Raw genomic sequence first — 277,464 nt, forward strand, 5'->3', positions numbered from 1 at the left:
AGTTTTAGGAGCCAGGGCTAGAGTTGCAGTGAGAGGATATATCATAACTCAGGGAAAGCACACACAGAAAACAGGGATAAGAACAACGCCTTGGGGGAAGAGCACCTATTATGTGCAAGGCATTGTAAGAAAAAAAAAAAAGCTTGATACACTTTATTTTATAAAATCCTTGCAACCAAGGTGAAGTGATTATCTTCATGTGAGAGATAAGGAGAAGTTCATAGTGATTATCTCATTAGACCAAGGTCACACATTTGACAGTGTTGGTTGGCTCCAGGGTTTAGAGTTAGGTCAGCCGAAATTTACTACATCACACTGCAGAGCTGTCAAGGAGGCAGGAGGAGGAAAACCAGGAGAATTAATTGTCATGAAAACAAGGGAGGAGAAGACGCCCTTAATGAACTATGGGGTGACTGTGGGAACAGAAAAGATGGAGGTGAGGAGGTGAAATATCTTCAGTGGTTCCCAGAAGTTCCAGCTTTTGTTGGGAATTTGTGCCAAGACCACATAGATGCCAATCTTAGGTACATTGAGAGAGGCTGTTTAAGGACTTTGAACTGCACCTGGCCTGGCTGGAGGTTGAGTTCCGTCTACGAATGTACATTTTAACTTGCTCAAATAAGCACTTACCCCAAAAGCACCAGCTGATCTTCCAACTTTGTTTTTAGCAGGAGAGACTACTTTTTCAATTTAGAATATAGGAAAATCCCAGATAAAATCAGAGTTATTCAAGTTGAAGGAGAGGGTGTACCCTTTTCTTCCTCCTTGCTCCCCTCTACCCTTAATCCACTTCAGAAAAGGGTTCTGAAACCTCCTTGCTGTACATAATATTATTTGAAAAAACCCTGCTTTGCATTAAATTTGGGGGGGGTGACAAAGGGAAGTGACAGGTATTGCCCTTTATTATAGATGAGAAAAGCTAGAGAACTGAAGGAAAGAGTCATTTGCTTTAGGCACAAATAATTTAGGAATCCAGCTGAGAATAGAACAGGAGTTTTCAAACTCCCCAACAGTCAGCACTCTTTCTATTATCTCACTCCTGTCCCCAGTTTTAAAACAAATAAAATTTGTTTAACAAAGAACATAGCACTTGATTTCTAAGATTCCATTCAACAGATATTTGTTAACTACATATACGTGCAAAACAGTTAAGACCCGCTTACTAAACACTGACTCATTTTTATAGACTAAAAGAAAGGGAAAATAAACTATCCCAAAGCATCAGTATTATATTACCGAATAAGGAGCTTTCTCTGTGAGACTGCAAAATTACAAGCGCCAGAAGGAGATTGTGTGGACTCCAATATTTGTTCAGACCCAATTTAAAGCTCTAGGCAGAAAAGAGGGGTTTTGTAGCACACAGTAGCTTTACAAAGCCTGCCTTATAGGCTGAGCAGGTAACTCCTGGGGAAGACCATGAGTTTGAAAATGAAAGCAGTGGCTAAGAAACTATAGTGTTTTGCAGGGTTTTTTCTACTCCATTTTGTGTTTGAAGTTAGTTTTATATTCATCTTCAGCTATTTGCTTTAAACCACTTGAAACCAAATCCAAGTTAATTGAAAGGTTATGAGGGGTCCATGAACCACCTTTGGAAGAAGCAGTTTGCAAACAAGGGTTTTGAAACTCTCTTCATTTTCCCTATCTAGAGAAAACAATTTCAAAATCCACAAAAAAAGAATTTGGTAAGTTCCCAGAAGCCGGGAATCAGACGTAGGAAGCTGAAGGAGATCTAGACATCTAAATGGCTTCATAGACTAGTAGATGTTTCAGTGTCTTCCTACCCCTCCCAGAGTTTTAAAGTTACTAAGTTTAGAAGATCTTTGTTTTCCTAGAGCGTTTTCCAGTCAGAAAGAATTTATGGTTGAAATAAGGAGGGGATAAGGCAGGAACTGTAACTGAGAAGAGAGGTGTAGTGTGGAGTACTGGCAGTTTTCAGGCTGTGCCGTTTAAAAGCATTTCAGGGTAAGGCTTGCTTTTTATTTTTTATTTATTTATTTATTTAGTATATGTGCTTCTGTTGCATTTTTTTAAAAAAAGAAAAAATTAAAAAGAAAACTTTTGTTACCTTTGCTAGATTCATGGGGTGGGGATTGGGATGGGGGAACATTGATTTCTGGAGTAACTCTGGGGATTTGTGCATTGGATATAAGAGCTAACGCAGAGAAACTTTAATGGAGTAGACTGGAAGCTTCCATGATTTTACACAACTGTTTGGGGGAAAACATAGTTCTTATTTTAGGCAGGGGATGATGGGCACATCTGCTTCTATGTGAGAGTCCTTTCCTCAGATTCCCAAAAGCATTCAAGTCAGCCAGGGGTTTGTTCCTTTGTTGGTAAAGAACTCTACTCTCTGGAAGACAGATTTGTTCATTGAAAGCCAATAATGACTTACGTGCTTGCAGTCTATGATATTCTAGTACTAAGAGTCATTGGCTATTCTTGTATCACAAATATGCCATTGCTAGACTGCATTGTGTTTTAGTTTATGTAGTTTTCAGACTGAGCTAAATATATAAAGACTTTCTTGAATACTTTGTACTTAGTAAATTTGCCAGTTTTTTGTATATAATAAGTGTGGGGAGGGTACAGGATGCTGGCAGCACAGAATCACAGCTGTGGCTTGGGGGAACTTGAGGTTGGTTTGCAATGTGATACCAATTGGAACTCTATAGGCTAAAATATCAGTAGACCAGTACTCCACCCTCAACCCCTAGTTTTAGTAAGGTCATTCTTGTTTCTATGTTATGTGACTCCGTTCAAGGTCTAGGCAGCTTGGAGATTATCAGCTCAAGGTGGGACCTCTTATTTCTACCTTTAGATTCTCATGTCTAAGTGAAAGAACTTTAGTTTCTATAACCATGTCTTATAGGGGCTGGTGTTATTTCTTGACTTATCCTTGATGACTCATTTATGACTCTAGTGTTTTTCAATCTTCTTTTTAAAATGTTATGATCCTCCCCCCAAATTTTTAGTAATCACAGAGGGAAAAATAGTAAGTTTACAGTGGAGAGTTCTGGCAGACACCATCTTACCCAAGCGTTCTAGGTTCACATCACTAGGAGTACATATGACAGCATGTATCCCCTGATAGGATGCAATGAGAAGGGCACATCACACTCAAGTTGAGGCACCTTCTACAAAACAGCTGGCCAATACCCTTCAAAACTCTCAAGATTATGAAAAACAAGGAAAGAATGAGGAACAGTCACATATTGAAGGAGATGTACAACTAAATGTAATGTGGGATCCTGGATTAGATCCTGGAACAACAACAAAAAAAAAGGACATTAGTGGAAAGAACTGGGAAAAAATAAATATTTTCTGTACTTTAGTTAATAGTATTATACCAAGGTTAATTTCTTAGTTTGTTAATTGTTTAATCGTTATGTAAGATATTAACATAAGAAGGTGGGTGGAGAGTGTATAGAAATTATACTATTTTTGCAACTCTTCTGTAAGTTTAAAATTATCTCTAAATAAAAAAAATTTTTTCGTGTAGTAACCTGAATTGGGCCAACTCTTTTAGTAAGTGTTAATTAAAAATTACTCTCTGAGGACTTCCCTGGTGGTGCAGTGGTTAAGAATTCGCCTGCCAATGCAGGGGACATGGGTTAGATCCCTGGTCCGGGAGGGTCACACATGCCACGGAGCAACTAAGCCCATGCACCACAACTACTGAAGCCCGCATGCCTAGAGCCCATGCTCTGCAACAAGAGAAGCCACCACAATGAGAAGCCTGCGCACCGCAAAGAAGAGTGGCCCCCGCTCAATGAAACTAGAGAAAGCCCGCGCACAGCAACAAAGGCCCAACGCAGCTGAAAAAACTAAAATAAAATTATTAATAAAAATAAAAATTACTCTCCAGAGTAATTATTCTTCCTCATAAGAAGAGTATTTCCTATCTGGTATGTTCACTTTAATTTTTTAGTTCTTTTGTTATTATCATATATTGAATAGATATAAAGTTTATCACAAATGTGTAAGTTGTAAAGAGTAACACCATGAGCACAAATGTAGCTTGAAACACTCCGTATGCTTTTTCCATCCCATCCCCTTCCCTCTCCCTAACCTCTATCCTGAATTTGGTATTTTTCACTCCCTTGTTTCTCTTTATAGGTTTACCTTGAAAGTATTTATCCCTGATGATATAGTTTTACATGATCTTTAACTTTACATAAGTGGAATAATATTTTATGTATTCTTTTGCAATTTTTTTCCCCTAAATATTATATTCCTGAGATTTAACAATGTTAATATGCATAACTTAGCTCACTCATTTTCACTACTCTGTAGCTTTCCATTTTATGAACATACCACAAGTTACTTCTCCATTCTATCATTAGTAGCCATTTGGTTGGTTTCCCAGTTTTGCTGTTATGAGCAGTGCTATTGCACACATCTTCGTAAGTGACATATTATGACAGTTTCCTTAGGGTATATAAATAAGATGGACTAGCTGGGTTATAGGGTAAATGCTCCATCAACTTTATTAGATAAGGCCAAATTGTTGTCCAGAGTGGTTTGTCCAATTTTTAATACCACCAACAGTATGTAAGTGTTCCAGTGGTTCCACTTTCTCTCTAACACAATATTATTAGACTTACATTTTTTTTTACTAATCTGGTGGGTGTGTATATTAAAATTTTAAAACATTGCCATTTGTTGATTGACTACTTTGTGTCAAGTACTGTGGCAGACATTTTCATACATTATTTAATTTAATTCTCTCACGGCTTTTCTTAGCTCCCTAATGGAAACTAATGTTGTACTTAGTTTGTAATACATAATTACCTCTAAACCTCTCTCTGGCAAATTTATTCCTTATCAGGTCTTTCTCCATCTTGTATCTGCTAAATTTTTTTTCTGTTTCTTAAAAAAAAAATTATTCTCACTTTAGAAGAAATTTAAGGCATGAAGTGGTTAATAACTTGCCCCAAGTCACATTGTCGTTAATTAGTAGCAAACTGAAATGAAACCCAGTTCTCTAGCTCCTAATCCTTTTTTTTTTTTTACTCCATCTCTTCCCTTTTCCCTCCCACATCGCATTTCTTCTTCCCTTCCCTACCATTCTTCTACTCCTCCTCTGAGTTTAACAGCTTAAATGTATTTTCCAGTTGGCAGCTATGTAATGTGATGTGCGTGTAGAGAGCATCACAAGATTGGGTGAGTGCCTGGTTCCAGCTAAATAGTCATTACTCAGGTCCCTGGCTGGCTGTTAAGTGTCACAACCATTTCAAATTCCAAGCTGTGCTGCTTGTGTGCATTTGGCCAGGCTACCCTCTCAAAGCTGTTGATGGCCCTGCAGGGGTTGGAGAGAATCCAGAACTTCAGGACCTCCCATCCTTGGCTCTCCTTTCTCAGCAGTAGGAACGCCAAGCCTACTGTGGGGGTCCCTGAGAATTCTCAGGCAACTGAAGGTAGGACTGGGTGCCTAGAGAGTGGTGCTATTAGAACTGCTTACGTTCGTTAGGAACACACAGATTCTGTTGACAGAAGAAACAGACCTTAGGTTGGGGTACAAAACTTGCAGCACAAGTGAATTTTTTTGGCCTACACAATATTTAATTTTACTTTTTAAAAACTTTGGATGCTTTTATAGGAAGCATGCACTCACCAATTGGTCACAATGCCCAGCACTTCATTTCTTGTTTTTTACACCTAACTGCTATTAACTCCCTGGCTCCTAAAGTTATTTGGTGCAACTCTGCCTAGATTATTGAAATATGAATTGTATCCTTAATGAGGTCACTTGGGACTCACTGAGGGCAGAACTGGAAGATGCATTCTCATTCCAAAGTGATCACAGTTGCCCAGGTAATTTTTTTTTCTGACAGCCAAACATCCCTTGGCTGTAAACACTTTTTTACTTAGACTTAACACTCCCCCTCAAATTATGGATTTTTGTCCCATCTAATCTTGTTTGGGATAATTAAGATGAAAATACATGTAATATTTTCTAGTCTTGGCTTATGCACACTTAGTGACTTAGGAGACCTGAAAGAAATTAATTAATTAAAATAAACATACTTTATTGGCCTTTTTTGAATTGGGTTAAGGATGGAGAGATAGAAGAGTTTTCTGTGTAGCATACTCATGGGGTTTGATAAAGCATAATTTTCAAAAGGTTAAAAAACATGACTCTCATGTAAATATAAAATGGACAGGTGTCACAGATTTTATTTAACTCATTAATTAATGAGGGAGCCAGTAAGATGTTAAGACCAGTTCAAATAAAAATTTAGGAGCTGTGTATATATAGGCAATTTCATTTAAAAAAAAGTTAAGATTTCTCAATTATATACAAAACTATTTAAAGTCCTAAAGTACATTAATCATAACCTTTGGAGTTATCTTTTCCACCAGAGAGAAAATATTTATATCTATATTAGATGAAAATCTACAAGTTAACTGCTGCCCTATGGGGTTATAGAATAGTCCAACAGAAAACTAATCAAAGGTGTAAGCCCAGAACTTCACTAAAAGATCACCCAGTGATTTATTTTTCCTGTTCCCAAGTTTCAGCTAATTTTTCTGACAGATTATAGTTATCAGCTTAGATTTGGTTGCCAGGAAGTGGAATCTGTTTCCCAAGTTTTAAAAATATAACTTTATGATAAGGATGTATGAAATGAATTCTAAAATTTAGCATATGTATTTTAGAGGTAGATTTATTTTGGATTTCAGAGATCAAGTTCCAAGTTTCTTAAACATTCATTTAAGTAAAATGGTATTGGCAATGAGAAATTCTCATTCTAAATTTTTTTATTTCCTTTACAGAAATCCAAGGGAATTTTAACTGGAACTACTCTGCAATGTCTATATTTGAAAAGGAAAGTGAGGACAAACAAAATGGAGGTAGGTGAACTCTAAGTCTGTATGTCATTATTGTTGCCTCTAAAAAGTGCACACATGCACGCACATGTGTGTGCACTTGCACGTATGACAGATAAATAGACTGGCCAGCCTACCAAACTACCATTTTAGCAAACTGATCAGGAAAGGAAATATACTTTGCAGAAGTAAATACTTCGTACTTACAATTACAAGCTCCCTTGTTCTGTCATTTGAGAATTCTAATTTGAGTAGTTATAATTGCTCATCTTTTGTTCTTTTATCTGTACTCTTATTTTGTACTTTTATTTGGAAGTTCATCAGGAAAGCATGTGTTCCTTTTCCTCTCCCCATCCTTCACAACCGCCTCCTGCTAAAAAAGAAGTGGTTAATGTGAAAAGCAGTTGCTGAGGCTAATTAAGTCATCTTTTGCAGACTTTTTGCAGAGCAAGTGGATCTGGCTATGGTGTTAGAGAGGATTTCTGTACCACTTCCGTGCTTTCCTGTGGTGATTCAAAGTACTAAAAGGAGCTGGGGTAATCACACCCAAGCCACCTTTAAGAATGAAGCTGCCTGACATGAAAAAGAAATCTTTTTCTAACATAAAATTTTGAGAAAGCAAGCCAGACTGTAGTTCTATATTTAGGCTTCCTTTTGAGGAATGGAGAAGGTGCAGAGAATGAAGTTAGGTCACTGATTTAAGGCCACACTATACCTTCTTTACTTTCTGTCATTATGCAGTTGTCTGATTCCTGGAAGGAGCCCATTCCAAGGGCACAGGCCCTGGTTCTAGGAAGAGGAAGTCAGGGAGCTCCCAACAGAAGGAAAAAGCAAGAAGTCCTCTCCTACTCTCAGAACTGCTGAAAGAGAGAGGGTTGAGGAAAACAGACTAACTAACCAATTTCTCCTGCATCTTCTTATGAACAGAGAATATGGAAGACAGTGTAAATCAGTGAAGTGAGAACACACCCTCACACCATACACAACAATAAACTCAAAATGGCTTAAAGACTTAAATATAAGACATGACACCATAAAATTCCTAGAAGAGAACATATGCAAAACATTTCTCTGACATAAATCGTAACAATGTTTTCTTAGGTCAGTCTCCCAAGGCAATAGAAATAAAAGCAAAAATAAACAAATGGTACCTAATCAAACTTATAAGCTTTTGCACAGCAAAGGAAACCATAAACAAAATGAAAAGATATCCTACAGACAGAGAAAATATTTGCAAACGATGTGACCAACAAGGGCTTAATTTCTAAAATATACAAACAGCTTATACAATTCAATAACAACAACAACAAAAAACCCCAAACCACCCAATCAAAAAGTGGGCAGAAGGTCTAAATAGACATTTCTCCAAAGAAGACGTGCAGATGGCCAGTAGGCATATGAAAATGATGCTCAGCATCGCTAATTATTAGAGAAATGCAAATCAAAACTACAGTGAGGTACCACCTCACACCGGTCAGAATGGCCATTATTAAAAAATATACAGATAACAAATGCTGGAGAGGGTGTGAAGAAAAGGGAACCCTCCAACACTGGTGGAAATGTAAATTGGTGCAGCCGCTGAACCAGTATGGAGGTTCCTCAAATAATTAAAAATTGAGCTACCATATGATCCAACAGTCCCACTCCTGGGCATATATCCAGACAAATCTATAATTCAAAAAGATACATGGACCCCTATGTTCATAGCAGCACTATTTACAATAGCCAAGACATGGAAGCAACCTAAACATCCATTGACAGATGAATGGATAAAGAAGATATATATATATATACACACACACACACACACACACAATGGAGTATTACTCAGCCATAAAAAAGAATGAAATAATGCCATTTGCAGTAACATGGATGGACCTAGACATTATACTAAGTAAAGTAAGTCAGACAGAAAGACAAACATCATATGATATCAATTATATGTGGAATCTAAAAAAATGATAGAAATGAACTTATTTACAAAACAGAACCAAACACAAACCTAGAAAACAAATTTATGATAACCAAAGGCAGAAGGAGGGGGAGGGATAAATTAGGAGTTTGGGATTAGTGATTAGCAGATACACACTACTATATATAAAATAGGTAAATGACAAGGTCCTACTGTATAGCACAGGGAACTATATTCAATATCTTGTAATAAACTATAGTGGAAAAGAATCCGAAAAAGAATATATATATACATATAGCTGAATCATTTTGCTATACACCAGAAACTAACACAACATTGTAAATCAACTATACTTCAACAAATAAATAAATAACTTTTTCAGAAAAGAAAATATAGAGGACAAAATACCTTAGGGAGCAGTAAGTTCAAGGTTAATGAAGAATGTGATAGTCAATAAAGACTGATTAATTTATTCAACAAATATTTATTGATCACCAAATGCCACTGTGCTACATGCTGGCAATACAATAGCGACAAAACTAGACAGAATCCCAGCCCTAATGGAGATTATGGTTTACTGAGGGACAGCCTTTAATTAAGTAATAAGACATTAAATAATAGCACAAAGAAATGTCAAATTATATCGATGGTAAGTGCTAGGAAGTCAAGGTCATATGGGAGGTACAGTGGTTAAGACCGTGGATTCTGGAGCCATACTGTCTAGGTTAGAATCCTAGCTCCACCACTTACTGTTATTTTGGGGAAAATCTCTTAATTTCTTTATGCTACAGCTTCTCATCCATAAAATGGGACTAATAATAGTGCTACCTTATAACGATGTTGTGAGGATTAAATGAGGTAATATTTGTAAAGCACTTGGGACAGTATCTGGCACATGGTAAATACTAGGTAAACGTTTATGTAAAAAGTAATTTATAAGAGCTTGGTGCTCCCATTCAGGAAGATAATTAAGAACTTGAATGTTTATAAATGTGGATCATTTCAAAAAGTCAAAATTTTTACCAATGAAAAGTAATTGGAACCAGTTTTCTTGGTCTGAATTCCTTCAGATAGGCTAAGTCTACCTACTGCAGTAGAGTTATTGCTTGTGCTGTGTGGAGCAGTGAGCAGTTAATCCTGGTCCATCCTGTTGGCCTGAGTCAACAAAACAACAGTGGCAAACCCAGTATTTGGCAGGTAACTCTGCCCTTTTCTAGGCTATCAGCCTGTTCTGGTTGGAAAACACATAGTACATAGAGTGGATGTTGACTGCTTCCAGCATTTTGCTTACCAACTCTCTCCTTTCTATTTTTCACTACTTTCTTAGTTCAAGCTCTCACTGTTTCAAGCATTGATTATTGCAGCAATCTTTTAAGTCTTTATTCTGCAATCTGTTCCTCTGTAAATAAGTCATATTAATCTTTCTGAAATTCCAGTTTTATCACATTTTTCCCTGCTCAGAATCTTTCTGGGATTCCTTGTCAGCTACTAGATAAAATTTAAGGTCATTAGCCTGCATTAAAAGCCTAACTTTATAGTCTTGTTTCCTGCCTCCTTCAGACTCCTCCTACCTACTTTACTGTCATACAACTTGTCTAGTCTCAGTGCTGAAAATTTCATTAAGTTCTTTTTTTCTGCCTAGATACGTGTTCCCTACATCTATCAATATATTGAATCTATATTCATCTTTTGGGTTTAGTGCAAGTCCTCTATGAAGCCTTCTCCAGCAACTCTAGCCACCAGTGCCCCCCATGCCCCTGGCATTATCTTTCCTTCTTGAATTCCTATAGTGCTTGATTTCTATAATTTTTTAAAAATAATAGCCTTATTAAGATATAATTCACTTGTCATAAAATTCACCATTTTAAAGCACACAACTCAGTGATTTTCAGTATATTCACAGAATTGTGAACCATGACCATAATTCAATTTTAGAAAATTTTCATCACCCCCAAAAGAAACCCCGTACCCATTAGGAATCACTCCCAATTCCCCCCACCTCCAGCCACTGGCAACCACTAATCTATTTTCTATCCGTATGGACTTGTCTATTCTACACATGATATATGCATAACATATACACATATATAGAGAATCAAGTAATATGTAGCCTTTTGTGACCGGCTTCTTTCACTTAATGTTTTCAAGGTTCATGCATATTGTAGCATATATTAGTACCTCATTCCTTTTTATGGCTGAATATCATTTCATTGTATGGGCACACCACTATTTGTTTACCTGTTCATCAGTTGATAGATATTTACATTGTTTCCACTTTTTGGCTATTATAAACAATGCTGCTATAAACATTTATGTACAAGTTTTTGTGTGGACTTCAATTCTCTTGGGTTTCTACAATTCACTGTAAATCTTATTAATATCCTGTCTTGAACTTTTCCTTTACTGTTTTGCATATATGTTGAGTTTATCTACTAAGTTATCTACCTAGCACAGTGCCTACAGAGCTCCCTCTGTCCTGGAGAGTTTACAAGCTTGTCCCATTTATTATACTTCTCCTTTCCCTCAGCTTTACCACCCATACACATATATTGATACAAATATCATCATTGTTATCATCACCACTACCACAACACGAGAGTAAAAATTATTAATAAGTATTGATAGGTAGTTAAATAATACTAGGTAGTAAATTCAAAAGGGTGAGATACACTTGTATGTATTGACATGGAAAGATCTACAATACATATTATGAAAAGAAAAAAGCAACTAGCAGAGAAATACAAATAGTAGCATCTCATTTGTTTAAAAACACATATAGGTGTTTGTGTATATGTATATGTTTGTAAGTAAATACTCTAAGGAAGGGACCCCCAAAGGATATATGCCAATCTGTTAACAGTGGTTTCCTTAGGAAAGGGAGAAGGCGTGGGAAAGGAAACTTCATATTTTTTCTCTATATATTTTTGAGTTTGGATCTTTTACAGGTAAAATATGTTTGCTTTACTTTGGTGATTTGAAAAACAATTGAAGAAAAAAGTGTAATCACAAAGGAAAAAAAACTAAGTTGGAGAAACTAGAAAGAAAGGACAGAAGAAGAAATAGTAGGAAGGAAGAGGGCATAGATATTGCAGCATGTAGGGCAGAAAATTAATCAGAGCCTTAGTAATAGAATCTTATACAACACCACATCTAAATAAACACAAAAAAATAGACATCAGTGTTGCACAACTCTGTGAACATAACAAACACCATTGAATTGTACATTTTATTTTAAATAGATGAATTGTATAGAATATACATTATATCTCAATAAAGTTATTTAAAATAAAACAGACATCTAAAATTTTTAGAGCTAGTTTCTAGAATTCTGTTTGTTTCTAGAATTCTGTTTGTTTAGAAAATTTAAAGCAATTGAATTAATTTGTAGGAACTTTTCTTGACCTCAATAAAAGTCAGGGTTGCCAGATAAAATACATGATTCCCAGTTAAATTTGAATTTTAGTAAACAATGAATAATTTTTTAGTGTAAGTATGCCCCATGTAATATTTGGGACATATTTTGTTTTTGTATTTTTATTTGCTAAATCTGGCAATGCTAAACAAAGGGAATTAAATTTTGAATCTTTTATAGTTAAATTGTTTCTTTGGCATCACCAGGGTTTGCTCTTAGATCCAGCTTTGTGTGAATGGCATTTTGTTTCTGATGGCCTTTATCATAACTTTCCCAACCTCTCATCTCCTATCCCAAGGAAGGTTTTATGATTGAGAAGCACTGAAAGTGATGTCTAGTAGTTCAGTCAAACATGACAGTTTTTACCTTTACCACATTGATGAGAAATCATTAGTTCTACATTTCAAATGAGGTCAGGATGGTAAAGCACCACTCTCAACTCCCATCTCCCAGATGATGTTTCTGTCAGCTTCTCCCTTGGAGAGGAAAGGGGAAAAAACCAAAGGTCTCCAAGAGGAGTAGGGGTAGGGGACTTTGGTTTTGAGCACGACCTGAATTGTGTCAGCCAAATCAATCTTGTATGACATCCTGTTAATAAATGAGGGTTTGCTTTTTTTTTTTTTTTTTGCTTTTTACTATCTTTCTTTTCTTTAGTGTCTTATCCTTTGAGCAATTCTAGTCTTGTTCTGCTAAACTTGGACAGAAGAATTAGTGAAGCTACAGAGGATGATCAGAGGCATGGTAACAGGAGAGCTACAGTAGTTCAAGAACTAGACTCTTCATGACAGTCAAAGTTTTAGAGAGCTTCCTCTCCAGGTTCTTTTTGACACTGCACTCTACCCACCCTCTTCAGTCATGCTGATTATCCTCCTGTTTGCTGACCTTAGAAAGATCAACAAAGAATTAGTCTTAGCTGGGGTTTCTCTTTCAGTCCAGCTGTTCTGTGATTTTTTTTTTTTTTTTTTTTTTTTTTTTTTTTTTTTTTTTTTTTGCGGTACGCGGGCCTCTCACTGCTGTGGCCTCGCCCGTTGCAGAGCACAGGCTCCGGACGTGCAGGCTCAGCGGCCATGGCTCACGGGCCCAGCCTCTCCGCGGCATGTGGGATCTTCCCGGACCGGGGCACGAACCCGTGTCCCCTGCATCGGCAGGCGGACTCTCAACAACTGTGCCACCAGGGAAGCCCTGTTCTGTGATTATATAGATACTCCCACAAGGAGGAGGAGGTGATTATTCTCCTTTGGAGGGGTTTGGACAGAAATCTGACCATGATTCAACAGAATGTGTTTCTAAGCATCTATTCACTTGTGTGCTTGTTCGTTCAACAAATATGTGTTAAATCCAGGGCCTAATGCTGAGCTAACCAGTGGGATACAGAGATTTAAAGAAAAGAAAAAAGAAAAAAAGACATGGTCTCTGTCTTTAAGGAGGTTTTTGTTTAGTGGGAGAAGATGGTATTAGAAGTATTACAAATGAGCTGAATGTAAACCATGAGACATAGCAATGGGTAGACTGAACCAGAAACATGTAATGAAATGGTGATGAGACAGCAAGTTAGTTACTGCCTCTTCCACAGGACTGCAGACCCTGGACTTTCCCATGATGACTCTCAGCTATGTCATTTAGCTAGTCTTCGTACCATTCTTTAGATAGAAATATCATCTGGTGACTGCACTCCAGATATCTTAGAGATGCAGTCTGGAGAGATGAAATATAAATGTTCTTGTGTACCCAAGACTGGAAGCCATATGGGCAGCTAAATCAACTGATAGCTATAATGTTCCCATTATGCTTTTTGACTACTAGGATAAATTGTGATCATTTGGAATCTAAGAAATTCCAGAATTCCTACTGTAAATTGATTGCAACTAATCTGACCAGAAATTCCAGAACTTGGTCAGTTATCCTTCCCCTGGCACTCTCTTCAATGGTTTTTAGAGATGGGTAAGTTTCAGTCATATGCATTAAGTGACTTGGGTGAAATCACCTAGGCCTGTTGATCTAGAATGACAGCAGGGGGTTATTGCTGAGTTTCTCTCACCAGCACCTGGGCTTAATTGATCTGGGAGTCTGGTGGTGTAAGGAGAGGGGACCTTGACTAATATACTGGTTAGAGACTTGCACTCCTAAAGGTCATCTCACTGCTCTTCTGTCTTTAGTTGGAAAATCCTATTTGTGATTGCTTTCCCACTGTGAGGAAGGAGGTATTTGCTCAGAACCTCCTAAGACTGATTGCCTCCTGACCACCTGGCTTGACTTCCTTTTTCTCCCTCCCTCCTTCTTCCTCCTGCTTCTTTTTCTTTCTGTGTGCCACTTTTCCAGTTCCCTCTTACAGAGCCCATTTTCTTTTTTAGTTTCTGTCATTTCCTTGTCTGGGTGCATCTCCAATTTTCTGTAGCTTTAACTCCTAGAACTTGAGATTGTATTACATCAAGATTACGTAAGAGCTATGTTTTTCACTCTAGCATTTGATTCAAAACTCTTAAGTACATACTTAGAGGCTTCTCCTACTTTGACACCTCTCTTCTACTAACATCCCACCAAGGGATTTTCCATCACTAGACTGTGGCTTTTGTACCCTTTCTTCTTTACTGGCTGAGTCAGCTTAGTATATCCACAGGAGACATCTGAAAGTTCAAAATCTACTTTGAGCACAGACAACTGTATCAGTGATCCTTGTGGAATCTCCTTGACATAGCATAAGATAAAGGACCAAAAAAATATCATTTAATGAGTACTTTTGATGTGTCAGGTATTATGTAGACAGTTTATGAGTACCATCTCATTTAACCCTCATATTAGCATATAAGGTAGATTTTACTCTCCCGTTTTGCACATGAGGAAACTAAAGCCCAGAAATGGAAAATGACTTGCCCTAAGTCACTTAACAGTTTAGTCACAAAGCCCAGTCTAGAACTGCTAAAATTTTCTGAGCATTTTTTGTTGTATTGGGAATTGTTCTTAAATGCTTTGCATGCCTCAATTTATTAATCCTCACAATAACTTTATGAGTAGGTATTATTATCATTCATTTTACAGATGAAGAAAATGAGTCTCAGAAAGGTTAAGTAACTTCCTCAAGGCTATATAGCTGGTGAGTGAAAGATTGAGATTTGAATCCTGGAAGTCTGACTGAATTGTCCATGTTCTTTTTTTTTTAATTGAAATATAGTTTATTTACAATATTATGTTAGTTTCAGGTGTACAGCAAAGTGATTCAGTTATATATTTTTTAAGATTATTTTTCCATTATAGGTTATTACAAGATATTGAATATGGTTCCTATGGTCTTTTTTTTTTAATATAAATTTATTTATTTATTTATTTTTGGCTGCGTTGGGCCTTCATTGCTGCCCGCAGGCTTTTTCTAGTGGCAGTGAGCGGGGACTACTCTTCGTTGTGGTGCCCAGGCTCCTCATTGTGGTGGCTTCCCTTGTTGTGGAGCACAGGCTCTAGGCGTGCAGGCTTCAGTAGTTGTGGCTCGCAGGCTCTAGAGTGCAGGCTCAGTAGTTGTGGTGCACGAGCTTAGTTGCTCTGCGGCATGTGGGATCTTCCTGGTCCAGGGCTCAAACCCATGTTCCCTGCATTGGCAGGCAGATTCTTAACCACTGCGCCACCAGGGAAGTCCCGAGTTCCTATGTTCTTAACCACTGTGGAAGCCTGCCATGTTTTTAACTCTAAGTCAACTGCACATTTTATAATACCAAGTTGCCTTGCTTCACCAAGATGTCTGACCCTTTCATTTCAGTGATTTTTACCACCCTCAGGCCAGCTCTCAGCACAGGTCCTTGTGAAACCAGGCCTTCGCTGAACGGGCTGTAGACTCAACCCTTAGTTCCCAATGAAGGATGCATTTTCCACAGTCACCAGAGGCTAGAGCTAGGTGTTTGTCCCCTTGAATTCCATAGCCATGACTACTTCAACTAGACCATCTCCTAGACTCTCCTTGTCTAAGCTAATTTTCAATATTCTGTAGTTCTAACCTCTCATCCATAATTCACATTTTGTCACTCTTGTTTCAGCCAAACAGAAATAAACTTTGAATTAACAAGTGATGGGGAAAGCACTTGGTCATCCCAGTCTTTTCTCAACAGTATTCACAAGCCCTGAGGAATCTTGAATTAATCTTTCATTATCTCATCCAAAAATTTTTTCTGCCTTTATTATCTCAAACATGACTTGCTACCTTCTTTCCTTAAGCTTGTCTTCTTTTTCTCTCGGACTTTTAGTTTCTTCTCCTAGATGGTTGTGCAAACTGAAGTTTTAACCACTTTTCTCATTGTTCCTGCTTTTCCTTTTTTTAGAGGCATCTTATGAAAACCAACTTTCTAGCCTTCAGTTGCTCTTCCCTTCCTGGTGAAAATCCTACTTTCCTTTTCTTTCATAGCAGGTCGGGGATCAAAGAGCCAGAACTAGGTGTTGGTTAATGCCATCCCCCACTTAGAAGTCTCAGTCTGTCTCCACCAACTCAGGCTCTGAACTTTGGGATCTACCTGCTTTACTTTACTCCTAAACTCAAAGAGGGAGGTATATATTTAGTTGTTTTGCAGAGCCTCAACTCCATGTATCCCTTGGGGTTGCTGGGCTTAGAGAGAATAGCCTGTTGCACCCAGATAAATTGCTGGGAAAACCTGTTAGACCTTTATTAAGTTAAAAAAAATAGTTAGTGATATCTAGGATTAAATTTAATAAGAAATGTGAAATTCAATAAGAAAATATTAGAACTTTATCAAGAGGCATAAAATAATATTTTTGAATAAATTGAGAGGCTGTGCTGGTCTGTTGGGTATGGTTGGAGGGGCAAATGGCATGAGAGAGACTGATTTTATTCACCAATGCCTGAGCAAATTGAGTATGAACACAGTAGAAGAGTAGCCTGCTCATGGATTGGAAATCTCAATGTCAGTAGAAACACCAGTACTACCCTGGTACTCTGCCCTAATCAGGCAGCCATCTGGGCCCCTGAGAAAGTCCCTGCAGAAAGAGTATAGGCCATGCAGAAGCTCTACATCCTAGACACAGCTAAATTATCTGAGCCATACATGTTCCACTGCTTTGGATAACCTAAGCTATAATGGTTAGCAGAAGCTCTTGTATCACCAGATTGTAAATAAGCCACTAACTAGTCAAAACAGAGTACAACAAAACATCCTATCAGTCCCATCTCAACTTCCCCTATCTTTATTCAGCTGATCCTAGTAATCACAAGAATGAAACAAGAAAGAAATACACTAGTCCAGGAGAACAAACTATAAGCTGCATAGCTGGGTGGTAAACTAGCCCAGGGAAGACTTATAGCCACTTGTTTATGTATTGCTAGCAAGCTGATTGTACAGACATGATCATCATGCACAAAGAAGTGGCTTCCTGGGGGCACACCAGTCTCCCTCCAGGGATGTAGTATGCTACTGGATGGGGGACTAATAGTGCAAAAAGGTCAACTCTCTCCAGATTAATCTGTGTAATTTCCAAATCTGTATACTCAAATCCTTGAGTAAAAGGAGGTAAACATCCCAGTTTCACCTTGCTACAATTTGTGCAAATCTCTGAACTTCAAGCACTGCCCATTGTTCAGACTTTGGCCCCTTATATTTTCTGTAAGAAATTTAGTCTTGTGCTGATTTCATGATGTTTAGTAATTTTTGCTGACAACCAGAGGAGGAATAAAGGAAATTACATGAAGAACTATAAAAGTCCCTGTCTTATCATTGGCTCTCTCCTCAGCTTTCAGAAGTCTACCATCTTAGCCCCCTGAGGAAAGCAGTGTGATTTTCCAGACCTGACTGTTCTTCCCATAGGAGGTAGCTCTTAGTTCTAATAACCCACTTTCACTCCATCCACAGAATTTTAGTGAATAAACTTTTATTTGTCTTCACCTCTAGTCAAAACTCTCATCTTGAGCAAACTGGACAAAGTGATTCTGAAGTTTATGTAGAAGAGAAAATAGACAAGAGTAGCCAAGAAGTCTTCTTTAAAAAAGAAGACTTGCTATCCTATATTAAAAGTTACATACTTTAAAAGATGAATGGAAGGAGGGATAAATTAGGAGTATGGGATTAACAAACAAAAACTACTATGCATAAAATAAGCAACAAGGATTTATTGTATAGTACAGGGAATTATATTAAATATCTTGTAATAGCTATAATGGAAAATAATCTGAAAAAAATATATATGTGTAACTGAATAATTTTGCTGTACACCTGAAACTAACACAATATTGTAAACCAACTGTACTTCAATTCAAAAAATATTTTTAAAGACGGATAGAACGGAACTTAATAGAAAACCCAGAATTATATTCAATATGTTAGAATTTAGTACGTTATAAAAATGACATTTAAAACCAGAGTGGGATAAAATATTTGCAAATCACATATCTGATAACTGATTTCTATTCAGAATAGATAAAGAATGCATAGCTCAGTGATTAAAAAGATAATTAACCCAGTTTAAAAATGGGCAAAGAATCTGAATAGGCATTTCTCCAAAGAAGATATATAGGACTTCCCTGGTGGCGCAGTGGTTAAGAATCCGCCTGCCAATGCAGGGGACACGGATTCGATCCCTGGTCTAGGAAGATCCCACATGCCACGGAGCAACTGAGTCTGTGTGCCACAACTACTGAGCCTGCACTCTAGAGCCTGCAAGCCACAGCTACTGAGCCCACACACCACAACTACTGAAGCCCACACACCCTAGAGCCCATGCGCCGCAACTACTGAGCCCACGTGCTGCAACTACTGAAGCCTGCGCACATAGAGGCTGTGCTCCACAACAGGAGAAGCCACCGCAGTGAGAAGCCACCGCAATGAGAAGCCCACACAACAAAGAGTAGACCCCGCTCGCTGCAACTAAAGCCCTCAGGCAGCAACAAAGACCGAACGCAGCCAAAATTAATTAATTTATTTAAAATTTTCTTTCTCATTAAAAAAACAAGCAAATCAAAAAAAGAAGGTATATAAATGTTCAATAAAACACATGAAAAGATACTCAACGTCACCATTAGTCATTATGAACATGCAAATCAAAATCACAATGAGATACCACTTCATATCCACTAAGATGGTTAAAATAAAAAACACAGTCAATAACAAGTGTTGGCAAGGATATGGAGAAATTGGAATTCTCATACATTGTCAGTGAGAATGTAAAATAGTGCAACTGCTGTGAAAACCCTTTTGGCAGTTCCTCAAAATGTTAAAACTAGAGTTACCATATGACCCAGCAATTCTACTCCTATGTTTATACCCAAGAGAAATGAAAACATGTTCACATAAAAACTCATACGTGAGTGTTCATAACACAGGGCCTGACACCTGCTAAGAACTCAGTAAATGCTTGTTGAACCAATGAAGAATTGAAGAGGCTATAGGAATGTTTTATTCAGGACAGAAAGATCTATTGATAATATACATTTTTAATACTTTTCATAACATAATAATGGGCTACTTGTAATAGTTTGTAACACCTATGTGTTTTGATGTGATGATTTTGTTATGTGTTGTTGTTATCAAGCTGACTCCACTAAATTGCAAGTCCCTTGAAGTCAGGACTCTGCCTTACTCATCTTTTTATCTCCCCACAGCATCCAGTACACTGGTTTCTGTGCAGTAGATGCTCAGTAATTATTTATTAATTCAAATTTAGTCAAGCAAGTTTAGGAAAGGCTGCCTTGGAAAGAACCTCAGATATCTTAAACTATGGATCTGTAATTAACTTATGAAGGAGGACTGCGTTTCTGTGTTTGGCAGTAATGTTGGTGCACACCAGCCTGTTATCTGTGGAAACATAATCTAGGATTACTAGAAGCATTAATGGTGGAGAACTCCTCAGAAGTTACTTGTCCTCTTGCCTCCAGAAAGCTTCAACACTTTAGGGTTTCCATTTTTATTGTATTTCTTGATTCTTTGAATAAAGAGACAAAATCCTATTTGTAGGCAGATATCCTCAGTGAAAAAGTGTGAGAAGCTAGTGAAGTCTTCATTAGCAGCCAGCATCCCAGGCTGATCTACAGAGAGGCATCCTTCTCATCATTTCTCTCTTCTTTTTCAGAACAAGAGAGGTATCTGCAAGCCAACAACAGACAATTTAACAGTCTGTTCGGATATCCGGTGAGTATCAGGTCTCTAGCTATTTCAGGAGGGGGCTGGTATTTTCCTCTAATAATCCCCGTTGTCAGTGAGGCAGGAAATTCTTTGTAGATGTAGATCCTACAGCATAGGTTCTACTTTCTTTCAAGCTCCTATACAATGAGGGCTGGTACAGTGAGGGCTCAGAAACCAAATTAATCTGGTGACCTAGACTCAGGGGAGAATGTGTCTCAAATTTTGGGTTTTATATATATCTTCTAGAAAAGAAATACTGTAGCTTGCACAAATGAAAGCATAGTTCCATAACTTTCTTTTTTCACTTAGACATCTCTCTGACAATATGTATAGACCTTCCTAATTCATTTAATAGCAGCATAGTTTTCCATTGTATTAATATACCTTAATTTATTCAACCAGTTTCTTATTGATTGTCATTTTAAATGTCTCCATTTATATGCAGGTATCCCCTCCAAAAAAATTTCTCCAGTGTTTTGCTATGATAAATGGTCCTAAGTGAACACCATTATACTACATATACTTCGGCACATTTGTGTGAATATACATTATGAGAGTTTCCTTGAAGTGAATTGGCTGGGTCAAAAGGAAAACACATTAAAATTTTTGATACAGATTGCCAGATTGCCCTCTAAAAAGATTATATCCATTTATATTTCTACCTATAGTAAAGACTGCTCACTTCTCCATATTCCTGCCAAACTTGATATTATCAATCTTTTTTATCTTTGCCAGACTCTTAGATGAAAAATGACATTTTGTTATCTATCTTTCCTTAATTTTGAGTGAGAGCAATAATCTCTTCATGTTAATTAGCCTTTTGTATTTCTTTTTATGGAAACTACTGTTAATGATCTTTGCCCATTTTCTATTGGATTCTTTTTTCACTTTTTTATTTATTTATAAATAAGTAACTCATAAAAAGATATATGTTTAAAAGTCATGCTCCAACACCCTATTCTTGCCCTCATCTCTGCTCCCTATAGAGAACCACTTTTATTAGTTTCTTGTGTATTCAGCAGTGCTTCTTTGTGCAACTAAAGCAAATACAAATATATATTCTCATTTTCCCACTTTCTTAAACTATTCTGAACCTTATCAGTATGTCCTGGAGATGTTTTCATAATTATAATTTCATGATAGCTTTTTCCTTCTTTTTTCAACTGCATAGTATTTCCTAGGCAGATTTAGCATAGTTTATGTAACCATTTCCTTTTAAATTGACATTGGATTGTTTCCAATCTTTTATAATTACAAGCAATTTTTACATATATGTTTACATATATGTTACTTTGTGCACATGTAGATATATATATAGTATATATAATATACTATATATATACTATAAGTATATAATATATATACATAGATATACATATTTGTAGTCTCTGTAGGATATTTATGATTTCTGAGTTAGAGAGGCTCTGGATAATAACAATATTCAGGATATGGCCATGGGAACAGGTTTCCCCCTCTCTACCTTCTAGAGCTACATAAGAAGCTCTATGGTGCAGTAAAACTAGGTTTTGGCATCAGACAGACCTGGGTTTGAACACAGCTCTAGTCCTTACTAACCTTGTATCCTTAGGCACATTATTTAACTTCTTTTCTTCAGTTCCCTCAGCTATAAAAAGAGCATAATAATGTTCACCATACATGGTGATTGTTAGAGTTAAATATGATTGTGGAAAAAAATGTTAGTTTTCTTTCATCAAGAAACTATTACCCCTTGACAAAAGGGTACAAGTTTCATTCATCTCTGTAACTACTGTTTCCATCACAATATTTGGCACATAAATGGCATTCAATAAACATATGCTGGATAGCTGATGAATAAATAAACAGGTTTGACTATTATGTACTTAACAACCATTTCATTTCCCTGCCTACCCATTGCTCATTTTCATCCTATTTCTCTAATTACTTCCATTCCTATTCCTTTTCCTCTTCTCAATCCCCTAACTACTGATTCTCATTATGTACTTGGCCTTCTGTTCTCTATACCCCACTTTAGCAGTCAAACAGGTACGCCTGCCCAAATAAATAAATAGCTCAAACCAAAATCTGCCACCTCTATCATGCCAAAAGAACCAAACACTGAGGAATTTCATAGTTAAGCAGATGTTCTACATTCTTGAGATATTGCTTCTGGTTTGACATTTAAGAATAGAACAAAACACTGTAGTTGCCAAGTTAGTAAAGAAGTACTGATATGTTTATCTTGAGACAGAATCGGGATAGCTTTGTCTTTGTTTTCTAAACAAATGCGACCCAAATGAATAGAAACCTGAAATACATTAACTATAAAATCAAATGGAAAATCAGTAATGAAAGCCAGCTGCTTCAGTAAGGCAAAAGATCAAAAGAACTTTGGATCCAAGTATCAGAGTCGTCTGGACTTAGACACCAAGAAATTCAGAGTATCTTATGATCAAAGAAAACTATTTCTGTGTTAGAATAACCTACTCTCAGAGCTAGAAAGGACCTTAGAGGTCATTTAGTTAGAACTCCTTTCAAGACATACCTGTGAGCTCTCCAGGATAGATCTTGTTTAACTCTTTTTCAGCCTCTACTAGTATAGCCCATAATAGAGCTGTGAACAGAGCAAACCTTGAGAAATGTATAGTGTTTGATTGATCATTAATTGGAAAATCATGGAGAAACATGAAGGAAATCCTAGGTTTAACTTGGATCTTTAAACTCCTAAGTGCTAAAATGTTTGACCAGCTTCCCTTCCCTAGGGAAATAGACCTTAGGCAAGGCTTGACTGGGTAGGCTATTTAGCCTTCCAAGGCAAGTTTTGGCCTTAGTACAGAATGATGTCGGTTCTCTGACAGAAGAGTTCAGATGTCTTCCCAAGGCAGGACCCAGCAAGAGATTCTTCACACTTGAGCAGTATCTGTATTTCAGGACTGCAGGTGGGTTTATTCTTTCATTAGGCCCCATAGATGGAGACGGTGGGGGAGAAGCCCTGTCTTTAGGGGATTATTTGGTCTCATTCTTCTGCTTTTCTTGAGCTCTTAGATTCAAACTCTCACATCTTAGGTCCAACGACTGAAGACCCCAAAGTAGAAAGTAAGTTGGTCTTGTCAACATCTTGAGATCAGGACTGAAGAGGCAGCAAGTTCCCATTTTCACTCAGCAAAATAATAGCTCAGATGTAGGCCAAAACTATTCAGACCTCTGTCAGGACAGTTAAGGGGCAAGTGAGTCTCCAATGCTGACAGCAACCAGTGTAGGAACCTTCAGTGGGCCAAGGTTGAAAGACAGTAATTTGCTTTTGGCATCTGATATCCTTCAGCATTGAAAGCAACATGTAAAGGCACAACAAAATGGGTTTGCCAGGCTAAGAAAAGCTTCATTAGAGAGCTCTGAGTGGAGCTAACACAAATGGCAAACTTGCCTGCTATTTAGGGCTGAGAAGGACCTTGGGTCATAGGGTAAGATGAAACTGAGAGATTTCTGAGTCTAAGAAAAAAAAGCATTTGGATGGCTGTACAAGTGAACTGGGGCTCAGGGGACAGCACAATCTCAACACTGGAAGTAACTGTGTGGTCTTGGGCAAATAAATTAACCTCAGTGCCTCAATTTCTGCATCCTCAAAAGTTGATAGTATATTACTCCCTTCCTATGGTTGTTGTGAGAATTAAATAAGTTGCTCCATATAAAATGCTTAGAATAGTGCTTTATACATAGTAACTATTCAATAAGTGTAAGTTTTTATTGTTGTTGATTTTATTATCATCATTATTATCAATGGCATCAATAAACAAAGAATTCTATTCAGGGCATAAATAAATCCTGCCCCTCCTAAAAATGTCCCACATTGATCAGCTCTGCCAACTTTGCATACTCTAGGCCTCAAAGAAAAGGGGGTTGGGAGAAAAACACTTCTTCCCTCCTTCCCCCACTATGTGGGGGAGCTGTGGCTTTTTCCTGTTTTATGAAGTGGTCTTGGTCCTGTTTGTTAAGACTGGGAGGTGGGGTCTTTCATTCGTCTAATTGTGCTTGTGTTCTTTTACTCACAGAACAATAGCATCAAGACCTCAAAATATAATGCCTTTAACTTCTTGCCTATGAACCTGTTTGAACAGTTCCAGAGACTTGCAAATGCATATTTCCTCTTTTTGCTTTTCCTACAGGTATTGCCTTTTAGGGCCTTTTCCACAAAGTATTTTATCAGCCTCTCTGGGGTCAGGTTATGTAATCAGTCCTTCTCCTCCTTAAACTGAGAGATGTCTTCTCTCTTTAGATAACAGGCAAATGGCTGGCTGGAGTCTCAGGCCAGTCTCCTAGAGTAGCTGTGGTCAGGATTAGCCAGGGTGAAACAAGCCTCTACAAGAGGAAGGGGACAAGGTCGCCAAGTCCTGAGTAAGGGGTGCTCCCTCATCATGGCTGCATGGCCACAGTTCAGCTTAACCATAAAAGGCCACAGACTTGACTCTTCACCCCGACCTCAGCTGCCATCCCATTCCTCCTTCTTGTCCCAGCCTCCCTGACAGAAAGTTAACACACGGGAGTGCTGAGGGAGGAGAATGGTTTAGAACACAAGCACAGGGCAAGGAAGCTGAGCAGGGTAGGCACAAGTTAGGAGAAAGAGACGGATCATCTCATTTCCCCTTGTGCTAGAGGGGTGTGGGAGGTTATGTGGTTTTCCCGTGTCCACTCTTATAGCCCTACCCCCAGCACCTTCATTATCAGAGTAGAAATGGCTCTTTGCCATCAAGACAAAGGTATTAGAGTTCAGGACAGATACATGGCAATTTACTATCTCCTCTTCTTTAATCCTTTCTTAGGAGGTGTTTCCTGATATTTGGGTGGTTGTTTGGAGGCTACAGCAATGGAAAGCAACTAGGATAGTTGAATTTATTATAAATCTAGGGAGGGGGAAATGGTGGTGGGGTGGGGATTGGGAGGGAATACACTGTCCTTTAAGTTTTTTGACCCAAGTTTCTCTCCCCGTCCCTCTTTCAGTTGATTCCCCAGATCTCCTCCTTGGCATGGTACACGACTGCGGTACCCCTGATGGTGGTGCTGTCCATAACAGCAGTGAAAGATGCCATCGATGACGTGGTGAAGTGGCTTCCTGGACCTCTAGTCTCTCACTGTACCTAGTCAGGCTGTGGGGGGCAAGAAGGACTCCCCAGGAGTACCTTTTGCTAGGAAGAAGCACTGAAAGGAAAGAGGTGTTTCCTTTCCCTATGTCCTTATCTGTCCCAGGGGAATATGAAATTCCCTTAAGCCCAAGATTGGTGAGCCATACATGGCCAGAAAGGGGTAATGCAAGGCCTTTCTCTTTCTTCCTACTGCCACCTTTTTCCAGGTTTCCTTCCATCTCCTTTTTAATAACCCACCTCTTCCTTCAGTTAGCTCTCTCTGGGTTTGCTCTCATCTTTCTTTCTCCATTCACCCTTCTCCCATTTTTATATTCCTCTTCCCTCCTCCCTCTGTCCCCCCTGCTTTCTCCTGCTCTTATCTCCCCTTTCCACATTCCTCTTCTCTTCAACTCTCCCTTATTTCCCTTGCCAACTTTCAGTTCTATCAGGTACACATAGCTAGCAACCCTCTGGTTTTAGAAAGATCATGACATTACAGAGGCTGACTCCTTTCCTGGCCTTGGAGGGAGAAACTGGCTTTCAGTGAGTGTTGCATGGCTTCCTCTTTGCTTCTTTACAGCAGGCCCAGCAAGGAAGGGTGAGGGTGAGGAACCAGCACTATGCCTACTAGTGGGATTTGGGAAGTCCATCCTGTTGACCTGCTTGAAGCTTCCCTAAGAGAGTCCTTCTGATTTTGACAGGATAGATTTTTATACCAAAGTTTGAGAGCAGGGTGTTTCTCCAGCTCTTTAACTCTGTAACTCTTTAAAACCATAATTAGCACATATAGTGGTTGAAATTTCAGTCACAACTCAGGTGTGCAAAAATATGACTTAATATTCTATAACTAAACTCAATGTAGCTCATAACCAGCACCTCACCATCTCAACCCTTTTTAATGAAAGCTGAAAAGTAAACTTGCCAATTCAGGATAACCCACCTAGTTACTTCTGGTTTAGAACTCAGTCTCTTTAGGATAAACTGACAAATTCAGGATTCTTTCTGCCCTCTTCCCAGTCCTACCCTTTTCGCAGGGAGTAATCTCAACTGGAAGGAGGGGATTTGTGTGAGTCGTAGCATCAGGACATACCCTTATTTGTCACCTTCTTATTTGGTCTTTGAATGGACCTCTATTCCTCTTTCCTCACTGCGTCCATGGTAGAAGCTTCTTATGCTGACTATGGTTGGGGGTGAGGGTAGCTGTATGCTTGTGAATACTTAACTTCCCTGCGCCTACCAAGGTATATGAGGTTCTAATCCTACCCCTCATTTTGCATTCTCTCCTCTGTGGCTTTTGACGTAAGTTGTTTGTTCTCATTACCCCAGGCTTTGGCTCTTGATATTAAAGCCAAGGTTTTGTCTCTTTCTTCTCTCTTGGTTCTTTTTCTGACCTCCATCCGCAGCTTCTCAGAGACAATCAGCTTCTTGGCCTGGTTTTTATGGTAGAAGGACGTGGGGTTGGGAGGGTGAAGGAGGTGAGTGAGGGAGAATTACAAAGAAGGGGAACTACATTGAATAATACTGCAAAATATTAACCTTCTACATGCAGTTTGCTTTATGTCTATCTCCTGAACTTTTTCTTGTGTAATTTTAGAAAAGGCACCAAAACGACAATCAAGTCAACAGTCGTTCTGTTCTGCTGCTGATGGATGGCAGGTAAGTCCTAGGGAAGCCAGTTTAGGTTGGACCAACTCTGGGAGAGGATTGGCCTTGCTAAAACTTGATGTGCTGGGTGCTTTGCAAAAGTGATTCAGGACAGTGAAAAGAGCCTCAGGTTGGACATAAGAAGAATTTGTTTCTAGATCTAGTATGCCCTAAACTTCCTATGTGACCTCAGACGTCTCTGGGCCTCATATTTCTTATCTATAAAGTGAAGATAATATTCTGTACCTTAGAGGATGCTTATGAAAATGAAAACAAATAATATATATTAAAGCAATTAATAAATTATGACATGGTATTAATATGCAAGTGGTTATTACTAGTACAGTGGTCAGCATGGAGACACCTGTCTTTAGAACATCAATCGACTCTACATGGCTTATTGACCATTCTACTGTAGCCTTTGGTTAGGACATCTTTTTGTTAGCAATCTAAAGAAAATATTGGTGTTGACTCCATTGCTGTAGTGTTTGGTCATATCTATCTAAAGTATTAGGTCAATGTTTGTATTTTTTGTGGGTTCCTGCAAAATTTGAGCAATTTACCTTTGGCAGGAATAGAGGGAGACAGGCTTGATTTCTATATAAGGCAAAATGTGAAGATTATCATAAGAGGCACAAAAAATTATCATAGGAATTAATAAAAATGAGCAATCATAGCTGGCTAAAGGAATCAAGGAAGACTTTCTGGAAGAGGTGATATTTGTGCTGGGCCTTAAGGGATGGGAAAGAATTCAACAAATAGAGATTGTATGAAAGGAAAAGTGACCAGTGTTTGCAGAATCATGATTGCAAAAAGCACAAATCTGAAAGAATTCAAGATTGAGGTCCAGTCTTTTTTCATGGTGACCTTACAGAATACCCAGGAGCTATATTTTAAAAACATATTTTTTAAATTGAAGTATAGTTGATGTTCAACATTATACAAGTTACAGGTGTACAATACAGTGATTCACAATTTTTAAAGGTTATACTCCATTTATAGTATTATAAAATATTGTCTATATTCCCCATGTTGTACAATATATCCTTATAGCTTACTTTATATGTGATAGTTTGTACCTCTTAATCCCCTACCCCTATATTGCCTCTCCCCACTGGTAACCACTAGTTTGTTCTTTATCTGTGTGTCTGTTTCTTTTTTTTTATATTCACTAGTTTGTTGTATTTTTTAGATTCCACATATAAGTGATATCATACAGTATTTGTCTTTCTCTGTCTGACTTATTTCACTTAGCATAATACCCTCCAAGTCCATCCTTGTTGCAAATGACAAAATTTAATTCTTTTTTATGGCTGAATAGTATTTCATTGTATATATACCAGCAGCTATAGTTTTAATCTTATGATTCTATTATGTGACATGCTTGGGCATCTAATTCTGTTATTTATTGTGTCTGCTGATTCTTACTCATGGTGGATTATTTCCCTAAGTGTTTTGGTCTGTTGAAGCCTCTCATAAGATACCACCAAAAAAGTCAGTTGTGATTAAAAAGAAAATTAAAAAAGAAAGGAAGGTAATAGAAATAGAAAGAAAAGGTAAAACTGAGTGTATAAGAAATTTGCAAGGCTAGGGAGTTACCAAATGAATTTAGTCAAATGAACTTCCCAAGGAGCTTGAGCACTTGGATTTTATAAGATTAGAGAAGAATTTGTCATAGAGAGGTTTTAGAGTAGGAGTTCACTAGCAGGGCCCTAGTGGTTAGACTTTGTAAGCCAGTGAATGTCTGACTGATGTAACACTTGAGGTGAGTTGTCTATATTCCAAAAAGTGGCTTTCTTTTTCTAGAGCACGAGTTTGAGCAGAGCTACTACTGAAAAAAAATTTGTTTTTCAAGTTGTGATTTCTGTCACTTTAATTTCTCAGCATTTCTGGCTACAAGCACATCTTTAGTTAAAAGCCACATTTTTTAGCTATCAAGAGGAATGAGCCACATCTTCTATAAGTGTTCTCCCAGATATATTATTAAATGAAAAATGCAAAGTACAGAAAATTATGTATCTATTATGTAATTTTTAAATGTTTATCTTGTATATGATTATATGGATTGATATTTTCTCTAAAGAAATGTAAAAAATTACTCACAGTGGCTACCTAGGGGGAAGCAAAACTAAAATCTGGAGAGAGAAGAGACTTTAGTTTTTCCTTTTACATTTTTTTTTTTTAATTTACTCTTGGCTGCATTGGGTCTTCGTTTCTGTGCACGGGCTTTCTCTAGTTGCAGCGAGCGGGGGCTACTCTTCATTGTGGTGCGTGGGCTTCTAATTGCGGTGGCTTCTCTTGTTGTGGAGCACGAGCTCTAGGCATGTGGGCTTTATTAGTTGTGGCTCACGGGCTCTAGAGCGCAGGCTCAGTAGTTGTGGCGCACGGGCTTAGTTGCTCTGCAGCATGTGGGATCTTCCCGGACCAGGGCTCGAACCTGTGTCCCCTGCATTGTTGGCAGATTCTTAACCACTGCGCCACCAGGGAAGTCCTTACATACTTCTTAATTATTTGAAATGTTTTTTTTTTTACCATATGCATATATTGCTTTTACTTAAAGAAAAATTATGTGCATGAATGTCTACATATACCTTTATAGAGTTTTAGAAAACTCTTATAGCCTTAAGTCAAGAGAAATGGGCCCCATTCTTAATTGTAGCAAGGAGTATCAGACCAAACCCAGTTTGGTCCTCCTTTGAGCCTTGAGTTCATCTCAGCTTTTTTTTTTTTCTTCTTGATTGTCAAAACAGGGCTGTGGGGAAATTCTCAGAGCAGGCATGCAGGCATTCAAGGCTCACTTTCTTGCAGGATAGTGACAGACAAATGGATGAATGTCCAAGTGGGAGATATAATAAAACTAGAAAATAATCAGGTTGTCACGGTGAGTACCTCTTTGGGCTGTGGCTTTTTCTCTTTTGGCTTGAATAGGAACCCTTTTAGCAACTTCTGTGACCACTCCTTTTGGTGACCTTCACCTTCCTCACTTTGCATCCAGAGATCAACATCTCCTGTGGTAAGAAGTTTGTTCTTGTCCATTTCTCACCACAGCTACAGGTAAAATATGACTAGTTTTTGGAGAGGGGGTGTGTGGTAGCAGTGATGGGTCCTAGGCAAAGAAAGTAAACCAAATGTCTATAATATTCTTAAGATGAACATCTGTTCCTGAGGTAATTGCTTTTGTCACACTGTAATGTTAAAAGTGTACCTTCCTGCCTTCCTTATCTTCTCTGACTTTTCTGACCACAGGCTGATATACTATTACTCTCTAGCAGTGAGCCCTACAGTCTGACATATATAGAAACAGCAGAACTGGACGGGTGAGTGTTCCCTCCTGATAGTCCATTAAGATGGCTGAGCCAGCTTAGAGTGATTTCTCACTGAGGGAGAACATGATGCAGAGAATGAAGTGCTAAAAGAGGCTAGAAATATCTAGATAAGATAGGAGGCCAGACTCTTGGGACCTCAAGTCTAAGGCTGAGCTCTTGACACCAATAATTTAGCATCCACTGGTGCAGAATCTGGGCAAATAAACTCTGTATTCTCCATCTCTAAACTGGAGACATTCTGTCTGACTATCTATATTCAGTAATGCTGAGTGGTAAGAAAGACATTAACAGAACTGTAAAATTTCAGAATATAGTTCCAAAGTTTCCAGGGCAGGGGAAATGAATATGGAGGTAATTATGTACTGATAAACCATGTTCTAGAAAGGATTTAAGGTAGAAATTCATTAACGTGCAAAAGCTAAGGTCTTCGGAGTATAGAGACCATCTTCAGAGAGCTTGTCCTGTGGAGTTTTGTGTCAATCTGCATCCTTACAGCTATTCCTCTTCATGCCCACAAACTTTCTGAAATGTGGCTTCTTTTTTACTTCTGTCTCTGTGCATTCTTGTATCAGCAAATGGTTAAGTGGGATCCCTTCATGGATCCTGTAAATATTTATGAGATGAGGAGTATGTTTACTTGGAGGTATATGCACATTCTTACCAGGACCTGCTCCTTATTCTTGAAGGGAGCAGGTACCCCCTCCAGGTTGTCTTGTGATGTTTCTTCAGCTTTTCTAGAGCATCTGACCCGCAAGATCTCATAGGTTGGTTAAAGTAGTTGATATGTGTTTCAGGGAGAGAGGGGAACAAGTGGGCTAATACTCAGCTTCCCTGTAGAACCATCCCACCTCAATACTTTTCTTGAGAGAGGATAACAGTGGGAGTGACTCTCATGGCCCAAGCTCTATTGGCAACAACTGTTTTCTAAAGTAGGAGAAATTGGACCTGTGCTGCTGTTATGTATGTGCATTCTTTACTCTAGTGAAACCAACTTGAAAGTGAAGCAAGCCATCTCAGTTACCAGTGAGATGGAAGACAACCTGAAGCTGCTGTCTGCCTTTGATGGTGAGTTAGGAAATAGGTTTGCCAACCCAAATTTTTATTAGTAGATGTCTGGTTAAAGTGTGGTACATCCATACAGTGAATTCTACATAACTTATTAAAAACGATGTGTAAGTTGATATTTATTCACATGGAAAAATATTCACAACATATTAATAAGTGAAAAAAGATTGCAATACACTATGCATAGTATATGTAACATAAACCTGTTTTTGGAAACATATGTATGTTTATGAGTACATGTATAGAAAAAAACTTGGAAGGATGTACTACAGAAGTTTAATAGTGCTTATTTCGAGGCAGTGGGTGAATTTTACTTTCTCCTTTCTCCTTTAAATGTTGTATATGTATTTACAATGGGCATATTTTACTTTACTAATCATGAAAAAGTCAAATTATTTCCATTTTGAAAAAAATACTAGGTTTGCTTTAAGTAGTTTTAAAATTTCTTCAGATTCAGCTCATTTGATCTAGAAGTACTGATGGTGATAGGTTATCATGTGGGTTGTTCTCTCTCTGGATGACCCATGTCACAGAATTACTCTTCTTTGATGCCCAGAACCCCTTGTCTGCCTGGTGAGAAATGGGCAGCGGCTGAGAAAGGATAGGCAAAAGATGTGTGTATATTTTGAAAAGGGGATGTTCTTTCCTCTTTTCTGTTAAGCCTCCTCTGTCCTGTTAGGAAAGAATTAAGATTACAGAGTCAGGACTCTTATTCCTTCTTTTTTTTTTTTTTTTTTTTTTCAGGAAAAGTGAGGTGTGAGTCTCCCAATAACAGGTTGGACAGATTCACAGGAATACTGATTTATAAAGGAAAAAATTACGTCCTGGATCATGACAGGCTGATTCTCCGAGGCTGCATCATCAGGAATACAGATTGGTGCTATGGCTTGGTAATTTTTACTGGTACGTCTTCATGGGGGCCACAGACCCCCAGCCTGCTGGATTCCATTAGTAGCCACGTTTTGGGTACTTAGTTTTCAGGATGCAGATATGGTGCTCAGATATGTAGCAGAACACTATGGCTTTGAGACAGATAGAAAGGGAGGCAGGTAGATGGATAGATGGATGGATAATTTAAGAAAAAAATGACTTTTTTTCCAAGCAATGAGCTGCCAGCGTATCAGCCCTGCCTTTGTTAGAGGAAGGCTTTGTGTTCCAAGACCACAGAGCATTCATAAGTCTTTCTAAACATATCTGGACACAAGAGAAGGTATACACGTAGAAGTACACATAGTATTAGCATATGAAAGGGGAACATGTGAAAGGGGAGAGTATACATGTGGATTGCTCCCATGAGGAAAAAATAAACACAGCGGTCATTATGTAGAATATAAAATACAATATGAAGTGTTCATGCCAGAGAAAAGGCCCATGTGGCTCATTAGCAGTGGCCCAGCTTGAGATGGCATTTAGAACCATAATCCCTTATGCTTATTGAGGGATTTTCTTGAGTTATAAGGTAGTGCTGGAAAACAGAGGACGATTCTGTGCCACCCTGTGCCCTCCGTGACAGTGGGCATTGATGACAACAACCACAGTAAGATAATAATTTCTAACTCTAGTCCCAGTGGCCATTAAAAGCTCTTTAGGGCCTCCCTGGTGGTGCAGTGGTTGAGAATCTGTCTGCCAGTGCAGGGGACATGGGTTTGAGCCCTGGTCAAGGAAGATCCCACATGCCACGGAGCAACTGGGCCTGTGTGCCACAACTACTGAGCCTGTGCTCTAGAGCCCATGAGGCACAACTACTGAGCCCGCATGACTAGAGCCCGTGCTCTGCAACAAGAGAAGCCCCTGCTCACCGCAACTAGAGAAAGCCCGTGCACAGCAATGGAGACCCAATGCAGCCAAAAATAAATAAATAAATACAATTTTAAAAAAAATGTTGGTTCCTATAGGAGCTCTTATAAAAGAAAAAAAAAGCTCTTTATTTCTACTTATTATCTGCCTTGTCATAAAGAAATGCAGAGTCTCTGTCTCTCAGCTCCAGAGAAATTCAGCTCCCAAGCTTCCACCTCAAGAGAAATCACTGCCATTGCCTTTTCCTCTCTCCATTTCTTAATTAGAAACTTTAAATAGAGCCTGGGCCAGCAATGGGTTTCCTCAAAAGAAGGTGAAGTTCTCTTTATCAGAAAATCCCTTTTCTAAGCTAAATAAACCGGATGGTGATGAGAGAGAAGCTTGTGGCTCCTATTCTGACTTATCAATGAAAAACTACTAGACTAAGGTGCAGCAAAGAGAGGGAGGTGTCAAGCATTGATGCACTTTGCAGAAGTAGTTGGGATTATCCTTAGAAACAAATTTTCCATTCTTTGAGTTATTGGCACCAAGCATGAGCCTTTCTCCGGGACTTTATCCCCTAGCATTGGAAAGAGGTTTGATTAAATGATCATAAAGGTACATTGTAACCCAATTTCAATCCTCTTGAGAATATTCAGTGATTCTAAGAGGTGATGTCTCCCTGTTTCACTTAGGACCAGACACCAAATTAATGCAGAACAGTGGAAAGTCCACTTTTAAACGGACACACATAGACCATCTCATGAATGTCCTTGTGCTCTGGGTAAGTTAAAGACTTTTTTCTGTTTCTTTACAAATAGGCATACTTCCCTTCCTTCCACAGCAGTAGGTGGTATTTTCAAGTCAGAATTTAGTTGTTTGAAAACCTCAAGCAGTTTTAGGAGCCCACATACTAATGTCTGAAGCAGAAAAGAACAGAACTCATTGACAAGGGAGTCTCAAGTTTATACCTCTGTTGTGGAGGACAGTCATAACTTGTTGAAGCTTTGATACTTTGATTAGTGGTACCAGAATAGATTATGGACCCTGCTTTAGAAATTAAGACACTTTTTTTTCATAGCCAGTTTTACTCATGACCACTTTAATAAAACCTTACTTGGACTAATAGATCACCTTACTTAAACCAATGATTTTCAAACTCTGTTTCCTTAGAGGAGTCTAAGGTCTGCTGCAGGGGGAATAGAGAAGATGAAGAGTTTTGTTCGGCCTCTTCATTCTGAAGTTCCTGCTTGAAAAAGAGCAGCTTCACATTTATCTGTTCTGTAAGCTCTCAGTTGGAAAATAAAGGATTCTGCTGCTAAGAAATGAAATTTGAAAAGCACTCAATATATATGATATAGCTTATATGTGGAGTCTTAAAAAAAGGGTACAAATGAACTTATTTACGAAACAGAGTCACAGATGTAGAAAACAAACTTAGGGTTACCGGGGGCAAGGGGAGGAGGGATAAATTAGGAGATTGGGATTGACATATACACGCTCCTATATATAAAATAGAAAACTAATAAGGACGTACTGTATAGCACAGGGAACTCTACTCAATACTCTGTAATGGCCTATATGGGAAAAGAATCTAAAGAAGAGTGGATATATGTATATGTATAACTGATTCACTTTGCTGTATCCTGAAACTAACACAGCATTGTAAATCAACTATATTCCAATAAAAAAATTTTATAAGCACTCAATAGATAATAATCAGCTTTGAGAATAGAAGTTTAAATTGAAGACTAATTAATTATTTCCATGCTATTATATATGGGTTGCCTTTTTTCTTGTTAGATATAGACAGATTAATTTCTTCACTTATACAGCTTCTCTGCATGACTGAGTGGTTCCAATGCTGCCTATACTTGATTCCATTACTTTTATATTTTATTTTTACTCTATTGCTTAGAAGATAAAAGTGCCCTTTTTCTGTACATCTCTCATTAATATCTGAATTACAAATTGTGTGTTCTGTTATTTATTATGGTAAATGTTACAGTTCTTTTTCTATATCCCTTGGATTTAATAAATGGGATTTTCAAAAATTAGGAAGATTCATTCAACAATAGCCAGGACATGGAAGCAACCTAAGTGTCCATCAACAGATGAATGGATAAAGAAGATGTGGCACATATACACAATGGAATATTTCTCAGCCATAAAAAGGAATGAAACTGAGTTGTTTGTAGTGAGGTGGATGGACCTAGAGACTGTCATACAGAGTGAAGTAAGTCAGAAAGAGAAAAACAAATACCGTATGCTAACACATATATATGGAATCTAAAAAAAAAAAAAAAAAAAAAAAAGAAAATGGTCAGAAGAACCTAGGGGCAAGACAGGAATAAAGATGCAGCAGACCTACTAGAGAATGGACTTGAGGATACGGGGAGGGGGAAGGGTAAGCTGGGACAAAGTGAGAGAGTGGCGTGGACATATATACACTACCAAACGTAAAATAGATAGCTAGTGGGAAGCAGCCGCATAGCACAGGGAGATCAACTCGGTGCTTTGTGACCACCTAGAGGGGTGGGATAGGGAAGGTGGGAGGGAGGGAGATGCAAGAGGGAAGAGATATGGGGACATATGTATATGTATAACTGATTCACTTTGTTATAAAGCAGAAACTGACACACCATTGTAAAGCAATTATACTCTAATAAAGATGTTAAAAAAAAAAAAGATTCATTCAGCTTTGAGACCAGAAACTGTACTTGACATCTCTAGAGGGATTTTAACTTTTTTGAATATTTTCACATTCACTAACTGAAGCTTCACAACACATGAACAATAAGCAAGTCAAGAAGTATTTTCCCCATTGACAAATATGCAAATTGAGACACAGTAAAGATAAATATCATAAATAGAGTCCCACAGAAAAATAATGGCAAAGACTCATCATCATCAAATCATATTTTTTATTGAAGTATAGTTGCTTTACAATGATGTGTTAATTATTGCTGTACAGCAAAGTGATTCAGTTATGCATATATATACATTCTTTTTTGGTATTCTTTTCCATTATGGTTTATCACAGGATATTGAATATAGTTCCCTGTGCTATACAGTAGGACCTTGTTGTTTATCCATTCTATATAGAAAAGCTTACATCTGCTAACCCCAACCTCCCACTCCATCCCTCCCCCTTGGCAACCACCCGTCTGTTCTCTATGTCTGTGATTCTGTTTCTGTTTCATAGATAGGTTCATTTGTGCCATATTTTAGATTCCACATATAAGTGATATCTTATGATATTCATCTTGCTCTTTGACTTACTTCACTTAGTATGATAATCTCTAGTTGCATCCATGTTGCTGCAAATGGCATTATTTCGTTCTTTTTATGGCTGAGTAGTATTCCATTGTATATATGTACCACATCTTCTTTATCCATTCATCTGTCAATGGACATTTAAGTTGTTTCCATGTCTTGGCTATTATGAATAGTGCTGCTATGAACATAGGCATGTATCTTTTTGAATTACAGTTTTGTCTGGATATATGCCCAGGAGTGCGATTGTTGGATCATATGGTAATTCTATTTTTAGCTTTCTGAGGAACTTCCATACTGTTTTCCACAGTGGCTGCACCAACTTACATTCTTACCAACAGTGAAGGAGGGTTCCCTTTCCTCCACACACTTTCCAGCATTTGTTATTTGTAGACTTTTTGATAATGGCCATTCTGACCAGTGCGAGGTGGTACCTTATTGTAGTTTTGATTTGCATTTCTCTAATAATTAGCAATGTTGAGCATCTTCTCATGTGCCTCTTGGCCATCTGTATGTCTTCTTTGGAGAAATGTCTATTTAGGTCTTCTGCCCATTTTTGGATAGGGTTGTTTGTTTTTTTGTTGTTGAGTTGTATGAGCTGTTTGTATATTTTGAAGATTAAGCCCTTGTCAGTCACATCATTTGCAAATATTTTCTCCCATTCAGTAGGTTGTCTTTTCATTTTGTTTATGGTTTCCTTTGCTGTACAAAAGCTTGTAAGTTTGATTAGGTACCATTTGTTTATTTTTGTTTTTATTTCTATTGCCTTGGGAGACTGACCTAAGAAAACATTGGTATGATTTATGTCAGAGAATGTTTTGCCTATGTTCTCTTCTAGGAGTTTTATGATGTCATGTCTTATACTTAAGTCTTTAAGCCATTTTGAGTTTATTTTTGTGTATGGTGAGATCAAGTCATATTTATTGAGAATCTAGTATGTGCCTAGTATGTGCCAGGTGTTGTGAGGATCATAAGGATTATAAGTCCTGGGTTCAGCTCTCAAGTATATACGTTCACTTTTGGGAGATGGGGCATCAATATGTGCCAGTGCTTTACATACATAATTTTATTAATAATCACATCTATCCATCTAGGCATAACTTTTCAGAGTTAATGCTCTTTCTGCTATACTTGCTATTTCCCTGGGGAGACAAAATTAAAACACATGACAAATCTGTTTAACATGGCAGATTGACCACATGTGAAGAAATTATAAATTTTTTAAAAAGATCCTAAGAGCTTCCAGAGAGAAATAAAATGTCATATACAAGAATCAAGAATCAAAATAGCATTGGCCTTCTCAACAGCAACAGCAGAAGGTAAACATCAATGCTTCAAACGTCTGCCAGAAAATTATTTGCATCCTATAATTCTAAATCCATTGAAACTATCAATAAAATGTAAGTATAAAGAAGTATCCATATGTGCAAAGACTCAAAAAAATTTACTTATCATGTATCCTCTCTTAGGAAGCTTCTAGTATATACTCAAGCAAAACAAGAGAATAAACCAAGAAAGATATGGAAGCCAGGAAACATGAGAACAGTGAAAGGAAGTCCTAGGATGGTGGCTGAATAGCAGGCCTAGAGAACACCAGAGCAGATTAAAGCAGAGGTATAGAGGGATCTGAATTGGGAGTGTCCAAACAGAATGCAGTTCTCTGCTCAAGTTCTCACAAGATGGCTGCAGCAGAGAAGCAGTGTAAATGCCCAGAGCAGCTAAACTAGCAGAGTAGCTGCTATGAATTTCTACATTTATGAGGTCATTCATGCAATCATTCCTTCAGAAAGTAGGGAATATTATCTTGGGTCCCATGTTCACTTTTGGGCACCTAGTTTAAGAAGGACGTTGAGACTTCCTATTTGAGCCTAATGAAATGACTGTTAGGAAGTACAAATAGAAAATAAATCCCCTGACAGAGTGTGAAGAACTGTCAGCAGACCCAAGATGCTGATGAGCTTTTGGAAGGCAGAAAGTAGATAGATTATACCAATAAATAAACCAGAGTAGTGAAAGCTTCCATGGAAATGCATTCCTCAAGAGTAGTTCCAAGCTAGATTCAGCAGGAATTGAGAGCAGGAGTAAGATGTGGGGGTAATAATCAGGATAATTAATTTTGAAATTGCCCATGAAACAGCATGGACAACACCTGGCCCTCTGTACCATCCTACCACCCCTATAGGCATATATACAGCAGTAACAAATGTATCTGACCTCTAGTCTCAAACAAGAGAATTGCTTTCCGAAGAAATTTAACAATCTGTCTGCAGAGGGGTAGGGCTTCTAATGTGGGTGTCATCACTTCAGAGTAAAACCCACTTTATTTTAAATTTGGGGGACTCAAGTTTGCCAGCAAGCTCCTTGTGTACTCTAGGGTAAAACGAGTGAAAGAACACATTCTGCCTACCTACACAGAACTCATGGTTCCATCTTCCCATCCAGGGGAGTGGTCTGCTCGAGAAACAAAATTAACCAAAGGAAATAAAACTAACCTATAATGATGAAACTACTCTTTTACTCCTGTTTTTAAGTGAACTGGAAGGAAACCAGGAGCACAAAAGAGGAGGATGAGGATGAACAAATAGAATAACTGACTCTGGAAAAAACAGATTATAATTCAGGGAAGAGAAAAGAAAAGAACTTTCAGAAGAATTTTACTAGTATTCTTAGAAGAAACAATTGCACAAATAAAATAAGAATAGGCTAAAATTTTTTTGGGGGGGTGCCACGCCATAGCTTGTGGGATCTTAGTTCCCCAACCAGGGATCCACTCTAGGCCCTCAGCAGTAAAAGCGCAGAGTCTTAACCACTGGACCGCCAGGGAATTCCCTAAAAAATTTTTTTAATGAAAGAATAAAAAAGGCAATCTAAGAATAACAAAAAGAATTTTGGAAAGTAAAAATTACTGAAATTAAAAAGCCAGTAGAAGGGCTGAAATAAAGAGTCAAAGAATACTACTAGACCATAAAACCAAAAGTCAAAGAGATAAATACATTTTTTTAATGGAGGACCAAACCAAGAGCCCCCACATGATCTCCCAGGAGTATCAGAAAGAGAAAATGGAGGGGGCAATATTGTCAAAGAAATAATAGAAGAATATTTCATAGAATTGAAGAAGGATATGAATTTCAGATTTAAAGCATCCATTAAACATCATGAAATTCTAGAACTCCAATGGTGTATAGAAGTCCCTTAACTTTTTCATAGGGATAAGAATAAGATACCAACAACAAATGAGAATTAGATTGGCATCAGATTTCTCACCAGCACTACTAGGCCCTAGAAACCAATAGGGTCATACCTTCAAAGTTCTTAGTGAAAATTACTTTGACCTAGAAATCTATACCCAGGCAAACTACAAATCAAGTGAGAGAGCAAACTTGTTCCTATCATGGGACCTTTACCCTTGCTGGAAATGTCTATCTAGGCCTTTGCATGGCTTGCTTCTTTTTCAGTATTCAATGTCACCTTTTCAGAGAAGCCTTCTCTGCCACCCTATCTAAAGTGGCCACCTTCATTAAGACCTTTTTTATAGTATTAACTTGTTTTATTTTCCTCACAGCATTTAGCACTAGTTAATTTGTATTTTTTCTTTTCTTAACATATCTGTTTTCCTCATATCTCCACAGGATTACAAACTCTCTGAGAGTTAAGGCATTGTCTTTTATCACCACTGTATCCCAGCCCCTAGAATTATGTTTGACACATAACAGGAGTATCATTATTATGTTGTTGAGTTATGTGTGTTGTGTTAGTGAAAAAAATGTGTTGTTATTATTATGTGTTAAGTTAGTGAAAAAAATGAATGAATACCTGAGCTACCAAATTATGAGCCTCTAAGGTAGAAATTATGTCATATTCATCTCTATATTCTTGGGAGTGCCTTGCACAAAACGGTTCTCAGGAAATATCTTTTGAATGGTTATTAAATGAAGAAATGTTCTTGAATTAGCTATGTTCTTATCAGCTCAGCAGTTTTGTTTATGTGGTATTTTTGCCAAGACATTGTCAGTGTAGTTAGATATAATGCATTGTCATTTCTCAAAGCTGAAGCAGAAATCCTTCCTGATATAAACACTTCATTTTTTCCCATTTTTGGAAATGATTCTTAGAGGAAAATCTGACAGACACAGGAAGCATGTTTAGTAAAACTCCTTCCTGATAAGCCCACAGGGGAGCTGGAGTTTGGTCCTTTCCCCCTCCCCAGATCTCCCCAGAGCTCACAAAGACAATGCTTTTGAACCCTAGTCTCTTAAGTAGGACGTATTTGTGGGGCAAAATGCTTGAAATTTGAATGATGCCAGAAATCCAGGATATACTTCTTGGGTAAGGCACAATGAAAAGCACAGAGGTGAAGGACCAAAGGACCAAGGAGTACTCTCTTTTTGCAGACTGCCTGTGACACCTGGGAGCTCCACTGTGACCAGCAATGGCCTTAGTTCTTGACAAAATTGAGTATCTCTTTCAGCCTTTACTGGAACCACTTTTTGCACACAGGTCTTCTTGGGTCTGACTGGCTCTTGTAATAAACAAGTAACATCTGGGGTTTGTAGCAAAAACCAATTTCTTGTTTCTTTCTCCCTGTAGAAAGGAAGCAAAGTGAAGCTTTAGGCTAAGTACCAATAAACTCCATCACAACATGAATGTTTCTTAAGAAAGAGAACATCTGCAAGGGTTTAGAAAGCCTCAGGATGGCAGGAAAAGCTCTAGGAATGAGGAAAGAGCAAACTGTGTCCTGCCCCTGCAGGCCTCTCTGAGGGGGCGAAGCCCTGCTCTCAGGATCTTGGTCTGATAAAGCCGACTTCCTTTCTGCTGGCTCAGTCTGAACAGAAAGGGACTTCTCTGGTGGTGCAGTGGTTAAGAATCCGCCTGCCAATGCAGGGGACACGGGCTCGAGCCCTGGTCCGGGAGAATCCCACATGCTGCGGAGCAACTAAGTCCGTGCACCACAACTACTGAAGTCTGCACACCTAGAGCCCATGCTCCACAACGAGAGAAGCCACCACAGTGAGAAGCCCACGCACCGCAACAAAGAGTAGCCCCGGCTCGCCGCAACTAGAGAAAGCCTGCAGGCAGCAACAAAGACCCAATGCAGCCAAAAATAAATAAATTAACTAAATACATAAATTTAAAAACAAAATCTGAACAGAGAGATCTGGTTCTGTAAGACTCATAGTCTAACAATGGAGGGATGGCACAGCACTGGAAATGATTGATGGGTAATTCTCAATTATCCAGGCAACAGGTATGGAGCAGAAAGGGTGTTGAAGTTCACTCAGTAATTTTCTCCCACAGCTTTAGAGGGTATGAAATTATTTATTCTAATAATTTATAATAAACAAATAGATTATCAATAAATTTATATTTATAAATAAATAATAATAGTTTATTATAATCATTTTACCTTCCCCACTTTTTCCCACTGGAGCTGATGGAGTCGGGCCTGGAGAAGTGGCAGGTAGAGGAATATGGTCTCAGATTTAATATTGGCCACATAGACTGTCCAAAAAGCCAGTAGAACTAATCACTGAAGTTTAATCTGAACCATGAGGATAAGCCATGCTTTCACATGACCCATTAAAGAGAAGTATAAGGAAGGATGAGTAAGATTAAGAAGGGTTTTATGGCCCCGAAGAAACCTTCATCACAAAGAGTGGAACTACTCAGTATGAATCTGCATTAGGCTAGGAATGAAAGCAGACTTTATTCTTTTTTATTTTGATCCTCCTGTTTTGTTCTCCTCCATCCCTTATTCAATTCTCAAATCTCAAATATTGAATGATATTAAGGATTTATTACTAACTTTTTAAGTGATAAAGGTTTTGTGATTATGTGTTTAAATAAGATCCTTTAAAGAGATATATTAGGGCTTCCCTGGTGGTGCAGTGGTTGAGAGTCTGCCTGCCGATGCAGGGGACATGGGTTCATGCCCCGGTCCGGGAAGATCCCACATGCTGCGGAGCAGCTAGGCTCGTGAGCCGTGGCTGCTGAGCCTGCGTGTCCAGAGCCTGTGCCCCGCAACAGGAGAGGCCACAACAGTGAGAGGCCCGCGTACCGCAAAAAAAAAAAAAAAAAAAAAAAGTTAAAGAGATATATTAAACTTTGCAAATAAAATTATATAATGTGAGAAATTTGCTTAAAATAAAAGGGAGGACAGGGTAAGAGGAGGTTTGGAATAAAATAAAACTGACCATGAATTGATAATTGGTGAAGCTGGGTGATGGGCACATAGGGGTTCATTATAGTATTTATATACATTAATATGTGTTTGAAATTTTTCATAATAAGGATTTTTAAATCTCATTTTCTGAGAATGGTCCCAGTTAGATCTTTTCCTCCTGCCTTCAAACTCTTGTCTCCAAAGACTTTCTATCAGTGACTCAAAGATGAGACCTAAAATTTTCTAGCAGTGGGGATGGGTTGCTTTGAGCAATTCACACCTTGTGTTAAAGGGAACAGGTTTGAAGACCCCTGAGTAGACTTAGAAGTGGTTCACAATAACATCATACATGTCTTCTCTACAGGCATGTGGGCATATGATGCTGGTGGAATGTAAAATTGTACAGCCACTTTGGAAAGTATTTGGCAGTTTTTTGGAGAGTTGGGCATTTGTCTCAAATGACAGGATTTCCTTGTTTTCATGGCTGAATAATGTTCCATTGTAGTGTGTGTGTGTGTGTGTGTGTGTGTGTGTGTGTCACATTTTCTTTATCCATTCATCTGTTGATAGACACTTAGGTTATTTCCCTGTCTTGGCTATTGTAAATAATGCTGCAGTGAACATGGGGGTGGAGATATCTCTTTAAAAGAGTCATTTAATTTCCTTTAGACATATACCCAGAAGTGGATTATATAGTAGTTCTATTTTTAATTTTCTGAGGAACCTCCATGTTGTTTTCCAATGTAGCTGTACCAATTTACATTCCCACCAAGAGTATCACATGATGATTGGTGATGTTGAGTATCTTTTCATGTACTTATCGGCCATTTGAATATCTTCCTTGGGAAAATGTCTGTTCAAGACCTTTTTCCATTTTTTAATTGAATTTTTTTGTGCTATTGAGCTATTTCCTTATATATTTTGGATATTAACTCCTTATCAGATATGTGGTTTGCAAATATCTTCTCCCATTCCACTGATTGCCTTTCTATCTTGTTGATTGTTTCTTCTGCTGTACAAAAGCTTTTTAGTTTGATGTAATCCCACTTGTTTATTTGTGCTTTTGTTGCTTGTGCTTTGGGTGTCATATCTATAAAGTCATTGCCAAGACTGCTGTCAAGGAACTTTTTCTCTCTGTTTCTATGTTTTCCTCTAGGAGTTTTATTATTTCAGGTTTTACACTTAAGTCTTTAATTCATATCAAGTTAATTTTTTTTTTTTTTTTTTGCGGTACATGGGCCTCTCACTGTTGTGGCCTCTCCCATTTTGGAGCACAGGCTCTGGACGTGCAGGCTCAGCAGCCATGGTTCACAGGCCCAGCCACTCCGCGGCATGTGGGATCTTCCCAGACTGGGGCACTAACCCGTGTCCCCTGCATCGGCAGGCGGACTCTCAACCACTGCGCCACCAGGGAAGCCCCATATCAAGTTAATTTTTGTGAGTGGTATAAGATAGGGGTCCAGTTTCATTATTTTGCATGTGAATATCAAGTTTTCCCAACACCATTTGCCTCCCTTGTCAAATATTAGTTGACCATATATGCATGGGTTTATTTCTGGGCTCACACTTCTGTTGCATTGGTCTATATGTCTGTTTTTATACCAGTACCATACTGTTTTGATTACTATAGCTTTGTAATATAGTTTGAAATCAGGAAATGAGATGCACCCACCTTGCTTCTTTCTCAAGACTGCTTTGGCTGTTTGAGGTCTTTCATGATTCCATACAAGTTTTAGGATTTTTTTTCTATTTCTATAAAAAATTCCATTGAAATCTTGATAGGGATTGCATTGACTCTATAGATAGCATGGGTAGTATAGACATTTTAACATTGCTTAACTCTTCCAATCCATGAATATAAGATATCTTTCCATTTACTTATCTTCTTCAGTTTCTTTCATTAATGTCTAAATCCCACTTGATTATGGTGTATGATCCTTTTTTTTTTTTTTTTCCTTTTTGCGGTATGCGGGCCTCTCACTGTTGTGGCCTCTCCCGTTGCGGAGCACAGGCTCCGGACGCGCAGGCCCAGCGGCCACGGCTCACGGGCCCAGCCGCTCCGCGGCATATGGGATCCTCCCAGATCAGGGCACGAACCCGTATCCCCTGCATCGGCAGGCGGACTCTCAACCACTGCGCCACCAGGGAGGCCCTGATCCTTTTAATATGCTGTTGAATTTGGTTTGCTATTGAGAAATTTTGCATTCATCAGGGGTATTGGCCTGTAGTTTTCTTTTCTCATAGTGTCCTTCTCTGGCTTTGGTGCCAGAGTAATGCTGGCTTTGTAAAATGAGTTCAGGATTATTATCCCCTCCTCCCCAAAGTTCTTTTCTAAACATAGTTCTCAAATCTGTCTTCTTTCTTTGCATCCTTTCCCCTCCATGCCCTTTTCTCTCAACCTAATGGCAAGAAAGTTGAGGTTATCTAGAACAATAATCTTGGTTCGGTAAAAAGGTGCCATCTTTAATCTGAACATTGCCTCCAGGCTGATTCATTTTATTCAGCTGAAAAGAATTATTGGGCCTTGTTTGCTTAAGATCTCAATCTTGTCTCTTTTTTCCTCTTTGGTGTCTAAAAGTAATAGGCTTTTCCAGTCCTTTGATGACCCAGATTTCACGCTATTCCTTTTCATTTCTGCTTAAAATTGGCCAGTTATTCCCCTGTTTCAACTCTTTCTTTTGTTAAAGTCAGCCAACACACACTAATATTCTAATTCTAACCATTTCCCTTAGAGCTCTAGCCTCAGTAGGCACATGGTCTGTCTTCCAGTTTTACCATATTCTTTACTGTAAAAATGATTGCCATATTGTCAGCCTTTTATATCCATTTCCTTACCACCCACCCACCCCCAGCTGCTAAGCCAATGCCACACATTTTAGACTTTTTTTTAAAGCAGAACCTCACTTCAGTAATGGAGTAATTAAGAGATTGGGTTCTGGAACTAGTTCAAGACCTGTCTATCCTAGTTAGTAGCCAAATGACTTTAGGCAAAATACTTTTCCATTCTTAATATCAAGTTTCTTGTCTGTTATTAAAAGAAGGGTATTATAAATATTAAATTAAATAATACAGGTAGAGTACTTAGCACAGTTATTGGCACTTAATTGATACTTACTATATTTTAGTTACTATTATCTCCTGTCAAAATCCCAAGGATGGGGGCTTCCCTGGTGGCACAGTGGTTGAGAGTCCGCCTGCCGATGCAGGGGACAAGGGTTCGTGCCCTGGTCCAGGAGGATCCCACATGCTGCGGAGCGGCTAGGCCCGTGAGCCATGGCCGCTGAGCCTGTGCGTCTGGAGCCTGTGCTCCGCAACAGAGAGGCCACAACAGTGAGAGGCCCGCGTACTGCAAAATAAAAAAAAAATCCCAAGGATGGCTCCTGCTGGGCTTTCTTTTCTGTCCTGTGTACTACTGCCTAGAGACTGTGAGCGTCAGGGCCCCCCTGCCCTCCAAGAAAAGAGAGAGGCTTTGTTGAGAGATAGGCTCCAAACAGTAGAACTGAAGCAGCACGTCTTGGATGAAATGTTAATTTAATTATTTTTTTGATTTCTAGATTTTTCTGTTTTTAGGCAGCATGTGTTTTGTCCTAGCAGTTGGTCATTGCATTTGGGAAAACAAGAAAGGCTACTACTTCCAGGATTTTCTGCCATGGAAAGAATATGTCTCTTCATCAGCTGTCTCTGCCGTCCTTATATTCTGGTCCTACTTCATTATTCTCAACACCGTGGTGCCTATTTCCCTCTACGTCAGGTAGGCTTCTTTGACCACTGGGGGACAAGCTGACTTCATACTTCCTACTTAATTCCCCAACTAGACTGTGAACTTTCAGAAAGCATAGATTCTGTGCTCTTTAACCCTTTACTTTGCACAGTGCCTGCTGCACAAAGCACTCTGAGACATATCTAGAGACTGCATAAATGCTTTCTATATCCAGAATACCATCCTAGATACTCTGTGGGTTATACAAAAGAAAATTATCCCAACCCTCAAATAGTTTATAATGTACATGACTAAATAAGACAAACAAACACATGAAATAATTAGAAAAAAATGCACACAAATTTGGTGATGCTAAAGCACAATCTAGGCAGCCCCTAGTTTATCAGTGAGACAGATTCCAAACATTCATTTGTATATCAGTTAATTCAGAACTCAGAATGAGTTTTCCCACAGAAACAATGTGGCAAACGGTAGATAGATGTAATTGTGACTTAAGTTCTGGTTCCTAAAAGTTGGAGAAGATGAAGGATGTTTCCTTCCCCTTTTCATGAGCACCTTGGACAAAAATTTGAAATATAGGTAAAATAAGTCTTTACTGTACTCTGATCTCCTTTTTCTATTTTCAACATTCCCTTTCACATACACACACACAAACACATTTTTTGCATCCTTCTTTTCAGGTTTCCTAAACCCTGCACTGTGGCATCCCAACCCCAAAAGCACCCAATATAACTAAATTATCTTACTAATTTAATAAATATTTATTGAACACCTACTATGTGCCAAGCACTATATTAGGTGCCAGAGAAAGAAACATGAATAATAAGACAACCCTTTCTCTAGATAAGCTTACAACATAGACATGGAAACAGATACTTAAGTAAATAATTAAGGTACAATATGAAGAATGATGTAATAGAAATGTATATGTGAATGCTATGGGAGCCTAGAAAAGGAATAGGTTGGTTCTGCCTGTAGAGGCTTAGGATTTACAGAAAAAAAGTAATAATCAAACTGATACTTGAGAAAAGAGTAGAATTTACCAAGCAGAAAATGGGAAAAGAATATTACAAGCAGAAAGACCAGTATGTACAAAGGTTTGGAGGTTTTTAAAAGCTTGATCTGGTCATAGAACAGTGAGTAGCCTAGACTAAGGTGTTGGATGGTAATTTAGGGTTAGATTCAGGAGAGCCTTGAATGCCAGGCCAAGGAGTTTGGGTTTTATCCTAAAAGCAGCAGAGATCTTTCTAAGGAAAGAAATAATATCATTAAATGTCTGGGTTTAGAGAGATTGCTATGGTGACTGGTATGGTGAAGGAAGGGAGAGGTCAAGACTCAACACATGAGGACTAATAAAGTCAGTAATGTGGGTCTGAGCACCTCTTCCCTCACCTCAAACAAAAAATCCATGTTGCTCAATGCAGTTGTCTCAGACAGGGATTACTAATGAAGCAGTCTAAACTACCACAAACTAAATATGAATGATGATAGGAAGGAAGCCACTTAAAAGTCTTCACTGTTTTAAAATGAAGATGCTTGTTAACCATAAAGAATCTATATGCATGTTATTTGGAACAGAAGTGGAATGTGACAAACACAATTGGGAAAACTCGAACAAAATGAAGAGGAGGCTATTCTAGGGAAAAGCTACCCCACAGGCAGGCTGGATCTGCCTAGAAATTTATCAGAGGGTCAGCTCCTGTAAGCTGTTTCTGAGTCTCACAGATCTTTCCCTTCTGAAACAAAGGGCTATTTCAAGTCTGAAGTTTCTCTCTCTTCCCCACCAATGAGTTTACATGACAGCAGCAATAACTCTCTGATTAAGCCTAGGCTGCGTTTTATAAATTAGCTCTTAACTCTGGCAGGCCTTGCATTATTGCAGAATTTCAAAAAGTTTGGAAGAAAGGCTGTAAAGGGAGTATGCCTCAGCAAAGTTAATCAGTATGTCTGGTAATCAAGTAAAGCCTTGAGTGATAATGGTCAAAGTCAGAATTACAATGGGTTGGCTAGTACGAAGGGTCCTTCAAGATTGTAGGTTCCCAAGGGAGATATTCTGATTTTCATTTCTACCACCAGACTGGTAGGAAGGAAACCAGGATGATGAATTTGCTTGCCCTGCTTTTGACCCAGGACCCTTCTTTTCTTGCTTTCTCCTTAGTGTTGAGATAATAAGATTGGGCAACAGTTTCTATATCAACTGGGATCGGAGGATGTTTTATGAACTAAAGAACACACCAGCACGGGCTTGTACCACCACCCTTAATGAGGAGCTCGGCCAGGTCAAATACGTGTTCTCCGACAAAACAGGGACCCTGACTCAGAACATCATGATTTTCAACAAGTGTTCTATTAATGGGAAATTCTATGGTATGTATATTTTTCTGCTTTCCCTGAGTCTTGGGGAAATATTACTTTGCAGATTGTTCTCAAGAATGATCTATCTCTAAATCTATAGGCCTCTAAATTCACATTTACTTCTTATTCTCACAACCTGCTCTGTTCACTAAGCAAAGCTCACCTAGCCCATTCAGTTCTAACCAAAAGCATTTATTTAGCACCTTTTAGATGCAATCCATTGTGTTGGATGTTGAAAATATGATGATGTATAAGAATTAATCTCCGTCCTCAAGGAATTCCCAATGTCTGGGGACTGTTAGTTACTCTCACATTAAATCAGATGGTGCAACCAGCATATTTCTGAAGCTGCTGTTCTCCTGATTCCCCCTCAGACCAATAAACACTCTAGAAAGAAGCCATCAAAGGGTATTCAGAGTTTGATGTGTCTCCCATGCCCAGTTATTCATTTATTTCCTGCCTTAGGCATAAGCTTGTTTTTGTGATAGTGTTAAGTCCTTATATGTCTGAACATTCATGCCCACTGCACTAACTAGCTAAGGAAGGCAATCACATCTAAAAAGATAGACCACATGGGGTGTTTCTCTGGGATTATGAAAAAGCTTTGAACCTAGGAAGATGTGATAGTTGCAAAACATTGTGAATGCACTAAATGCCCCTGAATTGTACACTTTTAAATGGTTACTTGTATGTTATATGAATTTCACCTCAATTAAAAAATTTTTAAGTTAAATTTTTTTTTTTTTCTTTTTTTTCTTTTTGCGGTATGTGGGCCTCTCACTGTTGTGGCCTCTCCCGTTGCGGAGCACAGGCTCCGGATGCGCAGGCCCAGCAGCCATGGCTCACGGGCCCAGCCGCTCCGCGGCATATGGGATCCTCCCAGACCGGGGCACGAACCCGTATCCCCTGCATCGGCAGGCGGACTCTCAACCACTGCGCCACCAGGGAGGCCCTAAGTTAAATTTTAAAAATAAAAAAATTAAAGTTAAAAATTTAAAGAAAGCTAGAGCACTGTAATATTTTCGAGTACCCCTGCCAAACAAGTTTTCACACGTATAAACTCTGAAAGCTTATTTTTGGATGGTTGATTTGGGTGAGAATCTTAATTTTCTTACTCATTGTATGACCTGACCATATACTGGGTAAGGGTAAGGATAAGGTTGAAAAGGGTCATGGGTGTTTCTACGCTTGGCATCAGACTGTCTTCCACCCCCATTCTGTCTATGCTGTCTACTGGCCAAGAATCCTAAACACTCCAGCACTACTTTCACATATCCTCTAGGTAACTTTTCTGATTGAAAGGCTTCCGGAGGTACGAAGTCTCTCATAAATGACTAGCCTCCAGCCTCAACTCACTCACACTTAAGGAGAAGAATTGCACCCCAAGCAGCATTATTCTTACCATTGGCTTGAGGAAAGGAGCTCATAGGGCACTGAGAGCTAGGTGGCCTGAGGGGATTCGAGGAGCTTAACTGCAAGTCTAGGATGATAGAATCAGAAGAAATAAGCCTTTAAAAATCCTCCTTTAAATTACCATATGACCCAGTAATTCCATTCCAAGGTATATACCCAAAAAAAAGAAAAGAAAAGAAAAGAGGGCCTCCCTGGTGGCGCAGTGGTTAAGAGTCCGCCTGCCGATGCAGGGGATACGGGTTCGTGCCCCGGTCTGGGAGGATCCCATATGCTGCGGAGCGGCTGGGCCCGTGAGCCATGGCCGCTGAGCCTGCGCATCCGGAGCCTGTGCTCCGCAACGGGAGAGGCCACAACAGTGAGAGGCCCACATACCGCAAAAAGAAAAAAAAAAAAAAAAAAGAAAAGAAAACAGAGATTCAAACAGATAGATGTATGCCAGTGTTCACTGCAGCATTATTCACCAGAGCCCAAAAGTAGAAACAACCCATATGTCCATCAACAGATGAATGGGTAAACTAACTGTGGTATATATCCGTGTAATGGAATACTCAGACATAAAAAATAATGAAGTTCTGACACATGCTACAACATGGGTGATTCTTGAAAACATTATGCTAAGTGAAATACACCAGACACAATAGGAAATATTGTATCATTCTACTTATATGAAATATCTAGAATAGGCAAATTCATAGAGACACAAAGCAGATTAGAGGTTACCAGGGGCTGGGAATAGGGAAGAGTAAGGAGTTTTTGTTTAGCATGCTGAAAAAGTTTAGGAAATATATAATGGTGATGATTGTACAACATTGTGAATGATATTGATGCCACTGAATTGTTCACTAAAAATGGTTAAAATGAAAAATTTTATGTTATATATATTTTACCACAATAAAAGAATGTAAACCCTTCTTTAAAACCCTTGCCAAATGTGTATTCTATTTACTTACCAACAGGTGTTGTCTATGACAAGAATGGACAGAGGGTAGAAGTCTCGGAGGTGAGTGATTACAGCGCCCTGGGAAATGCATGTGGGACCTGAGTGAGGCGGCGCCGCACAGCAGCATCTTTAACACAGATTGGGATTCCCTTAGTCCCTGAAATATTACAGCTGTTATTGGCCCCGTAATATCAGAAAGTATTATATAAATGAACTCTGTTTATTTGAGGGTATTTGGGTTTGTGTTTTAAAATGAAAATAGCTTATTATAAGAAGCTGATTATATATAAATAATATATAAATTTTTTAAAAGTAAGGAATGTCTGAAGAAACCAGCAAAGGGATGAATCCTTGAGCTCATAAAAATGATCTAGGAGAGCAAATGAATAGTAGCATGCATGCTATTTTCAGCCTCCTTTTATTCACTTGACACTATATTGTGGCCCTCCTTCCATGTCAGTATATTTAGGTCTACATCATCATTTTCAATGGCTGTCATAGCCATTGATGTATCTTAATTGATTTAGCCAATCCCCTATTTTTATTCTGTTGTCTTTTGCTATTATAAATAGCATTATGATAAGCATCCAGGTACATACATTTTTGTCTCCTCTTCTGAAAATTATTTCCTTAGAATAAAGTCCTGGAAGTAAAATTAGTTGGTCAAAGGGTGGCTAGATTTTTAATGCACTTAATAGTGCCATACTCCTCTCTGGATAGACTGCATCAATTTATAATCCCACCAAAAATATATGAGAATTACTCTTTTCCCATACTGTATCCTTGTCAGTACTAGGTATTAATATTTCAATCTTTAGAAATTTAATTGTGAAAATCATATCTCATTTAATTTACCTTTCTTTGATTACTAATCAGATTGAATCATTTTATGTGCTTATTTTCCTTCCTCTTCCCAATCACTTTATTGCCCATTTATACTTTTTTTGTGAATTGCCTGTTCATATTCTTTGTCCTTTTTTTCTTATTTCAAGGGGCTCCTTATATAGTAAAAATACCAACTTTTCCTTCGTCTGGCACATATGTTACAATTATTTTTTTCCACTTTTGTCTTTTGGCTTTTGTTTAAAGTTTTTTGTTTAGAGGTTTTTAATTTATGTAATCAATTCTATCAGTCATTTTCCTTTATAGCTTCAGGATTTATGACATACTCAATAGTCCTAACCCACACAATTGTAGGAATATTTTTCTTTTCATTCTTCCTGTCTCTGGCTGATTCAATTTTACTGTTTTTTCCAGTATTGGATCTCAACTTTGGTTTATGGGTTTGATTTTAAGCATCCCTTCATAGGGTTTTTTCTATTACATTCAGGATACTACTCACCCTATCCCTTTCCTACTAGAACCAATTCCAAACCTTTAGCCACTTGACTTACATACTAAACAGGTAACTCCAGCTCCCAACTACTGCCTCACCCTTATCCATCCAGAGAGATTGGAAATGGGAAATAAAATCAGTATTTGCCTTAAATCCTCTTCCAGGGACTCTGCTAATGACTTGGCAATATAAACAAAGTTATAGCTTCTAGGGAGTAAATTGTTACCCTGGAGTTACCTTTCTCTTCCTCCTCCTTTTGCTACTGATCGACCATAACACATTTTCCTCTGGATCCCTGGAATCTTTGTTCTCTTGTAAGCAAACACCCACAGCCTTATCTTTTCATAAAAATGCTTTCTTCTGTCTACCTTGATTGAAAGATGACTTTCCCGGAGGATATCCCTCTTCCTCCATCTCTCGTACTCCACATACCAAAAGCCCAAAGGTATTGTTCTCATTATCCTGTGCCACTTTTCTTTTTTTTTTTTTTTTTTTTTTTTTGGCTGCCTTGGGTCTTCATTGCTGCGCACGGGCTTTCTGTAGTTGCGGCAAGTGGGGGCCACTCTTTGTTGCAGTGCACGGGCTTCTCATTGCGGTAGCTTCTCTTGTTGCGGAGCACGGGTTCTAGGAGCACAGGCTTCAGTAGTTGTGGCACATGGGTTCAGTAGTTGTGGCTCATGGGCTCTAGAGAGCAGGGTCAGTAGTTGTGGTGCATAGGCTTAGTTGCTCCGTGGCATGTGGGATCTTCCCGGACCAGGGCTTGAACCCGTGTCCCCTGCATTGGCAGGCAGATTCTTAACCACTGTGCCACCAGGGAAGCCCGTCCTGTGCCACTTTTAAACTATTACTTTTTCTCCCTCATATAATCTTTCTTCCTGTGATGCTTATCACTTCTAGCTATATTCCTCTTTCTTCTTGTCGTTGACATTTACAAATCTTCTGGCTTCTCCACTTCATTCATGAGGACCTTGAAACCTTAGCTCATATTTTCCCTCTCTACCCAATCCCTGCTATCATCTTGGGTGGTATTGGCTTATTTACGGATGATCTAGCAACATAGATGCTTTCAGATGTCTAAAAGAATATATCTTTTGGGCTTCCCTGGTGGCGCAGTGGTTGAGAGTCCGCCTGCCGATGCAGGGGACACGGGTTCGTGCCCCGGTCCGGGAAGATCCCACATGCCGCAGGGTGGCTGGGCCCGTGAGCCATGGCCACTGAGCCTGCGCGTCGGGAGCCCGTGCTCTGCAACGGGAGAGGCCACAGCAGTGAGAGGCCCGCGTACCGCAAAAAAAAAAAAAAAAGAATATATCTTTCAAATGACTTTTGGGACTCAAAAAAACTATATCATCCATTTCTATGTTATCATGTCACCATCCAGAAGTGTACTACTCTGCAATTGTAAACTCCTTTGTCATGATCTCTGATCACAAACCTTATTTTTCCAGTTCTCTTGATACTTGATTCCTAGTATACCTGCTTTCTTATCAAAGGAAGATTTACAAACTCTCTGTTCTCCTTTTTCTCTATCAATCCCTTGTGACTTTACTTCCTGTCCTATCTTGCCCCCCTTCTGTACCCAAGATCATAAGCATCTTCAATACCTTACTAGTTCTCCCTTTTTTTTCCCTCTCTGATCGCCCAACAAATCTCAACCTTGAACTAACCAAGCCATCTACCATTCTCTGTTTCTAATCTCAGAGTGCCAAGCACTTTTTGGGGATCACAAGCCATTACAAATTCAGAGACTCCAAACTCTTCTGGGCTTCCAGTGCCACTTGGATAATTTTTTAATCTATTTATGATGAGCTTAATTCTTAATTTTCCATATTAGCTATTCCAAAATTCACCACTCTTGGGCCTTCTACCACATCCCACTCCCTTCTCCCCAGTGTGCAGTAGATGATATTGTTTTCTACTTTGCTGAGAAAAATCCAAACTATCAGCTAAGTACCCTTTTCTGGACAAATATCAGAACCCACCTTTACCTCATTTCCTTCAGTCTCAAAAAAAGGTATAAGTTTTTCTTTCAATACTAATCTCTTCATATATTCTGATCCCATGCCTTTCTGCTTCTTCAGGAACCTCAGTCAATCCTGTATTCTCTGTTTCTTAATATCTGAAACTTATCCCATTATATGATTCTTTCCCTTCAGCTCAAATCTATCCCTTCTTTAAAAAAAAAAAAAAAACACTTACTACATACATACAATGGAATATTATTCAGCAATAAAAAGAAATGAGCTATCAAGCCACGCACGCACATATACACAGAAAAGGGAAGAACTTTAAATGCATATTGCTAAGTGAAAGAAGCCAATATGAAAAGGCTGTGTACTGTATGATTCTAACTGTATGACATTCTGGAAAAGGTAGTGGTTGCCAGGGGTTTGGGGAGGGGTGGAGAGAAGGATGAAGCACAGGAGATTTTTAGGGCAGTGAATCTATTCTGTGTGATACTGTCATGGTGGATTCATTACATTATGCATTTGTCAAAAACCACAGAATTGTACAAAGCAGAGTGAACCCTAGTGTAAACTATGGACTTCAGTTAATAATAATGTATCAATATTGGTTCATCAATTGCAACAGCTGTACCATACTAATGTAAGGTGAAAATAGGGGGAAATGTGGAGTGGAAGGAAAAAAGGAAATATATAGGAACTCTCTATACTTTCTGCTCAATTTTTTTTTATGAACGTAAGACTGCTCTAAAAAATATAGTATTAAGTTAAAATAAAATAAATGTGTTAAAGTAACCCTTAGCCCATTAACCAGAGGTAACCACTACTAATAAATGTTTATATCTTATTTTATTCATTTTTTAAAGCAGTTAGAACTTTTCCTTCATCCTGCATTACCCTCTGACTCCATCAGTCAGTCCAAAATGTTGATTATCAACCATATGTCAGACTCTGAATCAATGTTAAAGGTTCAAGGAAAACAAAGGAAATTTGTTCCCTACCTTCAGAGTTGGCAGACTAGAGGAAAAGTGTATAAGGAAATAGACAATGACAGCAGTCTTTATAACTCCTCACCTTTCATTCATTCCTCATTCTACCCTATATAATTAGACTCTGTCCTATCATGTCCACTGAAACTAGCCATGGTCACTAATGACTACCTTGTTCTTAAGTCCTTACCCAATTTCTCTGCAGATTTTAACACTTAAAACTCCACTTTTTATTAAAGCTCTCTTGTCCCTTGGCTTCTGTTAAGTAAATCTCTTCTTGTTTTTTCTTCCTGTATGATTGTTTTTTCTCGTCTTCTTGGCCATAGGTACTGATGTTCCCCCAGAGCTCTATTATTGTACCTCTTTTCCATCTTTATAGTCTCGTGCTCTTGCTGACTTTAACTACTGCCTGCTTACTAATGACCTCCAAATCCATATATCCAAGAACCTTTTTAGCCCCCTCCCCATCCATGACCAAAGCTAAAGATATCCTATAAAAACTATCTATAGCTATGTCACAGGATCTCAAAGAGTTTCCTCAGTTGCCTCCTCTACCCTCCATTCTGAACTCGTTACTTCTCATCTGATACCCCCAGTTTCCATCCTTTTGTCTAGTACTGGGATTTGCCACTATCTTATTCAGCTGGGTGTTTAACTTTCAATTGCAGAGTAATTCATGAATACTGCCCCTCAGATCATGCTGTACTGCAGCTCCAAGCTAGCCCTGCCTCAGTCCTGTACCCAGCCAGGTCCAGTGTTCTCAAACATTACTTGTCTGGAAGGGGAGATTAGAAACTAGCTCAGATCTCTTACCTGAGCTTCAAAACTATATATGCCTGCTTTCATTATTACCTTTATGTCCTTCAGGTATCGCCAGTCTGTCAAAAATCTCTACCTGCTGGGTATCCTATCTCAGTGAATGGTCTTACCATCTATCCCAATTAGAATACATAAAATTATTCGTAACTGTTTCTCTCTTTCACTTGTCATATCCATGTCATACAATTCTATATTTTCAAATCATACCCTTAATTTAATATTTATTGTCACTACTTTATCATTTCTGTTGTGAATTACTGAATGGCTTCCTAACTCGTGTCCTTGCTTTTCGTCTTGCTACTTCCAATATATTCTCCATGCTGCTACCAGAGGACTATATGATCATATGAATTTCAGCAGAAAATTGTTATGATTCTCTATTGCATACAAGGTGGTAATGCAGGATCTGCTTCATATCTACCTCTCCAACTTCTCTCACATTACTCACCAGCTTCTAAGTTTCAAAGAATGTACCAGTACAAGAGCCCAGTTATAGAAAAGTCTCAGAGGATGCTATATAATGATTTATCTTAAATTACTAAACCCACAAATTTCCCAGAGCTCACAAGTCTGTGGTTGGCCAGGTCTAGGACTTGGCTCTGGACCTGACCATACTTCCTCACTATCATGACAAAACTCCCTCTAGATGGGTTATAGAAAAGAGCCAGTATAGCCCACTACAAACTTCCGTTTCCCCAAAATAGCACCAAGCAGCGCAATTGTGTCTGTACTTGACACATTGGGGCCCAGCCCAGGTAGCACCACAAGTACAATGAACTGGTGAAATATCCTTGAGAGTTCTGATATGAGCTGGAGAAATCTGTTCATAACACCGCACTCCAGGGTGAGCATAAGAGAGTCTTAGGACCAAATTGAGCCAGAAAAGAATGTTTACCCCAGGTGCCTACCAGCAGCCTACCTGACATGAAGAACGTTAGTCAACATCTAAAGGAGCCAAGCTCCTAGCCAGGAAAATGGTAGTGAATATTAATATTAGGTCCACAGATTGAGGCAGGGTCAATAACCTTGAGGACTAGAGGCAGGAAGGAATCAGGTATGATAAATCAGGTATGCAAAATGGTATAAAATTAAGTCTGTGAACAAGAAGTCTGTACTGAAGCTTCCTTGTTATACAGCCTTGCCTCTGTCTTGCAATATTCCTCTCTAGCCCCCTTGTGGGGTAAAATAGGAATAGTGCAACACAGTGATGTCATTGTACCTAGCTCCCTTCCCAGTTCCCAAAATCAGGCAGAGGACAGCCAGAGACAAGACTTTTTCCAGAAACCATTTACTAATAGGGAAAAGTTACTCTCTCATGTCCTCAGGTTTGATTTATCATGGATTTGGGACTTGGAAAAATAGAGCCTGAAGATGGCCACTAATCATTCAGGATAGCTGGAGTAGGAAGAGGGCAAGAAGGGTCTGCCAAGCAGTGCTAGTTTGTCTCCTGTGTGATGGATCTTCTCCAAGTGAATGGATGGACCAGGTCAGGGCTACAGAGGCTTAGAAACCAGCACAGGGTCTCTTTCACTTATCTTGCTTTTCTTTTCCCATCCTCCTAAGAGTTCTCATCACATTCCAGAAATTGCCCCCAGGTCGACCTTCTATAAAGTGTCAAGCTGCTGTTTGTTCTGGCTTATGTGTTCCAGAAAACAGAAAAGGTCGACTTCTCCTACAACAGACTGGCTGATCCTAAGTTTTCATTTTATGACAAGACTTTGGTGGAAGCAGTGAAAAGGGGAGATCGCTGGGTACACTTGTTTTTCCTATCACTCTCATTGTGTCATACCGTGATACCAGAAGAGAAAGTAGAAGGTGAGAAGGGGCTTGAGGCCTCATGGACTGAGAATATGTCATAGAGTCTAGGCTGATTGGAGGGGGGATGGTTTGATATCATTTGTAATGGCTTAATCTAAAGAACTTTCTAATAGGAAGAGTTGTCCAGCAATGGAATGGATAGTCAAGATAAGTAGTGGGCTCCTAGTCACTGAATATATTCAAGTAGAAAACAACGTCTTGGTCTTAAAGAAGATTCATTCATTGGATAGGGGTCAAACTTGGTGCTATCTAGCGAGCTTCAGATCTTGAGACTCTGTAATATTCTGTCACAGAGTTTATCTGATTTATTGCCAAGATCAACCCCACTACCTCTGATAAGATTTCCTGAAGGATGAGTTGAGTCATCCTCTTGTCGCTTCACAATTTAAAGGTATCCCCATATACCCTAATTTCTTTAGTAACCAAATATGACTATGTCATCCATGAATTTATCAAAATCTTTTTGAGAAATTACTGATTTTAAATTAAGACTTTTTTCCTTAACAAACAAGAATTTAGGCAGCCAAGTAAATCACATCCTTTAAAGTCAATGTAGTCTTAATATAATACCACCATGAGTAACACCTTATATTTGTACATCACTTTATAATTTTACAAGTTGCTTTCATTTATATTACCTTCCACAATCTTCACAACAGCCCTCTGCAGAACAAGAAAAATGATCCTAGTTTTATAGCAAAGGAAACTGAAGCTAAAAGAAATTAAGTGCTGTGCAGCAGAAACTAACACAACATTGTAAAGCAACTATACCCCAATTTTTAAAAAAAGACATTGTGACGACTAAAATCCTATAGCTAAGAAAGGTATAAATGGGATAAGAACCCAAATCTCATGTCTTCTGGCCCCATGAGCTCCCACCCTTCCACAAGCCTCTCTGGGTCTGACATTCCAACAAGTTGGTATTACTTGAAGCATATTTGGACTTGTCTGTGTTTACTGCCTTGAGTGACAAGGTAGGAAACACACAAGAAAGTAATCTTATTATCCCATAGACACATCTTATGTCTGACTTAAAATTATACTCCCCCACCTACCTTATTCACAAGTATAAGATTCTGATGATGTATAACTGTTTTTAAAAATCAAATTAACCTTCAAAAGATAAATAATCTAAAATATATCTCAGGTTATGGGGATTATTCTAAAAGAGGAGTTCCAGAAATGTCTTGAGTAATATCAGATTGAAAGATTGATTCAACAGAGTAAGTCATTTACCTTCCCAGGGTGAGAGTTTCAAAGGTGACAATACTCATTTATATATATATATATTTTTTAATTGTTTACTAAACTATCAATCTTATTACCTTATAGCAGTGTTCATCAAAGTGCGGCCAGTCTTATGCAGGAGCACTTTATGTAGGACCATATGCATGAGACTCACTCAGGAGATTTGTTAAAATTCAATTTCCTGGGCCATCCTCCCAGATTTTGTGATTCTGGATTCAGTAAGTTTGGGTAGGGCCCAGGAACCTTCATTTTTAACAATCTCCTGAGCCATCTTTACCCGCTAAATTTGGAAAGCCAACTGCCTATGTTTCGTTTGTTTGTACACATGTTCCATGTACTTCTGTAATACTAACTCAGGTCTGTGAAATGAGTTGAGAATATTGGAAAGAATGAAAAAACTGACCTGTTCTATGCAATCTGGCCTTTTAGGGCCAGGCTTGTGTGGAAATTTTGAAGAAAGATGTCCCCTCCTGGGCTCCATCTTTATGTAAGCCACTTGGAAGACAATCTCACTTCTGGGTGGACTTCATCTGCACATCTCTATGGGCTCTGGCTGCTCTCTTCTCTCCTGCCAGGTGAGCTGACTTACCAGGCTCAGTCCCCAGATGAAGGTGCCCTGGTCACTGCTGCCAGGAACTTTGGCTTTGTGTTCCGTTCCCGCACGTCTGAGACAATCACGGTAGTCGAAATGGGGGAAACCAGAATCTACCAACTACTGGCCATTTTGGACTTCAACAATGTGCGCAAGAGGATGTCTGTTATTGGTGGGTGCCCCACCTAGTCGGCTCTCTCCCCTTATTTGTCTTTCATATATATTCACACGTTGACTTTCTCCTCTATCTACACACAAATGTTTTCTCCTGCCCACATGCCATTGCACAGGCACTCTGCCTCAAATACAGATGCATAGCCATTCCCACTTTCTCTCTCATAATCCTTTATATTTTCTCATATACACATATGTGAGCTTACTGCCATGTGCTAGGGCCCTTATTTAGTGGTCCTGGGTAGTGTCTTGTCAGAACCCTCAAAGCCAAGATAAGAACAGAGAATAAACCCATAAAGCCTGAACTTGGAATAAGAAATGGGGGCAGACAATATAGAGGAAATTAATACTATCTTGCTCTCAGTTAGTTTGGGCCTCAGGCTGAAGAGGAAGAAAGTCATTTTTCTTCCTTGGTCCTTATTAGGTGTGGGCCTTGGTCTGGAACTTGGACTTGAGAACCTAAATGTGATTCTGTATCAGAGTCTTCCATAGGTGGTACTGAACCCATGGAAAAACTGGTTCCAAAAGGTCCTCTCTCATTCTCACCAGCCCTCACCACATCACTCATCCTGTGTGACTACTCATTGAGTGCTTAGCCCCCAAAGGTGTCAGAAACAAATGTCATGGGAACAGCCTCCTGCCATCTCTCAGTGGCCCAGACAAGTTCTTGTAACAATGGACCTATATGGTTACTTTGCTTAATTTGCTTATCCTTAGTGAGGACACCTGAAGATCGCATAATGTTATTCTGCAAGGGTGCAGACACGATCCTCTGTCAGCTACTTCATCCATCCTGTAGATCCCTCAGAGATGTGACCATGGAACATTTAGATGTAAGTGTTTAGGTTGCAGGGGAGGGAAGCTGTGGATGGCTCTGTGTATCTGGATGTGTGTCCATATATATGTCCCCATGTCAGTGTGTTTCAGTATGGGGTAGATTGGTGTCTGTGTCTCTTTAATTGATAGAAGACTAAAAACTACCTCATCCTGTGGGATTCTCACTGACCACATTGCCACCTTCTGTGTGAAGGAGTTGGGTGGCCCAGGATCCCAGGGGCATGATGAGGATTGTGTTGTGGGAGCACTTACCACAGTCAGAACAGTTCATTCTATGATTCCTGGCTCGGGAGGTCCTGTGGTCACATCTAGAATTTGCTTCAGAATAGGGCCTGTTGGACTTCCCTGGTGGCGCAGTGGTTGAGAATCTGCCTGCTAATGCAGGGGACACGGGTTCGAGCCCTGGTCTGGGAGGATCCCACATGCCGCGGAGCAACTGGGCCCGTGAGCCACAACTACTGAGCCTGCACGTCTGGAGGCTGTGCTCCGCAGCAAGAGAGGCCGCGATAGTGAGAGGCCCGCGCACCGCGATAAAGAGTGGCCCCAACTCGCTGCAATTAGAGAAAGCCCTCGCACAGAAACAAAGACCCAACACAGCCAAAAATAAAATAAATAAATTTATAAAATGGCTGATGTATATTTTAAATTGCTGAATATATTTATTTATTTATTTATTTATTTATTTATTGAGGTAAAATTGGTAGATGACATTATATAAGTTTCGGGGGTACACCATTATAATTTGATTTTTGTATACACTTCAAAGTGATCACCACTTTGTCTAGTTATCACCCATCACCATACAATTGACCCCCTTCACCTATTTCACCCACCCTCCCAACCCCTTTCACCTCTAGTAACCACCAATCTGTTCTCTGTATCTATGAGTTTGTGTTTTGTTTGTTCATTTGTTTGTTAGATTCCACATATAAGTGAAATCATTTGGTGTTTGGTCTTTCTTTATCTGATTTATTTCACATAGCGTAATACCCTCAAGGTCCATCCATCTAGTCACAAATGGCAAGATTTCTACTTTTTGTGGCTGTGTAGTATTCCATTCATCAGTGGACATTTAAGTTGTTTCCATATCTTGGCTGTTGTAAATAATGCTGCAGTGAACACAGGGGTGCATGTATCTTTTTGAATTAGTGATTTCATATTCTTTGGATAAATACCCAGAAGTGGAATAGCTGGATCTGGATCATACGGTGATTCTATTTTTAATTATCAAAAAGACAAATAACAAAGGTTGGAGAGGATGTGGAGAAAAGGGAACCCTCATACACTGTTGGTGGGAATATAAACTGGTACAACCACTATGGAAAACAGTATGGAGATATTTCCTTCTTAAGAAGTCTCTTGAGATCTTCTCTCAGCCTTCTTTTTTATGGCTTCACCTGCCAACAGTACAGAGGTTTAAGAGATAGCATTCTCTGTAGATACTGCCTTATATTAATTTTACCTGACAGCTAACATGAAGTACTCAGGAGTTACACAGAGAACTAAGAACAAAATATCAAGATGATAAATTCTGTTTCTCTTTGCTCTTATAATGCCAAAGTGAATTATTTTGAAGCTCACTATTAAGTTATTATGGGGACATCCCTGGCAGTCCAGTGGTTAAGATTTCACCTTCACTGCAGAGGGCACGTGTTTGATCCCTGGCCGGGGGGCTAAGGTCCCATGTGCCACGCATGGTGCAGGAGCAAAAAAAAAAAAACAATGATTATGTAGAATTGTTATTCATGTGCAATTCTCAACACACAAAATCTGCTTCTAACCCTCCTTCAGTTAAATATGAATTGTGCCCTAAACTACCCACACTCTCACCTAGCTTTCCTTATAACCAAGAGTATACTTCCGTAAGATAGTTAGCTATGCGTGGTTAGGATATATTGGTGGCCAAAGAGCAAAAGATGCTAACGCACCCAGAGAGCATTTCAGCAGTGGCCTCATTAACACTGCTGGCTATGACTAATTAACTGAGCCAACCAGCTGTAGACAAATACACAAATTTGCTATTTGAGATGCCCATTGAATACTTGATGAAGGAAGGCAGGGAGAGATGAAAATAAATAAATGTAAGCCTGTAAAAAAACAGTAACACCCTTGATTATTTGTTATAAGAATTCCTTTTTACTTTATTACTGTCTTCTTTCTCATATTATAGACATCATTGTCTTCTCTTTAGAGGGTGAATTATTATCCCAATTTTACAAGAAATAAATCTAGAAGGCATCATTCTTTATGAGGGTCACACAGCAAATTACCTGACCACAAGTGGAAGTTAGAATCTTCTGTCTCTCAGAAGTACTCTCAGCCTTTATCCCCAGCCATGCTGGCGCCATCCTTAGGACGTTTGACTAAGAAAACTCAACGGGTGCTTTCTGGTTAGGCTAGGTACTAGCCCTGTAATACTAACCAACAAACCCTATCTTGCAGGCAGATGGAGCCTGTGGGGTTAGTCTGTCATTCCTTAACTCAGCCCTAACCCAGCCCAAGTGCACACACATGTCTTCCAGGATTTTGCCAGTGACGGCCTTCGCACCCTCATGGTGGCCTACCGAGAATTGGACGATGCATTCTTCCAGGACTGGAGCAGGAAGCACAGTGAAGCCTATCTGTCTTTGGAGAATCGGGAAGATAAAATATCAAGGGTCTGTGAAGAGATCGAAAAAGACCTGATGGTTAGTGTGAGGAAGCCAGGGACAGATTGGAGGCAGGATTGGGGGCGGGGGAGCAGTCGGGAGACTGAGCAAGGGCTCTGAGAATGGCTTCCAGCAAATCATAGGTTCAGGCTCTCTCTGGATACTAGATACTGGAATCCAAGCTGATTCAGGATATCTTGGATCTTTGAAATCCATAAATAAGGAAAGAATGTACTTGTTGTAAATTTCATCTTTCTGGTAGTGTTTCTTATCCCAAAGCTGTCCACAGAAGCTAAGAAATCTGGAAGAAATCAGGGTCTGAATAATGTGCAAATTAGATGATCCAGAACTAACTGATGTAATAATCAAGACAATAATGTTCACTCATTCATTCAACATATTTATTAAGTGCCTCCTATGTGCCAGGTGCTGTTTTAAGCCCTGAGTATGTAGTAGTAGTAGGCAAAACAGACAAAAAAGTAATATATATACAGTATGTTAGGTGATGACAGTCTATGGAAGAAAATAAAGCCAGGAAGAAAGGTAGGGAGTATCAGCATATGTGTGTGTGTTGTAGAGGGTAGAGTATAATTGCTATTTTAAATAGGGTGCTTAGTCTTCACTATGAAGGAGACATCTGAGCAGAGACCTGAAGAAGGTGGCAAACCAAGCAGATCTCTGGGGAATCAGTTTTCCAGAAAGAAGGAATAGCAAGAACAAGGACCCTGAAACAGGAGCAGACCTAATTTGTTAGTAGAACAGTAAGGCAGCTCATGTGGCTGGTACAGTGTAAGTGAGGAGGAGACAATAAAAGGACATAAAACAGAAAAGCAGTAAGGGGTCTTGACAAGCCTGTATAAAGACTTATAGTGAGACATGGAAAACAGTTGAGGAGTTCAACCAGAGAAGTGATGTGATAGCTTTTAAAGTGATCAGTCTGGCTGCCATGTTGAGATTATACTGTAGGGAAGCAAATGCAGACCCAGGGAGACCAATTAGAAAGTAGTTGCTTTTCCGGTTTGCAAGGCAGAAATAGAGACACAGAGGTAGAGAACAAACGTATGGACACCAAGGCGGGGGAAGGGGGGGTGGAATGAACTGGGAGATTGGGATTGACCTATTTACACTAATATGAATAAAATCGATAACTAATGGGAATCTGCTGTATAGCACAGGGAACTCCACTTCGCTGTACAGTAGAAACTAGCACAACACTGTAAAAAAAACTATACCCCAATAAAAAAAGAAAGAAAGAAAGAAAGTAGTTGTAATAGTACAGGTGAGAAATGATAATGGCTTGGACCAAATAGAAGTAGTGGAAGTGGTGAGAAACGGTCAAATTCTGTACACTTTTAAAAGTAGCACAAACAGAATTTGCTGATGGTTTAGATTATAGAATATGATAAAAGAAGTTAAGGATGACCCCAAAATATTTGACCAGATTGATACAGGCTCTGCTATAAAGAGAGAAATTGCTGATACCAAATGGGAAAATTTAGAGATCCCAAAGGTCACAAATCTCCTTCCATAGTCAGTTCTATGGTTAGTATTTCTAGTCTGTCCTTTTAGAGGCCTAGCAGAAATCAGTCAGTAGTTTGTCCGGCTGTCAGTTCCTCAGACCCAATGCTGCCCATCCCTGTGGTCAGTTGGTACTATTAGGGTATCACTGAGAGACGGCATGGTGTTGGACCAACATACTTTCAATGGAGTGTGGGAAAGGACTTGAAAACCTTAGAGGCCCTCAGTAGGTACAAACAAATGGAGTTCACCCAAGCCCTTTTAGAGTTGAAAGAAAAACTGGAGTTGGATTTGGGGATCCATTGTCTGGGACCCACTGCTTTTGGAGACCAAAGCCAGGAAACGTGCTATGAAGCAAGGGAGAAGTGAGAGTATGTTGAGAAACAGAGGATTTAGAAGTGGCACAAAGCTTCACGTACGACTTGGGCAAGTCTTTTCCCTCTTTGGTTCCTTATATTCTATGTTTCTAAATTTGATTTCAGTGTGTGGTTGAAAAGCTGTCTGTTGAGGGGCAGAGTGTAGTGAGTTTTATACCATTGGGGTCCTCGTGCCAGGACAGAGCCAGCTTACTAAAGAGGATGCTAAGGTGCCAGTCGAGTTGGGTACCACTGAATGCAATGAGCCTCTTCCTTTGCCTCACTCACTGATATTTCTGTTCAAAGCTGTTAGGGGCCACAGCCATAGACGACAAGCTGCAGGATGGAGTACCTGAGACGATCATCACCCTGAACAAAGCCAAAATTAAAATCTGGGTTTTAACTGGAGATAAGCAAGGTAAAGGGGAGCTCCTTGCCTGACCAATCCTCTTCCCTGTCCACCTTAGCCATTTCTTGTTTTTCTTTTTCATTTCCTTTTTTTCTTAGCCATTTATTTGACAAATACCTTATAACCTAGGTCAAGTCCTTAGAGGACACCTTCACTCCCAGTCTTGCATATAATTTGCTAAGCATATATAGTACTTTATGCCAGATACTGTATTAGGCATGGAGAACACAGAGATGAATCAGTCAGACATGGCCTCTGTCATCCAGGAACTCACAAGCTAAAAACTTCTAGGGTTGTCTTTGACTATACCCTCTCTGTTGTCCCAAAGATTTACTCTCTTACCATGTTCCACTAATTCTTCTGAAAATCCTCTTAACTATGCCACCACCCTAGTTTAGCCTTTGTCCCCTGTTGGCTGTACTTCTGCAAAAACTTCTGAACTGGGCTTCCCTGGTGGTGCAGTGGTTGAGAGTCCGCCTGCCGATGCAGGGGACAAGGGTTCGTGCCCCGATCTGGGAGGATCCCACATGCCGTGGAGCGGCTGGGCCCGTGAGCCATGGCCGCTGAGCCTGCGCGTCCGGAGCCTGTGCTCCGCAACGGGAGAGACCACAGCAGTGAGAGGCCCGCGTACTGCAAAAAAAAAAAAAAAAAAAAAAAAAAAAACTTCTGAACTGATCTGTCTCTTGACCTTATTAATTTCAATATAGCCTACATACAACCATCAGTTTAACCTTCCTAAAATACTGCTTTTGTGACGTTACTCCTCTACTCAGGTACCTACAGCAACTTCACATGGTAAAGTCGGACTCCACTGTCTGGACTTCAAGACCTTGATAATTTGTTGCTACCTACACATACTTATCTCCATCGTAATGTGACCATATCTTCATTATGTCCCGAACCAATTCCTATTCTATGCCCTCTGTTTGGATTGTTTCCCCATTTGAAATTCTTTTTCCCCCTAAACAAATCTTACTCATCCTTTAAGGCCTTGCTATAAGAAACTTTCTAAGACAATTGCAATCTCTCCTCTGAATTTTGATACCACTTGTAGCCAAGGTTCAGGACTTAATTTAAAAAAATTGTTTTCCTTAGTATGACTTTATTCCAAATTCCAGATTTCTTGATGCAAAGGAAAGACTACAACCTAAACATATCTCAGTCCCCCATAAAATGTAGCATAGAAACAGGCACAGTGCTGTTCAAGGAAATATACCCAGATTGCCGGGAGAAGTGAATACAGACAGGAATTGCTTTAAGAAATAAGGGAAGGCTTTGTAGAGAAAGCTAAGCCAGAATGATCCTAGTTATTGATAAATAACTTGCAAGTCTGTACCAGGTAGACATTTTCCCCTGGATGTTTGAATATAGTCTCCACTGGCTCACGAAAAACACACTTTGACTGCATCCATGGCAAATATGGACATATGGGCTCTGCAGGCCACTGTTTAGTGCCTTTGTACCTGTACACTGTAAAGACCCTGTTCCAGCCAAAATGCGACCTGTGTTCCCCCTTGCCCTGCAGAGACTGCTGTGAACATTGCCTATGCCTGTAACATATTTGAGGATGAAATGGATGGGATGTTTATCATGGAAGGCAAGGATGATGAGACTGTTCGGCAAGAACTCAGGTACGGGGCTTCCCTGGTGGCGCAGTGGTTGGGAGTCCGCCTGCCGGTGCAGGGGACACGGGTTCGTGCCCCAGTCCGGGAAGATCCCACATGCCGCAGAGCGGCTGGGCCTGTGAGCCAGGGCCGCTGAGCCTGCGCGTTCGGAGCCTGTGCTCTGCAACGGGAGAGGCCACAGCAGTGAGAGGCCCGCGTACCGCAAAAAAAAAATAGAACTCAGGTACGATGGGAGAGCTGCCACAGCCTGTCCCTGGAACCAAGACTTCCCACCCATCACTTCACCCAGTATGGCTCCTACATTACCAGAAGGAACAGAGAAGAAATGGGGGAGGGAAAAACAAAAAAAACTAAAATATTCGAGAGAATTTTGTGAAGAAGCATTAGGGCTCAAGGAGTTGGAGTGTGGAGGTGGAGAAGTGTTGTATGTAGATGGTCTGGGACCTAAGGCAGTGGCAGGTCTCAGAAGGCAGTTGAGTATGAGGCCCTGGGAGGTGCTCTGCAGAGGCTCTCTATCCACGTTGCTCACTTTCACTTTGGGACACATTTTCCTTCCTTAGCTCTGGGGCTTCAGGTCAGACACTAACCATTACTCTTGGCTTTCAGGTCAGCAAGGGAAAAGATGAAACCTGAGTCTCTACTGGAATCAGACCCAGTAAACAGTTACCTCACCACAAATCCCCGAATGCCCTTCAAAATACCCGAGGAGATGCCCAATGGCAACTACGGCTTGATCATCAATGGCTACAGTCTGGTGGGCAACACAGACCTACAACTCTGTTCTCTTCTTCCAAGGAACTTTTTTCCTAGGTCCAACCCACTTCAGGGAAATTTCAAGATCCTTTTGCTATTCCATGAGTTACCCTATTCCCCCTTCCTTCAGGTGCCCTTGCCTGTCAGACACCTTTCCCCAGCCTTCTTTAGGCAGGAATAACAAAGAAAGAGAAGCCAAGAGCATAGTCCTTTCTTATCCAAATTCTTCACTACTGATGTGGCCCATCACATATGGGAAGGGGGGAAGTGAGCAGAACCAGGTCCTCCAAAAAATCACTTGGCCTTATAACCCAGTCCACTGATTTGACCCAGTGAGAGACCCTCACTGGTTTTCCACTGGAGGCTGGGTCAGGATGCCTAGAACTGACTGGGGGGCTTGGCTGCCCTTGGGAGTGGAGCACCTGGGGAGTGGCTCTGCCTGACAGGGGAGTATGGAGGGGAAGGAGAGGGCCCAGGAAGGTTCTGCCCCAAGAGTCTTTTGGGGCAGCCTGGAATGTGGGTGTGTCCTGGTGCTGCAGGCCCACGCTTTAGAAGGGAACCTGGAGTTGGAACTGCTGCGAACGGCGTGCATGTGCAAGGGAGTGGTCTGCTGCCGGATGACACCCCTTCAGAAGGCCCAGGTGGTAGAGCTGGTGAAGAGGTACAAGAAGGCGGTGACACTGGCCATCGGGGATGGGGCCAATGACGTCAGCATGATCAAAGGCATGTGAGGGGTCGGGGGGCTGTAGTGCCCAGCCACGGGCTTGCTCTTTCCTTCTTCCATGGGCAAAACTGATCTGGGTGGCACTGGGTTGCTGGCTCACTCTCCTGAAGATCATATGTGTTGTACATTTATAGTGTTTTGCAGCTTCATTCATGTTCCTCTACACCTCAGTTCCCACTTGTTTACACATCATTACATCAGCCCACATCCACAGTCATGCACACACATTCAGATTCATGTACGTAACACACACACTCACATACCCATGGGTCCAATAAGAGCACGTGTGCATATTCACAGAACAACAGGCTGTGCAACTACTACACCATCTTTCTGAGATGGCATCAAAGCCCACAGAAAGGACCCCTGGGCAGGAGTCGTGGTCTGTTCCTTTTTTGAAGGCTGTAGGGCTGAGCAATGTTAGACAGACTACAGGGCTGCCCAACCAGGGAATTAGCTGTGCAGCCTGATGCAGGGATCTTTTCCTCTCTGAGGCAATATTCCCAAGAGCTTGCCCTGACTCCCCTGGCTGGAGAAGAATAGCAAACTTACTGATGCTTCGGACCAACAGAAGCAAATGGCTGAAACTGGTGCTAATTTCAGCTGAATGTTGTTAGCCTCCAGCAACTTGTGGTTCTGTGAGATATGGATAACATCTAGGGGTCCTCTAGTCCAACCTCTCTCCCCATACTGGAAACACCAGCAGATATTCCAGCCTCGGCTTCAATACTAGGAAGTGTTCTTGCTCTTTTCCCCACTTTCTAGAACTTCATTGGCTTTTAGAGCCTTAAAGGTTTCAGTTATTCTGTTAAGCAATGTAATAGGTATATACCAGAAGATCAAAGAATTTGGCCTATATTACAACAGACTGATTAAAACTTTTAGAAACTTGTCTTACCTTCCATCAAGCATAATCCTTGCTTTATCCAGAAAAAGTCACCTTAAGCTTCCTGAAGAACTCATTTCTTACTAACAAAGTATGTATATCACGTATTCCTCCCAACAGTTGGATTTTAGCTCCTTAGATAAACTTAGGTAATTAAAAACTATGTTAGGTTGACATTCATCCTGCATCTTTAATTGATTTAAGTGGCTTCGAGAGAGAACAAGAAAGTTTTACCTCAGCATCTGGGCAGTAGGGAAGAGCCCAGATGGCTATAGTAGGTGCAAGACCATCAGGGACAGTTTTCTAGTACTTGCTGTATGTGGCGTTCTTGAGTGGCAGCATCCAAAACAAAGTGCAGATGAAGGAGTTGTTGTCTGACTTGTGGGGGACAGGCAATCCACTAAGGAGAAAAGACTCCATAAGTAAGTGCCACCTTGAGCTGGGCCTACCAGTGTTTTTCAAATGTAAAATAAGGGGCTTATGCAACATGATCTCAGCCTTCCTTTTACACTTCCCAGGCTGGGAGCCCAGAAGACAAGCTCTGTGGCTGAGAAGTTTCTGGGGTTTCTTTGCAGCTGCCCACATTGGAGTCGGCATCAGTGGCCAGGAGGGAACACAGGCCATGCTCAACAGCGACTACGCCTTCTCCCAGTTCCGCTATCTTCAGCGTCTACTCTTGGTCCATGGCCGCTGGTCCTACAATCGCATGTGCAAGTTTCTCAGCTACTTCTTTTACAAAAACTTTGCCTTCACTCTGGTGCACTTCTGGTATGCCTTCTACAGCGGGTTTTCTGCACAGGTAGGAGGTCAAGTGGCACTCCCCACTCTCGTCAACTGGGTCTTCTCTAATCACCCCCCACTTCAACCAGTTCAGACCCCTTTTCTCCTCTAGAGACCTGTGCCATCTATCCATTAAACTCCTCACCCATTATGATCCCATCTCCTAACCCTACACTTAACCTTAGATTTCTAAACACTAACTTTTCTGTCCTGGCTCTGACTTGGCCTTGACTCCTACCAACAGAACTCTCCCATGAGATATTTTCATCTTTTCCATGACACAGAGACCTAGAATTTCCAAACATATGTAATAGGGGTGGGGGTGAGATTCCTGGATCTGGGAGGGTTTTTAGGGTCCAGAGTAATCTTTATGGAACAGGCTAAGTCTCAAGGGGCCTTTGGGTCTTGCCAGACAGGCTGGTTCTGGCATTTACCTGTAGCCATACTTGGAAACACAGCTTCCCTTTACTTCTCCTTCCTCACCCAGACATACCACACTGCCAAACACACCCTATTTTTGCTCTAATGAATATGAAGTCTCCCCCACAGAAGGGGGGAGAGGTGACACTTGGATGTTGATGTTCTACGGGAAGTTCCTTTTCCTATGAGAAGTTTTTCAGGAGTCTCTCAAGGATTCCCAAAGAGAAACAACCTCAGGAATGGTTATCTTGGGAGATCCCTACTACCTTTGTTACCTTGGGCTCCACGGGAAACAGACCAGTCAGCAGACAATAGTAGGCTTGTCTACCCCTAGTGTCTAACAAAGCCAGTCTGGTTTGTGGGGGGTGTATGTGTATGTATGTGTTACTGCTGACCTCTTGTGGTTAGTAAAGAAAGGAGCCCTCTCTAGGCCCAGAATGAAGCACCCAGCTGGGGAAGGGTCATTGGGTCTATTCTGCTTGCCAGTGTTAGAAAATGTCCAGGGTTATAGAAACTACTGAATGCCATAAAACAGATAAAGAACCCAGAGGCTTACATGCCTGGGAGTGCAGGGGTACACCTAGCATTCCCTAGCAGCCACTCTGGGTCCTTTCTGTGTAGGGAGGAGCAGTACAGGGCATGGTGGGGTTGGTCTAAATCAGCCTTGTCAGGTTGGCCACAAACAAGTTGGATGTGGGCTTACCCCAGCCTGGGACCCAGGGACCAAACAGAGTCTGGGGTCAGCCTTCTCAGTCAGATTTCGGAAATCCAAATCCTGCTCTAGGTTAGTATGGTGATGGGTAGGTGGAGGGCAGAAGGGCTTCTCTTGGACCTGGGAGGTGGAGCTGAGACTTTGGAGAAGAGAAGAATCTAAGAAATCTCCTTGGTATTCTTCCAGACAGTTTATGATACCTGGTTTATCACTTTCTACAACCTGGTCTACACCTCCCTCCCTGTCCTGGGCTTGAGTCTGTTTGACCAGGTAAGACCAGCAGCAAGCCTCTTAGGGCTGAAGCCCCTGGGCCCTTGAAGAGTATTCCCAGGAGTGAGGAGGACAGCAGTAGCCAAGCTCTACAAAGTCAAATGTAAATGGAATAATTTATAGAGCAAGAGAGGGAGCTGATCACCTAGAGAGGTATCATTGGATAAAGTAAAGAATCCTCTGCCACAGAGAATAAACATCAGTTGTAGAAATCCAAGTTTTCCTGTGTGAATTTTATCTTTGTAGAGAGAAACACCGAAATTGTGCTGTATAGTAAATTGAGTGTGTACAAAAGTGAAAGGAAATAGAGTTATTGGTGCAGGACTAGGTAAAGCAAGGGGCTTCAAGAAAGGAGCGATCCATAGAGAGATAATGAGATAAGCCAATTCAGGGAGGCCTAGGTGGGAATCCTGAAGGCCAAACATGGGAGTATGGGTATGATACCTTGAATCATAGGGAGTCAGCCTAGGGGATACCATTTAGCCCTCTCAGAAATTCCCTGGGCATTGAGGGTCCTGGTGCCCTACCTCTCCCTCCTCTTCTACCCAATCTCCAGTCCTGGGCACAGGGAATAGAAAAGGGGCCTCCAAAGAGGAATAAGGTAGCTGAAAGAAGACATCATGGCATCATGGTTCCTGGTCTCCATCGGGGTAGGAAGGGAAATTCTCCGTGAAGTAGCTGCCAGCCTCAGAGCAACAAGAGGGGTGAATTATGTCATTCAACAGTCCTATCCAGCTTCAATGGTCTAATTCTAGGGATCCACAACCTCTCAAAACAAGCCTCCAGCTTTGTTATCCAAAGTTTTGGATTTAGCAGATGAAGATGATCCAATGTCATTCACACAGAGAATTCCCTCACCTGAATTCCCAGTAGCTATGGGAATGGGAGGAGCAACACAGAACACAGATACCTCTAAGGGACTAACTTGTCCCCATTGGCTTCCCACTTTCTTCCAACTGGCTTTTGACACAAAGGATACTCAACTAAAGGAACACTTAAAACTGGGGACTCATGTCCCAATTGCCTTCCCCATCCCAAGCTCCAGTCCTCCCTTCAGCTATTCCCAATCCTAATTGCCCCCTTTCTTAACTCCGCATCTTGCCCTTGTAGCTTTCTTCCACCACATATATCCTTGCCTGGAGAGTAGGACTTTAGGAAGGGTCTGTGGTCATGCTCTGTTCTCTGGTTCCACTTCTCAAGTAATCTATGAGAAAGCTCCTAGGCAGCCTAACAGCAGACTCAGTAAGGGGAGAAGCCTCTACTCTGTTAGAGATGGGATCTTCTATGGAGAGACCCTGAGCCTTCCTTCTTATCCTCTGGTGCTTCCAGGATGTGAATGAAACATGGAGCCTACGTTTCCCAGAGCTGTATGAGCCAGGCCAGCACAACCTCTATTTCAACAGGAAGGAATTTGTGAAGTGTTTGATGCATGGGATCTACAGTTCCTTAGTGCTGTTCTTTATCCCTATGGGGACCGTTTACAATTCAGTGCGCAGTGATGGGAAGGAAATCTCCGACTACCAGTCCTTCTCCGTGATAGTGCAGACTTCCTTGCTCTGTGTGGTCACAGTGAAGGTGTGGCCAGTGGTGGGGTAAGGGGATTGGGTGGGGAGCCTGTCTGGAAGAGAGGAAGGGAAGGAGGGAGGGAAGGTGGGAAAGGTGCATCCTCCTTTACAAAACTGGAGAAGGGAGGTGGCTGACAGTTCCCAGGTTGTAGACTAATGAACATAAGAGGGTGCTTTTCAGATTGCCCTGGAGACAACCTACTGGACAATGATAAGCCACATCTTCACCTGGGGTAGCCTGGGTTTCTACTTTTGCATCTTATTCTTCCTGTACAGTGATGGCTTGTGCCTAATGTTCCCCAACATCTTCCAGTTCCTAGGTAAGATTCTGCCCAGTCTGTGGCAAAGGGCTGGGGCTGGGGGTGGTAGTGTGAACCAAGTACATTTGTTTAATAAATGTTTACTGAGCAGCTATTACTATGTGTTAGGCTCTGTGGGTATATATATATATATATATATATATATATATATATATATATATATATATGCTTATGACATGGTCTCAGCCCTAAAAGGACTCAGAATCTAGCTAGGTGAAATATTTTACCTCATTAGAGTCTCTAAGATATTTTTAAGTTTCTTACCTAATTTGGTCTCTACAAGCATACTGTGAGATAGACAGGGCAAGGATTATTACACCATTTTAGAGACTGGAGGTTTTTAAAAAATGACTCAAATCTAGGTCTCCTGGTTCCCAGTCCAATGTCCTTTCTCCTGTGGCATACTGCCTTCTTATCTCCCACATTAATTTCCCTCTCTCATCTCCACTCTGATGAGGACAAAATACAGACACAGTAGATGTGTAGATGTAGCTGGCTCCTACCTCTTGTCAAGCCACTCATTTTTCCCTTCCAAAACCCTCTATCCCATTTTTGTGTCCAGGCCAATGCTCTAGGATTCCTATAACCTACTCCCACCTCTCCTGCCCTGCCCGGCCTTTAGAGGGAGACAAAGGCATGTGAATTCACAGTGACTTTGGCTGCACCAAGGACCTAACCTCAGTGCAATCCTTTCACATTTATATTGTTTCTCAGGAGACTAACTGTCTCCAAATCAATAACTTCTTTCTTTGGACTGAAGAGATAGACCTAAGTTCTGGCTGACAGCCCCCTTCCTCTAGGCTCTGGTTCTGCCTTTCCCTTCTGGCTCATTGTTTACAGGTGTGGCCAGGAACACTCTGAACCTGCCGCAAACGTGGCTGAGTATTGTCCTCAGCGTGGTCCTCTGTATGTTGCCTGTGATTGGGTACCAATTTCTCAAACCACTATTCTGGCCCATCAGTGTGGACAAGGTGAGTGGAACAGGGAATCTACCCAGATATAATTCATGACCCTCTTTGCCTTTGCCTCTGTGGATAAAAACCCTGTCCCCCATGCTTTGGCTTTAGATTATTGACAGAATTCATCATTGCATGAGACATCCACTGCCACACCCAATCCGGGCCAAACTGAAACATTCAAGCTCTCGACGTTCTGCCTATGCGTTCTCCCATAAACAGGGCTTTGGGGCCCTCATCACTTCCGGCAAGACAATGAGGGCCAAAATGCCCAAGAAAAACAGCTTTCCTTTTAAAAAGTAGAGGCCTTTACAGAAGCCCTAAAGGAGTCAGCCATTGCTCTTCCTCCCTTGTATTCACACAACTTAATAAGGAGAGATTAGAGTCCCTGAAACAAGCATAAAACTGTTCTTCCACTCCCACTCCAGGGGCTCAGACTCTTCATTCCCTAGAAGGCTATGCCCAGGTAAGGCAAGGAAAGGTAAAGGGCCCCCAGACATCTGTCAGAGTTACAGCATTTCAAGAAAAAGCGACGTCAGGCCTCCCTCTACCAGCCCTTCCAAGTTTTAATCCATACAAGCAAATGTGGAAATAATGGGTGAAGAGGGGGAATGTGGGGAAGGGAAAAGGAAATAGGACCTAAGAATCTTAGTTTGGGCCCTATTTCCCATACCCAGAGCAACCATAAATTTTGCCAGGGCTCCCCACAAACATGTTCACCCAGGCACCCTTCTCAGGTTTATCTGAGGGATTCAGGGCCTGGGTAGCAAAAGGAAGAGGCAGCTATGAAAAGTTGGTCATAAGAAGCTAAAGGAGAGTTTCTGGACCAAAGAAAGGATGGAGGTGGTTCCTGCCTTGATAGGACAGCTCAAGATTTTGCCACCTTCTCTCCTCTTTGACCCCTGTGACCCAAGAACTGATACCTTTTCAGGCCTCAGAACTGGGAGGGGGAGACTGCAGGGGATTTTTAAAAATCTTTTCTTGAGGGACATAAGCCATAATTGGTGAATATTTGTGTTCATTCCATAAAATTATTTTGAGAAGAAATTGTATGTACTTGGGAAATTGCTTCTAACAAGTTTATAGATAAGTAATAAATTGCTGATTTTGGAGTAGAGAGATTTGTATTGTCTGTTGGGGCCCCAGTGATAATAACTTAGGCCAAGCAATATCATTGGTCTATAGACCCCTTTTGAATGAGACCAATATTTCCCTCCCCACCACAACTACGTTTTCACTTCCATTCCAGTTTTTCCCCCTGCTGCTAAACTCTATCTTGGCCTCAGTATGACCACATCTTTTTTTTTTTTTTTTTTTTTTTTGCGGTATGCGGGCCTCTCACTGTTGTGGCCTCCCCCGTTGCGGAGCACAGGCTCCGGACGCGCAGGCTCAGCGGCCATGGCTCACGGGCCCAGCCGCTCCGCGGCATATGGGATCCTCCCAGACCGGGGCACGAACCCGTATCCCCTGCATCGGCAGGCGGACTCTCAACCACTTGCGCCACCAGGGAGGCCCTTCACATCTTTTAACCGTATAGCTCTATCCTCTTTGCACACCTTAAATATTAGTTCCCAAAGCTCAGCCCTAGGTTCTCTGCTCATTTTTCTTTGTACACTTTTCCTGAGTGACGACTTCTAATCTCATGACTTTATTTACCAATAGAAAGAAGATTCTCAACTCTCTCTCTATCCTAGATCTCTCTTCTGAGATCCAGATCCATTTATTAAACTGACTCTAAGACCCTTCACTTCGTTGAATCTCAGGAAACTCACCAACCTGTATTAAACATTTTCCCCCAAAATTTCACCCCAGGATGTCACTACCATCATCCCATTCACCCAAAGCAGAATGATGGGAATCATACAATACTCTTCCTATATAGTCTGATGTCTAATAAGTCATCAAGTAATGTAAATTCAGCATCTTCATCATGTCCTGTTTTCAGTTCCCTCCATTACTACTACCATTGTCCTCGTTTAGACTTTGATCATCTCTGACCTGGATTACTACATAGAATCTCCCCTCTCATCTTCCTGGTTTTCCCCTATCTAAAGTATCACCAGTACCATTTCCAGAGTTATCTTTCTGAACTGCAAACTTTATCATGTCAAGCCCCAGCTTAGCACCCTTTAAGAATTTTGCACGCCTTCAGGATCAAGGTAAAACTTGAACATATTATCATTAGGCCCTCTCTAGTCTTGTTTTCTTCTTCTCCCCCATCTGCATTCACTCCAGTCATGCTATTTCTGGTCTTCATGTGGTCAAGCATGCTGTTCTCATATCCTAAAATGCTTTCCCTCACCCCCTCTTCATCAAGCAAATTCCTAGTCACCCTTCAAAACTTGGAATACTTGGAACTAAGTAGAGGTGATGGTTGAACAACATTGTGAATGTACTAAGTGCCCGTGAATCGTATACTTAAAAAGGGTTATGAGAATGTTTTATGTTATGAGAATTTTACCTCAATTTTTTAAAAACTCAGATTAGGCATTGTCTCCTGCAAGAGCTCACCCTTATTCCTCAGTGTGACTTTTATATATCTGTCCTATTTATTCAATTGCTCCCCTGTGTATACCTCTGTCAGTGACACTTATCACAGGGCATTGTAATCATTGATTTACTTGTCTATTCATAACATATAATGGGCCTTTAATAAATGTCTACTGAATAAATGAACAAATAATATGAAAGAATATTTAAATCTGCTTCTTTGACTATTTTTCTTGTTTTCCTGAATAGCACTACCACCCAGTAGCTCAAACCAAAAAACTGGAAGTCTTTCTGGACAGCTCCCTTCCATTCCTCTAATCCAATCCATTCTGTTACCAAGTTCCATATACTCTGTCTTAGAAATGTCTTCAAGTCTTTCTCTTCCTATTTGTTCCCAATCCAATTGATTTCATTGTTTCTTGCCTAGATTATGCCAACATCCTCCTCTCAGGTCTCCCTGCCTTTGATTCTGCTTCTTTCCAATCCATGATCCACACCACAGAGAGTGATTTTTTGAAAAATACAAATCAGATCATGTCATTTGCCAGTTTAAAGTCCTTTAGTGAATCATCATAGCTTTCTTGCCTTGGTGCTGCCTACCTCCCCAGCTTCATCGCCACTTTCTGCTGCACATACTAAATTATTTGCAATTCCCCAAAGGTTCCATTATCTTCAGAAACCACTGTGCCTTGGCCCTTTCTGTTCTCTCCTCTTAGAATATATTCTTCCCTTTATCTAGCTTATGTGTATCTGATCTTCAGTCTCAGCGGCTTTGGTCACTTCCTCTGGGAGCCTTCACTGACACCCAATTTCCTGTCAGGTTTAGATACCTGCCAAACACTAAAACTAGTTTATGACAGTATTAGTCAAGTAAGAACCTTCTTCTCCCTCCATGCTGCTCAAACCCTGGAGAAAGAAGATTAGCAAACTGGGGCGAAATGATAGACATCTACTAAGCCCCACTGAACATGGCCACCTGCAATAGGGCCAAGCTGAGAGATGGGAAATGCTTTAATTTTTTTTTTTTTTTTTTTTTTTTTTTTCTTTTTGCGGTATGTGGGCCTCTCACTGTTGTGGCCTCTCCCGTTGCGGAGCACAGGCTCCAGACGCGCAGGCCCAGCGGCCATGGCTCACGGGCCCAGCCGCTCCGCGGCATATGGGATCCTCCCAGACCGGGACACGAACCCGTATCCCCTGCATCGGCAGGCGGACTCTTAACCACTGCGCCACCAGGGAGGCCCAACGCTTTAATTTTAAAGTATGAAGTTTAACAAATAATTTCATTAGTGCAGACATCTTAATTATTCAAGTGAAACTTAAAGTAACAAGTACTGATTGCTACCTAAAATTGACCAGAAAATTCATGAAGAGTCTCATAAGTAGGTTAAAAGGGTAGAAGACAAAATAAAATGGTTTTATAGTTAAACTGACCCCACAAATTCCATTCTTTCAAGGTTCCAATTACACACACACACACACACACACACACACACATACACACTCCCTTTCATCACATTCATCCATATACAACAAATATTTATTGAGCATCTACCATGTCTGGGCACTGTTCTAGATGCTGCCAATACAGTGAAAGACAACAAAAAAGGTTTCTGCTACCATGAAGCTTATGTTCTAGTAGAAGAGCCAATGTCAAAGTAAACAAGATCATTCAGATGATAAGTGCTATGAAGATACTGCAACAGCTGCTTTAACAGTGAGAGACTGTGAGGGGGGAGGGGTAGCTAATTTTATATTTGGTAGTCAGAAAAGGACTTTCTGAGGAAATAACATGGGACATGAGACTTAAGTGACTAGAAGGATCTAGCTTTGCAAAAATCTAATGGAAAGACATTCCAGGCAGAGAAAATAGTGTAAAGTCCTGAAGACAGGAGCAAGCTTTGTATATAAGAAACAGAAGCCTAATGTGGACAAAACATGGTGAGCAAAAGGGAGTGTGGTTAGATAGGTCTGATGAGAAGCAGTGGAGGGCTTTAAAGCCAGTTTGAAAAGATTGGTCAGGCTATTCTATGGGCAATAGGAGTGCAAAAGTGACATCAGGGAGACTAGGAGGCAGTTACAGTTGTCTAGGCATGGAATGGTGGTGGCTTAGACTAGGGTGGAAGCAGTGAAAAAATAAGTGGATGAATAGAGGATATATTTTGAGGATAAAACCAAAGGACTTTGTGGGTGGGCTACAGAAGATGCAGGTACTGGTTTATCAAATGAGCCCATTGATTTACTCAATGGTGCTAAATCCATAGATTACTGACTCTTCCCACACAGCTCCTGATGATGGGGTGGGTCTAGGTGGTCCCATATTTGTGCCAGTTGACTCCACTACTCCCAGCCACAACTGGTGAAGAGTGGATATATAATCCCAATATACCTGCTCTCTCTGGGAATTAGAATTCCAAGAAACTAAGTCAGTGCTGAGAATAGTTATTAAAAGGTCATATAGTTTCAGGAAGAGAGGCCTCTATTTTAAAGTGGCCATGACTTGCTATAAGTATGAAGATAAGTGGGCCAATGTGTCTAGTCTATAGAGAGAAGAATAAAGCAGATGTCCAAAGGGAAACAGACAAGACACTTTCATTCCAGGAGAGCACCCTGTGAGGGGTTTTCTGAAGTTGGGTTGGTAATGAGATCTTTTCACTTGAGCTAGATGGAATAGCTGCCAATAGCAAAAACAGAGAGGTGATTCCAACTTACATAGGCTTAAACTTGTTCCTCATATACAGCTTCTCAGGAACAGGGAGAGGTCACGGGACCATTTGGCTCATCCTTAACATCTTTTTCTTTAAGAAACTGTGGGGGAAATAACCATATTTACCACTGCCAGAAACAGAGAAACAAGGGAGCACTGTCCCAGCCCCAACATTTCCCTGTAATTCTAACTCCAAATCTTCTAAGATATGTGCAAAGAATTTTGGAGAAAACTCAGCGTTTGGAGGATCCTGAGAGTCATGCTAGACTATTCACTCTACTTTACCCCCAACCCCCAATGACACATTAATCATTAAGTCCTATAGATCAGGGGTCCCCAACCCCCGGCCTGCAGACCGGTACCGGTCTGCAGCCTGTTAGGAACCAGGCCACACAGCAGGAGGTGAGTGGTGGGCAAGCGAGCAAAGCTTCATCTGCCGCTCCCCATCGCTCATATTACCGCCTGAACCATCTTCACCCCCATCCGTGGAAAAACTGTCTTCCACGAAACTGGTCCCTGTTGCCAAAAAGGTTGGGGACCACTGCTATAGATTCTATACCCTTAATCTCTCTTAGATCTATCTCCTCTTATCTAACCCCTCAGCCACTGTGCTAATTCAGACCCTCCCATTTCTCAACATAATTACCACAGTCTCCTAACTGGTTTCTTTACTTTCCTCTAATTCAATATCTACACTCCAACTAGAGTGAGATTTCTAAAGTTCAAATCTGTTCAAATACTGATAATAATGCAAAATATTTTTGCCCATAACAATGCAAATAATTCCTATTCCCAATGATGCAAATTAATTTTGTCTGGTAGAGAATTTACATTTCTAAAAGTCAAATACTCATGTGAACCAGTCTTACTGTCTTACTGGTTCTCTCATTAACTAGTGAGTTTAATATACATTTATTTTATATTTGTGTAAGACTCATGATTTTACCTTTTTGAAAAATTATCCCTTAACACAAATAACAGGAAGTAACCCCCACTTGCTGAAGCCAAAAATGAGACTACATGAATGGATAGAAGAATATGTCATCAACCTAGGGCAACAATCAAGCTGGCCTCAGTAAGAAGTAGAACCAGCTGCTGGAGGCCCCAGGAAGCTGGGGAGTAGTCTCTTTGTGTCTAGACTTGACTCCTCTCTAGGCAACAGATTGATACTTCTCAGCAAACTGGTTTTCTCTGCTACTCAGGCCATTTGACAAGTAAAAGATGGTCACTTGGCACTCTCAAATTTCTATTATAAGTCTAACAATGAGTAACGGTGTAATTCTCTCTCCCCCAAATCCAAGTTTTCAGGGAAGGGATTCCAATTGGCCTAGTTTAGGCTAAGTCCCCACCCTGCACCATTTAACTGCACAAACATCAAGTTTTTCCTTGGTCTCCCTGGCTGGTCCTAGCCCTCTCCACTGTGCCCCCAGAATTGTAGTTCTAAAATTCATATTTGATTTACCATTCCTGCCTTCACATAAAGTGTCTCTCCACTGCTTACTGGATGAGTCCCAACTCCTTAATATGTCATGGAAGGCTCTTCATTATCACACCACTGACCATGTCTGCTGTGCTCTCTCCATCACGTCCCACATCTCAATCATATCAGTTGTTTTGCCCCTCTGTCCTTCTGCACATGCTGATTCCTTCACACCCTTTACCTCCCACTCATTTTTCAAAGCTCAGCTCACAATGCCTTCTGTGAAGCCTGAGGATGCATTACACAGTATGACATTTATCTGCTTCCTTGACCCAAGAAGCATGGGTCTTGGAAGAGCACAGGGTCTCAGTCTCAACTCTTTCACAGAGGATGGAACCTAGTGAGGTTCTAATAACTATTTGTTGAATGACCACCTGCCCCCACCCCTCTTTGGATAGAAGAAGAAGACAACACAATCCTCAATGTCCCACATACACCCTGCCTAGGAGCAGGAAGTGCATGAGTTCCGTTAAAGTAAAAATTATTCATGACACTTGTTAAAGATGGTAAGGCAGATTTTATTTACGGGGGCTGAGGGGGGCAGGGACCATGGAGTAGCTATAGGAACCACTGCAATGGGTGCTGCAGTGGGGGAGAGATTGAGTTCAGCTCAGACCCCAACAAAGACAAGTGGTAATTTATTAGCCAAGGAGCAGGGTAGGGGTCAGTGGGTGGAAAATTACAGTTAATCTGCTCTGGCTGCTATAATAAAACACCACAGGGACTTCACTGGTGGTCCAGTGGTTAATATTCTGTGCTCCAAATGCAGGGGTCACGGGTTCGGTCCCTGGTTGGGGACAAAGATCCTGCATGCCCCACGACGCGGCCAAACAAAACAAAACAAGCAAACAAACAAACAAACAAAACACCACTACAGACCGAGTAGCTTATAAACAAATTTCTCACAGTTCTGGAGGCTGTAAGTCTGAGATCAAGGTGCCAGCATAGTTGCTAAGTGCTCTCTTGTCACAGACTTCCTTTCCTGGAGGATTGGGCTAGGGAGTTCTTTGAGATCACTTCTATAAAACTATTAATCCTGCCCTGCAGAAAAAAAAAAAAACTATTAATCCTAATCATGTGAGCTCCTCATGACCTAATCACCTCCCGAAGGCCCCACCTACTAATCTTTGGGGGTTAGGATTTCAACATATGAATTTTGGAGGGACATGATCATAGCAATTACTAAGAAGAAACATCAGGGGTAAGGGGGATTCTTGGTAGACCAACTCAACAGAATTCTTGCTGAAGGCAGGCCAAGGTGATAAGATACCAAGGTTGGTCAGATACCAAGGGCGGAGAACTTCCAATAAACTGATTTAGTGAGATCCTTGCTCAAACTGGATTCTACAAGGACAAAGAGGAAAGCCCAAAGTCAACCTAAGTCCAGGGCAGACCCAGAAAAGCCTGACTAAATTTTTAGCCAAAGGAGACAGTCTTTGTCCGTCCTAGGTTTTACCGGGCTTTTTAACCCTGGCTACGCATGGGGTGCTTTTAAAAATATCAAGGCTGGGCACCATCCCACCCCTACTCCACCCTACCCGTGCTTCCAGTTCAACTGGTCTCGGCTGAGGTCAGGCTTTAGTTTTGTTTTTCTGTTTTTCCCAAGAGGTTCTACTGCGGTGTCAGGCAGAGAATCGCGGCATTAGGCTAAGGTGGGTGCGCAAATGTACCTGCCTTCCACAGGCCAATTAGGCTGCGGGCGAGAGTTCTCCGCATTCCAGTACACCGCAGCCCGCTTAGCCTGGCACCACCCCGAAGGGGCGGGGCATCGCCGCAGAGGGCGGGGCCACGGCTGAAGCCTCGCCGCTCGCTCCCCTCGCGGGAAAGCACTGCGCGTGACTCGCTGCGCGCATCGCAGCAGGAGCGGGGAGGTGGGCGAGCACCCGCTGGCCCACAGCGGACCGAACCACTGGCCGTCCTAAGGGGCGGCATGAAGGCAATTCAGATCGGACCATCGGCGCCACAGCTGCAGGGGTGACCGGACGTTACCAAGCTGTCTGAGGGAAGGGGGGCGCCTGCTGGTCCAGGCTGCAACACGACCCCTTCAGGGCGCGAGACTACGCCGCCGCCTACGCCGTAGGACTAAACTGAGGCGAGAAACCAGGTAGGACGTCTCTTCGGGATCGGAAGAAGTCCCGGAGACCCACTGCCCTCGCGTTCCAAATGATCCCTTAGGAGAAAAGCCCTCAGTTTGCCCACCTATCCAGCCCTTAGCGCCCCTTCCCTTCCGCCCTTCCCCCTCGTCGCCGCCACCTCACTCTCCGTTCTTCCTCGACCCTCTGGACCGACCTCGTCTTCAGTCCTGTCCTGACCCTTCAGCTCTGCCATCCACCGAACCCTCAAACACCCAGGGCCAACCATCCTTTTGGGCGTCACCCCAGATCCACCCCACTGTCTCCTCAAAGTGTTCTTTCGGAGACACCCCCTCAGCTGACTCGCGCCCAGTAGTCATCGTTGTACCCACATCTCCAGTGACGGGTCTGTGGTAGCGCGGCCGCTCAGCACCCAGCCCGGCGACTGCGGCGGGGTGCTCCGCACAACCGGGTCGTTTGCGCCCTCCGCCCCTTTGGCCCCTGCTTCCCAACTTGGTGTTTGTCTGAGCCGGGCTGGGATCGCTCTCACATCCTGTTTTACCTTGGGAAAACCTTTGGCCTGGCAGTTTGCCAGTCCCCTGATACCGCTCTTACCTGTTGCAAAGGGCACCGTGTTCCCGTTGCCCAGGGCTGGCTTGGGATTACCAGGCTGGCCCTGAGGACACCAGGAGACTGCCCTGGAGGCAAGGACCGTACATTATTAATTTGTATCTCCAGCGCCCAGCACAGTGCTTGGCACATGGTAGCACACAGTAAATATTTAATGGGTGGGTGAATGAATGAGACCAATGCAGAGGCTGTGAGGCAGAGTGCTTTAGCGGGAAAAATGTCACTAGTTACATGAAGTGGTAAAAAAGGAAGGGCATCTAGGGGATTACTTGTGGTGCTTATGTTGGGAGCATAGAACTGAACATATTCAGTCTCTCAATTCATGCATCTAATGTCATTTACATAGAAGCTTCTATTTATCAGCTGATTTCCCTTTATGTTCTGTTTACAAAAAATAAAAAAAAAGTCAGGGCCAGGGCTGCAGAAATTTTTATTGGTCAGTGTGCCTCAGAGGCTGCCCAGATAATCTTGAAAGAGCTTTACCCAGGTGACGCCCCTCCTCTTGCCCTAGCGACTAACTACTCCCTTTAGAGAAGAACTGTGGAGGCTAGCCACAGTCTTTAAACCTTACTCAGTGTAACTGGTCAGCTAGTGCTTCAGGACAGGTTGGAGGAATGACCTCAGTTATTTTACCCTTTTAGCTCCTGGGTACCTCCCCTCCCCTTTCCTCCGCTGGAGGGGTAGACATCCCAGGCTGGCCTAGTGTGAGAAATATCAAAGATTCCTAAATACTACTGAATGAAGTATGATCAGGCCATATGGGCCATTTATATCTCAGTAGACCAGAATCAGGCAGGGGTTACTGCTATGTGAACAGTGTCAGTAATAAACAAGAACACAGGCCTTTTAAAGATGGGATTCTCAAAGAACAGAAAGCCTGAAACCTGTTTTTGTTGATTACTAAGAGGATGACCTGAACAGATTCAGTTTCCTGAAGCTAAGACAGGGTTCGGCGACCTCAGTTTTGGCCCCGGTTCCGTGGGGAAGTAGATGATATTGCTGAGTGATGAAACAATGGCTGGCAAGCTGCGGGAGTTTATAAGCTAAGAAGTAGTTGCCTGACTAATAGTGGCATTATTGTCACTGGGGCTCAGTGTATTAGTAGGTAAAATAGTGACTGGAGTTTCTTAGCAGGCTCCATGGAAATTAAGCAGTGATACGGTTTAGGGGAGTGGGGAGATCCCACCACTGTCTCGTGTTCTGCTACCCATGTCCCTCCTACTGTATGGCTATAGCACACTCACCATCATTGTTTCTTTTCTGCTTTGAGCCAGGTCAAAATCTGATTTCCTCTGCTTTTTATGTTGTGTTTAAGGTTACTTTTTGTTAAATGTTTAAGGTTCCTTTTTGAGGCAAGGCCTGCCTAACTGGAAGCTGGGTATGTTCTCATCCATTTCTAGCTTTGATTTATCCTTCTTTACTTTTTCTTTCTACCATTCTCTGACTTATCTTTGTAACTTTACAAAATAAGTCTTGAATCACAGATACTGAAAGCAGGAAAGAGCTCCTGAGCTGAATTAAGCAGGGGCATGATATCTGGAGACCAGTACTTTTTTGTTGTTGTTAATCAATATGTTTTTAATGGGCTTTTCTACTTTTCCCTGTCTAGGATCCCTGTTAAGACCTCAGTAGCCCCAAAACACTCTGCATTGTTTGATTTATTTTTTCTTCACTTCCAATACTTCAGAGTGTTGCCAGATAAAATACAGGATGCCAAGTTAAATTTGAATTTCAGGTAAATAGCAGGGTGTCCTGTATTTTTATTTGCTAAATCTGGCAACCCTAGTTCATGGGAAGGCTTATGAGTTCTATTTTTCTCTCTGCAACTTTAGGACAATAACTCATCCTTTTCTTCTGTTGCTCATACACAATGACTGAGCACCCTATTAAAAGTCACTTGACTGAGATGGCTCACTGACTGCATGTTAGGGTAAAGGCAGGCTCTGTAGAGATAGTCCAATTGGTCAGTGTTGAGGTTACCCAGAAAACACCCATCAAACATTGACATATGATACTGTAATTCCTGTCAAATGAGTCTGTCTTGCAAAATGAGCATATTATTTTGAGTGGCCAGATATAAACATTGCTCTGGATTGACTTCAAGGGATGAGGGTGGGGTGTAGAGTGCATTCTAACAAAAAGTTAACAACTCACAGTAGAACCTCTCTTGTACCACGTTTACTGTTTTTTTTTTTAAGTTGTGGTAAATATATATAATATAAAATTTACCATTTTTACCATTCTTAAATATATAGTTCAGTGTCATTAAGTACATTCACATTGTTGCCCAGCCATCACCACCATCCATCTCCAGAACTTTTTCATCTTCTCAAACTGAAACTGCATAATCATTAAACAATTAACTCTTCATTTCCTCTTCCCCCAGCGCCTGGCAACCACCATTCTACTTTCTTTCTCCATGAATTTGACTACTCTAGGTACTCCATATAAGTCGAATCATACAATATTTGTCTCTTTGTGACTGGTTTATTTTCTTCATAATGTCTTCAAGGTTCATCCATGTGATAGCTTGCATCTGAATTTCCTTCCCTTTTAAGGCTGAATAAAATTCATTGTATATATATTCACATTATTTTTATCCACATTCATCGATGGACACTTGGGTTGTTTCCACCTTTTGGCTATTGTGAATAAAACTGCTATGAACATTGGTGTACAAATATGAGTCCCTGTTTTCAATTCCTTTGGATATATACCCAGAAATGGAATTGCTGAATCATATGGTAATTCTGTGTTTAATTTTTTGAGGAACTGCCATACCGTTTTCCACAGTGGCTGCACCGTTTTACATTTCCACCAACAATGTAAAGCATTCCAGTTTTTCCACAAACTTGCCAACACTTATTTTCTGTTTTGTTTTTTAAATAATAGTCATCCTAATGGGTGTGAAATGGTATCTTGTGGTTTTGATTTGCATTTCTCTAATGGCTAATGATGTTTAGTATCTTTTCATGTACTTATTGGCTATTTTTATATCTTTGGAGAAAAGTCTATTGAAATCCTTTGCCCATTTTTTAATTGGGTTATATGTCTTTCTATTGTTGAATTGTAAGAGTATTTTATATATTCAGGATAGAAGTCCCTTATCAGATATTATGATTTGAAAATATATTCTCCCATTCCATGGGTTGCCTTTTCACTCTGTTGATAGTATCGTTTGATGCACAAAAGGTTTTAAATTTTGATGAGATCCAGTTTACCTATTTTTTTCTTTTGTTGTCTGTGCTTTTGGTGTCACAGCCAAGAAATCATTGCCGAATTCAGTGTCATGAAACTTTTCCCCTGTGTTTTCTTCTAAGTTTTTTAAAATAGGTTTATCTTTTATGGTTAGGTTTTGATCCATTTTGAGTTAATTTTTGTATGATGTGTAAGATAAGGGCCCAATCTAATTCTTTTGCATGTGGATATCCAGTTTTCCTAACACCATTTGTTGAAGACTGTCCTTTCCCCTTTGAATAGTGTTGGCATTCTTGTTGAGTATCATTTGACCAGATATGCCAGGTTTATTTCTAGGCTCTCTGTTCTCTTTTTTTTTTTTTTTTTTTTTTTTTTTTTGCGGTATGCGGGCCTCTCACTGTTGTGGCCTCCCCCGTTGCGGAGCACAGGCTCCGGACGCGCAGGCTCCGGACGCGCAGGCTCAGCGGCCATGGCTCACGGGCCCAGCCGCTCCGCGGCATATGGGATCCTCCCAGACCGGGGCACGAACCCGTATCCCCTGCATCGGCAGGCGGACTCTCAACCACTTGCGCCACCAGGGAGGCCCTCTCTGTTCTCTTTTATTGGTCTGTGTGTCTGTCTTTATGCCAGTACCACACTCTTTTTTTTTTTAATTTATCTTTTATTGAAGTATAGTTGGATTACAAAGTTGTGTTAATTACTGCTGTACAGCAAAGTGACTCATTTATACATATATATACATTCTTCTTGATATTCTTTTCCATTATGGTTTATCACAAGATATTGAATATAGTTCCCTGTGCTATACAGTAGGACCTTGTTGTTTATCCATTCTGTATATACCAGTTTGTATCTGCTAATCCCAAACTCCCAGTCCATCCCTCTCCCACCCCCTCCCCCTTGGCAACCACCAGTCTATGCTCTATGACCCTGATTCTGTTTCTGTTTCATAGATAATTTCATTTGTGTCATATTTTAGATTCTACATATAAATGATACCATATGGTATTTGTCTTTCTCTTTCTGACTGACTTCATTTAGTATGATAATCTCTAGTTGCATCCATATTGCTGCAAATGGCATTATTTTGTTCCTTTTTATGGCTGAGTAGTATTCCATTGTATATATATACCACATCTTCTTTATCCATTCATCTGTTGGTGGACATTTAGGTTGTTTCCATGTCTTGGCTATTGTGAATAGTGCTGCTGTGAACATAGGGGTGCATGTATCTTTTTGAATTATAGTTTTGTCCAGACATATGCCCGGTAGTGGGATTGCTGGATCATATGGTAATTCTATTTTTAGTTTTTTGAGGAGCCTCCATACCGTTTTCCACAGTGGCTGCACCAACTTGCATTCCCATTAACAGTGTAGGAGGGTTCCCTTTTCTCCACACCCTCTCCAGCATTTGTTATTTGTAGGCTTTTTAATGATGGCCATTCTGACCAGCATGAGGCAGTACCATACTCTTTTTGATGACTGTAAGCTGTGTAGTAAGGAAGTATGAGTCCTACAATTGTGTTCTGCTTTTTCAAGATTTTTTTTAACTATTCAGGATCCTTTGCGATTTCATACAAATTTTAGGATGGATTTTTCTATTTCTGCAAAAAATATCATTAGGATTTTGAAAGGGATTTCATTAAATCTGTGGATTGCTTTGGGCAGTTGACATCCTTTTATTGTTGCGGAAAGAACTACCCTCTTAACAAATTTTTAAGTTTACAATATATTATTGACTGTAGGTGCATTGTTTTACAGCAGATCTTTAGAGCTTATTCATCTTGCTTGACTGAACTTTATACCCATGGAACAACAACTCCTCATTTCCCTCTCCCCCAGTCAACCATCATTCCACTCTTTGATTCATAAATTAAACTATTTTATATTCCTCAGACAAGTGGAATCAGGCAGTATTTGTCATTCTGTGATTAGCCTATTTCACTTAGCATAATGTCCATCTATGTTGTCGAATATTGCAGGTATTGACATCTTAACAATATTAAGTCTTACCATCCATGAACACAGGATATCTTTCCATTTATTTGTATCTTCTTTAATTTCTTCCAGTAACATTTTATAGTTTTCAGTGGTTAAGTTTATTCCCACATATTTTATTCTTTTTGATGTGTTGTAAATGGAATTATTTTCTTAATTTCCTTTTCAGATTGTTCATTATTATTGTCTAGAGACACAACTGATTTTTTATGTTTTATATGTTGACTTCATGTCCTGAAACTTTGCTGTATTCATTTATTAATTCTAACAGTTGGGGGGTGGATCTTTAGGGTTTTCTACATATAAGATCATGTCATCTGCCAACAGGAGTGCAGATGCCTTTTTATTTCTTTTTCTTGCCTAATTGCTCTGGCTAGGACTTCCAGTACTACGTTGAATAGAAGTGGCAAAAGTGAACCATATTTACTCTTAACACACAGTCTTAGGGGTTTGATGATTGGTTTGGTTTGATGATTAAGGATGTAAGTCCATAATAGATGCTGAGAACAAAACTATATTTTAGCGTAGTATATTAGTGTTAACAGTAAGTCATCAAGAAAAAGTTAAGTTATAGCCTATACACTGTGATTAAAACAAAAGTGTGTAAGTAAAAGTGTACATTTTAAAAGAGTTTTATCAAAATACCTAAAGTTTAAAAAAAATTAATTTTGGTACTTAAAGAAGAAAACTTCTGTTCTCTGGAATTCTTGGTTTAATAAGTTAGTCTTTTATCTTCTCCAGGAAATGAGACAGTGAGCTCTGAAATGTCTTCTGTGTCTTTGGCTTCTTGTGTGGTCCTGTGGTCAAGGACAACAAATTGATAACTGGGTGGAGAGGGAAAAAAAGGGCCAGCCAATTTCTGGCTAGATTTAGTTATTTTAGGATCCAAAGTTTATACTTAAGTTTATCTTAGGGTCCTAAAATCTATATTTAACTTGTTTACCTGTTTTTATAATTTTGTGCTTCCTTTCTTTTCTTGTATAATTATTTTAAGAAAGAAAATACAGCCTTATATTTAGTGTACTTAGGGAAAAATGGAAAATTATTTTTTATCCATGTTCAGGTAAAGGAAAAAAAAGGAGATCAGCATATTCCTAAAGTCAGTATAGATAGGATTCAGATGACCCCAAGGAAAAAAGCAAAAACTCAAATGGGAGAGTTGGGGACCTACTGCTGATCCCATTCATCCGAGAGTTGTTTCTCTTACAAAATGTTATTTTCTGGGCTTCCCTGGTGGTGCAGTGGTTGAGAGTCCACCTGCCGATGCAGGGGACACGGGTTCGTGCCCCAGGCCGGGAAGATCCTACATGCCGTGGAGCAGCTGGGCCCGTGAGCCATGGCCACTGAGCCTGCGCTTCCGGAGCCTGTGCTCCGCAACGGGAGAGGCCACAACAGTGAGAGGCCCGCGTACCGCAAAAAAAAAAAAAAAAAAAAATGTTATTTTCTTATTATCTGAAGGATGTTGTATTCTGTTTATTTAAAGATACAGCCAAACTTTGTTATCAGACCAACCTATTCCCTGTACATTCTAGATAGCTAGAGTTTTTCTGTAAGGCTAATCATTTCCTTTTTTTTTTTTTGATAGTATCTTTTTTTTAATTTAATTTTTTATTTTTGGGTGTGTTGGGTCTTCGTTGCTGCACACAGGCTTTCTCTAGTTGCGGTAAGCGGGGGCTGCTCTTCATTGCGGTGCACAGGCTTCTCATTGTGGTGGCTTCTCTTGTTGCGGAGCACGGGCTCTAGGCGCGCGGGCTTCAGTAGTTGCGGCTCGCGGGCTCTAGAGCTCAGGCTCAGTAGTTGTGGCGCATGGGCTTCATTGCTCTGCGGCATGTGGGATCTTCTCGGACCAAGGAATGAACCCTTGTCCCCTGCATTGGCAGGCGGATTCTCAACCACTGCGCCACCAGGGAAGTCCCTAATCATTTCCTTTTAAATATCCTCCAAATCATAGTGATTTAAAGATTTCTATCTTGCTTATATATTACTGTATAACAAATACCCCAAAGCTTAGTGGTTTAAAACAATGACTGATTATGTCTCACAGTTTTGTGAGTTGGCTAGGTGGTTTTTGCAGTTCCAAAAGATGGGTTCTGGAAATGTTTTAAATAGGAGCATTACTGGAGTGAATTGTCTCCCAAGGTGACTACTTTGAAGGACTTCTCTTACTTGGTGTTACAGAGCTATTCTACTTCTCGAAAATATTATTCTCTTTACTTTATACTTATAGCTATAGTTAACTTCTTAGATAGGGTAGTGTCTATTTCAGTTTATAGGCTGATTTATAATATGCTTTGCCTCACATCCAACACAGCAACTTGAAACATTATTAGTTTATTCATCCCTAATGATAGTGGTTGGAGAAAGGAGGCGTGGAAGCAGGACCACCTGCCCATTACGCATTTGTGAGTCCTTTTTGACAGCCAGGTTGTGGTGATAGATAGTTAACAAGGAACATTGATCTCATGGGGGGAAAAGACAGTTATGGCTTTTTACTGGATTGTGAAAATATGTAGTAGAGAATAGAAAATTTCAAAATGTTTTTTAGAGGGGAGCTCTTTTTATTTTTTGAGGGGAGCTCTTTGTTCAAGTATGTTCCACAGGAAAGTGGACACAAAAAGGTAAAAGCTGAGCTGTTTTGGTTAAAGGCAAGGGGTTCGAAGAAGTAGAGTCTAACCTTTTCATCTGTCTCTCCCTCCTTTCCTCTCCATCCCCTTCGCTTACCTTTCATTGTCAATGAGGGGGCTCCGTAAAGCACACTTTAAGCCAGTCACCAAAGATGATACATGACTACTGAATTTTCTTTTTTTTTTAAATTAATTAATATTTTTAAAATTAATTTATTTTGGCTGCGCCAGGTCTCATGTGGACTTTTAGTTGCAGCATGCAGACTTCTTAGTTGAAGTATGTGGACTTCTTAGTTGCGGCATGCGGACTTCTTAGTTGCGGCATGTGAACTCTTAGTTGTGGCATGCACCTGGGATCTAGTTCCCCGACCAGGGATCAAACGCGGACCCCCTGCATTGGGAGAGTGGAATCTTACCCCCTGGACCACCAGGGAAGCATGACTACTGAATTTTGCCTACTGAGTCATGCCTCCAAAGTGGAAAGAGGTTGAAAGAAATGGTTGGGGGCTTCCCTGGTGGTGCAGTGGTTTAGAGTCTGACTGCCGATGCAGGGGACACGGGTTCGTGCCCCGGTCTGGGAAGATCCCACATGCCGCGGAGCGGCTGGGCCCGTGAGCCATGGCCGCTGAACCTGCGCGTTCAGAGCCAGTGCTCCACAACGGGAGAGGCCACAGCAGGGAGAGGCCCGCGTACCGCAAAAAAAAAAAAAAAAAAAAGAAATGTTTGGGTTTGAGATCCCGTCATCTTCAAATGACCACCCACCAGTAACCAATCGTGGCTTGAGAGAAATATAACCAAAATATTTACTGCATACATACAGTTCCCAAATTCCTATGTGAAACCCTTAACCTTAATTTAGTGAGCTGCATGGAACCAGGAATTAATTACAGATTCCTTTTGCCCTTTAATCCTAAGCCCTGTCAACCTTTTTTAGTCCAAAGCCAAGAAAATTTTTTCTAGCCATACTTTCTAGTTCATAATAAGAAAATAAAAGGTTTGTTTTTAGAATATTATATAATAATGTGTATGCTTTAAAAAATATACATTGAACATTAGGTGGGCTGTGCACCTCTTTCCTTTTGCATACTGTTAGCCTCTTTGCTTAATTTCCTCTAGACAAGTGCTTCTTAAACCTGAGGCTGCAGAAAAATCACCTGGCTCACCCCTGAAATTCTGATTCAGTAAGTCTGGCACTGGGCCCAAGCATTTACCAGTCTAATAAATTCCCAGGAGAAGCTGACTCTACTGGTCCATAGACCACACTTTGAGTAGAACTACTCTTAGACCCAAACTATAATCTCAGCCTCTTCATCAATGTTTCTCAGATTTAATCAACATAAAGGTTTTTGTTTGGGGTTTTTTTGGGGGTTTTTTGGTTTTGTTTTTGAAAAACAAGAAAAGAAAAATAAAAAGCCCTAGTGCACAAAACCCAAGAATCAAAGGCCAAATAGTGCCACTAAGAGTGTGATTTGGAGCATATCATTTCCGCACTGGGTTTTCTTCCTTTAGAGATTAGGTTTATAAATCTATCACTCATTCAAGATTAAGAGATTGTAGAGAATAGTCCTAAGGAAATGGTATTAGCTGCTCAGATTTTAACCTAGAAAATGTTTAAACTTAACTGTCTTTTTATGGGGAAAGATGAAAAGAAGGATACTATGATGTTTTTCCTTTGAAACAAATAAATCGTGTCTGTTTTGTTTAAAGATATTTTCTGAGAAAGTGGTTTGTCTCTTTCTCTAACTATAGGTGAAATATAGTCTCACTGTTGAGAATCTAGAAAAAGACAGACAAGTATAAAATGAAGACACATCATTGAACAGTTTTTGGAAGTCAAATTTTGAATAGTTAGGTAACAAATCCATTGTTTGAATGTGCCATAATTTACTTAATCCAAATGTTAGACATTTGAAGTTTTTAAAAATAGCTTTCTCTTCTCTAAAAAATGTTCAGATTAATAACTTTATGAAAAAAAATCTCTGATAGTTTCCTTAGTATGGAATTCTAGAGGTGGAGTTAGAGGATTTGAACGTTTTTAAGACTGGAGATATATATATATATATATATATATATATATATATATATATATATATATTTTTTTTTTTTTACCCCCAACCTCAATATGAAGGTTGTACCAAAATATGCTTATATTGGCAAAGTGTGAAAACGCCTATTTTACTTTCCTTCCCTTAACTATTATTATTTTGTTTGATAATTGATAAACAAAAGAAGGCAGTCACAAAAGAACGAATACTGCATGATTCCGCTTACATGAGGAATCTAAAATAGTCAGAATCAGAGATGCAGGAAGTAGAATGGTGGTGGCCAGGAGCTGGAGGAGAGGGAAATGGGGAGATGCTGTTCAACCTGTATAAAGTTTGAATTATGCAAGATGCATAAGTTCTGGAGATCTGCTGTACATTATGCTTATAGTTAGCAATAATGCACTCTATACTTAAAAATTTGTTAAGAGAATAGATCTCATGCTATATGTTCTTACCACAATTTAAAAAAAAGATCTTAGGTTTTAGCAATCAATTCACATAAATTCTTTACATATAAGGATATTGGCATTTTGTTATATTTGTGTCAAATATTTGTCTTTTAATTTTGTTTATGACTTTTGACATCTAGAATTTTACAGTTTCTATATGGTCAAATTTTTAGTTTTCTGTTGTGACTTCGGTACACCTTCTTTCAATAAATACTCTGGGAATCTATGTCCTGAGTCTGAAGCTGTTGGGTACAGATTTCTGTGACAAACTGTCTCTCTCTTTTTTCTTCCAATTTTATTGAGATATAATTGACATATAATATTGTGTAAGTTTAAGATGTACAGTGTGTTGATTTGATACACTCATATATTGGAAAATGATTACCACAATAGGGTAGTTAAATCTCCATCGCTTTACATAATTACCATTTCTTTTTTGTGGTGAGAACATTTAAGATCTACTCTCTTAGCAACTTTCAAATATATAATACAGTATTGTTAACTATAATCACCATGCTATACATTAGATCCCTAGAATTTATTCATTTTATAATTGGAAATGTTTACCCTTTGACCAACATTTCCCCCACCCCCCAGCGCCTGGCAACCATTCTACTCTATGTTTCTATGAATTTGGTCTTTTAAGATTCTACATATAAGTTATATCATACAGTATTTGTCTTTCTCTTTCTGACTTATTTAACTTAGCGTAATGCCCTCAAGGTCCATCCATATTGTCACAATGGTAAGATTTCTTTCTTTCTCATGGCTGAATAATATAAAGAACTCTATACATATGGTTCTCTCTAATTGAAATCCTTCCCCTGACCTGCATGCATTTTCTACTCCTCCTTTAAGAATCTACTCATATGACTCCTTTCCGAAACCTTTCCTGATGACATCCTGCAAATTTGGGTATAATTTCCACTGTGCTATCATTGGCCTTGGCTGGGGCTCCATGACAGTGGTTAACGCATTATTTACATAGCTGTAAACTCTGTGAGGGCAGGAATAGTCTTTGAATCCAGGGTCTCTGAAAGATCCAGAGAGAGAGCTTGATCTCTTCCATTTTTTAAGTTCTTCATGTATTAAAAATGATTGAAATCCAAAGCAGAATTCTAATAATTTTGTTATATTTAAAATATTTACCTTAACAAATGCATTTTGTAATATGAAAATGACTGTATTTAGGACAAACCACACGATCATCTCAGTAGATGCAGAAAAAAATTTGACAAGTCCATGATAAAAACACTCAACAAACTAGAAGTAGAACTTCCTCAGCCTGGTAAAGGGCATCTATAAAAAACCCCGTAGCTAACATTATACTTAATGGTGAAAGACAACTGAAAGCTTTCCCTCTAAGATCAAGAATAAGAGAAAGCTGGTCATTCTCAACACTTCTATTCACCATTGTACTAGAAGTTCTAGCCAGAGGAAATAGACAAGAAAAAGAAATAAAAGATATTCAAGTTGAAAAGGAAGTAGAACTATTTGCAGATAACATGATCTTATATATAGAAAATGCTAAGTTAGCCACAAAATAAATATTATAACTAATCAATGAGTTGAAGATTGTAAGATGCAAGATCAATGCATATAGGGTTTCTTTTAGGGGTGATAAAATATTCTGAAATTAGACTGTGGTGATGGTTGCCCAACTCTGTGAATACACTAAAAACCACTGACTTGTACACTTTAAAAAAGTGAATTTTATAGTATGTGAATTATATGTCAAAAGAGTTGTTTTGTTTTTTTTAATGACTACATTTATAACTTCATATGTTAATAAGGATAAAAGGCTAATATGAAGCCCTTTGTGATTGTCAGTCTTGGGCCAAAGATTTTCCTGTCCTTTTTTCCCCAACTTGTGAAAGACTCTATTTTCTGCTCTATATTCCTGGCGTTACCAACCAGGGTTCTTGGCCTCCTTAATCAGTAGAAGTTGATCAGAGTCCAGACAAGAAATTCAGGCAAAGCTTTATTGGGGCCCCTGCTGCAGCAGTGGGCAGTGAGAACAAACACCAGGTTCCCTTGCTTGTTGGCTCCCCGAGGCGGGGGCAAGCTTGTTTCTTACATGGGGTGAGGGTAGGGGTGTGTCCAGAGCTCAGGCCAGAGGGGTGGCTTAGGTGTTTTGCCCACCCCTTAGGTGGTGGTGTGGGAAGGGGGCATCCGCAGGACACTGTTAGGTGTTTTGCCCACCCCTTAGGTGGTGGTGTGGGCAGGGGGCATCCGCAGGACCCCGCTTTTGCTCCCCGCCCCCTGCTTTTGCTCCAGGGTCTTCAAAAGTGGCAGTTGGGTTTTTTGGTCTCTTTGTATCTTTTGGGTCCAGAATTTACCCTAACTGCAGGCATGCAATTATTTTAAGTCCCGGACGGTTTCTTTGTATTTTGTTGCTGGAGGAGAGGTGTGTCCAGGTGCAAGCACTGCAGCGCTGCAGCAAAGGGTCCCAGGTCCCAGCCTGTCTCACTGGTGCCCAGCACAATGCCAGACAAATAGTATAAGTTCAATAAATATTTGTAGAATAAATGAATAAATTATGACAGCTGAACTGACTTTAAGCCTAGTTCAGCAAATCAGCTACATTTCTGAGGTTTTTTTCTCTATCACCAAGGATCCATGAATTTAGTGACACTCACAGAGATTATAGACTGGCCCCATGATGAGTTTGGTTTTAGCCCTGTAGAGCAACTTTTAAAGAAGACAGAATGGTCAGTTATGACTGGTAGACTAGATAAAGCTCTTTCCAAAAGAGATCTATGAACTGAGCTGAACATGAACATAAGTAAGAGTTTTTAAAATTAAGACAAATATACAAAAACAATTAAAAAATAAAACAATAACAAAATAAAAGGAATTTAATTCACCTGTAATACCATCTGCCTATCCTTTCTGTTTACATGCATATATAATTTTGCAGGAATATAACTGTTAGCATCAAAATTATTTTGTATTCTGCTTTCTTTTAATTAACCTTGTTTCATAAGCATTTATCCATGTTGCTGTTTAGGCCTTATGGTTTATGGCTTAGTGTATTCTATTCAGTTGTTGAAATATCCTCACTGGTAGTCCTTTAACCTCTTTAAAACTTCATTGATATTACAATCATTCTTTTAAAAATGTACTCACCTAGTAATGAACCTAACTCTGAATAATAAACCCTTACCTTTTCTTTGTCTGTACTTAAACAGCTAGAGAAAATTGTACAGTCCAGTAGATTTAGTATCACTTTCATCATCACCAAACTTATGCTGGCCAGCAGTCTTACTATATTTCTGTTACAAGGTTATTCCTCTACTCTTTATAACAAATACTTTATACCTTCACTACCCTCCTCAACCTCTGACCCTCCCATCTTCCTTCCATATACTCTATGATGACCTTGACTCATATACCTCAAAGAAAAAGGAAGCCATCAAACATGAACTTTCTTACTTCCTACCACCAATCTGCAAATCTGTCTATAGCCATCCTCTCTTCACTAGTTGCAATGGAGGAGTATCTCACCTCTTAACAAAAGCTAATCTCTCCCTGGTGAACTGGATTGCATACCCTCTATTGTTTAGCTGTTTTGAGATGTTTTTATACAGCAGAGAGTATTAAACCTAAATGATATACTTTGTAAACTACCCCAAACAAACCTATACTCTGAGTAAAAACACTGATTGCTATACAAATGGAACTTCAAGACAATTCCCTGATGCCACCCCACTTCCACGCACCTCTTTTGATTTGTTTGCTGATCCTAAGTTCAACCTATATAGAAATCCTTTTTTTAATTTATTTTTTTAATTTATTATTTTTGGCTCATTTTGCTGAAGCATATTCTGTAGTAGCTTTCTAAGAAAGGATACATAGTGGAACATTTTTGAAATGAATGTCTGAAAGTATATATATTTAAACTCTCACAGTTGATAATTTGGCTGTGCATGAAACCTTAGGCTAGAAATCAATTCCTCTCAGAAATCTGAAAGTACTGCTCCACTGCTTACTAATTAGATTCCATCATTGTTTAGCCGAATGCCATTCTGATTTCTGATATTTGTATGTAAACTTTTAAAATTAATTAATTAATCAATTAATTTATTTTTGGCTGTGTTGGGTCTTCGTTGCTGCACGCGGTCTTTCTCTAGTTGGCGGCAAGCGGGGGCTACTCTTCACTGCGGTGCGCGGGCTTCTCATCGCAGTGGCTTCTCTTGTTGTGGAGCACGGGCTCCAGAGCGCGCGGGCTTCAGTAGATGCGGCGCGTGGGCTCAGTAGTTGTGACTCATGGGCCCTTAGAGCACAGGCTCAGTAGTTGTGGCACACGGGCTTAGTTCCTCCGTGGCATGTGGGATCTTCACGAACCAGGGCTCGAACCCGTGTCCCGTGCATTGGCAGGCGGATTCTTAGCCACTCCGCCACCAGGGAAGCCCTATATAGAAATTCTTGAGCCACTGCTGCTTCTCAGGGATGTTGCTTCATCATTTAATTCCTCCTTTCTAAACTTTCAACATCAGTGGAGGCAAAGTAATAAAAAACTAAAAGAAAGAGGGGCTCCCCTGGTGGCTCAGTGGTTGAGAGTCCGCCTGCCAATGCAGGGGACACGGGTTCGTGCCCTGGTCCGGGAAGATCCCACATGCCACGGAGCGGCTGGGCCCATGAGCCATGGCTGAGCCTGCGCATCTGGAGCCTGTGCTCCGCAACGGGAGAGGCCACAACAGTGAGAGGCCCGCGTACCGCAAAAAAATAATAATAATAAAAACAAACAAATAAATAAATAAAGAGTACCAAGTGTATTTCCCAGACACAAGTCTCCAAATTGAAAGGGCCCACTGAGTGCCCAGCACAACAAATAAAAATAGTCTACCCCAGGGTACCTCATCATAAAAATCTAGAAAACTAGGGATATAGAGAAATTTTTAATCTGTCCTTTTTTTAAAAGTTTACATACAGGGACTTCCCAACAAGAAAGAAGAAATCATATGATCTAGAACACAGGGCAACTAACAGAAGAGAGGCAAAGGCAATTCCTAGCATCATGAGAGAGAGAAGTCCAGCATGAAGTGGTGTTGTAAGCCAGAGAGGAGAGTCAATTCAGAATGTATCAGAAAAGAAAGTTCCAGAAGGATTATGTTTCAGGGGGGAAAAAAAAGGAACTGTGTTTGACCATATGGAAAGTTAGATTTAGATTGAGAGCAATTTTTACCATTCCGCTAGAGAATTTGTGAAGATTTAGGGACAAATATATAGAAAACTAAACAAAAGAGAGTCAAGTAGTAAAATTAAATTATAAATTATACTGTAATAATAAGGGTCCACAGACTACCAAGTCATAGCAAACACTGGATATTAATTAAATCAGAAATTGTGGGGACTTCCCTGGTGATCCAGTGGTTAAGACTCTGTGTTCCCAATGCTGGGGGCCCAGGTTCGATCTCTGGTCAGGGAACTAGATCCCGCGTGCTGCAACAAAGATCAACTAAAAAAGATCCTGCATGCTGCAACTGAGACCCGGTGCAGCCAAATAAATAAACATTAAAATAAAAAAAAAAAAAAGAGAAATTGTGAGGAAGGTGGTGGATGTAGGAAGTCAAGAGAATGTTTAAAATCAAGAAATAATTAAATACACATATGATTTATAAACATGAACATAAATGCCAGATGAGACAGCTAAAAGATTTGAAAGTAGTGGTCTCTGGAGAAGGACACAAAGGTAGAAAGGGGTGGAGCTGGGAACTGCTATTTTCCATCATAAACTTTATACTACAATTTATCTTTGTAACCATGTGCATATATTAATTTGATAAAATCAATATTAATTTAAAAATCCCCTGATACCACATCACCCTCTGGGTATTGACTGTCTCACTTAACAGCCAACCTTTTTTGACCACCCAGACTGTCTGCTCAATTTTCCATTCACTTTTGCACCCTCTGCTGTCTAGCTTCATTTTGACTAACCAAGCCCCTGAAATTGTTTATGTCAAGATCACCAGTGAACTCCCGGTTGCCAAATAAAATGGACACTTTCAATGGCACTCGTTTTCTTTCAGTTTTTCTAAGACACCATCCACTTCCCTGTCTCAGACCCTTTCACGCATGTCATTTCCTCTGCCTGTAATGTTGTCCCCAACTTTTCACCTGTTTAAATTCCCTTCAACTCACCTTTCAAGGCTGAACTTAAACATCAGTTTCCCAGAGAGGCCTTCCCTGACCTCTTAATCAAGCCCTTAGTCAGTCTTAATCAGATCCTCTTAATACTCTGTACTTTATTTTCATGGCATTTATCACACTTTGTAATTATACTTTTATTTATGTGATTGTCTGCCTTCCTCCACTAGATTGTAAACTTCATGAGGGCAGGGATAGTATCTATTTTGTTTACCACTTCCTGGCTGATAGGAATCTGCCCAAAGACTGAATTAATAATCCTCGAAAGAGGTGTTGAAGGAGGGCCTAGAATTAGAGCACTGATTGTAGGAATTAGAAGAGAGGATAGACTAGAGAGGCTTTTCTACGGCAGAAGCTATGGGACTTGGATAGGGTCTCCTGGGATACATGTCTGGAAATAATTAGACCCTTTAAGGAGAATCTTGTCAGCCCATGAATTTATGTAGAGGACTCACTTTCACTGTCTTCTGCTGACAGGTGAGCAATTCAGGTAGTCATGTAACTGAATTTGCCGTATTCACAAATTCTTGATTCACAGATAATTTGCATATTTACTCTAACCTTTCTATGTATTCCCTCGGGATTTTTTGGGGGGGGTAATATATTTATTTATTTATTTTTGGCTATGTTGGGTCTTCGTTGCTGGGTGCAGGCTTTCTCTAGTTGCGGCGAGCGGGGGCTACTCCGTTGCGGTGCGTGGGCTTCTCATTGCGGTGGCTTCTCTTCTTGCAGAGCAGGGGCTCTAGGCGCGTGAGCTTCAGTAGTTGTGGCACACAGGCTCAGTAGTTGTGGCTCGTGGGCTCTAGAGCACAGGCTCAGTAGTTGTGGCGCACAGGCTTCACTGTTCCACGACATGTGGGATCTTCCCGGACCAGAGCTCGGACCTGTGTCCCCTGCATTGGCAGGTGGATTCTTAACCAGTGCGCCACCCATGAAGTCCCACCCTCAGGATGTTTTCTGGGACAGAGCCACTTTACAACTTTCAGGAGGACAAAGAACAGATCCATGAGGGTTAAAAAATTTGAGGTGGTGGGCCTGTTGAAAAGAAAAGCTCTGGGTACGACAGTGACAAGATTCCCTGGTGTGAGTTGGTAAGTTGAACAGTAGTGCAGCCTCAAAAAGGCAATAGGAGGGATTTAGGTTCAAAGAAAGAAGCGATTCCTGATTCATGTTCGTTATAGTTGCCGTTTACTGAGCCCTCGCTAAATACCAATCACTGTTCTAGATGTTTCTATATCTTTTAACTTCCACCAGCACCCTGTGAGAGGAGATATTATTATTATCCCCATTGTACAGGTGAAGAAACCCAAGCTGAGGGGAATCAAATAACTTGCCCAGTGCTACAGAATTAGTCCGTAAGAGCAGAGTTAATATACCAGCTTTTTCTTAGCTCCCTTTTTTTTTTTTTGGCCACGCCTCACAGCATGCAGGACTTTGGTTCCCCGAACAGGGATCAAACCCGCATCCCCTGCACTGGAACCTTGAAGTCTTAACCACTGGACAGTCAGGGGAGTCCCTAGCTCCCTTTGTTGGCCAGAAAGAAATAAAAGTGCGTGACCTGAAGCTGGAAAGAGCAAATCAGGGTTCAATTTCTTCATTGTAAATGGTCAATAATTTGTTAGTTGAAGTGAGCTCCTATGCCTTAAACAAAAGTGGGTGCTGTAAATAGGGACTGAACTCCTGCAGAATGAGTAGGAATAAAAATGGGGCTCAACTGAGAGCAAGTTATTGAGATTCTAGTGACTCCTTCAAGGGTCAGAGTTTTCAACCAAAACACAGGTAATTTGGGTTGTCAATTCAGTATAAATTTGTCCCTGATTTAATAAATATGCTAACTGACGTCCCTGGACGTCAGCACAATGCCGGATGTGCTGATTCAGAGATGGCTTTTTGGATTAGCTGTCTTTCCTTTGAATATAGCACATTCCAAAGCCTACTTTATAGTTTGTATGGTCATAGTTATTTAATTATTTGTTAGTCTCCCCAGGTGAACTATCAGCTCCACGAAGGCCAGCCCCAGGTCTGCTTTGTTCGCATAGTGCAGTGCCTTGCACTTCATAGGCGCTCAGTTAATGTTTATTGACTGATTCATCTAGTCCTTGGGCAAGACTGGCATCTGAGGTTCTCAGGGCCACAAACAAATTCTTCTATACATCTGCCCAAAGCAGGGAAGGAAGCCCTCCCAGAGCCTTGTTGTGCTTCTAGGTTGGGCTGTTAGATTCCCTAGGTCCTGCCTCCTTTGGGTGGGGCCCCAGAGGCTTGATGCCACTGGGGCTCTGGTTTTGGCAGTGGGGCTTGTCTTTGTTCTGAGATATTAACTGTAAATGGATCATGCTATTTCCTGTTCTCAGGAGAGCTCAGTGGGGCCACAACTGAGGGGCAGTGAGAACACAGAGTTACTGTGTACTCTGCTGGAACCTCCCCATTGCTACCCAGAGATGGCTCCAGTATAGGTTAGCCAATCAGGGAATTCCAAACCCTTTTCCTGAACTCTAAACAGCTTGAGGAATCTCTCCAGCTGGAATTGGAAAAGCTCCTAGCCAGGAGAGCCAAGTCTTATGTAACTTTACAGACTGCCCTTTTTTAGGAAAAAACAAACTGTTCCTCAGCTAGTGCTGGATTTTTTGAGACACATTCTGCATTCTTTCCTAGATGCAGCAGCCCCATTGGAAGCAGCCAACAGGCTAGAGTTGAAGACTGATGAGGTTCAGAAAGGAGAGATAACGAAAGAGGGAGAGAGGATGTCTGTCATTCTGGCTGGAGCCTGCTATTCTGGTTCTCATGCTGCAGCTCGCGCTAGCAGTAAAGGGAGTTCAGTGTTGAGGTGAAGGGAGAGGAGCTGTACCTGGGGATATTTGCCCTGCACATTCCAGAAGCCAACCACTGTACCCCCTTTATCTTCTTAGCCCCCCATACTCCAACAGGGAGGACTAGAACTAAGTGTGTGTAAATATGTCCACAGCTGTAATGAACCAAATTCCGCTCTAGAAAAAGAAATTTTCCTAATTTACTTTGGTGAAGATTCAGTTCCTCCTTAGTTCAATTCAGTGAACATTATAAGCCATGTGCCAGGCTCTAGGCTAGGTTAAATGTCTACAGAGATGAATAAGACAGTCTCTATCCTTAACGTGCAACCAAGGAGGAAAGAGAAAATGTATTTAAACAATTATAATACACTTCCTTGCTTTATAGTCCTGTGTACTTTATGTAATTCTTTTTTTTTTGGCGGTACGCGGGCCTCTCACTGTTGTGGCCTCTCCCGTTGTGGAGCACAGGCTCCGGATGCGCAGGCTCAGCAGCCATGGCTCACGGGCCCAGCCGCACCGTGGCATGTGGGATCTTCCCGGACCAGGGCATGAACCCGTGTCCCCTGCATCGGCAGGCGGACTCTCAACCACTGCGCCACCAGGGAAGCCCTATGTAATTCTTTTACTCTTAACTCTCTTATAAAGGTAACCATCAGGTTTATATCCTCGTGTGAACTTATGGGCTTGCGAATTTATGATTTTACAAAATAGCTTTCTCAATGAATTATGATTTGCCTTAGACATGCCTGTAGCTTTTGCTTCTTCCCTGAAATAAAGTATTAGGAAAACATCTAGCACAGTGGGCTATTATTATTATAAGTATTAGTCTTTATCTATAAGTCATTCATTTCCTTCTAGCCTGTGGTATGTGGTGAGGTATAACTCCAGTGATTACTGACCCTTTGCACATTGTTCTTAGGTTGCTTCTATAGTAGTTTGATCACTGTTTACAAAGCCTTTAACTATTTGTGATAGAGCCTAGATTTACAGCCTTAAGTCTTTGCTTAAAATAAGCTCACCCCTACCCTCAGGCCTTTCATCCATATTTACTATGTCCAAACTCATCTGACTGTTGATAGTTTGCTTGCTGTCCACAACCATACCACATATAGAAGTGGGTAAGATAGGGAAGAGAGAAAGACTTGAGACCTAAGTCAATTCAAGTGTGGGTTTGGAACCTGGGAGCAGGAGAAAAGGGGGGAAAAAAAAAAAGAAAGAAAGAAAAAAAAAAAGGCCGGGTAGAGGCATGGGATAGTATTATTAAGCAAAAATAGAAGGATAAAGGCTGTTTATGGCTCAGTCTGCACTCCAGAATGATAATGCAATAAGCTAAATTCCGCAGATGTTTCTGAAGCACTTTATATGAAGGGAATTAGCCAGCCTGTCAGCTCCAATACAAATAACCTCAGAATTCTTCCTTCACATTCCTCAGTGGCTTCTTAGAGGGGAGCTGCCTCTGAAATATATGCATCAGCCCTGTGGGAAGAGGAAAGAGGATCCCTAGGCAGGCTCAGCAGAGTCAGAATTTTGAGAAATATACTTTGAATAGAGAGGGCTTTAAGGTCTAGAGCAGAGGTCAGCAAATCATGGCCCATGCCAGAGTAACTTTACATGGTTTTTACATTCACACAAGCTGAGAATGGTTTTTACATTTTTAAAGAATTGTTTAAAAAAGGCAGTGTGGTGGGCTTCCCTGGTGGCGCAGTGGTTGAGAGTCCACCTGTCGATGCAGGGGACGTGGGTTCGTGCCCTGGTCCGGGAGGATCCCACATGCCGCGGAGCGGCTGGACCCTTGAGGCTGGGCCCGTGAGCCATGGTCGCTAAGCCTGCGCGTCCGGAGCCTGTGCTCTGCAACGGGAGAGGCCACAACAGTGAGAGGCCCGCGTATCGCAAAAAAAAAAAAAAAAAAAAAAAAGGCGGGGTGGGGAGGTTGGAATATGTGGCAGAACTTTATTGTCCACAAAGCCTAAGTATTTACTCTCTGGCCCTTTACAGACAGAGTTTGCTGAAAGGAGGGTTTACTGAAAGCTCACCAGAAGCTGCAGGATGTTGCAGAATCTGTTTTGAACCCTAGGGTAGGCACTTGCAGAAAAAGAGGTATCAGCATCAATGAAGAATAGATTTCTATTTCTCCTCTCCAAAAGCTCTGGAGACCTGGCAAACTAACCGATTGCCGGGCCAGAAAGAGTGAAGCCTTGTGTTGGGTTTAGAATACAGTGTTGCCTTTGTTCTAACTGAGCAGTGGAATACATCCTTTCATTAATGCTGCTTTATCAGGGCCTTAGGCTAAATCTAGTTTGAAATACTACTGTTCAGTGCTGTATCAAAGGGATACAAGTCTCCGATCAGTGTCCTGGGCCCAGGTGTAAGGGAGAATTAGGTTTGTAGATGGAGCTAGTGGGTGAGTAGAGGCATTTCTTTTTGCTTGCATTTTTCTACTTTCTCTATTACACATTAGTGGAAATTAATACCTTGTATCTAGATAAACAGATTCCTAACTGTTTCAGCCGTTCCTCAAACCAGTGGTGGGGATTATAGGCCTGAAAGAAAGGAACTGTACCTGCAAGCACAGACCAAGTTCACTTCCCAACATGGCCACCGTGACCTAGAAGAAGGAAAATACATAAGGCCAGGGCTCTCTACCTATATGCATGAATGACAGTTGTTATATTTCTAAAATACTTTATCCAAAGAGTTTATAGTATTTAAATTTTTTGCTACTTATTTTTTATTGAAGTATAGTTGATTTACAATGTTGTGTCAATTTCTGCTATATAGCAAAGTAATTCAGTTTTTTATATATATATTCAGTTCTATATATTTATGATATATTTTTAATATATTTATGATATATATTTTTTAATATTCTTTTCCATTATGGTTTATCATAGGATATTGAATATAGTTCCCTGTGCTACAAAGTAGAACCTTGTAGTTTATCCATTCCACATATAATAGCTCACATCTGCTAACCGCAACCTCCCACTCCACCCCTCCCCCAATCCTCTCCCCCTTGGCAACCACCAGTCTGTTCTCTATGTCCGTAATTCTGTTTCTGTTTCGTAGATAGGTTCATTTGTGTCATATTTTAGATTCCACATATAAGTGATATCATATGATATTTGTCTCTCTTTCTGACTTCACTTAGTATGATCATCTCTAGCTGCATTTCTGCTATTTAATATCCTAATTGTTCAAATATTTTTTCTTGCCATAACACCAGAAGGTAGATACAATTAGCCCCTTTTCCAAATGGTAAACCTAGAACTTTGAGAGGACAGGTACCCTGCCCCCAGATGACCCAGCAAGTCAGAGAAAAAGCCAAGAATGAAAGCAGTGTTCCTATCCTTGGGCATCCTGCCACTATCCTAGGCATGAGTAGCTTCCAGACGGAGCTAAGAACAAACCCTATATCTCTAGTCATCAAATCTGATTGTTTCTGAGGCTGCCGTTGTTGTTATGATGACCAGGTAGATAAGCCTTGAATGACAGAAGAAAAAGTACTGAACGAATGGTTCACCAGCCTACCTTCCTGCTCCTTGAGATGTTGATATGTTGTGTCTCTGATGATGGTTATGAGTCAGCCTTAGGCAGGAAGATGATGGAGTCACTGTTATTGTGTGCTTGGCTGCTTGGCTGCTTTCTTTGCACTTCAGCATTCCTACCTGGTATGTGGTACATTTTTGTCATTCCACAGTGGCCTGCTGTGCACATGACCTCTCAGTAGGCCAGTCCCCATCTATTTACATCAGCTTTCCAGCTGCCAGCCTCCTCGCATCCCTGTCTGCCTGATGGGACAAGATGAAATCTGTGTTAGGAACTGCCTTTCAGGGACGTGAGTCGGATATCCACGGAGTTCCAGATACTGCGGTCAAAGTGTAAGGTCCCTGGGACCCCAACCTCTAGGCCTTGGGGGAGAAAGAGGCTTTCAGGAAAGATTTTTCTGGGCACTGACTCCTCGCCAGATGAAAGCTGGTTTCTTGGTATTTCTATCCTATTGTGTCATTTCTAGGAAAGAAGCTCTGGCCAAATAAATTTTCAAGGGATTTGATATACCTGCTAAAAATTCTGTGCAAATAAAATAAGGACCAGCCTAACCATCCTTTCTTTCACATATCCTATAAAACCCTCCCAGGTGGGCTTTTTTCTTTTTCTCACAAGGTCAGCACTCACAGCACTGATCTGGGACTTGTGACTGACAAGGCTGAGCTTCTGGTTAGTTAAGTAACAGTCTTTACTTCATTTTATCCAAGTCATTTCAGTGCAACCAATGTGCGTGTGTGTGTGTGTGTATGTATGTGTGTGCCCACCCTTGTGTGTGTGTGTGTGTGTGTGTGCCCGCCCTTCCAAAACAACGTATTAGGTCTCTTGTCCAGGGCCTGCCTGACTCAGGAAAATGCCGTGAACAACAGCTCTCAATTGAGGTCCACCTGGTTTCAAAGATTTGGGACCAGACAGCTGGACATACGACAGCTCTGTTTGTTCCTTTTTCCCCTTCCCTGTCCCTGTTGATACTAAACTGTTTCAACAAGGCTTGTTTCCTCCAGAATCCAACTTAGCATCCTGGAGAAGCCTGAGGCCACTCCTGTAGCAGGAAGCTGCCCTAGATTTGGGAAGTAACCAGTAGAACTTGATACTGATGCCAGAGTGTAAAAATAAACACCTCCTACTGTGCTGTCTTAATCCACTGGCATCAGAGTTGCTATTATTAACCTATAGGCCTCACAGGCAGCTGTGATGGGCAGACAACAGCCTGGACAGACCTATCCTGCCAGCTTGGGATCAGACTGTTTCTTTCCTCCATCTACTGGAATCTGATCTGGGGCCCCTGGAGAAGCACCAGCAGTCTGGGAGCATGCCCCACAACAGGTAGTACTAGAGATGGATTAGTGTCTTTGGTTTGGGAAAGCCTTAGGCTCCTAGGGCCAGCCTGCCAGGCCAGAGTGTAATGGGCACCGGATTACTGATTCAGTCCTAGTGCAGGGGAGGGGAAAAAAGGAACATGACTCTTTCCAGTTCCTTTGGCTCTTTGGAAGAGGTTTTGCCTGCCAGTTCCCTGGACCTGGAGCCTTTAGGTTTTCTGGGAAATTGGGAAAGGAGAGAGGTAAGGACTCCATTGGTCATTGACAAAGATATAATAATAATAGTGACCATAACTGAGCACTTACCTTGTGTCAGGCACTTACGTATAATATCTTATTTCATTCTCCCTCAAGCCTTTGAGGGAAAATATCATGACAGTTTTACAAATGAGGAAGCTAAAGTTTAGTGAAGTTGAATAACTTCCCGAAGTCCACAGCTGGCAAGTAGCATGTCAGATTTGAATCCAAACCTGTCAACACCAAAATCCATACCCTGAATCATTACAGAACCTAGGGTCCTGGATATTCCAGACCCAGACAAGACTCCAGACACCTGCTTTAAAAATTTTTTGTTTAATATCAGTTTACTCTTACTTTAGTCTTATAACCAAAGGAGATACAGTATCTGGTACAAAGAAATGGTCTTTGCAGCCGACCGCTAGTGAGGCAGTCCGGGTGCTCTTACCAAGCACCGTGAGCTGGACTCAGAGACTGTCACCTAAAGTCTATTGGAACGTAAGTTACAGCCGGGAAAAGGCTGTTGACTTGACTGAGGGGTCTCTGGGACTATGACCCCTCTGCTGAGAATAGGGTCAGACTAGAACCTAGTTCCTTGGGGAGCAAGGCTTTGATGGCTTCTGGCAGTCATGCTGAGGGAGGAGTGTGCTTGAATGAAAATATTTCCTTGAAGGGCAGTTATGCATCTCTATCCTTTCTCCTACCTCCCCCACCCTGTCTCCACAACTGGCTTGTGGTAATTCAATCTAGATTCTTCTCATAGCCTATTTCACTATGCATATGTGGCCTTTTATTTACAGCCTTTGACAGTCTGATTGGATAACAGCTTACCAGCCTGCAGGACTCAGTCCACTGCCTTGGGGGAGGGGAAGCAGAAAACACTCTGGCTTTGCTTCCTAGAGCCTAGAAGCCGAAAGGAACAGCTCAAGGAAGAGCAAAGGGTTGACCACGCTGAACAATCAAGAAGCATAGGGGCCTTTTTTGTCCCCGTTAACTTGCTTTTGCAAATATACACTTGAGAGCTATCCTCCAAGTAGAGCGGCCCACGTTGGACCTTTCAACACCCACCCCTGGTACACTGTCTCTGGTCTTGGTGGTTTCCTGCTCCTTGCTGCTCACCTATACCCAGCATTAGGAGGCTTTATCTCTCTCCACTGCTGCATCCTCCATCCCCTCCATCTGAAGAAATCAGTCTGTCAAGGTAGGAACTAAATCTTTCCTAATTCCCTATAGTCCTCCTCTCTATCCCTAACCTACATCCACAAAAGAGGTAGGATTTACAGCAAATTCTCAATCTTTAGAGACTTCTAATTGTAGCAGTTAGAAGCAAGGCACTTGGAAGCATAGGGATGTGTGTGTGTGTGTATCTGTGTATTTATGTTGAAAGGGAGGAGGGTGAGAGGGAGGACATTTATTAGCACACTTCATAGGAACCTTCCCTTGGGCCCAAGGTTTTAATTTGGCTTAGTTTGTAATTAGAGCTGAAAGGGACCTTAAGAAGTCATCTGATTTAGCAGTCTGCCTCCACAAACAGGCGCTATGAGTTGAATTAAGGAGGGAATAAAATGATTGATCTAATGGAGGAAGGCATACACTTGCTGGCTGGATTGGTGGAAGAGAATATTTATCTAGGTGTAATCCCTTTTGAGCAGAAGGAGAACCTGGAACAAAGCTGAGTTTATTATTATTTTATTTTTATGGAATAAAGGAAAGTGACCCTTTACAGCTCAGTGAGGTCAGTGACTTCGAGCTTATTCTTTTCCTGGGTATAATTCCTAGTGCTGCAGTCTCCTCTCAGCTGAGCGTGAAAGGTAAAAGGCTTGGGGCTTGTTTGGGGTTCTACCCCTAGATGTTCTGTCTGTGATTTTGGTTACATTAAAGGTGCCTGCATATTTCCAGTTCATAAGGGAGGTGATAGACTTGGGGAAAAGACGATAAACCCACACCAGGTGGTCCTAGGAAAGAGCCCATTCTACTTCAGAACCAAACCTCTTCTAGAGTGTGTTTGACTTTTGGGAGTGGACTTTTAGCTGAACCTTTCTGTAACATATTTTTTTGTTTGTTTTTAATTTTTTGCTGCATTGGGTCTTCGCTTTTGTGCGCGGGCTTTCTCTAGTTGCAGCGAGAGGGGACTACTCTTCATTGCGGTGTGCGGGCTTCTCATTGCCATGACTTCTCTTGTTGCGGAGCACGGGTTCTAGGCTCACGGGCCTCAGTAGTTGTGGCACGTGGGCTCAATAGTTGTGGCTCGCGGGCTGTAGAGCACAGGCTCAGTAGTTGTGGCATGCGGGCTTAGTTGCTCCGCGGCATGTGGGATCTTCCCAGACCGGGGCTCGAACCCGTGTCCCCTGCATTGGCAGGTGGATTCTTAACCACTGTGCCACCAGGGAAGTTCCTCTGTAACATATTTGAGAAGCCAAAAGCAAAGCAAGCTCTGTGCTTTGAAAGAAGACTCTACATTAGGGAGGCCTGATAAGGAAGCAGGCTAGGCCTCTTCTAACACACTCCTAGCATGCTGGCTGGCCTCACTTGGAGTCCAAAATAACATAATACCAGTTTGGAACAGTGGCCTCCTCAGCTAGGAGCAGCTACACACAACCTGGAGGAAAGATAGATGTGCTCCTGGGCATTGGCTGCTATTCCATTTGTGAATCAGACTCCTAATGCCATAAGCCAGGTGCTCTCAGGCATCTAACAGCCTGTTTATTCTCTCCTTGCAACTCAGCCCAGACACCACAGGAATCATTATTACCACCAATTCTTAAATCTCCAAATTCTTTCAGCACCTCTCACACATTTCAGAAGTATTTTATAGGTAATTCAGAGTCTCCATCAAATCTCATGGCCTATAAAGACATAGAACCTTAGCAGGCATGAAAGGTAATTATACAAACTGATTTTTCTGAATTCACATAGAAAGTTATTTTCTGTACTCAGAAGTAAGTAAGTCTGCTGATAGTGCAGTTAATTGACATCATTTTCCAAACATACTTGATTTGAGAGCCATGAAAAAAGAAAGGTGATTTCTCTCAGTTAATAATTTGTTTCACTCCCCATTTCCCCGACCCCAACCAACCATGTTCAGTCTTGCCTTTGTCTTTCCCCAGAGGTTTTCAGAATTTCTTCCTCTGAGCCCTAGGGTCCCCTGGAAGTGCCTTTGGGGGCCCTGTAGTGGAGAGAGGGAGTTGGAGTGCATGGGGCCTTAGGCCTTCCCTGCTTCAACCAGAATAGCTTTGTTTTATGTGTTGGGGCTAAAAAGTTTGAAACCACTGCTCTAACCCTTGTCTTACATCCTAAAACATCCTTCTTGCTGCCCTAGCCCTCCCCAGAGACATGTTGGCAATGATTTTAACAAAATCATGAGCCTCTCAAGTTGAGCTTTCTTACCCCTAAACATCCAGCACAGTGCTGTATACACAGTAGAAGTGTATACCGTGAATACCTGTGGCTTGATTGCTTGTTTGATTGATTGATTGATTGACTCCTGAGATGATATTAATTAATGGCCTTGGGATGCTTCTACATCAGAGAAGAGAGTATATAGAAAATCATAGTTTATTTTTATTTGTTATGATTTGGGCACTTCTGACCTTTCCTACTACAGTCAATCATGCAGTCTGAGGTAAAAACATGGCCAAAAGGAGTTACTTAACGTAGGTTATTGCTGGTGTAGAGGATACCTGACTAGGTCAACACAAGCAAAAGTACTTCCAAAGAAGTGTGTCCTGAGGTAAAAGGTAAGCAGAGTGATTATTGGGACAGAAATATACTAAGATAACATAGCCTTATCTATTTTTCAGTATTGCTTGCTTTTGCTAAAAATTACCTGCCTGATAGTTTCCAAAACTATTCAGTGTCTTGATTATGGGAAGTACAAATCTTTTTCTTCGCTAAGCTGCCTTAAAGCACCGTCCAAGCTGTCTATCTGTAGCCTCCAGTATACATCTACATATCTTTTGAAGGGGGGGTGGGTGGCTTTATTTTGTTTTTAATCAATTTATGTTTTATAAAAGTGATATATATGTTTAGTTTTTAAAAAGCCAAATAATAGAAAAAGGACATTAGTGGGAAAACTGGCAAAATCCATATAGTCTGCAAGTTTAGGTAATAGTAATATATTCAATGATGATTTCCTTGTTTTAACAAATGCACCATGATTATGTAAGATGGTAATATTAGGGGTACTGGTTGAAGGACATACGGGAACACTCTTAACTATCTTTGCAACTTTTCTAAAAATTATTCCAAAATAAATAATTTTTAAAAATTTGTACACAATAATGAAGATCTTCACAATGAAAAAGAAAAATGCCAAGTAGTGCCAAATCTGAGATAATGACCAACAAAATCAATAATACCAGCAATAGATTATGACCCATTGAATTAAAAAAAAAAAAAGCTGAGAATATATACCAATACCAAAAAAATAAATAGGAAGGAAAAGGGAAATCTTTCTCATATTGGAATGCCAGCTAATAAATGTAGGAGGAATAATAGAGAGAAAATCATCATTTTTCAACCATCACAGTAAATAACTAATTCAGGTAAAAATCTTCAATGGATGCTGGCATTTTTAAAGAGTAATAACAATGCATTACATTTCTATAAAACATTTATAATTTATAGATCACTTTCACACACTGTTTTGAGTAGACACTGTTCAGATCCGTAGCAGGAGGTATAATATCTCCCCTTAGCCTCCACATCCTTTTTTTCGCCTAGTGATTCCCTATAGAATAGCCTGATCCAGGCCTAAGAATGCTCAGTAGCCAGTGGTTATATTCAGATATATTTTCACCACCCTGGATCTCTCTAGTAAGTCTCTTGCTAATTGCTTATCTTTGAGATTTTATCCTTTATTTAAAACATTTCACACATAGCTGATTCGTGTTCTGTGTCTGGCATTCTTAATATTTGAAATTCTTGCAGTTTAAATCTATTATTTGTTGTTTTCTGTTATTCATTCATGGTATCTTGTTTCCATGTATAGTTGTGATCTTTGATACAAACTAATTTTTGCTTACTCTTTAATTTTGAGAATGCTGTCAACTTAAGTTGGAGATATTTTCCTCCAGCAGTTGGGAGGAACCACCAACCCTGGATCACTTGAGCTTGCTTCAAGGGTCTCAGCCTACTATGGGGGTCTTGGATTTGGCTCCCTCATCTTACTAGTGGTCCAGGGCTTGTCGTTCTGACCATAATAGGAATGCTTTGGGAATTAGCCCTCAAGAAGCTGTTGTTTTACCCCTTGCTTATTCCACAGCTCATGATGTTTTTTTTCCCCCTTTTGGGGGGTGGGGCAAATAGCCTTGGAGATTTTTCCTATTTACTGTAAGCCCTGAAATTCTTTAAAAAGTATATGTTATACAGGATATAGTTTTTTGTAGTAGAAGGGACTCCCTTAATATCTTGTTCACTGTAATACAGGAAACAGAAGTCTCTCTGTACAATTTGATATCCTACTTTTTTTTATTAGCTTTTAAGCCTTTTTCTGTACCAGTAAACATTCATTATAAACGTAATTCCTATGGTTTCATTATATTCCATTGCATGGCTAGACCACCATTTAATTAGGCATTTTTCTATTCGATATTTAGAATGTTTTCAGGTTTTTGCTGTTGCAAATAATACTGCATTGAACATCATTGTGGTAATGTGAGGTAAATCGGGGGTTGAGGGTATGAAGGAAAAGCATAGCTGTTACTCTGGGGAGGGGTTGTAAACTCAAATGCTTTGTAGGATCCAGGCGAATAAAGCAAATGAGTATAGTGAAGCAATGAAGCTGACTAGTACAAAAGACCGGAGGGAATGGTGAGAACATGTCAAACTGAAGGGCACATGCCCATCTTATAAATAAGGGCAGCCACATCTCCAGCTGATTGTTACCATCTAGGAATGAGGGACTGGTATGGTCAGTTCTTCTGATTTTTCAAGCAACACAAACTGGAAATTAAAAAAAAAAATTTTTTATGGTGGCATTTTTACTGTGCAAACCACATAAAATCTGTTGACACACAAGATGTGACCATCAGGCTGTCACTTTGCAACCTTTGCTCTAGGATCATGACTGTGGGAATAAATGGTGGGGAAGTACTGATTGAGGACATGGCTGTTCAGTCATCTTTCCATTCTCAGTACAAAATAGAGAGAAATGAGGAGTTAAGGGTTTAAGATCTTGGCCTTGAAGATTTATTTACTAAGGCTCAGGTTTTTGGTTTTCATCTTCCTTCCTTCCTTCCTCGCCTCTTATCAAATACGCTATTCTCAGACTAAGCTAACCTTCAGAAAGCGGACTTGAGTCCAGCTAGCCCACTGGGCTTGCCATTCAGTAGCTTTACCAAACATTGCTGGTGACCTACTAAGTGCCAAGGCTCTGGGCTCAGAATTACTTATCAAGATATAAGACACAGTCCCACCTTCCAAAAGTCTGCTGTCATCAAGAGATAAATAACAAAATAAAATGGCCAAGACTTGGTACCAAATGAGGGGTACAGATAATTGGTATTGAAAAAGTTCAGAAGAAAAGACGTTCATGATAAAGAAAAGCTTCCAGAAATGGTAGAATTTGAGCTAGATCCTTTTTTTAAAAAAAGGCAAGGGAAATAGGGAGAGAGAGCATTCCAGATATCTTCTCAGTGGAGTGAGCCAAAACTCAAAATTCAGAATAAATTTGGCATGTGATGGAACATGGTTGGATAAGTAGGAAGGAACTTTGAATACCACATTGAGGAATTTGGGTTATCCTGTAGGCAGTTGGGAGCCACTGAAGGCTTTTTAGTAGTAAGGTGACATATTGAAGGCAGTACTTGGGGAGATTGGTCTTGTGTCAGTATATAGGGTAGCTGGGAGGAAAGAGCCAAAATGAAAGCAAGAAAGCTAGTTAGAAGACTATATAATAATTCAGAGGAGAGGTGCTGCAGGTCTGAACTAGGATGATAGGAGTAGGGATGGGAACTTGAAAGGCAATGTAACAAGTGGTTAAGAACACTGACTTTGGAATCAGACAGTTCTGTGTTTGAATCCCAGATCAGACATTACTGACTGAGTTACCTTAGGAAGGTTATTTAATAGCTCTGAGCCTCAGATTTCTCATCCATGAAATACAGATACCAATACTTAGCTTAGAGAGTGGTTATATGGATTAAATGAGATAATGTAAGTGCTTAGCATAGTAGTTGGAATGTGGTAAGAGTACAGTAAATTATTAGATCAATGCCTAAAACATTGGAAGTTAGACTCAGCATGACTTGGTGATTGTCTGAACGTGAGGAGAGAGTCCAGATGATTCTTGTATTTTCAATTTTGTGTTACTGGTAGTCCAAAGAAAGCCGATTTGAAATAGAAAAATCAATTTGGCTTTATTTTTTATTTTTTATTTTTAAGGACAGTTTCCTTAATATTTATTTGTTTGTTTGTTTATTTATTGGCTGCAATGGGTCTTAGTTGCCGCATGTGGGATCTTCCATTGCAGCGCGCGGGCTCCTCACTGCAGTGCACAGGCTTCTCTCTAGTCATGATGTGTGGGCTCTCCAGTTGTGGCACCCACGCTCCAGAGCATGTGGACTCAGTAGTTGCAGCGCGCGGGCTCAGTTGCCCTGCGGCATGTGGCATCTTAGTTCCCCGACCAGGGATCGAACTGGCATCCCCTGTATTGCAAGATGGATTCTCAACCACCGGGCCACCAGGGAAGTCCCTCAATTTGGTTTTAAACGTGTTGAACTTGAGGTAATAATAAGTAGTACCTAATACAGTATTGGAGATTTGATTCTGGAAACGCAGGAAGAATGTAAGATTTGGAAATCAACAGTATAATGGGAAGGGCTAAACACTTCTCAGGTTGAAAAAGACTTCAGGTCTGAGCCCTGATGTAAATCTACCTTTAAATATAGGTCAGGTATTGTATTAAACAACTAAGAAAGAATGATCTAAGAAGTAGAACTTAGGGTTCTACTTAGGGTTGTTGTTAAGGAAGCCAAAGGCAAAAGAGGGTTTCAGTAGGAGGGGATGGCTAAGTGCCAGGCAATTTAAATATTATGGGTTTAAAAATTAGAACTGCTTCGGACAGTTCATGTATTAATTAAAAGAAGACAGACTTCCGATGTTTAAGAAATAGTTAAGGAGAAAGTAGAATTAACATAGTTCATTGTTCTAAGAATTTTGGTATTGAAAGAAACAGAAGGAAGGGGGAATTGTCTAAGGTCCTTAGGTTGCCATGGCAGTGATACCCTCTGCTTTCTAGTACACCTGAGTTTCTGCCACCCCACACCCACCCAGTCACGGAGCCTTTAAAGACTCCTGCCTCTGTGGAGCTGAGCAACACCATTCACTGCTGCAGCTTCCTTTTTTTTTTTTTTAACAGCTTTATTGAGATATAATTGACATCTGTTTCACCATTTAAAGTATACTATTCAAAAACGAGGGGATATATGTATACGTATAGCTGATTCACTTTGCTGTACAATAGAAACTAATACAACATTGTAAAGCAACTATAATCCAATAAAAAAATTTTTTTAAGTATACTATTCAATTGTTACTAGTATATTCACAGAGTTGTGCAACCATCACCGTAATCTAATTTTAGAACATTTGCATCATCCCTAAAAGAAATCCCAAACCCAATAATAATCCCTCCCCATTTTCCCTTCCCCCAAGTCCCTGGCAGCCACTACCCTACTTTTTTTTTTTAAAGAAATTTATTTATTTATTTATTTATTTATTTATTTTGGCTCATTGGGTCTTCGTTGCTGCACATGGGCTTTCTCTAGTTGCGGCGTGCAGGGGCTGCTCTTCATTGCGTTGCATGGGCTTGTCATTGCGGTGGCTTCTCTTGTTGCGGAGCACAGGCTCTAGGCACGTGGGCTTCAGTAGTTGTGTCACATGGACTCAGTAGTTGTGGCTCGCGGGTTCTAGAGCGCAGGCTCAGCAGTTGTGGCACACGGGCTTAGTTGCTCCACAGCATGTGGGATCTTCCCGGACCAGGGTTCGAACCCATGTCCCCTGCATTGGCAGGCAGATTCTTAACCACTGCACCACCAAGGAAGTCCCACTAATCTACTTTTTGTCTCCATAGATTTGCCTAGTCTGGGCATTTCATATAAATGCAGTCAAACAATATGTGGCCTTTTGTGTTCAGCATCTTTCACTTAGCATAATGTTTTCAAGGTTCATCCATATTGTAGCATGTTTCTTTTTATTACCGAATAATATTCCGTTTTATGAATATACCACATTTTATCTATCCATTCATCTGTTAATGGATATTGAGTTATTCCCACTTTTTGGCTGTTATAAATAATGCTGCTGTGAACATTCATATGCAAGCTTTTGTGTGAAGATATGTTTTCATTTCTTTGGGGTAGATATCTAGGAGTAGAATTTCTGGGTCATATAGTAACTCTGTGTTTTACATTTTGAGGAACTACCAGACTATTTTCTAAAGTGACTGAACCATCTTACAATCCTCCCAGCAATATATGAGGGTTCTAATTTCTCCACATTGTCATCAACACTTGTTATTTTCTCCCTTTTTTATTTAGCCATTCTAGTAGGGGGTAGTATCTCATTTAAGTTTTGATTTGCACTTCCCTAATAACTAATGATGTTGAGCATCTTTTCATGTGCTTATTGACCATTTGTATGTCTCCTTTAGAGAAATATCTATTCAGATCCTTTGCCCATTTTTAAATTGGGTTATGTGTCTTTTTATTGCTGAGTTGTAGACGTCCTTTATGTATTCTGGATAGAATTCCCTTATCAGATATATGATTTGTAAATGTTTTCTCCCATTCTGTGGGTTGTCTTTTCACTATCTTGATTGTGTTCTTTAAAGCACAAAAGTTTTAAAGTTTTATGAAGTCCAACTTACCTATTTTTTAATATACATTTATTTATTTTATTATTTTATTTTAATTTTATTTTTTATTTTTGGCGGCATTGGGTCTTCATTGCTGCGTGTGGGCTTTCTCTGGTTGCGGTGAGCGGGGGCTACTCTTCGTTGCGGTGCGCAGGCTTCTCGTTGTGGTGGCTTCTCTTGCTGTGGAGCACAGGCTCTAGGTGCATAGGCTTCAGTAGTTGTGGCACGTGGGCTCAGTAGTTGTGGCTCATGGGCTCTAGAGCACAGGCTCAGTAGTTGTGGCACACGGGCTTAGTTGCTGCACGGCATGTGGGATCTTCCCGGACCAGGGATTGAACCCATGTCCCCTGCATTGGCAGGCGGATTCTTAACCACTGCGCCACCAGGGAAGCCCCAACTTACCTATTTTTTTCTTTTGTCACTTGTACTTGTGGTATCATGTCTAAGAATGCATTAACTAACTCAAGGTTATGAAGGATTATTCCTTTTTTTGCTAAGCTTTCTTTTAACAGACCTTTTCATTTTCTCATGAACAGCAGGGAGCTTCTCTGTCAGCCTTTTGAGTCAGATCTGCCCACCACTTACTTTCATTTACTCTCTCACTCTTTTTGTATTACTCTTATTCAACAAGACTTTGACTAACCACCTTCTGTAAGCCAAACACTGTGCTAGTATTATAGGAAACACAAAATAAAAATGATACTGTCTTAAGCTCTAGGTATTGGGGATACAGAGATGACTATAACTTGGACTTTGCAGTCTAGAAGAGCCATTAAGGCAGATATGCAAAAAAAGAACATAACCATGTCAAGTGACAAGTGATATACTTAATCAGAACCTCTCATGGGGCTTCCCTGGTGGCGCAGTGGTTGAGAATCTGCCTGCCAATGCAGGGGACACGGGTTCGAGCCCTGGTCTGGGAAGATCCCACATGCCGCGGAGCAACTAGGCCTGTGAGCCACAGCTACTGAGCCTGCGCGTCTGGAGCTTGTGCTCCACAAGAGAGGCTGCGATAGTGAGAGGCCCGCGCACTGCGATGAAGAGTGGCCCCCGCTCGCCGCAACTAGAGAAAGCCCTCGCACAGAAACGAAGACCCAACACAGACAAAAATAAATAAATTAATTAATTAATTAAATTTAAAAAAAACCTCTCATGAACTGATGTTAGTTTCTGATGAAGCTTCCATCAGTATACAATGAAATAAGAAAAATAATGACTGTGCTTTTTTAATGAAATGATGGTGATAGTTGATGTAGGGTGTTTTTTGTTGTTGTTGTTTAATGATCTTACTTGGCGATATAAGAAATTGGCAATCCCGTATTGATCCCCTGGCTTTTGTGGGATTTTTTTCTTGTCTGTAAAATCAACAACCTGCAGCCACAGTTCAGAAGACAGAGATCATTTCTGCCTCCAAGGTGATCAGTGAAGACTTGATGGAGGAGTTGATCTGGGCCTTGTAGGTTTTAGATAATTCCTCATAGGTTTAGCCAAGTGTAACAGGCAGGAGAATCTGAACAAAGAGTGGAAAGAGCTTATGAAACAGGTTTGAAGGACTACATGACCGGGGATGGGAAGTAAGGTTGGGTAGAGAGGGAGTAGACAGCCAAGATGGAGGACGTTGAAAGCCAAAATGAGTTTGAACTTGATTCTCTGGGTAATGGGAAACCATTAAAAGGGGCAAGAGTGACATGTTGAATAAAGATGGGGCTTCAGGAAGATGAATCTGGCAGTACTAGATAGAAGGTAAATTGCAGGTGAGAAGACTAGTTAGGAGGCAATTGTGGTTTATAATGTGATGGTTTTTATATTTTGTTTCTAGCCAGAAAAAAATTTGATCTTCTCATCAAAGCCCTATAGATCTTTGGCCATAGTTGGTGGAAAGTAGGTGATGATGTGGTCTGTGATATAGTGAAGTAAGTTAAGCACTGAAAGTATGATAGCTGCCACCATCTGTAGGCAGCTGGAAACATTTCCTAAGTAGTAGCTCTCTAGTACAATGCATGGCTTAGTCTCACAGAAATTTCAGGGACAAAGACCCTGGGCCCAGAGCTCTTACTGGAATTCTAAGCACTGGTCATGGAGATTGACTTTGCCCCAGCCTACAGCCCAGCTAGGGGAGAGGGAAGTACAGTGACACCTTTCACTGTTCTTGAGGGGATCGTTCATGGCTAGTTTTATGAACAGCTGCCTTCCTCTCTCCTTCCCTTCCTCATTGTTTCCTGCTTTGTAGGATCAAGAAGCCATGGCCCCTCAAACATTTATTTCAAGGTTGGAGATAGGTCTTTGGGTCTTCAGCAACTTCTGTTCTTCTGCAACTCAGTTCATCTTAGGATGCTGTCACTGAGCATTTGAGTCTCATAGGGAATAGAAGCAACAATAAGGGGAAAGAAACAACGTATCTTCTGGATCCTGAGTGGTAGCTGATGGTGTCCTGGCCAGTAGACCTAAGGCTTCTTTTTAGGGACCTGAAATCCAAGGGCTTGCCTGTGGAGTCCAGATGGGAGTCAGTACTGGAAGGAGCTCTATGCAGGGCTAGTGCTTGAGGGCCAAGCCCATCTTGACACCATCTCTGTGTCCAAGGATGGCAGCAGGCAGCAGTGGCATGAACTGGACAGAGACATGCTGCTACTTACTGTACAGCTGGCTCTGGCTCTGGCTTCTCCGCTGTCTACTGATTCCCACAGAGCTGGCCCAGAACCTGACGAGGGTGGAGCAGGGAAGGGGTGGAGAGCTCTGTAGGTCTTCAGACGGAGCTGAGAATTTTCTCTGGCCTGGGGAAGACCACTCCTTTTCCTTAGCCTTCCTTTCCCTAGGAAAATAGGCTTCCTGCCCCCTGGCCTGGCTAAAGGGACTCTGCCTTCCCACAGGCCCAGCTGGACCCCACTCAGTACTGACCAAAAACTGATGTAGGTGAGAGGGCGGAAGGTTCTGCTACAGCCCCACTAGCAGACCCTCTGAAGATCCAGGGGACTGAAGTAGACCCTGTGGTAGGAAGGGGGCCTGTAGCCAACTTGATCCTAAGGCTCACTACCACCCTGTACATAGAAGCCTCTATGGCCCAGTCTCTCTTTTTTTCTGAGACAGACCCAGTTTCTCTGAAGAGGCACGCCCTAGAAAGCCTATTGCCAAGTCTAGGAACTTGGTGTTACTGCTGGTGGAATGATGACTGGTCCCTACAGCCTCCCTGCAGGGCTTCAGGAACCCCCTCCCAGGCTGGCTGCTCCACCCTGAGGCTAGTCTGGAATCCTAGTGAAGGGAAAAAGCTGGAAAACAAGGAGTCATTCAGAGTGCGTGAAAAGAGGAGGGAGAGGTTTCTGGCTGAGATGTAAAAGGAGGGGCCTAAGGAAGGAAGGAAGCTCTAAGCCTCCTCCCAGACCTTTTCCCTGAGACTCCTAGGGATGAGAGAGGAGCGAGGCCCAGCCCTCTCGCTATTTTTCTTTGCCGCTTTGAGAGTTCTCATCTTCCAGCACCGACTGCCCTCTGTGGCTGACTCCTTTCTCTACCTTCCCCCTTCCCCAGGCTAAAGGGCCCACAGGGACTGGCAGGCAGGAAGGCTGAGCGGCTGTACTGTGGGCATGCCTATTCCTTTCCCTTCCCCCTTCCCTTAGCAGCAACGTCACCGCAGCACCAGAGGCAGCAGCAGCGGCAAGGATACTGGGGCTGGGATTGCGCAGCCTCCCTGCATTAGCAACGATGCCATTGTATTAGCAGAAATCAGATCTTAGGAAATCAGCCCAGTTCCCCCTGTGCGGTCCTGTGGAACAGTGCCTCAGCTCGAACTGTCAAGATAGAGCTTGGTCGGAGTGCAAAAGGAACAGAAGCCTCCAGATGCAGCTAAGGCTCCTTACAGAGGTATGGCTCAGCGGAGCTGGGGGGAGGGGCAGGGCAGAGATGCTAGAATAACTGATCAGCACATTTGGGCCCTGGTTTCGAGGGTTGGCTTTGTCTTCCCGAAAGAGGGAGAGAGAGAGAGCGCGCGAGCATGAGCGCAAACATTAGACAAGCTCATCCATGCATACATTTGGGCTGTGGTGCAGAGATGGGGAAAAACAGGCTTGGGCTAATGCTATTTTGTCAAGAAGGAGAAAATCCCCTTCTTCCTTTCTGAGCATCTCTAATGAGGCTGTTATAGTGCGGGTCAGTGTAGAGGGGGTCAGATCTAGAAACAAAGGCTTAATAGGGAGGAGATACCCCTACAGCTACTGTAAGTTTATGATGGAGACATGCAGGGATCCACACAGGAGGTACTGGGAAGCATTGATTCCACCCTTTACCTCCATGCACATATGAACGTGCACACAGACACACATACCATATCTTCTGGAGCTGTGGGAGCCAAGAGGCTACAGATAAGGATGGAATAAGAAAGAATGTTGCCCAAGAGGCTCCACATTATTGGTTGGTGGGGATAAGTAGTGCCTAGGGCACCTGACCTATTATAATTGGTCTTCTTATACAGGCTTAGATTCCTAACAGGAAGAGACCTGAGCATAAGTTGATACTCCCAAACCCACCCTCCTGCTCTCTTCCCTTCAATCCTGTCCAAGAGAGAACCCAGACAGGAAAAGGGTTATCAGTCCTACTGAGGCTCCCCATCAGACCTCAGGTCAAGGTCAGATTGCTAGAGAGTAACAGCCGAGTATCACCATCTTCCCCGTCCTCCTCAGGAGGCTAAAAAAAGAGGGAAGGGATTCTATGACTGGCAGAAAGATGCTGAAGACCAAAGACAAGGGAAACCTTTCTTCTGAAGTTTAGAACATCTTCCTGCCCAGAGTTAGCCAGTTGCTGAGCAGATAGGAAGAGTTCTTTAAATTCCCATCTCCATTGATCACCTTGGTGGAGGATTCAAAAACATATGCTAATAGGAGTCAGTAGTTCCATGTTGTGCAAAATGTGGTTGGATAATACATGGGGAAGTTGTGGGAGGTGTTAGTTCCCAGGAAGCACCTAGGAATGTGAACTACAGAGCAGGGGAAAGGGGCGTTGAGGACTGTGAATGGGGCAGGGAGATGTGAGCTGGGAACTGGGTCAGGAGGTGGGATTGAAGAGTGTTTATTAGGGCATGGGGCAGTAATATGAAAGGGACTGTGGGTTCAGAGAATAGTAAAGTGGGTAAGTATAAACTGTGTAAATGGAAACTAGTGTGTGAGCCTATCCAGGAAAGGTAGGAAGCATCTACTTTGGCAGCAGAGTAAATGTAGGGGCTTTAGGAAGAGGGTGTGGCCCTGATCTTTTCTCTGAGAGGCAGTTGTAGTGGAAAGAATTAAGAATTGGGCAGACCTGGATTTGCGTCCATCTCAGCTGTATAATTATGGGCTAACTTCTCACACTTGCTAAGCTTCAGTTTTCTCATCTGTAAAATGGGGATGATTATGTCTACTTTAAACGATTATAGTGAAATTAGAGATGATATATGTAAAACAACTTACATGTAAGTTCTCAGTAAATGATCACTAATAAGTAGTATTATTATAATAGGCCAGGAGACACCCATTTGTGATGAGGGCCAGGAAGAGGGCTCTCGTGGAGAGCTTTCCCTGATTCTAGAGATCTAGACCAGGTAACTTTATGCTGACTAAGCCCACCACTTCTTTGTCGACCTGGTAGGCAGAGCTGAGCACTTTCTTCCACTTTCTTCCTATTCTGGGTTCTCTATTCCTTCCCCATCTTCATCTCCCATGTCTCTCCATTTAATCAGGGTACAAAAAGCGTCTGGAATGAGCTCTTCCATCTCACTGTTTTCTCTTCACCTTTATTAGCGCTCATGGGCCACAATATTGAACTTGTCTTGTTATAGAACATGTCTCTCCCCGGGGGAGAAGTCTAATAGATATGCTCTCAGTAAATGTGTTCTGTGGTGTTTGAAATCAAGTCACGTGTACAGTATACTCTCATTACATTCCTAACTGATCAAGAAAAAAGGTCAAACATTAGGATTCCTGACTCTTGACTTAATTCTGTCATTTATCCATTGAGAGATCTTGGGCAAGTCATTTGTTTTTTCTAGGTGTTGATTTCCTTGGGGGTTTTGTTTGGGTTTTTTTTTGTCTCTTTGTTTGGTTTGGTTTGGTTTGGTTTGGTTTTTTTTGCGGTAAGCGGACCTCTCACTGTTGTGGCCTCTCCCGTTGCGGAGCACAGGCTCCGGACACGCAGGCTCAACGGCCATGGCTCACGGGCCCAGCCGCTCCGCGGCATGTGGGATCTTCCCGGACCGGGGCACGAACCCGTCTCCCCTGCATCGGCAGGCGGACTCTCAACCACTGCGCCACCAGGGAAGCCCTCCTTATTTTTTTAAATAAAGAAATGGCTCTGCCTATTCTGGTGCATTATTGTGAGGATCAATGAGATGACATACATAAAGAAGTGCTTTGTAAAAACTGTGAAAGTGTCAGGGCAAAAAGCATGAGTACAAAGTCTAATGAGGTGTCTGTAGAACTTTACCTTAGTTGGCTGAACTGGAGTTGTCTGTGGAGAAACTATTGGCAGATCAGGAAGGAATAAGACTTTCTCCGAGATACAAAAATATAAAATAAAATGGAATCAACCAGTGAAAGAGCTTTACGCTTAAAATAGGATTCAACACAACCTAAATATAAAAGCTAAAACTATACAGCATTTAGGGAAAAAAAGAGGAAAATTTCTTTATGACCTTGGGACAGGCAAAGCTTTCTTAGACAGCATACAGAAAGATTTAACCATAAAGAAAAAAACAGATAAATGGGACTTCATAAAATTAAAAACTTCTATTAATTAAAAAACACCATTAAGAAAACAAATTGGCAAGTCACATTTGAGAAAAGGCCACTTGAGAAAATATTCTCAAGACATACATCTGACAAAGGACTTGTATCCAGAATAAATTTTAAAACTCCTACAACTCAACAATAAAAAGACAAGTCAGTTTTTAAAATGGGTAGAACAGGAGTCGATAACTAACCTACTGTGCCTACCATGTTCCAAGCACAATGCGTGGGTTCTAGGGACACAGGGTTGACTGTATCCCTAGATACAGTCCCTACCCTGTTCCTCAAGGAACTGCACTCTAGTCTGGGGACAGATATGTAAACATAACATAATAAACCTTCAGCGCCCTCCAGCCAAAGGTTCTCCATCACCCTCCACATTCATTTGTGCTTTATCCCTGATTCAGAGAGTCAGCTTTCCAGATTCTATATGTGTTGCTCTGTTTTTCCATTTGAATGCGTATATGACCCAGTCAGTGGTTTTGTGGGTCAAAATCAGAAACTCTTATGTGCGTATTACTTGTGAATGCCTTTTGAAAATGGTGCTATAAAAGGGGGTGGAGGGGTATTCATTGAAGATCAAGTGATGGCTGTAGCCCATAGGTACTCCTAAAATTAGTTGCATGTGTACAAGAAAGTTCTTTAAGCTCCATTTAGTCCAGGCCTCAGATTGTGGCCTGGACCCTGGGGAAGCCTAGTACTGCACGTAAGCAGAAGCCCCCTTCCCTAGCCCCAAACCCACAGTATCTGTAGCACTTAAAGAAAAAAAACTGTTTAAATTATGTACATAGGGGCTTCCCTGGTGGCGCAGGGGTTAAGAATCCGCCTGCCAATGCAGGGGACACGGGTTTGAGCCCTGGTCTGGGAAGATCCCACATGCCGCGGAGCACCTAAGCCCGTGTGCTACAACTACTGAGCCTGCGCTCTAGAGCCCATGAGCCACAGCTACTGGAGCCCATGCACCTAGAGCCTGTGCTCCGCAACAAGAGAAGCCACCTCAATGAGAAGCCACACACCGCAACGAAGAGTAGCCCCTGCTCGTCGCAACTAGAGAAAGCCCGCGCACAGCAACAAAGACCCAACACAGCCATAAATAAATAAATAATAATAAAAAATATATATATATGTACATAACAGATACTTATTAGAAAGTTAGATGAAACAAAAAGAATAAAATTTAAAAATAATCGGAAATCACTCAACAGCAATAATCACTGTTAACATTTTGTTGTAAAGTCAGCCCTCCATATCTGCGGGTTGTGCATGCATAGATTCAACCAACCAAGGATTAAAAATATTCAGGAAAAAAGTTCCAGAAAGTTCCAAAAAGCTAAACTTGAATTTGCCATGCTCTGACAACTGTTTACATAGCATTTACATTGTATCAGGTATTACAAGTAATCTGAAGATGATTTAAAGTAAACGGGAGGATGTGTGTAGGTTATATGCAAATACTACAACATTTTATATAAGGGACCTGAGCACCCTTAGATTTTGGTACTGTTTATGCTTTCAAATTTTCTTCCATGTATATTGCTATGGTTTGAATGTCTGTGTGTCCCCTCCCCCCCCATTCATGTGTTGAATTCTAAGTCCCAAAAGTAATGGTAGTAAGAGGTAGGGCCTTTGGGAGGTGATTAGGTCTTGAGAGCAGAGCCCTCCTGAATGAGATTAGCACTTTTATAAAACAGAAAGATCCCTTGTCCGTTACACTATGTGAAGACACAGGTAGAAGGTGCCAACTATGAACCAGAAAGTGGGCTTTCACCGGAACTCAGCCATGCTGGAACCTTCATCCTAATCTTGGACTTCCCAGCCTCCAGAACTGTGAGAAATACATTTCTGCTGTTTATAAAGCCACCCAGTCTGAGGCATTTTGTTATAGCAGCCTGAATGGACTAAGACAGATATAGAGATATATTTATTTACAACAATGGTGTCATACTGTAAATTCTGTTTGTAATCTGCTATTTTCACTTAATAGTTTGTGAATATTTTCTCAAGTCAATAATAATCAAATTAACACAACATTGTTTTAATGATACTCTGTTCTGTACGTTTTTGGGTTTTTTTTTTTTTTTTTTTTGGCTGCATTGGGTCTTCATTGCTGCTCGTGGGCTTTCTCTAGTTGTGGTGAGCAGGGGCTACTCTTCGTTGCGGTGCGTGGGCTTCTCAGGGCTTCTCATTGCGGCGGCTTCTCTTGTTGCAGAGCACGGGCTCTAGGCGCACAGGCTTCAGTAGTTGTGGCACCCGGGCCCAGCAGTTGTGGCTCGTGGGCTTTAGAGCACAAGCTCAGTAGTTGTGGCACATGGGCTTAGTTGCTCCGCGGCATGTGGGATCTTCCCGGACCAGGACTCGAACCCGTGTCCCCTGCATTGGCAGGCGGATCCTTAACCACTGCGCCACCACGGAAGTCCCTGTTCTGTATTTTTAAAACTGATTATTGTTGGAATTTTAGTGTGTTCCCAACTTTCTGTTATCCTTGTGGCTTATATATTTGAGTTCAAAGTTTTCTTGGCAAAGGAAGAGAAGAGATGGGAAGGAGTGAAGGGGAAATTATCTCACGTACCTCATAGCAAAACTTCCTAAAATTTATCTTTTCCCTCTCTACAAAATCCCATACTTTAAGGCAGCTGTTCCTCTCTTTTCTTTTTCTCATCTTGTCTCTGCAAATACCCACTCCTCTCCACTGCTAAACACTGGTTCCCGTCCCTCTTCCCATAGACCTTAATCTTTTTTCCTACTTAAAAATTATATCTTAACAGCTTTGTTAAGGTATAATTCACATACCATAAAATCCACTCTTTTATAAAACTGAGACATAATTCACATTTTATTCACAGACTTGTGTAACCATCACCGCTGTCTGATTTCAGAACATTTTCATCACCCCCGAAAAGAACCTCCATCCCCATTAGCAGTCACTCCCCATCTTCCAGTCCCTCAGTCCCTGGCAACCACTATTCTACTTTTTGTTTCTGTGTATTTGCCTATTCTGGACATTTCATGTAAATGGAATCATATAACATCATACAAAGAAGCCTTTTATGACTGGCTTCTTTCACTTACCTTTTCGAGATTCTGTCATGCTGTATGTAGCATGTGTCAGTACTTCATTGCTTTTATCGCTAAATAATATTCCATTATGTATACCATATTATGTTTATCTGTTCATCAGTTGATGAACATTTGAATTGTTCCCACTTTTCTGGCTACTGTGAATAATGCTGCTGTGAATATTTGTATACAAGCTTTTGTGTGAACATACGTCTTCATTTCTCTTGGGTATATACCTAGGAGTAGAATTTCTAAGTCATATGGTAACTCTATGTTTAACATTTTGAGGAACTGCCAGACTGTTTTTCCAAAGTGACTGCACCATTTTACAATGGCTCCAGCACTGTTTGAGGGTTGCAGTTTCTCCACATCCTCACCAGCATTTGTTACTGCCTTTTATCTTAGTGGGAATGAAGTGGTGTCTCATCGTGGTTTTTATTTCTCTAATGACTAATGATGTTGAACATCTTTTCATGTGCTTATTAATCATTTGTATGTCTTCTTTGGAGAAATGTCTATTCAAGTTCTTTGCCCAGTTTTTAATTGGGTTATGTACTTTTTATTGTTGAGTTGTAAGAGTTCCTTATATATTCTAATCAGAAGACTCTTATCAGATACACAATTTGCAAATATTTTCTCTCATTCTGTGAGTTGTCTTTTCACTTTCTTGATGGTCTCCCTTGAGGCAGAAAGGTTTTTGATTTTTATGAAATCTATCTTATCTATTTTCTCTTATCACTTGTGTTTTTGGTATCTTATCTAAGAAAGCATCCAATCTTAATCTTAATCTAAAATAATGCATTTACTCCCATGTTTTCTTCTGTAACTCTTAGCCTTGTGGCTCAGTTTAGCCTCTCTGATTTCTGCCTTTCTGCATATCTACTCCTTACCTCAATCAACACACAAAGGCTTGGGAAGTCCAACAGAGGAGCCTTCCTCTCAGAAAGGAAAGGAGGAAGAAAGAAGGTAAATACTTGCTTTTCAATTTTAATGTAATTTAACTTAATACAAAAATATATATTTAATAGTGTCCCTTGCACATGTATTTATTAGCCATTTGAATTTTTTCTTTTGTGTGTTGCCTGTTCATGTCCTTGAGCATGTGTGACTTGCCTGGCTCTTTACTGTACTCCACATGAAGAGCTCTGATCCTGTGATCTAAATGAGTTGCACTTTAAAAAATTGGTGGTATATGGGTTCAACTAAATGATGGAGAACTTATAGGCAGTGAGGGGGTTTAGACTCATGGTAGGTAAGGAAAATGACAGGAATGATAAGGAAAAGAAGAGAAATGAATGAATTAGGAGAAATTAGGTAGGAGAAGTCTGAGCAAGTGAAGTCTTTTGGGACCTGAACTTGGTAGCACAGGAGATTAGAACTTGAGGAGGCCATTCTGCCATGGTCCAGCCAAGAGACCAGAGAAGCTTAGAATGGGCTCTGTGTAGAGAACTTGACCTTAACCTATCAGAAGTAAAACTGGGAAGAGAAGACTTTATAGGGGACCCTCATAGTTAAAGTTTTGGCTAAAACTGGGCAGAATCTGGGCACTTCAGATCTGTACCCTGAGCTAGATAAATATTAAGAATATTTTTTGCCTGGGGACTTCCCTGGTGGCGCAGTGGTTAAGAATCCGCCTGCCAATGCAGGGGACGTGGGTTCAAGCCATGGTCTGGGAAGATCCCACATGCTGCGGAGCAACTAAGCCCATGTGCCACAACTACAGACCCTGCGCTCTAGAACCTGTGAGCCACAACTACTGAGCCTGCGTGCCACAGCTACTGAAGCCTGTGCGCCTAGAGCCCGTGCTCCACAACAAGGAGAAGCCACCGCAATGAGAAGCCCGCGCACTGCAACGAAGAGTAGCCCCCGCTCGCCACAACTAGAGAAAGCTCGTGCACAGCAGTGAAGACCCAATGCAGCCAAAAATTAATTAATTAATTAATTAATTTTTAAAAAGGATATATTACGCCTCATGTTTGCCAAGCCTTATCTGATGTGCTAAAATGATACAAAAAAGATAAAAACAGACCTCTACCCACTTTGAGAAGGAAGAGGCTGGCATCAGCCATACTAGTAGTCTGATGCCTAACTCAGTCTCTATTTAAGAAGCTCCAATACAGTAGTGGAGAGAGTGAGGATCTTTAGCCCACAGCCATCAGAGAGGGACAGGTATTCTGGGGCTCAGAGGAGGAGAAAAGGTGTCCAAGATGACATAGGCATCAAATGACGTAATACATTAAAATTTATTTTTCTTGCAAAATTATAGCTTATTGCTATGCATACATGATACATTATTTGTGATTTCCCCCCTCATCTGTAAACGTGCTGTAGCTGTGTCCAAGACATCTCTGTATCTCCTCAGTGCCTAGTACCCTTTCAGGCATCTTAGACAGTTTTTTCTTAGTTATGTCATTATTCATACATTTTTTGTACTCAGGACTAGTCGTTATTTACTGCTAAGAAAGAGGAGGAGAAAATGCTGTCCCTGAGATACCCCAGACCTTCAGATGTGGCATTTTGTTGCAAGTGGATGCATGATGAACTTAAAATGAAGGGGAACTCAAGAGCTGGACCTGTGCAATGCAGAAAATGTGCCCTGACGGGCTGTATTATCCAGCTCCATCTTGACTCTGAATCTTTTTTCCTCTTGGGCTCTTCTCCATCTGAGAATGATATGGGTAAGGGCATGTCCCTGACTTCGGGAAGGTGACATTAGGTTCCCTTTCTTTCCCTCTCTCTCCAGGTACCAAGCTCTCCTGATGAAATGTGTCCTGCCCCACTGGGCTCCAGGGGCAGTGTCTGGTGCTGTTGATGCCCTTGTTCGAACTTTCCAGAATGGATAGTCCCCCAAAGCTGACTGGAGAGACCCTCATCGTCCACCACATCCCCCTGGTACACTGTCAAGTCCCAGACAGACAATGCTGCGGAGGGGCAAGTGCAGGTAGCGGGAGCACAAGACCCAATCCCTTCTGCCCACCTGAGCTGGGCATCACCCAGCCTGATCAAGACCTGGGACAAGCCGACTCCCTGCTATACAACAGTTTGCATTCTGCTCCCGGGGGATCTGCGCGATCTGCAGACAGCACCAAGAACAGGGGTCGGGATGGAAGAGGCCCCGGGGCCCCTAAACGACACAATCCCTTTTTGCTGCAAGAGGGTATTGCTGAGCCAGGACTTGGTGACCTGTATGATGACAGCATTGGTGATAGTGCCACCCAGCAGTCCTTCCACCTGCACGGGGCTGGCCAGCCCACCTTCCATCCCTCCTCTTTCCAGCTGCCACCACCTGGCCCCAGAGTGGGCAGGCCATGGGAGGCAACACGTAGTCGGGCTGGAGTGGTGGAGGGGCAGGAACAGGAGCCAGTGACCACCTTGGATGCCCAGCAGTGCAGCACTAGCCACAGCTGCCGGCCAGAGCCGGAAGCAGAGACCATGGAGCTGGATGAGTATGGGGGCCCTGGTGGGAGCGGCAGCGGGGGTGGAGCCAGTGATACCTCTGGCTTTTCCTTTGACCAGGAGTGGAAACTCAGTTCAGATGAATCCCCAAGGAATGCCAGATGCTCAGGCTTAGGACCCCAGCACTGCCGCTGCAGTAGCACATCCAGTCAGTCTGAGGCGGCTGACCAGTCCATGGGCTATGTGAGCGACTCCTCCTGCAACAGCTCAGACGGTGTGCTGGTCACCTTCAGTACCCTCTACAACAAGATGCACGGCAACTCCCACGCCAATCTCAACTCTGCCCCGCAATCTTGCAGCGACTCTTCCTTCTGCAGCCACTCAGACCCCAGCGCCTTCTACCTGGACCTGCAGCCCTCCCCAGCTGAGTCTAAGATGTCTTGTGAGTCCCACCACCCTGACAGCGGAGGGAGGGAAGGTGGCTATGGTTGTCCTCATGCCTCATCTCCTGAGCTTGATGCCAACTGCAACTCCTACCGCTCGCACTGTGAGCCCTGCCCAGCTATGGCTGACCTCACAGCCTGCTTCCAGAGCCAGGCCCGTCTTGTTGTGGCCACACAGAATTACTATAAACTTGTCACCTGTGACCTGTCCTCCCAATCATCCCCAAGCCCAGCTGGCTCTTCCATCACCAGCTGCTCAGAAGAACACACCAAGATAAGTCCTGCACCAGGCCCTGGCCCAGACCCTGGCCCTAGACAGCCCTCTGAGTATTACCTGTTCCAGAAGCCAGAAGTCCAGCCAGAGGAACAAGAAGCAGTGGGCTCCGAAGTGGAAGCACCCGCTCCCGTGGGCCCCACTGTGATCGAGGGGCAGGTGTACACTAATACTTCACCCCCCAACCTCAGCGCTGGACGTCCGCGCTCTCGAAGCTACGACCGCGGCCTAGAGCGCAGCCCTCCTATCCGCCTGGGCTCACTGGAACGCATGTTGAGTTGCCCAGTGCGCCTGAGTGAGGGCCCTGCAGCCCTGACTGGGCCTAGTTCCCCACCTCGGCGGGTCACCTCCTTTGCTGAACTCGCCAAGGGCCGGAAGAAAGCTGCAGGCTCTGGCTCCCCCCCACTGCGAGTGAGCGCTGGGGACTCCTCCCTGGAGTTCTCACCCATCCAGGAAACCCAGCAAGATAGGGTGGGCCCACTAGATGAGGGCACTCACTGTAGCCATAGCCTACCACCCATGCCCTTGGGGCCAGGCCTGGACCTACTTGGCCCAGAGCCCTGGTCCACCCAGGTCTGTCAGGGCCCCCAGTCCAATGAGATGCCACCTGCTGGCCTCAGAGCTGCTGGGCAAGGCCCCCTGGCCCAGCTGATGGATCCAGGGCCTTCTCTCCCAGGGAGCCCAGCCAGCAGCCATACCCAGAGGGATGCAAGAGCTAGAGCTGACGGTAAGGAACCTAAAGGCTGGAGAATACCAGGGTGTGTGCATAGCCTCCTCAGTAGTAGGGCCCTGCCCACCACCCCACGCATACCACTAGAGGTTCCTCAGCCTAGATCAATCATCTTTCCAGTCCAGAGCATGTCCTACGGTTGTAATAGGGGGAAGGAGGATGGAGAATAAAAAATACACCAAGGAGATAAAATTAGCACAACTTAGAGATTGATGTATCGGGAAAGGAACTACCTAAAAGATTGTGATTCTAAGCCTGGATGACTGGAAAGATGTTGATAACATAGTTAGGGAGTGCAAACACAGAAGTAGATTTACTGGAAAAGGAATAAGGCATGAGTTCCATTTTGGACATTAAGGAATTTGCAGTGTTTAAGGGAAATGTCCAACAGGCAAACCACCCTGGGTATCAGTAAGGTCATTCTTTGACCAGTGATTGTAGCCACTCTTCAAAGAACCTGAGACCTGACACTTAACCTTTAAGCCTCCCAGGCCAGCTCTTTCCCTATTTACTTTATTACACTTAACTAATTATTTTTTAAAAGCTCTGTGTTAAGTGGGTGCTGGTGATAGATGAGAGGAACAATCTCTGTCCTCAAGGAATTGCGATGAAGGGTGGAAACAGAATAGGAAACAAAATTAAAATGTAGAGATGGCAGTGTGTGGTACTAGTCTATGAGAGGGTTAGCTAAACGGACCAGAATGTCAGAGGAGTGCTAATACGGTTTACATTTAAGCACAGTCTAGAGAAATGATTAGGAATAGGCTTCGTGGAGACTCGTAAAAAGAACATTCTAGGCCCATACGGTAGTCTGTACAAAATCACAAAGGCACAGAGTATCTTGATGCTTTCCAGAAACTGCAAATAATTTAGTATAGCCATAGTGGAATGTGAATGGAACCATTAAAGGATTTTAATCAGGGAAGTGGCATTTTTTGGTTTGTAACAGCATAGTGGCATGTTTTGATTTGCATTTTAGAAAGATCTCTGATTGTTTGGGTGGAAGGTAGATTAGAAAGGATGTCTCCCTGGAGGTCAGGAGACCCCTGTGATCAGAGAGTCATTGGAATAAAAATAGTAGTTGAAGCTATGAGTGGATGAGAACATCCAGGGAGAATGTGTATAAAGGGAATGATGGACAGAGCCCTGGGGATACAGCGATTTAAGGTTGAGCAGAGCAACCCTCAAAGGCGACTGAGAAGAATTAGCCAAGAAAATAGAGGGAAAACCAGGAGAGGGTGAAGTCACAGGAGCCAAAGGAGGAGAACGTTTCAAAAAGAGTTAGGTTCAACAAATGAGTTCTGAAAAGAAATCACTAGGATTAAGGCTTAAGAATCCCAAGAGCAGCATTTGGGAGTGGCCAGGGTAGAAGCCAGATCTCAGAAGGTTTGGAAGGAAAGGGGAGATAAAGCAGGGGAAAGGTCCATAAAGGGGAATTGGCTGTCTGTAGCCTTAGGTTGATCTGTTGGCTTCTCAAAGGAAAGGGGTTAAAACATCATAAATGGTGTTATCTCTCCTGTTAGGGAGATCACAGTCTATCAGAAGACTTCACACTCCTAAACATACACAGAGGAGGTGCCCTTGGGGAAGGGATGCAGGAGGGTCTCTAGGGAAGAGGGGGGTCAGAAACAGCAGGGATTGGCCAGAGTCCTTTGGAACCACGCTCTTCTGAGATTGCAGTGTCTGGTGGGTGATATCTAGGCACAGGGGATGCTGTGGCTTGCACTCTGAGGGCAAGAGCAGCCCTGGTCAGAGATGGGAGGAGAGGCCTTAAAAGTGTTTTTGCTATCAAGAATTTTCATATTGAGATGCTGTTTTGTTCCATAAGTCTCCAGTGACTTACCACAGGGCTTTTTTCTTGATTCTGTACAACTTTTTTTTAATATCAAAAAATGATGACAAAAGAAGTGAGATCTCTTTGAGATTCTGAGCAGCAGAATCAAGATTCAAAAGGGTTTTACCAAGCCAGGAAAGAACGTTTTGTTCTTTCAGGGACCAATATGAACTTTGATAATGTAAGCTATACTTGAGTTGATTTGGGATATTTAATTGATTGCAAACTCAGAATGAGTCAGCAGTTTGGAAGGGCTTCCAAAAAGTTAAAATGGTTGGATTCACTTAGAGACTCGAGAAGGGAGGAGTTGATAGTCCCCCTCACCCTTGTGAACCACTTAGAGCCCACCTGGAAGTTCTGGACACTCCATTTTAAGAGGGAACTGAGGGGCTGAGGCTGTGTCGCCCACAGAAGAACAGACTTGGGTGAATATGGTCTCTATCTCCAATTTTCTTAAGGGCTGTCACATAGAAAATGAGAAAACTTATTCCCTGTATTCCCTGAGGGTAGAACTGATACCCACTCCCCACAGTAGACACCCCTCCCCCTTCCCTGATCTTACTCCCTGAGAACTTAGCAGGGAGGATTTTTAAAAGAGTAGGAATAGATAGTCTAATTCAGACATACTCTACATAGCATGTACATACAGTAAAGCTGGGATTGGGAGGGCCCACTCTGATAGCCAGCGTCAGCTCAGTCTTGAAATTTGGTATTTAAATAAGTGGAGAGGATGAAGACATTCCCAGTAGGAAAAGCAGTGTGCTTAAAGATGGGAATGGTTGGGGGAAGAGTGGTGTCAATGAGCATGGCAGGTGTGGACGTTTGAGGGGAGAGCAGCTGATGTGTGGCAGGTGTGGACACCTACCTGACTGAGAAGATTAGACTTTGTTCTGTGGGCAGTAGCGCCACAGGAAATAAAATACTTCCTAAAGCTGGTATATGTAAGAAGATTTGGATGCAGTGAGACTATACTGAACCGAGGATGACAGTGAGGCTTCATTCATTTAACAAATCTTTATTCAGTACCTACCATGCACCAGGGTCTGTTCTAGGCACTGGGGATACAGCAGTAAACAATTTAAAAATCCCTGCTTTTCTGGAGCCCTTATAAGGAGTAATGGACCATAAACAAATAAGATAATTTCTGATAGTGAAAAATGGCTAAAAAGGCAATAAAACGGGGTGATGAGAGCATGACTTGCTAGAGGGACTGGGGTGGTCAGAGAAGGTCTTAATGAAGTGATGCTTGAGCTGATGCCTGAATGATGAGACAATTTCAGCGAGAACAAGAGGCCCCGAGATGTTAATGAACTTGGCATGTTGAAGGACAGAAGAAAGTATTGCTGGAGCATAGTGAGCAAGGGAGAATGACAAGGGTTGTTCTCTGATCACTGACTGGGAATAGCAGGAGGGTATAGTCTGAAAATGTCCACTGAGAGTGGTTCTGAAACATCTCCCTTACAGGGTTGTGGTCACCATCCCCTTAAGACTCGCTGAAGTAAATAAATGGGGAAAGACGAGGAATAGGAAAATCCAGCATATCATTTCATGTGTAGTACAATGCGGTAAAGAGAACATTAGCCCTGAAGTCAAACTCTGACTTAGGCAGAATTCTAGCTCTGCCGCTTTCTAGTTGTGTGACCTTGGGCGAATGACTTAATCTCTAAATTTCCAATACCCAGATCTTTCAAGTACGGATACTAATTCCTTCCTCAGAACTGTGGAGCCAGGAGTGCCAATGAGCCACACCCAGGGTTTCAGGTGGTATGGATGCTTATAGCGCCACCTTGTGTTCTCTCACATGTTGACAGTGTGTGCCCTGTTTCATTAGCAGCATAGCCCATACACAAAGACTTTCCCTCTGTGCAGTGTCCTGTTGTGTGAGTGAGTCCCATGTTTTGGAGTGAGACCCATGTTTTGAGGGACATTAACTAGAAGATTGGCTGAAAGAACAGGAGAGGACCACTCCTGGGGAACACACCTCTATGTAGAGGGAGCAGATGTGGACTCTGGGGCTCCAATACCAGGATCATGAAAGAGTGGGAGTAGGGTGGATGGGGTGACAGGGGGCTAATTCTAGCTGCAAGTAAAGAAATATTTTATTGTGGTTAGATTTGCTCAAAAATGAAATGTGTCGGCTCTAGTGGAGACAGGGGATGATGGGCGAAAGCTTGAAGTAAATTAACATCTTGACCCTGAAAATATATTACTAACTCCAAGTCTTTAGGCCTTAGAAACAGAGAAAATGATATTTCTGCCATTGACAGAAATGGAAATCATCAGGAGAATGAATGAGGTGTTTTAAAATGGCAAATCTTAAATGAAAGCAGAACCCTAAAGCAGAATGATCTAGAGATCAAGAAGGTTGGGGCTAAAGCCATGGGTTCAGGAGTCGCCTGTAAGAATGTCTGAATGTGAACAAGGCAGGGAAGAAAGTGTAGAGTGAAATATAAGAATTGAGCCTTAAGATACGCCCATCTTTGAAGTCAAGGAAATGAAGAAGGGCTGAAGAGTCAAGAGGTACAAGACAGGTCAGTATCATAAAAACACTAGGAAAAGTTTTACAAAAGACAGGAGGAGCACATTCCACAAACTTGAATTACCCCTACCCCATTCAGTTCCTTCAGCCAGGTCCTGCCCCTCTCATCCCCTTTCCCCAGGGAGCATCATCTCCTGACTGCTTCTTGTCTTCCCCTCATGTGAGTTTCAGTGTTCATCTGATTCCTTCTCCATCCCTGTTGCCGCAGGGGGTGGTGCTGAGAGCCGACCAGTCCTTCGCTACAGCAAGGAGCAGAGGCCAACCACGCTGCCCATCCAGCCCTTCGTGTTCCAGCACCACTTCCCCAAACAGCTGGCCAAGTCCCGGGCCCTCCACAGCCTCTCCCAGCTCTACAGCCTCTCGGGCTGCACCCGTGCACCGCAGCGTGCCCCCCTGGCTGCCCCCACTGCTCAGGTCCCAGCCCACACTCCTTCAGGGGAGTCTCAGGCATCCACCAGCGGAGGTGCCAGGAAAGCTGGGCCTGAGCCACAAACCTCACGGCCGTCACCCCTGGGCAGCTACTCCCCCATCCGGAGTGCCGGCCCCTTTGGGCCCAGCACCGACTCTTCTGCCTCCACTTCGTGCTCCCCTCCCCCAGAGCAGACCACAGCCACAGAAAGCCCACCTCCATGGGGCCGCTCCTGTCCTCCTGCTGTCCGGCCTGCCACCTCCCAGCAGCCACAAAAGGAGCATCAGAAGATACTGACCTTGGCTGAGTACCGACTCCATGGAACAGGAAGCTTGCCTCCTCTGGGCTCCTGGAGATCTAGCCTCAGCCGGGCAGAGAGCCTGGCCCGGGGAGGTGGTGAGGGCAGCATGGCTTCCAGGCCCAATAATGGTATGAGGTTCAGTGCCTGCCCCCCACACCACCCCAAGCAAGCTACCTCCCCACTGAATGGTTTCTTATACTCCAGCTTGGGGTCAGAGGTTACGGTGTTTGCATCTGTGGCTAACATCCCAACCCTCATGTTTTGTATGGGCCCACTGGGTGGGTATGAAATGCTGTCTTCTAACTATTTCCTTTCTCTTTTGCTAATCTGTTCTGCTTTCAGCCAACCATCTATCCCCTCAAGCACTCAAGTGGAGGGAATACAGGAGGAAGAACCCTCTAGGGCCACCTGGTTTGTCAGGGAGCCTAGACCGAAGGCCACAGGATGGTCGACTGGCCCGAAGGAACCCCATCTTTGAGTTCCCTGGTTCCCTCGGTGCTGCTGGCCATCTGAACTGCCGGCTGAATGGTGTGTGGGCCAGGTCCCCAGTAAACCCAGGGCAGGCTCTGCCATAGCTGGGAGGGGCTAGAGAAGGGGTCAGTCCCAAAAATCACACGGCTCAGAGGGTATGAGGCACAGAAGTGAGCTGCAACTCAGAAAGAGAATTGCTTGGGATTGATTTTTCTCTTCTTTTCAGGTCAAGTAGTGAAGCCGTTACCACTGACCTGCCCTGACTTCCAAGACCCCTTTTCCTTGACTGAGAAGCCTCCAGCTGAGTTCTGTCTGTCCCCAGATGGCAACTCAGAGGCTGTTTCCATTGATCTCCTTCAGAAAAAAGGTGAATATTAACTCCTAGCTCCGGACGGGAAATCTGCTATCACTACCTGTTTGTGCCTGTTGCCCTACTATCTAGCCCTTCAGAATATTTCCCTGTTTTAGAACTCCAAGTGCTGGGAGGGAATTAGAGAGCACAGGTACTGGGGCAAGAGGCAGAAGTCTTTGTACTGTGGATCGTGAGTATTTGCAAGTGAGCAAGGATCCTTTATCAGATGCTTAAGAATCAGGTTTTAGTTTCCTCCCTCAGGGAGCTAAGTATAGTGAGGGAGACTCCCATGTGCTATACTGGGGGAGCTCAAGTGCTACAAGCTCTAGCGGTTTGGGTAAACATGATGGTAACATCTTATAAGGTAAGGACTGACAAGGAACCAGTCTATTTAGCAGACCTGTTTAAGTGAGATGATGGGGAGAGGACTGAGCATAACTGCGGGCCTTAGAGAAGCAGCCTGTGAAAGGGAGAAAGATGAAGCTAAAGTCCCTCGCAGAGGCAGAGTGGGGGACTCAGAGTTTAGGGAGAGGGAAGAACCTTAGGCAAGAAGGGGAATAGCCACCTTCCTCCAAGTTGGAAAGGGATTAAGAGAGGGCAGGTGGGAAGGAAGATAGTTGTAATGTAGTTCTGTCTTTTGGATGGACAGGGAAGTTGAATTCATCACCAGTGGCCTCTGTTCTCTGTGTGAAGTAGTGCCAAGGGCTTGAGAGAGAGGCGTCAAGATTTGGCAAGGCAACTTGAGAGCATAGCAAAGGGTGCTACAAGGCACACATCAAAGAAGTGCCCCTCCCAGGCACTGGTGTGAGTAGCGCTGGACTTTCTCCAACAATAGCCAATAGCCTGGTTTCTCAGAGTGGAGAGGACAGATGGTTAGAGTGATCCAGGTTTGGAGCAAGAGGGCAAGGAAGTGAGGATGTTGACTGTCTTGACCATGAAATCATTGAGGTGGGTCTGGGCAGGGAGGCGAAAACAGGAGGGGCTTGAGAACCGAGCAAAAACAGGAAGAGGCCGGGGCCTGGTGTGTGTGCAGGGACAGAGAGAGAGAGTGAGTGAGTGTGTGTGTGTGTGTGTGTGTGTGGAAGCCCTTCCCTCTCCCCACTGAGGGCTCAGTCCCAGCTGAGTTGCCCAGGGACTTGATTAGGGACCCATCACATCAAATTCTCACTTGCAGGGCTGGTGAAAGCTATTAACACAGCTGTAGACCTCATTGTGGCCCATTTTGGCACAAGCCGGGATCCTGGGGTAAAGGTAGGCAAGAAACTGTGGAGAGCTGAGCTCTACCCTGCTGACCCTCACCTATTCTCTGCTACCACCTGCCCTTGCTCTCTTGCCTCTAGAACTCAGAGTTGGGTACTTAGAGATGGGGATCGCAAGAGAAGCACCGTAAGGACTAAGAGAGTCAGAGAGGACCAAGGTCAGGCTCCAGATGATTCCCTGTACTTCCCTACTGCATCCACAGGCAAAGCTGGGGAATAGTTCTGTGAGCCCCAATGTAGGCCACCTGGTTCTGAAGTACTTGTGCCCTGCGGTCCGGGCGGTGTTGGAGGACGGGCTCAAGGCCTTTGTGCTAGATGTCATCATTGGGCAACGGAAGAACACCCCGTGGAGTGTGGTTGAGGCTTCCACACAACTAGGTAAGTGCTGGCTGGCAAGATAGGGACCCCAGGCTGAATTTTAGGGTTCCAGGATTGGGCACGTGACCTCCAACTCTGGCTTCCTCCCAGGCCCATCCACCAAGGTCTTGCACGGCCTGTACAACAAAGTCAGCCAATTCCCAGAGCTCACCAGTCATACCATGCGCTTCAACGCCTTCATCCTCGGCCTGCTCAAGTGAGTGTGTGGAAATCTACAAACCACCGGTCCCCTCCCCCGGGCTCTGGCACCTCCGAAGAACCAGCTCCCTCGACTGGGTCAGAAAGGGTGGATCTGCAGGATCTTTGGCCAGGGCCCAGGCTCACTCTCTCCCCACCTAGCTACAGCCTCTCTCAGTAGGTCACTGGTCTCCCACCAGACCCATCAGTCTCTGGTACTGATCACCAACATGGTCTTCTGCTTTTACAAATCTATAATCTGGCTCATTTGGAAATTAACCTGGTTCTCAGTTTCTTTGGATATTGTAACCCTGATCCTGTCCATTCCAGCACTGCTTCCAAATCCTGCTTGACCCACTTCACCTTGGCACCCACATCACAGTATCCTTCTTTTCTCAAGTGTGGGCCAAGGTTATCCCCTTTGGTCCTGAGCTATCCTGTACTCTCACTCAGCAGCTGCCCTGACTTCTTGGGTCATGGGCAAGCCGACTCCATTCTAAGAGGAAGTGATTGGCTTGTGAATCACATGTTCACCCCCTCCCTATTAACCAGGTAGCACCACTGCCATAGCAGGGAGATGTTCACCTACACCTCTGCCCTGTGCGTGACCCCCCCATATCTGTCTTCTTTGTATCTTACCATCTGGCTATATCCACACAAGACTCAACTCTCTTCACCTCTCTCCCTACAGCATCCGGTCCCTGGAGTTCTGGTTTAATCACCTCTATAGCCATGAAGGTAATGCTCAGAACCCTGCTGTGTCTTGCAAACTCAACAGAGGCCAGACATCGGAGGATCAAAAGAGGGAGGCACAGCTGTCTTTTCAGATACTAGAAGTGGGAAGGAGAACCACACAAGCTTTCATCCTCACGGCTTGGACTTCTACCCAAGTCCTCTCCCAGCTTCTGCTTGTGTTAGAGCCTTGGAGTCAGCGGAATACTCAGGCAATCTGGGAGTCAGGGTGGCCAGGAACCTCTCTCCTCTGAACTCACGGCTGCCACTTAAGATTGTGGAGCTTCTGCACTGCACAACTTCAGAAGGCATTGTTTACACTGTAGTGCATCTAAGTGGCACGGCACACAGCCTGTGCAGCAGTACGCAGTGGCTCCACCCAGGTTGCCTTTCACAGGCCCACCCCAGGCCGGGCTCTGCTTCTCTGTGTGGCTCAGTCCCTCTCTCTTTCTCCCCTAGATATCATCCAGACCCACTACCAGCCGTGGGGTTTCCTGAACGCAGCGCATACAGTGTGCCCTGGCCTCCTGGAGGAACTGCTGCTACTGCTCCAGCCCCTGGCCCTCCTGCCCTTCAGCCTCGACCTGCTGTTCCAGCACCGGCTGCTGCAGAGTGGGCAGCGGCAGCGGCAGCACAAGGAGCTGCTGCGGGTGTCCCAGGACTTGCTGCTGTCCGCCCACTCGACACTGCAGCTGGCCCGCTCCCGGGGCCAGGAGGGCCCTGGAGACATGGATGGGGCGGCCCATGGGGAGCGGGTGAAGGGTGTGGGGGCCCCAGAAGGTGGAGAAGATGAGGAAGAAGAGAAGGAGACAGAGGCAGCTGGGAGCTCAGGGCGTGGCAGGTGGGCCCGAAGTGGGCAGGCTGGCTGGTGGTACCAGCTCATGCAGAGCTCCCAGGTCTACATCGATGGATCCCTTGAGGGTTCTAGGTTCCCCCGGGGTGGCAGCAATAGCAGCAGCAGCAGCAGCAGTGAGAAAAAGAAAGGGGCAGGAGGTGCGGGGCCACCCCCCCGAGAGGGAGTCGTAGAGGGAGCTGAGGCCTGCCCTGCCCCTGAGGAGACGCTTGGCCGGGAGAGGGGCTGGCCCTTCTGGATGGGGAGCCCCCCTGATTCTGTACTGGCTGAGCTGAGGCGCAGCCGGGAGAGGGAGGGGTCCACTGCCCCCCCAGCAGAAAATGAGGAAGGAGCCTTAGAGCCTTCACCTGGGGTCATCAAGTGGGGACACCTCTTTGGGTCCCGAAAGGCTCAGCGGGAGGCCCGGCCCACAAACAGGTAAGAGACAGCCCCTGGTGTAGACAGACGGGCAGGGGGGCCTGCTGTAAGCCAGGGCACAGACAGAGCCAGAGACCGGCCACTATCCCCTAGGCTACCCTCGGACTGGCTCAGCCTGGACAAGTCCATGTTCCAGCTAGTGGCGCAAACAGTGGGTGCCCGCCGGGAGCCAGAGCCCAAGGAGAGCCTGCAGGAGCCACACTCTCCAGCCCTGCCTTCCAGCACTCCATGGTGAGCCCTGGGAGCAGAAGGATTTGGGGGCTGGGTTTGGCTCTGGGTGGGGTTTCTCTGACCTCCATTTGTTGTTTCCCCAGCGAGGTGAAGGCACTGTGCCACCATCTGGCCACAGGCCCTGGACAGCTGAGCTTCCACAAGGGAGACATCCTGCGGGTGCTGGGGCCAGCCGGAGGAGACTGGCTGCGCTGCAGCCGTGGCCCTGACACTGGCTTGGTGCCTCTGGCCTATGTGACTTTGACCCCAACTCCAAGTCCAACCCCTGGAAGCAGCCAAAACTGAGGCCCTGTGCATGCTGGTGGCCTCAGGGACCCTCACAACCCCTAGACTCATAGCCTGAGAGCCCTTCCCAAGCCCTCTGGCCTGGTTACAGAGAGTAGACCGAGAGCTGGGGGCCACATATCCCTGTGCTCAGTATCAATTACTCCCCCTTAACTGTCCCAGTGACCTCGTCCAGATCTTCCCCCAGGAAAGGAGGGAAGGGACGCAGCACTGGGCTGCCAGAATTTCCCCAGCCCATCTTGGCCAGCCCTCCCATGGGTACAGACAGGCATGTCCCTGTGGAGGGAGGTGACCAGAAAGCCCATTTGTGGGGGTCCCTAGGCCAGGTGGTGAGAAGGATGGGTGACAGTATTGGGGCCAGTTCCCTAAGCCCCCAGCTGTAAGTAGGCTGCGGCCAGTGCCTGGTGGTCAGAGGAGGGAGGAGGAGCCCAGGCTCTGTTTATGTATTTATTTATTTATTTATTACACCTATTAATAAAAAAGGTGCTCGGCCTCCAAACCATTCTCTCTTTGTGCCTTCTCCCACTCTCCAGACCATCTTTCTTCTTTGCAAAAGGATGGCTGGGATAGGATGAAAAGGAAAGAGAGAACTTGAAGTCTAGGTACCTACGCCAGGAGCTGCTTCTGGATGGTGCTGAGGCCCAGAGCATCATGGGTGAGATGCCCATATGTGCGGCCAAACTGGAACTTATACCCTGTGTGGCCAAAAGATTCTATCATTTGTAGCCAGAGGCATAGAAAAGTTATTTCTCAGCCAGTTGCCTAGAACCTCCAAGTTATCCTTCAAAATCTGGTCCTAACTACCCCCTAGGAGCTACATCAGTTTCCTTTTCTGCCCAGTGATAAAGCTGACCCAAGGTCCCCCCATATCTACTAGTTCCAAGCCCTAAACCACCTCCAACTATCTCTCTCTCTCTCTCTCTCTCTCTCTGTCACACACACACACACACACACACACAAATATTCGTCCCCAAAACCTCCCTCTGGGGGCTGTCCTCACCTGGCACATAGCCCCCATATTTAGGTAAAAGGCCCAGGTTCTGAGGGTAGGTCCTGGAAAGTGAGGGGAGATGTTTAGGATCCTTCTGGGATCTGCCCCCTGGCTTCATCTGTCCAAATTCCTGCAGTGCCTGGTTGCTGAGCACAGGAAAGCTGGAACCGAAGAGGAAGCGAGCACGGGGCACATAACCAGTGAAGCCTAGGAGAGGAGGATACTAAGTCAGTACCTCCTGGGCACCTCCCCAGGCCTTTGGTCATTACCCACTTCCTCTCACCTGACATGAAGAACTTGCGAGGATCTCTGTCATCCATGGAATAAGGGGAAGTCTTCTGAGGAGAAGTTGATAGAAGAAAAACAGGGCTATCAAGTTCAGCCCCTGGGCTGTAACACAAGCTCCCAGGGAGGTGAAGCTGGCGGTCTAGCCCACATCCCCTGTCCCACAGCCATGCTACACATGACCACCCCAGACCTGGCCACACAGAGGTAAGGCTCCCCACTCCCGCCTCGTACTCCCCATCAGCCTTCTCGGTCTCACTTGTTCCGCCTCCTGCCCCAGCTCTGGCTCCTTTTCCGTCTCTAGCTCTGCCTCCAGCTTTGGCTCTTGGTCTTCCTCCACGTCTTTCTCTCCCTTGGCCTCCTTTGGCAGCTCCTGACTCCTCTGTCGCCCATACCACTGAGTGAAATCATTCAGAGCCTCAGCCCAGACCTGGCTGCTGTTCTTGGCAAAGATGAACTGTGCCTGGGGTACAAAACCTAGGTAGGCAGGGGGCAAGGACGATTTGTTAGTGTGTGGGACCCATGTTCTGGGATGGGGGAGTACCTGTTCATACCTGTGTACATACCTGTGTACCCAGGGATCATGCTGGAGCTGAGCCTTTTGTGTCCACGCCTGACAGGCAGGCTTTTCCTGGGACCCTCGGGAGATCTTGGAGGCCGGATGGGAGGCAGAAGTGTGCGGTGGGAAGGGGTCCAGGCTAGGCCAGGAGAGCCACGAAGTAGCTGCCCAGTCATCTGCCCATAGGTCTGGCCCATGCTGAACCGAAGTAGCGGGCAGTGTCCAGTGTACCTGTAGCACAAGTCTCACCCACTCACCTCCAGAATCCCCGGCCTCACCATCCCCAGAGGCAGAAGCAGAGACCTCTGAAGCCCTGATCTCTTCTGGACTCAGCTGTGTATATATTTGGAGCAGGTGTTTCTTAGTTCTCTGTCTGGGTTTTCAACCCTTCCCCTCGCTGTTACCCTGTTACCATGGAGAGCACAACACAAAGCTTCATAGCAGGCCCGGCTACTACTGTTCCCTTGCTTTTCCTTTTCCATCCAACATCATAGACATCCCAGCCGTAAGCCTCCCATACCAGAATGTCCACCTGGCCCCCAAGGCCGAGGTGGCACAACTCTGCCACCTTTTACACCCTTTTACACCCCTGTTCCCAGAAGCAAACGTGTGTGCTCTGGGTAGAAGTCTTACCCTGGGATATAATGAGGGTTCTGAGGGTGCAGCCCTGGTATGAAGGTGCTAGCCATAGCCGTGGGAACCCAGGCGAAGTTCCCTTCGTTTCTCTGAGCCGAGCTCCTGGGCTGTGTGTGCCGACTGTGTCCAGGGCTGGGAGGCCGAGCCAGAGGCAGGAGGCGGGGCTCGGGGAGGAGAGAGGGGTGGGGGCACTAGTGTGATGGCTGTCAGGGCCCGGACCACAGCGGGGGTAGAGGCTCACTGGTCCGTCCACTCCGGATCAAGGGCAGCCCTGCCACCTGGGGACAGGGAGAAGGCTGCGTACAGCCTCGCCGCTGCAGAACCAAAGGAAGCCCTGAAGCGGGAGGTGGGGGAGCAAAGACTGACAGGCCCATTGAGCTCTGTCTCGAAAGAGGGCCCTCCCTTCTGAAGCCCCTCTCTAAGCACCTGTCTGAGGAGATGTGTAGTCTACTCTCTGGGAGTCTTGGTTGAAGGTGATGGAGTCCCTAGGAAAGCCCAGGGGGGAGGTGATAGGGAGAAAAGGAACCTAAAGACCTCTAGGCAGTGACATTGTTTATTTTCAGTCATGTAAGGACAAGAAGTACTACTATAATACGGATCATCGTCCATTCAACAAATATGCCCTGCTCTGCCAGGCACGCTCTACAGCGGCACAAGGCGCAGAGCAGTAGGAGACAGCGTGGCTGTGCCCCACGTGCCTACGGGCAAGTCATTTAGTGTCTCTGAACCGTACTATCCTCATTTATGACATGCAGGTGCTGCTATTCACCCTGCTACTGTTGTGAGGCTCAGATTAATGTATGCACATGTGCTTTGTAACAAACACCTTGAAGCCAGAATGGTGGGGTAGGGGAAAGGGCACAGGCGTGAAGTCAGGCAGCCATGGGCTCCTAACAGCTTGTGACCTTGAGCCGACCTTACCTTCTCTGAGCAGGTGGCTTCTTCTGAACCTGAAATCCCTAAACTCTTAACATGAAGGTTAAAATAGCCTAACCTACCAAGGTGGTGTTAAAAATAAAGTCAGATAGTGTGTATGAAAGAACTTACCAGCTGGCACCCAGCTGCTAAAACTTAATTTCCTTTCCTATTGTTTAGTATTGTCTGTAAACGTCTAACACAAACGGGAGATCAATGAATGGTTAGTAAATTCAGGGGTTACAGGTTTTCTCACTGTGGGAGTTCAAGAGAAGGAGATATGAAGGTAATGTTGAGGTTTAATGAGGGGGCAAATTAGAATTTGTTAAGAAAACAATTCAGATCCTAAGAGCAGTACAGACCAGGAAACAGATGGGGGGAGGGGAGCATGATTCGAACTTTGCGGCTGGTTCAGGGCCAGGCTGGTCCACCTTTCCAGGACGCAGAGCCTCTGCTGTCCTCCCCACGCCCGACTGTGCCAGTGCCTGGGCTAACCAAGCATGTGTCACCGACTTCTTGGGAATTGCACAAGAGGGCCCCAAAGAATACATTTCACGTTCCTCAGTGTTCTGCCAAGGACACTTGGTATGTGTTATTTAGGGCTAGAGTTAGAGAGGACTTGGCTCCCAGGAAATATGCTAGAGTGAGGGTGGGAGCTGAGGGGAGAGCCCAGAATAGCAGGAGTACGTCAAGGCTAACAACCTGGACTTCTGGATTCTGTAACAGACACTGTTGGTTGCACACTTCATACCTATTCCCTACCCCCGTCTCCCTTCTTCCTAACAGAACTTTAATTTCATTCTGCCAAGCAGTCAGGAACTTCAGGGAAGCTGGAGCCAGCCATAGGAATGAGTCTTGATTAGTCTAAGCCCATCATAGTAGTCCCATTCCCCTTGCCAGTGAGTGGTTAGGCATGGGCTTGTGGCAACCTGGACAATATGAGGGCAAGTCTGCTGGGGTGAAGGAGTGTCCTGGGAAAAGTTTCTTTGCTCTTAAAAAGATGCATAACAAATTAGAGAGAGATGGACAAGAAGGAATGATGTCTTTTCCTGCCTCTAGAAATTCTGTGGATGTGATGCTGGAACCGTGGCAGGCATCATGAAACCTGTGGAAAGCTAAGCTAACCTGGGGACAAAGCCTGAATCCATCCAGGGTGGATGGCAGAATAGAAAGGCCTGGGTCCTTGATGGTAATGTTGAGCCTCTGACTTAACCAACCTTCTTATGAAATAATTTCATTATTGTTAAGGCCACTTTAAGTTTTCTTTTACTTAGAGCCAAAGGCGTCATAATATAAAAGTAAAACAAAACAAAACAAAAACACTAGTTCTAATCCTAGTCACTAGAGATACAGACCCTGGCCAAATTCATCTCATCAGCCCTCAGTTTTCTCATCTGTAAAATGGGTAAACTAATGTTACTACCTCATTGAACAGGATACGGTAGATGAGATGATGCAAAAAGAGCAGCTGGCCCAGTGTCTAACTTGCTAATAAGTAAATAGCAATTCATTGTGTTTAGTTAGAATTTGGTAGGATGGGAGAAAAGAAAAAAGTAGTAAGACTGGGAGTTCAGGGGAAAGAGTCTGTGAAGTTGAGAAATGGAAAGGTTAGAATTTCAAATTCGCATGTAGATTAGGATGCAGGGACTGGAACAAGTTCTGCAGAAAAGACCATGGCAGCTAGAATCTGGGTAAGAGTTAATATGTTAGGAAACAAATTATAATTAGTCTTAGATTCATGGTTTGTGAAGAAACAGCTCACTGTTATTGGTGAAATGGCTTGTTACTATTATTGTTTCCATCTGTGTAAAGAGTATTTCTAAATCCCTGAAGATTGGAAGCACATTCTAACCTGGGAAAGGAGTGGAAGAGCTAGCTGAGGGGCCTGTAGGAATGTTCATTGCCTTGGTGCCTCCTTCCGAGGGATAGTCATCATGGTAACCTACCCACAACCTGTTCCTGACGACAGCTGCCACACCCAGCGGCCAGTGTTGGATGTGGCAGCAGAGAGAAATGTTTCGCTGGGATTACACCCATCTACAAGATGAAGGTCCAGTTAGGAAAGCCACGACAGTGCCCTGCTCACTCCACACAGCCTGCTGGGTCTCCAAAATGGCAGTCTACAACTCTCTTGTGCTCTGCCTTTGATCTGACCGGGAATTGCTGTAAAATTTCATATAAATAAATACAAATATCGAATCATGTCGTACACCTGAAACTAATATAATGGTATGTGTTAACTATATCTCAATTTTTTTAAATCAGAATATTTATCAGCCAAAAAATTTTCACACAGATCCCAGATCAATCACTTGATTGTACGTCAATACTGGGCAAGCATAAATCCCCTCTATGGGGATGAATTAAAAGAAAATCATGAGACCTTTGGAAAAAATTCCTCAGATCAAGAGACAACCAAAATTGAAACAAGAAGTGAAAAGAATGAACTCCAAAAGATTACATACAACATAACACCCTTTAAAATTAAAATATATAGATGCAATAAAACTACATAAACAGGAAAGCAAAGTAATGATGAACATGAGTTCAGATGCTTACCTCGCATGGAAGTGAGACAGTGGAGGGGGAGGAGACCACACGAGTAGATGGACGTTATTGTCAAGGTCTCAATTTTCATTTGGGATGGTGATTTCATAAATGCTTATTATTACACATTAGAATGAATGAATGAATTAAACCATGGGCCAGTGATGAAAGTGTATCATAAACCAAGGATTATGATAACCCAAATCTGTGCAGTTGACATCCAAAGAGGTGGAATGGGGTGGGGTTGAGGAGACTCCAAATAGAAATGATCAGAAACAGTGGTATTGATAAGACTTGAATATACTTTCTGATTTTAGTGCTCAAGAAGTCAAAATATTAAAGAACAGAATCTGAATAAGGATGATTTATTAGCTACACACAGGGAACTTTAAAAACTGGCCATAGTCTAGTCCTGCCTAACAGAGCAGGCTTGGGCAAATTGCTTAGTCTTTGAGCCTCAGTTTCCACATCTGTAAAATGAAAGAGATGCACTGGATTGTTATTAAGATTCCTTCCAGTTCCTACTCCCTTCTCTATTTGCCAATGCAAATATTATATGGGCTTTAAACATATATACATATTATTTTACATTTTTATGTATTACATATTTATCTTACATTTTATATTCATATTTATGTATTATAAAATATATATGATTTTTTAAAATAGAATCTTTGATGTGCTTTTAGAGTCATTTTTTTATTGAAGTATAGTTGATTTATAATGTGTTAATTACTGCTGTACAGCAAAGTGACTCAGTTATATATACATTCTTTTTCATATTCTTTTCCGTCATGGTTTATCACAGGATATTGAATATAGTTCCCTGTGCTAGACAGTAGGACCTTGTTTATCCATTCTATATATACCAGTTTGCATCTGCTAATTAGAGTTATTTCTAAATGCAACTATATTTTTAAAGTTTCATACTTTAAAATGTGCATGTGCCTCCTAGGATGCAGCTCCAAATGAGCCTTATTCAACTTAAAAATTTTCCTGAAAATAGGCCACTATCTGGATATCACTGCTCTGAGCATAGAGGATGGATCAAAGCAAAGGAAATGGCAGAATCTCTTTCTGGCGTTTTTACATGTATAACATTCTTCAAATCCACAGCACCAGTTTTTTTTTTTAAATAAATTTATTATTTATTTTTGGCTTCATTGGGTCATTGCTGCACCGCGGGCTTTCTCTAGTTGCGGCGAGCAGGGGCTATTCTTCGTTGCTGTGTGCAGGCTTCTCATCGTGGTGGCTTCTCTTGTTGCAGAGCAGGGGCTCTAGGCTCGCGGACTCTAGAGCACAGGCTCAGTAGTTGTGGTGCACGGGCTTAGTTGCTCACGTCATTTGGGATCTTCCCAGACCAGGGCTCGAACCCGTGTCCCCTGCATTGCCAGGCGGATTCTTTGTTTGTTTGTTTGTTTTTGCGGTACGCGGGCCTCTCACTGTTGTGGCCCCTCCCGATCGGAGCACAGGCTCCGGACGCGCAGGCTCAGCGGCCATGGCTCATGGGCCCAGCCGCTCCGCGGCATGTGGGATCCTCCCGGACCGGGGCATGAACCTGTGTCCCCTGCATCGGCAGGCGGACTCTCAACCACTGCGCCACCAGGGAAGCCCTGCCAGGCGGATTCTTAACCACTGCGCCACCAGGCAAGTCCCTCCACTAACTTTCATTAACCATCTCAGCTAGGTAATTACCTTCTGGTCACTACAGAGATGAATAGATGAATAAGATATAATTCCTGACCTCAGTGATTTTACAATTTTAAAGAGGAGTGAGGGCTACAGAGGAAATCAGTATAAACACCACAATGTAGATTTAAACAAAAACAACTGACTTTATAATAGGCCACAAAGAAAAATCTCAAAAATCCCAACAAGCACAAATAAGCCACATTTTCTCACACAAACACAACAAACCTGTAAATAAAAAACAAAAATTAGGTTAACCAAGCAAACAAAAAACCCCAATTGCCTCTGAATTCAGCTTTGATTGAATTCTCATTTATTTCTAAAAGATGGTGTATAATCACACTTCTTTTCTTTGCCCCAAGTTGAGAGGGCATTTAAAAATTGTCTAAATGTTGGGCAATTTTTACCGGCAAGTGTATACTGGCATCACGACTAAGGACATAGGCTTAATCCTAGATCCATCACTTAACTAACTGTACAATCTTAGGTAAATTAGTAAACCTCTCTGTATCTCTTTTTCCCTCATCTATGAAATGAGAATGTAATACTGTAAGGATTAATTTAAATGGTATATGTGACACAGAATAGTTATTGGTACCTAATAAACTGTCAAAATTATCATTAAACAAGTGTTCCAGTAGGAGCTATTTTTGTTACAACAAACAACTGTCTACTTCTGCCAGCCCACGTATAGCAAGTACAGAGGAAGAGAGGTTATCTTAAGGATGAATTAGATTTCATCAGTGTCCAAGGAAAGGACTGTATAGCCTGCTTTGGAGCCAGGCCTCATGGAAACTGGAATTGAGAACTTGAAAGCTAACAGGAGCTAAGGCAGTTATTTTCGCTCTTTTCTCCTTGAGGCCATGTGCTTCCCTCTGCACATCTGCTCAGTCTCTCTCTCCTTCTTATCCTCTCATTCTCTCTTCTTCTCCCTCCCTCCCTCCTCTCCCTTCTTTCCCTCTCCCTCTCCTCACGTCTCCTCTCTTCTGCCCCCTCCCCATTCTCTCCCCTTCCCAAGTGGATGTGTCTGCCACGTCATAACTCCGCTGTGCGCGTGGCTCATCAGGAAACGAACTCCTCTTCCCCAGCATCTCTACAACTGATTCTTAAGCAGGGATGTGCTTCAGATTTACCTACAGTGATTTTATAAAATATTTGTGCCTGGCCCTATCCAGGTTATTCTGGAAATTAGTGCCCTGGTGTACTTTTTTAAAGCTTTTTTATTTGGAAAAAAAATCAACTTATAGATAAATTGCAATAAAAATATGACCTTTACATGGATTTACCAATTTACCATTATTTTGCAGCTCAGAGAAGCTTCCATGTGCCCAGGAAGGAAGGAGAAGCAGATAGGATGAGCACTAATATTTATACCACGCTCATCTCTCTCAAGCCTGGCCTCACAGCAGATGAATAGGCTACACTTACCAACTAGCTGTGCCAGAGAGGGCAGAAGGCCATGTGGTGCTGACCATGATGGCTTCACTAGAACAGGCTGCACACCAACTAGCCTGGTAAACAGGTCTAAAAACAACTAACTGAACTAGCTAATAACTAAGCAGTCAACTCAAGAAGCTAGAAAAAGAGGAAGCTCATAAGCTAAGGAAAACAGGAAAAATTTATGAAGCTGACAATAGAAACCAATAAATCAGAAAACAGGAGAACAATTGAAATTATTACTATAAGAACTGTTTTTTTTAAAAAGACAACAAAATAAGCAAACTACTAGCACAGATAGCCAAAAGAAAAAACACTACACAAACCCCCTAATGCCTTGAGGAAGTGGCTAAAACCACAGACACACAGGAATTTGTTTAATTATAAAAGAACACTGGCTGAAACTCTATATAACTAAACCAGAAAAATCTCACTGAGATTAAAATTCTGTAGGAAAATATAAATCAAAATCAACCCAAGTGATACAGAATATCTGAAAATAAAATAACAACCATAGAAGAAATTGAAAAAGCGGTCAAATAGTTGCCACCTACCAGAAGACCCACACTACACTTAATTTACAAAATTAGTATGAATTTAATTCAAGACCTAACAAATTCAAGATCTAACAAACCTCATACAAGTCTTACAACAGATGAAACATCTAAATGAAACATCAAGCCAGGAATAGCACGTAGCAAGATGCTTGCCATCATGGTCTTCTTTCCTTGAATCCAATAATAGTTACCACTAAATGATCACAGCCCACTTTCTGAGACCTCCCAAGGCTCTGCAAGACAGCATATCTTTAGTGATTTCTGCCAGAGGTTCAGAATGAGGGGAATGCTGGCAAATGTTCTGCTCTTTGTCACCCCTGAGTTGACAGCTCAATAAGAGCAGATACCTTGTCTATCTTGTTCACAGTTGTAGCCCCAGCACCAAGCACAGGTGTCTGGCACATAATATAAGCTAAACAAATCTAGCAATACTGTAAAGGAATAACATTCATTAAAACTAGTAGGATTGGGCTTCCCTGGTGGCGCAGTTGTTGAGAGTCCGCCTGCCGATGCAGGGGACACAGGTTCGTGCCCCGGTCCGGGAAGACCCCACATGCTGCGGAGCAGCTAGGCCCGTGAGCCATGGCCGCTGAGCCTGCGCATCCGGAGCCTGTGCTCCGCAACGGGAGAGGCCACAACAGTGAGAGGCCTGCGTACCGCAAAAAAAAAAAAAACTAGTAGGATTTATTTCAGGACTGCAACAGTGATTAAAATAGAAACTGTCAATGTAATTAACATGAATAAACCAAAGGAAATAAAAGCCATTTGATCACCCTGACAGATGTTGAGGAAATCTTTCATAAAATTAAATATCCATGTTATTTTTTAAAGGATTTTTAGTAAACCAGGAATATAAACATGATAAAGAATACTTGAACAACCAATATCAAACTACATCAAAGAGAGAAGCCAGAGCCAGGATTGGCAAACGGATCTTATGCGTTGTACTAAATCCAATTAACTGTAGTCACTTATGGGAATGTTACTGTGAGGTTTCTGAAATAGGGTCATGGCTTAGCAGGAAAAAGTGCTAAGGATTAGTTGTGTTTGCTCTGGGCATAAGATGGATGCTAGCGTGTAGAGTTGATAATCCTTCACTTTAGGCAATCTTAAAAAAGTTAGAACCAAGACAAGACTGATCACTATCACCTTTATTATTCAACATTGTTCTATGGTCTAGACAGCGCATGAAACAAAAATAAGTACAGTTACCTTTGAACAATGTAAGTTTGAACGGCACAGGTCCACTTACACATGGACCTTTTTTTTTCAATAAATATTACAGTACTACAGATAAGTGGTTGGTTGAATTCATGATGCAGAACCGCAGATATGGAGGGTGGACTATGGGACTTAAGCATCCTCGAATTTTGATATCTCTGGCAGGTCCTGGAACCAACCCCCTAACCCCCCAACCCTCTCCCCCTTCCCCCCTCAGATACCAAAGACTCGTTGTAATAAGAACCATAAATGTTGGAAAGGAAAAGTTTACTTGCTTAACTACAAAACCCAGAGAAGTAACCGAAAAACAACAAGAACTAATAAGAGTATTATCAGATGGCTTATTAAATGAAAAATATATTCAAATATTAATAGCTTTCATATTAGCCAGCATTACTGGTTAGATGACATATTGGAGGACTTGCGCTTCCAGCATTATGGCAGAATAGGTGTTCTTCAGAGGATTATCTAAAGCAAATCAACTATACGTGGTATAGGTCATTGTGGTTTGTCTTTCAATAATTTGACTAAATTGTAATCCCTAGAGCAACTACTAAGAATGTAATTAAAATATATGTTTAAAAAATAGGAAAACTGGGGCTTCCCTGGTGGCGCAGTGGTTGAGAGTCCGCCTGCCGATGCAGGGGACACGGGTTCGTGCCCCGATCCCGGAAGATCCCACATGCCGCGGAGCGGCTGGGCCCGCGAGCCATGGCCGCGGAGCCTGTGTGTCCGGAGCCTGTGCTCCGCAACGGGAGAGGCCACAGCAGTGAGAGGCCCGTGTACAGCAAAAAAAAAAAAAAAATAGGAAAACTGGGCTTCCCTGGTGGCGCAGGGGTTGAGAGTCCGCCTGCCGATGCAGGGGACACGGGTTCGTGCCCTGGTCCGGGAAGATCCCACATGCCGCGGAGCGGCTGGGCCCGTGGGCCATGGCCGCTGAGCCTGTGCGTCCGGAGCCTGTGCTCCGCAACGGCAGAGGCCACAGCAGTGAGAGGCCCGCGTACCGCAAAAAAAAAAAAAAAAAAAAAGGAAAACTAAAAAAAAAAAAAAATAGGAAAACTAGAATGGTATGCTAAAAAGTATATTTATTTAAACCAAAAGAAGGCAGTAAAGGAGGAACAAAACAAAACAAAAAAGACATGAGACAATGAAAACATACATCCACACAAAAAACGTGTACATGATTGTTCATAGGAGCATCATTAATAATAGCCAAAAAGTAGAAGCAACCCAAATGACCATCAACTGATGAGTAAATAAACATGGTATATTCATACAGGGGAATATTATTCAGAAATGAAAAAAGAATGAAGTACTGCTACATGCTATAACATGCATGAACCTTGATAACATTACACTAAGTAAAAGCAAGATAAAAGAGACCATATATTGCATGACTCCATACATGAAATGTCCAGAAGAGGCAAATCTATAAAATCAGAAAGTGAATTCATGTCACCTAGGGCTGGAGGTAAGGGAGTTTTGGGTGGTGGTGGGTGTGGATACAGAGAGTGACTGCTAATGGACATGAGGTTTCTCCTTGGTGATGAAAATATTCTAGAATTGATTGTGGTGATATTTGCACAACTCTGTGAATATAATAAAAACCACTGAATTATAAATTTTAAATGGGTGAATTATATCTCAATATAAAGCTGATTAAAAAATAAAATTATAGGGACTTTCCTGGTGGTGCAGCAGTTAAGAATCTGCCTGCCAATGCAGGGGACATGGGTTTGAGCCCTGGTGCAGGAAGATCCCACAAGCCGCAAAGTAACTAAGCCCGTGCGCCACAACTACTGAGCCTGTGCTCTAGAGCCCGCGAGCCACAACTACTTAGCCCGCGTGCCATAACTACTGCAGCCCTCACTCCTAGAGCCTGTGTTCTGCAATAAGAGAAGCCACCACAATGAGAAGCCTGTGCACCACAACAAAGAGTAGCCCCTGCTTGCCGCAACTAGAGAAAGCCCATGTGCAGCAACAAAGACCCAACGCAGCCAAAAAATAAATAAGTAAATAAATTTATATAAAAAAATTTTTAAAATAAAATTGTAAAATGCAAATAAAAGCAACCCAAATCTAATAATGTAAAAAAAGGAGAGAAAGAAAGGAAGGAAGGCAGGGAGGGAGGGAGGTTAGGAGAGAGGGAGGAAGGAAGGAAGGGGGAAGGAAGGATACATCAAGATCAAGTTGGGTTTATTCTATAAATGCAAAGCTGGTTTAACATTAGACAGTGAATATAATGTACCATTGCTTAGAAATCTTTTTCCCCTTCCTACCACCACCTCTATAGACGGTATACTTTGGGCTTGGCCATATGGCTTGCTTTGGCCATTGGAATGTTGATAGACACGATGTGACCCAAAGACATGAACAGCAGTTGCAAAACTGTTCTTGTCTTACTCTTCTTCCATCACCACGGCAAGAACATGCCTAGGCTATCCTGCTGGTCCTAGGAGGAGTGAGAGACAGATGGAGCAGCTAAACCATGTGGCCAATCCTAATTTAGAATGCTGACCCCAGTCAAACCACAGATTTCTGAGAATAAATGTTTTATGCCACTGAGGTTTTTTTAAATTTTACTGTAGTTGATTTACAATGTTGTGTTAATTTCTGCTCTATAGCAAAGTGACTCAGTTATACATATATATATGTATAACTCTGTATATATATATATATATATATATATATATATATATATATATTCTTTTTCATACTCCTTTCCATTATGGTTTATCACAAGATATTGAATATAGTTCCCTGTGCTATACAGTAGGACCTTTTTGTTTATCCATTCTATATGTAATATTTTGCATCTGCTAACCCCAAACTCCCAATCCTTCCTTCCCCCGACTCTCCTTGGCAACCACAAGTCTGTTCCCTATGTCTGTGAGTCTGTTTCTGTTTCGTAGATAAGTTCATTTGTGTCATATTTTAGATTCCACATATAAGTGATAATCATATGTCTTTCTCTTTCTGACTTAACTTCACTTAGTATGATAATCTCTAGGTCCATCCATGCAGCTGCAAATGTATGCCACTGAGTTTTGACATGGCTAGTTACATGGCACTTCTGTGATAATAGCTAATTGGTATTGGTAGCTACAAAAAAACCTACAGTTAACATAAAACTTAATAGTGAAACATTCAAAGCATTCTTTTCAAGATCAGGAACAAACACGAGTGTCTACTACCACTACTTCACTCAACATTGTATTAACGGTCTTAAGCAAAGGAATAGAAAGCAAAGGTATAAATATTAGAAAACTATAGGAATGATTTTGGATTTGATTCTCAGTGAGGTGACAGGTTTTGAGCAGAGTGACAAAATGATTCAACTTACACTTTAAAAGGGTAGTCGGGTTACTGTGTAGAGAATAGGCTGCAAGGAGACAAAGGCATAGCAGAGAGACTATAAAGGAGGCTATTGCAACAACCCAGGCAAGAGACAGTGGTGGCTTAGATTGGGTTAGAGGCAGTGGAAATGTCAGAAGTGGTCAGGTTACAGATAGATTTCAAACGCAGAACATACACAAATTGCTGATGGGCTGGACATAGGATAGAGAGAATGAGAGGAATCAAGGATAACTCTAAATTGTCTTGCCTGGGCGATATATCTGTGCATATATTATCAGCCTATCTCTCCTTCCCTACTTGGATAATGGCATCCACCTTCAGTTTCCTTTACCATCACATCACCCCTTCGTTCATGGCAATCACCTACCTCCCCCACCCCCAACCTTTCCTCCTCCTGGATTCTTTATCTCAGTTGATACTCAGTCATCTAAGCTAGAAACTTTAAAATTATCCTGGCTGATGCTCTTTCTCTCTACAGGACTGACTGACTTCGGATACTAATCAATCACGTCTTCCCATTCTAGCTGATTGTTTCCTCCTCCCCTTCCCCATTATCCCTATCCTAGTTCAGTCCTCATTCTCTCCTCACCAGAAGCATTGTCAGCACCTCCTTCCTAATTAGTCTCCCTGCCTCCATACAACCACAATAATCTGTCTAAAACAGGAACCTGGCTCCTCTGCTTAGAATTACTATTACCAGCTATAGATATTCTCAAACTTGGGTAAAGGGTCAGACACAAGTCGATTATTCTATTACTTAAACAAAAGGAGGCATAAATTCCTAGTGTTTACAGACGTTATACAACTATAGAAAACAAACTTACAAATTACATAGTGGTAGATGTTAACACTTAATGTGACAAATGACCTTGTTTTGCTGAGACCAAATTCCTCTGGAAGAATGAATATGATGCATATGGCCTGTCTCCACTGGCTGTGGAAGGACTGTGAATCTCTCCAGCTCTTTCCTCTCCAACCTTGTGCGAAAACTTCGCTTGTACTGAGACAGCATCTGGCCTTCTCTCGACCCTCCTGCACCGTTTATAATTTAAGACTGCCTTTATTCTTTTCTCATTAGCTCTTGACAATTAAATAGTAGGAGGCTCTAACTCTCCACAAACATGGGACAGGGCTCTGTCAGAAGGCGGTCACCCACACGGACGCGGACTGTGCAATTATTTCCTTTTTAGCTTACCACAGAAACAGAAATATAGTACTTCAGAATATTTGAAAAGAACTCAGCCTCACTCCCTCAAGCTCTGTCGCAGCCCGTTTCACTCTCGAGGCCCACCTGCCTCCCTCCACTCCGCCGCTAGGTGGCAAGCGGCTCACCGACGCCCACCACCGCTAGTCCCAACCCAGTCACCGGGATCGAGTGACGTCACCCATCCCCGGCGATGATTGGCTATTCCTCCGATGACCGGGGGGAGGAGCCAGCGGAGAACCGAAAGCGTTGGGTACGGCGAGCGCACAGGGTCCTGAAACGTTGCGTGCGCACTCAGGACCCCGCACCGCTTTAGAGGTTGGTTGCAGGTCCTCCTCCCGCCTGAGGGGGCAGACCCGATTCCTACGTGATGGGGGCGGTACCTGCCTAGAGGGGTCACACTGAGGGGCGGACTCACGTCGAGAGGAGGGGTCACAATGACTGGTGGAGTCACTCTGAGAGGTGGGGTCTCACTGGGTAGGAGGAACACACAAAGGAGGGGTGTCGCCCTGAGAGATTCTGGTACACACTGATGGTGGCGGTGCCATACTGAGGAGAGGTTTCACTGAAAAAGAGAGGGGTCTCCGAGGGGAACGGCTCCTTGAGGGGCGGGGTTTTGCCAAGGGGTGGGATCTTGCGCAAAGAGGGGCTTCCCTACAGGTGGAGGCTTCTCTTTTGAGAGAGAGGGGCATTTGGACGAAATAGTAAGAGTAAGGTACAGGCTGGAATCTGAACTTTTTTCAAGGGAGGCGGGATGGAGTGAGGAGGAGTCGGGGCCACACCCGGAATGGGCTGGCCAAGGGCTCACTACAGCTCTGGGGCATCACAACCGCCCGAGAAGGTAGAAAGTGTCAGGGAGTCCAGAGGTTTAAGGTGTAAAGGTCGAGAACTGGGAAATGGGCAGGCTGGGCCAGGGCGGAGGCTGGGAAGGCGGGTAGGTTGCTGGGCTACCTCCGACTGTAGCTGGGCCAGAGGGGTCTACTTTTCTGCCCTGCCGGTCCTTGGAGCCCAGGAATCTGGCGGCTTCCGGAGCCAGACCCTCAACCGACAGTGACCTGAGGGAGGGAGGGGAGAAAGGACTCCCAGGGCAGCTAAAAGACATTTGAGCTGCGCGTGCGCACAATCAGCCCTGAATTCCCTTCAGTTATTCAGCTCAGGCCTGAACTTATTTGACCCCGACGTCGCAGACCCACTCGCCTAGTGCGTCGCGGCCTCTGGTTGCGGGGTGCGCACCTGAGGGGGCGTGGCCGCTGCCCGGAGGCCGGGCTCGAAGGAGTTAAGCAGAGGCCCGGCTCAGCCCCGCCCCGGCAGGCCGTGGAGCCTGAGCCCCAGCGGCGAAGCGGAGCAACCGCCGCCCGCCCGCCCGCCTCCGCCTGAGGGGAGCCCGCCCGCCCGCCTGCCCGCCGGCGCCCGGGAGCGCCACCGCCACCGCCCGGCCCAGGCCCAGGCCCAGTCCCAGGCCCTGTCCCAGGCCCTGCGCAGAGCGGCATCCACCCGGGCCCAGCAAGCCGGCGCGGCGGGGGCGGGCCCAGGATCTTCGGCGTATCTTCCATTCTCCTGGGCGGGAGCGGGAGAGGGAGCGGGAGCCCCTGCGCCCCTGATCGGGCTGGGCCCGCTCCCATGGCGAGCGCGGCCTGCCCGGGCCCGGGGGACCCTGCCATGTGAGGCAGGCCCCGGGCTGGGGGCCCGGCCATGGCCGGGGAACGGCCCCCACTACGGGGCCCAGGGCCCGGGCCCGGAGAGGCGCCGGGGGAGGGGCCTCCGGGGCCCGGGGGCGCGGGCGGAGGCCCGGGCCGGGGCCGCCCCTCCTCCTACCGGGCTCTCCGCAGCGCCGTGTCCAGCCTGGCGCGCGTGGATGATTTCCACTGCGCCGAGAAGATCGGGGCCGGCTTCTTCTCTGAGGTCTACAAGGTAGGACCAGCAGAGAGGGCAGAGGGGCGGGACCGAGACTTAGACGCCAGGCTGGAACTAGGGGGCCCGGACCCTGGCGACCCGCCCGACCTGCGCGGGACTCGCCATCCCCTGCTGCCTCCAGGTTCGGCACCGACAGTCAGGGCAAGTCATGGTGCTGAAAATGAACAGGCTCCCCAGTAACCGGGGAAACACGCTGCGGGAGGTGCAGCTGATGAACCGGCTCCGGCACCCCAACATTCTAAGGTGAGCGGCCCCAGGCGCTTGCTGGGAAGCTTGCTGGGGGATAGGGGGAAAATCCCGCGGGAAAAGTGGGAACTGTGGAGAGGCCGGGGCTCTTACAGCCTACCCTGCTATCTTTCCCATCCTCTTCCAGGTTCATGGGGGTCTGTGTGCACCAAGGGCAGCTGCACGCTCTTACAGAGGTGAGGATGGGCCAGGAAGGGGGGGACTCCACCACAACCACCACCAAGGGGAGAGAGAGTCAGCGGCCTGGTGCATCTACAGAGGAGTAATGAGAGGCAAAAGGACCCGGGGGAGGCTTCCCTGAACTTCCCTTCAGGCAAACCACAAATAAAAGGCCTCAGCTGGTGCCAGTCCTTTTTATCCTTTAGAAGGGTGCTGTCCAACAGATCTTTCTGCAGTGATAAAAATGTTCTATAGCTGTGCTGTCCAAAACCATAGCCACTAGCCACATGTGGCTAAGGAGCACTGGAAATGTGGCTAGTGTGACAGGAACTGAATGTTTAATTTTATTTAAACTTAATAATTTAAATTTAAATAGGTGCACCTGTGTGGGACATGCTAGCCTTAGGATATGAATGGGGGACCCTAGGGCACAGACTCACCCTCTTGACTTTTGTGATCCTCCTGAGTGTCCCCAGGCTTACAAGTGGGAGACCTAGAGGACAGACTGAAACTTTGATATTCATTCCCCTTCTCCTACCCCTGTGTCCCAGTATATGAATGGGGGGACCCTGGAACAGCTGCTCAGCTCCCCCGAACCCCTATCCTGGCCTGTCAGGCTCCGCCTGGCTTTGGACATCGCCCGCGGCCTGCGGTACCTGCATGCCAAAGGTGTATTCCACCGAGACCTCACATCCAAGGTAGGCTGGCCAGGTGGGTGGAGGCATGAAAGGGGTTTTGAGATTAGATTGTAACTAGCCCGTGGGTATTGGAATGCAGATAATAGACAGCATTAGGATGTTGGGGCAGCAAGACACTGGAGAATGGGGGACTGGGGTGAGGGGAGTGCTCTGAGGGACTGGGTACCATGCTGTGTTTGGAGTGACGAATGATGTTGCAAGATTGGTGTGCGTTGGAAAACTGGGAGATCAGAGAGGGTTGGAGTTATTCTGGAGTGACGGGTCCTTGGGGTGCATTTTGGGAGGTCAGAGAACAGAAGGTAATGGGTATGTGGGGATGCTATATGTATATGTCAGAACTGTCTGATCCGGCGGGAAGACCGAGGCTTCACAGCTGTTGTGGGCGACTTTGGGCTGGCTGAAAAGATTCCTGTGTATAGGTGAGGTGAATGCCCCATCCCCCTAAATCTCCCAGATGCCCCTTATCTAAGTGAAGCCCACGAGGACATTCCCCTTGGGGTAGCGAGGGGGCTGACCTCATGCCCTTTTGTTTGGGGAGGGTGTCTGGGTAGGATGTTCCTGACCACTCTGCCCCTGCCCCTGCAGGGAAGGGGCGAGGAAGGAGCCGTTGGCTGTGGTGGGTTCCCCATACTGGATGGCTCCAGAGGTGTTGCGGGGTGAGCTGTATGATGAGAAGGTAAGATATCAGCCCTTCAGATCCGCGAGGCCTTCCAGAGACCCTTGAGATACTCTTACAAGGCTCCATCCCAAGTTCCTCAGCAACCCTACCAGATATTCAGAAGACCCCCAAGATCCCCTTTACCCCTCATACCCCTTCCAACACATGAAAACTGTCAAGACTCCCCCAAATTCTGACGTATTCTGACAAAATTCTTACATGAAACTGTCAATGCCTCCCCCTGACACTCGCTCCTACCCCTAGGCCGACGTCTTTGCCTTTGGGATTGTCCTCTGTGAGCTCATCGCACGAGTACCTGCGGACCCTGACTACCTACCCCGTACCGAGGTGAATGAGGCGTCCAGGTTTAAAAGGAGGAACTCCAGACTAGGCACATCATAGCCAATGAGGGTTCCCTGGAGGTTGAGGTCCTGACTGGGGGACAGCAGGAGAACTTGAGGACGGCTGACCTGGAGGCCCCTCCTCTCTGTCCCCACAGGACTTTGGCCTGGATGTGCCTGCTTTCCGAACCCTGGTAGGGGATGACTGCCCACTGCCCTTCCTGCTCCTGGCCATCCACTGCTGCAGTGTAAGAGCCTCACTTCCCTCCCTGCCCCCACCCCCACCCACCAGCTGACAAGGCCAGCCGGCCCAGATGACAGGAGGAAACTCAGGGACCCTCTTCTGGAGCACTGAGTGAAGCTGCCCGTCTCTCCCCATCAGATGGAACCTAGCACTCGTGCTCCCTTCACTGAAATCACCCAGCACCTGGAATGGATCCTGGAGCAGCTGCCTGAGCCAGCCCCCCTCCTCAGGGCTCCCCTGGCACACAGTCAGGGTAAGTGAGCACAACTGGGGTCCTTTGGCCTCTCTCTTCCGTAGAACTCAGAATCATCCGGGGAGACTAAGTGTTTTTATTAGTTGAGAAGCCTGGGGGCGGGAGTGGGGTGAGAGGACATCTCAGAGAAGATGGTTTTCTAATTCTAGAGCCTGAGGGAGGGGAACAAGGAAAGAAGAGGTAAAGGGGGCTGGAGGGGACATCTCCCCCTTTCCAAAGCACCCTGTGGGACTCCCTTTTCTCAGCTCTAGTCCCACCAGCCTCCTGGTGAATAATGAGACCCTCAGGGAACTATGATCAGTGCTGAGAACAGTGACCACAGACTTCTCTGTCTACAGGGTCTGTTCCAAGAGGGGGTCCCCCTGCCACACTTCCCAGGCCAGACCCCCGGCTCTCCCGAAGCCGGTCAGACCTCTTCCTGCCCCCATCGCCAGAATCGCCCCCCAACTGGGGGGACAGTCTGACTCGAGTCAACCCCTTTTCACTACGGGAAGACCTCAGAGGTGGCAAGATCAAGCTCCTGGACACACCCAGCAAGCCAGTCGCCCCCCTACCCCTTGTACCACCATCACCACTGCCCTCCACCCAGCTGCCCTTGGTGACCACTCCAGAGACCTTGGTCCAGCCTGGGACACCTGCCCGCCGCTGCCGCTCCCTACCATCATCCCCTGAACTCCCCCGACGCATGGAGACAGCACTGCCAGGCCCTGGCCCTCCTGCTGCGGGCCCCTCGGCTGAAGAGAGGATGGAGTGGGAGGGCAGTAGCCCTGAGCCAGAACCCCCGGGACCAGCTCCCCAGCTGCCCCTGGCCGTGGCCACAGACAACTTCATCAGCACTTGTTCCGCAGCCTCCCAGCCCTGGTCCCCTAGATCAGGAGCCCCCCTTAACAACAACCCCCCAGCCGTTGTGGTGAACTCCCCACAAGGCTGGGCTGGGGAGCCCTGGAACCGGGCCCAGCATAGCCTGCCCCGTGCAGCAGCCCTGGAGCGGACAGAACCCTCGCCGCCCCCGTCAGCCCCCCGGGAGCCCGAGGAGGGGCTGCCCTGCCCTGGATGCTGCCTCGGCCCCTTCAGCTTTGGTTTCCTGTCCATGTGCCCCCGCCCCACACCAGCTGTGGCCCGCTACCGCAACCTGAACTGCGAGGCGGGCAGTCTCCTCTGCCACCGGGGGCACCATGCCAAGCCACCCACAACCAGCCTGCAGCTGCCTGGGGCACGCTCTTAGCAGTGGGGCCTGTGGTCTCCGGCCTCCACCCTTGGCCTTCAGGATGCCCTGTGAGGACAGAGCGCACATGCTGGACTGTGCCAGCCCCGGATGGGCTGAGCAGCTCTTCTCCCTGTAGAGGGGAACCTCGGCGTGGACGTGAGGAACAGAACATTTCTTTTGCATCCCCTGAGCTTGCTCTCCCGTGGGGATCACTGAACCAGACAAAGCGTTGCTGACACACGAGACTAACACGTGCAAATTATTTAAAAATATTTCAATAAAACTGCCTGGCTGGCTCCGGGCTGCCCCTATCCGCTCAGCCCATGCGCCCTCCCCACCCATTCCACTATGGGAGGTTTTGGGGGAGGCCAAAATCTCTTCTAGAAGCTGCTTCACTCTTTCCCTGGGAACAGTCCAGTTTCTGGGACAGATCTCTGTTGGCAGCAGGCTTGCCTAGAAATGTTGGGCGTGGATCAGCCCTTGGCCAGGCACTGTCCAGGCAGAGTGAGGACACGCTGGAGGGAGGTGGATCTTAGGACCTGCAGGCTACAGCTTAAGGATGAAGGGCACAGGCTCTCGTTGGCGTGAGTATCTGGAGGATTAAAGATTCAGGGAGCTCCACAGTTGACTGTCCCTAAGAACCCTCATCCAGCTCACCCCATCTCCTCCCCAGCTCCCTGGACAGCCACATAGCCAGCCTCCCCTGCCCAGCATCCCTTTATATAAGCACAGCCTGGAGGCTGTGGACATGGCTGTCACTTACAGGAGCAAGTTTTCCCCCTGGCCTCTGGGCCCCTGCCCTGAGACCCTCTGCCCCCGGACTCCCACGCCTCAGTCCCATCCCCGACACTTACCCAGCTCAGGGCAAAGAGGGGTCCCCATCTGGATACCTGAAAGCTTCCATCTCACAGATGGAGGGAAGAGAAGAATAACAGTCCTCTCCCTTCAGACTCGCCAGCCGCTCGCCTTCTACCTTGACACATCTTTGGCTTTGACTATAAAACCTAAAGGGTGGTGATGTAGCACTGGGGTAAGTTCTGGCTCCCTCCTATCCTGTCCTCCCTTCTCTTGCCCTGCACAAACCTAACCCAGTCGTAACTCACCCTGCCTACCTAAAGCAGTGTGTGGGATGGTTCAGGTACAGGTGTCTGGACCAAACCCGAAGAGGCTAGAGGACCAGGGAGGGAAAAAATCACCCAAGGTCCTAAAGTTGGAAACTCCAGTTAGGTAACTACCCTGTTTCAGGGTCCCTGGGGTTGATTCTCAAAGTTACCCCATTGCTTCCTTTCTCACTTCCCTGGGGCAACTCTAGTATACCAAGTGGCCTTGACTAAAAAAGTACAACCTCAGTTTGGGTAGCCTTGTCTGGGCTGAGAAGTTAGAAGGCCGGGGTTCTTCATCAGCTGTGAAGCCCTAGCTAAATCCTCAACTTATCCCCCTGAGAGAAAGATGACATAGGTCCCAAGCTGGTTTTTTTTTTTTTTTTTTAAATCACATGCCAGGGGTGGCTAGGTAACTGGGGATAGAATAGAAAGCAAGCCTGCCTGTTATTAATCAAATAGAAGAAATGGACAAATTGGCAATTATAACATTGATTTGTGAAAAAGTTTTGAGAGTAGGACCTGGAGGGAGATCTCATTACTGTGTCTTTATGAAGGGATTATAGAGGATTTTTGTAGCCCAAAAATCCTAACAGACTTACCCATTGTATCTTGTACCATCACTCCACGGCCAGAACTTATTTCTGAAGTCAATCCAGTATGATTCAGCTGAACCACCTTGTGCCAACACCTTACGTAAGCTTCTGATATAAGTCTGAAGGGAGATTCGGAGAGACCAGAGGTGTGTGAGGAGTGATGGGAAATATTGGAATAGGAGGAGGGAGGGGGTGTCGGGAGGAGGGGACCTGGGCTGATGGAAGAAAGTGAACACTAGAGGGGCTATGAGCTTTGGCAAGAGGACTGTGCCCGACCTTGGTGCGTGACATCGGCTCATCGGTGACCATCCCCGCATCCTTCAAGTGCCACCCTGCACACGCAGGCTGACCCTTCAGTTCACGTGCGTGCATGCGTGCACACGCGCGCACACACACACATGCTGGGTAAGAATTTCTGCCAGCCTTTGAAGAGTCATTCTGTGGGCTGTTCTGGTCACAAGGAACCAACCCCTACAATCCAGCCCACCAGGTATGGAACCTGTCTGCCTGAGAGGCCATGAGAGTCAAAGAACCTGTTCAGCAGCCCAGAGCTGACCAGAAAGCTGAGATGAGAGACAGGTTAACGTAAAGATGGCTTGTTAAGTTTCAACTCTCACGCCAACCCTAATCAGTTAATAGGGCCATCTGGAGCACTGTGCTGAGAAGCTGCATGGAAAAGGGACGCACGCCCTGTGTGCACTGCCATCCCTGACTTGATGACATATGTCCCTTTACCCAACGATACCCATACCGTCTTTGAATAGGGGTTTTCTTACTCCATATGAATAAGTTTCGCTGATTTTGGCCAGTTCAGAGGACAGAGATTTACAGTGGTTTTGGCTCTCGTCCCAACTTCTCTTCGTAACTGAGATGTAAAAGCACCTCCTCTCATTCGGTATCCATCCCAAGGGACAGCAGGAATCTAAACAGCAGAAAGAGTGTGACAGCACTGCCCAGACCCAGGAGGGAGGTCTCAACACTCGGGATGAAAGTGAATACTCAGCCATCTGGTTGCTAACAATGTTCCCTGGGGTCGAACCTCAGTGCCTTCACTGACTTCTGGTCCTTAATCTTTGCAATCTTTCTTTCTTGCCTCCCCTGGAAATGCCATACCTGTGCATACTTAGTAAAAGCCTTTAACAGTCATCAACTTTACTCCTTAAAATATCGGAGGTTTATTTGAAAAGGACTGGTGGTACTATCTCCAATTTCTGAACAACTGCCGTTTACTCCCCCATTCTGGCTAACTTCACCTGGGCCCCCGGTAAACAAGTGTTCAATAGGCCTCCCATTCATCTCATTGGCTCCCTAAAGCATTTCTCACTGCATATTCAAACTTTCCCACACTCCTCAAGCGGGTAGCCACCACCTTCCCTTCCACTCTTCCACAAGTAGACAACCTCGCTGCCTGCTTTGCTGAAATTGTCAGATACTTGACGTGTGAACTCTCTCCATTTTCCTCCTCTCCACCTCAAAATTTGTCTCTTCTCTGTTCCTCTTTTCCTGACTATCTGTCAGAAATAAACCTCCCTCTTTCTTTACCATCCCGCACCCCAGTCTATGCTCCCGATCCCAACCGACCTCCCTCCGTTGCTTTGTCCCATCTGTCCTACCTCCGTCACTCAAAAATCACTCCTGCTCCTCCAGCTCCCTCTCTTCTGTCTACGTTTTCTCATCCCCACCCAGCTACCGCCTTAGGTTACCGTCTAACAGCAACTTAAAGGAATAAAAAGAAGTCAGTCGTTGTGGCCAAATGGACAAGGGCGAGGGGATAAGCAGCATGCTGAAAGGTAGGCAGGGGCCTTGGAGGCCGGGTTGAGGGTTTTTTTATTTTTATATTATGAGCAAGAGAAAGTCAATGTAGGGTTTTACACTGAAGCATTTTGTACTCTGGTTGTATCCCAAGTGCCTGGGTACAGTGCTAGACATACAGTATGTATTCCATAACTTTTGATGTAATTAATTAAGTGAAATGACATGATCTTAACTGGGATGACATGATCAGATTTTTGTTTTTAAAGGATTACTCTGGCTGCAACATGAAAAGTGGATTTGGAGGGGGGATGTTTAGGAAAAACATTCAGCAAGCTGTTGCAGTTATCCTTGCAAGACATGAAGATGGGGAAAAATGCAAATGGATATATAGACTTGTTGATCAAAAATAGAGGGAGTTCCTCTCTGACAGAGTAGGGCATCTGCTGAGAGTGAGAGAGAGGGTAGTAGGGTACAGAGAGCCAGCCGACCACTGCAGATTTGCCAGGCAGGCAGTGCTGGGGCCCCAGCTGAAGCTGAGACTAGAGATTTGTGGCACCAAGCAGAATGACTGCACAGCTTGTCACCCCTGGGTGCAGGCATGTGCATTCATCCAGGACAGTGGAGCCAACGAGTGAGTGGGGTGGCTAAAGTGATGGGCCCCCAAATCCAAGATGGGTAGAGAGAGAAGTGAAGACAGGTGATGGCTGATGGGCAGTGAGGAAACAGGGGAGCCAGCAGGTTGGAGGCCTCCATGAGGTTGAAGAAGAAGTGTATGGAAAGCCTATAGAGGGCCAGTTGTGGTCAGAGTGAAGACCCGAAGCCATCCTTTCAGCGGAAGAGCAGTTTGGGATGCTGAGGTCTAGGGTTCAGCTGTGGGGAAGGAGCGGGCAGCACTGTCATGGAACCGAGGCTTGTAGAGAATGAGAAGGTTAAAGAAATGAGGGCGGGGCGTGTCTGTACCTACCCTCTCTGTTTTAAGCCTTGGGGGAGTAGCCAGATGCCCCTGAGCTAGACAGAGCCTAACCTCTAGACAACCAGTCCATGGACATTCCAGTCCCCTTGGGCTGGGGACCCTGCCTCAACCTCAGCCAACTTTGGCAGACCTTCTATGTGTCCCCCTCCCTCATCCCCACACACGGGCTGGACTCCTCCTTTCAAAAGGGATGAGCATTCCACCCTAATTCCCTGTCCTACAACACCCCTGCCCACCTCATTGCGAGAGCTTCAGCTGCCTTGCCCCAACCCCAGACTGTACGTCATCCATCAGTAATTCTTAATCTTTTGGGGAATCTCAGATGTAGAGAGAATTAATTAAAGCTACAGGTCCTCTCTTTAGAAAAACATGCGAACAATCAATTTCACATCCCAATTCAGGGGGTTCCCAGATCCTTGACACTGATGTCAAGCCAGGTGAGCCCTGAGTTTGCTGCTCTGGACAGTGTCATTTGCACTGCTGGCTACCACCCTCTTCTCCCCTACAGGATCAGCCTTAGAGCTGGGTGAGCCCTCCCTAAAACCAGGATGCAGCTAGATCCTTCGCCCTGTTGGCCCAGGCTGCACAGGTCATGTCAGCCAGCACTCTGGTTCATTACCCCTTTCCTGAACAACTCAGTGGTTCCCTAATAGATAGATAGACCCCTCACTTCAATCCATCCTTCATGGCAGGTCCTACCATCTCCCCTTTCCCAGAGCAGATACCTGGTGAGGGGCATGTGAAGAAGGGCTTCAGTGTGTCCCGCACGCTGCTCAGCCTCTGCTCCAAGTTCACACTTTGTATCTCCTTATTTCTCAAGGCCTCTTTTGTTTGCTCCCCATCCGACTGGCAGGCCTGCAACTGCTCTTTGGTAGCCTGGCCAACCTTCTGTTGCACCTGTAGTCTTTCCTGACTCTGGGCCAGCTCTCTCCTGGACCCCTGCAAATCCTCTTCCTTCTGCCCCAGCTCGGTTATCTTTAGGCGCAGCTGCTGCCTCAGGGTGCTGTTAGTGGCTTCCAGAACGCTGCTCATCTGCTGGAGCTGCTGAGACACCTGGAAATCTGTTTGGCCATAAAGAGAGATTTGGAGCACATCTTCAGCCATGCTCTGGTGCCCTGAGGCTTCAGCATCAGTCCTTTTGCTGCTTCTTGCAACTTTTTGCATAACAGGCTGGAATGGAATATGAGATCTGACTGCCTAAAGCTTAAGGAGGTACTGGATTAGGTGAGGACAATTTAGGAAGTCACGGCACTCTGAAACAGACCTGGCTGGAAGCCAGACGAAAGCTGAGGATGTGGTGGTAGTGATTCCGGGCCCTGCTGAGGCAGGGCAGCTGCTGGGGAGAGTGGGGGAGAAAGTTGTCTGGGGTAAATGGGAAATGGGGGGCAGCCATACTCACAGTGCACTCCCAGGCAGATGGCAGCCACCCCTAACAGCAGGCAGGTGAGGAGCAGGCCCAGAAGGAGGTACTGCATGTAGGATGCTTGGCCTTAGGGAGACAGTGGGTTGGGGGGCAGTGAGCCCCACCAAAGTTGATAGACTGAGGGGGTGTGGGTGAAGGAGATTCACGGGAAAGAGCATCCCGCAGAGGACTTGGAGCACGCGCGGTGGTTTCTGTCCGGCAGGGTTTCCGCAGGTGGAGGAGGTAAGGTCTTCCAGAATAAGGGCTGGGGATTGTTACCAGTAAGGACTGAGGGGCACTACCTGGTAGGACGGGGCACTAAATCTCAGACGGAGACCGGAGAGGGGGGTACGTGAATGGGGACCATAGTAAGGGGGAAGGGGGCTGAGGATCTGGGTCGATGCGTCGGAAAGATCTCTCTAAGGATGAGGGTGAAAGCGGCAGGGGAGGGTGTCACGGGGCTGCCCGGGCTGACCGGAGGGCTGCGCCCCGGGCTCAATCCACGGGCCAGACCTGCACACCGCGGGGCCCAGCACCACCTCCCGCGGGGACCGGTGCCAGCACCTGACTCCGCGACCACCCCGGGGGGCCTGGTGGGGAAGGGCTGCCCAGCCCGAAGCCGCGCCCCGCCCCCACTCGCTGGCCCGAGACGAGCTGGGCAGCGGGCGGCGCGCGCGGGGCGGGGCGAACCGGGTACTCACAGGGGAGAATCCGCCCGGCAGCTGGTGACGTCACGGGGCTCCAGGCGGCAGTTGGCTGCTCCGACTGGACCCCTGCGGAAGGGATCGACTCCAGTTCGAAGGTGGGAAAGCCAGGAAATACCCCTTCTCCCCACCCTCACCCCCTCCACCGCGCCGAGACCCCAGTCTGTCCAAAGGTGCCTTCTGCCACTGCTCTGGGACACCCTTAGCGCTCTCCGGAGTTCCGCATCTCCCCTGGGACTCTCGTGTCCCTCCTGGGTCTTTCCTTATCCTTTCCCTGGGGACCCTCTATCGCCCTCCTGGGTCTCCCTTTATCTTTTACTCTGGGGGCCCTCATCTGCCTGCCAAAACCCTCTCCCCGGGAGGGCTCTCCCCCTCCCCCTCCCCCTCTTCTCTCTCCCGGGACTCCCCATTTCCCACTCGCACTCAGCTCCCCAACAGAGCTGCCTGATCCCTCCGTGGAGCCCTAGCTCCCCACCGGGATCTCCACCTTACCCCCCGGGAGCTTTATTCTTCCTTAGCTCCCATAACTGGTGCTCATTCTCTTCCTGAGAATCCCCAGCCTTTCTCCAAGAGTACTGTCTTCCCAAGAACGTTGTGTGGACTCCCCAGCGTAAGACACAGTCCCCCATAAACGCACATCCCCTGGGCTCTCCAGACCTGCTTTGTCCCCTAATCCAGCGGAAGCCAAGCTTGAGGGTCCTCCTGGGCCTGGGGACACTTGAACATTCTCATAGGTGAGTTCTCCGTCTTCATCAGCCTCTGGGTATGGAGAGGAGAGAAAAGGTGGTGTCAGGATTGGGGTCTCTGGGGTGGGGGTGGGGTCTTCAAGTAGGGTGGAGATGCAGAATCAAGGAGACACCTTATCCACGCTTACCTTCTCCCAGCCGGCTGGAGATGCTCTTCTTCAGGGGCGCCTTCACAAATCGCAGGTCTGCATAGGTGACGGCCTCGGCCATGGTCCTGAGCACCTCTGCTCCCGCCCGCCTCCCTCCTCTCCCACCGGCCCCAGGCTTTCTTGCCACTCTCCCCTCTGTCCCTTCACACTCTTAAGCTCTGTGTTCCCTCCGTGACTGTACAGCTTAGTGCTTTGCCCTGTGACTTCCAGTCACAAAAGAGGAAGATGTGACCCAGCCTCAGACAGATGGGTTCAGTGAAGCAGACGGCATCCCTGAGCCCCGGCCAGAGGGGCAGGGGAGGGGAACCTGAGGTCCAGAGTATGGGGTTCAGGGCTGTGGGGTGTCACAGAACCAATACTCAGGCCTGTCCCTGTGTCTTGCCTGTGCTCCTCCTTCATGCATCCCAGACCCACCTTGACAGTGCTGGGCTCCAAACGCCCACCCTCATCCTCTACCCTGATTTGCCCCATGCTTCTTTCCTGGCTGCCCAGCCCACAGGCTTTCTATGTGCAGTCGGAGCTCTTTTGTGCTCAACTGACCAAAGAGGATGTCCCTAATCATTGCTCCAGGGTGAGGCTTCATCCTCCCCATCAGATTGAGGGGTCCTAGTGTGGAGCCCTACCTCCTCCTCATCCTGAGCTTCCCAGTAGATATGAGTTCCCATAAGGGGGGTCCCTGATTTGGTGGGACTTTTCTCTCCATCAGTTTGGGGGCTTTCAGGGTGGGCCCGGCTCCCCTCCTACTGTAGTCCTACAGAGCTGCTGAGAATCCCACACACAGAGACGTTCTCAGTCCAAAGCCTTTCCTGGGAATGAGGCAACGCTTTGGAGGATGCAGAGCATCTGGGACCAAACTGCTCGTCCTGTGTCAACACCCCCAAACTCTCGCTTCACAGCCTTTCCCTGGCCTCCTTCACCTTTGTTGCCCTAATGATCACACCTGTGGCCAGTCTGCCTCTTCCTTGTCCCATCCTGCCTTCTGGCAGACGGACGTGACCCCTGTGTTCCAATATCTGAGCCAGACCCAGCAAGCTGAGTGCAAGAGGCAGAAGCTCTGGGAAAGGCCGGGCTGAGGGTGAGGGTGAGGGACACCACAGTTTGTGTGCCTCTGCAAAAACCTTCAGCGCTGACTATTCCTGCACCTTGTTGGGGGTCAGGGAGCAGACAAGCAAAGGACTTGCATGGGGTGAAGATGGACTGCAGCTTCTCAGAGGGGAGGCCAAGAGCAGGGCTGGGTTCTGAGCGGGCAGACTCTGGACCAGCCAAGGGTTTGCTTTCTTCTTGGTTTGGTTTTGGCTTCCCTCGTACTCTCCTAGTAAAATTCTTTCGTTAACAAGTCCGTCCGGTGGACCTAGAGTCTGTCATACAGAGTGAAGTAAGTCAGAAAGAGAAAGACCAATACCGTATGCTAACACATATATATGGAATCTAAAAAAAAAAAAAAAGGTTCTGAAGAACCTAGGGGCAGGACAGGAATAAAGACGCAAACGTAGAGAATGGACTTGAGGACACGGGGAGGGGGAAGGGTAAGCTGGGACGAAGTGAGAGAGTGGCATGGACATATATACGCTACCAAATGTAAAATAGATAGCTAGTGGGAAGCAGCCGCATAGCACAGGGAGATCAGCTCGGTGCTTTGTGACCACCTAGAGGGGTGGGACAGGGAGGGTGGGAGGGAGGGAGACACAAGAGGGAGGGGATATGGAGAAATATGTATATGTATAACTGATTCACTTTGTTATACAGCAGAAACTAACTGTCCCTTTACTCCCAGCCCCAGTGAAAAAGGGGCATCTGTGGGGGAAGACCAGGGGCTGAGAGGCCTGGCTGATGGAGGAGAGGAAACGGGGGGCGGGGAGGGTGTGCATGCTGAGCAGAGCTGCAGAGGGCTCCCTTAAGTTCTTTTTATCAGAACGTTTCCCCCCGCAGGGCTCACTGCAGGTGAGAAGAGGCTGGGGCAAGACAAGGCATGGAGGTGGGAAAAACCCACCCTGAGTCGGTGACATCCTCCCCCTCAGAACCCTTCCCCCAACCCGCAGCTGCAGGGAGGAAAAAGGAAGGAGAAAGAGGTCCTCCCCCCACGCTAGCAGCTTGTACTGTACAGTTAGTGGTGTGTGGAGGGGTGATAGGCCTGTGGGTCTGATAAGAGCTCTACCCAACAGTGTCACCCAGCCTGCCCAGAAAAAGTGCCCACTGACACAGAAGAACACATTTGTCACCTGAGAAACGTGTGGGGGGGAGAGGCAGACATCCACATGGGTGTGAGTGTGCAAGCATGCACCCGCATCCCCAGGTCTCTGCAGTCTGTTGGGGCGTCTGTGAGAAGCGAGCATCTCTGCCCAAGCCTGCCTGGAGGGTTAAGCATGGAGGATTCTGGGGCCTGAAGGGTGCATGTGATGGCTGTGGTTTTTTTCCATGGCGGGAAATGACAGGTCATTTTCAGAAGTCTTAAAAGGTCAGGGGGACAGAGTCTATAAGTATATCCTTTTGAAAGCTCACTCTTTCCTAGGGTGTCCCTGCAGCTGTTAACCGTCCCTGCTTGATTAAAGTTTCCAACACCCCAGCCCCCTCTCCCAGACAGTGAGAGTGGTATGTGCTGGTGACTCCCTGGGGGCCTCAGGGGCCTGTGAGAGTGAGTGGGAGTGCATAGAGCAGCTGGTGGCAGGAGTGAGGGGGTGTGGTCAGGGTACTGGTACCTGTGGTGCACAGGGCATGGGGTGTAGGGACAGCGTGTGTGTAAATCAATGGCAGGAACACTTGCAGGAGTTCTGTAAACTAGAGATAATGTCCCAGTTTTCAGAACCCATGTGCAACAGGGCCTGGATGCCAGGTAAAATGCCAAAACCAAGCTTCAAATGAGTATGTGCCCAAAAAAGGAATCAATGGGCATGCTGCCTAACTCGACCCTTGGGGAGGCTTTAGGAGGGAGGGTGCCCAAATGGGACTGGATGAGCTAAACTGCACGCCCACAATGCCTTGGACGTCTTAGGCCAGCCGGTCTGTATTTCTGTCCTCTTTGCTCTTTTGGTGATGGATATACCTCTCCTTATGACACTCTGCATTCCCTCAGTCCTAGACCAACGTGTGGCCTTCCTTTGTGAAGAAGGTATGAGAGCAGAGTACGTCTCCTTCCCCATGTGTGCCACATGGGGTCTTTCCGATATTGACATGTATATTTCCTTTTGAGGCTGGACATCAGAAAGGACAGCTGTAACTCTGAGCTGCACCTCACCTACCCAAATGTCAGGAATGCCTGGGGGCTTCTCAGAGCTGAGGGGCCAGTGCTGTACATTTCAGCTTTTCCAGGATCATAATTTCATCTGAGATCCTAGAGGACAAACACCAAAGCCCATTTCTTGCCCTCTCCTGACCCCTCCATGCTTATTTCAGGGAGTGGTTCTACGGTAAACAAGAGGAGGGAGCCCAGCTATGAGGGAGGGCTTCGGGAAAGAATTTGCTGTGTGGAAAGGGGCTCAAAAAACTTGGGGCTCAATAAATAAATTACATAAGCATAGGTTGGAGGCAGTCCTGGCTTAAAAATAGTTTATGTATAAATGTCTGCGGGGAGAGACAGTTATCAGTCGTTTTGGAGCTAGAAGGATCTTAGCTTGACCCACTTATTTTACAAATTAGGAAATTACACTCAGTGGGCTATAAGTTCATTATGAATTAACCGTATGACTAGGAGGGCTGGTGACAAAAGGCTGCCCCATAGGACTACAGCTTCTTTACCAAATACGCCAAACATTGTGCCAGCCACACCTACAGCCCCTTCTAAGGGGGGGCCAAACCCCTGCTGATGAGGCAGCCCTAGACCCCTAAAATTGTGTTATGTGACCTCCAACCCCTCTGACCTCAGCTGACTGAGATAACCAAGTGGACAGCAAACTCAAGGCTGGCCTGTTCAGAGACCAGCCAGTGGCCTCTGGGGTGGCCTGGCCTGGAAATCGGGGAGGATGTGAGCTTATCAAATTTTTGTTCTCAGGAATTTCAATGGGAGAACATGGAGATGAACACTCAGGTAGCAGTGGGAGCAGAAGGCGAAAGGATGCAGAGAGAGAGTCTCTGTGGTGCCCGGAGTCTCCCACGCTTAGCAGTTGTGCCTGGCTCCGACCCTCTCACACACTTGGGGCAGGGGGATTATCCCGGCAGGTAAGCCAGCCTGACTATCACGGGGAGACGGGGTTGCTGCTACCTATCGCGAGCAGGGGGAGCGGGCCTGCACACAGGAGAGTCGTGGGCACCCCTCGGTGCTTCGTGCCCAGTGATACGTTATCCACAAATGGGCAACGGTGACCACCCCAGCCTGAAAAGGACACAGTTGTCGGAGCTCCGACCCCTTGGAAATGAAGGTCTGGGTTACCCACCAGACAAGCCATTTAGACCAGCATCAAGTGCTGCTTGAGAGCGATGGGGAGTCTAGAATGGATGGAGAGAAGGAAGAATCTCCGCTGCAGCCTTAGCACCAGCTACAGTAGTGTAGCTTGTCCCACTAACCCTCCTAGTGTAGGGTTTTCTTCCTCTCTTTCCTCCTCCACTTTTAAGAAGTTGTGACCTTGGAGAAGCAGTGACAGCGTGACCTAAGAAGGGGCATACGTGGATCTGAGTGATGCAGGGGCAAGCACGCAGAGGCTCAGCCATCCCTGTCCTCCTGGTCTTTCCACTTGGTGTGCTTCAGTCTGGCTTCCAACTGCCAGCATCTTTGCAGCTTTTCTTTGGCAGGCAGTGAGAAAGTGCTGGAAATTAGTACCTCGCACCAGAGCAGCTCAACTGATGACTGGTGGGAACTGGTGTACCCCCTAGCAACCTCACCCTGGGGGGCTAACTGAGGGCACATGGTCTATACTGGCTCTCAGAGTTTCCCAATGGCTTTGAGCCCCAGTTTTCCACCATGGACGTAAAGTGGTACCTCCTTATTACTTTAAATTGCATGTCCCTGACTCCTAGTGAATTTGAATGTACTTTCATGTTTGTTAACCAGTTGGATTTGCTCTTCTATTGATGTTAGATCCTTTGTATTCTTATTCTCCCTCCAGAATTTTATTTTGAAAATTCAAACCCTAGAGGAAACTTGGAAGAATAATACAATGAATACTTATATGTCCTTCATCTAGTATGCCAGTCAAGGCTCAAACTGTTCTCACCACATAAAAGAAATGACAATTATGTGACATGATAGAGGTGTTAGCTAACCATGGTGGTAAGCATAATGCAGTATATAAATGTATCACATCAACACATTGTACACCTTACACTTACACAATGTTATTATATCTCAATAAAAAATGGCGCAGAGAAGTAGACCATTAGGGTATGCGTACACATATACATACACGCACATAATTTTTTTTCAGTTAAGAGATTTGTTACAGGAAATTGCCCTTGCCCAATTAATGCAATTATAAGAACTAGTTAAACGGTCTGTGAAAGGTCATTATCTTTGCTTCTGATGCTGGAGTTTGGAGTCTGCAGGGCAGGCAGCTGGGGAGGCAAGGCGGATGGAAAGTGGCAGGGCAGGGATAAGCCAGACCCATGAGGACAGCCTGGAAGCCAAGTCTGTCTCTCAGTACCTCCAGCTGTGATGCTGTGAGTGTCCTGTAAGAGAAGCTGTGCCCTCCCCCACCAGGTGCCACTGCTCTGGAACAAAAGCCCAGCTGGTACACAGTCCCAGCCCAGCTTCGGCTCTCAGTAAGGACGGCCTCCTGTTCCAGGACCATTTCTTATTATATCATCCTTTCTCCAATGAACTGAATTGCCATGTTCCCTTATACACAAACACCTAGTTTGGGGTTCCTGTTTACCTATTGATTCCCTTTTACTTATTGATTTAAGTGGTCTTAGAGCATGTTCTGATATTTGGTAAGGCAAATTTCTCTTTTTCTTTTAAAATATTTGTCCTTGACTATTCTTTGAGATACAGATTGGAACTATCTTAATGGTATACTTTAATTTTGGGAGAATTGACATTTTTTTCTGATATTTTATCTTCCCTTCCAAGGGAAGGGAAGAGGGAGGGTTGAGGGAGTTCCCCAGTGATCTAGTGGTTAGGATTCAGCACTTTCAATGCCAGAGAGATGGTTGATTTTCTGTTTGTCCCACTTTTGCTTTGTATCTTTTAATTATATTGTATAACTTTCTTCATATGAGTACATATGAAGTCAATTCTTTTTTTTTTTTTTTTTTGCGGTACGAGGGCCTCTCACTGTTGTGGCCTCTCCCGTTGCGGAGCACAGGCTCCAGACGCGCAGGCTCAGCGGCCAAGGCTCACGCGACCAGCCGCTCCGCGGCACGTGGGATCTTCCCAGACCGGGGCACGAACCCATGTCCCCTGCATCGGCAGGCGGACTCTCAACCACTGCGCCACCAGGGAAGCCCCAATTCTATGAGTTTTGCTAAATGTATTTGGTCATGTAACCACCACCACAGTCAAGATACAGAAGATTCCCAGCACCCCAAAATTCTCTCCTACCGCTTTCTAAGCAGTCCTCACATCAACTTCAGCCTGAAACTTAAATTCCCTTTGTTGGATATCAGCATTACCACTGCTTTCTGTTTATCTGCCTAGTATCCCTTTCCCACATCTTTATTTTGAAAGTTTCTTCATCACTTTAAGTGTGTTTCTTTTAAATAATATGGACCAGAATTTGATTTATAACAGAGTCTGACAGACTTTTAATGGAAGAATTCAGTCCACTCATGTTTACAGTAATGAGTGGTATATTTGATTTGTTATTTCCATCTTACTTGTTTTTAAATTTCTTAACATTGTTGTGAACTCTTCTTTTCTTTACCTTTGCTGGATTGAATGAATGGCCATTCGTCCCATTTCCCCCCTTGTTATTTGGAGTTCATCATTCTACTAATAGTTACTATCCTTTGCCCTGCTCTCTATATAAGCACACATGACTCTCCTAGTGTGTGAACCCAGAACAGCTATTTCCATCCTACTCGATTTATCTTCTACTTCCTCTACACCCCCATAAGATATGGTCTTTAGATGATTTTCACTACCCCTCCCTCTCTTTCATCCTCCCAACCCCTCCCCACTTAAGTACTAGAACACTTACCTTCCCCTTATCTCCACTACCTGATTCCAGAGTTTTATTGAGATAATTTAGTCATTATTAGAATTTCCCTCACAGTGTGTTCCATCTGTTCCAAGAGTCCTTGTTTAGCATTTTTATTACATGTTATAAATACATAGAGATATAAATACGTAGATCATGGTTCGTTGCTCCCCACTGCTTTCTTTCCTCTTCTCTTCATCTTCCCCTATCTTGAAGTCTCTGTTCTGATTCATTTGTTGTTTCATTAGAGTCTTCTCTTAAAAGTATTTCTCAGATGAGCTACTGAGTGATTACTGCAAATCTTCAAATATCTTTCTTTCTTTCTTGGCTGGTTCTGGGTTGCAGGCCTTTTCTCTCATTAACTCAAATTCAGTTTTGCTGTCTTTTAACTTCCACGGTAGCAGATAAGAAGAAAGAACTTTCATTCTCCCTGGATATGTGTAAGATTTCCCATATCCTTAGAGCTTAGGAATTTTAATCTGTACGTGGCTAAGTGTGTGGTTTTTTCCTTCTAGTTTTATTGAGATATAATTGACATACAGCACTCATAAGTTTAAGGTGTACAGCATAAAGATTTGATTTACATACATCATGAAATGATTATTACAATAAGTTTAGTGAACATTCATCATCTCATGTGGATATAAAATTAAAGAAATAGAAAAAAATGTTCTTCCTGTAATGAGAACTCAGGATTACTCTCTTCACAACTTTCATATATATCGTGCAGCAGTGTTAGTTATATTTATCATGCTGTACATGACATCCCTAGTATTTATCTTATAACTGGAAGTTTGTGCCTTTCGACTGCCTTCATAAGTGTGTATCTTTTCCTACCAATCCAGTCTGTAACTTGAGTCTTTCTTCGGCTCAGGGAAATTTCATCTATTATTTAACTATGACCACTCCTCTCCTGTTCCTTTTTCTCCAGGAACTCATAGAATTGCAGTTAAGTCTCCTGGGTCTGTTCCAATTTCCATCTTTCACCACATGATTTGCATCTGCATATTTTTGTTACATGTTTTGAGATATTTCATCTATTTGATTTTCTAGACCTGTTTTTGAGTTTTATCAGTGACTATCCTCTCCTTTGATTTATCTATGGACATTTTTAGTTCTGATATCACATTTTCATGTTCAGGGAAATCTTTTGTGTTTGAGCTTCACACATATCTCCTCCAGGCTCTCAGTTTTTCAGTCAGAGGTTCATCTGTTTCCTCCAGCAGGTCTCTCTGCCCTCTGGTTTGTTTGCATTCTCCCAACCTCAAGGGCTGAGAAAGTCAATCCACCATGAGTTTTTTGGAGAGTCAGGGAAACTCAGTAAAGCCATTCATTGTTCTTGGGAAGCAAGCTGTTTCTGGGACTTGCTGCCTTCCTAAAGGTCTTTGCTCTTGGCTCTGAGACTGTTCTCCAGAAACTTGTCTGCAGGGAATTCTCTCAGCCAGGAGTTCAGCAGAGCCCACGTAAAGCTCATCACCTAGGGACTTCCCTGGTTGAGCAGTGGCTAAGAATCCGCCTGCCAAGGCAGGGGACATGGGTTCGAGCCCTGGTCAGGGAAGATCCCACATGCCGCAGAGCAACTACGCCCAAGCGCCACAACTACTGAGTCTGCGCTCTAGAGCCCATGCTCTGCAGCAAGAGAAGCCACTGCAATGAAAAGTCCGCGCGCACCACAACGAAGAGTAGCCCCCACTGCCTCAACTAGAGAAAGCTCGCGTGCAGCAATGAAGACCCAATGCAGCCAAAAATAAATAAATAAATAAATAAGGTTTTTTTTTTTTTTTTTTTTTTTGTGCGGTATGCGGGCCTCTCACTGTCGTGGCCTCTCCCGTTGCAGAGCACAGGCTCCGGAAGCGCAGGCCCAGTGGCCATGGCTCACGGGCCCAGCCGCTCCGCGGCATATGGGATCCTCCCAGATCGGGGCACGAACCCGTATCCCCTGCATCGGCAGGCGGACTCTCAACCACTGCGCCACCAGGGAGGCCCCTAAATAAGTTTTTTAAAAGTTCATCACCTATAGCTGGGAGCTGTCGGGGGGTGTGGAAGCTTCTGTAGGGTTGCCACATGCCCAGAATCCCCTCGCTCTGGGTAGTCTAGGTATTATTGACAGATATAGTGATATTCACCAAAAGACTTAAAAACAGAAGCCATTAATAGTAGGTGCCTCTGGGAACTACAACCTTTTACTTTGCTTTTTCCCCCTCTTCTAGGATTTCTCAACTTTGGCACTTTTAGCTTTTGCAGCCAGAAATTCTTTGTTGAGATTGGCTGATCTGTGTGTTTAGCGGCATCCCTGGCCTCTACCCACTATAGACCAATAGCACTCCCTCTCCAATTGTGACAGCCAAAAATGTCTCCAGATATTGCCAAATAAACCGTGGAGGGTACAGTCACTTCTGGTTGAGAACCACTGTTGTATACCCTTCAGATTTATTTGATTTTTTTAATCATGTGCTCACACTATTCCTATAATTAAACATTTAACTGAGGTTATGAGACAGAGGAGGAAATACAAAGCTGTTGTGAGGAAACAGAAGCATGAAGTAGAGAATATACATTAAGGGATGCTGATGCAAATTAGCAAAGTGGGAAGAAATTGGGAAATAAATAAAAGAGGCAGAGACGGAGAATCTGAGTCACAGGACTGGAGGAGCAGGAGTGTGAAGACCCACATCCTCCTGTCCCCAAGGTCCACAGTGATGCCAAGATCTGAGATCCAATAACCGTCTGCACAGGCCCAGTCAGATCATAGCCACTGTTTTGGGATTCCCATTCCATCCAGTCTCTTAATTACCCCAGGTTTCCTTACAATAAACACCCCTTTACTTAAGCTAGGCTAAATGAGTGTATTCCTTATCAACAAAGTCCCTGTAGATTTAGTGCCCAATAAAGAGATGGGCCCCCACTGTTACTGCCAGTATTATATTCACTTCTTTTTTTTTTTTTTGTGGTACGCGGGCCTCTCACTCCTGTGGCCTCTCCCATTGCAGAGCACAGGCTCCAGACGTGCAGGCTCAGCAGCCATGGCTCACGGGCCCAGCCGCTCCGTGGCATGTGGGATCTTCCCGGAGCGGGGCACGACCCCGTGTCCCCTGCATCGGCAGGCGGACTCTCAACCACTGCGCCACCAGGGAAGCCCTATATTCACTTCTTAACGCCACACTTTAAGAGAGATTCTGGTCAAGTGAAACAATGGGAAGGATGAGTAGGCTGCAAATACGGTCTATAAAAGAACTGTAAAAGGAACTTTAGAAAGCTCTTCCTGGGAAGAAGCGGGGGGGAAAAGGCTTAGGCCATCCAGCAGGGCTGGCTTCCAATTCCTCCAGGGCTGTCACGTACAGGAGGAAGAAGACTGATTGTATGCCTGTAGCTTAGGAGGCAGAATTGGTGAAAAAAGTAACATGCAAGCAGATTTTGCTCCCCCCCCCCAAAAAAAAGTCTCAATAAGAAAGATGGGAAAGCAGCATTTGGTAAGGTAGTGAGCTCCGAATCTCAGGGAGTGTTTAAGAAGCAGCTCACAGTGTGGTTCCTGCAGTGGGTATAAGTTTGGGTCAGATCTGTCAGCCTCCTTCCAGCTATACAATTCTATAGAAATGTAAAAGCTTGGCAAGAGGCTAGGTTAACTCACATAGTATGCAGAAATCTCTTAGGGTCAAATGGCATGATAGCACATTCAAGTATTAAATTAGAGGAGGGGGCTTCCCTGGTGGCACAGTGGTCGGGAGTCCGCCTGCCAATGCAGGGGACATGGGTTCGTGCCCCGGTCCGGGAAGATCCCACATGCCGCGGAGCGGCTGGGCCTGTGAGCCATGGCCGCTGAGCCTGCGCGTCTGGAGCCTGTGCTCCGCAACGGGAGAGGCCACAACAGTGAGAGGCCCGCGTACTGCAAAAAAAAAAAAAAAAATCAGAGGAGGGTGGCTGGTGGAGGAGTTGAGCAATAAGAGGTTTAGCATCTTCAGTTGGCCTTGGTCAGCTGCTCTTCCCCACAGAATTAGTCAGAACTCGTGGTTGGAAGAGTTAGAAAATCTAACTTAGTCTGACTTAAGCAAAAAAGGGACTGTATTAGCTTACATAACCAAAAAGTTCGGTAGACGGGTCTAGCTCTGGGCATGGCTGGATTCCAGGTTTCAAATGAAGTCATTAAGACTTGGTCTCTCTCCATGTCCCAGCTTTGTTTCCCCCCTTTGTAGCCAAAACCAGCTTGTAAGTTTAGAGTTATCTTGACAGTGCAGAGCAAGGCCAACGCTGGAGGGGCCTTGGCTGAAGGGCCTTCGAGGCCCTTCCCCACCTATAAGTAATTCCTTAAGAACTTCCTATCATTGAGCCTTTGACGACCCAAAGACCCTGCCTCTTTGCATCTTGAGCCTTGAGCCTAACCCTATCCTCCCAGCCGGAATCTCAGGAAGAGGGGGAACGCGGGGCCACACCCCCACCCCCGCGGGCCCTGATGGCTTCCCCTAAGGATCCGCCCCTGGGAGTTTGCCGAGGACAGGGCTCTCCTTCTGGCTGGAAACAGACACCAGTGAGGGAAGGGAGGCTGCTAGGGAAAGCACCTGGAGCTGTGGAAGGGGCGAGAACTACCAGGTATTTCGTGAGAAGAGTTGATCAGCTAGCGAGATGTGGCAAGGGTGTCTGAGGCGGATCTGGCTGCCCCGACTTATTTCCTAGACTCAGGGATCAATTAGTAAGTTGCCGCAGTCCTGGCGTTCAGTCCTGAGGGCCTAGGCTAGGGCACGAACCTCGGTGATAGGAGAGATAAGACGGTAAGAAAAATTCAAGGGTTGTAGGGGAGGGGGAAGGCAGAGGGTCCAGGCTTCGGGAACTGGAAGGAGAACAAAGTTCAAATAGCACCCCAGCTTCAGACAGAGTGAGTCCGCTAGGTTCCGCGAACGGGGGAGGCGGCAGCTCTGAGAGCTACACGGCCAGTGCTTCCCGAAGTCCCGGGAGACATTCGGGGTCAGCCCCGCACAGTCGGGACTACATCTCCCAGCATGCTGTGGGCAGGGCAGTATTACGCCTGCGCAGAGGTGGTGGCGAGGCCGCGTCGCACCAGGCGGGGGCGCTCGGGGCTTGGTCCGGGCGCCGGGAGAGGGAGATTGGGGAGCGGAGGTCGGCTTCCTACCTTGGCGGCGTTTAAGACCTCGGCTGCGGCTCCCGGCTCGTCCCAGGAGGTTGGCGGGACCCCAACCCTTGCTTCTTCCAAGGTCAGGGCGTCCCGTCTCCCAGGCCGCGGGCACGTTGAGCCGTCTTCAGCACAGCAGCCCTCAGAACCCCACATCCCGCTGCCCGCGGTTCCCCGCATCCGGTGCCCGCCCCCAAAGCCACCTTCCCTCCCACACAGTCCCAGCTGCCTGCCCTTAACCGCGACCGGGGCCTCTTCTGGGGAGGCCCAGGTTGGGGTCCTCAGAGGTCCAGGAACCCTGGGGCATTTGGGTTATTGTGTGTGTGTGGAGAGGCGGGTCCCCCTTCTCATTGGGACCACCAGGCTGGTCTCAGGCTCAAGGTTCCCTTTTCTGTGGTTTTCTCTGGGACTCTAAGTAGGAAAGAGAGAAGTCTGGAAGTAAAAGCCTCAGCTTCCCCTTTTTTTCTGCTCAAACCTCAGTAATGTCTGTCAAGAGATCTACAGAGGCTGTAGGGGAAAATGGCCCAGACCTCAGGCTGTGGGTGATGGCCCTGGGGAAAGTAGGTCAGAGGGTGGGAAACTTGCAGACCGCGGGTGATGGGAGTGGGGAGGCTCTGTGCGCAAATCCTGGGGACGTTAAAGCAGCAGCTGGGCTCCGGCCTCCACCCGTAGCACCCACCCCTGCATCACTGATGCTGCGGCCCTTCTTGGCCCCTCTTTCCCAGGTAGACGTTCCCAGAAGTGCTCTGTGCAGAGAGCAGAGGTCACCGCCCCACCACGTGGGGCCTGTTGCAGGTGTGTGGCTTTCTAGGTGAAATCTAAACACTTCTTCAGAAGTTTTATTTAAAAACTTGGGCACATAATAGAGATGGCAGGATGGAGACTGGTATTCTGCCAGGGTTCTCAAGCCAGAGACCAGGCTTGGGTTTCTCAGGTCACTGAGCTCCAGGACCCCGCCAGCCTGTGGGCTCCTGAGGAGGATGCCCATCTGTGTCCTCTCAGACTCTTACCCCCTCCCTCCCCTGCCCACTTCTTGTGTCTGAAGAGACACTGAGGTGTCAGGGGTAGACTAAGAGGCAGCCAGAGCGGGGAGGATCTGGTTAAGCTCCGGAAGGAGGAGTGAGGACCTGGGAGTTTGGGGGCGAGAGGAATAGATAGAGGGAAAAAACGGGTGGAGAGGGGGCCACTGCCTTTGCTTCCTCCACCCTCAGGAAACGGGGGGCCTGCCATTCCTCTGAGATGTCTCCCTCACAGCTCAGATAGGAAGTTCGAGGAGCAAAACTCCTGACTGAGCAATGGCTGCCTGTCTTTAGGGGGTGGTTGGGAAACAGTCATGCCCCAGACAGGGTAGCAGTAACCCTGGCAACAGAGGAGGCGGGGGAGTTGTATGCCCCACTGTGCCAGGCGCTCTGTCTCAGCTGGGTGCAGGCTGGCTGTTGGCGTAGGCCTGGTCTGGAAAGGAAGCCCGGGCTCTGCGGGTCTGGGCACACACTGAGGCGTAGAGCTCCGGCTCGGGGCTCGAGGCCTGGGGCTTTGGCTCAGAGTCCAGCACCACCTCCGAGTACTTGATGGGGCTTCCAGGGCTGGGGATCCGGCCCTGAGGAGGCCGCAGCTGCAGGCTGGTATAGCACATCACCTCCTCTGCAGCCTGGAGATGCAAGGCTGTTAGAAGTTCACTGGACCCTTGAAAAATCCCCCACTACCTTCCCTCCCCTCTTCTTCAGCCACAACTGACTCACCCTGGCAGGGCCTCCAGGTGTTGGATCCTGTTGGTCTGGCCCCGGTTCTTGAGACAGCCGTCCTAGGACAGGGAACAGGAACCTGGTCACTTCTTGTTCCTCCCCCTGCACCCTGGCCACTGTGCCCCTCCCTACCCTCTGAAAGCTTCCTACCTGTCTGCAGATAATGCAGATTCCCGTACAGAGGGACCTCTTCCGCAGACTCTCCAGGCCTGCAACACAGAGTTTAGGGGATGAGAGGGTGCTTGTTGGTAAGGGGGAACTCTCGATCAACCCATCTCTGTTGCCCCCCACTCACCGTCCCCGTCCCGGATGGTTCCTGCTCCAGCCACTAGTCCATTGGAATAAGTGCACAGCCAGTGAGATGAGAAGCAGCAGCGTCACAGCCCCTAAGAGGGCCCACAGTCCCCAGGCCTTGGTCACGGAGGGGATTCCTGTAGATGTGAGAGGATGGGGGTGGTGGTGTGTGTTACTGCCCAGCCTAACCCTCCAGGTCCCAGCAGGTGGGACATGGAGCCACGTGACCCCTCCCCCTGCCCCTGCCCCGCCCAGCTCACCAGGCACTAGCAGATCCGTATGGTTGTCACTTCTGCTCAGACCTCCTGGTACAGAAGCCGAATTTGCAGGCATCCTGCCCTGAGCCAAGGGGTCAGCCTGAATTATGGCCCAACACAGCTGCGGCAGCCCCCTTTACTCCCACCCCTCCCTGGGCCTGGCCCCCACGGCTCAGCACCTCCAATACCGGTGGTGGCAAAGTTACTGGTTTCCGGGGAGGAAGGGGGCGGGGAGGGATGAGTGAAAGAACAAAGACACCACCCTGTGCCTGCACCTGCACCACCCAGCAGCTCCTGGGCTTCCGCCCCCACCCCCATCCCTCCCCTGTACCCTGTAGCAACTTCGGCCAGAGGAGAGGCAGGCCTGAGTTTACTGAGCCACTGGGCATGTGAGCTCATGAAGACCCCAAGGCGGGCAGAAGTGCCATGAGGCGGGAGCGACAAGACGAGGAAGCCAGGCCTTAGGGTGGAGATTCCTTTCTGCCACAGGGTGTATGCCTTTTCTCTCCAACTCTGAGCCCCATGACAGAGAACAGAGAAGGTATTCCTCAGTGAGCATGTTTTGAAGTGAAATGTGATGAGGGGGCCCCCTGGTACTTACAGTCCCACTACACCCTAAGGCTGACCCGAGGGGCATGTGTTAAGATGACCTTTGTCATTGTTATTATTATTGGTATAATAGTTTGGGGGCTAGAGGAAGCTTGATTCCCTCCCCCTGGTCCACTTCATCCAAACTGTCCCTAGGAACTGTCAAGCTCAAAAGTTAGCTGATTCAGATCCTTCATAGTTCTTGACATGTACACCCTCAAATGTTTTACATCAAACATTGAAAAGGGTTTACTTCCCCAGATCTTGATTTTTCAATGTCCTTCCAATAAAGGCAGTCAGGGTGTCATGGAGAAATGCTTGGCTCTGGGTCCACTCTCAGGAAAGAAGGAGAATGAAAGATCATGTCTGACAGCAGTGGTGTACTTGAAAACTAGTTAGGACCCAGAAGGATGCAGAGGCAGGGTGAAGGGCTCTACTGGCGCATTGCAGCACACTTCGGACCTCAAAAAGGAAGATATTGGGTTATACACATTGGATGGAGGAAAAGAATTCATGAACCCAAGGGTGCCTTTAAAAACACAGGAGCAGGAGTCAGGGAAGGAAAGGTCTTCTTTAGAGAAGATGCCAGCTGTGAAGTGTAGTTGTGCAGAATTAGAGGACCACCATCTGCTACCCACAATGCCATCACTGAGCCAGCAAGAATCCTCACTGGTGGTCAAAGCCTTTGTTAAGGAACAGGGTACCAGAGACAGACCACTTGTGATGATGACAGGGAAAGGGACCTTTGTCATGGAGACATTCACAGACACCTCTTGAGCCAAGTGCCCAAAGTGATGTTCTGTGTCCCTAATGGGATGCAGTGGGAGGAGCTCTACATTGCCCATGTGATGTCCTGGATAAAAATGTTCAATGGGAATCAAATTATGAAGAAACAATTAGGCAAATCTAGAATGGGGGACACTCCACCAGACAAGTGACCTTAAGCTTTCCTAAAAGTCAATATCATGAAAGACAGAGACGGGGAGGGACAGGAGCAGTGTTCTAGATTGAAGATGAGTGGGGGCTGATGGATGTTTTCATTGCTTTGGTGATGCTCGTGCTTTTGTGCATTATACATATGTCAGCAATCATGAAATTGTGCACCTTTGTTTGTACTTTATTGTTTGTCAGTTATACCTCAGTAGATGTATTTTTAAAAAGAGAATATTTTTCTAGGTTAAAAAAGCCTGAAGCTGAACGACAGTGTATGAACATTAACTGAGATTTATATTTGGAAAATAAATTTAAAGATGGCTTTAAAAAAAAAAAGTTAGCTGAATTAGAGTAACCTCTGCCCCAGATCTGTCCTGGGAAACAGCACTGCGTTTGCACTTGTTCGCTTCAGGGAGCAGCAGAGTACCTGCCCTGCCCAGAAACAGCCCAACCACATGGGAGGCTGTTGATGTGGGAAGAGGGATTTAAGTTCCAAATATAAACCTTAGACCAGAGGTCAGAGATCTGTTTTGTCTGGCCCATACAATGTTTTTTAAAAATTTAAAATAATTGCAGTGATGTGCCAAGGATGGGGATGGCAGGAGAGATCCTGCCCCTCCAGGCAATAAGAGGGTATTGTCTGTAGAGAATTTAAAAACAAAACTGACTAAAAATCAGTCTCCTTTTTATTATCACCAAGTTTCAGCAATTCTAAAAAATGTCAGTGATAAAATATTCCTTTCTGAAAAATATTTTGTAGATCTACATTCCAAATTGTTGTAGTTACTGATGAGTTTTAATGCTACTATATAAGCTTCAAATTAGCACATTTATATTACTTATCCTTTAGAAGTTTTCTAATCTACGACTTCCCTGGCAGTCCAGTGGTTAAGACTCCATGCTTCCACTGCAGGGGATGAGGGTTCCATCCCTGGTCAGGGGAATTAAGATCCTGCGTGCGGTGTGGCGCGGCCAGAAAAAAAAAAAAAAAAAACTATTATAATCTACATGGAAGTTAATCTGTAGAACGCCCAGTTATACAACTGGCTCCTGACACAAACAGGTTCATCTTACGTGTGTTTATAGCCAGAATTAGTTCTTAACAATTTGGAGTTGTTCTTTGGTTTGGGCACAGTTTCTGTCTCCTGTGATATTACACAGTCCTGCATTTAACCAGTAGATTTACAATGAACAATGGTAGCACAGTGATTAAAAAGTCAAATAAATTGACATTGAGTTACTTTAATTCTGTCATTCTAGGTGACCACTTAGTTCTTATTTGTATTGAAAATTTCTGGAATTTACTGACAAATGGAATTTTTATGAACCTTTGCCAAACATCTTTATGTTTAAGACTTTCTTTTCCTATTTGTATGTCTGTTGCTTCATGTGAAGGAAACTTTTTTGATATGAAAATTAGTAAAAGCTATTCTTTAATCAACTATGCATGGAGATTGACAAATCTAGCTCTATTCTCTATTAAATAGGAATATGCAAAAATTACTTTTGACGAATTTGCAGAAGTTAACTTTAAAAAAGCAATTAGAGTTATCCATTACTCAGATAGGTTAAATGTAAGTATAAGTTTTTTGCCCCTTTCTCAAAAAATACAATAATGTAACTAAGAAATATTAACCCATTACCCTTTCTTGTTCTGTAATGTATATTTAATTTTAACTATTTTAAAAATATTGTCAAGATTGTATCTACAGAGTTCAATAAAATAAATAATTCACTGTTTGAATTTCTGGCCCTTATTATTATTAGTTTCTTTTCTGGACCCTATTATTTGTTTCATTTCCTGGTTATTACTGAAAATAATTTTGTCATATAGAAGAGGAGACTTTTAAAAAATCTCTCAGGTGTCAAATATGCTAAGTCTGCCACTGATTCCTTGTCAACATTTAAAAACTGGAGATTTCCAAATTTTGAAATCCAGGTTTGTTGATCTATTGGAAAAAAATCAGAAGAGCTGGCAATAGTGGGCCCAAATTCCCTAAAGGCAACAATCAGCTGGGGCCCATTTATCCTATTACACCTGGCCTGAACCACTTATTTACATTGATTATGTCAACTGGCTTAGAGTCGTGGTTTGGACTACTCTGCTCTGCAGCCCAGGCTGCCTCTGGGTGGTCGGCTAGTCAAATAGGGGAGGCAGGATTCTAACCCAGGCAGAGATCAAATTTTATCGTGTTACCATGCTACACAATAAATGGTGGCTATTACAGGCACTTGCCAGATGGAAAGGGTGGGGAAGAGGAAGCCGTTGCACGAAATGGGAATTGCAAAAAAATGATAGTGAGGTATTAGGCCACAGGAGGAACAAGTAGTTCACGGGAGGAACAAGTAAGTAGTTCCAGTAGTAGTAGGGGGGTGTAACTTGCTACCTTCTAAGAGGTACAAAAAGTAGCCGCACTGAGAATGAGCCCCGTGTGGTTGGTGCGCGCCAAGGCGCACTGCCTGCGTAACTATATAAGTAGACGGATGACACCCCCCCAGCCACACGCCGCTCGGCTACCCCACCAGATGCGGGATCGCTTCTTGGCGGACTTATCTGTGAGAAGCAGGGAAAGTCTACGTGCATGCGCACGCGGCACTCTCTGCCTGGGGTCCGGGGACTTTCCCCTAGGCGCAAGTAAGGAACTAGTCCCCCGTTTGTAGCCTAGGAAACAGGCCTTCAGCACGAACTACGGCACAAGCCCCGCGCTCTAACCTTTTATAGCTCCAAGGGGAAATTTATTTTACGGTTAGGGTGAGGAAATTGGTGGCGTGGCAAATAAAAACCACTTCCAGTTATAATCTTCTAAGACTGTACGCTTCTGGACACATTCTGGCTAACAGAATACCTATATAGAGGTAAGAAATGAACTAATTTCTTAAATGAACTAAGCTGGAACCACAGTGCTATGTAAATAAGCATGGCCCCGCCCACTCACTAGGTGGGCGTGACCTTCCTGGGAAGCCGGGACCTGAACGGGCTCGGGAGCGCTCGGGTACGTCCGACCTACGCCGGCGCCGCCTCGGTTCTCGCGGTGTTTGCCTGCAATGGCGAGCGTGGGGTCGCTCGCGGGTTCGCTGGGGCTGCTACTTGTGTCTGCGCTGCCCGAGGTGTTCGGAGACCGCCCCGGCCCCGACCGCCGGGCACACCCAGGTACCAGCGAGGGCAGCTGGAGGGAGGCTGGGACTGCCCACAGGCCCCAAGCCCCAGCTGTACTGACCGCTTCTGCCCTCCTCTTCAGGGGACGCCGCCCAGGTCAGTCCTGGGGCCACGGAAACCCGGCGGCGGCCGCCGCCGCCGCCCAAGAACCAGCGCGAGCGGGCCTGGGCCGGGGCGCTGCCCTTGGGGGCGCTGTACACCGCAGCCGCCGTGGCTTTTGTGCTGTACAAGTGTTTACAGGTGCGGGACGACCAAGGGTGGGGATGCCCTGAGCCTGAATCTCCCACGGGGGCTCTGTGGTACCAAGAAGAAGACACATTTTCCCTTCAGTCTGTAAAATGACAAGAGTTCCCTGGCTACGATTATGGGGTTATTTTGAGCATCCAGCGTGGTAGTGGATGTGAAGGGCCCTTGGTAAATTGTAAATAAATAATGATCATCACATTTAATCCTCCCAACAATCCAGTGAAGAGGTTTAGTCACTTGCTCAAGACCACCCAGAGCTAGTAACTGGTGGAGCTGGGATTTGAACCCAGCAAATGTCCATACTACAGTAAGTGCAGTTCCCGGTGAGAGTCCAGCCTTGGCACGAGCAGTTGATTACTGTAGCCAAAGTGCTTTTAGAGTTCGAGGTAACAAGCAGTCTCAAGTTCTCCTTGGGAAGGAGGCCCTGCAATGTGAACTGACAGTATATTGTGGTGAATTGAAACTGTTGAAATGGAAGGTAGTACCTCCCAGGGTTCTCCCTTCAGCCCTGGCCCTATCACTTACTTGCATTGGAAAATAGAGGGCTGAGCCAATTTGGAGATGATATGAAACTAGGAGGGACGGCTAATCGTGATCCAAAATAGACTTGACAGGCTAGAATGAGGGATTGATTTAATGATGAAATTTTACAAGGATAATAAATTCTATTCTTGGACTCTAGTATGAAAGAAACATAATTTGGCAGCAGTTTATTATTTGACAAAGTTCAGTTGTGTGATGTGATAACCCACTTCCCAAATCAATGCTAGGAACGAGGTATTGTGTTTTATCTTCTGATCAGAACACTCCTGGAGAATTTTACTCTCTTGGGGGCACTGTTTTAAGAGCAGTACATGCTCTTAAAACAAACCAGAGTAAAGCGACCAGAGAAAACCGTGTCAAATGAGCACTGACTGCAAAAGATTGGCACTATTAAACCAGAGAAGACAGGGGGTATGACCAATTTCTTCAAATTCCTGAGGGGCTATCACGTTGAAAACATATGATTTTGGAAGGCTCTGATCAGTACCATGAAAAGAAGATACACGCAGGACAGCTTCTGGCTTTGTGTATAAAGTAACAACCAGAACTTTATCAAACTGATGACAGCTGCTCCTTCCTGGAGGTGTTTCAGTAGACTAAACAACCACGTGTGGGGCATACTGACATGTTGCTTCCTGTCCTGGGTGAGGAGCTGGACTAGTTGTGATTGTGATTCTCTGAGGTAAAAACCCACTAGTTTTGTCTACCTGAAATTGTCCTCCTCTTTCTGGCTTTGGAGACTGAGGTTATTTATTTACTTACCTTTTTTTTATAAATTTATTTTGGCTGCATTGGGTCTTCGTTACTGCACGTGGGCATTCTCTGGTTGCAGCAAGTGGGGGCTGCTCTTTGCTGAGGTGTGTGGGCTTCTCACTGTGGTGGCTTCTCTTGTTGAAGAGCACAGGCTCTAGGTGTGCAGGCTTCAGTAGTTGTGGCACGTGGGCTCTAGAGCGCAGGCTCAGTAGTTGTGGTGCACGGGCTTAGTTGCTCCATGGCATGTGGGATCTTTCCGGACCAGGGCTCGAACCCGTGTCCCCTGCACTGGCAGGCGGATTCCTAACCACTGCACCACCAGGGAAGCCCCAAGGCTGAGGTTATTGAGAACCTTGTTGTCCTTGCCTTTTTCCACAGCAGGGGAAAGATGAGGCTACCTTTCTCCAAAAGGAGGCAGGCAAGAAGGATTCACTGCAGTCAGGTGGGTTTTGCAGAAGTCTGTACTTGGAGGGGATTAAGGGACAGCAGAAGGTAGGTAACCATTGCTCTCCTTTTCTCCCTTACCCCCAGAGCAACAGCTGGCCCAGCTGACACAACAGCTGGCGCAGACAGAACAACACCTGAACAGTCTGATGGCCCAGCTGGAGCCCCTTTTTGAGCGGTAAGGAGAGCAATGACCCTGTGGCCAGGGGAACTTGTGGTAGGTGGGAGAGGTGGGCACAGAGATTGGGCAGCCTCTGAGTGGACATATCTGCAGTGTGACTACCCTGGCTGGAGCCCAGCAGGAGCTTTTGCACATGAAGCTACAGGCCATCCACCAGCTGCTACAAGAGAGCAAACCAAACAAGGGTGTGGAGGTTCCAGAACCAGGTACAGGGTTGGGAGGTGAGAGTCTGGTGGAGGTAGAGACAAAGCCTCTCAAACTGGAACATGCCTGATCTTCCTCTTCACAGAGGCCAGCACACCCTTTCCTGAGGACTTATCTATAGAGGAGGATGAGGAAGAGGCTGGTGACAATCAGGCCTGGGAGGAGCCCCTAAACTGGAGCACAGGGACGAGGAACCTAGCTACTCCCAGGGAAATGGAGCAGGGGCTAAGGAGAAGATGCCGGAAGGCTGCAGCAAAGGGCCCCAGTCACAGCCCCCACCGGGAAGGAGGGACAACAGCTGACAGTTTAGTAAAACAGAGTTTGTTCTTGTGACTGGATGATCCTGTGTGCTTTTTCCATTCCAGCTGGTCACACACGCACACACACACACACACACACACACACACACATATGTGTATATATATATATATATATATATATATATATATATATATATATATATATATACACACTAGGTGCCTAAAAACAACCGGGCCTTCTTGAAAAGCTTCCCTTATTAGGACATAAAGAGGCTGTCTTCCAGTGCAGGAGCTGAGAAGACAGAGGGAGCTCCAGTCCTTCTCTTTGTATTCCTGAGGCCACCGTCATGCCAGCCTTCAGGGCACAAAAACCCCTTTTCTCATATTGCATAGCTGAGATAAAAAGGATTCTCCAAAAAGGAAAAAACTTTACTAAAATCCTGTGGGAAAATAAATTGTAGAAACTACATACAACATAAAAATAGCTGGTTCAGCTGAGGTTCAATTGGGTCAGGTTTGGTGTCCTGATTCTCAAGAGCTGGTCAAATGACATGGCGTGTCTTGGTCTCACGCAAACACAGAATGACCCTTCTCAAACGGTGAAGAGTCTGTGTTTTGTTAGTACTGAAGAAGATTCCTTTGTACTCCCGACTCTGACCTATCCCTGAGGTATCCTGGACTCGAATTTGTAAGATGCCTCTAGTTCTTCTGGCTGCTGTGGAGAGAAGAGAGTTCAGGCACTGGCATGAGCACTCTATTCTGACAAAACCACCCAGGGTGTTGGATGGGGGAGTGGGGTGAGGGGCGGGAGTGAGTTCCAGACGTGAGAGAGGCTCCAGACTGCTGTTTCCAGCTCGTGGGCCTCCCCACAGCACTCTTCTGAGGGAAAATAACTGACCTGCTGGCCAGAGTCAGACTGTGGTACCAGTGCGACAGCTCCTCCTGGTCTGTGGACATAAGCAGTAGCTTCTCGTGGGGAAAGGACAGCTAGGGAGAGACCACCTCTTAGCACATGGCTCAGAAAGGTCCAGCCTTAAGCTAAAGGCCCTGCTGTTTCCACTGAGGTAATTTAGGGCTGAAGTGAGAACCAGGTATGAATCCCAAGCCCTACTATGCTCTCAATTTAGGTGGCTCAGTTCCTGTGAGGGGGACCCAGGCCTAGGAGATGAATGGTGCACAGGCACTTGAGGTATATTTCGGGCCTCTCCTACCTCACCTAGGGCTCTCGCCTGTTACTTACGCTGAGCAGTCCACCACAGGGCCCTCCTGAGTGGCCAAAGACCCTGTGGAGTTGACACTCGGCCATGGGGTAGAGGGCCTGGCAAGCAAAGGTGCCACTCTGCAGCAGATGCAATGGAGGTCGAGGCTTGGCCATGAGGAGTGCATCAGAGAAGAGGAAGAACATTCGGGGCCGAGGCTCCCCTCGGGGAGGCACCACCAGCAGCCAACCCTGGCGTAGGAACCAGCGGCCTGGGGGACGGGGGAGCTGTTACTCTGGTGCAGCGTCAGGACCGCGATGCATGGCATAGAAGGAAAGGGAGGCTGAGGAAATGGTGGGTATGTGCTGGCAAAAGAGAAGATGGGGGGTGGGAAAAGGGCAGCTTGAGGATTGAGGGGAAGCACACAGACTACCTGAGATAAGCCCCTTTGCCTGCCGTCCACTGAGCAGAGCCTGGACACGCTGGAGGTGCTGGTCATTCTTCTGTTTCTGACTGATGGTGTGGACTCTCTGGGCAGTGTCACTTATCCGCCGGGCAGCCCCTGGAATAATATTCCATGCCCCACTCCCAGCCCAACTTTGGGTGAATAGTGGTGGTGAAAGGCTATTCCAGAGAGGACCAGGGTCAGAGTCTAACTTCTTGAAGAGTATGTAGGGCAATAGGAACATTGTATACAAGTCATTGGAAGATAGGGGCATATCAGATACTGTTGGAGGTCAGAACCAGAAATGGATACAAGAGAAGCAGTCTCCAAGGACTGCTGTGGAGGAGCAAGAACATACTTGTGAGCTGTTCATGGTCAGGGCTGTTGGGACCTGTGTTTTCAGCCAAGGCAATGGCAAGATTCTCATACCTGGAATTAGACAGTTGGACGTTACGAGGGGAAGTAAAGCTGGGCAATTTCCTCTGCCTGACACACAGATCACCCCCTGTACAAACTTCAGTTGCAAAGCCAGGAAAGACCTGCTTGTGGCTCTTGTATCCCCCTCTTTCATCTGAGACTCAGAACCTGGGTTCACACCACATGGCCCTCTTCCATTCCACATTGAAGAGTCAGAGGGGCAGACTGAGGAAGGTTCAGGAGGCCAGCTCCCAAGGTGAAAGGTAATCAACTTGAGGATGTTACAGACAACTGACTGTAAGTTCTTAACTCATCCGCAGGGACAAATTCTAAGCTAGGCGAGCCTTTCATCTCCAGAAACCCTGTTGCTAGCCTTATTACAGGCCCCTCACTTCAGTGTAAGTTCCACAGTCCCAGCTAAGGGCCTGAGGCTGCACAGCCCGGGTACTCCAGTGGGTTCACATTTATTCTTGCAAAATATTTTTGGGAGCAATTTGTCCCAGGAGAGACACAGTGGGACAAATCCCATGGAATCCCACAAAGCTGAGAGCAGCAATCATACAGACTCAGAATTCTACGAGAAGTTGGCTGAGTCAGGGTGAATTCACTCACTGCTGGAGCCTCTGCAGAGGCAGAGGGAGCAGGTCCTGGAGCTGAAGGCCCCCAAACTCAGGGCGACCTTCCTGAAGTCGCACAAACCTCCGGAAACGTTTGTTCTTCTTTAATTGCTCCTAGAGTGACGGGGAAAGGGTTGGCAGCAGGGAGAGAAGCCTCTCCTACTATTGTATTCTTCGGTGTACACATCCCCAGCCCTCAGGAAGCTGTGTGCTCCTGAGAGAACCCCGTCTCCCTACAGGGAACTTAGTACAGAGCTGGACACCCACAGGGCTCTATAAATGCAGGAACAGTATAAATGGAGTTTGGGTCTGCAGATGAAGAGGCAATGTATGGAGGAAGAGGGGAAGGAGGACTTGAGGTCATCTTCAGGTTACCTGCAGGGTGGTCCGGGACCTCTCAGCGTTGGCAGCAAATTGGGTGTAGAGCTCCAGGTGGGGGCAGAAGCCCTCCAGCCCCTGTCCCCAGCGCCCTCCTTCGAGGTAGGGAAGCAGCTCTCTGCGTAGGTCAGGACAATAAAAGAGCGGCCCAAGCACCACCTCTTTTAATTCTCCTACCCCTGCCCCGGAGGTAGTGCTATTACCCCATTTGGCGGGTGGAGAACTGGGGCAGATTAAGGCACTGGGCCAAGACCACAAGTGAGGTAACTGGCAGACTCCGAATGTGAGCCGGGGTCGCTCCGACTCTGAGCTCCGTGCACTGGTAGAGGCCAGAGCTCTCCCTCCTTCTCACTTCCCACGCCCCTTCTACTCACTGGCTGGCGCCGTAAATGAGCTCCCAGGGCCCAAACAGGGCCTGGCGCTCTGGTGGTCGGAGGGTGCCCTTGGCTCTCAGAATCCCCACGAAGTACTGCGGAAGGAGAGAATACCGGTATGCAGTCCGCAGAAACATGAAGCCAGTGCCAAGGCACCGCTAGAAACTGTGTAAGTCGGCCTGAGCTCCCTACGTGCAGGCGTCCAGGTCAGGACCCACGGTACCCCAGTCAGGGTCACCGACCTCGTAGGGGCCCTCTCACACCCTGGGGCCCCCGCCCCTACGGGAGGGTGTGCGGGCCCCGCACCGTGGCCACCAGCCCGAGCTGTTCTTGGTAGCGCCGCTCGGTCTCCAGCAGCTCCCGGGCAGTGCAGGCGCGTTTCCGCTCCCAACGGGCACGCTGCTCTTGCACCGGGCACGGTGTGCTGGGGCCCGGGATCTCCATGCCGGACTGAGGGGTCGGCACTTCCAGCCGCAGCCCGCCGGAGATTCAAATCCCAACGGCTCCGAGGGCGGGGCCGTGGGGGCGGGGCCTTGGAGGGGAGCGCGCCCTCTGGCGCCTGGAGACTGCGCGCAGGACGGAGCATGCGCAGCTGCCAGCTGAACTGCATCAGGTCACCGCCAGGGCGGCGCTGCCGGTGTGCGGCGCCTTCTGGGGCAGGGCAGGTTGCGGCAAGTGGGTGACCTTCCTTTGAGTAGCACTAAGTTGGGGCAGCAGCGTGGACTTTGAGTCAGGAGAGTTGGGGGTTTAGACACTGGCAGGGTCGCAGTGTCCCACCTGTAGAATTAAGATTCTGTCCTGGGCCCATGCCAAACACCGGGGTCCAGTTGTCCCCAGTGCTTTCATTACTAGGAATCCTCATGGGTCGCCAGGTTTTGAATATTTTGGCCCCCGGAAAAGTTGATAGGTTTTAAGTCACTAACGCGCTTTCTCTTTCCATACTGATCCAAAACCTGACAGCCAGTTAGCTTCCGGTCAGCAAGTGTCAATAACTAACATGGTGGGTCGGAATTGCTGTAATTCTGGCCAAAAGCTTAGAGTTGATGAGTCTGTGTTACCTAGTCAGAGATAAAATGTACCAGATTTTCTTTACTTAGTTAGGTCTTTTCGAAAACTGGCAATAGCCCTGGAGGGTAAATTAGCAGTGCCATTTTGTCAGTATGCATGAGATATCTTAAAATGTGCCTACTCTTCTAACCCAGCAATTCCACTTCTAGGAATGCATCCTAAAAAATAGATATGTGGACAAAAACATATGTACTAGGATGGGTGGCAAGATGTTGTAACAACAGAAAACTGGAAATCACTTAAATGCCCAATGGTAGAGAATTGGCTGGGAAAATTATGGTAGAGCCATTTGAAGAATAATATGAAAGCATTAATGATGTAAAAAAGCTATCAATATGGGAAAACACATAGTATATTGCCGAGAGAAAAAAAGCAGGCCATAAAACTGTGTACAATATGATCTTATTTAGGTAGTATAACATAGCTATGACTGGAAGGATAAACAATCAAAAGGTGATTGTGGCTTTTATCCCTGGGTGATGGGATCAAAGATAATTTATTCAACAAATATTTATTAAGCACCAAATCTGTTCCAGGCACTGGACCACTGAGGGGGTGAATGGGATAAATAGGGTGATTTTTTAAATTCCCTTATACGTTTCTGCTTTTCCCAAGTTTTCTGCTTGAGCATGCATGCATTACTTTGTAATTAGAAAAAAAATGCTATTATTACTACAGGTAATTCCCCAGGGCCCCAGAAGGGCTGTGATTTGTCTTTGCTTCCAATCCATGTCTGGGGAATAGGGGGCTCTTTTTCCCCCTACTTCACCAGCAAATAGCTCCCTCCTCTGCAGCCCTGGGATAAGCAGAGACATGGCCCTCGATGTCTTAAGACACAGACCCTAATGACCAAAAACTTGGCCTTAAACAACCACAGAGAGGTCGTGTGTCAGGCCGGGGTGGGGGAAGGGGGGTGTCCTAGTCAATCAGTCCTGAGTACACTCTGTCTTTGGGGAGACTCAGGAAACAAGACTCTGGGAGCTCAAACCTGTTTCAGGGTTTGGCAGACTCCCAGTTGCAAAAGCACGATCTTGGGTCAGAGTCCACATTCCCCACCCAGACCAGAGACATAGTCACACACAGAGACAGAGAGCTCAAGAAAGAGAGAGCACAATGGACAATGGCACTTGGGAAATTAGGGAGCTGTAACACAGAGAGAGCTGTACCTAGATGCAATCTGGACTCTGAAATACTGAGAAAAAGCAGCAGAGATGGAGGGGAGACATGTGGACACAAAGAAGTGCCAAGGAGAATTGTACAAGGAGACCCTGACGGAGATCTAAAAAGGAAAAAGGTGGAAACATTCAAAACGTTTGGAAAGAGGGAAAATGAAATAAAATTAAGATTGGTGTTGGAGAAAGTTCTAGACATACAGACTTCAGTTAGCATGGTGTTTCTGTCCTCCATGCTTCCCATGACCTCCTCCACCTCAACTAGATTAGTCGTTACCACATTCTGTCTTGTCCAGGCCCATCCAATTTAGATATTACCATGTACTTTCCATGTGTCTGGGTCCAACCAAGGTTCTGACAACACAGCTGACCAAGACAATGAGCTGACCATCAGGAGTTCACACTGGATCAGATTGCCATGGATGGCTCTTAATTTAGCTCCAGAAATGGCAACCTAGATCATTAGGCTGACTACCTCCTAAGAAGACTGCTTGTTCAGCCATACAATTTTGGCATACAGTATGACAGTCATTCTGGCAAGGCAGACAGTTTGGGGTGCTGTAGAAATGTGATATCCTGCTCCTGGAATAATTGCGGTTTGACACACACAGGCCATTGACAATGGGCTCCCTGAGGGCAGGGAAGGCATTTAGTTTGGTTTTTCTCAAGCCCTGTCTCGGTGATCTGCAGAGAGAAAAATGATAATAATAAAATAATACTGAAAAGACAGACTTAATCAAATACTGGACCCTGCCCTTATGGACCTCGAGGCTATTAGAGCAGATATAATGTCATAAATCACCTTAATATGAATTGGATGCTAGGCAAGGTTGTTAGTGAGGGCAAAGAACTGTGGTGATTCAGAGGCACCAGAAATCTCTTCCTGTGGTGTAGAGTTGGTCAAGCAAGACCTCCTAGAAGTGATGGCCTTTGAGCTGTCTTTTTTTTTTATTATTTAATTTTTATTTTATATTGGAGTATAGTTGAGTCACAATGTTGTATTAGTTTCAGGTGTACAGCAAAGTGACTCAGTTATACATATACATATATCCATTCTTTTTCAGATTCTTTTCCCATATAGGGTATTACAGAATATTGAGTAGAGTTCCCTGTGCTATATAGTAGGCCCTTGTTGGTTATCTATTTTATATATAGTAGTGTGTATAGGTTAATCCCAAACTCCTAATTTACCCCTCCCCTCCACCTTCCCCTTTGTAACCATAAATTTGTTTTCTAGTCTGTGAGTCTGTTTCTGTTTTGTAAATAAGTTCACTTGTATGATGTTTTTTTTTTAGATTCCACATATAAGTGATATCATATGATATTTGTCTTTCTCTGTCTTACTTCACTTACTATGATAATCTCTAGGTCTATCCATGTTGCTGCAAATGGCATTATTTCATTCTTTTTTAATGGCTGAGTGATATTCCACTGTATATATGGACCACATCTTCTTTATCCATTCCTCTGTTGATGGACATTTAGATTGCTTCCATGTCTTGGCTATTGTAAATAGTGCTGCAATGAACATTGGGGTGCATGTATCTTTTCAAATTATGGTTTTCTCCAGATATATGCCCAGGAGTGGGATTGCTGGATCATATAGTAGTTCTACTTTTAGTTTTCTAAGGAACCTCCATACTGTTCTCCATAGTGGTTGTATGAGCTGAGTCTTGACTAATAGAAGGGATTTAGACAGAGGAAATAGTAAAACTGTTTAACATGTTAGTGGGTGCATTCGTGCACAAGTACTGACCTACCAGAGTGGAAACTGGTTGGGGCATTCAAGTGGGGTCCTGGAGCCCCTGCTGTGTCAAGCATTACTTCTTTAGTGAGTTCATAAGGTCAGGACAGACCCTAGGGAGGAGTGGGGTAGCAGGAGCACCCTGGAGTTAGGGGCTAGTTACAAACCAGATTATAAATATTTCAATATATTTAATTACCTATACAACCATACTGGTGTATGTACCTACTTGTTAGCCCCAGATAAGAATCTCCTGAGATGGCCTTACTCTCTTCTGGTTTGTTGAAGCCATAGGGGCCTTATTAGAATGTGAGCTGTAGAACAGCAGAGGCTGTTCTCCAGTTCAATGCTGCATCCCTAGGGTCTAGAACAGTGCCTGGAGGACTGGAGGAAGCTTACCAAATGTTAAGTGAATAGGCAGACTGGGAATCCCAGCCCATTGTTGGGGTCCTCTCACTATTCATCTACTATTCACCCACTTTCCCCCTCCAATTCGTGCTCCACACTACTCTTCAACATAACCTAGAATGAGATTTGGATTCTGTCATTTTTCTGCTCAAAATATTTGGTGCCTCCCTTTTGCCCAGAATGCCATTTCCCCCCCACCCTTTTTTTTTTTTTTTTTTTTTGCAGTACGCGGGCCTCTCACTGTTGTGGCCCCTCCTGTTGCGGAGCACAGGCTCCGGACGCGCAGGCTCAGCAGCCATGGCTCACGGGCCCAGCCACTCCGCGGCATGTGGGATCTTCCTGGACCGGGGCACGAACCCGTGTTCCCTGCATCGGCAGGCGGACTCTCAACCTCTGTGCCGCCAGGGAAGCCCCTCCCCCATTTAAAAAAAAAACAATTGAACTGCTACTTCTTTAAGCCCTGATCAAATTTTGCCTACTTCTGTATTACTTTCTGAGGCAGAATTCATCTCTCTCCCCCAAATATTATGATAATTTTTGTCCTCACTCACAAGACAGCAAGCTTCTCAGGACAGGGACTGTGTCTTATTCATTTCCATACATCTAGTCCATTAGCCCAATGCCTGACATATGGTAGATGCTAAATAAATAGAAGAGTGAAAGGCATTCCCAGCAGTGAGAACTAAATGAACAAAGGTGGTCAAAGGTTTGGGTAAAAAATGAATAGTTTAATTGGGCTAGGGTATGAGGGAGAGTAGTAGGAGAAAAGATGGAAAAGTCTCTTTGGTAAGATTTTGAGGGGATTTGGAAGTCAACTAGAGGGAGAAGATGGGCAGATAGAAGATACTTTGGTAGAGTGTGGAAAGCCAATGACGGTTTTTGAGCAAAGGTGTAATATGATGAATAATACATTTAGTTTAAACCTATCAGACTCTTTCATAAATATATACAGTTTTCCATTCATACTCAAATTCACCTCCCACCTACCCATCCATCCACCCTCCCACCCCCAGACTCCCCCCGGCAGCTTGCCTTACCCCTTCACCTGCTCCCTGGCTGGGCCAGGGATGTATATATGGGCTGCTTCCCCTCTCAGCCAGAGGATGTGGGGTCCCCAGCTGCCTGGGACTGGGAAGCAGGCCAGGGTTAGCTGAGGTTGGCTGGCGAGCAGCCAGGCGGTGCCAGGGAGAACCTGTATAGTGCCAGGTGGTGCCTTGGGTTCCAAGCTGAGCCCATGACCCTGATAACCTTCTGCCTGCGCACATACCTGCCGCTCACTCCACCCCATGCCCACTTTGCTATCAGGGAGGGGGCACAGGGCCAGACAGACCCACAGGGCTTTGGCTCCATCTCTACAAAAGGGCCTTCTGTGAGCCAGTCTGCTCCCCTCCAGGCTTGCTCCTCCCCCATCCAGCTCCTGTTTCTGATGCATGTACAGCCCATACACACCACGTCCCAGGACACCCCACAGTCAGCCGCATGGCTCCCCTGTGCCCCAGCCCCTGGCTCCCTCTGTGGATCCCGGCCCCTGCCCCAGGCCCCGCTGTGCAATTGCTGTTGTTACTGCTCCTCCTGGTGCCTGCCCATCCCCAGAGCCTGCTCTGGATGCAGGGGCCTCCCACCACAGGAGGAGGCTTATCTGGGGAAGATGATCCACTGGGTGAGGGGGACCTACCCAGTGAAGAGGATATACCTGGAGAGGAGGACCCACCTGGAGAGGAGGACCCACCTGGAAAGTTGGACCCACCTGGAATGAAGACTGAAGCAGGAGGAGAGGATTCTCTGAAGTTAGAGGATCTACCTACTGTTGAGACTCCCAGGCATACTCAAGGCCCCCAGAATAATGCCCACAGAGACAAAAACGGTAAGTGGTCATCAGCTCTGCAAATCTGGGCTCCAGCAGGTTGATGCTTCCCCTCATTAAACCCCAACCCAAGTAGGGATTATTCAGGGAAGGAGAGGAGCCTGTACTCTGATGGTAGTTTTTCCCAACCCCAGGGGCTCCCATGCCACTAGCCCTTTACCCCCTTTCAGAGCTAGATGGGGAGACAAAATGGGGCACAGATGGAGAGAGGTAAGCAGGAAGAGATGGGAAAGAAGAAAGGGGGAGGCTGGAGAGGAGAAAGATAGGAATGTGGAGAGAAAAGGTGGAGAGAAGAGTATGAGGGGAGAGAAGAGGAAGGATAGGGGTGTACCAGAGGAAGAGCAGGAAGGGCTTGTAGAAATCACCTCATCTTCAGCCTACAGTTGAGGAAACTGAGACCAGGACTAAGGAAACAGCAGGTAGGAGAACCTGGTATCTTGACTCTCAAGCCAGGAACTTTGGAAAATGAGCTGGAGACCAGAAAGGGAACAGGATGAGTGGGGAGGAGGGATGAATAAGGGAGAAAAAGGTTTACTGATTTGGGCCTGCGAATTGAGGCCTCCACCCATTTTACAGACCCTAAGACAGTGGTCGCAAACTGGTATCTCCGGGGCCAGCAGGATCTTAGTGCTTTACACCTGGCCTGCTTCAGGCATTTCTGTTACCTGCTATGCTTTTGTAAGACATCTGAATTTGTGAACCTCTGCTAGTGAAGGAGACCCAACTCCTTTTGGCCGCTGGGGAGGGGCTGGGCTCAAAGATCAGCCTCTTCATTCTTCTCATTTATGCAGGGGATGACCACAGTCATTGGCGTTATGGAGGTGAGACACCCACCCCCTGCACAGACCCAATCTGGGCACCCAGCTCAGCTCTGCTGATGCCCGCACCCCCTGCCCTCTTCCCCCGCATCCACGTCTGCCAGTCCCTGACACCACCCGCTGCCTCTCTCCCTCCACATCCCTTATTTCTATCTCCCGTCCGGATGCCTCCTGACTCGACCCCATCACTTTTTCTACTCAGCTTCCCTAAAAGTTCCTGATCTTGTCATCAAACTTCCTGTACATACTCTCCCACTCCAGGCGCTCCGCCATGGCCCCAGGTGTCCCCCGCCTGCGCTGGCCGTTTTCAATCCCCGGTAGATATCCGTCCAGAGCTCACAGCGTTTTGCCCAGCCCTGCGACCCCTGGAACTCCTTGGCTTTGACATCCCGCCACAACCAGAACTGCGCCTGCGCAACAATGGCCACACCGGTGAGGCGGTCTCGGGGCGGAGCCTCCGGGAAGGGGCGGAGGCTATCTGGGGATGAAGGCCTGTCCCTGGGAGTTAGGTTCGCGCTCTCCGGAGAGAGGGGCGGGCCCGGCTCAACTGCCTCTCACCACGCAGTTCAGCTGAGTCTGCCTCCCGGGCTGGAGATGGCCCTGGGTCCCGGGCAGGAGTACCGGGCCCAGCAGTTGCATCTGCACTGGGGGGCTGCGGGTCGCCCGGGCTCGGAGCACACGGTTGGCGGTCACCGTTTCCCTGCCGAGGTGAGCGCGCAGCTGTCCGCGGAGGGTCGAAGTGGGTCGCGGGGTAGGGGATCTCGCCCACTCCTACCGTGTCCTCTCCAGATCCATGTGGTTCACCTCAGCACTGCATTTGCCAAAACTGACGAGGCCTTGGGGCGCCCGGGGGGCTTGGCCGTGCTGGCCGCCTTTCTGCAGGTACCAGCCTTGGACACCCCCCACCCCTGCTTCCCCAGCCCTCGGGCTCAGAGTATCTTGCCCCAGAGACCCCACCCCGCACCTGGCTATCATCTTCATTTACTCATTAGTTCTTTCATTAACACCCACTGTGAGCTGGGCCTCAACAAAAGATTCCGAAACTGGGGATCCTTGTCTCCCCACAGCCAGTGAGGGAGGCTGACAGGATAGACGTATACACAGGACGCAGAGTCAACAAGGTAGTCAGGGAGGGCCTCACAGAGGAGGTGAAACTTGAAGCCTTCACTAGTGGGAAAGAAAAGGAGATATTCCATGCAGAGCGAACGGTACATGTAAAGTCTCAGAATATGGCCCATTTGGGGAATGGCAGATGCAGTAGAATGGACATAAGGAAGAGTCATTTCTCTAATACTCTTATAACCCATAATTTCCCCTTTGCGAAATGCAATATTGTCTAGAGAAGCATTTAGTGACCTCTTTGGACCTATACTGATCAAGAGTACATACACAATGATTAGAGGAGGCTAGTAGGTTGGAGGGATGGTGAGACACCTGTGGATGTTGAAACACCTGTTAGGCTCCCTCCCTCCCTGACTCATGAACGCCAGCCTCACAGCACAAAGTTCAGAGAAGTACCTTGGAAATAGCATGTCCTGGCTCCAAAACCCAAACACATGAATTATTAAGGTGAATACAGAGCTAACATGAATACAAAGGTTATTGGGGTTTTCTGTGGTGGGGGACATAGAATGTGTGTGGAGTTAATGATGAGTGAGATTGGAAAAGTAAGTAGAGCCCATCATAGAGAACCTTGTATCGTAGTAAAGTGACCCACCATCCTCCTCTTCCTCCAATTTGCCATTGAAAACTAGTCTGCCTAGTTACGTCAGTTTGCAAAGTAGGAGTATATCGACCTTGAGTAATAATACATGAGATATTGTGTTCCCCCAGCGTTCTCAGAGCTGGGAACTGGGGGAGGACTATGGGAACCCACCTCACCTTCAGGCTTCCAGCCATGACCCTAACTACTTGCACTATCATCTCCTAGGAAGGCCCCGAAGAAAACAGCGCCTACGAGCAGTTGTTGTCACATTTGGAAGAAATCGCCGAGGAAGGTCAGTTTGTTGGTTTGGCCACTACCCTTGATACCCTTGTTCATGAAGAACCGCCCTTGGGGAGTCTCAGGTCTGAGGATGGAGAAGGGCTCCCTCCCACACAGAGGGGTTGAAATGTGAACTGGCCTACTGTGACCTTGATAATAACTATGAAGCAGAACACAGGCAAACAGGCAAAGGCAAACTGCTGGCCACAGGCTTTACGTTTAAAAACCAAACAGAAACTAAGATAAGACAAAAACCAAATAAGACCAAAAAAATAGTGTTTGGAACTTCAGGGGTTGAGTCTGGCTGAGTCTAAAATTTTTCTGAGAGATGTCTATTACTCTTTCATAAGCATCAAATATTTTAAATTTGTAAATACTTTTGTTGGAAATCTTTATTTCCTTCTCAGTCACTCTAGGTCATTTTAAACCTCACTTTCCCAACTGGACCTTAAGTTTTGCTAACCTAGAGAGAGCTGTGTTTTTTGAGTTTTGTGTCTGTTTTTAAAGTTATAGGTATTTATTTACAAGTTATTCAACTCATTTTCTCTTTTGATTTACTCTGGGCTTAAATCTGCATTCCAGCGTGTTATCACAGTGTGCAGAGTAAGAGTGAAGACTCCGAGGGAGGGCCAGGGGAGCAATTCTCTCACTCTGTGGGCCCCAAAGCCTTTTACTTCCTTCTGAGTCATGTCTTGTTGTGCTGAGTTATGGGAAGGGATACACTCAGTGAAGAAGTGGTTTCAGGGAGTTGAGTCAGCTTGGTTTCTGGGAGATAAAAATGTATTCCTGTACCCCAAAGCTTTGTTGTGTGTATGGCGGGGTGGTCAGTCTATGTGGGACTCCAGCACAGGTCCTCTCCACAGACTCTGAGACTTGGGTCCCAGGACTGGATGTATCTGCACTGCTGCCCTCTGACCTCAGCCGCTACTTCCGATATGAGGGGTCTCTCACCACACCCCCCTGTGCCCAGGGAGTCATCTGGACTGTGTTCAACCAGACAGTAAAGCTGAGTGCTAAGCAGGTGGGGCTGGGGTGTGGTGGTGACATAGGGGATGAGGGGGAAAGGGTTGTAGGTGGAGGTGAGAAAGAGGAGGCATAAAGAGATGAAGCAGCCGTGTTGGGGATGAGGGGGACGTGGACAGTGGGTCCCTGAGGTGCTGGCTGTAAGCCTGTGACCCTTTTGCTTCTGTGTCATGAGCCCACCCCCACTGTCTGCTGACCTCCCTAGCTCCACGCCCTCTCTGACTCCCTGTGGGGACCTGATGACTCTCGGCTACAGCTGAACTTCCGAGCTACACAGCCTTTGAATGGGCGAATAATTGAGGCCTCCTTCCCTGCTGGAGTGGACAGCAGCCCTGGGACCGTTGAGCCAGGTGCAGCTTTGTCTACTGATGCCATGCCCCCTGCCCCCAGCCACAGGTCCCTCATCCTCCCCATGTGTCCTCATTTGTCTGTCACTGGTGATCACAACCCCTGGCTCTAACGTCTCCTTTTTCTCCTCAGTCCACCTGAATTCCTGTTTTGCTGCTGGTGAGTCTGTGCCCCTCCTGTGGTTCCTGAGGCTGGGGGCATCCCTTGGCACCGTTCAGCCTCAGGGGCTAGTCAGGACCACCACTGCTACCTCTCCATTTCTGAAGAACACACTTCAACCCCAATAGGATAGTGTCAGATCAAGGCAGGGGGGTTCCCCTGTCGTCCCCAGTGCAAGAGTTGGTCAGAATGAAGCTCCAGAATCTCCTTGCATCCTCCTTCCCAAACAACCTCTTTCATTTTGTTTTTAGAGGAAAAAAGTGCTTATCTTACCCCTTCTTGTGTATCCACCCCCATCCCATTGCTGGCCTCTGCTGGATTAGAAGACGCTGGGGGCAGCTGGAGAACTTGGGGCAGGGGTGGGGGACAGGTGGAAGAGGCTCTGAGGGAACCCTACAGACTCCTCTTCACTCCCTGAGGCAGTCTCTCTCCTCCTCCCTCCAGGAGACATCCTGGCCCTGGTTTTTGGCCTTCTCTTTGCTGTTACCAGCATCGCCTTCCTTGTGCAAATGAGAAGGCAGCGAAGGTATTTTACTAACCCTCTCCCTTAGGCCCAGCCCCTGCTCCCCAAGTGGAGTCCAGAACAGCTTCATGCAAATTGCATGCAAATGAGCTCATCCTTGGTGAGATTTCTGATTAGGGTTCCCTGTTGTGTAGACACCCAAGTGGGACCAAAGGAAGTGTCAGGTACCACCCGGCAGAGGTCACGGAGGCTGTTGCCTAGAGGCCTGCAACTTGGAGAATGTGCAGAGAAGCTGGCCAGAGGAATGTGAGGGGGAGCTGGAGACTTTGTCCTGCCCATTACACTACTTCCTTTTAAACCTCCAAAGATATTTTTTTTAAATAACTATTTCTAATAAAATCTGTGGAAGGCATATCCTTGTTCCCCAAATCAACAGGATGGTGTGTTCATTTCCTATTGCTGCTGTAACAAATTACCACAAACAGTGGTAATGGAAATTTATTCTCTTAAGAGTTCTAGAGGTCAGATGTTCAAAATGAATCTTATGGGCTAAAGTCAAGGTGTTGGCAGGGCTGGTTCCTTCTGGACACTCCTGAGGAGAGGATATTTTCTTGCCTTTTTCAGCTTCTAGAAGCCAGGCATTCCTTGGCTTGTGGCCCCTTCCTTGCATCACTCCAATCTCTTGCTTCCGTTGTCACATCTCCTACAACTGCTTTTAACCTTTTTTTTTTTTTTTTTTTTTTTTGCGGTATGCGGGCCTCTCACTGCTGTGGCCCCTCCCGTTGCGGAGCGCAGGCTCCGGACGCGCAGGCCCAGCGGCCATGGCTCACGGGCCCAGCCGCTCCGCGGCATATGGGATCCTCCCAGACCGGGGCACGAACCCGTATCCCCTGCATCGGCAGGCGGACTCTCAACCACTGCGCCACCAGGGAGGCCCGCTTTTAACCTTCTTGCCACCCTCTTATAAGGACCCTTGTGATTATGTTGGGCCTACCCAGTTAACCTAGAATAACCTCCCCATCTCAAAATCCTTAGCTTAACTAAAGTCCCCTTCCCATGTAAGGTAACATTTCACAGGATTAGGTTATGGACATCTTTGGTGGGGCGACATGATTCTGCCTCATGTAGATGTTATCAGGAAGCAGGGAGAAACGACCGATATGGTTGGAATGACTGTGTGTGTGTGTGGGCAGGCTTGGTCTCTAGGCTTAAAAATCACACTGAGGCTTTTGGGTTTTCACCCTGCTCAAGTAAAACCTATGTAGCTTTGCAGTTTTGCCTTCCAGTCGTGCTGTCCGGCCCAGCCGCTTGCTGGAATGGGGCAGGGCCGCTGATAGCAGCTCCTTTGCTCTGTGCAGAGTAAGGGCCAGATGTTCCCCCAGCCCTGCCAGGCTTCTCTGCTTCACACAGCCTGTTCACAGCCCCTCCTCCGTGAGCCCAGTGCCCCACCCCTCTGGCTCACTCAGGGGTCCTTCCAACTCCACTCTTCCCCTGGGGCAGCCTCTCCACCTTCTCCACTTTGGAAAACCACCACCACCATCCCCAACACCCAAGAAAGGCTTAAAGGGCCCCGTGATGCTGGTAACATCAGTTTTATTCGGTGGCAACTACAGCCTGGCTGGGGGCAGGGCCAGCCCTCACAGGTTGTTGAGCTCCAGCAGGGTCTGGTCGAGGGTCTGGTGGATCTCCACGTTCTCCTCCTTGGCACTGGCCAAGGTCTCTGTGAGGGGAAGCAACCCGTGAGGTTGTGGGGGGAGAAACATGGGGAGGCATGGACAGGGGATGTGACAAATAGACACGGAGTGGGTTGGAGGCACAGGAAGACTCAAACATTCAGGGATCTGAGGACCCTGTGGGTGGGACAAATGGATGGACTGAACAAGGCAGACAGGGGTGCCTCACTCAAGGCTTTGGGGCCATGGAGGTGGGATGGGAAGGCCTGAGTCATAAACTAATTTACCCTCCTTCTTTAAAAGGTTGAAGAGAGTTGGAAGCAGGAGGAAAGACAAAGACTGAGCCAGGAAAGGGAGTGTCAGACAGACAGACAGACAGATTTGAGGCAGAAAACAGACCTGCAGCGAAAGCCCCATGGTGCTGCCATCCAGTGTGTTTCCAAACTTCATCCCAGACCATTCACAACCTTCTCGCCCCTCCCCTGCACCTCACCATTCCACTTCCCTTCCAGTCATTCTTTTAGATCCTGGAATCACAGCTTGAACGCTCCAAGGGCAGTGACATGCCTGGGTCTGTAGAAGGGCGTGTGTCTCAGAGGCACCAGAGGGCCCGTGGTTGACTGACGTGGTCATACGTGCCCACAGCAGCAGTGAGAGTCATGCAGAGGGGTTCCGGTGTGGGCCACAGTGTTTTGTGGGTGAGATCAGTAGGGGAGGGGGGGTCACAAGATCAGGGGTGCCCGTAGGAGCCAGGGTCTCAGCAGTGAACCAGTGCTCTGTGGGGGTGATGGAAGTGCTCTCTGGAGGGCAGGAAAACAGCGTGGAGACCAAGTTGAGTTTATTAAGCAGCAGAGAGCGGGAGAGGCTGGCGGGTAGAGGGGGGAGTGGATGGATATAGAAGGATGAAGCAAATGCCAGGGTGGGCAGCAGCTGTGACGGGGGCTCTCCTAGGCTGCGTCCAGCCTGGCTGTGCAATGTTGGCAATTTCTGCTCCTCCTGTTTGCCCCCCTCCCCGTACAGAGAATGGAAAGGAGAAGAGAGAAGGGGCCGCAGGCCACACTGGTGAGAGGCTCAGAGGGAGGTGATGTCGTTGAGTGCGTTGTCCAGCTCCTCACTGATGGCCTTGTACTTCATCTTCTGTGCATAGACTTCATCTGGGGGGGTCCAGGGGAGGGGGGCCAGGTGGGAGTGTGGGGAGAGGGAATGGAGGGAAAGAGGAACGGAAGGAGAGAGGGTAATGGAAAGAGAACAAGAATCAGAGAGAGGTGGATGAAGATGGAGTGAGAGAGACAGGCCAGAGAACAGGCTGGACAGCTGTCAGGGCCCCCTCCTCCCCTCTCTGTACCCCTATGTCTTTTGCTCTTCTTTGTACCCCAAACTGGTGCTTCGCCCCAGGAGCTCCTGCCTCCCCCAGGGGCCTGGGGGCACAGTGCTTTGCATAAGCAGGAGTGCTTGCTTCAAGGGGAGGGCGCTCAAGCCAGAAAGTTCTAAAGTCCTAAAGTTGGAGAGAAAACTGAGGCTTGCCTGAGAAGGCTGGAAGCAAGAGAAGAGGGAGTTATGAAAGTGAAGTAAAAAGGAAAGAGTTTTAGGCACAACGTTGTCGGTAACAGTGAGAAGTAGCTACAGACTAGCAAATGCCTGGATGTTTGTTTTCACCAAATCTAGCTTCAAAAAGTATTTTCCATTAATGTTATCATGAAAACCTAGATATTAAACCAAATAGCTCTCTATTTAATGAAGAAGGTGCTGCACTTGGAAACAGAATTGTCTAGATCAGTGCTACTCAGAGTGTGGTGTGAGGGCCAGCAGCATCTGCATTACCAGGGAGCTCGTTAGACACAGATTCGGCCCAAAGTCAGCAGTCGCTTCAGAGTAGGACCCAGGAATCTGTGTTTTAAAAACTCTGAGGGGATTTTCATGCTCGCTCAATTTCGAGAAGCACTGGATTTGATGGGGCTACATCTACTTGGATGGGAGGCACAGACCGCCAGAGTCTGTGGAGTCCTAGGTGGTCCAACCCTAATTTACCACTGGCATGTATCATGGGATGGGAAGATAAGTCATGGGAAGTATGGACCTATTTTAAAAGGTTCAGGGGTACAGAGGAATATCCCTTTTACCTTCCAGGTCATCAATGGTTTTCTCCAACTTTGCCACCGACCTTTCGGCAAACTCTGCTCGGGTCTCAGCCTGGACATAAAGGCAAGATGGGGAAAATGACAAGAGCTTAGGCCCTCCCAGACACTATCAACTTTCTCTTCCATCCCTGTCCCCAAATTCCCTGCCACAGGAGGTCTCTGGCGGGTACTGGGGGGCTTGAGGGGGATTTGGACTGGAAGGACTCTCACCTCCTTTAGCTTCTCCTCCAGCAGTTTGATCTCCTCTTCATATTTATCTTCTTTGGTGGAATACTTTTAGGGACAGACACATGCCATCAGTTCATCGCCTCCACAAGTCCTTCATTTCTCCACGGAGCCCCACAGGCTGCTCCTGATTTTGTCTCCATCCAACATCCGGCCCTGCCCTGCCTGGGCCCATCGCCTCCCTCCCCTGAAGGACCCCATCCTCACTGCCCCTCTACCCCCCTCTACCTTGTCCGCTTGGGCTTCCAGGGATTTCAGGTTGTTGGTAACAATTTTCAGCTCCTCCTCTAGGTCCCCACATTTACTGCAGGGGGTGTGTGGCAGGGTGGCGTGTGAGGGCACAGTGGGGGAGACAGCGGAGATGGCACAGTGGGGGAAGGGTGGAGGAGAGAAGAGAAGAGCAAAGTTGTGAGAGTGACAGCAGGCAGAGTTTAGGAGCCCCAGGCCCTTCCCGACCCGCAGCAGGTGAGAGAGAGCAGCCTGAGATGGAGGGGAAGGTGAGCCTAGAGAAGGTGCCATTGCCCAGAAAGGTCCAGAGAGGTGACTACCTCCTCCTCTGAGGCCGTCAGGGACTTGAGGGCCTGGTCCATGGTTCGCAGTTCCTCCTCCAGCTGCCTGGCTCGGCTGGGGGCAGCAGGTAGGGGTCAGAGGCAGGACCTGTCCCTGTGGTCCCACGCCTGGGAAACTGCCTCCCCACTGTGCAGAGTGCCCCAGAGCCATGGGCTCAAGCCGAGTTTCACTTGCCGCCCTGCGGTGTCCTTACCTCTCAGCCACCTCAGCTCTCTCTTCTGAGCGCTCCAGCTCTCCTTCCAGGATCACTAGCTTCCTGGCCACCTGTGGGGATGGGGAAGAGAGGAGGAGGAGATCCATGGTGAATGACTGGGGGTGTCTGGGACTTGGGAGTGAGAAGGAGGTGGGGCAGGGCTGTCACCTCCTCATATTTGCGGTCTGAATCCTCAGCGATGTGCTTGGCCTCCTTCAGCTGCATCTCCTGCAGCTCCATCTTTTCCTCATCCTTCATAGCTCGGTTTTCGATGACCTTCATTCCTCTGAGAGGCAGGGGAGGGGGAGGGGTCGGGTTAGGACCAGCAGAGACAGGCTCCCAGCCCCCTCCCCGGCCCACCCTCTGAGGACCCCCCGGCCCACCTCTCACTCTCATCAGCTGCCTTCTCAGCCTCCTCCAGCTTTTGCAGGGCTGTAGCCAGGCGCTCCTGCGCCCGGTCCAACTCCTCCTCTACCAGCTGAATGCGGCGGTTCAGGGAGGCCACATCTGCCTCGGCCTGTGAGTCAAAGGTCAGAGGTCAGAAAGCCTTTGTCTGCCTTGAGGATCAGAGAGGTTTCAGAGGACGGTTAAGATTCTTGTCAGAAGGAACCTAGGTTTCCTGACCTCCAGAATTTCAACCTATTTTTTTCCCCCAAACCAACCATCTTCTGTGCAGACTCTGTGCTCCAGCCCAAAACATGCCCTCCTGGACAAGCTCCACTCCTCTCCTAGAAGGGACTCTCCTAGCACGGTGCATAATCTCCAATGGTTATCTGCACACAAATCCCTACATCCCTCCTGAGAGCCCTCCAACTGCTGGGACCAGGTCTGAGGCAGCCCTGACTCCTCCTCAGCAGAGCCTGGTCCAGGCAAGGGGTGGGGAAGAATCAGGCCAACCAGACTGCAGTGCTGCTAAAAGCCGCCAATCACAGAATCAAGCCCTGTGATGTCACTCGCTGCCAGGCAGACTCCTAGCGGGAGGCTCCGGAGGCAAGCCAGGCCTATTTAGGACACCCTAGGCTGTACCGAGGGTACTCCCTGCCAATGCCCGAGGCAAGTGAGGTGCGAGGGCAGTGTGAGTGGCAGATCAGCCACTGATCCTGCAGTACAGAGGCAAAATCATGTTGGTTTTGGAGAACGTGCACAGAAACAGACGATACCTTGAGAAAGAGAGGACAGAGCAAGAAGGGCCCCAGTAAAGGAAAATGAGAGTAGTGCAACTTGGTGTTAAGAGCGTCAGCTCTGAGTGACACTGTTGTCTTTGAGCTACTTGTGTGACCTTGGGTAACTTACTTAGTCTCTCTAAGCCTCAGTTTCCTCCTTTTTAAATTGGAGTTGACAATAGCAGTTCCTACTTTGTAGGCTGTTCTGAGATAATGCAGTGCTTCTAATACTGGATTAATAACAGGATCATCTGGGAGGTGTATAAAAAAATACCAGGTTCTCTAGCTCCATGCTGGAGCCACTGAACTGAGATCTCCAGCACAGGGGCTTAGAAATCTTTCTATCTTTTTTTTTTTTTTAAGCTTCCAAGGGATTCTGATGATAAGCAATCTTGGGAAATAGTAAAATAATATGCAAAAAGCACTTGAATATGTGCCTGCAGAGTCCACACCCCATAAACGTTAGGTTATCCCTTGTCTCTCCCTCAAGGACAAAACACAGAAACCGCGAGATTTAGGATTGGAAAGGAGAAAGGACCAGTGTAGGGGAAGAAGAGAGTGAGAGGGAAGAGATGGGTGGCAGCACTGGGGGTAGAGGGAGTAGAAAGCAGGTCCTGAGTGATAGTGTAGGGCAGGGGAAACAACACCATATATAGAAAGTAGTTGCAGCTTATCCTCCAGGTGCTGAAGTCCACCTAGAGTGACAAGAGCCCATCCTGGGCACAGGGCCATGTGACTCAGTGTGGAAGGATTCTGGGACAGCACTGGGGTTGGGAAGAATGACTCTGGGGGACACTGGAAGTCTATTCTAGAGAGAGATGAGACTCTGTAAAAGGGAAACTCTTCATGGTAGTGGGGTGACAAACGACTCTGGAGAATCTGGGAAGTCCTGGGGCCCGCATCACGGGAATGACTTTTGCCATTTTCTGCTTCTCAAGTTCTTCCCAGTTACGGATGCTGCCCTCTAACCGCAGGACAGGCCGTGCCGTCCCCACTGCACAAATGAGAAGCAAGAGAGAAAGGAGAAACTGAGGCACGTGTAAGTTAAGTGCTGTGTTCAAGGTCACACAATAAGTTTGGGCACCGTTTCCTATCTTCTACTGGTGCTGCCGCCCAGCTTCCCCAGCTCTGTCCCGGTCTTCCCCTCCTCCCTCCAGCCCCCACCTAGCTCCTTGGGTTTCCAGTCCTTACTCCAGCTGCACTGGGCCTCAGTTATTTATAGAGTGTCAGATGCCCAGGGTCGTCTTCACTAGCAGCTGCAGGTCAGTTCCCTCCCAAGTGCCAGGGCTGGTGAAGAACCAAAACCCAAGGCTGGAGGTCAGAGAAACCAACCTTGGGGCTAAGGGGGGATGGGGAACAAGGATAATGGTCAATACGAACAGTAATGTCATCTCTGATCTCGGATGTTCAGACTGTGCTTATGCAAATCCCCCCAACCACCCAACCGCAGGCTCATCTTAAACCTAAGCCTGGGTGGAAGGCAAACGGGGAGCATGAGGCAGAGAAAGTACCATGTCCAGAGTCTGATGGCCGTTCTCCTACCTCGTGGGAGGGGTTGGGAATGGCAGGAGGTGGAGAAGTCTGGTTAGGGGGTGGGGGGTGGGCAGAGAAATCTCCGAGTGAGCGGAACTTGCCAAGGTGGCTGCCGTGGCGTTTGTGGCTCTGTCCCTCTGCCCCGTGGCCTGGTATGGTCTCGAGGCCGAGAGCTTAATGAGGGTACGTGAGGGACCGACAGAACCTGAGCTGGCGCCCCAGTGCATAGCAGGGCTTCTGGAGCCAGAAGTCAAGGCCAGGGAATTTCTAATGCCCCCCCGGGGGTGTAGCTCAAGTCAGGGCCCCTCTTTGAACTCCTCTCCCCTCCCCCTGCCCAACGGCGCCTACAGCCACAACCCGCACCCCGAAAAGGTAGCTGCAGGCTCCTCTCCATGTTCAGCTGGGGGATTAGTTGAGATGGATGGTAAATTCTTGTACCACCCACCCCCACAGTGACTCATTGCTTGGTCACTGTACACGCAAAGAGCTGGAACCAAACGGAATTACAATGCTGTGTCCTCTGGGGGAAGTGGGAAGTGGTTTTGATTTACCCACTGTCTTGGATTATTTGTGCCAGCTTTTGCCCTAGCCTGGGTTCCTGCGAGGAAACGGTTTCTGTCCTGGTGCTGAAGGTCTCCTCCATACCCATATCTGGGACCCCTCCCAGTGCACTAACTCTCCCACCATCCCCCAGGTCCACACTCACATCGGTGGCTTTCTTCTCAGCCTGCTCCAGTTTCTCCTGGGCATCCTTCACTGATTCGGAATACTTTTCCACCTCGTCCTCCGTCCCTTTCAGCTTCTTCTGGAGGGCCTGCTGCTCCTCCTCCAGCTGGGAGAGAAAAGCCTCAGTCAGCCAGGCCCAGGCCCAGGCAGGAGGCAAGGGTGCGTGTGAGGGGGTACTAAGAGATATGTAGAGGCTGTCAGGGAGGAAGAGGGATAGCAGAAGAGGGACAGTGCAGCCAGGGGTGTGGTAGGGACCTGGCGGGAGGGGAGAGAGAGCTTCCAACCCCAAGGAGCAAGGGCCATCATGGCTCTGCAAGGGCAGGAGTGGAAAGGGAGGCACCGGGGCTACCTAGGCTATGGTGAGATGAAGCGTGGCTCTGGCTAGGGCCCTGGGGGTTACCGTGAAGGCCCAGCAGCCCTCACACTGGACAGTAGAGAGCCTTGGACAGCAGGCCAGAGGCTGGGGTCGCCGGGCAGGGCCTACCCCACCCGCATCGTGAGGTGGCGGCGGGGGATGCGCCGGGGGTTGCGCCGGGCCTGGGGCCCCCACCTGCTTGCAGCGGTCCTCAGCTTGCTTCTTGTCAGCCTCAGCCTGCTCAGCGCGGTCGATGGCATTCTCCTTGTCCAGCTTTAGCATCTGCATCTTCTTCTTGATGGCGTCCATGGTTGCGGTGGGAAACCGGCCGGCCGGCGGGCTGTGTGGTGGACTGGGCTGACTGGGCTGGCGGCGCGAAGTGGTCGCACGGGTGGCGGGTGAGGAGGACCAACCGGGACTGGGATGTCCCAGCCGCGCGGGCGCCTAAAAGGCGGGGAGGGACCGGGCGGAGCCGGGGGCCAGGACCCTCCCCCACCGCAGCCCAAACCTTGTAGGGGCAGAAGCGCTGCAGGGTCGGGGGGTGCGGCCACCCCCTGCGCCCACCCCCTCGGGACCGCCCCCTCGGAGCTCCGCCTCTCCCCCCTCCTTTCCCCCCCCAACCCCCCCCTCCCACGGCCGTCTGAAGGGAAAGTAGATGGAGAGTCTGTCGAAAGAAAACACCGTAGCGTTGCAGAGGGGAGGGGACCCTGGGGCTGGGGGCTCCGCGCTTCTTCTGAGTGACAGCCCGGCCCAGTGGCAGCTGCGGCTGGGGGCCCTGGGGCTATTTCGGGGTTTGAGCTCACGGCAGCTGCCCGGGCGCAAGGACCGGAGTGTCCCCCCCCTCAGCTGCAGCAGCCGCTGCACTTAATTTAGAAGTTTCCTGTAAATCCCCTCGGATTAAATGTCTCTTGGAAGGCGGGGCTCCTCCGCCTTTCGAGTGCCTCAGTTTACCCTGAGTCCCAGACTCTGGGTTTCCGTTACCGACGTGGCAGTGATAGCGGAGAGTCTCTCCAGGGACTTGGGGAAACTGAGTCAGGAGGGGAGCCCAGAGCCCCTGTCGCGGTGCGGGGCGAGGCCCGGCTGGCTGCCCCCGAGGGCGGGCCTGACCTCTCTTCTCCCTTCCAGCCCCTGCCTCTGGAGCCAGGGCCCCTCCTCCATGGTCCCCGGGCCTCAGAACCCAGCTCCGTGCCCCGCCTGCCCCACCCCCACGTGCCCCGCATATTTTCCACGCGGCTAGAAGCCGGGCATGACGCGGCGCGCTCCCCTCCCCCGTCTCCATCCCCTCCCGGGACGCGTCCCTCTGCGTCCCTTCCTTGCCCCACTCCGGGCTCCACCGGCCCCACCGCCCCTACCGCCCCTCCACTCACCCCCACCCACCCCCGCTCTCGCCTAACCTCCCCGTGCGCCCTCCCTTCTCCTCCCCTTCTCCCGGCGGACTCTCCTCTCTTCCCTTGTGAGCCAGCTTTACGCTGAAATTTCTTTTCTGCCCTTTTTTGGGATGTTTCCCGTGGGGAGGCGGGGCCGGGCTGGGGCGAGGAAGGCAGGGGCGAGGGTAAGAGTTACTGAGCTGCTGGGCGTCAGGAGCTGGGGGTGCGGTGTCTCCTCGGACCGAGGCCACCAGAAAGAGCTCCGGGAGCCGGGGCCTAGGGTCGGGAAATCAGAGGCACGGGTGCCAGGCTGTTTTCGTTTTTCTCGGGGTGGGGTGGGGGGAGAGGAAGTGGAGAGCTGCCTTGGAAGTGGGGAAAGGGGAGACCAGGCGGAGGAAGCCTTGCTCCCCAGGGGCAGAGGGACCGGAGGCCTGGCTTTTGCTGGCGGGGCGGGAACCGTGGGAACCATGGGTCCCGGGCCCGGGCGAGATGGGGGCGGGGAGGGAGGGGGCTGTGAAATGTATTTAGATCTGCTTAGGCGACTGCTGCTACACATGGAACAAAACTGATCTCGCGGTGTTCACTCCGTCTCCTTGTTTCCCCAAACTCTTGAGAGTCGCTTCCATCCACCCTGTAGCCAGTGCCACACCCCTGGCGGGTAATCAAGAGCTCCCCTGTCCCTCACTTCCCACATCCACTTAATCCTGTAGGTTCTACTTCCTACAAATGAGGTTCCTCCTCAGAAGTCTCTGGGGTTGCCTTGGGCAACTCCTTATATTACCTCCTGCCTGGGTCTGTTGTGGTCTTCCTCCTGGTTCCCCAGCTCTCCTCGACATTGTTACACAAAAGTCTTTTTTTAAAGTGGGTGCAAGTAGGACCCTAAAATCCTCCCAAACCCCTCCCTTTGCCCGCCCTCTTTTGATGGGAAAAATCCACATCCCTTAATATGGTATATAAGGCCCTTTGTTTTGGCTCCTGCCCACTTCTCTAGCTCTACCTCCTTTCATTTCCAACCTCACCCCCAGTACACAGACTTGTACTTCTGTGCAGCATTCATACTGAGCTAAGTGCAGGAACTGGAAATCACCATACTTTTCTTGAAGCTTCCACCTTTTATGCATTCTGTTCTCTCTCCCTAAAATGCTCTTCCCTTGGCTGATTCCTGGTGGCTGTAAAGACCAAGTGGCAGCTTTTCTGAGAAGACTTCCCTAGCCACTTGTCCCGACCACCCTTTCCACCTAATAGGTGCATGTTTTTGGTGAAGGCTCCTGACTGACATTCTCATAGTCCCTGTTATAACTGTCCTTGTACCTGTTTGCCTCCTTCACCGATCTCCAGAACAGGGACTGTCTTTTTCAATTCTGAATCCCCAGTGTAGCATAGCATCAGGCATAGAGTTGGCACTTGGTAAACATTTGGTGGGTGAATTTTTTGTGCACCAGGTTCAGAATTCACAAAGATACTATGTGGATCTAGGGAAACTCATGGTCTAGTGGGCCAATTCTCAAACTTCTTCATCTTAGAACCCCCATACACTCTTAAAAATTGAGAGTGGCGTTTGAAGATTCAGAAAGCTTTTGTTGGAGTGGGTCATATCTATCAATACTTAACCATATTAAAATGGAAACTAAGGAAAAATTTCAGTATTTATTAATTCATTAAAAGTAACAGAAACAGGGCTTCCCTGGTGGCACAGTGGTTTAGAGTCCGCCTGCCGATGCAGGGGACGCGGGTTCGAGCCCCGGTCTGGGAAGATCCCACATGCCGCGGAGTGGCTGGGCCCGTGAGCCACGGCCGCTGAGCCTGCGCGTCCGGAGCCTGTGCTCCACAACAGGAGAGGCCGCGATAGTGAGAGGCCCGCGCACCGCGATGAGGAGTGGCCCCCACTTGCCGCAACTAGAGAAAGCCCTCGCACAGAAATGAGGAGCCAACACAGCCATAAATAAATAAATAAATAAAAATTAAAAAAAAAAGTAACAGAAACAAACCCATTACACATTACCATGTTAACATACTTTTAATGAAAAACAACTATATTCACCTCCCCAAATTAGTGAGAGCATGGCAGTTATTTTACATTTTTGCATATCTCTTTAATATCTGGCTTAATAGAGGACAACTGGATTCTCAAAATCTACTTGAGCTTTCTATCTGTTGCTATGTATTGGTTGTTTAAAGTACTGTATAGGAAGAGAATCTAGTCTCACACAGATACATAGTTGGAAAAGAGAATAGTATATAGCTGACCCTTGAACAAGACAGGGGTCTGTGAAGTTGAAAATCCATAACTTAACCCTCTGTATGCTCGGTTCCTCCGTATTCATGATTCTGCAACCCTGGATTCAACCAACCGCAGATCACGTAGTACTGTAATAAACTAGTCCACATATACGTGGACTAGTGCTGTTCAAACCCATGTTGTTCGAGGGTCATTGGTATTTGTAGCCTTTTTGGGTGATTCTGGATATTCTTCTTTGATGCTACATCAACACTTGACAGATGGTATGCTCTTAAGGGTTAGTTGCAATGAGGAACCTGAAACCATATCAATAACCTTTTTGTACAATGTTTCATTGTAACCAATTAGTCTGTATTGCACTTTGGTTGGATCTTTTACCCAGGGATAATTTTGTAACATCAAGCATTGGTCATTTGGAAAATGATTCACTGAACTATGCAGATGTTTCCAATGTCAATACATTTCATTATATATTATTAAAAAAATCATGATGGTTTCAACAGAAAAGTTTAAGTGTGGGGAAGCTGTAAAGCTCATGGCAGAAACAAGTTTTCTAAAATTCTGGTTTTCACTTGAAAGCTTGAATTGTATCATTGGCAACAAGTACCGTCAGGTTTTTCCCTGAAGTGACACACTCTGGTTTTTTGTTTTGTTTTTTTGTTTTTCAAGAAAAGATCTGCCAGATACTCAAGTCTGATAACCATGGTTTGTCTGTCAGTCATTCCTGCAGGTAAATGTGGTGCTCCATGAAAAAAGCAGCTAGTTCAGCTCACAACTCAAAGAATTGTCTAGGTGCTTTCCTTGAGACACCACCACACTTCGGTGTGCAGCAGAGGTGCTCTATGCATACTTCCCAGTTCATCACACAGAATATTGAAAAGAATTGTTACTAAAGGACTAAGATTTAATAAAATTAATATTTTTTTACTGCCTCATCAAGGACATTCTTAAGTAAGAAGCCAGCACTTATTTTTTAAATTGCTAGTGCATGGTGGTGAAGACTACAATGACTGTTTGTAGTACAGTTTGGGCTACTGCCTTGACGTGTACTAAGGCAGTTTATCCACCAATGTTCTTGCACCGTCAGTGCAAATGTTGACACTGTGAAAAAGGAAAATAATGTCTTAGTATTATTATGAAAATAATCTTGACCTTATGGACCCCTGAAAGGGTCTTGGGAACCTCTAGGGGCCGGAGGGCCAACCACATTTTAAGAACTGCTGGTCTAATGGTTATTGAAGTCTATCCCCAGAAGGCTCCCTGAGGCATCACTAGTGAGAGGTACGTGATTGGTCACAGTTCCTGAGGATATGGCAGGGAAGTGGTAGCAGGAGTCAGCAGCTGTCCTGGGCTCATAGCTGGAGGAGTTCAAACAGTCTGGACTACCACTTGTTGGGGAAGTTGTAAAAGGGACTTGATCTCTAAGGTCAACGATGCTAGGACATTGGATCCGGGGTTAGGGAGCCACAGCAGTACATATGGCAGTTGCCAGTCTGCGTCAGAGAGGTGATAATACATCTCTGTTTTCCAGTGCTTAGCATGGGCATGGCTTAGTAAATATTGAATGAATTAATCACAGGCAACAGGCATGATGGTAGGAAGTTGGCACCTCCCCTAATGGGCAGCCCTGGGGAGGACAAACTCATTCTGTCTACTTTAAACTTACTCTAATGGGATAGGAGAAGATGTCATGGCTTCAACGAGGCGACAGGAGGTGACAAGAGTAGCAGCAGATGGGTGGTAATTGTGTTCTACTTGAAGGGAGAAGCAAGGAAATAACAAACTGGGCAGCAGCGCTGGTTAAAGAATCATGCATGAAAATAGCGGCAGATCTGAGAGGACTGCCAGGTGGTCCATGCAGTGTGGGCAGCGTGGGCAGCGTGGGCAGATGTGGAAGGAAGTGGAAGCACACAGCACCCACCTCCCTGACCGCTTCCCTCCACTCAACCTACAGGTTAGCAGGGCAGCTGGAACAGGGCTGCCAGCACCCGCCTGGCCACTAGGGGAGCTCTGGTCTCTGATTATGCGGCCTCACACTTGGGTCCGGCTTTTTCAGTTACTTTTCTTCTAGTGCTATTCTAGGCCCGTGCAGCAGCAAGGCCTGGGAGGGCCCGGAAGGGCCCAACCCAGTCAACAGTTGAGCCTACCTGAGGCAGCCTCAGGTTGGATTTTTTGCTTAACTGCCTCAACCAAATATGTGGCCACAGTTCTCTTAGGCCCAGACACTTGTATCCATAGGCTTACTGTTTTCAGCAAAGCTGCTTTTTGCAAATTCGGATTTGGCTAGGGACTGGACTTGTTCACAAACTCTGAGCAGTGATGAAGCACAGCGTCCTTGCAGCCACAAAGAGCAGCGGCAGCTGCTGTCCCAGCAACAGAAGAATGACACTTGGTGAGGCGCAGGCGCTGGCCAGCGAGCTAGGGGACAAAAGGAGTGCGACTCCTCGGGGACAGCTTCCCGACGAGGATGACTTCAGGGATCTGGGTGCAAGTAGGAGGCAGGGGCCTTGTCTGCCCCCACTCCATTTCTGAGCCAGCTCAAGTGGGTACAGAACTGAATCCCACTCTCTCTGCCCTGCCCTGGGGGAACCTCCTCATGAAGCCAGGCAGAGGCTGCAGGCAGAATCACCTTTATTGGAGCATGACCTGTTGGGGGCTTGCACCCTCACGGCCCCCACAGGTAGCTGGGGGTGGGGCTCGCCAGTATCAAAAAGGAGGAGAAGAGCGGAGGCTGTGGGGACTGGCTGGAAGCTGCTGGCGGGGTGCAGCGGGCTGGGGCCCTGGCAGGTTCAGACTGAGGTACAGCAGCGTTAATAATACTCTCGGAGCGTTAATACTCTGGGGAGGGGCAGGCACTTAGGGGGCCCTAGGGCATGAAGGCACTTGGATCCGGGAAGGGACAGGGGATGTGCAGTGGGACTGGGCAGGGCCAGGCCCGGGGTTTGGCAGGCACTTCGGGCAGTACTGGGGTGGCAGGCTGGGCCCGACAGCCCAGAAGGCTTTGGTGGTGGCAGGCACAGTCTCTGGGCTGGGTCTGCGTCGAACAGAAGCGGCTGCCCTAGTGCTCATCTCGAAGCTCTGAAGGCAGGAACTTGTACTGCTGTTGCCGGATCTGTGCCAGCTTCTTCCGTGCCTCTTCCAGCTCTCGTTCCTTCCGAAGCATCTCTTCCTGGGCGGCAATGATCTGAGGGATGGAGTTCAGGGACTCAGGTCAGTGCGTTTGTGCGTTAGGGTTTCGGGTAGTTGAGACCGGCACGGGCACTGGGACCGCCCTGCTGACAGCGTCCCTCACAGCGTCTGGGACAGAGCTTACCTGGGCAATGCCCCCGACCATCTTCTCCTTCACCACCACTGTCTCGTTCTCCTGCTCTTCAAAGGCTGCAGCCTTCTGTGCCGCCTTCACCAGGTTATCAGAGGCTCGTTTCACTGCGTTGCCGGCAGCCTGGGTAGAGAGAAGGCAGCATGAGTTGAGAACTCAGGTAGGGTCCCAGCTGAGAGAGTCCCTCAACTCCCTCACAGAAAGCATGCCTTGGGGGTGACAGTTTAAAGCAGCACAGCTCAGGGTACAATGGGATGGGTCAGGGTTCCTCACCTGAAGCCGTTTCATTGCCTCAGAGTCCTGGTCTGCCTTGACCTTGCAGGCCACGAGGAGCTGGGCTGTGGAGGCAGCGACCTGCTTGGCTGATGAGATGAGCTTCTCCTGGCTGGCGTGGCCTTGGACAGCTGCATTGGCTGCCTCACACAGATTGTTGGTGGCTGCAGCCACCATCCGGGCCTGAAACAGGGAGATTAGATTACAATATGCCTCTTGCCCTGGTCCATGCCCTCTCCAGCCTTCTCAAGTCTCTGAAGCTCAGAGGGATGTAGGGGGCGTTATACACTCACGGCAGAAATGAGGCCCTGGGACCACTGCCCATCATCCAGTGCATTGGCTGGAATGGCGCCCACCTGTGGAGGAAGGCGGGAGCCTGCTTAGACCTGTGCTCTCCGCAGGTCCTAAGAGCCTCCCGGCTACGATGCAGGCAGGTGTGGACGGCAAAGCTGCTGCTGTCCCCTTTCTGCTGGCTATCCGAGTCCTTACCTTCCCTTGGGCCACCAGTTCCCTCTGGGCAGCTGATGCAGCCTTCACCAGAGCACTGGTGGCTGCTGCAATGGACTTGGCAGCTTCTAGTATCTGTTCCTCGAAGTTCAAGGACTCGTCCGCCTCCTGCAAAGAACAGACGAAGGTTGCCGAGAGAGATGGCAAGTAAGAGGGGCTGAAGGTGCAGATGTTCTGAGGGTAGGGAAGAGGGAGGGAGCAGGACTGACCTTGGGTTTGGCCCGGGGCTTCAGCTGCTCCAGCTTTTTGGCTGCAGCCTCAATGGCAGCCGCAGCTCCCAGGAGCTCATTCTCAGCAATGACTGTGGGGTCCTCTGGGTCCACCCATTCTGTTCCTGGTGGGACGACGTGGGAAAGGAAGAGGTTAAGGCAGAGCAGGGAGGTCAGGAGCACTGGGCAGCACGGTTACTAGCACCGGGGCCTTGGCATCTGTGAGGACTATGGGCAGAGGCCAGCTCCGAGCAGACTACCGGAAGCAGAGGTCTCCCCGGGACAAGGGTCTCCCTTCCCTCCCTGCCCCTGGTCGACCCTCACCCTTCATGGCCTCAGCAGCCTGGATGAGCTCAGTGACTGAACCAGCCACACGCTTTGAGTGCCCCGTCAACTGCTGCTTCAGTTCTGGGCTGGGCTTCTGCAGGGTCTGGGGAAGACGGGGGCAGGGAACAGGGAACATCAGATCTTAGCGTCTACCTTGACCTTTGAAAAAGGGCAGATCAAAACCCTCCCCACCCCGCCCCCATTCCTAGACCGCTCCACACCACAGCCTCAAACGCCACACAGCCTATGCAGGTGGACTCCAGGCATCACACGGCACACATGGTGAAGACAGGGGGGCTGGGCTGTGTGTCACTCACCGGCTGACAAGGAACAAGGAGAATGATGAAATGAGAAGAAAGAGATGACGAGGTAGAGAAGGAGAAGGTCAGGTGGGAAGAGAGGAGAAAACAAAAAGAGGGAAGAGGTGAGTGGGAGAACCCAAGATGCTAAGACTGATGGGGCCCCAGTGGAAAGGAGACTTGGAAATAAGAACAGATTTGGGGAAGAGATGGTGGGGTTGAGGGGGAGATTTGAACAAAAAATTAGAGAGTGGGGTCTGAGGCCTGTGGGAAGAGCACTGTGTGTTCAGGGAGGCCGGTGTGAGGAGCAGACAACCCCCGCCTTACCAGCAGCACGTGGTCCAGCAGTTCCAGGTAGCCATTGGCACATTCCCGGCCATAGTGCAGGGCTCGAAGCCGCACATCAGGGGCCACTTCTGGGTGGTAGGCTGCTTCCTATACCACCGGGTAATATGTTAGCTTTAGGATCCTTTGGGAGCTCCCAGTCCCCCAAGTCCCTACAGTTTCTCCCTACCATGTTCTGCCCTAAAGATGCCTCACTGCCTCAAACTCCTGCCTCACCACGAGGATGTCTACCTTGCAAGCCCGAAGCATATCTGCGATTGCACGGCGACTTAGATTGGCTGTGGCAATGACATCCTCCTGGCGACAGGAGTTCCCAGCGGCAACAGCCTTGGCTGTTGCCATGGTGATACCCTTGGTCATGCGGATGAAATCTTCTGGGGTAGAGGTCTTGGCAGGTGGCTCTGGGGAACAGAAGACCTGTTGGGGGTAGAACAAGAAGAAAAATTCCACAGTGAGTGAGGCTGTAAGATAGCACAGCAGTCATGTGATTGGTTTATTCATCCATGTGTTCACTCAACAAGCATTCACTGAATATTTATCATAGGTCAAGTGCTTGGAGACTTTCACACATTCACAGCTAATATAATAGAAGGCAGCTGGTCGTCATTTCTGACTGAAGTGATCAGGGAGAATTTATTTGTTTGAAATTAAAGAAGTACCTCTGAGCTGGGTTTTCATTCGTAAACTAAAGAGAAGCCTTGACAGGGTGAGTGGTGAAGGTGGGCAAGGAGCTGGGTCTTAAGAAATATAGATAACAGGAGGGCATTTTAGGTAAGTGGTAGAGCATGAATAACCAGGACGTCAAGTGGAAGAGTATCAAGGAATGTTCTAGAATACGCTGATGAAGGAGAAAAGATTGTTGGGGTCTTGAATATCAGAATAAGGAAGTTAGAATTTCATACAATATGTAAAAGTCATAAAATTTTTTTTTTTTGCGGTACGCGGGCCTCTCACTGTTGTGGCCTCTCCTGCTGTGGAGCACAGGCTCCAGATGCACAGGCCCAGCGGCCATGGCTCATGGGCCCAGCCGCTCCACGGCATATGGGATCTTCCCGGAGCGGGGCACGAACCCGTGTCCCCTGCATCGGCAGGCGGACTCTCAACCACTGTGCCACCAGGGAAGCCCCATAAAAATATTTTGATGTATGTGTTCATCCAACAAATTACTAAAGATCAGCTAGGTGGCAGATTCTGTGTGAGGTGCTAGGAATGCAATGGGGGATAAGGTAGACAAGGCCCTTGTTCTCGTGGAGCTTACATTCTGGTTTTGGAAACAGATTATACATAGGTAAACAAGCAGAGAAACTAGACTGTGAAGGAAAAAAAGAGGGTGCTGTGATGAGAAAGAAAAAGGAAGTCCTTTTTCATAAAGGTGGTCAGGGAAGGCCTCAGGAGGAGGGGATGTTTAAGCTGAAGCCTAAAAGAGTAGAAGGAACCAGATGTTCAAAAAGCTGGAAGAGAGCAAGAGCAAGGGCCTGCAGTGGGCAGAGCTGAGAATGCAGTGGGCCTGGGGCCTGGAAGGGGAGGAGAGCAGGGGCCCTGGGAACTGGGAGGCGATGGTAAGGAGAGTGGATTTTACCACAGATGCCAGGGCAGTCACTAAAGGGTTGTAAGCACTGAAGTGACATAACCTGATGTATATTTTTAAAAGATTATTCTGGGAATTCCCTGGCGGTCCAGTGGTTAGGACTTGGCGCTTTCACTGCCATGGCCCTAGGTTCAATCCCTGGTCGAGGAACTAAGATTCCACAAGCTGCACGGCACGGCCTTAAAAAAAAAAAAGATTATTCTGGCTACCGTGTAGAGAGGATGGACTGGAGTGGGTGAGTGGAGTGGGGAAGCAGGGAGATTAGACAGACGCTATCACATAAACACAGCTAAGGACCGATGATAGTTTGGACAAGGTGGTGGTAGCAGAGATGGGGCAAAGGGAAAATGACATCTATTTGGAGGGAGCACTAAAAGAACTGCTGCTGGGTTCAGATGTAGGGAACGAGAGAAAGATGTTAAAGCTGGGTTTCTGTCTTTAGGAACTGAGTTACTAAGAGGTGCCATTTACTGATATGGGAAAGATGAGGGAATGATCAGGTTTGGGAAGCAGAAAGTTAGGAATTTCAATTTAGACATCTCTAAGGAGAGGTGAAAGCAGAAGATGAGAAAGACAAATTTAGAAGTTAGAAAGATGAGGGACTTCCACGGTGGTCCAGTGGTTAAGAATCCGCCTTCCAATGCAGGGGACGCGGGTTCGATCCCTGGTCAGGAAACTAAGATCCCACATGCTGTGGGGCAACTAAGCCCGCGCGCCACAACTTACAGAGCCCACAACGAAAGATCCCGCATGCCTCAACTAAGACCCAATGCAGCCAAATAAATAGATAAATATTAAAAAAAAAAAGAAACTTAGAAAGATGAGTAGGAAAGATGAAAGTGATAGAGACCGAAGGCAGGGACACCAGGTAGAAAACTGGCACAGCGGTCAAAGTGAGGGAGAATGCTGCCAGTGGGCCCAGAGAGGAGGGATGAAAGGAAAAGAGAACAGAGGAGGGTGGCTGGCAGGACCTGGCGATGGCCTGAATATGGTGAGTAAGGCAGTGAAGTCAAAGATGACTGAGAGGGAACCTTCAGGACCGGGAGGCTGTCACCATCGTTAGTGGGAAGCAGCACGTCAGGAAGAACAGCTGGTTGGGAGGCACTGCATCTCGGTGCTGATGTCAAACAGGCAGTTGGAAATAACTAAACTCAGAATTGGAATTCAACTTGTTAGAGAACGATAAAGAGAGTGGTTAAACTTGCCAAAAAAGAGGATAGAGTAAGAGGGCGATGTGTGCAGTTCTGGGAAGGCCTCTACGTTTACCAGGTTGAAGGTGATTCAATGACGACTATAGAAGAGACGTGGGAGGCAAGAGAAAAGCCAGTGTCAAGAAGGCCAAAGGAAGAAAGGCTTTCAGAGAGAGGCTTGCTAAGGGAGTCAACTGCTTTGGAAATGTCTGAAGAAGATGAAGGCCAAGAAGGAGCCACTGCATGTGGCAGCTGAGAGGCCACTGGTGACCAGAGAAAGTGGGGGGATGAAAGGGAGGTGTCAAACGCTAGAGAGGAAATAGGTGAGGAAGGGGAAGACAAGAGTGCAGCTCGTGTAAGAAGTCTGGAGACTGTGTATCTACATCTGTGTGTGTGCGGCGCAAGTTCACAATCTATCACGACCCTGCTCTCCGACCCAAGTCCCCGATGCCCCCGACTTGCACTCACCGCCAGTTCCTGCCGTATGTGCTCAGTGGTTGCCTCCAAGGCCCGTGTGCCTTTGGTGGCCTCATCCTCCACAGCTTTCACAGTCTTAAGCAGTGATGTCACATTGGTCACCATCACCTGGGGGCATCAGAGGAGGGAGGGAAGGAGGGATCATTTTAAGGAGCAGGAGGAAGCACGATGATCCGCTCCCTCCCCAGAAGCAGCCCTCATTTCCTCCGACCTTGGCAGAGTTCTTGAGCTGCCACACGGCAGGGTCATCCCCAACTTTGCCAGCTGCAGCCTTCGTTGCACTGATGAGGTCTCCCAGGGCCTTGGCCACATCTTTCACTGCATTGATCAGCACCACCTGTGTGGGGGAGCAGGGGCTCTGGTCTGTGGGAAGAAAAGGGGGAACAGGAAGTGGTTCTGGCCAGAATTAGGGGTGAGTTGGATACCTGGGTCTCTGGGTCCTCGGCTCCCAGGCTGGCTGCACCCAACTTGACCACGTCGGCGAGGCGGGTGATGGTGGCCACAGAGGACTGGGCAGCCTGTGCCAACTTCTCCTGGCTCCCAGCTGCATTCTGCACCAGGACCTTGGTGTCCTCCACCAGCACCTTTGCAGTCTTCAGAATGCCCTCTCTGGGGGAGGGTCCGGCCCAGTCAGCTCTTCTCAGGCCTTCCCCGGCCCCTCCAGCCTCTGTGGCCCAAACCCCACCCTGCCTCCATGAGGCCCAGTGCCCTCCTCACCGGTGGTCAGCAAAAGTTTCAGCGCCCTCTCGATTGAGTGTGCCAGCGGTAGCGAACATGATGGTGGTGTCGAGGTCGGCAATGATGCCGGACACAGCACTGGCTGCCGTGATGCAGGCCTGGGTGCCACGATTCCCGGCCTGGAGTGCGGCCAGCACGTGGGAGACCTGGGGGAGGAGAGTCATGTGGCGACTGTGGCCGGTGCCTCGTGAAAGGGAAAGGTCACCGGTGTCTGACAGAAGGGACAGAGGAGAGGGCTGGGAAGGCTGGAGGAGGATGGGAAAGGCTGCAGGGTTGGGGAGCCTGGCCCTCAGTCCGTGGGGATGAGCTCAGTCACCTTCTCAGAGACTCTCCGGGCACACTCTATGAGCTCCTTCTTGGTGTAGGCGTCACTGGGGCTGCACTGCAGGGCGCCTGCCTTGGTGACCAGAGCAGCACAGCCGTGTCCCAGTTCCTGAACCCGGTGCTTGATGTGGGCACCTATCTGTGAGCAGATGAAAATGGGAGATGGATTTTACGAGAGGCGCTCGGGTACGTCCAGTGCGCTCGGAGGAGTCACTAAGGACCTAAGAAACCATGCACTGCAGACTGAGGAGGTAGTGAGAAAAAGCGCCCAGCACAGACTTGTCCCGTTTCATAGCCTTCAGTCAGGAAGTCACCTCCCACACATGGAAAATACTGGCCTGTGGGCACCAGCTGTGAGGACCTTGTTAAGCAGTGAGGAGGAGGGGAGAAGCACTTCACGCTGGGGTACCTGAATCAGAGGCCACGGCTTACAATTTGGCCTGTGGGCCGTTGTGGAAGGGTTTGGGGCTGGGGATTAGGTGTGTCATGCTAAGATCCAATTACTTGCTTTCTTGGAAAGCCAGGAGCTCAGGGAAGGAAGCGCTTCAGGGCTTTACAACAGGAAGAACCAGGAAGGGAATACAGGCTTGCAGCACACCAGAAAAGCAGCCACAGGCTCAGAGGAGGGTCAGCAGAGAAACAGTGGCAGACCAGGAAAGCTCTAGACCCTGGGCTGTCTCCTTTATGCCTGTGCCCAAAGGCTTTGATGCTGTCCCTATGCGGAGCCCTGATCCCTCTTTCGTGGAGTGGCCCTGAGGAGGAGTTCCCCTTTCTATGAAAGATCAGAGGGGGCGAGGGTGGGACAGCCCCCGAGGCTGACATGATGGGACAAGGGGCATATGCCTCTGGGGTTTTCTGTGAGGCGCTGGGGGAGGTCACAACTGCCCCCAAGTTACCTCTTCATTTTCAGCAGCCACAGCTGCAGGCTTGGCCTGTGAGGCCAGACGGCCATAGTCACTGGTCAGCTGGTTAGCGAGAGGGCCCAGCTCCTCAGGGCTGGTGTTTGACTTGGTTACCTGGAGACAGTGGAAGAAGTGAAGTTATGTCCAAACTCAGCTTTCCAAGAGCAGTCCTCTTCTTCTCTCCCAAACTCACCATCTCCTGCACGGTGACAGCAATGGCCTTGGCTGTCCGCACCATAGTTGTCTGGTAATCCACGAAGGAACCTTCTGGTTCACCCATTGGTCCTTCATCTAGCTAAGGGGAGAGAATGGGGGAAGGGCAAAGATGGTTGGTCTCTGCCACTGGGCTCAGGGACCCTGGCCCACAGTAGGCCCTGTCCATGGGCACCCCAAGACTCCAACCTGGTTGATGGCCTGGGTGATGGAGTCCACCATGCCGCCGACAACCCCGGCAGCGCTGGCTGCCTCGTTGAGGGTGGCTGTCAGGTCCTCCACGGCCTCTGTCATCATCTGTACAGCCTCCTCCAGGGCTTCCTGGGTGTGAGCTGCTTGCTGTGGGGCAGACTGAGTGAGCTGGGGCCCAGCTGTTCCTGCTTCTCTTACTATAGTAGCAGCCTCTCAACCCGGCCCTCAGTACCTTGGGATTACCGCCAGCCTCCTTGGCCGTGTACAGCAACTGCAGGGCAGACTCGGCCAAGGTTTTGGTCTGGTCCAGGAGTGCCATCTGCTGAGGGTGACTCAGGGTCTTGGAGGCAGCACCCACTGCAGCCAAGGTGAGTGGCTCAAAGTACTGGGCCATCTGGGACACCTGAGGCAAGGGATTGGAATGGGTCAGGTGGGCCAGGTACCCTTGTTTACCCTATCCCAGTCTCCCCACGTATCTCCCCAGGTACCTTGTGTCCCAGCTGGGAGGCTTCCGCCCGGGCAGCGCTGGCCAGTGGCTCAATAAGATGGGAGATCTCTTGCACTGCAGTGAGCATCTGGGTATGCAAGGCCTGGGGAGGAAGCGAACTTTAGCTCTGACTGTGACCTGCAAAGGGACCCTCTAGTTGCACAGGACCCCACTCTTCCTTCCACATCCAACTACCTAACCCCCTTGGCATGTTCCATACCCTCGATGTTTCTGTGAAGCCCATTCCCAGATCTTCCACCTTCCTCAAGCCTGCCATCGCTCCTCCCAGACACCTTTCATAGACCCCCTTCCCCCTTACCTCTTGAGAGATTCCCTCACGGGGAGCAAGCTGCTGGCTGATTGCGGCAAGGGAAGCCTGGTCTAGGTCCCGCAGACAGCTGTTCAGAGCTGCAATGGCCGCCTCACACTCCAGCTGCCCTGGAGCCTTGTCCCTGCAGACACATCACAGGCTCCAACACCAAGAACGTCCCTTTAACATAAGGCTAGCCTGCCTTTCCCTGTATCCCCCGAATCTTGGACAACAGGTGTCCTCCAACACCATCCCATCTCATTGCACCTAAGTGCCCACCTCTCCATTCTGTCATAATGTATATCCCCCAGTCACACCGGTTCTCCAGCCCGCCCCCTGTACCTCATGCTTGTAATGAGCTTCTTGATGGAGTCTGAGACAGTACGGGAGTGGCCAGCCAGCACCGACCAGCGCGGGGGGTCCCGGGGATTGACTGCCAGGGCCCGGGCTGTCTGGATTAGGCCCCCGGCACTCTCCAACATTGTCTTGGCAGAGATCACAATGGGCTCCATGGCAGCCCGGCCCTGGGGAGAGGGGAAGCAGGGAGGTGAATCTCAAGACTCCTGGGAAGATAAGGCGGCAGACGGCCCATCCGTTCTGCCTTCACCCGGCCTCACCTCGGGGCTGATCTGGGCGGGAACGCTGGAGAACTCAGGGTTGGATGCAAAGGCACTCAGATTGTCCACAGCCTCCAGCAGCGGGGCCGTTGCTGCTCGGCACTGCGCACGGTTCTCCTCTGTGAAGGCCCCATCCAGTGCCTGAAAAGGGAGTGATGGGGAGGCCCTCAGGATGGACTGTAGACAAAGGCGGTGCAGCCCAGGTCTCCTTCCTGAGCTTAAGGGGTGTGGGGAGAGGCTGGTGATAACCAGCGTGGATAGGAAAGGCCTTGGGCTCAGGCAGGTGGGATTTGATAGAAAGCCTCAGGGAGTGACAGGGGGTCAGCCCTATCTCCCTGGATAGGTCAGGGGGAGGCTGAGAATTCAAACACCGGGAACCTTGATGGTCTTGACAAGATTGGCCGTGCTGTTGGCCACCTCCTTGGCTGATTGTACGAACTGGCGCTTGGCGGTAGGATTGGCAGTCCGGGCAGAAGCCAGGCGGCAGCTGTTACACAGCGCAGACGTGTGTTTGGCCACAATGGTGGCTGCAGAGAGCACCTGAGGAGACAGAATCGTGGAAGAGCCACGATGAGGGCAGGAGAGAAGTGTCCACTCCAGAGAGCAGCCCCTTTCGCTTGGGGGATGTATAGCAATACCCTTGGAAGTCTAATTAGGAAAGACAGAGTCACCTGAAAAGTCAAGATCTGGGAGAGAGAGATACCCAGAGATGAGCATGAGCAGGGTGTGGGGGAAAGGAAGGTGAAAAGCCGACCCACTAATGGAGAAACAGTAACAGGCCCTGTAGGAGAGTGAGCTCAAACATCCATAAAGAGGTGGTGAACTTGGCAGTAACTGAAGGAACAATGAGAAGCACGGCAGGAGAAGACAATGACCCAGAGACGCTGTGGATGGGAGGTCAGAGCTGGGGCCCCAACCTCTCCTTCCCCACATGTCCTGCATCTCCCTCTCCCCCGACGAGGCTGGTCTGTCCTGGCTCAGCAGCCTTTCCCAGGCTTGTCCATGGTGCCTGTCCCTTTGAGTTACCTGGGCCTGGGTGCAGCCAGGCTCTCCCAAACTCTGACAGGCCATTTGAATTGCCTGGTTTGCTCGGGCAAACTGCGTGGGCTCCACCAGCCCTTGCTGTCCAGCTTGGCTGTTGGGGTCAGAGACGCCAACCAGATATGCAGCCTGGGGAGAGAGAAGAGGTGGGGTGAGGAATAAGGAATATTCCTTAGGTGGGACTCGAATAGCCATAGTGGGGACAATGGGGAGCAGGACTAAGTCTAGTGGCCAGGGTTCTACGTGAGTGGAGGTGTATCAGCTATAGTTACACAGTAATAGGGAAAAAACCTCTCCTGTTTTGTTAAATTTGTTCAAACATTTCAGAAGATTAAAAAAGTAAAAAAAAAAAAGGAAAGACACAAAACAAGGTTTTTATTAAAATTCTATGTGTATGTATGCTGGGTCTTAAGGTGAAAAGTACTGCTTACTGTAAGTGGCAGTAAAAAAAGTTTGAAAGCCCCATACACACACAAACACACACACACAAAACCTCTTTTAGAGATAGCTGTAAAACTATAGAGGGTGTTAGGCTAATTAACACGATACCTCCAAGCTTCAGAGATTTGGAAAGAGGGAAGGGATGGGTATAATGGTTGCCAAAATCTGTTTTTGCTTGGAAGACCATCATAAGGTTTGATTCTTACTTCACCCAACACATGGTAGCTTTGCTTTTTCCTCTTCATGCTTTTCCAGAAATAAATTAAACCATATACTGCAGGCCACCCAACAGAATAGGACACAGGGAGGTAGGGAGATTGAAGGAGCAGGATGATAGGCCTTCAGAGAAACAGTCTGAGATGATGAGCTCTCAAGCCAGTTTGTTTTAAGGATTCATATATGAAAGCAAAATACTCTGAGCTAATAGGTCGTTTTACACTTCATAATGTAGAAAAAGGCAAAGTTAAGTGGTGACGCAAGTAACTGGAAATTTAGTCCCTGGTACTATTCTAGTAAAGTAACAATTGTGTAGGGACTTCCCAGGTTGTCCAGTGGTTGAGACTTCCACTGCAGGGAGCCCAGGTTCGATCCCTGGTCAGGGAACTAAGATCCCACATGCTTTGCGGCACACCCCCCTGCTCCGCCGCCCCCCACAAAAGTAATAATTATGTGAAAATTATTTGCATATGCTAATCAGCATACACCAAGAAAGCTGGGTCTGGAAACAGCCCAATGATTGGACAGTGTAACCATAACTCAAAGCACCAGGGCTCAGGGGTGACAGTGATCAGAATTGCTGGTGTTCTAGGATTGCTGACAAATATCTCTACTTTAGGAGGGGGAAAGATCCCCAGTTTCCATACCGTTGGCTTTGCAAGCGTAACTTTTTGACTTATCTGCAAGTGGGTCAGGCTGTGAGGAGGTGGGGTAGGGAAAGCAGGGGCATTCCAGGGACCATCTCAGGAGAATAACCTGCGCAGCTGCCTCGGTGAAGCCGCAGAGGGCCTTGGAGGCCGTGGCAATGGCCTCCCCAAACTCTGGCAGGTTTCCGTTCTTGGCATTTTGGGAGATGCCCGTCATGGCCTCACCCAGTACCTGAGGAACAGAGTGTATCAGGAGAGTCAGAGCCTGTTCTCAGAGGGATAGAGCAGCCCCTGGTTAGTTCCATCTTCCTGTCCTCTGCCCTCCTGGGTTCCTGGGTGCACTTACCTTGGAGTTTTCCATGACACTGTCCAGGCAGCCAAAGTAGGACATGTCGTTGATGGGCTGGACCGGGTTCTCTAGGAGTTCCCGGACCGTCTGTAGAGGGGGAGGGTGAAGTGAGATCCAAGACACCCCCCTCACCCTCCAACCAAGAACCCTTTCCTCAACCTCAACCCCATTTAGCCTGACAGGGCCCACCTCCAATTCCCGCAGGGCATTGTCACACTCTTTCTGGCCTGGCGCCTGCTGGGTGCACATGGTGATGAGCTGGTTGATGCTGTCAGTCACTGCCCTGGGAGGAAGAGAAAGTCAAGTGAATGGGTGCAAAGGTCATCATTTCTGCATCCTGTACGTGTAGGAAGTCTCTAGCCATTTCTCTTTTGCCTGGAACAACTCCTAAGCCAGGGACTTCTCATGAGATGTCCCCTCCCCAGTCTCTTCAACATTCTACGGCTGGGCTTCCCAGCTCCTACGTACCGGGCAGCTGCCGCCAGCTGACTCTTGAGGTTGGGGGCTGCAGGGTCTGTGGACAGGGCTTTGGCGGCCAGAAGAAGTTTGCTTGAAGACATGGAGATGCCCTTCAAGTTGGACACAACCTGGGCGCGGTCCTCCTGGCTCTGTTGAAGGCAAGATGGTCAACACATTGTCCAGTCCTTTCTTATCTGTCTCTAAAAGGGATCTTCTGTGCCAGACACTCAAGTACTGCTAGAGACTGGGGAGGGGAGTGAGCCAGGAGCAGATGGGGACTCCATGGTCACAGAGATGCCCCTGATCTAACCCTTGAACAGGACCCAGTGCCTCTTCGTACCGGAGCCTGGCCTGCCATCTCCACACCAGCTTCCAGGAAGGTGCTGAAGTCCTGTCCGAATCGACCTGAGGCTCGAGCCAGGTCCTGAGGGGTTCCCCGAGAGGCCTGCACCAGTTCTGTGGCTGCCTGATTTAGCCCAGCAGCGGCTTCATTCAGCCGGCTCTGAGCTTCTTGAAAAGTCCCGGTGCTGGGGGGAAGCTGCAGGGTCAGAGACAAAGTCAGGTGCAAGAATGGGAAATGACGTGAGGGAGAGTCTGGTAAAGGAGCGCTGAGAGGTGGGCACAGAGCCTGGGGGCAATGAAAGGGGATACATCTGGGGAGTCAGGGTCAAGGAGAGGTCCAGAGGTAGAAGCTTGGAGTCCTTCATCCTCCCTGTGTTCCCCCCACACCCCTGTCCTCCTACCGAGTCACTCAGGAGTCGCTTGCTGGCATCTCCCACTGCTCTCAGGGCATTGTCCACATCTCGCTGACCAGGCAGGCAGCTGACGCAGCGGTTCAGGGCCTGGGTCACTGCTTTAGCCACCTGAGGTGGGAAAGGAGACAGGGGTTGCCAAAATGGAAACAACTGGGAGATCCCCTCCTCCACCCATGGGAGATGCTGAAAGTGAAAGCAGAAAGGGGGTGTTTTAGCTGAATAGGCCAGGGTATCACATTTGGGTATCAAGTGATGGTGATCAAACTTCCCCAAATGTGGCTTTCAGCTAGGCCCCTGCCTCAGTCCAGCTAAGACACTTCTACTAAGACTGAGAAGGAAGGGCAGAATCCACGGAGGAGCTGCGGTGTCAATGAGACTCTTCCCTGGTCAGGGTGGGCCTTCTGATGGGATCTGGGGGAGAGGGAGGGAGTGGCCCTGTCCCAATACCTGACCTGCGCAAGCCGCTGCTGGCTCTCAGGGTCCCCTGGATGGCCAGCTGCCTTCTTCGCCTCCTCGATGAGGCTGCTGGCCTTATCCAGTACATCACTGGCTGTGTCAAGCACAATGGCTTGCACCGCAGGATCTGATGTCAGGGCAGCTACACCCCTGGCGGCTTGGGCCAGTGACCGCAGCCCACCTGCCACATCCCGAGCTGCGATACCTGGGGAAACGAGGAGAGAGGAAGGAGGGGAAAAGGCACCTTCATTGCCAGGCCCTGATGCCGGTGGCTTCCTCCATACAGCTCCCATTCCCCCATCCTCCTCACCACATGCCCCATTCCCAGCCCTGTCCACGTACCTGCGTAATTCTCATTGCCCTGGGCAACCTCCCCCAGCAGCTGGGCGATGGCGGAGCTCACTGCTTTGGTGCTGTTGCCCAGGTCCTGGGCACACTTCTCCATCTAGGGATGAAGGAGGAGACTCAGGGGATCAGGTGCAGGAAGAACGGGGAAGAGGGAACCTGAGAAGCTATTCAGGGACAGCTGGCAGTTTGAATGAAGGTTCTGGGCAGCTCTGGGGCATGGGTGAGAAGGAAGACCTCAGGGTTTGAGTAAGAATGAGGTCTTTCGAATACCTACCGTCTCCCCAGGTAAGGGCTTAAGCTTGCCATCTCGAGCTGCTGCCTTCACTTCCTGCAGATCTCTCTCTAGATTCTGTACCACACTCAGAGCAGAATCCATCTCCAAAGGCCCACATGCTTCCTGAGCCTACAAAGATATGGAGGGCGGGGGGGGGGGGGTTGAGGTGTAGGAGGTACACTGTGTCTCACTCACGCCTCAGTTTACACAATTACCCATTTTAGGATATTCTCCATCATCCTAGGACTCCCCCCATATCTTCCAAAAAGAGAGCCAGCTCCTATACCTTCTGGGCAGCGGTACGGAGTTCAGCCAGTGCGGTGCCAAGGTTTTTAGCACACTGACTCAGCTGCATGGCCGATGCCTGGTCCTGAACTGTTGGCACCGAGGCCTTCGCGGCTGCCACCATCTTCCCACCTGGCTGTTGGGGAACAGGTGGGCAGATGAAGTGTACCATACGCCCTCTGGGCTTGGGTACAGGGACTGATGACGGTCAGGATGTGGTGAGCGCTGGGGCTCAGTACTGGGAGAGAGGCTCCTGGCAGAGATTTACATTAAATCTAAAGGTCTTATAGAGGAGTGGGAAGGGTCTGGGCTGAGCGGTGAGCGGAAGGTGCCTTGCCTGCAGGAAGCTCTGGCTGGCAGCGATGAGGGCTAGCTGCGCACTGGGACTGTCGGGCTGGGCTTGGCTCCCTCGGACGCCCTGCACCAGCAGTGGGATCTGCTCTGCCACAGCCTGTAGGTGAAAATGTCATCAGAGCCACCTTTCCGCAGGCTGGGGAAAAGTCCCCCATCTTCCATGCCTCCTCCCGTCCCCACGGGCTTCCTGGCGTCTCACCTTGCAGCTCTGCATCAGCTGTGGCTGGGGGCCGGCAGAGGCCTTGGGGGTGGAGGCTGCGTGTTGGGCCGCAGCGATGGTCTGTGTAGCTGAGGCTGCAGCCTGCTTGGCTGCGTGCTTTAAGGACAGAATAGTGAGGACGAGGCCCAGACATTGCTACACCCTGGCCCTGGCTTACCCTGCCCGTGCTATCCCCCAAGGAAACATCAGCGTCCCCGCACAGCCCTCCCAGTTGCATTCCTCCTACAGCACCTACACTGGCTTGGTTCCCAGCCTCACCTCCAGGCGCTGCACCAGCTTTTTCTTGATGGCATTCTGTGCAGCTGCGTTGGTCGCCATGCGGAGACCCTCAGCCGCTTCCCGCAGCCGCTGCTGCTGCTCCTCACTGTCAGGGTGGGCGGCTGCTCCCTGAGAGGTGGCGAGGGGACATTTACCACCCTGCGTCCCTGTGGACCCTAGATAAGCTCTTCCCTGACCCCTCCAAACTCAGAGGTATTTTTCTGAAGTCATTTCTAACTACCCCCACTGAAAGGTAATCATAGTTGAGACGAGCTACCTCAGGCAGGCAAAAGGGGAGCCTAAAGGGGCTCTGGCTTCCATCTGGGATGCTGAAATCCCTTCCTTAGGTAGAATTGTTTCTGCTTCCCCTCTCTGGGGAAGCGGCCATATTTCTCCCCCCCCTCCCCACAAAATACCACTAGCAAATGGGGGTGAGCAGGGCTCTCTGGGACAAGAAGAATGCAGTTTAGAGTGGGGATCTCAGGGATACCAAAGCAGGGGCCCTGGCTACTCCTGCAAACTGAAGAGCCCCAGAGCCCAGGGAGCCTGGGAATCTATTGGCTTCTTCCTGACAGTCCTCTGCATCCTCGTGTCCCCGTGTCCCACTGCCTTGTCTTTCTCTGTGCTGCTAGCAGTGGATGCCCTGGGACTGAATGCCCGCGTGCATTCACAGGAGACCAGGAAGCAGAGGGATCCAGGAAGCAGACACGTGGTGGCAGCAAAGTAGGGCAAAGTAGGAACTGCAGGCCTTGGACTTAGAGGAAGAAAAAGGGTACAGTTTCCTATCAGTCAGCAAGGACTCTGGGAGTCACAATGGCTGGAAGCCTGGCGCCATCCACTCACCGCCTAGGGGCGCATTTATTTCCTCAGTGCTCCTGTATTTGTTCTCTTGTATCTTCTGCTTTTCACCTCCCATAAATGAGGGTGACTATCTGGACCCTTCTGCTTCCCTACAGGGCCCAGTCTGGGGGTCCGCATAGAAGGCTCTCTACCTTGGCAGCCTCCACCATCTTGGCTGTGGCATCGGCCAGGATCTTAGCGGCGCTTAAGAGCTTGCGGGAATTCTCCAGATCACTCTCCCCCTCGGCATCAGCCTTGATGGCATTGACCAAGTCAGAGGTGGCTTGGGCTAGGATGCGGGCCTGTCGCACCATCTCACCTGAGAACATAGGCACAGTCAGCGAAGGGAGCCAGAGACACTGAGAGGGTGTCGGGGGGTGGAGGAAAGTGGTGCAGACAAGGTAGGTAGGGCTTTTAGGGACAGTAAGGAGACACAAAAGTTCTTGAAGTGATTTCCCTGGAGTTACTGTTTCCTGGGTTTAGAATCTTGGAAAGGAACAGATTTCCTGGTGCGTTTTGATGGGGGGAGGGGCGGGGGGGCAGTCTCCAATGGCTATTTTCCGTAAGTAGTCTTAAGAGGATGAGACTCTTTGTGAAGGATTTTGGGGGTTAGGGAGTAGAATGGGGATGGCTATCTCTTAATAATATCATTTTCCATCTATTTTTGTGTACACTTTGGTATGTTCTTTAAATACACCAAGGAAGGCAGAGCAGATACCATATTCCTGCTTTACAGATGGGGAACTGGAGATTTCAGAGATTAAACACCCAGCCCACTGTGCTGAGTCCTTGGTGGGGGGGTGATGGGTCTGCAAGGGAATTTCCAGTGGACTCGGGGAACCTCGCTGGGATTCTGTCTTCCCAGGGGGCTGTCCTTACCAGCATCACCCATGGAGCTAAAGATGTTCTCGGTGACAGTGAGGATGGTGTCAGTGGCCTGGTCATAGCGGCCAGCAGGCCCAGCCCCTGTGGCGTGGGCCCTCACGTGCTGCAGCAGCTCATTCAGGGCCTGGGTGACAGCTGTAGCCGCTGCTCCTACTCCCCGCAATAGCTGCCCATCCTCTGTGGCAGCCTGGGAGGCGGACACACAGCCCTCCACGGCTTTGGCCACTAGTCGTCCGGCCTCCACCAGCTGCTCTTGGCAGACAGGGGAGCTGATAGTAGGAGCCACCACCTGTGGGCAAAGTGAGTGTCAGAGACGTAGGCGAGGGAAAGGAGTCGTGAGGTAGGGGTGTCTGTGGTGTTCACAATAGTTATTAGGTTGGGTAGTGAGGCCTTGGGGGCCAAAGAGATAAAATGAGAGGCTCTTGTGTGTGTGGTAGCATCACCCCTAGGCACAGGCTGCAGCAACCTTTGGGGCTCACCTTGGTACAGGCCACCAGCTGGGAGGTGGACAGGGCACACTGTGTTGCTGCAGCAATAACCTGGGTCTGAAGCCCTGAGTCCTCTGTTCGTTGGGCCACACTCTTGGCCTTGAGGACCAAGGCAGCTGCAGCACTTGCCACGGCCTTGGCTAGTTGCATGAGCACCTCCTGTGAGAAAACAGCAGTCAGCGTGGCCTGAGATCCAGCTTGGGATCCACGGACCCTTCTCAGAGGCATAAGCTGTTTCATTAGTCCCACCGCCTCCAATCACAGAACAGTGTGTGCAGAAGCAACCAGAACCTACCCCAAGCCCCTGCCTCGAGCACCAAGTGGGACAGAACCCCCACCAAGGAACAAACCCACACCGAGAGAAACAGTGTCTACACCGAAGGGAGAAACGCATGAGGCGGATACACTCGGACGGCAATGGGGAGGGAAGGTGGGCAGCGCTGTTACAATGGGATGGAGGGAGGGGTCCCTCCCACCCCCAGCGTCTTTTCTCCATTTCTTCTCCGTCTTGGTTGGAAGCAGTCACCATGGAGTCTTGGGAACAAGTCCGTGTACTACCCTTCGGACCCCATTTTTTCAAGTCCCGCCTGTGCCGTGCCTCCCCAGCTCCCGTCATGTTCTGCTCCCCCAGGAGGCCAGGGGAGGGGGCAGAGCGAGTGTATGCGGCTCAGAGAGGACGAAGCTGGGAAGGCCCAGGCCAGAGGCCGTTACCGTGGGGGGATCGGGGGGAGATGGAACCCCAGCCCCTCTGGGCGCACAGATCTGCATGGGAAATCCAGGATGACAAGTCAGCTGAGGAGACGGGCATGGGGTGGGAAGGGGGAGCGAGAGGACTGGAAGCGGGGGTTCAAGATGCCCTCAAGTTGGGGTGAGGGCTACATATGGGGAAGACTGGGAAAGGCGACCAAAAACATATCACCAATAAGGGCCAAGGGTGAACTAATAGGTTAAGTTTGGATTCAGGGGTTCTGAATTCTTATCCCCAAAAAAGGGACTGGGGGTTCCCAGTGTCATCCCTGGAAACAGAGGTTCAGGTTGGCTCTCAGGGGTCAATTTACAGTAGCAGGACTGGAGCTGGATTCAGGATCAGAGGTTACCTCCTAGAAGCTGGGGTTCTGGGGGTTGGGTAAGTCACCAACCTGGAAGTGGGGGTCAGTATCACTTTCCCCAATTTGCTGCAACAGCTCCCCACTGGCCTGGCCCACGTTCCCAGCTGCTTGCAGCAGGTTCTGACGGGGCTGTGGAGAGTGAACACCGGTCAGAAGCTGCCTAATCCCTGCGCACATGTCCACGGGTCCTACACGCCCATGGGTCTCACCCTTCCATCCTGCAACCTGGACCGCCCCCTTCTCCTTGGGCTCAAACCCTCCCCTCTCCCTAGTGCCAACCCCTGGCCCCTGACCTCGGCACTAGCCGGCTGGGCACTGCGTAGCAGTTCTGACACCGCCCCCGCCAGGCCCTTCGCTGCCTGCAGCAGGGGCCGGCCACTGCCACCTTCGTCCTCCAGCAGGGCAGCCAGCAGCTTCACGCCACGGGACATCTCCGTCAGGTTGGAGGAGATTGTGGTGACTGCACAGCCCACTGCGGTGTAGTCTGTCTCGGCAGGGTCCCCTGGGGGGGAGAAGGAAGAAGAGGAGGCCAGTCACAGGCAGTTAGTCACACACACGTCCTGAGAGAGACATACGAAGTCCCTTCCGTGAGTCAAGGTGCAGTCACACCGAGCCAGTCACACTCATGCTTGCACATGCTCGCCCTCCCCTCCGCCACCGCACACAGAGGGCTGGGCATCCGGCCCACCTGCGGTCAGGTTCACCACGGAGGCAGTACCGGCTGTGATGGCGTCTACCTGGGAGTGGATTTCATGCTTTGATTCATCCATCTTGTTCTTACGCCAGGCCTTTGAGGCCTGAGAGCAAAGAGGAACAAACCTCAGGATCTGCTCTGCTGCCGTTAACCCCAACCCTGCTCCTTGGAGTCCCAGCTTCAGCACCATCGGCCTCTCCTCCGTCCCATACTCACAGCATCCTGGCCCAGAGGGGGCAGTGTGTCGAAGTCATCCAGAGTGGCCTGGGCAGCCTGCACAGCTTGCATGCTGGAGTTGATGGTTCCAGTGAGTGCCTGCTGGGCTGACGTCTATGAGACAAACAGAGAAGTAACAGGGAACCTTTAGAGGAGAGAGAAGGTAAAAGAGAGCCTGAGGCCGAGAAGGAGACCAACAGGGACATGGGAAAGACTGCCGAACTCCTGGCTATGCCCAGCCAAGGGGGGCGAGGCCCGGAATCGTGGCAGTGGGGGCACTCTTACCAAAGGAGGCATGTGTCCTCGGTGCATCTGGCCACTGGTAATCTGCTGCTGGGCAGGTGGCATGCTGCCCACCTGGAAATTTTCAGGACCAGAGGCTCCGGAGCGCATGATGGCAGGCAGGGCCACGGAGCCATGTTCCACCTTCCCCACCCGGTTACACTGCTGCTGAAGGACTGTTGACCTAGAGAGGGGACGTACGGGGAGCACTCCGAGGACCTCCTCCTCTCATCCCTTCCCACCCCGCTCTACCGCCTCCACACGTCCTATGGTCTGGGCGGTGCGTGAGGTCTCACCACAGCCCGCGACTAGTTAGAGGCATCCTAAGGACTCCCCACCTCCCACAGTCCTTGGGGTCCTGCCTTGCCTTCCCTGCCCGAGGGATGGGGTCAGCCCGGTTCCCCTCGTACTTCTTGGGGGACACCGAGTCCTCCAGCATAGTAGACTCCTCGTCTCCTTCCAGTCCAAAGTGATCCTTGCTTTTCTTCTGTAGGGAGAAAAAAAAGAACAAGAGTTAAAGAAGAGGGAAGTGGAAAAGGCAGCCTTTTCATTCTGCAGTCAGCCATCTTCCGGAACTTGGGTCCCCATTTCTAAAGGACCGGCTTGGGGACAAGGTAAGGGAGGAGGAGAAGGTGGGGGTCAGGCAGTGCTCACCTTCTTCAGGATGATGTCGATGTAGCCAGCAATGAGCTGTGCGATCTGCTCCCCCTCAGTTGTCTGCACCGAGTAGTAGCCATCTTGGTAGTCCCCGAAATCCTAGGGGGACAAGGTGGGGCCTCAGTGGGAAAGCCTGAATCCACTCAGGATGGGAAAGGGTGGGCGGGAGCCCAAGATCGAGCTGATGAGGGGCGCTTCCCCGCCCCGTGCCAGCAGCCTCTAGGACAACGGCCTTTCTTCAATCTCCTATTTCTTTATTTTCCTTGGAGGGAAATACTTTATTTCCGAGGCGTGCTCTGTATGCTACACAGTTTCAAATGTGTGGCATTTAGGAAATCTCTCTTCTCTCACCCTGAACTGGGAGGACACATTTATCATTTATCATTAAATGACCATAGTTAAGGATTAGTACTAGTACCCAAAATGGAAAAACCACCTTTACTAATTTCCCTTCTCAGTGGGGCACTTCCTCAAGGTGGGACCAGTTTTCAATTCATAATGCCAAAACATAAAGCTAGAGGAGGAAACTACTGTAAGTAGCTGTTGCTGAAAGAGGGGAGGCTTATTTTTCTTTCTGTCACCTTTTTCTTCCCTCTCCCCAAGTTTCCTGTGATCTCAGCTTGCTGGTTACAGTTTTGTTCTGTTGATTAAAAAAAAATGTTTCATTTAAGCTTCCCTCATTCTCCAGGAGAGTCTCCCTTCTATTCTAATCTCCACGTTCCTGCAATAGTTCCAAAGTTTTCCTTTTTTCTGGAGTTGCATTCAGTGCACCTGCCCCTGAGCAGGGGTGCGGGGGAGACCTCTGTGGCTGCCCCTTCTCTGAAAACTCCAAAGCCCTTTCTCCCCCGAGACCCCAGCTCACCAGGGTGAAGCTCTTGGGAGAGGCAGCCCAGCGTTTGATGTTGGTGAGGTTCCACTCCTGGATCACCTCTTTGGTCTTCTCGTCCACTCGCATCACACACTCCTTAGTGATGCCCAGAAGCCTGGGCACCAACTTGTTTTTTCCTTTCATCTTTTCCTGCGGGGCAGAGGTTGTCGTTGGTCTTATTGGTCAGGGGATCAGATCCAGACCACAGTGGGGTGCTGAGGTGGGCAGGAGAGCTAAACCAGGGTGTCTATGGATGGACCTGGGACAAGGCTATGTTAGGATAAAGGGAAAAGGAAGGAAAATGCAGGGTAAGGAGGGAAGTGATGGTGGAGAACTGACAAAGGGGCAAGTTTTCACAACGAAGAGAATGGGATTCTTGGGGAACAACGGGAAATGTGACTGGGGGCAGGGTTAGAGACTCAGAGAGGAAAGGGTAAGAGTGGAAGTAAGGGTGGGCAGAGAGAAGAATCTGTAACCCACCTTGACCAGGAAGAAGGAGACGCCGTATGTCTTGAGGGAACGGGCTAGCTTCACGTAGCGTACCTTGGCCTCGATCTCACTCATCTGTCCACAGTTCTTGTGTGCCTTCGAGTATGAAATGGGGAAACATTTAGCAAAATGTGGGGAGGATGATATCGCAGATGAGGAGTTAAGTTGGGATGTGAACTATGATGGGAGAGCATAATGGGAACAGAGGAAAAATTAGGGGATGCAGGCTATAAAAAATGAGAAGGTGAGGGGATGGGGCTGATAAAGGATATGCAGAGGCAATTATTCAAGAAGCGAGGGATACAGTTAAGGAACTTGCAGACATTCTGTAGACGTGAATGGACGGTTAGGAAGTAGAAGGTCAAACAAGGCCTTTTGGGCTGAGGATTCAGAGTGGTGATAACACCTTCCGTCTGTACGAAGATATACACTCTTCACAGTAATTTAAGCATACTACCTCGTTTGATTCCCCTACCAATCCTACTCAGGGAAGATAGTTATCCCATGTTAGAGGTAAAGAAAAGAAAACAAGATTACTGAACTGAGTTCCACAGCAGATGCAGTGTGCAGGTGGAGACCAGAAGCCCAGGTCTTCTGCTTTCTTGGTGCAGGAGGGATGGGAGAACAGCTTGGAGGGTGGAAGGAGGGTAGGGGTGATGAGGAGGGTGTAGGGGTCCGTTTAGTCAGAAGGATTAAGCAGCAAAGCTCCCGGGTCATCCCAAACACTTTCCCCATCCCCAATCACCTGGAAGATCTTACGCTCTCCCTTCTGCTTCACATACTCCTTGGGCAGGAAGTCCTTCAGGCTACACCAGAAAAGGGAGGGTCAGCATGTAGTGGACAGCATCAGGGCTATGTGGGCCATGGACTGTGGGCCTAGGGTTGTAAGGAAATGTCTAGGAGAGTATTATCTTTGGGGAGAAAGAAGACTCAAGGGACTAGAGTCTGGATTGTCCCTGAAATCGAGATGACTTAGTACTAACTCTTGAATACAGCCTGTGTCCCTCCTTACAGGGAAAGAGACTAAGGGAACTTGAGTTGGAGGCTCATTCCTTCAGGAAAAGAGGGTCGAGAGCACAATTTTAGGGGACCAAGGGCAGAAGGAGCTCACGAGAAGGATGACCATGCTCGTAGGAAGCTGAGAAAGCCACACCAAACTGTAGATATTCTGAGAAACACCAGTGGATGAGACCTGTGAGACTTTTGAAATCTGATGTTCCCTGTGACGAAAATGTAGTTTCCCTCTGGCTATTGCAGTACAATTCTTCAGAGCATCTCAGAAAAGTTATATGCTTACTTCAGAGGTAGGGGGCAGGGGCAGAGATTATGGACTACATTTATATTCCACATGAGGCCAGGGAGGAGACAAATGGACGATGGAAGCTGAAAAGGTACCCATATGGGTCAGACCCTGGGACCTGAGAAGAGGAAATAGGGGAGAAGGTCTGGGATGGAGACAGGCCCATTGTGCTGGGGCCACAGTGGCAGGGAGTCCTGGGCCCTGCCAGGGTATGGGATGAGGGTCACTCACTCGAGGAAACCAGCCTTGTGCTTCTGCTCATTGTGGGGCCCAAACTGGATCTGGCATTGGAAGCCAGCGAACTCACAGGCCTTGTCGAAGGAGACAGGGTGGGAGCCATTCAGGATGTCATCTCGTGCCTGCAGAGCACAGCGAAAGGAGGCGAATGTTGTCTGGGGTACAGAGATACCCACACTGCGCCTCTGCCTCTCTCCCTACCACCCCATGCCAGGCAAGTCCTCTCCCTACCTGCACATAGAGAAGGTTCAGCTGGACAGGGTCCCGGGAGTCCACGTTCTGGTCTGAGTAGAAGAACTTCCTCCGGAGCAGAAGCGTCTCGTGCTCCTCCACTCCCTGTTCCCTCAGCGTCCGGCCATGGTCCAGCCAGTTCACTGGGACACAGAGAGTCCCCTCAATGTCAAGCCCCTAGAGCCCCTACGCCATCTAATCTCTGGCTTTTTGTTTGTTTCTTCATTTCCTACCCTCTCTCACTAATATGTTAAGTTCTGTGAGTGCAGGACTTTGTTTTACTACAGATGCATCCCCAGGGTTTAAACAGTGCCTTGCAAAAGCAAGTATTCAGTAAATAACACAGAAACGGCTGCCCCTGCCACCCTGCTTGTTTCGAATGCCCTCTTCTGTCCCTTTCTGCTTACGCTCGTCATCTGTGTGCAATTTCTGCTTTAGTTTCTCCATCTTCTTTTCATCTCGCAGCAGTGTCTTGTCCTTTCGTAAGGTCCCTGTCACCTCCTCCTTCTTCTCTTCCATGAGCTCTCGAACCAGTGAATATTCATCATGGTTGGTGATGCCTGGGGGAGGGGGTGGGTTGGCAGCATCCCAGGCACTGCAGCCAGGTCTTCCGGCAGAGCTGGGGCCTCCCCCTGAGCCTCCGGCCCCACGAGCCCCTTACCAATGCGGGCACAGATGGTCATGAGCATGTCAGTGACGGTCTTAGAGTCGTCCACCATGACAGTCTTCACAGTGCCATCCAGCATACGGATCTTCAAGGGCCTCTGTTTCTTCCTGTACTCCATGGTGTCCTATTGGGGCAGGAATAGGAGGCAGGGGCCCACTTTAAGCTAAAGGTATTACTTCCTTTTTAGGCAGCCAGAGGCAGGAGGAAAGTAGATTACTAAAAGGAAGACTATGGTGGCTTGCTCAAAAGCAGGGTATTATGACTGCCTGTAATAGAAAGCAAGCATGGGGGAAGTCACAGACAACAGATGTGGGTGTTGAAAATAGGAAGCGGAAGGAGGGAAGTGATGGAAGAGGATATTGGTGGTCCTTGATGAAGTCATACTCACCCCATTTCGGAGCATGTAGTAATCCAAAGCTTTCCCGGCCTCCAGCCATATACCCTTTTTGGGGTCATCGTCTGACAGAAATAGCCCAAAGTCGCTGGCTAAAAGAGAGGATGGATCACCTCAGACTTATAAGGACCCCAATGTGGCTGAATGGCTGCACCACTGCCCCTTATTATTTTCTCAGTGATCTGGGGCCTAAAGGGGACGGAGGGAACCAAGGAGCACAGACCTGAGAGATGAGAAGCCTTGGGGGACAACAAAGTCATCCCCCAAGGCCAAGAGCCTGGGAACGAGAAGGGACCAAGGACTCCCACCCCAGCCACTGGGTAGTCAGACTCACGAGGGCCAGACAGAGCCTCTGGGATCCGCTCACGGATGATGCGACAGGCGTCATACACCATGGTAGACGGCTCGAACTGCATCGTCTTCACCACATTCCCAATGCTGATCTTCAGCGAAAGTGCAACCATGGTGGCGGCTTCTCCTCTCCAGCCTGGCTATACCTGACCTGTGGCATCAGGGCATTAGAATACACCCTTGTTGGAGGAGAGGAGGCCCCCCAGATGGAGCCCCAGGAAAGGGAGTCACCAAAGCAGATAGCAGTGAAGTTGTTTTTGTTTTATTTAATAATTTTAAAAAGAATGAAAGATGAGTTGCATCAGATGGATGTCTAAGGTGTCTAAGACATCTGAAGGAGAGGCTGGTCTGCAAGGTACAAAAGCAGGTCTGAAACGCAGTGTTACCCGAGGACACCGCCCCGCCCCCAGCACTGGAATCTGTGCCTCCCTTTTTTCTTCCAAGTGTTTCTCTCTTACCCTTGTCCCTGCTCACCTCCTTTCCCAGCCCCGCCTCTGCCCTGTTTTCATCCTTCCTGGTTCAGTCTTCTTCTCTCTTTGTCTCTTACTATACCCTGCTGGCTTCTTCCTGTCTGGAATTTTCAGAGCTCTGCCCTGACTCATCATATGATCTTCCCTCTCACAGCTTTAGCCTCCTCCTCTGCAGAATGAAGACGTTATATTAGATAATCCCCAAGGGCTCTTGAGACCTGCAAACACTGTCTCTAGCTAGTTCGGCAGGGAGGCCAAACACTTGCTGTTCAATCCATCCAGGCCCACTTGTCTCAGCTTTCCTCTAACCTGACGTGCTGGGGGCCTCCCGGAGGAGCTTGGCCCATGTTTGGTTCCCCAGCAGTCAAGCTAGAATCATGATTTTCTAACCCAAAGGGATCTCCGAAGTGATCTAATCAACTCTTTAATTTTGCTGAAGGGGAATCAGAGAGAGAGAGAGAGAGAGAGAGAGAGAGAGTGTGTGTGTGTGTGTGTGTGTGTGTGAGTGAGTGAGTGTGTGTGTGAGTGTGTGTGTGTGTGTGTGTGTGTGTGTGTGTGTGTGTGTGTGTGTTTCAAAGCAGGTCAGAGAAAGAGCCCAGTCCTTCTAACTCAGTCCTTGCTCCTTCTAAGTCACCAAGTTCCTACGCAGTTCTCACTGTAACTCCTCCTATGCTCTCTCATCTTCAGTTAGTCCTTCTGAAACTCTGCCCTCCGTCTCAGCTGCCTCTCCTGACAGTATTTTCATTGTGGCCAGGGACACCAGTCTCACCGAACCCTCCCGGCACCACCTCTCAGTGGAGGCGGCAGGCAGTGCAGAGCGTACCAGACCACAAGTCTGCCTGGCAGCTGATGATGTGACCCAGCTCCGCACAAAGATTGGTGCCTCTTACCTAAGAGAGTGAGCAAATCCAGGCTGCCCATTGCCCTCTCTGCAAACTGTTAGCCCCAAAGGGGAGAAAGCAGACTAGAGAGAAGGCTGGAAGTAGAGGTGGGGGTGTTAGGAAACAGCAGCTGAGGACCAGGGAACTTGGCAAGGGGTATGTTTTTGGAGGGTGAAGAGATTAGGAGGGATTGAAAATCTAGGTAGAAACAGGAGGCGGGAGGCAGATGTGGGAAAGGTCTGGACCAGGGATCTGACAGACAATTTCTAACCTTATAAATAGTACAGAGTCTCAAAAAACCAGCAGCCACAGCTCGTCCTCTATCTTTACCCCCAAGAGCGGACTCTCCCAGTCTCCCCACTACTAGGTCTCTACTCCCCTCCCCGTTCCTGGAGCACCTCTCCCCAGAGCTGGTCAGACCTGGCTGCTGGGTCGCTGGAAGGTCTGCGAAGCTGAGGGCGCACTGAAAAGACCTTAGACCCTAAGCTGAAATTGCATGTCTCCCCCCATTTCCTCCGGACACATGGACACCCCCTTCTTCCTCAAGCACGGAAACCTCTGGTGAGACCCCGATAAGGGAGTTGAGTCATGGCTACCCTCACTTTCAGGCTGGTCCTCAGTGGACATCCACATGGCTACAAGAGGGTGAGGGAGGAAAGGGAACTGAGCGAGTTGGGGGCAATGATAGCACAGAACCAGGCCCCTGGAAGTGTGGGGAGCAGCTATCCAACTCCTGTTCCGGCCTGAGAACTTTGCTCCCCTTTCTATCATGTTTTATGGAACAGCAACAATGCCCCCCCTCTGTGTCCCCCTCCCAGAGAACTCCTCCTCCCTCAAGACATTCCTGAGATACATTCCAGAGGAGTTGGGCAATTGTTGGGGGGGGGAATAGAGGACAGGAGGTCAAATCCCAGCAAGGAATGGAATGTAAATGTACTGGGGGTAAGGAATTTGGGGTACATAGAGAATACAGTCAGAGCAGGTACCCACAAAGGGAGCTGCAGAAAGACAGGGAGTTACAGAGAGGGACAAAGGGAGAGAGAAAGCTGAAGACAGAGTCAGAATGTAAGAGGGCTGGGGGAGTAACACTCAGTCTGTTACCAAATTTGGCCTCTGAGTCTGTAACCGCTGAGAGGGAGGGGAGGGTTGTGGGTGAGACTGACATATCCGGCCTCAGGCTGCTGGAGGCTCATTTAGGGCTGGACCGGGCAGCTGAAGGGCTGGACCTGACTTCCCCCAGCACGTCCCTTCCCCACCTACATCCAGATCCATGCATATTCATTCTCCCTAGATGTACCCCAGCCTATGCACAGAGCTCTTTCCCACAAAGCTACTTACACAGTCTCTACATACACATTATCTCAAACACGCAGCCCTACACAGATCCATCACAACCACGTCGTCTTCCCATGGACTCCACCCCACGCACACAGCTGGGATGTACAAATACACCTCTATCGGCAAGCACACAGCACTAGGCCCCAACACCTCTCCTCCCATTATACAGACATTCTCCTTCCATCCATCCAGCGAGCATTTTCGAGGGTGTGTTATGGGAAGGCCCTGGGCCAAACTCTCAGTGGCGGGTAAGCCCCAGCCTCTGCCCTCAATGGGCTCCCAGTCAGCAGAGTGGATGAGCTACATACAAAATTACAGAAGGCAGGATGTGGTAAGAACCAGGTGGTATGTGCTCATGGGAGAGATCCCTTTAGGTCAGGGAAGGGGGACTAAAACGTCTTCACAAAAAGTGTCATTTGAAGTTAGGACTTTAAAAAATAACAATGATCTATCTTTTATTGACTATATGTCAATTGCTTTGTGTACATAATTTCATTTAATTCTTACAGCAACCCTGCAAGGTAGGTGTCGTTATTTCCATTTTTACAGATTAGGAAACTGAGGCTCAAAGAAGTTAAGCACTTGTTCAAGTGTTTAACTTGAACAAGTCACACAGCTAACAAGTCACACAAACTAATAAGTTGTGAAGCCAGGATCCAAACCCAGGTCTCTGACTCCGAAGCCCAAGCTCTCGCCACTATTCCAGCCACCCGGAGATGAGTCAGGGGTGGCATTCTAGGCAGAGAGAATAGCATAAGCAAAGGTGGAGAAGCAGGAAATCACGGAGGGGCATTCAGGGAAGTGAGGAGGCAGGCTGGTTGAAGCACGGGGTACCTGCAAGTGAGCAGTGATGGGGAAGTCAAGGTTAAGGTGGAAAGGCAGGGGAGAACTCAGCAGGAGTATGCAGAATTTCACCTACCGGAGGGCAACAGGAGGCAAAGGGAGGCTTTGATCAGAGAAGGGGCACAATCAGAACTAAACTTTAGGAAAATAACTCTGGCACCTACCTTGGAGATTGGTTGTAAAGACACTGCATTAGCACAAGTGGGAGGTAATGAAGCCAGAGTTAGAATGGTGGAGAGGAGGGCATCACTCATTACAAATTTTAAGAGGTAGAACTGACAGGACCTGATGACAGTCTGTCCTCAGGAACCAAGGCCCAAAGTCAGGCTGGGGTCCCATTGCTTTGCGTCATCAGTAGGCACTCAGAGTGGCTGGGAGAGCTTGAGTTTAGGCAAGGAACTGGGAAAGGGGGAAAGAAAGGAGCAGATGGAGCTGAGAATGTGAAGACGAGGCTGCAGTTAGGGGATGTGGTTAGCAGCCAGGTAGGGGCAGAAGGGATGGGGTTAGTGACTCTATCAGGCTGGAAATGGGGAAGACAAAGTGTAAAGAAAGACTGGGGAAGGTAACAGTGGGAAAAATACGTCTATAGTTAGTCACTGGATCAGGCTGGGGGAAGAGGAAGAATAATTATGTGGATGGTGGCTAAGACAGGGAATGATGGAGTGAGGTCAGAGGCCAAGTCAGGCTGCAGGAGGTTGAGAAGAGATGTGGTAAGTGGCTAAATTAGGCTACATTAGTGGGATGGGGGGGAGAGTGAAGGGACGTTGGCAGTGTCTAAGTGAAGATGGAGTTGAGGGGAATGGGGTGCAGCCAGTGGCCGGGTCAGGCTGGGTAGGGGATAGTGTTGTGGTCAGTGGCAGGGTCAGGCTGGGAGTGAAATGGGGGTGTGGTCAGTGGCTTGGCTGGGCGTGGGATCAGCAAGATCCAGTTTCCTCTTTGGGTCTCATTTCCTCTTTTCTCTTGGGGGAGTGGGGGAAGGGGATCTATAACTGGACCAAGAAATTAAGGAGCCTTAGAACCAGGGAATGGCACATAGCAGGGACCGTAAAGACTTGGCAGTAGTGTTGGACTGGTGGTGGGGTATTCAGCAGATGACCAGGAGGTATGCACTTGAATGAGTGGGTGAAAATGGTGGGAGAGTGCTTTAAAATGATGGGAAAGCTCAGATTTGCACGAGAGTAGGATGTGTGGATTCGGGGGTGGCAAGGGACGCAGAATTGACACTGAGAACGGATGGTAAGGTGAACAACACGGGAGCATTAAAGGCAAGGGAAGTATTTTGTAAGTGGGTAGGCCTGAAGGGTGTGAAGTGCAGGGCCAGGGAGGAGAGTTGGAGGGGAAGGTTTAATATCCAGGGAATAAGGGAAGAGGGAGGCAGTAGGGCTGAACTTTCAGAGGATTAAGCCGTCCCCTTCTCCCATGGGAGCAGTTTCCTTGGTCTGCTTCCCCCTTAATCACCATCCCTTCTCCCCTAGCTAGTCCTCCACTTGTTACTAAGCCTTGTACACCTCCTGAGTCCCTAACCCTTTCCCACCTCCTATTTTGTAAACAACATGGTCCAGGAACCCCTGCCCCTCAACTGTGGTGGTCACAGCAAGAGCCCTAGGCTTAAACAGTAGAATGAAGCTGGAATCCCAGATGCTTGCAATTCTAGCTGAAGCCCAGAACCCTTGCCTGAAATTAGTTTGTCATTTCTCTGGGCCAAAGAAGCCCCTGTGACCACAGAGGCATAAGAGCCCTCCCCGCAAAACAAGGGCATCTACTTACCGCCAATCTCTTAAATTTTACCTGCTCGAGGTCAACCACCCTGACCTCAACTACAACACCGAAAACTGCCCGAAATTCCTAACATTAACCCTGACCCTAATTTGTCTCCTGATTCCCAGGACTGGCTTTGACACTCATCCCTTTCTTAGCACACACCTGAGTCCAATCCCTGATCCCTAATTTTGATTTAATTTTTACCTTTAGCACCAAATCCCGACCTTAACCCTAAATCTTGACCCTTAAACCTAAAGTTCATTTGTCACTTGATTCCTGATTCACCCCTTCCCTGTTTATCCCTAATACTGACTATGCCAACCTTCTCTAATCCCTAAAACTGGACTTCTAACCTAGTTCCTGTTGGTGACCCTTAACCTGACCCTGAACTCTAACTTTGACTTATGTTGGCCATCCTAGAAAACAAAATAATGCTCTTAATCCAAACTTCACCTACACAAAACGCACCTGACTCACACTAATAAATCTAAATTTTAACCCCGGTTTTATAACTCCAAAAGCTAACCTTAACTCCTAAACCCAACTCCACCTAATCCGCAACTCACCCAATGTGTTCCTACTCAACCGCTATCAACTAACCTCAAAGCCGATCCCCGCCCTGCGCCACACTGCCACTCACTCCTCACCCTCCCCCAAACCCATCTGCTCCCAGGAAGGGCCTGGCTCCCGAAAAACGGCCTATTTAACTCCGAGCACAAGCGGAGATACACTGTACGCTGACCTCTCCAACAGGACCCGAAACAGACGCAGAAGAGTCAGCGGCCCCGCCCGCACACCCGCCTCCCGGACCTGGCCTCGCAGCCCCACCCTGAAGCCCCAGCTCGCCCGGTCCTCCCTACCTGCGCTGCCCGGCTCTGTGCCCCGCCCGCTGGTCCGCTAACCCGATCGTTCTCCGGGTGCCTCTCAGGCTCCGGCCTCGCCCTCTCTTCGACACTCTCTCGGCCACTTCCGTCCCGGGAACGTCCCCCACCCGCGGGCGGCGCCCTGGGCCCGCGCTCTATGGTCGCGGGGGCTGCAGGAAGCTGCTCTGGCTCCAGCTCTCGATGCTCAGGAGCCAGCCGACTACCGGCAGCCCCTCCCGGGCAGGAAGCGAGGGTGCGGCGCAGTCAGAGAAAGCGCCCGAACTGCGCCGGAGTTCCCTTTTAGGCTCTAACCCTTACTTCTTCTAGCCCGGGGAGAAGGCGAGGGCGGTTCCCCAGAATGCCCGCCCCCAGGGGGTGAGGGGGCGGCAGGCACGTACCCTCTATTTGCATAGCGCCCGGGACGTGGCGCGCACCGACGCCGCTTCCGCGTCGCGGGGAACTCCAAGTCCCGGAATGCCTCTCGTGTAGGTGCGTCACTTGTGTTGTGTTGGAGGTTGCGGGGAGTCGAGTCTGGGAGGCGGGTCCGTTTTCAGAGACCCTGCTAGCAGCTAGGAGGAAAACCCCGCTGAGGAGCCAATAGGTGGGGTCGACTGACGGTCCGGGTCGCGCGTAGGGTTGGGGATTGGGGCCGGGTGGAGGGGCGAACTCCTGCGTTTCTGCACATCCTTTCCGTAGATGTCTCACATGGAGCCGGCGTTGGACCCGGGTGACCATGACCTGCTGGGCTTCTTGCTAGAGGAAAGCGGAGGTTTGGTGGCGGCGCCCGATGAGGCCTTGGAGGCTCCGCTGGGTTGGGAGCTGCCACTTTTTGAGGTGGGTAGAGGTCTGAGTCGGGGAGGCCCGGGGCCGGCTGTGGGGTGTGTCCCTGAGGCAGTGGGAGGTGATAGGTTAAAGCCTGTTAATCTGAACCCTGTGCAGGCTCTGAGCAATTGGGACGTAGAGGATTTCCTGAGCTGCCTGCCGAGTCCCCCAGCATCGTTGAACGTTTTCAGCAATTCTAACCCCTGTCTTGTCCACCATGATCACACCTATTCTCTCTCACAGGAGCATGTCTCCATAGATCTAGGTAAGTCTGAAATAAGTGAAGTTTTGGGGGAGGAGAGGACTCACGGGCCTGGCTATTCATACTTTACCTTTTGCAGATAATGAGAGATATGGAGAAGAGGGGGCTCAGATGACTCCATTGCATGTGGAGGAGCCGGCAGAGCAGGTACTTGACTTGATTTACAGGAGGATTATTCCCCGCATTGCACGGATTGGGGCAGGATTCCCCATTCCTTTCTGACATCCCTTTGCAACTCTGCTGCCCACCTCTCAGGAACCCCAGGAGATTGCTAGGCTAATACTGACTGAGGAGGAGAAGAGGCTCTTGGAGAAGGAGGGGCTTACCCTGCCTGAGACGCTTCCTCTCACTAAGGTAAGACTCCCATTGGAGGAGGGTTGCGAGTCCCGAGTAGGCCAGTTCTGTTAATTTTATATCAGTAACTTGAAAAAGAACTGAGGTGAGAGATTAGCACATTTGTTGTTACTAGGAAGCTGGAGCATGTAGTTAGTGTGCTGGGTGCAAGGGCAGATGGTGGTTTTGCAGGGCTTGTACAAATTTTGGCGTTCTTTTTAAGTAAGAATTCAAAATTATCAGGGTAATATCAGTAAAGGGATTTGGAAAGTACTGTGCAAGCATGGGGCCCTGACACTTATATTTCACTGGTTTCGCGCTAACCTACCTATAGCTGAATAGTAGAATTAAGTATTAGGGTTCATCAAGGCTGGATTGAGTAGTATAACAAGAATAAGTGTAAAATCCCGATTTTCAAGCAGTGAGTGGCAGCTTCACATGCACAGCATTGTGATACTGTGATGAAGTCAATGTTCATTAACAGAAAGGTTAAAAGAATTTTAAGTTCTTAAAAGTGCAAGTTGAGGGCCTCCCTGGTGGCGCAGTGGTTGAGAGTCCGCCTGCCGATGCAGGGGATACGGGTTCGTGCCCCGGTCTGGGAGGATCCCATGTGCCGCGGAGCGGCTGGGCCCGTGGGCCATGGCCGCTGGGCCTGCGCGTCCGGAGCCTGTGCTCCGCAGCGGGAGAGGCCACAACAGTGAGAGGCCCGCGTACGGAAAAAAAAAAAAAAAAAAAGTGCAAGTTGAGGGAATTCCCTGGCAGTCCAGTGGTTAGGACTCTGTGCTTTCACTGCCGAGGGCCAGGGTTCAATCCGTGGTCGGGGAACTAAGATTCCACGAGCTGCGAAAAAAAAAAGTACAGGTTGAGTCAACAGTGTGATATGGCTACTAAGAAAGTGAATGGAGTTTGGAAGCTGTATCGTCGGATACCAGTAAACTAACAGCATTGCTGCTAGAAGGGCAGTAACCATCTTGCTCTCCTTTTTACTGGCCAGAAAGCATCTCAGTGTCCAGTTTTGAGCCCAGATCTTTGACAGATATTAAGAGGATGCAGTCCATCCTGAGAAGAGTAGATAAGATGATGAGTTGTTTTTTGCCCAGTTTTTTTTTTAACTCTGAAGAAATGTCAAGTGCTTTTAAATAGCTAAAGACCTTTGTTCTATTACGGCCCCAGAGATCAGGTGTTAGGTAAGTCCAATAGGTAGAAATAATAGAGGGAGATGTTGGCTCATGATAAGGAAGTTTTCTTTAGTTAATAAAATTGTTACAGGGCTTCCCTGGTGGCACAGTGGTTGGGAGTCCGCCTGCTGATGCAGGGGACGCGGGTTTGTGCCCCGGTCCGGGAGGATCCCACATGCCGCGGAGCGACTGGGCCCGTGAGCCACGGCCGCTGAGCCTGCGCGTCCGGAGCTCTGCAACGGGAGAGGCCACAACAGTGAGAGGCCCACGTCACACACACACACACACACACACACACACACACACACACACAAATTGTTACAGTGGTTTGGCTTGTGAGGACATTAACAACTGGTCCTCGGAGGCACTCAGACAGAAGCAGAGTGCCTGTGGGTCAGGGAAGCTGAAGAAGGAATTTCCACATTGGGAAGATTGAACTCAGTTGCCTTCAAACTCTTTGGTCTAATGTTCCTCGGATGATACCCCTTTTCCTGTCTTCTCTCAGATGGAGGAACAAGTTCTGAAACGAGTGCGGAGGAAGATTCGAAACAAAAAGTCTGCTCAAGAGAGCCGCAGGAAGAAGAAGGTGTATGTGGGGTGTTTAGAGAGCAGGTATAAAAGGGAGCGGGACTCGGGGGTGGGGAGAACAGAGGTAAATTGGAAGTGTTAGGTTTTTGAAGGGAGGATACAGGCCATGCCCCCACATCCCTGTTATTCCTCCAGGGTCCTGAAATACACAGCCCAGAATCTGGAGCTACAGAACAAAGTACAGCTCCTGGAGGAAGAGAATCTGTAAGCAACTCTTCTACATCAGTCCTTTCTCATCCCTCCCATTTAATACTGTCTCAGTCTTTCTCCTGCTCCACATTTGATTTCTAACTAGGCAGCTCCCACGTGTAAGGTCTGGTACTTGGCCTTTAGTGGGTCTCTGATTCTAAGAAGCTCATAGTAGCGGGGAATAAATTTACAAGTAACTATGGATAAGTATCAAGAAGGAGAAAGGAGGGAATAAGACCTCATGTGGCGGGATGGCATTTGATATTAGATAGGATTCTGGGGTGGAGGTGTGGGGAGCATTCTAGGCAGAGAGAACACAGCATAGTCCAGTTTGGCTGGAACCCTAACACGGGTGAGTTGGGCTGGAAGGTAGAGAACGTATAATCCCTAGTGAGGATTGTGTGCAGAGCTGATCAGGCAGTGTAGAACCACTGAAGGGATTTGCAAAAGGAGTTTAAATCAGGGCAGAGACGTGTGTGTTTGTTTTAGTGAGGTCAGGCATTTTGTTCACAGAGAGGAAGAGATCACTTGCAAAAATAGGTCCAAAAGTAAGAGAGGATCCAGTGCACAGGTGGAGGGGATGAACTTAACAGGAGGGTTTTGTTGTATGTCAGGGTGCAAGGCCAGGGGCTGCTGTCTGTCCCCTCTCTTCCTCTAGGTCCCTTTTGGATCAGTTGAGGAGACTCCAGGCCATCATGATTCAGACAGCAAACAAAGCCAGCAGCGGCAGCACCTGTGTCTTGGTGAGGATGGTGATGGAAGGAGAGCTTTTCTTCTCAGGTGGCAGGGACAGGGGTGCAATGCAAAGCCCTTCATCTCTTTTCTTCTGTGCTCTAGGTCCTGCTGTTCTCTTTCTGTCTCCTTTTCGTACCTGTGATGTACTCGTCGGACACAAGGGGGAGCCTGCCAGCTGAGCGTGGAGGTGAGAGCCTTGAGGATACCATTAAGGAAGGGCTAGGGGAGAAGCCCGGCCTGCCCTGAACAGCATTTGTCTCCTCAGTGTTGTCCCGCCAGCTTCGTGCCCTCCCCAGTGAGGACCCTCCCCAGCTGGAGCTGCCTGCCCTGCAGTCAGAGGTACCAAAGGACAGCTTGGACCATGAGCTCCAGGCTCCTAGCAGTTCTTGCTACCTTTTCTGTCACATGCCTGAAGCTCCTAGCGCAGAGCCTCCCCTGAAGTTGCCACTGCCTGACAGCTTCTCAATGTTCTCCTGCCCAGGTCCCATCTCTCCCCTGCATGCAAATCTCACAAGTGAGGGAGGATGGCTCTCTACCCACAACTCCACGTCTGTTATCTTGCTGGGCAGATATTCAGGCTAGGTGTGAGGATGTGGGGGCCTCAGTCATGGTCTGCTGCCCCCAGTTTGTGTTCAGAGGAAAAGGGACGGGAGGGGGCTCGCCTCAGGTCCTCGTGCCCTGTCAGGAAGCCTGAGGACTCAAACACACCACACTTACTGGCTTTCTGGGTCTTTTATTTGTACCCATGTCTGTCTGTCACCCCATGAATGGGCCTGGGGGAATCAACTGACCTTGAACACTTCATGCAGTGAGGGGATGGGGTGAAGAAAGAAATAAATAAGTGGTTCTGATGCATGGGTCACCCTCAACCCCTCTTTACTGGCGCGGTTGGGTGGGAAGAAGGGAGGGCATGATTGTCCTGGTGGCTCAGGGCTGCAGGAGAGTGGGGGCGGGTGTGGTGGAGGAGGAGGAAGGGCCAGGCTGAAGGCTGGGCTGTTAGCGCCTCCTGCCACAGTTCACGAGGCGCAATCTGGGCTTGGGTTTGCCACGGCTTCCTTTGGTCCAAGTTTGGGCCTGGTGCTTAGTCCCGTGTCCCGTTTGGCGATTGGCCCAGGGGCCTTTTTATGCTGCTGCTGCTGCAGGGCCAGCTGCATGGCCCAGATGCTCAGCGGCCGCATGTAGGCCAGCGAGCGGAACACCTGCTGCTGGCAGTACGCCTCAGGCGTCTGGAAGGCCAGGCCCAGGCGCTCCCACACAGTTCGGTAGCAGCCTTCAGCTGTCCGGAAGCCTTCCCAAGTCAGGCCCTGTCGGGAGAGATGGCAGTCATATATTACTTGGCAACCTCTGAGTAGCTATTTCAGCTGGACAGACGGAGAGAATAGGCTCTGTGCCCTCAGGGAGTTCCCAGCCAGTGGGGGAGATAAACTTGACTCACAGGCAGAAGCCTGAAGGCAGGAGATAGAATGCATGCCAGGGAAAAGGGGGAGGCTCTCTGGATGGATAAGATGACATTGAATTAGGCTGTACAGAAGTTTGATGGCTGAGGAAGTTTGCTAGGCCAAGGTACAAATGGCAGAGAGATGGGGAAGAGTGTGAATTACCTCTTGGATCATGGTGGCTGCCAGCCCGTAGACCACACCCACCCAGACTTCATCAGACTGGACACTGGATCTATCAGGAACACCATGGGGCTGCATTCCATTCACAGCCCCCATGGCCCCTCCTGCAAAGCCCTGGACATTGAACTCAAAGATAGTTTGGAGAGCACGGACCACATGTGGGGTAGGAAATACCTAATGGGGCAAGGGAAGAAACACAGTCTCTTAAACTTGGTTCCCACCTCCAGGAAAAACCCTTACCTTTCTCTCCGGTTCCTCCTCCTAGTCTCTCACCTCACTGTCTCCTTCTCCTAGGCCACTGGCTCTCAGGAACCACTGGCCAGCACACTGGTCAGACATGATGCTATAGGACTGAGGCTGAGAGCTGCAGTCATAGTTGTAATAGCGGCCTGGAGGAGAAGGACAAAGTAAGGTTCCTTGCCTCCCTAGAGCGGCCTTAAGATTCCTTAGGATCCCCCAACTCACCATTCCATAGCAGTCTCTCATAGGCTTCTTGGCCCCGGCTAAGGATGGAAGAAAATTTATCCCGGACCTCCTGTGCCCCCCACAGAGCAGCCATCTTGACCATCACCGCCACAGCTGCCAGCCACAGTCCTCCACAGTAAGCACTGATCAGAGACACAGGTTCAGGGAATTAGCCTGGCAGCTCTAGCCACTCCCATGTAGAAATAACAGGCAGTCAGTCGTCCCTAAGCCCACAGTCCCTTGATGCCCAGTTCCCCACCTCAGGCCCCTGGAAATCCCTACCCCCCAACCTGGGGCCTGTGGTGACCCATCCATCATAGGTTTGGTCTGCATAGCCTCCATTCTCAATGAGTCCATCTTGGTCCTTGTCAAACTTCATTTCAGACTCCATCACAGCCTAGAGAGGGACCAAGATACTGAAGACCTAGATGCTAAGAAAAGACAACAGTAGCCAGCTGGGCTCTCCCCAGACACCAAGCAGCATGCCCCTGGCATGACCACTGCACATGCATCCCTTACCAGACACACAGGCCACATGTCCCTTAGGAAGCAGTGGTCACCCGTCAGGTAATAGTCCCGATACACCTGCAGCACAAACTTCAGGTTCAGGTCCTTCCAGTCCGCAGTATCATGGACTACATACGCATTGACCCGGAGCCATGGCTCATCATCTGGGGAGGGGAGAAAACCTGTTTCATCTGCACTGCAGGGTAGGGTAGAGGGTGCAAAAATTGAGGAAGAGAAGCTCACTTGTGGTGGAGGGACTTTTACCTGGATCCCCAACATCATGAGGCACAACGTTCCTCCTTTTCACAGGTGCTATTATCCCACTCATCAGGTACCGTTGCTGTGCCAGGTCTTCGCTGAGAGTGGCCAGAGCTGGGGGAGCAGATACACAAGCGGCGGGGGTGGGGCAGGGAATGGGTAGGCTTGAGGTAGGGCACAGAACTGTGTGTGTGTGACTCCAGAGGGGAACCAATAAGCAGGATCCACATTATGTTTGGGTGGAAGAGACAGTGCAAGGAAGGGACCACAAAGGTTCAGGGGCGTGGGGAGCTAAGTGGGCAGAAGAGGCACAAAAGGGACCCTCACCCATGTCATACTGCAGGCTGAGCTCGAGTTTGGGCCAGAGCATGACGAGGGCAAAGGAAGCGTAAAAGTGGACATCATATGTGTTGTACATGCGATATTCCTGGCCTGGAGGAAGGAGGGAGACACACTGTTGCCAGGATTCCTGCTGCTCCTTCATATTGTCCTGCCTAGCTGCTCCTCTAGCACCGGGGGTGGGGCACCATCACACTCCATATCCGACACTTACCCCCTCATCCCAACCAGTACCCTGGGATAGGCAAAACCCATCATCCCGCCTGGGGGGGTGATGGATTTTACCCTGGCCTCATGGATATGGCCCGCCATACTGCGTGCACCAGCGGACCATACCTTCAAGGTAGCCGAATCGACCGTACTCTCGTAGGAGGGGGCGGAGCTGACACATGCTCCCCACCGGCTCCTCTCGTAGGCAGTCCTCAGGAACTTCCAGCCATACTGTGCCCCCATCAGCCAGGAAGTATAGTTCATTGAACAGCGCAGATTTGTACCAGGCAGGCAAGGATCTGGGGAGTCAGGAGGAGGGAATAGTCCAGTGAGTGTGGACCTCCCAGGAAAGGACGGATTCTGGGGTTCAGCAGAGTAAGGGTCCCAAGTGAATCCCAGCCCAACTCTGCTGAGTTTGGTGGGTGGAGACTGAATCAAGGAGTCCCAGTTGAGGTGTGAGTGCCTGGGAGGAAGGCAAGAGATGGGCCCCATTGGCACCTGTCATCCAATACCGGGCTCTGCCAAGCCGAGATCCTCTCTTCCCAGTCTGCATATCGGCACAGTGCATAGTGGCTAAGGGTGGGTGCTGCATCACCATCTGGGCCAAAGAACCTTGTGTACCGCCTGGGGTGGAGAGAAAGGGTAGGGATGAGAATGTGGGCTCCAGCTCAGAGCCCCAGCACCATGGATCCTGTGCTCTCTCATTCCCATCACCTGTAGTAGACCTGGCCCTTTGCTCCAAACATGATTCTGGGCATGTCCCAAGCCAGTGAGAACTCCAAGCGGCGCTGGCCTCGAGGTGGCAGCTTGCCCATAACACACACTGCCCCAGCGATGCCTACTCCTTTCTGCGAGGGGAGGCTTTGGCCTGAGAGAAGCACAAGATGAATCAGCACAGGCACCCCCTTTGGCCACAGGGATCCCTAACATGGGAATAAAGCCTGCTTATTACCAGGCCTCCCACCCCTGCTCCCAAGACAGGGACAACCTCTCTTCCCACCACCTCCCTGTCAGACCCCCCATCACCAGCGAGGGAGTCCAGCTGTCCATCCTCAAGTAGATCCTGCCACACCTGCTGCCCAGCGCTGTCAGGGTCAAAGGCTGTGAGGTGGGTTACCATGGTATCTGCCTGTTAAGGGGCCAAAGACTCTGTGAGGAGAAACTCCACCGGTATGCTGGCTCCTGACTAACTCTCCTGAATATATTCCCGCCTCCAAGTTCCAGAGGCTAGGGTGGTGAGGGTGGGACTCAGGAGTTGAGGAAGTGAAGAGACCATGGTGGCATGGGGGGTGGGCTAGGGCCAGGCTGAGAGTAGGGGTTCAGAGGGGGCAGGCTCCTCCATACCGTGAGTCGTGCAGCCACAGCCATCGTGTAGGGATTTGGAGGGGTTGGATGATGCAGAAGCAGCCCCTGTACAGTCTCCCCATCACGCTCCAGACAGAAGGGCTCATTCCACAACCCCCCTGGGGCATCGTCTTCACCCCCCAGTCCATTCCGCATGGAGAACATGATGGACACGTCCAGGGCTTCATCCCCTTCATTTTCCACATCCCACACAAAGACTCCTACAGGCAGGCTGCTGTCCTGAGAGCAGAAGATCAGACTCAGATGGTCCCAGCGTATCCCTTCTGGCCCCACTCGCCAGGATCAGTCCTTGGCACCGAGGATCTGACTCAAATACCCGGCAATATACTCTGTCTTCCACTTGCATCTCCCCATATTGCCTGGCAGGCTGTCTGCCAGGAGACAGAAGACCAATTGGGCGGTGGTCCTGGGAAACCAGCATGATGTTCATTCTCCACCCCCCCTTGCATAGGTCATGGAACTGCCAGGAGAGACAGATCTGGGGAAAGGAGAGCAATGGAGGAAACACAGAAGGGGAGCCTCACCTGGTAGTCATGGGGCAAGATGGGTGTGATCTGGCGGCAGGTGAGGGTGACATTTTGGCCAGGAAGCTGATAGACAGTCCAGGCTCGGGGATACAGGGCGTGGTAGAATGCAAAGTACCCACAAAGGCCCCAGTTCCAGCTGTGCAGGACACTCGGGCGCTCCACAGACAGGACTTGCTGGTACACAGTCTGCCCTTTCCGGCGCAAACACACTGTGAACTAAACCAAGAAGGTACGTGGGCTGGAACGGGGTAACCCACAGGTACCTCAAACAAGTCTCCCTCTCCTCAGAGTAGCTCCCGCCCTGCCAGAGCCCGCAGTGGCGACCGACGCACCGCAGCCTCACTCATCCCCCAGGCCTTCCCCCCAGGCTCGGAGTAACCACCGAGTCGTGCCTCCCCCATCTATCTCCCTTCTCACTGTGGTCTTAGTGCCCTAAGCCAGGCCCTCACCATCTCTGCTTTTACTCTTCTGCCTCTTCTGAAATTTGGATTTCAAACTGATCTTTCTCACAGAGAAATCAAGATATGTTAGTCTGTGTTTATAATGTTTCAGTGACTCCCCGTGGCCCTCAGGCTAAAGTCTAAACTCATCTACCTGGCTTTCAAGGCCCTTCTTGATGTGGCCTCTCCTCGCCCATCAGACTCATTACCTGTTCGAGCCCTTATATTCCGCTCATATCAAATACTGTTCCTTGGGAACACTACATTTCCTCCTCCACGCTTTTGCTCATGTTCATTCTCCATTTGGTAAAACCCCTCATCCTTCAAGGCCTAAGTCAAATGTCATCTCCTCTCCTCAAGCAGTGAGTCATTCTCCTGTGTGTCCCCCTACCCCTCTGGTCTAGCATGTTATAATGTGCTCACATTCTGACTCCCTGACTCCTCTGGAAGGGAGGGCTATGAGGGATTAATATCTCTTCCTTGGTTCAAAGTATGCCTGATATCTTTATATAAGCCTGTTATCTTTAATGTATATATCAAATAATTTTTTTATGTTGTTGGAATAGTAGGTAATGGTTAAGACCACAAGCTTTTAACCGCAGAGAAAACTGGTTCTGAATCCCTGTGTTTCCATTTACCAACCATGTGACCTTGGGCACGTTACTAAATCTCTTTGAGTCTTAGTTTCCTCTTGTGTAAAATGGGCCTAATAATGGTACTTCCCTTGTAGGACTGTCTTTAAATATTAAATATTATACAAAAGAGTCACAAGGCTGGAAGACATTCCCCCGGGATACCTCAGGGATGAGCCACAGAGGAAGCCTGGGGCATTAGGCAAGGCTGGTAAACCTGAACTAGGAAGGGCATTATCATTAACAGGACTCAAGGTCTGCTAGTCATTTCTGCTTTGAAGATAAGCTGAAAGCTGGAGGCCTCCCTCAGACAGGAAATAGGAACTTGGTGGACAACTCAACATGGGAGGGCACTAGAGAGATGTGATGAAAGGTAGACCACATGCCTCTGGCAATCAAAGGCCTTCGTCACTCCTTGATGAAGGAACATGGGTAAAAGAAGTGAAGCTTCAGAAAAAGGAAGAAGTCTGGAGATCTATGCCTGGGAGAGGGTCTTCCCAGGCCCCCAGCCAGAGAGACCTCCAGAGGAGTGACCACTAGCAGAGAAGCTGGCCTCTGGCTGAAGCCTGGCAAATCAGGGCGAGCAGTGGGCACTCTGTGCATCCTGTCTTCCTGTGCATTTGCAGACTGTTGGTTTGTTTTCCCTTCTGATCTTTCAACCAGGTTAAGTGATCCTGGAATTCTCTGACTCTCTGTAGCTGGGTACTGGCTCAGCTAGTGGAACTGGGGCAGCAAAGTAGGTATAGGAGGCATTTACTAGAAAACTGAAGGGCACAGGGGTACCTTTTTTCTTTCAGGGAACGTGTGCTCTGAGTGTCTCATTCCTATAGTACATCCTAGCACAGGGCTGGGCACACGGAAAGCATCCTGAAAGTACTTACTGGACTGAATCATGTACCTCTCTAATTGCCACATCCTACACTAGCAAAGAGACCCTTCCTGGCCTGGGGAGTACTGCCTGGACCTCTCCTCCACCTCCTGGCTCTTACTTGATCAGCAATGACTGTTTGGTGCTGGTACATTCCAGGATTAAGCTGCCAACGACAGAACTGGCCTCTCCAGCCTCGGGTGATAGTGCCTCCCCCAATGCCACCCAAGGGACAACCTAGAGAAAGAATCAGGATGGTTAGTGGGGCATGGGAGAGGAAAACGAGCCCATTTCTCACTTTCTAGACTATAAAGATGGGTTCCTCTAAACACCATGGGGATATCAAATCGACACATTGTACATTTTAAACTTACACAATGTTATATGTCAGTTATATCTCAATAAAGCTGGGGAAAAAACCCTAGGGGATGGGTCAGTGCAACTTAAATAAGCTGAAAGCCTCTTTGCCTAGCTCTGCAGTAGGCCTGGACGCTGGGGCCTCTCTGACTGGGGAGAGCTGGAGTGAGGCTCACCATAGATCTGTCTCAGGGGCACAGAGTTGATGAGGTCTATGAAAGGTGTCTTCTTCTCCACCTGGGTCTTCCGGTACCACCACTGCAAGTACCTAAGGAGCAAGGGGCAGTGTGAGTGGAGGGGCGGTGGGTGGCAGTCACCAGCCTCTCTTTGGACACCCAGCTGTGACTTCCCATTAAATGTCCCGAGGACCCATTGCCTTCACTTCCAAACCTCTCCTACTCTCAACATCTCTACAATTCAAGGTCCTCTCATCTTCCCAGTCACCCCAGGTCACAGTATGGGACTGTCTTTGTTTCTCCTCTCTACTCTCCTTAGAAGGAGCTTTCTGATCTTTCCACACCACTAACTCCACCACGACTGCTTTAATTTACTCCAGGAACTTTCGTCTGAGGTGCTGAAAGGGCCAGTTATGGTTTCCTGATTTATAATCACTCCCACCCCACATACAGGCATAGGCTGCTGCGATAACTTTCTTCTTTTTAAAATGATGATTTTTCTTCCTGATTATGAAAGGTGAAAATTTGGAGAATGCACTAGGTGGAAGGTGAAAAAAATCCCACCCATATACAACCAGTGTTTACATTTTGGGGCATTTCCTTTTAAGTCGTTTTTTTTTTTCTTTTTCTTTTAAGTTCAGCATTTAAGCTGTAAGCTTTCTAATTTTGCTCTCTCATAATATCCCAGTAAAGCGTTCTAAAAACCCCAACATTTTCCTGGTCTTATCACAGCTCTGTATCCAATAGGCAAATGATTCTGTTTGGGATTCAAGGCTTTGACATCTCTCTCAGTCTGTTTTCTAATTTTCCTTCCTACAAATGCCCATTCACAGTGGGTCCTCATTAAGCAACCCCTGCCCTGCCAAACTCTCTCCCCATTCCACTCTTCTCCCTCACCAGCTAGTTTATACACATTGTTCAAGCACACCACTTTTAACCATGTAATTGGGTAACCCTGCTGAGGCTCAGTTTCCTCATCTACAAAATGGGGATACCTCTTGCCCTTCCTACCTCAAGGAATGGTTGGAAGGGCAAATGGCACAGTAGATAGGAAAGCCACAAAGTGGAATATCTGTGCATACACTGTCTCAACTCCCAATCAGACACTGTCCTGTTATTTTAGTGTTCCTCATGTGAGTCTGACATACTTTTAAGTTTCTTGGGGAAAGGGACAGTGACAAAGACTAGTTGATTATTACCCACAGCTTCAAGCACAGGGCAGGGCACATGGTCTGCAGTCAGTAACTATTTGCTGAATTTACAAAGAACGTATGTACAGACAATGGGGCATAAGAGAAATGAACAGGGGCAGGAGCAAGGGGAGGGAAAATCCGACTAAAGAATAGGGAGGGTACATTCTGGGGGTGAGAGGAGAGGGACGGAAGATGAAGGATGGGATGATGGGAAGGCAGATCTTCTTTGCCAGCTTAGAGGAAACTGGACTTTGAAACTGGAGGCCACAGAGGATTGGTGAAGGGAGGGAGGGCACAGCACGGATTAGGGCAGTGAGGGAGAAATGCAAGATATGAAGATAGGCAGAACAAAGGAGTATCAGGCGCAGAACAAGCACTCAATACATATTTATTGAATGAATGGATTCTGGCTGAAAGGGAGAGCAACCAAAATTGAGTTCTTACCGCTCTAAGGCCAAGAGAACTCTGTCTTGCTGGAGCTCCTGATCACAGTACCTACCCCCAGTTCAGCTCCCTCTCAGAGCCCACCTTTCTCTCACTCCACTTAGCTGCTGGCCATTCCTGACCTATTTGGCCTTTTCCATAATTTCAGCCCCCACTTAAGAATAATCATTCAGAATTCTTCCTTGTCTCACCCCTGCTTTCTCCTCAATGCAGGGCCTCATCTCATTCCAAAACCCCTGTGTCAGTGATCCCCACCCTGTCCTGGGATGCAGAGCCAAGTCCAGGGGGCTGAGCACAGCTTCAGGCCTCTGTGATTCGGCTCATACTTACGGACTGGGGGGTTGGATGCCTACAGATGGGTTCTTGACCTCCATGTCCCCACCACATGCACCCCAATGTGCTGCTCTCAGTACCCGAGCCCTAGATCCTATTTTGACCCAGAGCCTTTTGGGATCAAAACTAGGCTGGGTCAATTTCAGAAGCAGCCTGGAGGGATTGTTTTTGTCTGGTACAGGCCACCCAGGGGAACTGGCAAAGGAGTCAGATACCCAGGCAGCGACAGGCCCTTCCCACTGCCTAGGGCTTGGGTTAGGTACACGGGCTCCCCACCCCAGCCCCAGAGCACTGACTGCGGAAGAGAAGGAGCCCCTATTTAAGAGGTTGCCAGGGCTGGGTTTCCCGAACTTTAAGCCTCCCTCCCCAGCTCTGTGTTTACTGTGTGTGGACTGACTCAGGATGACCTCTGGGTGATGCTTTCTGTTCTCACATCCACCTGTTCCTGTTAATAGGTCTTGGCCTCATCACTAGTCTTTGAACTCAGTGGGGATCTAGAGGGATCTGGAGGAGTTCTACAGCCCAGGATAAGCCCTTGGAGTGTCTGCCACCCTTGTGTGGGGGGAGACCAGGAAATGCTCTGGAAGATTATTACTAAGCTCTGGGGACACCTAAGGCAATGCCTCTCTGGTCAAAGGTCTTTGCTTTTTATATGATGGGCCGTCTATTCCGGCATAGAGTGAACAGCACCTCTTATCGCTCTCTCCTTATGGCTGAGAGCAGGAAGGCTCTCACCCTCTCCCTGGAGCCAAAGCTTGAGGAAAGAAGCTGATGGGTGTTGGGACTATTAAATGCTGTGCCTAAAAAAGGTTCAATGAATACTCCAGCTGCTCAGGAGAATCTGGGGCTGAGAATCCCGCCCCCTCCCCAGAAAACAACACTGTATCAGTACCACAGCTGCCGGAGTATCCCTTCCTACCTTGTCACAAAGTATAGCTAATCCCAAACAGCAATCTCTGGAAAAGAGGGTGTATGTGAGAGGGAGCCTAAATGAGTACAAGGCCCAAATGCTCCTGCTCTTTCTTGCTAAAAAGACAAGTTACTGGAAGGAAGGGGGTTGCAAAGAGATGTGACCTGGTCTCACCCTCCAAAACCATGGGCTTAAGAATTACGTTGGGAATGGGGGCCACCTGACTAGGACAAGGTATCCACCTACTTTCTCACCCTTTCCTGCCTCTGCTGGAACAAAGTGAGGTATAAGGTAGTCTAGGCAATGGGATCTACTCACCTCAAGCCCATGCCCAAATGCTTCATTAGGTTGCTTAGCGAGACATTGTTGGCATTAAAGGGTTTCCTCTTCTCTGCAAACTCGTGAGCCAGGCAGATGCGCCAGCCAAAGGGAGGCACCTGGTAGCCCTTGGCTTTACCCTCATAGGAAGCCATCAGCTGCCCAAAGTCCTGCGGATTGTTGTAGCCCTGCTCATTCTGGGGTTGACTGTCTTCAGGGTTCTGGCAGTCTGTAACCTGCACAGCCTCAGCGCCTCCAGTATTTTCAGGGCAATAAGCCTGTGGATCCCCTTTGGCACAGCTGGTCTGTTCTGAGGCTGGGACTCCGGTTCTCATATTCCCTGGATTCTGGGTCCCCACGACCTCGGTGGTCTCGGTTCCCGAGCTTTCTGGTACAAAGTATCTGGCCAGCCAAGCCCAGATGTGGGCGCGGATTGTTAGGTGTTCTCTCGGAGGGCCGGCCTCTGGGGAAAGCTGAGGTGAGCTGGTGTCTCCGTGGAGCCGGGGAGCTGTTGCTGCTGCTGCGGTGGCGGCGACAGCAATAAAGTCGCCACGGTCTCCCCCTCGGTCGTCTCTCTGGGTCCTAGGCGGGAAGGATCGGGCCTCAACGTCATTGGGCCGCGGTGATTAGCTGGCCCTGCCAAAGGGCGACTGGGCCCGCGGAGAGGGGAGGAGCCCCCGGGACCAGCCCGTCAGGCACCGCCCCCGGGGCCGGCCTGGGAGCTCGCGGCAGCCCCGGCCCAGTCCCTGGGCCGTGGCACCAGGCCCCCCCAGGGGTGGGCGCCGGGTCCCGCCGGCCAGTATCCGGGACGGCGCTCTCACCTGGGTGCCAGCCCGTGGGAAGGTGACCCAGGGCGGCGGGACCACTCGAGCCCCTTCCGGCCCTTCCGGCCGGGTGCTTCCGGCCGGAAGGGGCTCCGAGGGGGAAGAGGTGGGCGGGGGGCGAGGGAAGTCCCGCCTCTGCCGCGGACGCAGCCACGCACTAGGTCCCGGGGCGGGCGACCGAGGGCCTCGGTGCGCCGAGTCCCCAGTTTCGACCGTGCGAGGTGTCCGGGCTAGGGGCGCGAGATGCCGGGCGGCCGTAGCCCTGGGCTGGGACGTGGAACCTCGAGGGAAGGGGGCGGAGGCGGCCTGGGGGTCCCGGCGGGATAGGGGGAATATTCGGCGCTGAGAGGGGCGGGGGGCTGAGATCCAGAGCGACTCCCTCTCACTCCGCTGTGCCAAGTCAGCTGCCGCCATACCTCCCTTCTGCCTTCCCGCATCCCAAATCTGGGCGCTTCCCTCTGACAGCCTGGTGCTGAACGCCCATTCCCCGGGTCCTCACCCCCAGGCTCACCTGAGACACCCCTCCGGGCCGTGGTACTGACCTCTGATACCCCTTGTTTCCTTCTAGATCCGATTCCGGAGCTGCCATGATTGAAGTGGTAGCAGAGCTGAGCAGAGGTCCTGTGTTTCTGGCAGGGGAGGCACTGGAGTGTGTGGTGACCGTCACCAACCCCCTGCCCCCCACGGCCACTTATGCATCCAGGTGAGGATGCCGGTACTGAAGAAGGTGGTCCTTCTGGGAGGAAGCCTGGTATCTATAGTGCTGAGCCAGAGCTCAGGTTGTCCTGTGACTACGGCACCACCTTCTTGCTCATTTTGCTCTCATTGTAGAAAAGGCTATTTAACATTTAAGATGTGGGTGACATAGCCCTCCACTCTCCTTTCCTCTCGCCTCCCCCACTCCCCCTTTTACCCAGTATACTTCTCTTTGTTTAATGGTTTCTCTTTGGGGTTCTGGATTCTCTGGTCCAGAGGACAGCCGCCTCACTGTGTTGGTCTTCTCAGTGTGGTAGGGAGTTTGGGGGAGCATTTGTGAGGTCAGGAACTGCCCTCTGATGTCCTCTTTTCCTCCTCTCACAGTGAGGCTCTGGCATGGGCCAGTGCCCAAATCCACTGCCAGTTCCATGCCAGTGAGAGTCGAGTAGCACTGCCTCCCCCTGACTCCAGTCAGCCAGATGTCCAGCCTGAGAGCCAGACTGTCTTTCTACCACACCGAGGTTAGAGATGGGGCATTTGCCTTTGGAGGGGGACGGAATCATTGTTACCCAAGGGTGAAATTGTCAGATTGTTCTGGTGGGTCATTATAGTCTCTGTCGCACTGGGAATGTGGGAGAGTGTAGTTATTGCTTTGGCGGCGTAGAATTTCTATCTCACAATGAGAAAAGAGGAGTGGCTTGGTTTGGGTTGCCCTTTGTTGGCAGTGTTTACTGCCCCCACTTGCTGTGCTAGCCTTCTCCAGTACTAGACAATGGGGTTATTAAGTTGCCGTCTTATCTTTTCTAGGTGAGAGGGGTCAGTGTATCCTTTCCACTCCACCAAAAATCCTATTCTGTGACCTGAGGCTAGACCCTGGAGAGTCAAAATCATGTGAGTGGCTGCCCCCTGACCCCTCGCTTGCCTTCTGAGGCTCCTGGAGGGAGGGCCTCTCTGGCTGCTTCCGGCTGCCCTGACTACCACCTCCCAACCAGACTCCTACAGCGAAGTGCTGCCTCTAGAGGGACCACCCTCCTTTCGGGGTCAGTCAGTCAAGTATGTCTACAAACTGACCATTGGCTGCCAGCGTGTCAACTCACCCATCACTTTACTCAGGGTCCCTCTGAGGGTTCTTGTGCTGACTGGTAAGTAAGGGTTCCTGGAGGGAAGGGCTGGAGAAGGGCCTCACCAAAGCAGAAATGATCCTTAGAGGGTTTGTGAGAGGGGCTGGAGGGAAGCTTCCTGGTCTTAGTGAAGGTGTGAGGGGGTTGGAGAGAGAAGGTTCTGGAGCATAGGTGAGATGCGTACCTCCGCCGTGGCGCCCCTTACCTACAGCCCTCTCAGGCTGGAGTCTAAAACCCTACCCACTACTCTTCTCTCTGCTCTCTCCCGCCACCTCTCCACTCATTTTCTCTCCAGGCCTTCAAGATGTCCGCTTTCCCCAGGAGGAGGCAGTTGCCCCATCCAGTCCATTCTTGGAAGAGGATGAATGTGGCAAGAAGGACTCATGGCTCGCTGAGCTGGCTGGGGAGCGCCTCATGGCTGCCACATCCTGCCGCAGCCTCCGTGAGAAGCCCTTCACATTGCCCCACCCCATCCTCCCCTCATCGTATTCCTGTCTCAGAGACGGAGTCTCCTAGCTGCCACATTCTCCTGAGGATCCGGTGATACCTCACCCCAGAGTCTAAAGGAAAAGCCCCACCTTTTGGCCTCTGGCTTCCAGCCCTAGACGTTCCCCAGTGTGGACCCCAGGCTTACTGTGTCCCATTCTCCCCAGATCTGTACAACATCAGTGATGGCCGAGGAAAAGTTGGGACATTTGGCATCTTCAAATCTGTATACAGACTTGGCGAGGACGTGGTGGGGACCTTAAACTTAGGGGAAGGAACTGTAGCTTGTTTGCAGGTGAGAAAGGAGAGGAACTTTGGGGGAACTGGGTCTGAAGGTCTAGGGTGGAAAGAGCGGGCCTGCATAAAGAGGGGTGGCAGGTAGAAATGGGCAGTGAGGTCACCCAGGGTCCCTCTGGTAAAACAGTGTGAGGTTGGGCTACCCTCCCACCCGGAGTCAGCGCGTCCCAGCGCCTGCCAACACGCACTTCTCTTCTTGCTCCCAGTTTTCAGTGAGCTTACAGACGGAGGAGCGTGTGCAGCCTGAGTACCAGCGGCGCCGCGGGGCAGGGGGTGCCCCCTCTGTGTCTCATGTCACTCATGCCCGGCACCAAGAGTCCTGCCTACATACAACCAGAACGAGCTTCTCCCTCCCTATCCCTCTCAGCTCCACACCAGGCTTCTGCACAGCCGTTGGTGAGACCCTGACTATTACCGGGGGTGGGGGGCATGGTAAGATGCTGTGCTTAGGTAGCGTATAATGAATCCTGATTCCTAACACACTCCCAGACATACCCACATCCAGCCTCTGACCCTCAGCACTTTCTCAGACCTTCAACCTGTTTCTTGGGTGCACTGACCCCTAAATTCTTAACAGCTTTGCACATCTTCACTCCCCCTACCCACTGGGACCCTGTGATGCACTGATCTCTGACTCGCCATTGCATTTACTTCAAGTTACCAAGTCTTGACTGTCCCACACTTGGGTTATTAGGTAGTTGATACCGTCGTCCTTACTGTCACGGTTCCAGTTTACATACTAGATTTCTTCAGCCTAACTCTCGATCCTAGCTCCCTGCCCCACACCTCCCCGCTCTTCCTGAATACAGGGTTTTTTTTTCCTCATTTGCTAACCACATCCTGTCATTGGGTCTTACTCCTGGCTTCTAATGTTCTACCTTTATCTTTTTTCCCACAGTATCCCTGAAGTGGCGTTTGCATTTTGAATTTGTAACATCCCGAGAACCAGGTTTGGTGCTCCTACCTCCCATGGAACAGCCCGAGCCTGTCACCTGGACAGGGCCTGAGCAAGTGCCCGTGGACACCTTCAGCTGGGACCTCCCCATCAAGGTGCTGCCTACAAGCCCTACCCTGGCCTCCTATGCGGCCCCAGGCCCCAGCACCAGCACCATAACCATCTGAAACTGGCCCACGTAGCACTACTTTCTTCAGGATCCTGAGAACTCAGCACCTGGACTCTAGTAGGGCCCATTTTTTCCACCTGGGGTCGTGGCACAGATAATGAGAGGCAGGCTTTCGGCTGTAGCATTAATTTATTTGTTCAGAATAAATCGGCAGCTGCTAGTGGTTTCCCTGGAAGTGGCAGCAGCAGTGGGCAGCCAGCAAAAGGGCGGTCGGTTGAGTTCAGCTGGAGTGGGGAGCAGGAGCCGCAGGAATAGGGGTGTTAGCTGAGCCCCACTCTGGGTCGGGCCCTCCCCCTTTGCAGGGCAGCCGAGGGTCAGATTTTTGCACCAGGGAGAACTGGCACGTTCCTGGCTCCTGACGTACCTCACACCCAGCGGGGAAGTCGATAGGATGCTGGGACCTGGGGAACCAAAGGACGGGGAAGGAGTCAGGACAGTGAAGGTCCACCTTTATCCCTGCCTCGCATCCCCCCTCCCAGCATTCCTCCCATATCTTCCCCCAGTGCCCCTGTCCCCCCTAACCGAGCTCTTGCCTGCCATATATGGATTTTTTTCGTTTCATAGCAGGAATACTTTTCCTCCAGATCCACCCCAACTCCCCTTACTTTGTAGCCTGAAGCCTTCCCTCTCACATTTTTGTTGGTACCTTCAGGTTCGGCCAGCTTCATACTGCTACTTTGTTCATTCTCACACCACAGCAATCTAGTCATGCCCTGGCCATCTCTCAGTCACTCACATCAGAGCCATTCTCTCTGGCCCTCAGTGGTCACTCACGTGTCACAGCAGCCCACACCGACAGGATGCAGGCAGGTGCAGTGGAAACAGTCCTTGCGGAGCCAAGACTCACCCAGGGTGAAATATTTCCCTTCATGGTGGCAGGGCGCTAGGGAAGAGCAGGAAATGTTAGTGTGCTGGAGCTGAGGGAGTAAGTGCCGCCGCCCCCGCGTTTACCCTCCTGTTTCCCAGCTCGGGGGGTCTGGGTCTTTGACACAGGATCACCCCTGAGCCCCCGTCCTCCCAGTGCCTTCTGCTGTCCTTCCCTAACGCCTCACCCAGCTTTACCTTGAGCTTGGAAGTAGCACTTGCTGTGGACTCCTGGGTGCTGGAGGAGCAGAGATATCACCAAGCAGGTGATCCCCCAGCCGCCCAGGGTCCCTTTAGCCTGTCCAGCCCAGAGCATCCATAAGGCCATTCCTGCAGTATGGCCCTTTCGGACCGTTCCTGGCTTCTGTTCAGGTACTCTGGTCTTGTCTCCTTGGCTTTTCTTTGTTTCTCTCCTTGAGTCTTAGTTTCTGTCTTTCTCCCCTGGGCTCCTGTCTCGCACCATCTCCGTGCCCTCTCACAGGCTTGGGGATGTTTATAAAGTGAGGACCCTGACCCCCTGCTGAGTAGAGCTGGAAAAGCTGTAACTCTGTTTCCTGAGGTGAGGGCATGAAAACAAGAGGTCTAGCTTTAACAAGCTGTGAGAGCTGATTCATGCCCCACACGGCTAGGGGGAGGGAGGTGGCCATGGAAGGGGCACTGGACTGGGCACTTCCCCAGCAAGGAGGTGGGAGGGGTGGGGGCCCCCAGGTGGTCCCCAGAACTCTTCCCTGGCCTGGAGAGGAAGCATTCCACCATCTCCCCCCGCCCTGTAACTAACACACACACACACACACTCCAGGGGTGTGTATGCTGGGATCCCTGCCTGGACCGGAGGGAGGCATTTCCTGGGGATGGCTAATCCTGTGCCCCAGCCAAACCGAGGAGATGCAGTAGGGTGCGACAGCCAGAGGCTCCAGGAGAGCGAACAGGCACCTGGAGTGGAGAATGTTTCTCTCAGACCCTAGGGCAGGGTCTCCTTGCAGTATCCTAGAGATAATGGCTTCCCCCTCAGAGATTAGGGCTGGGGGGGCAGACGTCTCTTTTTTACAGGCATCCCAGAGATTATCCATTGTTCATCACCCCCAAACATACTGCAAATAAAGGTTCTCCCCATGTCTGGGGATGGTTCTTTCAAAGAAGAACATCACTAAATGCCCTAATGGTATGGGTCACTCCAGTTTCACAGAGATACCACTCTTATCTCCTATACATTATGGAATGAGAATTTAGGAACTTATCCTCTGACATCCTTTTTTGGGTTTCCTGCAGGTTCTGGAGAACCTAAAGATGGGTGATTAAGAGTATAGGTTATAGAGTCAGACTCTGGATTTAGATCCTGATTCTACTTAAGAGCTGTGTGACACTGGGCAAGTTAGTTCACCTCTCTAAACCTGTTTCCTTATCTATAAATTGGGATAGCAATATTAACTCATAGGGTTGTCAAGAGGATGAAATGAGATAATACGTGTAATGCTCCTAGTACTGTCCCTGGCACATAGCCCTCCGAAAAGAGTGACCACTGTGGCTGGTGCTACACGTTCCTTTCTTTGAATGATGGTGAGCAGCTCTGTGTGCACAGCTGAAAGCTTCTGCTGGGGCTGCTATCTCCTGGCACAGACTTCTGCCCCTTTCACACTTATGCTTCTTGTCATCCCTACCACCTTCAAAACCTGCCTCCAGCAACATTTTGCTTTTGGTCGGTGTATCCTTGAAATTCTAAATGTCTGCTTTGAGAAAGTGTTGCTAATAAGCCTACTTTTCCTAGGTCAGTACCCTCACTTCTACCCTGGGAAGAGGTATCCTTTTTCCATCCTTCCAGCTAACTTTAGGACTCCTGCTTTTTCTGGTAAGGATTCTGATCCACTTCTTCCCATCCCCACTCAAGTGAACTCTCAAATTCTCCTTTCTGACCAGTCTAATGCTGGCCATCTCATTGGTACTAATTGCCCCAATCAAGCTGGACTTTTTCACACTTCAAAGACCCCTGTTCCAGCTATTCTCCTCCTACCCACAGGGCCAATCACTTTGGCATTTATTCTATTTTTCCTTGTAAGTCTCTAGTTCCACTTACCCCAAGACTCCCACTCCCTGCCACCCAGTGGTTCAGATCTAACTACTTCTGGCTGACTTTTCCAGAGGGCTACCCTTCCTCTCACCTCCTCACCATTCAGAAACAACTTCACCAGTCCACCCCAAACTCCCTATCTGTTTTCTTCCAAGAAGACAGCTTAAGTGGCTGGAGATGCGGACTGCACCACACCTTCACCCTAGTCAGGTCTGATATCCTTTCTATTTCAGAGGAGCACCAAGAGAAAAAAAGAAAACTCAGAGGAGTAAGGTGCCCTGATGTAGGCTGACGTGTGGGAGGCATGGCCTTGGACTGCTCAGGGCTGGAGCAGGTGGGTTAGAAGGCCTGACTAATAGAAGGGCCCAGAAGTCTTGTCAGTGGTCTATAGCTCTGCTGGTGCC

At 46.6% G+C, this 277,464-nt stretch overlaps 15 protein-coding genes across 37 annotated transcripts in view; 7 read left to right on the plus strand and 8 right to left on the minus strand.

The window, feature by feature from the left end:
• The first annotated feature begins 1,625 nt into the window (after nt 1-1,625).
• LOC132491597 (phospholipid-transporting ATPase FetA-like) lies at nt 1,626-75,051 on the plus strand. Its single transcript, XM_060100460.1, has 28 exons — nt 1,626-1,682; nt 6,778-6,855; nt 20,208-20,266; nt 24,289-24,402; nt 25,235-25,333; nt 26,951-27,012; nt 29,809-29,881; nt 30,247-30,317; nt 31,309-31,391; nt 32,136-32,294; nt 33,863-33,951; nt 46,158-46,354; nt 48,483-48,691; nt 51,049-51,092; nt 57,787-57,952; nt 59,779-59,967; nt 60,687-60,802; nt 63,329-63,493; nt 65,635-65,746; nt 67,263-67,368; nt 67,969-68,116; nt 68,655-68,838; nt 70,301-70,524; nt 71,824-71,907; nt 73,237-73,482; nt 73,654-73,792; nt 74,633-74,763; nt 74,860-75,051. Exons 2-28 carry the CDS (start codon nt 6,813-6,815, stop codon nt 75,049-75,051), a joined length of 3,504 nt encoding a protein of 1,167 aa, XP_059956443.1. The 5' UTR covers nt 1,626-1,682; nt 6,778-6,812.
• An 8,192-nt stretch (nt 75,052-83,243) lies between these two features.
• On the plus strand, nt 83,244-143,733 carry RUSC2 (RUN and SH3 domain containing 2). Of its 3 annotated transcripts, XM_060100952.1 has the most exons (13): nt 121,745-122,205; nt 129,062-129,119; nt 130,897-132,993; nt 137,578-138,207; nt 138,422-138,607; nt 138,777-138,917; nt 140,077-140,153; nt 140,365-140,539; nt 140,630-140,735; nt 141,408-141,454; nt 141,908-142,718; nt 142,812-142,949; nt 143,033-143,733. In XM_060100952.1, the coding sequence occupies exons 3-13, from the start codon at nt 130,965-130,967 to the stop codon at nt 143,232-143,234; spliced, it is 4,542 nt and encodes a 1,513-aa protein (XP_059956935.1). In that variant the 5' UTR covers nt 121,745-122,205; nt 129,062-129,119; nt 130,897-130,964; the 3' UTR covers nt 143,235-143,733. The 3 variants fall into 3 exon arrangements, with proteins under 3 accessions (XP_059956934.1, XP_059956935.1, XP_059956933.1); XM_060100951.1 differs by lacking the exons at nt 121,745-122,205; nt 129,062-129,119 and adding an exon at nt 83,244-83,526; XM_060100950.1 differs by lacking the exon at nt 129,062-129,119.
• A 107-nt stretch (nt 143,734-143,840) lies between these two features.
• Nucleotides 143,841-145,758, minus strand: CIMIP2B (ciliary microtubule inner protein 2B). The gene is made up of 6 exons (XM_060100953.1): nt 145,703-145,758; nt 145,077-145,300; nt 144,770-144,987; nt 144,509-144,560; nt 144,235-144,432; nt 143,841-143,929 (listed from the first exon to the last, which is right to left on the minus strand). Exons 1-6 carry the CDS (start codon nt 145,756-145,758, stop codon nt 143,841-143,843), a joined length of 837 nt encoding a protein of 278 aa, XP_059956936.1.
• Nucleotides 145,759-159,283: 13,525 nt separating this feature from the next.
• Nucleotides 159,284-164,677, plus strand: TESK1 (testis associated actin remodelling kinase 1). 2 transcript variants are annotated; one of them, XM_060101580.1, is made up of 10 exons: nt 159,284-160,543; nt 160,668-160,789; nt 160,920-160,968; nt 161,503-161,649; nt 161,986-162,068; nt 162,235-162,325; nt 162,572-162,655; nt 162,807-162,896; nt 163,031-163,145; nt 163,484-164,677. In XM_060101580.1, the coding sequence occupies exons 1-10, from the start codon at nt 160,325-160,327 to the stop codon at nt 164,368-164,370; spliced, it is 1,887 nt and encodes a 628-aa protein (XP_059957563.1). In that variant the 5' UTR covers nt 159,284-160,324; the 3' UTR covers nt 164,371-164,677. The 2 variants fall into 2 exon arrangements, with proteins under 2 accessions (XP_059957563.1, XP_059957564.1); XM_060101581.1 differs by lacking the exons at nt 159,284-160,543; nt 160,668-160,789; nt 160,920-160,968; nt 161,986-162,068 and having other exon boundaries at nt 161,510-161,649.
• Nucleotides 164,645-171,838, minus strand: CD72 (CD72 molecule). 3 transcript variants are annotated; one of them, XM_060101582.1, is made up of 9 exons: nt 171,757-171,838; nt 171,540-171,641; nt 170,880-170,951; nt 170,176-170,265; nt 169,502-169,837; nt 166,825-166,970; nt 166,055-166,167; nt 165,243-165,356; nt 164,645-164,944 (listed from the first exon to the last, which is right to left on the minus strand). In XM_060101582.1, the coding sequence occupies exons 1-9, from the start codon at nt 171,836-171,838 to the stop codon at nt 164,899-164,901; spliced, it is 1,101 nt and encodes a 366-aa protein (XP_059957565.1). In that variant the 3' UTR covers nt 164,645-164,898. The 3 variants fall into 3 exon arrangements, with proteins under 3 accessions (XP_059957565.1, XP_059957567.1, XP_059957568.1); XM_060101584.1 differs by having other exon boundaries at nt 165,207-165,356; XM_060101585.1 differs by lacking the exon at nt 170,176-170,265.
• A 13,542-nt stretch (nt 171,839-185,380) lies between these two features.
• SIT1 (signaling threshold regulating transmembrane adaptor 1) lies at nt 185,381-186,427 on the minus strand. The gene is made up of 5 exons (XM_060102378.1): nt 186,263-186,427; nt 186,004-186,139; nt 185,859-185,917; nt 185,706-185,767; nt 185,381-185,614 (listed from the first exon to the last, which is right to left on the minus strand). The coding sequence occupies exons 1-5, from the start codon at nt 186,333-186,335 to the stop codon at nt 185,381-185,383; spliced, it is 564 nt and encodes a 187-aa protein (XP_059958361.1). The 5' UTR covers nt 186,336-186,427.
• A 4,322-nt stretch (nt 186,428-190,749) lies between these two features.
• CCDC107 (coiled-coil domain containing 107) lies at nt 190,750-193,641 on the plus strand. 4 transcript variants are annotated; one of them, XM_060101241.1, is made up of 6 exons: nt 190,750-190,931; nt 191,020-191,177; nt 192,858-192,921; nt 193,011-193,101; nt 193,198-193,310; nt 193,394-193,641. In XM_060101241.1, exons 1-6 carry the CDS (start codon nt 190,826-190,828, stop codon nt 193,639-193,641), a joined length of 780 nt encoding a protein of 259 aa, XP_059957224.1. In that variant the 5' UTR covers nt 190,750-190,825. The 4 variants fall into 4 exon arrangements, with proteins under 4 accessions (XP_059957224.1, XP_059957225.1, XP_059957226.1 ...); XM_060101242.1 differs by having other exon boundaries at nt 192,861-192,921; XM_060101243.1 differs by having other exon boundaries at nt 191,020-191,033.
• Nucleotides 193,642-193,976: 335 nt separating this feature from the next.
• ARHGEF39 (Rho guanine nucleotide exchange factor 39) lies at nt 193,977-197,490 on the minus strand. Of its 5 annotated transcripts, none has more exons than XM_060101469.1 (9): nt 197,305-197,490; nt 196,999-197,093; nt 196,622-196,742; nt 196,242-196,360; nt 195,571-195,641; nt 195,201-195,329; nt 194,809-195,038; nt 194,467-194,555; nt 193,977-194,283 (listed from the first exon to the last, which is right to left on the minus strand). In XM_060101469.1, the coding sequence occupies exons 1-9, from the start codon at nt 197,440-197,442 to the stop codon at nt 194,268-194,270; spliced, it is 1,008 nt and encodes a 335-aa protein (XP_059957452.1). In that variant the 5' UTR covers nt 197,443-197,490; the 3' UTR covers nt 193,977-194,267. The 5 variants fall into 5 exon arrangements, with proteins under 5 accessions (XP_059957452.1, XP_059957450.1, XP_059957449.1 ...); XM_060101467.1 differs by having other exon boundaries at nt 193,977-194,280; nt 195,201-195,436; nt 195,525-195,641; XM_060101466.1 differs by having other exon boundaries at nt 195,201-195,436; nt 195,525-195,641.
• CA9 (carbonic anhydrase 9) lies at nt 196,952-208,455 on the plus strand. Of its 5 annotated transcripts, none has more exons than XM_060101463.1 (12): nt 196,952-197,167; nt 202,984-203,254; nt 204,046-204,075; nt 204,334-204,504; nt 204,638-204,780; nt 204,862-204,954; nt 206,003-206,069; nt 206,920-207,077; nt 207,285-207,429; nt 207,560-207,586; nt 208,031-208,112; nt 208,244-208,389. In XM_060101463.1, the coding sequence occupies exons 2-12, from the start codon at nt 202,996-202,998 to the stop codon at nt 208,308-208,310; spliced, it is 1,242 nt and encodes a 413-aa protein (XP_059957446.1). In that variant the 5' UTR covers nt 196,952-197,167; nt 202,984-202,995; the 3' UTR covers nt 208,311-208,389. The 5 variants fall into 5 exon arrangements, with proteins under 5 accessions (XP_059957446.1, XP_059957448.1, XP_059957447.1 ...); XM_060101465.1 differs by having other exon boundaries at nt 203,018-203,254; XM_060101464.1 differs by lacking the exon at nt 204,862-204,954.
• A 1,170-nt stretch (nt 208,456-209,625) lies between these two features.
• Nucleotides 209,626-217,063, minus strand: TPM2 (tropomyosin 2). 4 transcript variants are annotated; one of them, XM_060100792.1, is made up of 9 exons: nt 216,821-217,062; nt 216,251-216,376; nt 213,232-213,365; nt 213,017-213,134; nt 212,849-212,919; nt 212,314-212,389; nt 212,071-212,133; nt 211,843-211,912; nt 209,626-209,769 (listed from the first exon to the last, which is right to left on the minus strand). In XM_060100792.1, the coding sequence occupies exons 1-9, from the start codon at nt 216,932-216,934 to the stop codon at nt 209,687-209,689; spliced, it is 855 nt and encodes a 284-aa protein (XP_059956775.1). In that variant the 5' UTR covers nt 216,935-217,062; the 3' UTR covers nt 209,626-209,686. The 4 variants fall into 4 exon arrangements, with proteins under 4 accessions (XP_059956775.1, XP_059956773.1, XP_059956776.1 ...); XM_060100790.1 differs by lacking the exon at nt 212,314-212,389 and adding an exon at nt 212,634-212,709 and having other exon boundaries at nt 216,821-217,061; XM_060100793.1 differs by lacking the exon at nt 209,626-209,769 and adding an exon at nt 210,544-210,876 and having other exon boundaries at nt 216,821-217,063.
• Nucleotides 217,064-222,845: 5,782 nt separating this feature from the next.
• TLN1 (talin 1) lies at nt 222,846-254,847 on the minus strand. 2 transcript variants are annotated; one of them, XM_060100795.1, is made up of 57 exons: nt 254,555-254,847; nt 248,343-248,510; nt 248,003-248,100; nt 247,609-247,738; nt 247,355-247,507; nt 246,948-247,090; nt 246,711-246,838; nt 245,925-245,985; nt 245,171-245,275; nt 244,685-244,840; nt 243,820-243,921; nt 243,576-243,652; nt 243,169-243,349; nt 242,884-242,997; nt 242,662-242,770; nt 242,267-242,475; nt 242,004-242,102; nt 240,856-241,023; nt 240,371-240,665; nt 239,644-239,810; nt 238,652-238,780; nt 238,373-238,489; nt 238,157-238,270; nt 237,821-237,955; nt 237,535-237,663; nt 237,255-237,357; nt 236,909-237,117; nt 236,445-236,564; nt 236,042-236,239; nt 235,711-235,850; nt 235,432-235,525; nt 235,240-235,329; nt 235,003-235,125; nt 233,575-233,718; nt 232,927-233,088; nt 232,549-232,689; nt 232,274-232,455; nt 231,941-232,073; nt 231,623-231,724; nt 231,367-231,537; nt 231,132-231,281; nt 230,923-231,024; nt 230,724-230,843; nt 229,820-229,966; nt 229,483-229,649; nt 229,191-229,374; nt 228,977-229,102; nt 228,757-228,873; nt 225,742-225,927; nt 225,493-225,600; nt 224,864-224,969; nt 224,540-224,664; nt 224,313-224,438; nt 224,117-224,179; nt 223,824-224,006; nt 223,545-223,673; nt 222,846-223,415 (listed from the first exon to the last, which is right to left on the minus strand). In XM_060100795.1, exons 2-57 carry the CDS (start codon nt 248,470-248,472, stop codon nt 223,290-223,292), a joined length of 7,626 nt encoding a protein of 2,541 aa, XP_059956778.1. In that variant the 5' UTR covers nt 248,473-248,510; nt 254,555-254,847; the 3' UTR covers nt 222,846-223,289. The 2 variants fall into 2 exon arrangements, with proteins under 2 accessions (XP_059956778.1, XP_059956777.1); XM_060100794.1 differs by having other exon boundaries at nt 254,513-254,847.
• On the plus strand, nt 254,385-259,473 carry CREB3 (cAMP responsive element binding protein 3). 2 transcript variants are annotated; one of them, XM_060100801.1, is made up of 10 exons: nt 254,385-255,004; nt 255,212-255,349; nt 255,455-255,602; nt 255,679-255,746; nt 255,855-255,953; nt 257,616-257,722; nt 257,834-257,902; nt 258,546-258,630; nt 258,725-258,809; nt 258,888-259,473. In XM_060100801.1, the coding sequence occupies exons 2-10, from the start codon at nt 255,212-255,214 to the stop codon at nt 259,202-259,204; spliced, it is 1,116 nt and encodes a 371-aa protein (XP_059956784.1). In that variant the 5' UTR covers nt 254,385-255,004; the 3' UTR covers nt 259,205-259,473. The 2 variants fall into 2 exon arrangements, with proteins under 2 accessions (XP_059956784.1, XP_059956783.1); XM_060100800.1 differs by lacking the exon at nt 254,385-255,004 and adding an exon at nt 255,013-255,116.
• Nucleotides 259,327-270,191, minus strand: GBA2 (glucosylceramidase beta 2). The gene is made up of 17 exons (XM_060100796.1): nt 269,584-270,191; nt 266,386-266,477; nt 265,974-266,089; nt 263,910-264,128; nt 263,365-263,604; nt 263,047-263,149; nt 262,735-262,888; nt 262,519-262,644; nt 262,147-262,319; nt 261,799-261,903; nt 261,478-261,585; nt 261,226-261,377; nt 260,997-261,103; nt 260,707-260,849; nt 260,515-260,630; nt 260,224-260,415; nt 259,327-259,926 (listed from the first exon to the last, which is right to left on the minus strand). The coding sequence occupies exons 1-17, from the start codon at nt 269,916-269,918 to the stop codon at nt 259,639-259,641; spliced, it is 2,769 nt and encodes a 922-aa protein (XP_059956779.1). The 5' UTR covers nt 269,919-270,191; the 3' UTR covers nt 259,327-259,638.
• A 91-nt stretch (nt 270,192-270,282) lies between these two features.
• Nucleotides 270,283-277,464, plus strand: part of RGP1 (RGP1 homolog, RAB6A GEF complex partner 1) — a 7,574-nt gene continuing 392 nt past the window's right edge. Inside the window, exons 1-9 of one of the 2 annotated variants that reach the window (XM_060100799.1) lie at nt 270,283-270,426; nt 270,976-271,110; nt 271,488-271,624; nt 271,911-271,994; nt 272,096-272,245; nt 272,520-272,666; nt 272,878-273,005; nt 273,214-273,403; nt 273,906-277,464. The exon at nt 273,906-277,464 is cut by the window's right edge and continues 392 nt beyond it. In XM_060100799.1, coding sequence (XP_059956782.1) covers nt 270,995-271,110; nt 271,488-271,624; nt 271,911-271,994; nt 272,096-272,245; nt 272,520-272,666; nt 272,878-273,005; nt 273,214-273,403; nt 273,906-274,129 — 1,176 coding nt within the window. In that variant the 5' untranslated portion in view covers nt 270,283-270,426; nt 270,976-270,994 and the 3' untranslated portion in view covers nt 274,130-277,464. Of the gene's footprint in view, nt 270,427-270,554; nt 270,629-270,975; nt 271,111-271,487; nt 271,625-271,910; nt 271,995-272,095; nt 272,246-272,519; nt 272,667-272,877; nt 273,006-273,213; nt 273,404-273,905 lie in introns of those variants that run through there. The other variant, XM_060100797.1, reaches the window with a different exon arrangement.
• MSMP (microseminoprotein, prostate associated) lies at nt 274,352-275,323 on the minus strand. The gene is made up of 3 exons (XM_060100802.1): nt 275,194-275,323; nt 274,906-275,014; nt 274,352-274,532 (listed from the first exon to the last, which is right to left on the minus strand). The coding sequence occupies exons 1-3, from the start codon at nt 275,321-275,323 to the stop codon at nt 274,352-274,354; spliced, it is 420 nt and encodes a 139-aa protein (XP_059956785.1).

The sequence above is a fragment of the Mesoplodon densirostris genome, chromosome 6 (genome assembly GCF_025265405.1).
Source record: "Mesoplodon densirostris isolate mMesDen1 chromosome 6, mMesDen1 primary haplotype, whole genome shotgun sequence".
In the NCBI taxonomy this organism is placed as follows: domain Eukaryota; kingdom Metazoa; phylum Chordata; class Mammalia; order Artiodactyla; family Ziphiidae; genus Mesoplodon; species Mesoplodon densirostris.

Excerpts from the sequence above, each read along its gene's own strand:
- TESK1 (XM_060101580.1), top strand. The coding sequence starts at position 160,325 with ATGGCCGGGGAACGGCCCCCACTACGGGGCCCAGGGCCCGGGCCCGGA. Across the intron at positions 160,969-161,502 it reads AGCTGCACGCTCTTACAGAG|TATATGAATGGGGGGACCCT; the intron begins GTGAGGATGGGC and ends CCTGTGTCCCAG. Across the intron at positions 162,897-163,030 it reads TGGCCATCCACTGCTGCAGT|ATGGAACCTAGCACTCGTGC; the intron begins GTAAGAGCCTCA and ends TCTCCCCATCAG.
- CREB3 (XM_060100801.1), top strand. The coding sequence starts at position 255,212 with ATGTCTCACATGGAGCCGGCGTTGGACCCGGGTGACCATGACCTGCTG. Across the intron at positions 255,954-257,615 it reads AGACGCTTCCTCTCACTAAG|ATGGAGGAACAAGTTCTGAA; the intron begins GTAAGACTCCCA and ends GTCTTCTCTCAG. Across the intron at positions 257,903-258,545 it reads CTCCTGGAGGAAGAGAATCT|GTCCCTTTTGGATCAGTTGA; the intron begins GTAAGCAACTCT and ends CTCTTCCTCTAG.
- CD72 (XM_060101582.1), bottom strand. The coding sequence starts at position 171,838 with ATGGCCGAGGCCGTCACCTATGCAGACCTGCGATTTGTGAAGGCGCCC. Across the intron at positions 170,952-171,539 it reads TGGATTAGGGGACAAAGCAG|GGGTCCAGTCGGAGCAGCCA; the intron begins GTCTGGAGAGCC and ends TCCCTTCCGCAG. Across the intron at positions 164,945-165,242 it reads TGTGAGATGGAAGCTTTCAG|ATACTCACGCCAACGAGAGC; the intron begins GTATCCAGATGG and ends TTAATCCTCCAG.
- LOC132491597 (XM_060100460.1), top strand. The coding sequence starts at position 6,813 with ATGTCTATATTTGAAAAGGAAAGTGAGGACAAACAAAATGGAG. Across the intron at positions 32,295-33,862 it reads TGGCTTGGTAATTTTTACTG|GACCAGACACCAAATTAATG; the intron begins GTACGTCTTCAT and ends TGTTTCACTTAG. Across the intron at positions 57,953-59,778 it reads ACCAGAAGAGAAAGTAGAAG|GTGAGCTGACTTACCAGGCT; the intron begins GTGAGAAGGGGC and ends CTCTCCTGCCAG.
- MSMP (XM_060100802.1), bottom strand. The coding sequence starts at position 275,323 with ATGGCCTTATGGATGCTCTGGGCTGGACAGGCTAAAGGGACCCTGGGC. Across the intron at positions 275,015-275,193 it reads GTGCTACTTCCAAGCTCAAG|CGCCCTGCCACCATGAAGGG; the intron begins GTAAAGCTGGGT and ends GCTCTTCCCTAG. Across the intron at positions 274,533-274,905 it reads GGTGTGGGCTGCTGTGACAC|GTCCCAGCATCCTATCGACT; the intron begins GTGAGTGACCAC and ends TTGGTTCCCCAG.
- TPM2 (XM_060100792.1), bottom strand. The coding sequence starts at position 216,934 with ATGGACGCCATCAAGAAGAAGATGCAGATGCTAAAGCTGGACAAGGAG. Across the intron at positions 212,920-213,016 it reads CAGACCGCAAATATGAGGAG|GTGGCCAGGAAGCTAGTGAT; the intron begins GTGACAGCCCTG and ends CCATCCCCACAG. Across the intron at positions 212,134-212,313 it reads TGGAAGCCCAAGCGGACAAG|TATTCCACCAAAGAAGATAA; the intron begins GTAGAGGGGGGT and ends TGTCCCTAAAAG.
- CCDC107 (XM_060101241.1), top strand. The coding sequence starts at position 190,826 with ATGGCGAGCGTGGGGTCGCTCGCGGGTTCGCTGGGGCTGCTACTTGTG. Across the intron at positions 193,102-193,197 it reads CTGGAGCCCCTTTTTGAGCG|TGTGACTACCCTGGCTGGAG; the intron begins GTAAGGAGAGCA and ends ACATATCTGCAG. Across the intron at positions 193,311-193,393 it reads TGTGGAGGTTCCAGAACCAG|AGGCCAGCACACCCTTTCCT; the intron begins GTACAGGGTTGG and ends TCCTCTTCACAG.
- SIT1 (XM_060102378.1), bottom strand. The coding sequence starts at position 186,335 with ATGCCTGCAAATTCGGCTTCTGTACCAGGAGGTCTGAGCAGAAGTGAC. Across the intron at positions 186,140-186,262 it reads TACGGATCTGCTAGTGCCTG|GAATCCCCTCCGTGACCAAG; the intron begins GTGAGCTGGGCG and ends TCACATCTACAG. Across the intron at positions 185,918-186,003 it reads AACCATCCGGGACGGGGACG|GCCTGGAGAGTCTGCGGAAG; the intron begins GTGAGTGGGGGG and ends TCTGTGTTGCAG.
- ARHGEF39 (XM_060101466.1), bottom strand. The coding sequence starts at position 197,442 with ATGGAGATCCCGGGCCCCAGCACACCGTGCCCGGTGCAAGAGCAGCGT. Across the intron at positions 196,361-196,621 it reads GGTCCCGGACCACCCTGCAG|GAGCAATTAAAGAAGAACAA; the intron begins GTAACCTGAAGA and ends CCGTCACTCTAG. Across the intron at positions 194,556-194,808 it reads CCTGTGGTGGACTGCTCAGC|CTGTCCTTTCCCCACGAGAA; the intron begins GTAAGTAACAGG and ends GTCTCTCCCTAG.
- RUSC2 (XM_060100951.1), top strand. The coding sequence starts at position 130,965 with ATGCCCTTGTTCGAACTTTCCAGAATGGATAGTCCCCCAAAGCTGACT. Across the intron at positions 138,918-140,076 it reads TGATCTCCTTCAGAAAAAAG|GGCTGGTGAAAGCTATTAAC; the intron begins GTGAATATTAAC and ends TCTCACTTGCAG. Across the intron at positions 142,719-142,811 it reads GAGGCCCGGCCCACAAACAG|GCTACCCTCGGACTGGCTCA; the intron begins GTAAGAGACAGC and ends ACTATCCCCTAG.
- CA9 (XM_060101461.1), top strand. The coding sequence starts at position 202,870 with ATGGCTCCCCTGTGCCCCAGCCCCTGGCTCCCTCTGTGGATCCCGGCC. Across the intron at positions 204,505-204,637 it reads GCGCAACAATGGCCACACCG|TTCAGCTGAGTCTGCCTCCC; the intron begins GTGAGGCGGTCT and ends CTCACCACGCAG. Across the intron at positions 206,070-206,919 it reads GGAAGAAATCGCCGAGGAAG|ACTCTGAGACTTGGGTCCCA; the intron begins GTCAGTTTGTTG and ends TCCTCTCCACAG.
- TLN1 (XM_060100795.1), bottom strand. The coding sequence starts at position 248,472 with ATGGTTGCACTTTCGCTGAAGATCAGCATTGGGAATGTGGTGAAGACG. Across the intron at positions 242,103-242,266 it reads CCCAGCCGGCTAGTGCCGAG|CCCCGTCAGAACCTGCTGCA; the intron begins GTCAGGGGCCAG and ends CACTCTCCACAG. Across the intron at positions 231,025-231,131 it reads TCACCCAGGCCATCAACCAG|CTAGATGAAGGACCAATGGG; the intron begins GTTGGAGTCTTG and ends CTCTCCCCTTAG.
- CIMIP2B (XM_060100953.1), bottom strand. The coding sequence starts at position 145,758 with ATGGCTAGCACCTTCATACCAGGGCTGCACCCTCAGAACCCTCATTAT. Across the intron at positions 145,301-145,702 it reads AACCCTCATTATATCCCAGG|GTACACTGGACACTGCCCGC; the intron begins GTAAGACTTCTA and ends CTTGTGCTACAG. Across the intron at positions 144,988-145,076 it reads CATGATCCCTGGGTACACAG|GTTTTGTACCCCAGGCACAG; the intron begins GTATGTACACAG and ends CTGCCTACCTAG.
- GBA2 (XM_060100796.1), bottom strand. The coding sequence starts at position 269,918 with ATGAGAACCGGAGTCCCAGCCTCAGAACAGACCAGCTGTGCCAAAGGG. Across the intron at positions 261,904-262,146 it reads TCGATTCGGCTACCTTGAAG|GCCAGGAATATCGCATGTAC; the intron begins GTATGGTCCGCT and ends TCCTTCCTCCAG. Across the intron at positions 260,416-260,514 it reads TAGGAGAAGGAGACAGTGAG|GTATTTCCTACCCCACATGT; the intron begins GTGAGAGACTAG and ends TTGCCCCATTAG.